Source organism: Salvelinus fontinalis, chromosome 39, assembly GCF_029448725.1.
Source record: "Salvelinus fontinalis isolate EN_2023a chromosome 39, ASM2944872v1, whole genome shotgun sequence".
Lineage (NCBI taxonomy): Eukaryota > Metazoa > Chordata > Actinopteri > Salmoniformes > Salmonidae > Salvelinus > Salvelinus fontinalis.
In genome coordinates this window covers 20,627,419-20,915,776 of record NC_074703.1, presented here as the reverse complement: position 1 = coordinate 20,915,776, position 288,358 = coordinate 20,627,419, and the positions used below count along the sequence as shown (strand labels likewise).

General features: G+C 43.0%; 1 protein-coding gene across 3 annotated transcripts; it reads right to left on the bottom strand.

Annotated features, from left to right (window-relative positions):
• Positions 1 to 81,635: 81,635 nt before the first annotated feature.
• Positions 81,636 to 260,559, bottom strand: tafa5a (TAFA chemokine like family member 5a). 3 transcript variants are annotated; one of them, XM_055905937.1, is made up of 5 exons: positions 259,570 to 260,559; positions 155,618 to 155,767; positions 99,369 to 99,496; positions 89,198 to 89,398; positions 81,636 to 83,456 (listed from the first exon to the last, which is right to left on the bottom strand). In XM_055905937.1, exons 1-4 carry the CDS (start codon positions 259,679 to 259,681, stop codon positions 89,390 to 89,392), a joined length of 399 nt encoding a protein of 132 aa, XP_055761912.1. In that variant the 5' UTR covers positions 259,682 to 260,559; the 3' UTR covers positions 81,636 to 83,456; positions 89,198 to 89,389. The 3 variants fall into 3 exon arrangements, with proteins under 3 accessions (XP_055761912.1, XP_055761915.1, XP_055761913.1); XM_055905940.1 differs by lacking the exon at positions 259,570 to 260,559 and adding an exon at positions 206,412 to 206,819; XM_055905938.1 differs by lacking the exon at positions 259,570 to 260,559 and adding an exon at positions 187,967 to 188,931.
• Between the last annotated feature and the right edge of the window lie 27,799 nt (positions 260,560 to 288,358).

Genomic DNA, 288,358 nt, shown 5'->3' with positions numbered 1-288,358 from the left:
GATTTTCCATTAGAAATCAACCGTTTCCAGCTACAATAGTAATTTACAACATTAACAATGTCTGCACTGTGTTTCCGATCAATTTTATGTTATTTTAATGGACATAAAATGTGCTTTTCTTTCAAAAACAAGGACATTTCTAAGTGACCCCAAACTTTTGAATGGTAGTGTGTAATTTGCAGCTAGCCTAAGGGTTGTAAGTGTGAATTTGGTGAATGTATGAAGAGGACGTAGGTACCTTTTAGGATATTAATAAAACCATGATTACTAACAGGTCCATGGGTCAGTATTGAAACCCTGCCACTGTCAGGCATCCAAGTGTGAGAGTGCACTTGAGGGACTCGCATGCTGATATCTGGCATGGATATGACCTCTGACACATTGACCAAGGTGTGAAGAAACAGCTGGTGGCCATCAGGAAGCCAGAGGTACTGATATATTTTAGTGTAAAATCAGAACTATGATTTGTGTAACGTATATCTGGCTCTAAGACCATCCCAGCGGACTCTCTTGAGTTCCCAAAGAGAGCGGTCACTTTGGGGGAGAGGGGTGGTGTTCCGAAAATGGAGAAGGAGTAAACCGTTCAACAGCGAATTCAATGATACACACATCCATAAAGGGAATCGAAGTGGAATTGTTTTTCCACAGATTTGTTTTACTTGTTTCAACTGGCGTGCTACCTTGTCCCTTGCCTGCTGTTTCGACTCCCTCTCCTCCCTCTCTCCCGGACCTGCTGTCTTGACGTATCAATGCTCAGTTATGAAAAGCCACCTGACATTTGCTCCTGAGGTGTTGAACTGTTTCACCCTCTATAACCACTGTGGTTATTATTTTGATAGAAAAAGGGCTTTGAAAAATACATTTGATTGATTGTTTGCTGTGCTGCATGCTGTGTATTCAATAACTGTCTGAGTGATGTGACATTTTTATAGTATCTGTAACATATTTTGGTGTGTATTTAACCTGCAACTTAACTTCTTAGAGTGACTATCAGCAGCAGAAACAATAACAGTGTCCTCCCTGCTCCTCTTTTGGTAAAAAGCTGAGGGATGGGGCTGGAGAAATGTAACCACTCTCAAATTCATAGAGCTACAGATGCAAGGATGGACAATCCGTGATATAAAAATTATTGTTTTGACCATGTTTTGATGCTCTATTGTGTTTGTTTACATTTTGTTTGTTTACAAACATTGGAGTAAAACAAGCTTATGTATAGGGTTCTGATAGGGTATGACAGTTGAACTAAGCTCATGAGGCATTTATGGGTTCGATTCTTCAAGAATCAATGGTTACATATCACAAATGTATAAGTGCAAAAATGGATGTAGCAATTGCTGATTGATTAAGGTATGCTACTGTTGTTTGTCTATGGATCTTGTGCATGAGGCAAAGACTTGCAATCACAAGCCTTTCATGTGACTCCTCTACTTGTTTCATTGGAACTTGTGAAAACACCTTAATAACCCTGTAATTGACTATGTATTTTGGTACTCCTGTTTCTATGATCTGCTTCCACTACCATGTAGCCAGGTCGCTCTGGATAAAGGTGTCTACTAAATGGCATACAGTACCAGTCAAAAGTTAGGAAACACCTACGCATTCCAGTTTTTTTTAAATAACAATTTTCTACATTGTAGAATAATAGTAACGACATCAAAACTATGAAATAGCACATATGGAATCACGTAGTAACCAAAAAAGTGTTTAAACAAATCAAAATATATGTTATGTTTGAGACTCTTCAAAGTAGCCACCCTTTGCCTTGATGACAGCTTTGCACACTCTTGGCATTCCCTCAGCTTTCCAGGTAGTCACCTGGAATGCATTTCAAATAACAGGCGTGCCTTGTTAAAAGTACATTTGGGGAATTTATTTCCTTCAAAATACTTTTTCAGCCAATCAGTTGTGTTGTGACAAGGTAGGGGTGGTATACAGAAGATAGCCCTATTCTGTAAAATACCAAGTCCATATTATGGCAAGAACAGCTCAAATAAGCAAAGAGAAACGACAGTCCATCATTACTTTAAGACATGAAAGTCAGTCAATGCGGAACACTTCAAGAACTTTGAACGTTTCTTCAAGTGCAGTCGCAAAGACCATCGAGCGCCATAATGAAACTGGCTCTAATGAGGACCGCCACAGGAACGGAAGACCCAGAAGATTTAATTGGTTGTGGAAGCAGCAGAGACGTTTTTGGGTATCAGAGATTTGAGTGCAGAAGTACTACAGGGGGTTTTGAGAGGGGCTTCCATTATCCTTGGTCTATGGCCTGGTGTATGATCTTTTGGGGCCAAAGTTGTGGGAAGGGGTGGTGGAGTGTGTTGAGGATGGTGGTCTACTATTGTATATACAGTATATCAGGTTAGATGGCAGTGCAATTTCCTTTTTTTTCCTTTTTTTTGTGAACAAATGTGCAATGTACTTTCCAAACTGGGAAAAGCAGCAATACTCAACAAAGTGTCTAGTCTGTCGGAAAGCCACACGAAGAAGAAGAAGAAGAAGAAGAAGAAGAAGAAGAAGAAGAAGAAGAAGAAGAAGAAGAAGAAGAAGAAGAAGAAGAAGAAGAAGAAGAAGAAGAAGAAGAAGAAGAAGAAGGCTATCGAGGTGGGTTGGACCCTTTTCCGTTTGCCTACTAACAAATTGACATCTCCTCGAACACTTGACCACTTATCGCTTTCTGGGTCACGGAGGAGAGAGAGTGGAGGATTGACTTTTACACAAATGAGAAAGGCCCTTGTGTTGTGTTATTCACAGAGCCACAAAAGAGGAGGGCTTTGTGATCAGGTCAGCTTTGTCTCAATAGAACTACCTACCTACTGTAATTATAATACCTGGATCTTCAAGGCCTAGACTTTATAAGAACTCACCGACTCACTCAGTTTATAGGAGAAAGATCTCTGAAATGTTTGTGACATGTTGTTATTTATGTAATTTTAAGCAACATGTGTTTCTAGAGTTTTACGGGCCTGTTTTAAAAAGGAACTGACAGAACTCTGGAAAACATTTTCACCCTGATTCTGTCTTAAAAAGCTAATTCTGTGTAACTATAGATGATAGCCAAAGAGGATTAGCTGTAATTTATGGAATATGCTGCATTTTATTTCAACTGCTGTCGCTCGGCGTAAACTTTTTCCAAAATAGTAACAGCTGTACCTTAAATGTATCCTCAATGTTTCCCAGCGTTTTTTTAAAGAAACTCTAAATCTGTTCAATTTTGCCAAAATGTACCTCCATCTGTACACAACTCTTTCATTCTAATACAACTCAAGAGAGAAACTTTGACTTCTGAAGCAGGTCAAATATCACTCATTTGCCAGCCAAGTTTTAATGTGTCCATCCTCCGTAATCCATCCTCCCTCCGGTCTTTTTCTCAGACCCTTTCTCCATCGCCTTCGCGATTTTATTAATTTAGACCATTTCCATACAATACACAACCATGAACATGACATCAGTTCATAATACCATATGGTCTGCTGAGAGAAACATATTCCTGCTTCTAATGCAACCTGGCACTGCTAGCTCGCTGTGGACACACACACGCCTGGATAGCAGAGGGTTGAGGAGGAGTCTGTATTTCACCAGGCCCTTTCAGAAGCCACTCTGTGAGCCAAGAGAAGATGATTGGCATGAACCGCCCATCATGAACCTTAGGTGGTGAGGGTTAGGAAGGCGCTTGAAAGGGTTCCACCTATATAATGAGCTCATTCTCGACAGTGGAGCTGACGTACTATAGGCTCTTCATGGATGGACAGGCAGCGATGCTGGGAGGGGATCAGTTTTCATTCTTGATATGATAGAAAATGGAATTGAGAATTGTACTGCTTGTAGCAATGTTCTAGAAGTCTCAAGTTGCGTTCACATTCCATAGTGTATAGCCTACAATAGGCCTATATATGCAAATCTTTTTGGGGGGAATTTTGCCTAGGCTGTGCATGACAAAACATTGAGCGGGGAAAACATTGGAAACCACAGACGTGGTCGGAAATATGTCTTCTTTAACATTTATATTTAGTGAACCTCCATATACTTTCAGCATGATCAAACCTAAAACATAATGTAGGCAATGGCCTCCATATGATAAAAACATCCTAAAACAACCCGTTATTGGTTTACCCTGTAATTCTGTTTTATGTAGCTAAAATAAATGAACATGTTGATGTGTTTCTGTATAGGTGCATATTTTCCATAGAGTGGTGATGTGCACAGTTTGTCAGTTCATTGTCTCTGTTGGAGTGTAATTTCTCCTGCTGCTGTGTGTCTGTATCTTCTTAATGACAGGGCACATTAGAAAAGGCCTGGGGCTGGAAGCATAGCAGCAGACAGTGGCACAACAATATCATCCTAGACTAAAATCCTCACCAGGAACTGATGACTGGGGGAGACAAACATAGATTTATTATTTGGGCTATTTCATTGTGATTTAAAATGGGATTGGAATATGTTTTATTCTTCAGTGTGTTCTATATTCAAGGATGACAATTTATTTTCACTCAGAGCTATTTCTCATTCTCGTGGCATTACATATTCATTTCACAGTTACAGCAAATTGCTCAGTGTTACCAGGTGTTAAAGAACCACCGTGTTGATGGTAATAACCAGAGTTGGACAAAAACCGTGCCCATCATTATCATATTTCCCAGAATGCTCTATTGCAGGTTGCGTTTTAAAATAGTTTGCTTCAATATCTATGTTTTTGCATGTACACTGATTGATTGATTTAAAAAAATGCAATACAAATATAAATAACCTGCATTTTTCTAAACTAAACCAATCTGTTAGTTGGAAATATTGCACCCGTTACTGAAATTGTTGTTCCAGTTTAGATGGTTTAGGAAGTGTCAGTTATCAGTTTAACTTACCATGATACTCATTCGAAATGCAGGTTACTGGTGAATAAAAATTCAAGTTGTTGCATATACTCTCCCTGGCTGGAATCCGATAGGAGTTACACATCTCTTTGCAAGCCAGCATAATGTGACTTTCAGGTCTGATATGGTCTGTTAACCCACAGCCACTGTGTAAGGGTAAACCTAGGCCCTCAAAATAAGGCCTTGTGTATTGAAATGAAATGTGTATTGTCTTAAAGAATTTATTTTAAGAATTCACATAGGATCTCCCTTGGTGAATGCAACAGGACCAAAAAATGTCTGATTGCAACAACCATGTCTCTCTCACTAACAAATACAGTCATGGAAGGTAACTGAACAATTCACTCTGAAGGCAAGGCATCACAAAGGAGTCATTTAACACTGAAAAATGTGTAATGTATAGACATTGGAACCATGTTAAATATAACACTCTGTGTTAATTTAAAAGCGGGGAATTTGCTCTGTATATTTTTCGTGATAACCTTTATTTTTTCTATCAAAGAGATCATAGTTATGTTATTATGTTTCTGGATATGATTCTTTTCCACCTCACTTACCCCGCTAGAGTATTGTACACTCAGAAAAGTGTTGACAATCATCTCCCTCAAATGTTGTTCACTGACTCTCTCTCTATCACTCTATCTTCTGTTCCTTCCTTCTAGCTCTCCCATTCCCTCTCTCTCTCTTTCACCCTCTCTTTACCGCCAGTCCTCAATTTGTTGGGGGAAATTGCTGTCGTTTCCCATTTGCACTTTGCTTGCAGTGGTTTGATGTTACTACCTGCAGAGCATGTCCGTCTTTTTGCACTGGTGCTGGCCTGTATACGGAACGGAGTGTAGAACTCGAATGAAATATTAAAGTCCACAAAATATCCTCATATGTAATAATGAAATACTGCAAATCTTTTTCCGTGAAAAATAGATAAATAAATTGTCACTCTCCATATTCGTCTCTGTTTCTGATGTCTGTCCTTGTCTGTCACACAATGATAGACAATTGTGTTTCTTTGTTTGCATCGTGTTCGGTTGTTTGCTGAACTCCTTTGTCGTTGGTGAATTTCATTTCATTCGTATGTCAGACCCATTATCCGACAAGCATCACTTCTCCTCAAAAATATGTTCCTCGGGGTCACTTCTGAACCCCATCATTTCTGTGCCTTTTCATCCTGTCAGCATCTACCAAGGAAGCCATGGAATTCCAGAATTTCTGTTTACTTCATGAATTTACTGAATAGAATTGCCAGTCTTCAGAAATGGACAGTGCCCTAGACAGGACACCTTCGGACGTTGTTCATACCCAGACCCCGTCTGGATGAGGCTGACAGAGAATTTAGTCCTTACAAGTGGGGTTGTGAGGTTAGCGTAGTATACCTAAAGTGTTTAGCAAAATATATTAATATCTCCATGCTGAGTAGAGAGAAAAATGCTGTGAGCAGTGATACACATCCCTGTCTCACTCCGCTGAACAGAGGAGACAAACCCACTGAGCTGTGAGGAGGGAGAAGAGAGGCAGTGGGGAGAAGAGAAAGAGAGAGAGAGGAACTCAGAAGGGGCTCCATTGTCTAGATCAATGAGTAACCCAGACAGTGACTGAGAAGCATAACTCAAAGTGAGGCCTCATAGTGGTACCTGAAAGCTCCCTACAGCACTATCACCTGTCAATTGCCACTAACCTGACACCGTACGGGTCTCCTGGGGATAAAAGCAAGCACCAACTCTACTCCTCCTCACCCCTAATCATCCTTTTTTGGGTTAACCACCCCAAATCATCAATGTCTCCGTCTAGTTTTGAATATCATGACTAAGAAAGGATAATATGCATTTTTTCACTACATATTGAAATCCAGTCAATAGTGTCTTTGATAGGCTGTTACATTACCTGATTCAGATATAACTCTGTTGCAGATTCTGAAGAAATGTTTCACATCCATTTGACTTTGAACAAAAATATAAACTCAACATGTAAAGTCAAATGAGCTGAAACAAACGTTCCATACGTACAACAAGCTGATTTCTTTCAAATGTTGTGCACACATTTGTTTACACCCCCATTAGTGAGAACATCTCCTTTGCCAAGATAATCCATCAACCTGAAAGGTGTGGCATATCAACAAGCGGATTAAACAGCCTGGTCATTACACAGGTGCACCTTGTGATGGGGACACTAAAAGGCCAATCTAAAATGTGCAGTTTTGTCACACAACACAATGCCACAGATGTCTCAAGTTTTGACGGAGTGCTCAATTGGCATGCTGACTGCAGGAATTTGCATCAGAACAGTTGCCAGATTATTGCATGTTATTTTCTCCACCATAAGCCACCTCCAACGTCATTTTAGAGAATTTGCTGGTGTGTTCCCACGCCAGCCCAGGACCTCCACGTTTGGCTTTTTCACATGCAGGATCGTCTGAGACCAGCTACCCGGACAGCTAATGAAACTGTGGGTTTGCACAACTGAAGAAATTCTGCACAAACTGTCAAAATCCATCTCAGGGAAGCTCATCTGCATGCCTGTCATGCTCACCAGGTTCTTGACCTGACGGCAGTTCGGTGTCGTAACCGACTTCAGTGGGAGAATATTCACCTTCGATGGCCACTGACACAATGGAAAAGTGTGGTCTTCACGGATGAATCCCAGTTTCAACTGTACCAGGCAGATGGCAGACAGCATGTATGGCTTTGTGTGGGCAAGCGGTTTGATGATGCCAACGTTTGAACGTTTAAGTGCCCCGTGGTGGCGGGGTTATGATATGAGCAGTAAAAAGTGCCACCATCATTTCATGTTTCAGCATGATAATGAACAGCCCCATGTTCGAAGGATCTGTACACGATTCCTGGAAGCTGAAAATGTCCCAGTTCTTCCATGGCCTTCATACTCACCAGACATGTCATCCGTTGAACATGCTTTGGGATGCTCTAGATCAGTGGTCACCAACCTTTTCTGAGTCAAGATCACTGAGTCAAAATGCATGCCGAGGAGTTTTTAATAACATGACTTAAAAAATGTAAGCCTAGGCAACATTAACCAATTAAAAACAGTACTGTAGCAATGAGGTTTGTGCAGTAAGCTATAGGCCCAATAAATGATCAACGCATACTGGCTTTGCTTGAATTTACCTGCCAATGCATTGTTGTTCGGGATATTTCTTTTCAAAATTTGAGGTAGGCTATATGATCACACCGGTAATACAGTGGCTTGTGAAAGTATTCACCCCACATGGAATTTTTCCTATCTTGTTGCCTTACAACCTGGAATTAAAATAGATTTTTGGGAGGTTTGTATCATTTTATTTACACAACATGCCTAGCACAACCACACAAGTTGCAAACATTTCTTGGGGATGAAACAAACAAGAAATAAGAGAAAAAAACAGAACTTGAACGTGCATAACTATTAACCCCCCCAAAATCAATACTTTGTAGAGCCTCCTTTTGCAGCAATTACAGCTGCAAGTCTCTTGGGGTATGTCTCTATAAGCTTGGCACATCTAGCCACTGGGATTTTTGCCCATTCTTTATTAAGGCAAAACTGCTCCAGCTCCTTCAAGTTGGATGGGTTTCGCTGGTGTACAACAATCTTAAGTCATACGACAGATTCTCAATTGGATTGAGGTCTGGGCTTTGACTAGGCCATTCCAATACATTAAAATGTTTCCCCTTAAACCACTCGAGTGTTGCTTTAGTAGTATGCTTTGGGTCATTGTCCTGCTGGAAGGTAAACCTCCGTCCCAGTCTCACATCTCTGGAAGACTGAAAAAGGTTTCCCTCAAGAAATTCGTTGTATTTAGCGCCATCCATCATTCCTTCACTTCTGACCATTCAATGCCGATGAAAAACATCCCCACAGCATGATGCTGCCACCACCATGCTTCACTGTGGGGATGAGGTTCTCGGGGTGACGAGAGGTATTAGTTTGCGCAGACATAGCGTTTTCCTTGATGGCCAAAAAGCTCAATTTTAGTGTCATATGACAAGAGAACCTTCTTCCATATTTGGAGAACATTAACCTGTCTAGGCTGAGGATGCCGCTAGCGGCACTCCCCCCCCACCCCCACTGAAAAGGCAGAGCCGCGAAATTCAAAAAATATATATTTTTTAAATATTTAACTTTCACACATTAAAGTCCAATACAGCTAATGAAAGACACAGATCTTGTGAATCCAGCCAACATGTCCGATTTTTAAAATGTTTTACAGGGAAGACACAATATGTAAAGATGTAAATCTATTACCTAAAAACACATTAGCATAATCCACCATCTTTTATTTGTCCACCAACACCAGTAGCTATCACCAATTCGGCTAAACTAAGATATTTATAGCCCCTAACCAAGAAAAAAACTCATCAGATGACAGTCTGATAACATATTTATGGTATGGGATAGGTTTTGTTAGAAAAAAGTGCATATTTCAGGTAGATGGCATAGGTTACAATTGCACCCACCGTCACAAATGGACTAGAATAACTACATAGAGCAACGTGTTTACCTACTTACTAATCATCAAACATTTCGTAAAAATACACAGCATACACTAATCGAAAGACACAGATCCTATGAATACAGACAATATTTCAGATTTTCTAAGTGTCTTACAGCGAAAACACAATAAATCGTTATACAGTGATCCCTCGCCACTTCGCGGTTCACTTATCGCGGATTCGCTATTTCGCGGATTTTCATAATGCATTTTTTTTTTTTTTTTTGGTGCATTGTGCTCTGCATTCTGATTCGCTAAAAACTCACTCCCGCTTCTTGTATCAAAACATGCTACGAATTGTGCTATCATTTTGTCGTCTCGTGCAGTTATGTGTACTTACATAAAACAGCTTGGCAAATTTACATTAAGTTGGCCAAATTATCTTGTAATTTCGAACATCTCCTAAACCCATAATGTCGACGAAACGGCCTGGACCGACAAAAGCACCTGCGGATGGGCCCAAACGGCGGAAGATGCTACCTATCTCAGATAAAGTTAAGTGCGAATGGCCACTGAACTTAAGCGAGTAGCTGAGGAATGGGACCCTTTGATGAGCCGTTCATTACAGTTCTCCAACGTAATCGATGGTGGCATGTCGGTGTACAAGGATCTTTTTGCAAAGAAGAAAAAAGAGCGACAACAGCTGCCTATCACTATGTTCTTCTCCCGAACAAACACACCTGCACCGCGGGCTTCAGAAGAAGAGAACACTGCAGAGCGCAGTCAGGATGCAGCGGCCCAGTCTGAAGAGCAGTGAAACGGCCTACACGTGAGTCACTGTATTTGTATACATGTAATAGTTGCTAATTGTAAAAAAAAAAAAAGTTTTCTATTTCGCGGATTTCACTTATCGCGGGTCATTTTCGGAACGTAACCCCCGCGATAAACGAGGGATTACTGTATTAGCATAGCACATAGCACATAGCAGCCCAGCATTGATTCTAGCCAAAGTGAGCGATAACGTCAACATCGCCAAAATATATTAATTTTTTCACTAACCTTCTCAGAATTCTTCAGATGACACTCCTGTAACATCATATTACACAATCCATATAGAGTTTGATCGAAAATGTGCATATTTAGCCACCAAAATCATGGTTAGACAATGTGAAATGTAGCCCAGCTGGTGAGAAAATGTCCGTGCGCCATATTAGACAGTGATCTACTCTTATACATAAATACTCATAAACGTGACTAAAAAATATAGGGTGGACAGGGATTGATAGACAATTTAATTCTTAATACAATCGCGGAATTACATTTTTTAAATTATCCTTACTTTTCAATACAGTTTGCGCCAAGCGAAGCTACGTCAAAAAACATGGCGTCCTAAGCCACTAACATTTTTCGACAGAAACACGATTTATCATAATAAATTGTTCCTACTTTGAGCTGTTCTTCCATCAGTATCTTGGGCAAAGGATCCTTTCTTGGGTCTAATCGTCTTTTGGTGGAAAGCTGTCCTCTTGCCATGTGGAAATGCCAACTGCGTTCGGGATGAACTGGAAGCGTGCCCAGCAATTCACAGCGTTTCAGAAATAAATGTCCCAAAATCGCACTAAACGGATATAAATTGCTATAAAACGCTTTAAATTAACTACCTTATGATGTTTTTAACTCCTATAACGAGTAGAAACATGACCAGAGTAATATTACTCCCTCCACTAATGCTTGGAACAAGTGCGGGTCGATGTCCTCCAGGCGCATTACGCAGCAAGAAAAGAGTTCCTAGCTACAGGGTTTTTTAATTTGTAGTGCCTGTGAACGCGCAATCGACCCCATTCAAATCTTCATCACGTAAAGGCATCCAGGGGAAGACGTAAGCAGTGTCCGTATACTCATAGCAATAACTGTGGCCTTTTAACTGACTCCAGATCAGGGGCCAACATTTCTGAAATCTGACTCCATGTCAGGGAAATTGCTGTAGAATGATTTCTGTTCCACTTAGAGACAAAATTTCAACTCCTATAGAAACTATAGTCTGTTTTCTATCCAATAATAATAATAATATGCATATTGTACGATCAAGAATTTTGTGGGAAGCCGTTTCAAAAATTACACGATTAGCATAAATAGTGACAACAGCGCCCCCAGCCTCAACAGGTTAAACGTGTTTGCTTATTTATTGCTTATTATTTTACTTAAAAAGCAATGGCTTTTATCTGGCCACTCTTCCGTAAAGCCCAGCTCTGTGGAGTGTACGGCTTAAAGTGGCCCTATGGACAGATACTCCAATCTCCGTTGTGGAGCTTTGCAGCTCCTTCAGGGTTATCTTTGGTCTCTTTGTTGCATCTCTAATTAATGCCCTCCTTGCCTGGTCTGTGAGTTTTGGTGGGTGGCCGTTTCTTGGCAGGTTTGTTGTGGTGCCATATTCTTTCAATTTTATATAATGGATTTAATGGTGATCCATGGGATGTTCAAAGTTCGCATATTTTTTTGTAACCCAACCCTGATCTGTACTTCTCCACAACTTTGTCCCTGACCTGTTTGGAGAGCTTCTTGGTCTTCATGGTGCCGCTTGCTTGGTGGTGCCACCTTTCATAACTGGTGTATATATACTAAGATCATGTAACAGATCATGTGACACTTAGATTGCATACAGGTGGACTTTATTTAACTAATAATGTGACTTCTGATAAATGGTTGGTAAATGGTTGCACCAGATCTTATTTAGGGACTTCATAGCAAAGGGTATGAATAAATATGCATGCACCACTTTTCCTTTTTTTTTTTTTTTTTGAGAATTGTTTTAATTTCATTTCACCGATATGGACTATTTTGTCCATTACATGAAATCCAAATAAATATATGTCCATTACATGAAATCCAAATAAAAATCCATTTAAATTACAGTTTGTAATGCAACAAAATAGGAAAAATGGCATTGGGGATGTCAAGCCCTGACCGTAGAGATCCTTTTTATGTCTCTATTTTGGTTGGTCAGGGCGTGAGTTGGGGTGGGCATTCTATGTTTTTGTTCTATGTTGTCATTTCTATGTGTTTGGCCAGGTGTGGTTCTCAATCAGAGGCAGCTGTCCATCATTGTCTCTGATTGAGAACCATACTTGGTAGCCTTTTCCCACCTGTGTTTTGTGGGTAGTTGTTTTCTGTTTTGTGTCTGCACCAGACAGGACTGTTTCGTTTGTTCCATTTTGTTATTTTTGTTCTAGTGTTCAGTGTTATTAAAAGTCATGAACACGTACCACGCTGCACCTTGGTCCTCTCCTTCTTCCTCAGATGAACGTCGTTACAGAACTACCCACCACCAAAGGACCAAGCAGCGTGGTGTAATGGACTCCTGGACATGGGAGGAAATCCTGGACGGCAAAAGAGGAGCTAGAGGCAGCTAAGGCGGATCGGTGACGCTACGAGGAGTTGGCTCGAGGAGGCGTGCACGAGAGGCAGCCCCAGAATTTGTTTTGGGGGGGCACACGGGGAGATTGGTGGAGTCAGGTCATAGACCTGAGCCAACTCCTCGTGTTTTCCGTGGGGAGAGAGTTACCGGGCAGGCACCGTGTTGTGCGGTGACGGGCAAGGTGTCCCCAGTGCGCACTCATAGCCCGGTGCGCTACATCGCAGCTCCTCGCATCGGCCGGGCTAGAGTGGGCATCGAGCCAGGAGGGATGTTGCCGGCTCAGCGCATCTGACCTCCAGTGCGTCTCCTCGGCCCGGGTTATCCTGCGCCAGCCCTACACACGGTGTCCCCGGTTCGCCAGCACAGCCCAGTGCGGCCTGTTCCAGCTCCCCGCACTTGCCGGGCTACAGGGGGTGTCCAGCCAGGACGAGTTGTGCTAGCTCTGCGCTCGAGACCGCCAGTGCGCCTCCATGGCCCAGTGTATCCGGTGCCTCGGCCAAGGAAGAGGCCTACTGCATGTCTCCCCAGGCTGGTGAGTCCTGTGCCTGTGCTAAGCCCTAACCCTCCTGCATGTCTCCCCAGCCTGGTGAGTTCTGTGGCTTCTCCCAGAGCCAGGCCTCCTGTGTGTCTCTCCAAAAAAAGCTGTAATTTCATATGTTTCACAGAGTCGTGTCTGAAAGACGACATGTATAACATACAACTGGCTGGGTTTTCCATGCATCGGCAAGATAGAAAAGCTGCCTCCGGTAAGACAAGGGGTGGCAGTCTGTGTCTATTTGTCAAGTACAGCTGGTGCACGAAATCTAATATTAAGGAAGTCTCTAGGTTTTGCTCCCCTGAGGTAGAGTATCATCTATATTTTTCATAGCTGTCTATTTACCACCACAAACTGATGCTGGCACTAAGACCGGACTCAACGAGCTGTATAATGCCATAAGCAAACAAGAAAAGGCTCATCCAGAGGCTGCGCTCCTAGTGGCCGGAGACTTTAATGCAGGGAAAATTAAATCTGTTTCACATAATTGACCTAATGTGCAACCAGTGGAAAAATAGCTCCTTTACTCCACACAAAGAAACACATACAAAGCTCTCCCTCGCCCTCCATTTGGCAAATCTGACCATAATTATTTTCTCCTGATTCCTGTTTACAATCAAAAACTAAAACAGGAAGCACCAGTGACTTGCTCAATACGGATGTGTTCAGATGACGCAGATGCCAAGCTACAAGACTGTTTTGCTAGCACAGACTGTAATATTTTCCGAGGTTCTTCCGACAGCATTGAGGAGTACACTATATCAGTCACTGGCATCATCAATAAGTGCATTGATGATGTCGCCCCACAGTGACCATACGTACACACCCCAACCAGAAGCCATGGGTTAGCGCCAACATCCACAATGAGCTAAAGGGTAGAGCGGCCGCTTATAAGAAATCTTGCTATGACCTCCGACGAACAATCAAACAGGCAAAGCAATAATACAGGACGAAGATTGAATCCCACTACACCGGTTCTGACATTCGTCGGATGTGGCAGGGCTCGCAAACTATTACGGACTAAAAAGGGAAACACAGCTGCGAGCTGCCCAGTGACACAAGCCTGTCTGATGAGCTCAATGCCTATCATGCTTGCTTCGAGGCAAGCAACACTGAAGCATGCATGAGAGCACCAGCTGTTCCGAACGACTGTGTGATCACGCTCTCTGTAGCTGATGTGAGTAAGACCTTTAACAAATCAACATTCACAAGACCACAGGGCCAGACGGATAACCAGGACGTGTACTCCGAGCATGCGCTGATCATCTGGCCAGTGTCTTCACAGACATTTTCAAACTCTCCCTGACCGTGTCTATAATACCAACGTTTCAAGCAGACCACCGTAGTCCATGTGCCCAAGAACACCAAGGTAACTTGATGACTACCAACCCGTAGCACTCACATCTGAAGCCATGAAGTGCTTTGAAAGGCTGGTCATGGCTCACATCAACACAGATGACACAATCTCCATTGCACTCCACCCTGCCCTTTTCCACCTGGACAAAAGGAACAATTAGGTGAGAATGCTATTTATTGACTACAGTTCAGCATTCCACACCGTAGTGCCCTAAAAGCTCATCACTAAGCTAAGAAACCTGAGACTGAACACCTCCCTCTGCAACTGGATCTTAGACTTCCTGACGGCCGGCCCCAGATGGTAAGGATGGGTAACAACACATCTGCCATGCTGATCCTCAACACGGAGGCCCCTCTGGTGTGAGTGCTCAGTCCCCTCCTGTACTCCCTGTTCACCTATGACTGCATGGCCAAGCACGACTCCAACACCAGCATTAAGTTTGCAGATGACACAACAGTGGTAGGCCTGATCACCGACAACGATGAGACAGCCTAAGACCTGGGAGTGTGGTGCCAGGAAAACAACGTCTCCCTCAACATAATCAAGACAAAGAAGATGATCATGCACTACAGGAAAAGGAGGGCCGAGCACTCCCCCCTTCTCATCGACGGGGCTGTAGTGGAGCAGGTTGAGAGCTTCAAGTTCCTTGGTGTCCACGTCACCAATGGACTATCATGGTCCAAACACATGAAGACAGTCGTGAAGAAGGCCTATGGATCCTCAAAAAGTTTTACAGCTGCACCATCGAGAGCATCCTGACTGGTTTCATCCCCACCTGGTATGGCAACTGCTCGGCCTCCAACCGCAAGGCTACAGAGGGTAGTGCGTATGGCCCAGAACATCACTGGGGCCAAGATTCCTGCCATCTAGGACCTCTATACCTTTCGGTGTCAGAGGAATGCCCTAAAAATTGCTAAAGACTCCAGCCACCCTAGTCATAGACTGTTCTCTCTACTACCGCATGGCAAGTGGTACCGGAGTGCCAAGTGTAGGTCCAAAAGGATTCTTAGCAGCTTCTACCTCCAAGTCATAAGACTCCTGAACAGCTAATCAAATGGCTACCCGAACTATTTGCGTTGACCTCCCCCCACCCCCATTTTTACACTGCTGCTACTCTCTGTTTATTATCGATGCATAGTCACTTTACCTCTGCCTACATGTACATATTACCTCAATTACCTCAACTTACCTGTGCCCCCGCACATTGACTCTGTACTGGTACCCCTTGTATATAGCCTCTTTACTGTTATTTCATTGTTGCTCTGTAATTATTTGTTATTTTTCTATTTTTTATTTTAGTAAATACTTTCTTACCACTTATTTTTCTTAAACTGCATTGTTGGTTAAGAGCTTGTAAGTAAGCATTTCACATTAAGGTGTTGTTTTCGGCACATGTGACAAATAACTCTGCTCAGTCTTCTGTTATTTCAGTTCCTTCTGCATCACCCACTTAGATTGACTTATACGCTGGAAAAGCACCCCTGGCTTTCACATCTTTCATTAGTTCATAAATTCACACACACAGACACACACAGAGACACACACACAGATACACACACTTCACACTACTTTATTAGTTCATAGACCCAGAGATTATGGCTCAATGCAGTACGATGCATTATGCATGGCTATGCATCACCATGGTAGCACCCTGTTGAACCCATTTTTCCCTGTTTATTCTAAAATGAGGAACACACACCAATAACATCACACATAGGAACACTATGTACACACGCAGGCACGCACACATACACACTGGACACATACACACTGAACACACACAGGTGGAAAGGTGTGTGTGTGTGTGTGTGTGCGCATTTATTAACTCGTGAAATATATGAAAGCCAGGGTGCTTTTTCCAGCGTATAAGCCAGCGTGCAGCTGTCTGTTGGCTGGGTAGGTGGTGTTCTGTTGGGGCCTGGCTTGAGAAGAGAGATCCTTGCTATCGTTTGTGTCGCTACTCACCTTTCACATCCCGGTGGGCTTAGAGAGAGAGAGAGAGAGAGAGAGAGAGGGGCGGAGGATAAAGAGAATGAGAGAGAGATTAAGAGAGAGAGATAGAGATCGAAGAGCTCCGGGAGGTTAGACACAAACAAGAAAGCAGCAAAGGTAAGTGTCAGAGATACACTGTGCCTGCTGCATTATACCTGCCTGCTCAATGGACAGGGACCACACATAGTTCAGTAGCATTCAATAGTCAAACTATGCATATTGTATGTGGGATGTACTGTCTGACACAGGTTGCTAACGGACTGTGAATGCCTTGCATTGTGACATGTTTGGAGACCAGTGGGGTGTGTGGAGCTGCTAACAGGTGGGCAGATGGTAATGAATCAGCCCATATGGGGAATGATGGGAAATGGCATAGAGCATGAGCTCCCCACTGAAGGCCCTCTGCATATCCAGGGAATATTTAGCCATCATCATCACAAACAATATGGCCAAATGAACCCCAAATGAATAGTACTGCACGTAAATGTAGATATTGCACTTCGGGGCTATTGGGAACATCTAACTGTAGCATGCCCTTTAATATACTACTGACTCTCAGCAATAGCATTTGATCAAATTCCAGAGGGATATACAGTATGTTTTATTTTGACCAATTAGCTGCCTAAACAACGTATCGGTCGTGAGCTTGTCTCTACAGGCACATTATCAGGGTTCGCTCCATTAAATCAGCTACTGGTCTGTTGCTGTAGGAAATCAACACTATCACAGTCCTCCCAGGGCAGTGCCTCACCCAGCTAAACGCCAAGAGCATAGAAAGTTATCATTCACATGTATTGTTGCTGTTGCTCTTCTTCATTCGGAGAGCATTGATGTGTTTGTTTACGTGTGATTTTCCTCATTCTCGTTGATCTGGAGTCGGTGGAGTGATCACCATTATGCTTGGGGGAAAGGTGGCTTAATCTTTTATATTTAACACTCCACTGGGCAAAAACTGGTTGAATCAACGTTGAAAACTGATTGAATTTGCAAAAAGTCATCAAAGTAAGGGAATTTTGTAATTTTTTTCACACAACTTTTAACCTAAATCCAATGACATTAATTGTTTTGTGGATTCATTGTGTTCACGCCATCGTAGCAATCAAAAGGGAACAGTTTGGACATTTTGGGCAAATCATTAGAGTAAAGGTGAGGCCAAAACAGTTAAACACAAGGCTGAATTACACTGTTGATTTTATGTGCATTTACATGCACTGTACTTATTGCCACATTTGTTGATAATAAAATCTGAATATACTTGGATATATTCAGTAACATGTTAAAAATACTTACAAAAGTTTGAGTGAGAGTTCTAACTGGTGTCTCCAAGTGGCCACACACCTCTCCTAAGTGTGCACAGTTCCTTCATAATTTCAATGCACATTTATGACTTAAAAAAGAGCTTTCAAATATAAGGTGGTATTTTGAGCTCTCCTAGCTGTGCCGTTAAGGAACTAGAGCAAGCAGAAAAAGCAGCCCATCAAATCGCAAGCTGGTCAGGGGAGCAAAATCTGAAAGCGTGTTCTGTTGCCGACTGTCACGGCCGTCAAAGAGAGGAGACCGAGGCGCAGCGTGGGATGAGTACATACTTCTTCATTTCAAAGAACGAACACTAAACAAACTAACAAACGAACCGTGACGCTATACAAAAAGGAGTGCTGACAGGCAACTACACATAGACAACCACCCACAAATACAGGTGGGAAAAGGCAACCTAAGTATGGTTCTCAATCAGAGACAACGCTAGACAGCTGCCTCTGATTGAGAACCACACCCGGCCAAACACACAGAAATACAAATCATAGAAAAAGGAACATAGAATGCCCACCCAAATCACACCCTGACCAAACCAAAATAGAGACATAAAAAGATTTCTACGGTCAGGGCGTGACACCGACATTGATAGTTAAAGGAAAAATGCACCCAAATCCAATCATTCCTTTAACTTACAGTGTAAAATAACACTCATGTAATAACATTTTTTGGGGTGAAAAAATGTTTTCTTTTGGAATTATAATAAGGTTGATAGCAACATGAAAATCCTTGTGGAAATCTGTTGGAGCTCAAGACAACTACAAAATCCACAATGCAATGCTGGCTGGCTAGCTGTTAGCTATCTAGCTAGCAAAATAACGTAGCTACAAACAATAATACCAAAAACAATATCAGTATGTAAAGTAGCCAGTTAGCTGTAAAACCGCCTAAACAAACTGCACTATCAATGTAGGAGTCTACAATCTCACCATGTTTAACCTGCAGATCGATGTGCCTCTGAGTTGAGTCTGACATTCGCAACGGCAGATATACTTGAGATGGGAATCGTTGGCCATGCTACGCAGTGCATTCTGGGCTATTCTAGGACAAGGAAGGCTCTTTGCCAATCACTCAGATACACATGAAACATGAAATGACACGCCCATGTATGACGCCTTGTCATCTTGTTACTGTACATCAAGCATAGTGAGCATAAACGTTGACACTGTATATTACATGAGTTTCATGATTATGTTAATGTGAAGTGCATATTTGAACTAACGGTTGTTTAGCTTGCTTGTATGACATCAAAGCAGCATTTATTAGAATCCTCATCTCATCTTTCAAAATACGTTGAGTCCTCTTTATTTACAGCATCTCCCTCACTTAGACAACAAAACATTTGCAAACGTTGCCCAATTAGCGGGAGGGATGGGGGCAACTTCTTGTCACGTGCGGTGTTCAAGTCCAGAACCGCTGTCAGTCAAAACTAATACTGCACAGTGAAGCGGAGATTTGAGCTCTGATGTCATGCATCGCACTTTACTTATCAGTGCCCAAATCTGCTATTTTTAACCCATATATGATGATAAATAGCTACGAGGAAACAAGAAAGTCAGTCAACAAAATAGAAAATCCCAAAATAATATGTCCCCAAATAAATGTGCCAGTCCTGAAGGTCATAGCTTTTCGGAAACCCATTTTAAATCGGTTGCTGTCTCCCCTTTTCCTCCATCTCTCTGTCTCATCTCTGCTCTCTACTCCTAATCTAAACCCAGACAATTCCATCTCAGTCAGGACAGTCAGTCACCCTTGATCCTTCAATAACAAACACACCAAGGGACTCATGGTGGACAGGCGAAAGCACTGACCTGGAAAGACATAGTGGGTTGGAAGTTCTAGGAAAAATGCAGTAATACCAACTACCAATCCTCATACCCAATATAGAAGGCTTGTCCCTGGCCTGCTTCCAATCATAATGCACAATACAGAATGCCCCTGTCTACTTTCTCATCCTCATTAGTTGATCAGTGATGGTGATGCCAGTGCAGCAGCCGTGTGCTAAGGTACTGCATGTGTGTGTGCGTGCGTCTGTGTGTGTGCGTGCGTTCCTATGTGTATGTCATTGTGTCTACCGCTATGTGCGTGTGTATCAGCATTGGGCAGCCACTCCAAACTGCTATCATCATTGTGCTTCAGGCAGGCTCTCCCTTTCTCTCCCTGATCCCCTGTGAGCGGATGATAAAATCTGTCACACTGCCGTGCGTCCGTCGAGGAGCCCATTGTTTTGGGGATTAGGGGGATTATGGGGCGGATGCAGCGCGGTGCCGGAGACAGAGGGGCTTGAGCCCTGTGACCCCTTCTACTAATCATTATGTGACGGATATGGAGCGTTCATCTTTTAAAGCCAAGATTTTATTGGATTATCAATTATTCATGGGCCAGGAGGGAGGGAGGGAGGGAGGGAGGGAGGAGACAGAGAGAGAGGATGAAATCTTGACTTTTCGAAAGAAGTCATTACAGATTACACAGATTTAGTTATATTATAACTGCTGCAGGCCCGAGGCCGGGGGTTAAGGGGTTTTAATGCTTCTTTCATATCTGACAGTGTCTCAATTAAGATTATACCACGGCCCTATATCTTAAGGTCCCATCCGTTACAAAACAATTACCCTAATCAGCCTATCCGATTGGCACAGTCATCCATCTACGATTACGTGAAAGCCATATATACACTGCTCAAATAAATAAAGGGAACACTTAAACAACACAATATAACTCCAAGTCAATCACACTTCTGTGAAATCAAACTGACCACTTAGGAAGCAACACTGATTGACAATAAATTTCACATGCTGTTGTGCAAATGGAATAGACAAAAGGTGGAAATTATAGGCAATTAGCAAGACACCCCAAAAAAGGAGTGATTCTGCAGGTGGTGACCACAGACCACTTCTCAGTTCCTATGCTTCCTGGCTGATGTTTTGGTCACTTTTGAATGCTGGCGGTGCTCTCACTCTAGTGGTAGCATGAGACGGAGTCTACAACCCACACAAGTGGCTCAGGTAGTGCAGTTCATCCAGGATGGCACATCAATGCGAGCTGTGGTAAAAAGGTTTGCTGTGTCTGTCAGCGTAGTGTCCAGAGCATGGAGGCGCTACCAGGAGACAGGCCAGTACATCAGGAGACGTGGAGGAGGCCGTAGGAGGGCAACAACCCAGCAGCAGGACCGCTACCTCCGCCTTTGTGCAAGGAGGTGCACTGCCAGCGCCCTGCAAAATGACCTCCAGCAGGCCACAAATGTGCATGTGTCTGCTCAAACGGTCAGAAACAGACTCCATGAGGGTGGTATGAGGGGCCGACGTCCACAGGTGGGGGTTGTGCTTACAGCCCAACACCGTGCAGGACGTTTGGCATTTGCCAGAGAACACCAAGATTGGCAAATTCGCCACTGGCGCCCTGTGCTCTTCACAGATGAAAGCAGGTTCACACTGAGCACATGAGCACATGTGACAGACGTGACAGAGTCTGGAGACGCCGTGGAGAACGTTCTGCTGCCTGCAACATCCTCCAGCATGACCGGTTTGGCGATGGGTCAGTCATGGTGTGGGGTGGCATTTCTTTGTGGGGCCGCACAGCCCTCCATGTGCTCGCCAGAGCTAGCCTGACTGCCAATAGGTACCGAGATGAGATCCTCAGACCCCTTGTGAGACCATATGCTGACACATGCACATTTGTGGCCTGCTGGAAGTCATTTTGCAGGGCTCTGGCAGTGCACCTCCTTGCACAAAGGTGGAGTTAGCGGTCCTGCTGCTGGGTTGTTGCCCTCCTATGGCCTCCTCCACGTCTCCTGATGTACTGGCCTGTCTCCTGGTAGCGCCTCCATGCTCTGGACACTACGCTGACAGACACAGCAAACCTTTTTACCACAGCTCGCATTGATGTGCCATCCTGGATGAACTGCACTACCTGAGCCACTTGTGTGGGTTGTAGACTCAGTCTCATGCTACCACTAGAGTGAGAGCACCGCCAGCATTCAAAAGTGACCAAAACATCAGCCAGGAAGCATAGGAACTGAGAAGTGGTCTGTGGTCACCACCTGCAGAATCACTCCTTTTTTGGGGGTGTCTTGCTAATTGCCTATAATTTCCACCTTTTGTCTATTCCATTTGCTTAACAGCATGTGAAATTTATTGTCAATCAGTGTTGCTTCCTAAGTGGTCAGTTTGATTTCACAAAAGTGTGATTGACTTGGAGTTACATTGTGTTGTTTAAGTGTTCCCTTTTTTTTTTGAGCAGTGTATATATGACATGTATAAACCATAACGATGACATACATGTGAACCCTTTATTGAACTTCAGAACATCACACCCCTTCCCTCTTAGTTCGAAGGAAACCCTTTGACTTTATGACTGCTTTGTCGTCTTTTGGCCTATGTGGCCATCACCATCTCCCTTGTCAATATCGCGTCAGCTCGTTCTAACAGAAAAGACTTGACTGCCTAGTTGGCGCTTTGACCCGGTGACTGTATGGGGGACCTCCATTAAGAGGTTAGGAGACTTAGAGAGCTCTAATTTTGCTGTGCTCAGCATGGTCCCCTGGGATGGAGGAACATGTTGGATCAAAGCTGCCACAACCAATTTGAATCAGACCGACTGGGATCTCTTCTCCATCACTACTGACACAGAGTCCAACTGCTGTTCCCTAGCTCTCGCTCTCTCTGCACTAAAACACAAACGTTTCACCAGAGTAATCAAATAAAATCCGACCCATGTATCCTGGAGCCCTGATGCACCGTGGCAAAAATGTTCGTGTGAAGCCCATGCTGCCTACAAAAAAAGATTTCAGCCTAGTATCCCAGAGTTTCCTCTCTCTATAGCAGCGCCACTCTGTGAGGGTGCCCTGCCCTTCAGGGGTGTTAGGCGGGGTGGCACTGCACGCGGCATAGCAGCAGTGTGAATTTTAATGGCTGGGCACTTCTCTCCCATCTCTTTCTTGGCAGCTTGGCCTCCTCTCTCCACCTTCCTCCTCTGAGAATTCCCCCTTTCCCTCCCTCCAAGTGAGAAGCTGTTAGCTTGTTAATTGCTTCAGCCTCCCTCCACAATCAAGGTGCTAGCAGCCAGGGGAGCCTGGGGAGCCCAGGGAGGCCAGGTGAGGTGAGATCCTTCACTCTGCTTTAAAGGGGCTTTAAATTAGCCAGAGAAGACACCCAGACAGGCCTTCTGTCCTGAAGAAGAGGGCTGGAGCCTGCAGCTTGTCACTTTGTGTCACCCCATAGTGCTGTGTCACCCATCTATTGAACCTTTTCTGGTGTTCATCTGTTAGTTACCTTTTGAGATGTCATTGGAGATAAAGATTTCCATTACCAGAACCAACCGATTGACATCTTTGTTGTTGTGTAGGAGACAAAAAATAATCCTGTCCTCTTTCCTCTCCTTAGATGAGTTGCTAAACTGTTGTGTAAGGTACATCTGTATCAGGTAGTTGGTATTTAAACGCACACATAAAAGGCCTTGCACTCTCTGTAACAGCCTGAGTGCTTGCCCCCCACTGCATGAAAAGCAGAGTTTCTGGATGAAATCAGATCTACTATATTCCCTGAAATTTGAGATTCATAGTCGTGGGTTGGAAGTTCCCAATGCGAGTGTGCAGACTGCTGTAGACTCCCAAACACCCCTGAACACTTGCTTCATAGAGGAATTTCTGGAAGGGTAAATTCCAAATTATGCATTGGTACATTTCTGGAAATGTCCTTTTGTAAATTCTCAACTACCACAGGCGTGTGCCTCTCTCTCATGTATTGGGAGAAAAGCTCAGTGAAAATAAGCCAACACTCTGTGTCTCCTTATTTTTCTTAGTTTGTAACATTTATTAACATGGTTCCTTTTTCAAAATCTAGAGATATCATGTTTATCTAAACTGTGATTAGTGTTCTGGTAATTTTGATGTATAATTGTAATGTTTTGACCGAGTGAAAAACAAGAAAGGATTTTGTCATTCATATGAGTGTCGCCAAGCTAAGCTAGCCTTTTTGGGAAAGGCGTGCCGCTAGCGGGACACCGACAAAATCCGGTGAAATTGCAGAGCGCCAAATTCAAATTATGTTATTATAAATATTTAACTTTCATAAAATCACAAGTGTAATACATCAAAATAAAGCTTAACTTCTTCTTAATCCAGTCAGATGTCAAAAAGGCTTTAGAGCGAAAGCAAACAATGCGATTATCTGAAGACAGCGCCCCACATACAAACACATGAAAAACATTTCAAACAGGCAGGCGCGACACGAAAGTCAGAAATAGCGATATAAAAAATGCCTTAGCTTTGATGATCTTCTTCTGTTGGCACTCCAAAAGGTCCCAGTTACATCCATAAAAACTCAGTTTAGCTGGCGCGCTTCAGTTAATAATCCACCCAGTTTCCCTCCATCAAAATGCATACAAAATTAATCCCAAATATTACTAATAAACTTTTCTAAACAAGTCAAACAACGTTTATAATCAAACCTTAGGTGCCCTAATACGCAAATAAATGATACAATTTAAGACGGAGAATCGTTATTGTCTTTACCGGAGAAAAATACCAAAGAACACGCTCTCTTCCACGCGGTTGGAAACACTACACCCAAAATGGGAGCCACCTAGAAAAACTACAATTTCTGGGTCATTCTTTCTAAAGACTGTTGACATCTAGTGGAAGCACAAGGAACTGCAATCTGGGAGGATTGTAATTATAATTAAAGTGCTAGCCATTGAAAATAGTGGTAAACTGAATTTCTTTTTTTGGGGGGGCCGGTTTGTCCTCGGGGTTTCGCCTGCCATATCAGTTCTGTTATACTCACAGACATTATTTTAACAGTTTTAGAAACGTTGGAGTGTTTTCCATCCAACCTACCAATTATATGCATATCCTAGCTTCTGGGCCTGAGTTACAAGCCAGTTACTTTTGGCATGCTTTTCATCCGGACGTCAAAATACTGCCCCGTATCCCAAAGAAGCCTAGCCAACTTTGTATGAAAGTTAATGAGAACAAGATGGCATCTCAGATTATTTTTTATTTCTGTTAGAATTTTTTTTATGACATTTGCATCTAATGATTGCATGTTAATTGCTAATTGACAATGTTAGCTAGCTCAGAGCTAGGTACTACCTAGCCCACCATTTCTCCCTACTAAGTAGCTACTTTTAGCTTTTGTTGTTGTTGGCTAGCTATTCATGCATTTCATACACAGGCCTCTTCTATAATGTGTTTGATTCAAACCCTAATGCGTCAAACATACACACCTAGTAAGCAGTGTTGGGGAAAGTTACTTTTAAAAGTAACTTGTTACTTTACAACGTTACAATGTTACTTACTATGGAAAGTAACTTGTTAGTTGTTACATTACTTTTGTGTTACCAAAAACAGAAATCACTCTGAAGAAGTGTTGGTCATTCTTATGCATGCTACCTTTGAATGGCTTATAGCCTACATCTGTGTCACTCTGGGCTAAACCAACTCATGTAAAAATGACAGACGCAATATCTCCAATATCTGCTATACAGTAATGTTCAATTATTTACACATAAGTGGTTACATACAGTATATAGAAGCAACTCGGCACAGCCAAATACTTTCCAAGAACAACTGGCTTCAGTTGTGTGTTTTACAGATACAAACTGGGCAGAGATATTCTATGTAAAACTAAGCCTAGATCACCACAAATTTAAATTCTTATCAACTGAGCTTAACTTGATCACCTACGTTGTTTGCTATGACCAGACAATAAACAGGGGCACTCGCATGAACCCGATGAGCCGTGTGAATCCTGCAAGAAGCATCAGTCAAGATTTGAAGGTTAACATCTGTCCTTTTCTTCTACTAATTCAAAATAGTTCCACAATGTATTCTGTGATCTCGCTAGCTCTGCCAGCTACCCACCACAATGTTTGTGCAGAAACAGAAAGGATTTTTATTTGTGACAACAAAGAAAAAGGAAAACACTGTAAAAGTAATGACTTTTTTATTTGAAAAAGTAACTTGGTAACGGACTACTTAAATTTAAAAACGAATGCGTTAAGTTACTCGTTACCACAAAAGAACTATGCGTTACCCCCAGCACTGCTAGTAAGACATACATTTTTGCAAAGGCAATTAGCCACTAGATTAGCTACTAGATTCTTCTAGAGAGTGTTGAATTGAGTTGTAGCATTACACAAATGTAAAATGTTTGCATTTTCTCCGACATTTACCTCCAAGCACAATGTGTCCGTGCGATGTCAAAGAACACAAACACGTCACTGGAGGTTAATGTTGCACTACATTTTCTCTGTTCATTCAAACACTGAAAAAGAGTGACAATCTCAAAAGGTACAGGATGCTTAATTTTTTACATACGATAGATATAGCAAGGCACTGTACCAGTGGCCTGGCCACCAAAACATCAAATTGACCTTTTGCTTATATCCATTGCAGGTTCTTGTGCCGCCTGCAATGGTGGCGGGCGTACCTCACCAGGTTTACCTGAAAACATAGGGGACACAATCTTGGAGAAGGCAAAGAAGTGTTGCCGGAGAAGAAAGCGGGTAAGCTTTTTTGTAAAAGTAGTTTCTGTGAAACACTAGGTTAATTACTCTTGTATTACTCCTGGTCCATGGCATACAAAGTGCATACAGGGTCCTATTACATGTTTCAAGTTATATTTTTGAGTCAAGAAGAGTAGAATGAAAACAGATGTTGAATTACATCCACCTGATCAACAGTGGCTGCTATAGCCCCAGTACTTACATTAATCACTGATCACAGAACTAATTGCCTCTGTATCAGAACTGCATTGACTGTTTTACTGAAAATAACAGTAATCTTGAGCTAGGTACACATTTCGGCAAAGATTTGATTCCTATTCTAGTCCACATGCCTGTAGCTCTGTGCACTGACAGTATCACATGCAAAACTTGTCGCATATCTTGTTTGAATATTATTATTTATTTATTTTATTTCACCTTTATTTAACCAGGTAAGCTAGTTGAGAACAACCTCTCATTTACAACTGCGACCTGGCCAAGATAGAGCAAAGCAGTTCGACACATACAACACAGAGTTAAACATGGAATAACGAAACAGACAGTCAATAATACAGATGGAAAAAGTCTGTATATATTGTGTGCAAATAAGGTAAGACAAGGGACGTAAAGGCAATAAATAGGCCATGGTGGCGAAGTAATTACAATATAGCAATTAAACACTGGAGTATTATAATGATCATTGGGTAGGTGTTTGAAGTTGGTACATCAAGGCGCATGTTGTCAAAGGCATGTGGAGCCCCTTTCAACCGGGTGAATGGAAATCAACTATTGTTTTCACAATAATCCAAAAATACCAATAATCTCAGTAATGTCAAAAACAGTTTGGGGAACCTACAATCAAGGTAAGTGATAAAGGTCAAAGGTTGGAATTCCCTTTTACTACCTCTCAATCTGGGGTTAGTGGTGTAAAGTTCAGACTTTATATGAGATACAGAGGCTTCAGAAAGTATTCACTCCCCTTGACTTTTTACACATTTTCTAGTGTTACAAAGTGGGATTCAAATGGATTTGTCATTTTTTTGTCAATGACTGAGACAAAATACTCTATAATATCAAAGTCAAAGAAAATGTATATCTTGATTAGATACGTATTCATCTCCCTGAGTCAATAATAAATCACCTTTAGCAGCGATTACAGCTGTGAGTCTAACGGTTGTCCTCGTCCTCTTCCGTAGAAGAGGAGGAGTAGGGATTGGACCAAAGCGCAGCGTGATGGTTTGACATAACAAAGTTTATTAAAGAAAAGACGAAAACCGAAAACACTTCAACAAACTACAAAATAACAAAAACAACGTAGACAGACCTGAACATGGAACTTACATAAATACACGAAGAACTCACGAACAGGAAGAGACTACATACACGAACGACAACGAAACAGTCCCGTATGGTGCAACATACACAGACACGGAAGACAATCACCCACAAACAAACAGTGTGAACAGCCAACCTTTATATGGTTCTCAATCAGAGGAAAAGTCAAACACCTGTCTCTGATTGAGAACCATATAAGGCTAATTACAAACCACCTAAACATAGAAACACAAAACATAGAATGCCCACCCCAACTCACGCCCTGACCAACTAAACACATACAAAAATAACAGAAAACAGGTCAGGAACGTGACAGAGTCTTTCTGGGTAAATCTCTTAAAAGCTTTGCACACCTGGATTGTAGAATATTTGTCCATTATTCCTTATAACGTTAGCTGCTATAAAACAATACGTAATACAACATGTTATTACACACTACTCCACCATAACATATCCACAATACAAAATCAATAATACAGCAAAATAACAATATTAAAATGGATGTGTGTCACGATCGTCTTGACGTGAATGAGAGGACCAAGGCGCAACATGACTTGAATACATCTACTTTTATTTACAACGACGAAGATGAACACGTAACACTTATACAAACTAACAAAAACAACAAACGATCGTGAAACTTAAAACGCAAGTGCACACACAAACTACTTACGTTCGACATATACAATGACCCACAAACAGCTAAAGCCTATGATCGGCTTAAATATGGTTCCCAATGAGACAACAGAAACCAGCTGTCTCTAATTGAGAACCCATTCAGGCAACCATAGACTTTCCTAGAAAACTCCACACAACCATAGACACAGCTAGATACATACACTCAACACAAACCCATACACTACCACCAACACCCCCTCTACCATATAATACCCCAAACACACACATACCCCATGTCACACCCTGACCTAACTAAAATAATAAAGAAAACAAATAATACTAAGGCCAGGGCGTGACAATGTGTGTGTAGAGTTTGTGTTAACATGTGTTTGCAAATGCTGTCTGTGTACCTGTGTGTGTGTTTGTGTCTCTTCACAGTCCGCACAGTCCGGTGTAGTTTTATCTGTTTTTTAAATCTGATTTTCCTGCTTGACTGAGAGTTACATGATACGGAATAGTGTTCTACGTAGTCATGGCTCTATATAGTACTTTGCGTTTCCTGTAGTTTGTTCTCGACTTTGGGACTGCAAAGAGCGTCTGGTGGCATGCCTTGTGGGGTATTTATGGGTGTCTGAGCTGTGTGCTAGTCACTTAGACAGCTCTGTGATTTCAACATGTCAATACCTCTCACAAAGACAAGCAGTGATGCAGTCAATCTCTCCTCCACCCTGAGCCAGGAGAGATTGACATGCACATTATCAATGCTGGCTCTCTGTGTACATCTAAGGGCCAGCCAGTGCTGCCATAGATTCCCAAGCCAATTTAAATCAACACTGTAACTAGACCACTTAGGAACATTCAATGTCATCTTGGTAATCAACTCCAGTGTATAGTTGGCCTTGTGTTATAGGTAGTTGTCCAGCTGAAAGGTGAATTTGTCTCCCAGTGTCTGTTGGAAAGCAGACTGAACCAGGTTTTCCAATGGACATTAAAAACTGTAACATCTTATCCTTCACGGAGTCGTGGCTGAATGACAACAATATCAACATACAGCAGGCTGGTTATGCGATGTACTGGGAGGATAGAACAGCGGCGTCTGGTAAGACAAGGGGCGGGGGCCTATGTATTTTGGTAAACAACAGCTGGTGCACGATATCTAAGGAAGTCTCAAGCCATTGCTCGCATGAAATAGAGTTTCTCACGATAAGCTGCAGACCACATTACCTACCGAGAGATTTCTCATCAATGTTCTTTGCAGCTGTTTTACATACCAGCACAGTCAGAGGATGTTGCCAAGATAGCATTGCATGAGCTGTAGTCCGCTATAAGCAAACAAGAAAACCCTTACCAAGAGGCAGCATATTATTAGTATTGGATAGGAAACACTCTGAAGTTTCTAAAACTGTTTGAATGATGTATGTGAGTATAACAGAACATATGGCAGGCAGAAACCTGAGAAAAAATCCAACCAGGAAGTGGGAAATCTGAGGTTTGTAGTTTTTCAACACAGCCCCAATTGAATATACAGTGGGATATGGGTCAACTTGCACTTAATAAGGTGTCCACTAGATGTCAACAGTCTTTAGAACCTTGTCTGATGCTTCTACTGTGAAGTGGGGCTAAATGAGAGGGGAATGAGTCAGAGGTCTGCCAGCAGCCACGAGCTGACCATGCGCGTTCACATGAGAGGTAGCTCCAGTTCAATTTGCTTTTCTGAAGACAAAGGAATTCTCCGGTTGGAACATTATTGTTAAAAACATCCTAAAGATTGATTCTATACTTATATTACAGGTCGTAGAAACATGTCAAACTAACTTTTTGGACTTTTCGTCCGTACTTTCCGCTGGACTTGCATGCTCGTCGTGAGTTTGGATTTGTTTACCAAACGCGCTAACAAAAGGAGGTATTTGGACATAAATGATGAACTTTATGGAACAAATCAAACATTTGTGGAACTGGGATTCCTGGAAGTGCATTCTGACGAAGATCATCAAAGGTAAGGGAATATTTATAATGCTATTTCTGACTAATGTTGACTCCAACATGGAGGATATCTTCTTGGGTTGTGTTGGTCTTTCTGAGCGCCGTACTCAGATTATTGCATGGTTTGCATTTTCCGTAAAGTTTTTGAAATCTGACACAGCGGTTGCATTAAGGAGAAGCATATCTTTAAATCTGTGAAAAACACTTGTAACTTTTATCAATGTTTATTTTGAGTATTTCTGTGATTTGATGTGGCTCTGTGCAAATTAATGGGATGTTTTGGAGGCAAAGCCAGATGTAAACTGAGGTTTTTGGATATCAATATGAACTTGATTGATCAAAACATACATAAATTGTGTAATATGTTGTCCCGGGAGTGTCATCTGATGAAGAATATCAAAGGTTAGTGATTCATTTTATCAACATTTCAGCTTTTTGTGACTCCTCTCTTTGGTTGGAAAATCGCTGTATGCTTTCCGTGACTAGTTGCTGATCTAACATATTGATATGTTCTGCTTTCCCCGAAAAGCCTTTTTGAAATCGGACATTGTGGTTGGATTAATGAGAATTTTATCGTTAAAATGGCGTCTAATACTTGTATGTTTGAGAAAATTGAATTATGAGATTTCTGTTGATTGAATTTGGCGCCCTGCATCTTCATTGGCTGTTGGCGAGGGGTTCCGCAAGCGGAACGGGGTTCAGTCCTGGACAGGTTAATGCAGTGAAACTAAAATCAGTTTTACCTATTTTCTATCAACATGTTAAATGTGCAACCAGAGGGAAAATAACACTGGACCACCTATACTCCACACACAGAGATGCATACAAAACTCTCCATTTGACAAATCTGACCATAATTCTCTCCTCCTGATTCCTGCTTACAAGCAAAAATTAAGCAGGAAGCACCAGTGACTAGATCAATAAAAAATGGACAGATGAAACGGATGCTAAGATAAAGGACTGTTTTGCTAGCACAGACTGGAATATGTTCTGGGATTCCTCCGATGGCATTGAGGAGTACACCACATCTGTCATTGGCCCTCAGCAATAAGTGCATCGATGATGTCATCTCAACAGTGACCGTACGTACATACCCCATCCAGAAGCCATGGATTGCAGGCAGCATCCGCACTGAGCTAATGGGTACAGCTGCCGCTTTCAAGGAGCGGGACTCTATCCCGGAAGCTTATTAGAAATCCCGGTATACCCTCCGACGAACCATCAAACAGGCAAAGCGTCAATACAGGACTAAGATCGAGTATTACTACACCGGCTCTGAAGCTCGTCAGATGTGGCAGGGCCTGCAAACCACTACAGACTACAATGGGAAGCATAGCCGAGAGCAGCCCAGTGACATGAGCCTTCTGGACGAGCTAAACTACTTCTGTGCTCGATTCGAGGAAAATAACACTGAAACATGCATGAGAGCACCAGCTGTTTTGGAAGACTGTGTGATCACGCTCTCCGCAGCCGATGTGAGCAAGACCTTTAGACAGGTCAACATTCACAAGGCCGCTGGGCCAGATGGATTACCAGGATGTGTACTCGTGCGCTGACCAACTAGCAATGTCTTCACTGACATTTTCATCCTCTCCCTGTCAGTCTGTAATACTACCATGTTTTAAGAAGACCACCATAGTGCCTGTGCCCAAAAACACTAAGGTAACCTTCCTAAATGACTAACGACACGTAGCAGTCATGTCTGTAGCCATAAAGTGCTTTGAAAGGCTGGTCATGGCTCACATCAACACCATCATCCCAGAAACCCTAGACCCACTCCAATTTGCATACCGCCCTAAAAGATCCACAGATGATGCAGTCTATTGCACTCCACACTGCCCTTTCCCACCTGGACAGAAGAAACACCTATGTGAGAATGCTATTCATTGACTACAGCTCAGCGTTCAACACCACTCTGTGCATGAAATTCACTGCTCGACTGAGGGACCTTACAGAAAATTGTGTGGAGTATAGAGATGGGATATGTGTTAAACACTGTTATTGCACACAGAGTCCATGCAACATTTTTACTCCGGATATGCAAGTTGTAGATGTTTTATACACGTTTTCATTGCCTCCTGGCTGCCAGCTCCTAGCCAAAGAATATGATAATGGTAATTCTATATTGAATTCCCCCAACCTGTTATTTCTGCAAATGAATACTTTGAACCTTCTGGGTTTCTTTATCGAATGGAGCAGAAAAACATATATCTCGTTCTGAGTGAGCAGTTAACCAAAACATTCCTAAGGGGAATGATTCCTTGCTCCTTGTCCTTGTCTTGCCTTGCTCCCTCGCTCACTGTGACTCCACAAACCTCTAAAAAAAAATAAAGGCGAGCCGCACACTCTAGGAGCTCAGATCCACAAACCTCACCATCACAATGGATGCGTCCCAAATGGCACTTTATTCACTATATAGTGCACTATTTTTGACCCGATCCCTATGGGCCCTGGTCAAAAGTGCTGCAATAAAAAAGGGTGCCATTTGGGATACAGCCAATGATAACTGACTGAATTTCAACTGATAGTGAAATGTAATAACGTGGCGCTGATGAGAGTGTTTTAGAATAGCAAAGATGTCTACTGAGGCGAGGAGAGAAGAGAATGATCCTGTCAATCAATTTGATGAGAAGACACAGTCGTTAGTACACAGGATGACGCCTATGGTATGTCACTGCCATTTAAGGGATAGTTTGAGATTTTGGCAGTGAAGCCCTTTTTCTACTTCCCTACAGTGAGATAAACTTTTTTTTGCGCCCAGTATGCAGGAAGTAAGATGTAATTTCACAAACCAACAAGCGTTACTGCAACGAAGTCTATGGGAACAGCTGGCACGCTAGTTGTTGCCATAGACTTACAGTGATTGCGCTAATGCTATTGAGGGTAATTGGTTGGACCATATCTTATTTAGGGGTTTCATAGCAAATGGGGTGAATAAATATGCACACACCACTTTTCCGTTTAAAAAAATAAAAAATAAAGTTTAGCGGTAGCTTTTTCAACTCCTTTGTCTGCATGTTGAACGAGTGGTTTACTGAAATCGATGGTGCCAACTAAACTGACTTTTTGGGATATAAAGAAGGATTTTAATCTAACAAAACGACCATTCATGTTGTAGCTGGGATCCTTGGGATTGCAAATGGAGGACGATCTTCAAAAGTAAGTGATTTATTTAATCGCTCTTTGTGATTTTATGAAGCCTGAACTGGTTGAAATATATGTTGATGTTGGCCCCCGTCCTCAGACAATCGCATGGTATGCTTTCGCCGTGAAGCCTATTTGAAATCGGACAATGCAGTTAGATTAACAATAACTTAAGCTTTTAAATGATATAAGATACTTGTACATTCATGAATGTTTAATATTACGATTATTTATTTGAATTGCGCGCCCTCCAATTTCACCGGATGTTGTCGGCTGGTGTCCCGCTAGCAGGAGGCCTATATTTAAATAGCAGCAGTGAAATAACAATAGCGAGAGTATATACAGGGGGGTACCGATACAGAGTCAATGTGCGGGGCCACTGGTTATTTGAGGTAGTATATACATGTAGGTAGAGTTATTAAAGTGACTAACAGAGTGGCAGTGATGTAAAGAGGGGTGAGAGAGGGGCACTGCAAATAGTCTGGGTAGCCATTTGACTAGATGTTCAGCAGTCTTATGGCTTGGGGGTAGAAGCTGTTTGGAAGCCTGTTGGACCTAGACTTGGAGCTCCGGTACCGCTTGCCGTGTGGTAGCAGAGAGAACAGTCTATGACATTTACATTACATTTAAGTCATTTAGCAGACACTCTTATCCAGAGCGACTTACAAATTGGAAAGTTCATACATATTCATCCTGGTCCCCCCGTGGGAATTGAACCCTGGTCCCCCCGTGGGAATTGAACCCACAACCCTGGCGTTGCAAGTGCCATGCTCTACCAACTGAGCCACACAAGGGTGGCTGGAGTCTTTGACAATTTTTAGGGCCTTCCTCTGACACCACCTGGTATAGAGGTCCTGAATGACAGGAAGTTTGGCCCCGGTGATGTACTGGACTGTTCGCACTACCCTCTGTCGTGCCTTGCGGTCGGAGGCCGAGCAGTTGCCATACCAGGCAGTGATGCAACCAGTCAGAATGCTCTCAATGGTGCAGCTGTAGAACCTTTTGAGGATCTGAGGACCCATGCCAAATGTTTTCATGTCTCCTGAGGGGGAATATGATTTGTCATGCCCTCTTCACGACTGTCTTGGTGTGCTTGAACCATGTTAGTTTGTTGGTGATGTGGACACCATGGGACTTGACGTTCTCAATGAGAATGGAGACGTGCTAGGTCCTCCTTTTCCTGTAGTCCACAACGATCTCCTTTGTCTTGATCACGTTGAGGGAGAAGTTGTTGTCCTGGAACCACACGGCCAGGTCTCTGACCTTTCATCGATTTCGGTGATCAGGCCCTCCACTGTTGTGTCATCAGCAAATTTAATGATGGTGTTGGAGTCGTCCAACGCCGTGCAGTCATTAGAAAACAGTACAGGATAGGAATGAGCACGCACCCCTGTCTTGAGGATCGGTGTGGCGGATGTGTTGTTACCTACCCTTACCACCTGGGGGCGGCCCGTCAGGAAGTCCAGGATTCAGTTGCAGATGGAGCTGTTTAGTCCCAGGGACCTTAGCTTATTGATGAGCTTTGAGGGCACTATGGTGTTGAACGCTGAGCTGTAGTCAATGAATAGCATTCTCACATAGGTGTTCCCTTTGTTCAGGTGGGAAAGGGCAGTGTGCAGTGAAATGGAGATTGCATCATCTGTGGATCTGTTAGAGCGGTATGCAAATTGGAGTGGGTTTAGGGTTTCTGGGATGATGAGGTTGATGTGAACCATGACCAGCCTTTCAAAGCACTTCATGGCTGCAGACGTGAGTGCTATGGGTCGGTAGTTGTTTAGGCGGGTTACCTTAGTGTTCTTTGGCATAGGGAATATGGTGGTCTGCTTGAAACATGCTGGTATTATAGACTGACAAGGAGAGGTTGAAAATGTCAGTGAAGACACTTGCTAGTTTGTCAGAGCATGCTTGCAGTACACGTCCGGGTAATCCGTCTTGCCCAGCGGCCTTGTGAATGTTGACCTGCTTAACTTCTTATGGCTGCATCCCGCTAACAGGATGATATGACAACAGCCAGTGAAAGTGCAGGGCGCCAAATTTAAAAAACAGAAATCTCATAATAAAAATCCCTCAGACATACATGTGTCTTATACCATTTTTGTCACGGCCGTTTAAAGGAGTGGACCAAGGTGCAGCGCAATTGGAATACATATTTTAATTCAACAAAGAACACTTAACAACCTAACAAACGAACGAACGAACGAACGAACGAACGAACGAACGAGCTGCCAACGTAGTGCTCACAGGCAACTAAACATGGACACCTACCCACCAAACCAACATGGAAAATGGCAACCTAAATAGGCTCCCCAATCAGAGACAACGATAAACAGCTGTCTCTGATTGGGAACACACTCAGGCCACCATAAACCTACAACCCCTAGACAATACAAAATCCCCATAGATAACAAAAAACCCTACACAAGACAAAAAACCCTAGACAATACAAAAACTAAACAAACCACCCCTTTTCACACCCTGACCTAGCCAAAAAATAAAGAAAGCAAATACAACTAAAGTCAGGGCGTGACAATTTTAAAGGTAATCTTGTTGTTAATCCCACCAAAGTGTCCGATTTCAAATATGCTTTTCAGCGAAAGCACTACAAACGATTATGTTAGGTCACACCAAACCACAATAAGCACAGCCATTTTTCCAGCGAAATATAGCAGTCACACAAAGCAGAAGTATAGCTAAAATGAATCACTAACCTTTGATGATCTTCATCAGATGACACTCATAGGACTTCATGTTACACAATACATGCATGTTTTGTTTGATAAAGTTTATATTTATATAAAAAATCGGAGTTTACATTGGCACGTTACATTCACTAGCTCCAAAAACATTCAGTGATAGTGCATAGCCACATCGTTTCAACAGAAATACTCATCATAAATGTAAATGATAATACAAGGTATACACATGGAATTATAGATATACCTCTCCTTAATGCAAACGCTGTGTCAGATTTCAAAAAAACTTTACGGAAAGAGCAAACCATGCAATAATCTGAGACGGAGCTCAGAACAATAGTCAAATTAGCCGCCATGTTGGAGTCAACCGAAACCAGAAAATACATGATAAATGTTTCCTAACCTTTGAACTTCATCAGAATGCAGTCCTAGGAATCCCAGGTCCACAATAAATGCTTGATTTGTTCGATAATGTCCGTTATTTATGTCCAATTAGCTACTTTGGTTAGCACGTTTGGTAAACAATTTCAAAGTCACAAAGCGCGTCCACTACAACGTGACGAAATTTCCAAAAGTTCCGTAACAGTCAGTAGAAACATGTCAAACGATGTATTGAATCAATCTTTAGAATGTTGTTGACATCATTTTGAATAACGTTCCAACCGGAGTATTACATTGACTTCAGTTGAGCGATGGAACGGAGCTGCCTCTCACGTGAAAATGCGTGTTCAATGCGTGGTCACCTCATGGCAGTGGTGACTCATTCCTGTCTCCTTCGGCCCCCCTTCACATTAGAGTCATCAGACACAATTCTATTGACATCTAGTGGAAGCTGTAGGAAGTGAAAACTCATCCATTTCTCGCTGTTATTTCAATGGGAGCTTGGATTTTCAATGGGAAAATCTTTTTGCCTGCCATATGAGCTGTGTTATACTCACAGACATAATTCAAACAGTTTTATAAACTCCAGAGTGTTTTCTATCCAATACTAATAATAATATGCATATATTAGTAACTCTGACTGAGGAGCAGGCCACTTACTCTGGGCACCTCTGTGCACCTTTCATCCAAGCTACTCAATACTGCCCCTGCAGCCATAAGAAGTTAAAGGTCTTATTCACATCGGCTGCAGAAAGTGTCTTCACACAGTCTTCCGGAACAGCTGGTGCTCGCATGCATGTTTCAGTGTTATTTGCCTCAAAGTGAGCATAGAAATAGTTTAGCTCGTCTGGTAGACTTGTGTCACTGGGCAGCTCTCGGCTCTGCTTCCCTTTGTAGTCTTTAGTGGTTTGCAAGCCCTGCCACATCTGACGAACCATCACATTTGATGGTTCGCCTGAGGGCATACCGGGATTTCTAATAAGCTTCCGGGTTAGAGTCCCGCTCCTTGAAAACGGAAGCTCTACCCATTAGCTCAGTGCGTATGCTGCCTGTAATCCATGGCTTCTGGTTGGGGTATGTACGTGTAGTCAATGTGTGGACGACGTCATCAATACACTTATTGATGAAGCCAATGACACCTGTGGTGTACTCTTCAATGCCATCGGAGGAATCCCGGAACATATTCCAGTCTGTGCTAGCAAAACAGCACTGTAGCTTAGAATCTGCTTCCTCTGACCACTTTTTTATTGATCTAGTCACTGGTGCTTCCTGCTTAAATTTTTGTTTGTAAATGGGAATGAGGAAGATAGAATTATGGTCAGATTTGCCAAATGGAGAGCTTGAGAATTTTGTAGGCGTCTCTGTGTGTGGAGTATTTGTGGTCCAGAGTTATTTTTCCTCTGGTCACACATTTAACATGCTGATAGAAATTTGGTGAAAAGGATTTAAGTTTTCCTGCATTAAAGTCCCGGCTACTAGGAGCGCCACCTCTGGGTGACTTTTCTTGTTTGATTATGGCAAAATGCAGCTCTTTAAGTGCTGTCTTAGTGGCAGCCTCTGACTGTGGTGGTATGTAAACAGCTACAAAGAATACAGATGAAAACTCTCGGTAGGTAGTGTGGTGTACAGTTTATTATGAGATACATTACCTCAGGCGAACAATAGCTCGAGACTTCCATAGATATGTATTCCGGAGTTCCAAATTAAGCAGCAGCAGCTGAAAAGATGAGCTCCTACAAATATTGAAATTTAATTGTTTTTTTAGAGTAAAGTACATCGAAAAAAATCAAAAGAAAACTGCAAACTGAATAGGCGCCCAAACAAGCAGCAAACAAAGAAGGCTTTTGAAAAAGTAACAATTTTTTCATAAAATGATATTGTTTTCTTAGCTAGCTAAGTTGTTTACCTGTTGCTAGGCAGTTGCTAGGGACATTCCTGGAAGAAGCTAGCTAGCTAACAAGGAGTGTCTAGTTGGCAGAAGAGAAGAAGGGACAAAGGGACAAAGTGGGACAAAATAAGGACAGAAGAAAAGGGAAAGGGGGGAAAAGGGACATTAAGGTGAAGCAGTCCTCTAAAGACACAAAAGACAATAATACAAGAAACAACACTTCTATTGCCTCTCCTTCTACGATACGCACTTCCGGGTTGGAGCGAGTAGTTGCATTCCGCTTTGCTCCACAGGTAGTATAACATTTCATTTCATTACAGTACAACAGTTTGATTTGTTTGATCTTAGCTGGCTACATAGCCGTCTTTGTATCCAAGATAATTGTGTAGTCTAGAGTAATTGTCGAGGTTACCTAGCCAGCTACACTTTCAAACAAAGTCAACAACGCAGCCACTGCTAGCTAGCCTATTTCACCAGCCAGCAGTACTATATCATTTTAGTCAATAAGATTTTTTGCAACGTAAGCTTAACTTTCTGAACATTCGAGACATGTAGTCCACTTGTCATTCCAATCTCCTTTGCATTAGCGTAGCCTCTTCTGTAGCCTGTCAACTATGTGTCTGTCTATCCCTGTTCTCTCCTCTCTGCACAGACCATACAAACGCGTCACACCGCGTGGCCGCTGCTACTCTAACCTGGTGGTCCCAGCGCGCACGACCCACGTGGAGTTCCAGGTCTCAGGCAGCCTCTGGAACTGCCGATCTGCGGCCAACAAGGCAGAGTTCATCTCAGCCTATGCTTCCCTCCAGTCCCTCGACTTCTTGGCACTGACGGAAACATGGATTACCACTGATAACACTGCTACTCCTACTGCTCTCTCCTCGTCTGCCCACGTGTTCTCGCACACCCCGAGAGCTTCTGGTCAGCGGGGTGGTGGCACTGGGATCCTCATCTCTCCCAAGTGGACATTCTTTCTTTCTCCCCTGACCCATCTGTCTATCGCCTCCTTTGAATTCCATGCTGTCACAGTTACCAGCCCTTTCAAGCTTAACATCCTTATCATTTATCGCCCTCCAGGTTCCCTTGGAGAGTTCATCAATGAGCTTGACGCCCTGATAAGTTCCTTTCCTGAGGATGGCTCACCTCTCACAGTTCTGGGTGACTTTAACCTCCCCACGTCTACCTTTGACTCATTCCTCTCTGCCTCCTTATTTCCACTCCTCTCCTCTTTTGACCTCACCCTCTCACCTTCCCCCCCTACTCACAAGGCAGGCAATACGCTTGACCTCATCTTTACGAGATGCTGTTCTTCCACTAATCTCATTGCAACTCCCCTCCAAGTCTCCGACCACTACCTTGTATCCTTTTCCCTCTCGCTCTCATCCAACACTTCCCACACTGCCCCTACTCGGATGGTATTGCGCCGTCCCAACCTTCGCTCTCTCTCCCCCGCTACTCTCTCCTCTTCCATCCTATCATCTCTTCCCTCTGCTCAAACCTTCTCCAACCTATCTCCTGATTCTGCCTCCTCAACCCTCCTCTCCTCCCTTTCTGCATCCTTTGACTCTCTATGTCCCCTATCCTCCAGGCCGGCTCGGTCCTCCCCTCCTGCTCCGTGGCTCGACTCATTGCGAGCTCACAGAACAGGGCTCCGGGCAGCCGAGCGGAAATGGAGGAAAACTCGCCTCCCTGCGGACCTGGCATCCTTTCACTCCCTCCTCTACATTCTCCTCTTCTGTCTCTGCTGCTAAAGCCAATTTCTACCACTCTAAATTCCAAGCATCTGCCTCTAACCCTAGGAAGCTCTTTGCCACCTTCTCCTCCCTCCTGAATCCTCCTCCCTCCTGAATCCTCCTCCCTCCTGAATCCTCCTCCCTCCTGAATCCTCCTCCCTCCTGAATCCTCCTCCCTCCTGAATCCTCCTCCCTCCTGAATCCTCCTCCCTCCTGAATCCTCCTCCCTCCTGAATCCTCCTCCCTCCTGAATCCTCCTCCCTCCTGAATCCTCCTCCCTCCTGAATCCTCCTCCCTCCTGAATCCTCCTCCCTCCTGAATCCTCCTCCCTCCTGAATCCTCCTCCCTCCTGAATCCTCCCCCCTCCTGAATCCTCCCCCCTCCTGAATCCTCCCCCCTCCTGAATCCTCCCCCCTCCTGAATCCTCCTCCCTCCTGAATCCTCCCCCCTCCTGAATCCTCCCCCCTCCTGAATCCTCCCCCCTCCTGAATCCTCCCCCCTCCTCCCTCTCTGCTGATGACTTCGTCAACCATTTTGAAAAGAAGGTCGACGACATCCGATCCTCGTTTGCTAAGTCAAACGACACCGCTGGTTCTGCTCACACTGCCCTACCCTGTGCTTTGACCTCTTTCTCCCCTCTCTCTCCAGATGAAATCTCGCGTCTTGTGACGGCCGGCCGCCCAACAACCTGCCCGCTTGACCCCATCCCCTCCTCTCTTCTCCAGACCATTTCCGGAGACCTTCTCCCTTACCTCATCTCGCTCATCAACTCATCCTTGACCGCTGGCTACGTCCCTTCCGTCTTCAAGAGAGCGAGAGTTGCACCCCTTCTGAAAAAACCTACACTCGATCCCTCCGATGTCAACAACTACAGACCAGTATCCCTTCTTTCTTTTCTCTCCAAAACTCTTGAACGTGCCGTCCTTGGCCAGCTCTCCTGCTATCTCTCTCAGAATGACCTTCTTGATCCAAATCAGTCAGGTTTCAAGACTAGTCATTCAACTGAGACTGCTCTTCTCTGTGTCACGGAGGCGCTCCGCACTGCTAAAGCTAACTCTCTCTCCTCTGCTCTCATCCTTCTAGACCTATCGGCTGCCTTTGATACTGTGAACCATCAGATCCTCCTCTCCACCCTCTCCGAGCTGGGCATCTCCGGCGCGGCCCACGCTTGGATTGCGTCCTACCTGACAGGTCGCTCCTACCAGGTGGCGTGGCGAGAATCTGTCTCCGCACCACATGCTCTCACCACTGGTGTCCCCCAGGGCTCTGTTCTAGGCCCTCTCCTATTCTCGCTATACACCAAGTCACTTGGCTCTGTCATATCCTCACATGGTCTCTCCTATCATTGCTATGCAGACGACACAATTAATCTTCTCCTTTCCCCCCTCTGATAACCAGGTGGTGAATCGCATCTCTGCATGTCTGGCAGACATATCAGTGTGGATGACGGATCACCACCTCAAGCTGAACCTCGGCAAGACGGAGCTGCTCTTCCTCCCGGGGAAGGACTGCCCGTTCCATGATCTCGCCATCACGGTTGACAACTCCATTGTGTCCTCCTCCCAGAGTGCTCCCAGAGTGCTAAGAACCTTGGTGTGATCCTGGACAACACCCTGTCGTTCTCAACTAACATCAAGGCGGTGACCCGTTCCTGTAGGTTCATGCTCTACAACATTCGCAGAGTACGACCCTGCCTCACGCAGGAAGCGGCGCAGGTCCTAATCCAGGCACTTGTCATCTCCCGTCTGGATTACTGCAACTCGCTGTTGGCTGGGCTCCCTGCCTGTGCCATTAAACCCCTACAACTCATCCAGAACGCCGCAGCCCGTCTGGTGTTCAACTTTCCCAAGTTCTCTCACGTCACCCCGCTCCTCCGCTCTCTCCACTGGCTTCCAGTTGAAGCTCGCATCCGCTACAAGACCATGGTGCTTGCCTACGGAGCTGTGAGGGGAACGGCACCTCCGTACCTTCAGGCTCTGATCAGGCCCTACACCCAAACAAGGGCACTGCGTTCATCCACCTCTGGCCTGCTCGCCTCCCTACCTCTGAGGAAGTACAGTTCCCGCTCAGCCCAGTCAAAACTGTTTGCTGCTCTGGCACCCCAATGGTGGAACAAACTCCCTCACGACGCCAGGTCAGCGGAGTCAATCACCACCTTCCGGAGACACCTGAAACCCCACCTCTTTAAGGAATACTTAGGATAGGATAAAGTAATCCTTCTAACCCCCCCCCCCTTAAAAGAGTTAGATGCACTATTGTAAAGTGGTTGTTCCACTGGATATCATAAGGTGAATGCACCAATTTGTAAGTCGCTCTGGATAAGAGCGTCTGCTAAATGACTTAAATATAAATGTAAATATCGTGCACCAGCTGTTGTTTACAAAAATACACAGACAGCTATCACTTGACTTACCAGACGCTGCTGTTCTAACCTGCCGGTACATCGTATAACCAGCCAGCTGTATGTTGATGTTGTCGTCGTTCAGCCACGACTCTGTGAGGCATAAGACGTTCCAGTTTTTAATGTCCCGTTGGTAGTTTAATCGTGAGCGTAACTTGTTAATTGTATTGTCCAAAGATTGTCCAAAGATTGCACGTTTGCTAGCAGAGAATGGAGGGAAGTGGGGGTTTATTAGCCTGTCTAGGATGAGGGTGCCGCTAGCGGCACACCCCCCCCCCCCCCCACCCCCACTGAAAAGGCTACAACAGTAGCTATCACTAATTCGGCTAAACTAAGATATTTATAGCCCCTAACCAAGAAAAAAACTCATCAGATGACAGTCTGATAACATATTTATGGTATGGGATAGGTTTTGTTAGAAAAATGTGCATATTTCAGGTAGATGGCATAGGTTACAATTGCACCCACCGTCACAAATGGACTAGAATAACTACATAGAGCAACGTGTTTACCTACTTACTATCAAACATTTCGTAAAAATACACAGCATACACTAATCGAAAGACACAGATCCTGTGAATACAGACAATATTTCAGATTTTCTAAGTGTCTTACAGCGAAAACACAATAAATCGTTATATTAGCATAGCACATGTGCAAACATTACCCCAGCATTAATTCTAGCCAAAGTGAGCGATAACGTAAACATCGCCCAAATATATTATTTTTTTCACTAACCTTCTCAGAATTCTTCAGATGACACCCCTGTAACATCACATTACAACATGCATATACAGTTTGTTCAAAAATGTGCATATTTAGCCACCAAAATCATGGTTAGACAATGGGGAAAGTAGCCCAGCTGGTGAGAAAATGTCCGTGCGCCATATTAGACAGTGATCTACTCGTATACATAAATACTCATAAACGTGACTAAAAAAATAGGGTGGACAGCGATTGATAGACAATTTAATTCTTAATACAATCGCGGAATTACATTTTTTAAATTATCCTTACTTTTCAATACAGTTTGCGCCAAGCGAAGCTACGTCAAAAAACATGGCGTCCTAAGCCACTAACATTTTTCGACAGAAAATCATAATAAAAATTTCCTACTTTGAGCTGTTCTTCCATCAGTATCTTGGGCAAAGGATCCTTTCTTGGGTCTAATCGTCTTTTGGTGGAAAGCTGTCCTCTTGCCATGTGGAAATGCCAACTGCGTTCAGCATGAACTGGAAGCGTGCCCAGCGATTCACAGCGTTTCAGAAATAAATGTCCCAAAATCGCACTAAACGGATATAAATCGCTTTAAATTAACTACCTTATGATGTTTTTAACTCCTATAACGAGTCTTAACATGACCGGAGAAAGATTACTCCCAACACTAATGCTTGGAACAGGTGCGGGTCGGTGTCCTCCACGCGCATGACGCAGCTGCAAAAGACTTACTAGCTACAGGGTTTTTTAATTTATAGTGCCTGTGAACGCGCAATCGACCCCATTCAAATCGTCATCACGTAAAGGCATCCAGGGGAAGACGTAAGCAGTGTCCGTATACTCATAGGAATAACATTGGCTTTAAAACTGACTCCAGAACAGTGGCCAAAATTTCTGAAATCTGACTCCATGTCAGGGAAATTGCTGTAGAATGGGTTCTGTTCCACTTAGAGACAAAATTTCAACTCCTATAGAAACTATAGACTGTTTTCTATCCAATAATAATAATAATATGCATATTGTACGATGTTATCGCTCACTTTGGCTAGAATTAATGCTGTACGATCAAGAATTTTGTAGGAAGCCGTTTCAAAAATTACACGATTACCATAAATAGTGACAACAGCGCCCCCAGCCTCAACAGGTTAGATCGCGGATGAATTCTCAGAAGGCAGCCCGAACTTTGCCACTTCTTTTGAAAATAAATAGGACGAACTGAAAGCTCATATATCCTTCCAACGGGACATTAAAAACTGTAATATATTATGTTTCACTGAGTCATGGCTGAACGACAACATTAAGAACATACAGCTGGCAGGTAATACACTATCGGCAAGACAAAACAGCAGCCTCTGGAAAGACATGGGGCGGGGGCCTATGCATGATATCTAAGAAAGTCTCAAAGTTTTGCTCGGCTGAGGTAGAGTATCTCATGATTAGCTGAAGACCACATTATCTACCTAGAAAGTTTCTGTATTTTTCAAAGCTGTCTACACACTACCACAGAGCGAAGTTGGCACAAAAACCGCACTCATTTAGCTGTATTCCGCCATTAGCAAACAGGAAAATGCTCGCCGCTCCTGGGGGCCGGTGACTTTAATGCAGGGAAACTTAAATTAGAATTAACAAATTTCTATCAGCATGTCAAATGTGCAACAGGAGGGAAAAAAATTCTAGAACACCTTTACTCCACACACAGAGACGCGTGCAAAGCTCTCCCTCACCCTCCATTTGGCAAATCTGACCATAACTCTATCCTCCTGATTCCTGCTTACAAGCAAAAATTAAAGCAGAAAGCGCCAGTGACTCGATCTATAAAAAAATTGTGAGATGAAGCAGATGCTAAACTACAGGACTGTTTTGCTAGCACAACATGGAATATGTTCTGGGATTCATCCATTGGCATTGAGGAGTACGCCACATCAGTCACTGGCTTTATCAATAAGTGCATCGCGGACATCGTCCCCACAGTGACTACGTACATACCCAAATCAGAAGCCATGGATAACAAGCAACATTTGCACCGAGCTAAAGGGTAGAGCTGGCGCTTTCAAGGAGTGGGACTCTAACCCGGAAACATTTTAAAAAATCCCGCTATACCCTGCAACGAATCATGAAACTGGCAAAGCATCAATACAGGACTAAGATCGAATATTACTACACCGGCTCCGAAGGTTGTCGGATGTGGCAGGGTCTGCAAACTATTACAGACTACAAAGGGAAGCACAAACGAGAGCTGCCCAGTGACACGAGCCTACCAGACGAGCTAAACTACTTCTATGCTTGCTTTGAGGCAAGTAACACTGAAACATGCATGAGAGCATCAGCTAGTCTGGATGATTGTGTGATCACGCTCTTTGCAGCCGATGTGAGTAAGACCTTTAAACAGGTCAACATTCACAACGCCCCTGGGCCAGACGGATTACCAGGACGTGTACTCCGAGCATGCGCTAACCAACTGGCAAGTGTCTTCACTGACATGTTCAACCTCTCCCTGTCTGAGTCTGTAATACCAACATGTTTCAAGCAGACCACCATAGTGTTCTTGAGCACAGGGACTAAGGTAACCTGCCTAAATGAGTACTTTGCATCATCTGTGGATCTGTTCGTACGGTATGCAATCTCTATTGCACTCCACACTGCCCTTTCCCACCATGACAGAAGGAACACCTACGTGAGAATGCTATTCATTGACTACAGCTCAGCGTTCAACACCATAGTGACCTCAAAGCTCTGCTAAGCTAAGGTCCCTGGGACTAAACACCTCCCTATGCAACTGGATCCTGAACATCCTGACGGGACGCCCCCAGGTGTTAACGGTAGGTAACAACACATCCGCAATGCTGATCCTCAACACGGGGGTCCCTCATGGTTGCGTGCTCAGTCCCCTTCTGTACTCCCTGTTCACTCAATGCTGCACGGTCAGGCACAACTCCAACACCATCATTAAATTTGCTGATGACACAACAGTTGTAGGCCTGATCACCACCAATGATGAGACAGCCTATAAGGAGGAGATCAGAGACCTGACCGTGTGGTCCAAGGACAATGACCTCTCCCTCAACGTGATCAAGACAAAGGAGATGATTGTGGACTACAGGAAAAGGAGGACTGAGCATGCCCCCATTCTCATCGATGGGGCTGTAGTGGAGCAGGTTGAGAGCTTCAAGTTCCTTGGCGTCCACGTCATCAACAAACTAACGTAGTCCAAAAACACCAAGACAGTCGTGAAGAGGGCATGACTAAACCTATTCCCACCTCAGGGTCCTGATCCTCAAAAGGTTTTACATCTTAACCATCGAGAGCATCCTGACCGGTTGCATCACTGCGTGGTATGGCAAGTGCTTGGCCTCCGACCACAAGGCACTATAGAGGGTAGTGCGTACGACCTAGTACATCACCGGGCCAAGCTTCCTGCCATCCAGGACCTCTGTACCAGGTGGTGTCAGAGGAAGGCCCTAAAAGTGCTCAAAGACTCCAGCCACCCCAGTCATAGACTATTTTCTCTGCTACAGTACAGCAAGCAGTAGGTCTAGGTCTAGGTCCAAAAGGCTTCTAAACAGCTTATACCCCCAAGCCATAAGACTCCTGAACAGCTAATCAAATGGCTACCCAGACTATTTGACCCCCCCACGCTGCTGCCACTCTGTTATTATCGACGCATAGCCACTTTAATAACCCTACCTGCATGTACATCATTACCTCGACACAAGTGCCCCCGCACATTGACTCTGAACCGGTACCTCCTGAATATAGCCCCGCAATTGTTATTTACTGCTGTTCATTAATTATTCATTTTTCTTATCTCTTACTTTTCCCCAAAATGTATTTAGGTATTTTCTTAAAACGACATTGTTGGTTACGGGCTTCTAAGTAAGCATTTCACTGTAAGGTCTACTACACCTGTTGTATTCGGTGCATGTGACAAATAAACGTTTCTTTGATTTGCATAGTATTTATATCAGCCCTCTGATTACAATGAAGAGCAAGACGTGCCACTGTTCTGGGCCAAACGGCAGCTTAACTAGGTATTTCCTTGCAGCACTCGACCACACGACTGGACAATAATTAAGGTAAGACAAAAGGTCTTTATTGCAAAAATCCCGAACTATCCCTTTAAGAATGCAAAGAGCAGAGAAACACACACATGCATGTACTCACACACACACACACACACACAGTAGCAGTGCATGGGTAAAATCACTGGGGAAGGCAAGCAAGGAAAAATACCACTTTTGGGTAAAACCACTTAGGAGCCAAGACAAGAAAAAAGTAATATTTGGGTAAAATCACTGGGGAAGCCAAGCCAGGAAAAAAGCCATATTACAACCAACTGTATGTGTTGTGATAGTTGTTTTCTCTATATCCCGTAAGTTCATATGCCACTGTGATATATAATAAGGCCGAAACAGTGGCGGAATGAATTCAAGAACACATTTGTTTCATCACAAAACTAGAAAGCACCATCTGTCTGGTAAAGTCCACATAGAAAGCAAATATTGCATGTAACAAACAGTTACAGCATGGTCAAGCTAGTTAATGTTTCCGACATTTTCGGACTACTGAACAACTATTGATTTAGAACCATGGAGAGTTATCTGCAAGTCGCAAAGAAAACAGGAGCTGCCTCCACTATTCCAGCACCATTTCAACTTCAACATTTGAACATCAAGTCAACTATAGACTATGCTTATTCTAATATAGTGAAAACTTAGAGACCAAAAACAATTCAGTCCAACCAAGCAAAATCTCATGGCTGTCCATAGTACTGATGTGTGTGTGTGCGCGTGCGTGCATGCGCGCGCAAGTAGAAAAAGCATGTGCCATCCACCTCTCTTTCATGTTGGAAAAACGGTTTGACTCTGTCATACAGTACACACTTTAAGTTTTTGTTGTCCTTGACTAGGCTACTTGTCTAAAATGCTTGCTAGCCTTACTTCACTATCCATATAGCCTACCCATATGTAAATACAGTGCCTACCTCAATTACCTCACACCCCTGCACATCACAGACCTTGCTGCAAAGCAATATCATTTCCCATTGGCCGTAGTGACCATCCTTGTTATTGTGGCAATAACAAGGAGAGCCAAAGTACCAAAGGCTGGGCCTAAAGTTATTTCTAAGAGATTTTACTAAATGTTCTCAGGACTCTTTTGTTGAAGATGTAAAACATGCATGTTGGTCTGATGTGTATAATACAGGAGGTTGGTGGCACCTTAATTGGGGAGGACAGGCTCATGGTAATGGCTGGAGTGGAATTAGTGTAATGGTATCAAATACTTCAAACACATGTGTTTGATGCCATTCCATTTGCTTCGTTCCAGCAATTATGAGCCGTCCTCCATTCAGCAGCCTCCACTGGTGTACAAGGAGGATAGTCGAGATACAGAACTTGGAGTATTTGTAAAGTTATTCTTGCCAATTGTTGACAAGCATGTACGTTAAGAAACTGTGAGAACTGTTTGACGATGAATTTAAAATGTTTATGCTTCAAAGATATGATGCAAAAAACGTGGAAAACAAGTCAGACTGCTCAGCTGATTGGTTGACATACTGTCTATTGAGAAATGTTGTGACTTAAACAATAAAAAAAAGAATACATCATATTACTAAAACAAGACAAATTACATTAAAAAAAACTATGTGAAAAGACTTGAGCACCTTAAATCATATTATGCACAAAAAAAAGCAGTTAATCTCCATCTTTTATTGAAGTTGATAGGTAATTTATAACAAAAGCTTTTGCCAATCATTTGAATTACTATTTCACCGGTAAAGTGATCTAAATGAGAAGTGAAATGACAACACTGAACAGTGAACGATGATATTTGTGTATTAAATATCGAATAATGAAAGAGATGTATTGCCGTTTCGAATTTGGTCAAGTTTGCATGGAAGAAGTGAAAAAAATGTTTGTCATCCATTAATATTGATAAGCCATCAGGTATAGACTGGCCATTTACTTGCTCAAATAGCCGACCAGTCAACCTGTTATCAACCCTTAGTAAACTTCTGGAAAAATTTGTGTTTGACCAGATACAATGCTATTTTACAGTAAACAAATTGACAACATAATTTCAGCATGCTGATAGGGAAGGACACTCAACAAGCACAATACTTACACACGACAGATGATTAGCTGAGAGAAATTGATGATACAATGATTGTGGGCGCTGTCTTGTTGAACTTCAGTTCAGCTTTTGACATTATTGATCATAGTCTGCTGCTGGAAAAACGTACGTGTTATGGCTTTACACCCTGCTATAATGTGGACAAAGAGTTACTCGTCTAACAGAACACAGAGGGGTTTCTTTAATTGAAGCCTATCAAATATAATCCAGTTAGAATCAGGAATTCCCCAGGGTAGCTGTTTAAGCCCCATGCTTTTTTAAATATTTACTAACGACATGCCACTGACTTTGAGTAAAGCCAGAGTGTCTATGTATGCGGATGACTCAACACGTCAGCTACTACAGCAACTGAAATGACATGACTGCAACACTCAACAAAGAGCTGCAGTTATTTTCAGAGTGGGTGGCAAGGAATAAGTTACCCCTAAATATTTCTAAAACTAAAAGCATTGTATTTGGAGCAAAACACTCACTAAACCCTAAACCTCAACTAAATATTGTAATAAATAATGTGGAAATTGAGCAAGTTGAGATGACTAAACTGCTTGGAGTAACACTAGATTGTAAACTGTCATGGCCAAAACATATTGATGCAGTAGTAGCTACGATGGAGAGAAGTCTGTCTATAATAAAGCAATGCTCTGCCTTAGCATCACTATCAACAAGGCAGGTCCTACAGGCCCTAGTTGTCGCACCTTGACTACTGTTCAGTCGTGTGGTCAGGTGCCACAAAAAAGGACTTAGGAAAATTACAATTGGCTCAGAACAGCCCTTGGATGTAAACAGAGAACTAATATTAGTTATATGCAGTCAAGCTCTCCTGGCTGAAAGTTTAGGAGCGATTGACTTCATTACTACTTTTATTTATGAGAGGTATTGACGTGTTGAATGCACCAAACTGTCTCTCTAAACTACTGGCACACAGCTCAGACACCCATTCATACCCAACAAGACATGCCGCCAGAGATCCCTTCACAGTACCCAAGTCCAGAACAGACTATGGGAGGCACACAGTACTACATAGAGCCATGACTACATGGAACTCTATTCCACATCAAGTAACTGACAAAAGCAGTAAAATTAGATTTAAAAAACAGATTAAAAAAACATATGGAACAGCGGGGACTGTGAAGCAACACAAACATTGGCACAGACACATGCATACACACACGATAACATGTGCACTATACATACACATGGATTTAGTACTGTAGATGGAAGTAGTGGTGGAGGGGGCCTGATGGCACACAGTGTGTTGTGAAATCTGTGAATGTAGTGTAATCTTAAAAAAATAAATAATAATACCTTCATTTTGCTGGACCCCAGGAAGAGTAGCTGCTTTGGCAGCAGCTAATGGGGTTCCATAATAAATACACAACCTAGATGAGGGAATATTGAGAATGGTAGCAGACTATTGCCACCTGTAACGGCAGTCTAAGTCGTCCTCCTCCGACGAGGAGAGGCGAGAAGGATCAGAGGACCAATACGCAGCGTGGTAATTTTCCATAATGAATTTAATCAACACAAAACAATACACTATACAAAATAACAAACGAACATACCGTCACAGTCCTAGCTGGTGCAGCCCACAAACACAGAGACAGGAAATAACCACCCACAATCCCCAACACAAAACAAGCCACCTATATATGATTCTCAATCAGGGACAACGATTGACAGCTGTCTCTGATTGAGAACCATATCAGGCTGAACATAGAAACAGACGAACTAGACACACAACATAGAATACCCACCCCAACTCACGCCCTGACCAACCAAACACACACAAAACAACAGAAAACAGGTCAGGAACGTGACACCACCCCTATTTTCCATGTCTTTAAGAAAAGCCTAAAGGAGTGTGTGTCCACAGGCATAGAAGGAAGCTGAAGTAATTCCACTACTTAAAAATAATAAAGCCCCGTTTGCTGGCTCTAATAGCCACCCAATCACTTTGCTGCCGGTTCTTAGTAAAGTAATGGAGAGAATTGTATTCAAACAAATACAATGCTATTTTCTAATGAACAAGTTAAATACTGACTATTAGTATGCATGTAGAGAAGGGCACTCAACTTATACTGCACTGACTCAGATGACTGATGATTGGCTCAAATAAATGTTTGAGCTGTATTGTTAGATTTCAGTGCAGCCTTTGATGTTATTGATCATACTTTGTTATTGAAAAACTCACTTTTTATGGCTTGATCACCTGCTATCACATGGTTGGAGAGTAACTCAGAGAGTATTCTTCAATAGAAGCTTCTCTAACATCAAATCAGATGTTATTTGTCACATGTGCCGAATACAACAGGTGTAGACCTTACAGTGAAATGCTTATTTAGAAGCCCTTAACCAACAATGCATTAAGACGTTTTAAGAAAAATAAGTGTTAAGTAAAAAACAGATAATAAAAGTAACAAATAATTAAATGGCAGCAGTTAAAATAACAATAGCGAGGCTATGTACAGGGGGTACCCATACAGAGTCAATGTAAGGGGGCACCGGTTAGTCAAGGTAATTGAGGTAATATGTACAGTCGTGGCCAAAAGTTATGAGAATGACACAAACATTAATTTTCACAAAGTCTGCTGCCTCAGATTGTATGATGGCAATTTGCATATACTCCAGAATGTTATGAAGAGTGATCAGATGAATTGCAATTAAATGCAAAGTCCCTCTTTGCCATGCAAATTAACCGAATCCCCCCGCAAAAATGTCCACTGCATTTCAGCCCTGCCACAAAAGGACCAGCTGACATCATGTCAGTGATTCTCTCGTTAACACAGGTGTGAGTGTTGACGAGGACAAGGCTGGAGATCACTCTGTCATTCTGTTTAGAGTTCGAATAACAGACTAGAAGCTTCAAAAGGAGGGTGGTGGTTGGAATCATTGTTCTTCCCCTGTAAACCATGGTTACCTGCAAGGAAACAGGTGCCATCATCATTGCTTTGCACAAAAAGGGCTTCACATGCAAGGATATTGCTGCAAGTAAGATTGCACCTAAATCAACCATTTATCAGATCATCAAGAACTTCAAGGAGAGCGGTTCAATTGTTGTGAAGAAGGCTTCAGGGCACCCAAGAAAGTCCAGCATGCGCCAGGACCGTCTCCTAAAGTTGATTCAGCTGCGGGATCGGGGCACCACCAGTACAGAGCTTGCTCAAGATTGGCAGCAGGCAGGTGTGAGTGCATCTGCACGCACGGTGAGGTGAAGACTTTTGGAGGATGGCCTGGTGTCAAGAAGGGCAGCAAAGAAGCCACTTCTCTCCAGGAAAAACATCAGGGACAGACTGATATTCTGCAAAAGGTACAGGGAATGCACTGCTGAGGACTGGGGTAAAGTCATTTTCTCTGATGAATCCCCTTTCCGATTGTTTGGGGCATCCGGAAAAAAGCTTGTCCAGAGAAGACAAGGTGAGCGCTACCATCAGTCTTGTGTCATGCCAACAGTAAAGCATCCTGAGACCATTCATGTGTGGGGTTGGTCTCAGCCAAGGGAGTGGGCTCACTCACAATTTTGCCTAAGAGCACAGCCATGAATAAAGAATGGTACCAACACATCCTCAGAGAGCAACTTCTCCCAACCATCCAGGAACAGTTTGGTGACGAACAATGTCTTTTCAGCATGATGGAGCACCTTGCCATAAACCAAAAGTGATAACTAAGTGGCTCGAGGAAAAAAACATCGATATTTTGGGTCCATGGCCAGGAAACTCCCTAGACCTTAATCCCATTGAGAACTTGTGGTCAATCCTCAAGAGACAGGTGGACAAACAAACACCCACAAATTCTGACAAACTCCAAGCATTGATTATGCAAGAATGGGCTGCCATCAGTCAGGATGTGCCCAGAAGATAATTGACAGCATTCCAGGGCGGATTGCAGAGGTCTTGAAAAAGAAGGGTCAACACTGCAAATATTGACTCTTTGCATCAACTTCATGTAATTGTCAATAAAAGCCTTTGACACTTAACATCTGACAAAAATATCTAAAGACACTGAAGCAGCAAACTTTGTGGAAATTAACATTTGTGTCATTCTCAAAACTTTTGGCCACGACTGTACATGTAGGTAGAGTTAATGTGACTATGCATAGATAATAAATAGAGAGTTTCAGCAGCGTAATAGAGGGGTCTGGGTAGCCCTTTGATTAGCTGTTCAGGCGTCTTATGGCATGGGGGTAGAAGCTGTTAAAACTTCTTCAGGATTGGTGGTTCCCCTGTGGGACGGTTGAGCTAACGTAGGCTAATGCGATTAGCATGAGGTTGTAAGTAACAAGAACATTTCCCAGGACATAGACATATCTGATATTGGACGAAAGCTTAAATTGTTGTTAATCTAACTGCACTGTCCAATTTACAGTAGCTATTACAGTGAAAGAATACCATGCTATTGTTTGAGAGGACAGTGCACAGTTTTGAAAATGAAAAGTTATTAATAAACAAATTAGGCACCTTTGGACAGTCTTGATACAACATTTTGAAAAGAAATGCAATGGTTCATTGAATCAGTCTAAAACTTTGCACATACACTGCTGTCATCTAGTGACCAAAATGTAAATTGCACCTGGGCTGGAATAATACATTATGGCCTTTCTCTTGCATTTCAAAGATGATAGTACCAAACAAATACAAAATAACGGTTGATTCTTTCTTTGTATTATCTTTTACCAGATCTATTGTGTTATATTCTCCTACATTCCTGCCACATTTCCACAAACTTCAATGTGTTTCCTTTCAAATGGTACCAAGAATATGCATATCCTTGCTTCAGGGCCTGAGCTACAGGCAGATAGATTTGGGTATGTCGTTTTAGGTGAATAATAAAAAAAGGGGCCAATCCTTAAGAGGTTTTAATTTTAAGAAGCCTTTTGGACGTAGACTTGGCGCTCCGGTACCGCTTGCCGTGGCTGGAGTCTTTGACAATTTTTAGGGCCTTCCTCTGACACCGCCTGGTATAGAGGTCCTGGATGGAAGGAAGCTTGGCCTCAGTGATGTACTGGGCCGTACACACTACCCTCTGTAGTGCCTTGCGGTCGGATGCTGAGTAGTTGCCATACCAGGCAGTGATGCAACCAAACCAGTCAGGATGCTCTCGATGGTACAGCTGTAGAACCTTCTGAGGATCTGAGGACCCATGCCAAATCGTTTCAGTCTGCTGAGGGGGAATAGGTGTTGTCGTTCCCTCTTCATGACTGTCTTGGTGTGCTTGGACCATGTTAGATTGTTAGTGATGTGGACACCAAGGAACTTGAAGCTCTCAACCTGTCCCACTACAGCCCCGTCGATAAGAATGGGGGCGTGCTCTGTCCTCCTTTTTTGTAGTCCACAATCATCTCCTTTGTCTTGATCACTTACAGTGCGGTGTTCCTCAGAGGCATTTTCCTTGGGCCATTACTCTTCCCTGTTTTTACAAATGATTTTCCACTTGTCTAAAATTAAGCTAAAATGACTGTGTATGCAGATTTATTTTACACTCTACACACCAGCACCTACAGCCAGTGAGCTCACTGACACTCTTAGCAAGAAGTTACAGTCAGTGTCATAATGGGTAATTAACAATAAACTGGTCTTAAATACATCTAAAACCAAAACCATTGTATTTGGTTAAAATCATTATCTTAGTCCTAAACCTCAACAGGAGTTGTGCATAAAGGGTGTGACCATTGAATCATTTGAAGAAGCTGAACTCTTAGGAGTAACATTGGATGGTCAGTTGTCATGGTCAAGTCATACTGACAAAGTTGTTGTGAAGATGGGGAGAGGTAGGTCTGTTTTAAAATGTTGTTCTGTGTTTTTGACACAAAGATCAACTGTGCAAGTTGCTCATGCTTTGATCTTGTCCCATCCTCTCAGTCCAGGGGCACAATGTACAGTGCCTTCAGAAAGTATTCACACCCCTTGACTTTTACCAAATGTTGTTGTATTAAAGCCTGAAAAATAATTTACAAAAATTATTTGATACAATTTTGAAGTTGGCCTTTACTACGATAGCCTGTAGAAACGCATTGTATAAAATAAAGTGAAAAAATAAAGCATAAGGAATACGATTTTGAAGTGTCTGTCCTACTGTATATCTAGGAGATATAAGAAGGCCCAGGAAAAATGTTAGTTTAAAGTTCATTTAAAATAAATACAAAAATAATAAAGAAGGAAGTACAGAAAAAAAATGATTCCAAAACAAGCATCCTGATGGAAACAAGCCACTAAAGTAATACTGCAAAACGTGTGGCAAAGCAATTCACTTTTTACCCTGAATACGAAGGGTAATGTTTGGGGCAAATCCAATAGAACACATTTCTGAGTTCCACTCTCCATATTTTCAAGCATAGTGGTGTTATGGGGATGCTTGTAATCATTAAGGACTGTGGAGTTTTTCAGGATAAAAAAAGAAACGGAATGGAGCTAAGCACAGGCAAAATCCTAGAGGACAACCTGGTTCAGTCTGCTTTCCACCAGACACTGGGAGATTAATTCACCTTTCAGCAGGACAATAACCTAAAACACAAGTCCAAAAATACACTGTAGTTGCTTACAAAGCAGACAGCGAATGTTCCTGAGTGGCCGAGTAACAGTTTTGACTTAAATATGCTTGAAACTCTATGGCAAGACCTTAAATTGGTTGTTTAGCAATGATCAACAACCAATTTGACAGAGGTTGAAGGATTATGAAAATAATAATGCGGAAATGTTTCACAATCTAGGTGTGGAAAGCACTTAGACTTCCCCAGAAAGACTCACAGATTGAATCGCTGCCAAAGGTGCTTCTACAAAGTATTGACTCAGGTGTGTGAATACATATAGTACCCGTCAAAGATTTGGACAAACTTACTCATTCATGGCATTTGGTTCTACTGTAGACCACCCCTACCTTGTCATAACACAACTGATGGAGTCAAACGCATTAAGAAGAAAAAAAAGGCACATCTGTTAATTGAAATGCATTCCAGGTGACTACCTCATGAAGCTGGTTGAAAGAATACCAAGTGTGTACAATGCTGTCATCAAGGCAAAGGGTGGCTACTTTGAAGAATCTCAAACATAACATATATTTTGATTTGTTTAACACTTTTTTCTGGTTAACTGCATGATTCCATATGTGAAATGTCATAGTTGTGATGTCTTCACTACTATTCAACAATGTAGAAAATAGTAAAAATAAAGAAAAACCATTGAATGAGTAGGTGTGTCCAAACTTTTGACCGGTACTGTTTGTAAATTAGATATTTTTGTATTTAATTTTCAATGCATTTGCAAAAATGTCCAAAACCTGTTTTCATTTTGTCATTATTGGGTATGGGTGAGAAATACAATCTATATTATCAATTTTGAATTCAGGCTGTAACACAACAAAATGGGGAATAAATCAAAGGGTATGAATACTTTCTGAAGCCACTGTATGAATTTACAGTGTTATTAGAATCAGCGTTATGATCATGTAAAACCTCAAGCCCAAATCCCCATCTGCATCCATGGCTAATTTAGGAAAAGGCCAATGAATTATACTCTTGAGCAAAGAGTTGGTGGCAGTATGCACATTTTCAGTTTGTTTGCCAACTCATAGAAGTAGTAGAAGAAAATGTACTTCTTTAAAATGGAGATTGCCTCACTGGCGCTGACAGTGCACTCGCAGACAAAATAATGGGACATATATTAAGATTATATCTCTGTCTATCTCTGTGGGTGAGATAGATTCAGCCAATTGAAGGAAAATTATGAAACACAGAGAAATTAAATATACATTATTTTGTATGTTTTTTTTATTTTTATATTTTTCATGGTCACATTTTTGAGGAAGCCTGCGTTCCTTTGGTAATCATGAATACACATACACACACCACAAATGATTCCCAATCTGTCGCTATGCTATCACACAAATGCCACAGCTTTTTAAGGAGATGTAAATATGATGTCTTTTGAAGTAATTATTGTTTTCTTGATGATGTTGGAATAGTGATGTCAGGCTCTGGCAATATGACTTGGAATGTGTCTCATCTACATATAGTCCTATACGCATACTGTAGGCGATATGAAATGTGATTTTCCTTTCCGGCCTTCGCACCATGCTTTTGTTGAGGCCTGAATGTACAGCATTCTGAATCTACTGCAACAGAGTAGGAACATGAAGATGCATGTCGTTTCCGCCATGGACTCCCCTTCTAGCTAATCGTTGGGGTCTAGTGTGCCACGCAGCTTCGGGTTTTTAAGTCTAATATATTCTCTGTCCACATTTTTTACAAAGCTCAGCTGACCCAGACACTTTATTTACTAGCGAGTCACAGGGACATTTGTGGTGAAAGGTATTTAAATGACACTTATAATTCATTCAAAAACCAGTGGCTGTTATTTTGATTTATGTTGAAGGATGACACGACTCAAAGGCCTACATCATTGCCCGGCCGGACAGGCCGGTGTCATCAATCTTTGGTTCAGAGTAAATTCTAGGCCAGCAGGTCTTTGTTTTTCTATTGGAGATTGGAATTGCATTTTGCTAGACAGATAGATATGAAGCTCTCAGTCATGAAAGCTTTAAAAAATAACCTTTGTCTTAATCCACTGATCAATACATTTGGACAGGTAGAAATAACACTTTAAAGTATATTTACAATCCTTAGGATGGGGCAATCTGCGAAAGGCTCAGAGAGGCAGGCAAGAATCTTCAGCTGAGAGAAGAAACAAAATGTTGTTTCTTGTTGAATGTCTTCATCTTTAGCAATGACTCACCTTCAATGTATTTGTACAGCATGTACATATATTTCCATAACTTAGCAGTTTGATTGTATAATAAAGTAATGAGGACATGGTACTTCTAAAACAATGTGTTTGTTTGTTTTGGTTCAGTTATTTTTCTCTGTCATGTTACCGACTTGAAGCCGTGAGGTGACATACAGCGTAGGCTTAAAACATGGCTGCCGTCTGCAGCCATATTCTAAGGCAGAGATGTGACACAAAATCACATAGATGATCTGAAGTATGTAGAAGTGACTCATTTCCGTGTTCATGGTCATGTCAATGCCACACATTTGGCACGTCAAGCCCCGTGACACATTACAACCATAGATAAACGCAAACGCCTTTCACAGCCTTTCATAGCCTTTCATCGACATGTCAGAATACGCAAACCAACACTGTTTGAAACCCCGCTCTGACTTACGACCTCTGCTATCAGTCCATTTAAATGTATAGAGCGCACCGCCCCCGTCACGTCTCCACATCTCTCCACATGAGGTTTTATAGCGTATTCATCAGAAGAGTTCCCTCGGGGGCCATCATCAGACTCCCGGGCCGACCGCTGAGAGCGGCGCTCCACGACTCCACATTGTTAGACTAATGAAGGGACGGGATTTGATTAAAACATTTCAAACATTTGGTCTCCGATGTGGCACAAAGAGGGTCTCCCACTGAGTGCACTTAACACCCGCCAGTCTCTAGGCCGAATGGATTGGACGCCCCAGTGCTATCCCCCGCTCACAAAGGTGAGCTGACAAATCACTCTCTGAGTCTCAAATGGCACCCTATTCCCTACATAGTGCACTGCTTTTGACCAGATCTAGTCAGCCCTGTTCAAAAGGAGTGTACTATATAGGGAATAGGGTGCCATTTGGGAAGAAAACCACAGTAATGCATTCACCAGAGCACCTCCTTTCCCTATTCCCTCGCTCCCCTCCTCTCTCCACGCTTGCAATGACACTAGTCATTAAAAATTCATTTGACAGTGTTTGTGTGTCAGCTCCTCGCAGATGTCACCCCTGATAGCTGGCTGTGTTGTGGGGGAACAGTTTTCCATAGCCTGGGGGGAATGTAGAGATCAGTGTGTGTAGTAGCCTAGTAGGGCGACTCTCTGTGGCATTGCTACAAAATGGGGTTAAGGAGATATAAAATGTAATAGAAAATGGCTAGTTCCAGTCCATTTTGCTCAAATACCCAAACAATATCAGACACCACCTTATGCTTAGCAGGAAGTGAATGTGAGCAAAAGAAGAAAGTTGTGTAAGGATGTATTGTTTTATTACAGTGAAACGTTTGATCAGTTTGATGAAGATTATAATGCGCTAAAGAGGTATACCATGAATATTGGCACATGTAAGGGATTTTAGCCGTGACATTGTTCACATACAGTACCGTGTATTCTGTGTGCATCATCACTTAAGTACTCTACAGTCAATCGGAGCTTCTAGGAAATAATCATTTGTAGAAGACACATTTGCGGCTGGCTCAAACAAACTGTAACATTTTATTTGGATAGTCCATCTCTAGATGCTCTACAGACTGTCAGTATGGGCTCCCGAGTGGTGCGGTGGTCTAAGGCACTGCATCTCAGTGCTAGAGGTGTCACTACAGACACCCTGGTTTGAAGCCAGGCTGTATCACAACCGGCTGTGATTGGGAGGACATAGGGCGGTGCACAATTGGCCCAGCGTCGTCCGGGTCTGGCCGGTGTAGGCCGTCATTGTAAATAAGAATTTGCCTAGTTAAATAAAAAAATGTAAGCATTTCAACTAGCTACCTACACTCTTAGAAAAAATCGTGTGGAATTGTTCCCCGGGGTATAAAAAGATCAAAATACACATAATGTACCTTCAGAGGTACACATATGATCTCACATGGTACTGTTTGGTACCTTTTAGGGTACATGTGTGAACTTATTTTGTGTACCCTCAACTCTTGATGGTAATGAGCTGTACCTTTGTATAGCAGCAAAGTAATGTATTGAAGAAAGCTACATATGTGTATTCATTTTTGCCACCTAAAACAAACTAACGGCTTTGTCACTACAGTGGTACCCTAAAAGGCACATTTGTACCAGCATGCTCTACTGCAGGTAGATTTTTATGAATTGTTTTTCATAAGTGTTTAATTATTAAAGTGACCAGTAAATCCATGTCTATGTTTCTAGGGCAGCAGCCTCTAAGTTGCAGGTTTCAGTAACCGGGTGGTAGCCGGGCTTGTGATGGCTATTGAACAGTCTGATGGCCTTAAGAAAGAAATTGTCTCTCAGTCCCAGCTTTGATGCACTTGTACTGACCTTGTCTTCTGGATGGTAGCGGGGAGAACAGGCCGTGGCTCGGGTGGTTGATGTCCTTGATGATCTTTTTGGCCTTCCTGTGACATCGGGGGCTGTAGTTGTCCTGGAGGGCAGGCAGTGTGCCCCCGGTGATGCGTTGGGCAGACCGCACCACCCTATGGAGAGCCCTGCGGTTGCGGGCAGTGCAGTTCCCATAGCAGGTGGTGATACAGCACAACAGGATGCTCTCAATTATCCCTGATTCAGACACAGGAAGTGTGTGCCTTTTCTACACACTACTCAGTAGTTGGTATCAGTGGAGGTCAGTGCCATTTAAGATGAGGGAGGACACATTTTCTTTCATGAGCATAGCGTTATTTCTATTACAGGGTATTTGATGACTCTCATTCATATTCCATTCACCCAGTTCAATGTAACAGTGATAGGTTTAGGCTACTACATGGTACTCAAATTGTATCCATCATGAGGTTGCTACAACCTAGCCTACGAAGGAAAGTTTGCAACGTAGGTGCACAGGTCGATGGACAAATTTGAGGTGACAGACTAACATTCAATACCGCCTTGAACACTCTTGCCTGCATCTAACTGATACAAGGTGTAATCATTAGCCTAACAGTTGCAAACAAGAGTTTCTATTGGAGAAATTCAGGTATGTTTATCCCCGTTTAGTTCCATTTGCTAAGTGTTTGTCAACAAAATCGGTGGAATGAATACACCCCTGATCACGCGTAAACAGAGTTCACTCTCATAACAGCCACATTGTATTCCTTCTCTTTCCTTCACTTGTGGACTTCAATACACAACCAATCAACTGTATGTGACCAGGAAAAAAAACCTTTCCAAGCCAAACCTCCACAAACAGCCTACGTTGTTGTCACCATATGAGCCAAAGTACGTCAAATTCAGCATAGCTAATAGAACTAACGCATTAGTAAACCTGCTACAATCATGCAGTAAACGTTAGTTTACAGTCAGTAAGCAGTTACACTGTCGGGCCCCGGTGGCAATAAATTAGTAATACCAAAAGCTTACCTTGACTTGGAAGAGTTCCAGTGTTGTGATGGAAAGTCATAGCCAGCTAGCTAACATAGCATCCCTCTGTTTGAGCAGGGTGTTTCAGTAGGCTAAACTAGCTAGCTGCACTTTCTAGCTAAGTAAGTGAAACTGAAAGTGAAAAAAAGATGATGAAATCGTTCTCTCAATTTCTCTCTTGCTTCTCCTTCATTTTGTAAGAAATTATTTGTTCAAAACTGTTCAGCTATTGTCTTTCTCTTTCTTTGAGTAAACTACTCACCACATTTTGTACACTGCAGTGCTAGGTAGCTGTAGCTTATGCTTTCAGTACTAGATTAATCCTTTGATTGGGTAGACAACATGTCAGTTCATAATGCAAGAGCTCTGATAGGCTGGAGGACGTCCTCCGGAAGTTGTCTGGATTACCTTGTAAATCTATGGAAGGGGGTGAGAAGCATGAGCCTCCTAGGATTTGTATTGAAGTCAATGTATCCAGAGGAGGACGGAAGCTAGTTGTCCTCTGGCTACACCATGGTACCTTTAATTAGAATTTTCTCGACACACTCAGTAAAATATAGTGTATGAAGAGAACGATTCTGAATATTAGAAATCGATGAATGAAAGTCATCTAAATACACGCATATGCCTATTCATCTCCTTTTAGCACTAATTGGTTGAAATGCTCTGATCTTGAATATTATTTGGGCTTTTTTTCAGTCGAGCAAGCAGGCAGGCGAGACAAGCAAGACCTAAAAGCCCCTGTGGGCTTTGTCCCAAGCAGAACATTAGGTTCATAGATAAACATTTAAAACTTGCCCATCAACGTACAGTTGCAATATGCAGAAATTGCTGCTTGTTAAAAATCGACATTTCAGTTTCTTTGACAAAACAAACAGTCATTGTGTAGAGAATCATTGTGCCTTCTAAACTGCTGTGAAATATTTTTTCCATAACCAAAAATATTGTGTTTTCAGCTTTTTGAAGCAAGTGTACAAAAACAAAAGTAAAAGACCCAAAAACAAAACTTAAGAACGGGAATTTATATTACCTTTATTTAAGTAGGCAAGTCCGTTAAGAACAAATTCTTATTTTCAATGAAGGCCTAGGAACAGTGGGTTAACTGCCTTGTTCATGGGCAGAACGATAGATTTTTACCTCCTCAGCTCGGGGATTCAATGGACTAGTAACCTTCCGGTCTATTTGAGCCGGTCAGTATGTGTAGAGTAATCCTGTCTAATGCAGCTTTTTGGTGGTGGTGGAGAGAGCTGTCGGCAAGAGAGAGTGAGCAATCGGCGGAGCGGTGTGGTAGAAATTCTAGAGGAAGAGAGGCCGCAGATTCTATCAAACAACAACTTTATTATAAGATTTGCAAAAATGAAGCAATCAACCATCATTAAGTATAGTTCAGAGTTGAAAGCGCTACAAACATAGCTGTCGCTCTCCTTTTATAGAAAGTAAATCTTTTTATCTTTGTGACACTTAGCAGATTCGCAGAAACATGCCCAGGGAACAGAGTTGTAAAAAGTAATTCACTTGTCTGTGTAGATCAAGATAGCTGATATCGCCACCATTCTCTGTTCCTCCCTGCACTTGCAACATAGCTAAATTCCTGACGATTGTTAACACAGGAGGTTACATACTGCGGTCGCACCCTAGCGGCTCATAAATCTGTAAACTCAGATTAATGACTAATTCACACAAGACAAGTTTGTATCAGAAAAAATACTAACACATAATAAAAAACAACATAGTATGACTACTTAAACAGTATAGTATGTAAACAATGTCTATTTCCTCCACATCTCTTCCCTTTTGAGACTAGTCGCAACCTATTAAGAAATTACTTAATTGCATTTTCATCAAACAAGCATCAACATGAGGAAAAAGAGGGAAAGGAAAAACTTTCTTACACTTAGTACATTACAATTTTAAATGACCTCCCTTGTCATTGAGTTTCAAACCTTCACATAGTGCAATTCATTCTCAGAATGGGAAAGGAAATTATTATTTTAAACATCAGTACATACTTTATCACTACACACACGATAAGTGCTTTGTCGAGAATGTTTATCTTGCCATTATTAACTCAATGTTTTTACCTTGGTCTTATCAGGTAAATGGGGTTCTGAGGCATCTCCTTCAGGGAGATGCTGCACAATTTCTTAACACAGGTTACAATAAGCATTATTGCAAAAAGGTAACTAAGTCATAAATCAACCAATGAAATGTGATCCATTTCAAGAAACTAAGCATATGTCACGGGTCACTACTTCACAGGAGTCTTTTGAACGTAAACATATTTTTTCATCAAAAGTTTTTTTTGTGAAGAAAATGCATTCTCGAACATGTGAACTTTCATGTGCCTTAGTAACAAACTTGTATTCCATCTGTATATACAAATACAATTGTTAAATTATGAGCCTAGTTGGTTAAGCCACGAAAAAAGAAGCAACCTTCCCGCTAGCTATGATTGGTTGAGATATTGAGTGGGCTTGACATGCCGAGAGATGAGTTAGGATTGGTCTGCCATATAGCAGGCTTCTGTCTATTTGAGCTGGTCAGAAAGACCAGAGTGAACACTTTGTCTGAGATTGCTGGTGTTGTGAAGGACAGCACTGTGACAGGGGTCAACATCCCACAGCTGGTTGGACTGGAGGATGGTACGGTGTTGGTGGAAAGCTATGACTGGCAACAACACCTGACTCCGTACTTCAGGCCGCTGTCACAGTTCAAACAGTACCAGCACTTCAGGTGAATATCATTATCATTGCATTGTATGAGGTTATTCTTCTTATTTAAACTTGGGAGGTGAATTGATGTAGTGCAGGGTCGTAATGTCTTAAGTGTTTTTTTTTTGTTATTTCCTGTTTTGCAGCTTTGATAATCTGGAGCCTGGTGTTGTTACCGCCAGGGAGCGTTCAGACTCATCGGGACCAGGTTTCAGCTGCTGCGCAACGTTGACAATCTTCCTCCCATAGATGGTCTGCCTGTACAAGCATCACCTGGATTGGACACAGCTAGACAAACGTATGTTTTTGAGAAGATCAGGGAGTTTTGCGACCAAGAGGCTATGGACATCACATGCCCTGCACCAAACTCAAGGGCAGGACAGAAACAAGCTCTCAGAATATAGATTCGGACATGCCGAGAGATGAGTTTGGATTGGTCTGCAGTGTTACATCTTGTGTCTATAGAATGAGCTGCTCGTAAGGCCTAGATAATCCTTCTTTTGCATTTTTTTTTTTAAATATATAACTTTAAAGTGCATTGAGAAAGTATTCAGACCCCTTCACTTTTTCTACATTTTGATACGTTACAGCCTTCTGATTAAATTGATTACATCTTTTTTTATTCTCATCAATCTGCACACAATACCCCATAACAACAAAGCAAAAACTGGTTTTTAGAAATGTTATTAAATGTATTCAAAATAAAAAACTGAAATAATACATTGACGTACGTATTCAGACCCTGTATTCAGTACTTTGTTGAAGAACAATTGGCAGCGATTACAGCCTCAAGTCTTCTTGGGTATTTGCACACCTGCATTTGGGGAGTTTCTCCCATTCTTCTCTGCATATCCTCCAAGGCTCTGTCAGGTTGGATGGGGAGCGTTGCTGCACAGCTATTTTCAGGTCTCTCCAGAGATGTTAAATTGGGTTCAATCCCGGGCTCTGGTCGGCCACTCAATGACATTCAGAGACTTGTCACGAAGCCATTCCTGTAGTTTCTTGGCCGTGTGCTTAGTGTCATTGTCCTGTTGGAAGGTGAACCTTCACCCCGGTCTGAAGTCCTGAGCACTCTGGAGCAGGTTTTCATGAAGGATCTCTCTGTACTTTTCTCGTTCATCTTTCTCTCGATCCAGAGAGAAATACTTATGTAAACAAGGTATTTCTGTTTATTATTTTTTATGAATTAGCAAACATTTCTAATAACTTGTTTTCGCTTTGTGGGGTATTGTTTGTATATTGATGGTACTTCAAAAAATACATTTTAGAAAAAGTCTGTAACGTAACAAAATGTGGAAAAAGGAAAGTGGTCTGAATACTTTTTGAATGCACCTTATGCAATAGGTAGAGTGTGAGAGACGGGCAGGCATGTAGAGGAAGAGATGAAAGGGTCAAAGTTCCACCTTCACCTAGTAACCCAGGCTGTGGAGTGTAGAGTAGGGAAAATCAATCAGGTTACCGATCTGGATCACCATGTGCCTGTGGTTTTTGGCAATGGGGCTATAGAGGTCTTAGTGGCCGTGAGAGGGGTGCTTAAGTGTGGGTGCCACGGTTCTGGAGATGGCTGAGCACCAGAAAGAGGGTTGTTTCCCGGGTAGGGAGAGCAGGTGTGGAGGCCCGAAGGTTCAGGGAGTAAGCTGGACTCTTAGGTCCAGGGAGAGGGCAGGCAGACAGGAAGGCAGGGAGTTAGTGTAGGCCTGGAGGTCTGGACTTATGCTGTGGAGCTCCAGTGTAAGGAGTGGCAGTAGTGAGGCCCAGACAGGGGGTTCCTCGAGTGGGGCAGAGGTCACCAGTTCTGGAACTCCAGAAAGGGAGGGTGAGGTAGGCATGAGGCCCAGACAGTGGGTGCATCGAGTGGGGCAGAGTTCAGCAGGTTAGTGGGGGCCTGTGTGGTGGTCAGGTACTCCCAGTCCCAGTGAGAGAGGGCATGGAGTGGGGAGAGGTCAGCCCACCCCTGAGGGCCCCTGCAGCTATTCCCCCTAGCTGCACATGGTAACCCTTTTGGTTATCAGGTGCACGTTTGGACTTCAACTTGGTGGTGCAGGGATTTGACCCCCGATGACTGGGCATTAGTAAAGTTTGTGGGGGACGGGACTTATGTTAACTTTACGGCCTCTCGAAGGAGTAGGCTGGGTCCGCCTGTTTCTTACCCAATTAAGACAGCCATCCCTTCGACGATCTCCAGGTCGGTCTTTTAACCACCCGGGGACCTTCTGGCTCTCGGGCTTTGGTGCAATAGTCGTCAATTTTCGGCTGAGCTGGGCTGGGCATCCGAGCTTGGGCCAAGGTGGCCATTTAGGACCTGGATTCTCAGGTCTGGGATCCAAATGCTGGGCCGGCCAGAGCAGGGCTCAATCTAGCCTTCGCCACCGACAAGGTGAGCACTCTACCTGTTGACCCAGCATATGGCTAGCAGAGGGTGCAGAGGGGTGCTATGATTCCCAGAATCCATTCATCATATGCATACCAATTGGTCCCAGCAGGGGGCCAATTAACGGACCGGCAGCTGGGGCTCATTAGCCCCTTCTTTACGTTTAGGGTTAGGTTTATAACAAGGGTTAGGGCTAGGGTTAAGGGTTAAGGCTAGGATAAGGGATACAGTTAGGGTTAGTAAACTCTTATACAAAAGTGTAGATTTGTTCCTAAAGGGGGACAAAGACTTTTCACTGGGGTTGTACCCTGATAGGTATGTCCTTTGCACTTACAGGTACATAGCTGTATACCAGTTCCTACCTCAGATAGTACCTTTCTTACATATACTCCACAGGCACAAAAGCATGGTCTTAGAAAAATTAAATGTTGTTTTAATAGGAAACCACCACAAGGACAATGCCATGTGTTCTTTTAAACATTTTCACTCACGGGTGGCCAAAAATAACGAACTGATAAACACACCCACACTAAGCCATGCGTCCAGTAAAATTTTCCAGTATGCCTTGCCTTTTCGAGTGACTTGCAGAGTTACCACCCATGACTCTATTTGATTGTGACAGAGACATGTTCTGAAATATATTACAAAACATATTTTAAATAAACAAATAAAAAGCAATTAAACTGTTTATGACAATACATTGCATATCTAATATTGCATTATGTTAGGCAGAAATGTTATGACATTGAGGAGTATATCACATCAGTCACCAGCTTAATCAATAAATGAATCGATGACATTGTCCCCACAGTACATACCCCAACCAGAAGCCATGGTAACATCTGCACAGAGCTAAAGGGTAGAGCTGCCGCTTTCAAGGAGTGGGACTATAACCCGGACACTTATAAGAAGTCCTGCTATGCCCTCAGACAAACCATCACACAGGTAAAGCGTAAATACACAACTAAGATTCAATCGTACTACACCGTCCCTGATGCTCGTCAGATGTGGCAGGGCTTGCAAACTATTATGGACTACAAAGGGAAGCCCAGCCGCGAGTTTCCCATTGACACAAACCTACCAGAAAATTTTAATTACTTACTGTATACCCACATACATTTATAACTGTCACTGATTTAAGTATTAGTTTCCTTACATGTTGCATCATTCCATGACATCGTTAGTTTGTCTTTCTTTCTTTAAATCAGAACAGGGGCAAGAGATACAGTACAGACTGATGGGGTGGGCTAAAGACATAGTCAGGATAGGGGTCCATGGAAACCCGCTCGTTAACATAACCAGAGACCCTGAAGCCATATACAATATCCTGAGGCAGCATATTGGAGAGGCAATCTCATCCACAATTCCATTAGCATACTTCTATGAAACCTTACCAAGACAGTCAGAGTGCTGCTTGGATTCTTGGGTCAAACTGAACAAAGCAATTGACCTTGCCAATGAGTGCTTGAAAAGACAAGGAAAAATAGTGGATGATCCAGGTCATGAGGTGACAATGATGTTTGTTAAGCACTGGCCTGAACCAGCAATATACGCCGCCCTTAGGTGCAGGCCTATTGAAAATTGGAAAGTTGGAGATGTACAGGCAATGATTGACAGTCATCACAGAGACAAACAGTCAGCCAGACGCAGGGCGCAGCAGTACTGCCAAGGAAGAAGACGCGATGACCCGCAAACGCTTGGTGTATAAATCAACAAGATGTCGGTCATGATAATTCAGCCACACCCACTACTAGTGATCAGGCTTCATTGAACAAAGTGATTTCTCCCACAGAATAGTTTCTCTCAACCCTGGAACAGAATCACAGGAGAACTTTGGCCAGAGCTCCACAAACCGATACATCCGCCCCTGTAGAATTCGTAAGGCCTCAGACCATTCAACTCAGTCACACTGCTTTAAGGAGGGCCTATACTTCAAGTGTCACATGACAGGCCACAGAGGCTTTGAATGTACAGCAAGAAAAGAAGTTGGGAGAGGCAACTGCCGAACCTCCCCCTGTGCCTGCTTTAAACTAACATGCTCACGCCAAGAGGGGGGCAGTGTGGGCGAACATGTTACACCCCCACAGAACACCATGGATACAAATTCTAAAAACACCATGAAAACTGAGACGATTTATCAGAAAATAGAGAGTAATGAAAGTCTTTTCTATGTTCCAGTGCAAGAAACTGTAGAATTTCAAGCTCTGATAGACAGTGGGTCTATCACCTGCACGTTTTTTGATATATTTTTTTAAGGGGTGAAGCAGCGGAAAGAATGTTGCTTCCATCAATGTAATTGTCTGCATCATTTCCAATCCCCCATATATTTTTTGGGTAAATATATATATATCCATACACGCATGCATACATACACACATATATACATACACATACCTATATAGATATACATACTTTTTTAAAGAATATACCTTTATTATTATTCCCCGCAAACCCTGACACCGATCCCCCAATTGGAGTAAACTTATAAACACTTCGGCTTTTACCTTCAATTTATACATCTTATACCCATTTACATTTAAGTCATTTAGCAGACGCTCTTATCCAGAGCGACTTACATACAGACACAGTCTACTTTACCATAGTTCTCTCTTGTGTGTTCTTAGTCCTTCCTCTATTTCTAATGTCCATCCAGTTTTATTTCTATTTGTAACTGTGCTATTTCACAAAAGTTCCGAACCTATATACATTTTACAGATCCCGTATGTTTTACATTGTTTATCTTGTTATTAGTCCCACCCTTCAGCTCCATTCAACATCTCCCATCTATCTCTCAACATCATCCATTTTGGATTTCTATTTGCCATATATTTTTCAACTGTGCTGTGATGCTTCACAAAATAATTGAACCTTTCTATTCTCATAGCTTCTAGAGATTGTAAATTAACTTTTAATGGCTGCAGGGCGGTGCCGGTACACTTATGACAACAGCCAGCTCAAAGTGCAGGGCGCGAAATTCTAACACCACTTTTTTTACTCCATCAGTTTTTTACTCCATCACTAGCTATCACAAATTCGACCAAATAAAGATATAAATAGCCACTAACCAAGAAACAACTTCATCAGATGACAGTCTGATAACATATTTATTGTATAGCATATGTTTTGTTAGAAAAATGTGCATATTTCAGGTATAAATCATAGTTTACATTGCAGCTACAGTCAGAAATTGCACCGAAAGCAGACAGAAAAATTACAGACACCAACGCCAAATAACTAAATACTCATCATAAAACATTTCTGAAAAATAAATAGTGTACAGCAATTGAAAGACAGGCATCTTGTGATTCCAGACAATATTTCCGATTTATCAAGTGTTTTACAGTGAAAACACAATATAGCGTTATATTAGCTTAGCACAATAGCAAACATAACAACAGCATTGATTCAAGGCAAAAATAGCGATAACGTATTAACCACCAAAATATATTAATTGTTTCACTAACCTTCTCAGAATTCTTCAGATGACAGTCCTGTAACATCATATTACACAATGCATATAGAGTTTGTTCGAAAATGTGCATATTTAGCGGCACAAATCGTGCTTATACAATGAGAATAGTGTCCATAACGTCAAGCAATCTGTCCGGCGCCATCTTGTAAAGGCACCTATTCTTATCGAAAACTATTCATAAACTTGACTAAAAAAATACAGGTTGGACAGCAATTGAAAGACAAATTAGTTCTTAATGCAATCGCTGAATTACATTTTTAAAATTAACTTTACTGCGCAATACAGGCTGCGATAAAGCAAGGCTACACTGCAAGTAATGGCGGCTTATGCATTTTACTTTTTCCAACAGAACAATGAATTATCAGCATAAATAGTTCTTACTTTTGGATGAACTCCCATCAGAATCTTGGGAAAGGTGTCCTTTGTCCAAAAGAATCGTTGCTAGGTTGGAGAACGTCGTCTTCAACGTTGCAATTAGTAGTAAACAATAGCCATGTGGGCCAGAGGTACCCAACTTCCTACAACGTCACGAAAATAAATACCCAAAAATAGCAATATACTGACATAAACTGATATAATTCGGTTTAAAATAACAACATTACGATGTCTTCAACACCTATATCGAATAAAAACAGAGACGGATATATCTAGGAGCTTAAACGGGAGCTTCTAAAATGACATGCCAAGACCCTCCCTGCGTCAGAGCGAAGAGTGGAAAGATGGGACACTTCGGTTCCAAGCAATTTATAACCTTTGGGAACTACGTAGAAACTCCATTTCAAGTCTCCCTATTCGCTGACACCCAGGGGAAGGCGTATGCAGTGCATCTCAACCAATAGAGGACAGGCAAATTAATACACAGGTCTCAGAACAGCCAGCAAAATTCTGCATTCTGACGTACACATAGGAAAATTGCTCTAAGTCCAGTTCTGTTTCACCCACAGATATAATTCAAACGGTTTTAGAAAACTAGAGAGTGTTTTCTATCCAATAGTAATAATAATATGCATATTGTACGAGCAAGAATTGAGTACGAGGCCGTTTTAAATGGGTACCTTTTATCTGGCTATTCAATACTGCCCCTTGCAGCCCAAACAGGTTAAAAATAAACATGTTTGCTAAAATAATTGTTATATTATTGATTGATTGACTATGGCTTTTCAAATCACCCAGTATTGCTATCTGTAGCGTTAGTTCTAGGCAAATGTTGCAATTCTTCAGCCATTCCTGGACCTGTGACCAAAAACGAGCTACATATGGACAATACCAAAATAAATTATCTAATGACTCTGCCTCCTCTAGCAACATCTGCAAAGCTGGGAAGATTGTATCCCCCATATATATATATAACATTTTATTAGTTGCAAGAATTTTGTATAGTAATTTAAATTGACATATTCAAAGTTTTGAATCCGGCGTTGTTTTGCGTATCAATTCATAAACCATGTGCCATGGAATGGGTACATCGAAAATCTCTTCCCAACTATTTTGCAATTTATATGGCACAGCTGTCAGTTTTTTGGTCCTTAAATGTAATTGGTATATGTTTTTATTTATCACACTTTTCTTTAACCATTTATGTTATTTAATACAGGGCCAACATACAAGTTCCTTACTTTTTTGCCCTTCTACTTGCCTCTTCCATTTTTGTGGTAATGCTGCAATTAATTGGTTGTAATTTTGGGTAGAGCATATATTTCCATATGTCTGTGTTAGCTGCATGTGTGACATAACTCCACCAGTCCTATTTGTGATATCATTCACTAAAATGACACCTTTTTAAACAGTTCTTCGAAAAATACATTTTTTTTAATCAATTAGTATACTTTAATTTAACCACAATATTTGTTGTATTATTTGTTTTGTCTTTTCAGGTGGATTAAACTGAAACTGCAACCAACTTTCTAAGGCTTGTTTAAAAAATATTGATATTTTGGAGATTATTTCCTTTTCAAACAACCGAAAGTGAGCAGGTGTAATCTGAATAAAGGGAAAAAGGCCCTTCTTGAACATAGGATGAGACGTTCGTACCAATTTACTAGAGAACCAGTTTGGATTTAGGTATAACTTTTGTATGACTGATGCCTTTATGACCTGCACGTTAACTGAGTCAGCTGAAGACACACTTCTGAGATGTAACGTGATAACACATTGGTCTAGAAAGCCAATTCAAGTCATTATTGTAGGCTGTGGGGGCAAACAGGAACAGCCTAAGTATGAACATGTCTTGAACGTTGATCTTTAAGATGGCAGTGTCTGTTTTAGCTGTACGCGGACAGACAGACGGTATGATAGTTGGATCGAACGCCATAAAACACAATGCAACAAGTTAAGAAAACGAAGCGGTATTGGGAAAGCCTCTCCAAACCTGCCAAAGGAGATTCACATGGACTTTTACTCAGCATGCTAGCCAATGTGAACCGCTGGCACGGTGACAATATACCAGACAAAGTGGGAACTGTAATGCTCAAGCAGTGGGACTCTCATGCCTCAGCATGAACATTTAGTCTGGGGAAAACTGAAAGAACAGGTGCCTCTATCAGTTGGTAGTACTGTAGCCGTAGAGGCCACTACAGCATGATCTACACCAAGAAATGTCCTAGTAGGACACACTGTATGTCCTTTGAGGGGTGACAAGTGGGTCCCCATGAAAGGGAACAACATGTTAGACTGCCCTATTGTTCTCCACCGTAAGACCAAGCTGGCTGACGTGCACCCATGCCCGATCCCAGCCCTAGAATACCTAGAGCTCTACGCCAACCATGTTCAAGGCTCCACCAAGGTCCAGTCTGCTGTTCAGAATATCTACCAAGTAAGGGAAGAATGTTCAGTGAGTGTGGAAACGGCAAAGAGGGATTATCTACAAAAGTTGAAAGAGCTATGCTCAACAGAAGTTGACATAAAGTCCTGTGAAGTGTCTGATACGTGGAAAGGAAATCTAGTGGACCTTATTGCTCAGTATGAAGGCATCTTCTCCAGGGCCCAACTTGACCGCGGTGAAGCGAAGAGCGTCATCCACCAGATACGAGTCAAAGATAAAAAAGCCTTTCAGGCTGCCGTACAGGGAGGTTCCACCATCTGACTACCAGAAACTGAGGCAGATGTTGGAGGAGATGGAGGAACGGGGCATCATCCATAAGTCCAGTAGTCATTTGCTTTGTGTGTGTGTGTAAATGGAGCTTCAATTGTTAGGATGGATAGGAGGAATATTGCCTCCAGTGCTTGACGACTGATGCTCCCTTTCCCTCTTATCCTGTTAACTTGTTTGGTGTGGGACTTGGCTAGTCCCAAAGGGGGGTTATGTGGGTGAACAATCCAGCTCTTTGGTAATTTTCCAGTACCCATGTTGGAGGGTCTCCCATCGCCTAGTAATTTTCCAATGCACATATTATTTCCTTTGGAAGTAGGAAGAAGAAGCAGTACAAGGTTAAACATTAGACATATGTAAACAGAATGAAGGTCAAAACTGTATGGATGTGCAGGAGTGGTCCAACATAGAGTTAAGCATTAGACATACAGAAACAGAACTAAGTGGTATCTATGTGTCAAGCCCTGACCTTAGAGAGCCTTTTTATGTATCTATTTGGTTTGGTCAGGGTGTGATTTGGGGTGGGCATTCTATGTTTTTGTTTTCTATGATTTTGTATTTCTATGTTTTGGCCGGGTATGGTTCTCAATCAGGGACAGCTGTCTATCGTTGTCTCTGATTGGGAACCATACTTAGGTAGCCCTTTTCCCTCCATTCAGTGTGGGAAGTTTTCTTTGTTTGTGGCACTATAGCCTTAAGCTTCACGGTTGTTTTGGTATTGTATATTGTTTTTGTCGGCATCACCTAATAAAAGGAATATGTACGCTCACCACGCTGCGCTTTGGTCTACTTCTTACGACGGCCGTGACCCTATGTGAATAAGCTGAACTTAGCCAACAAAGAACAGACTGTTTTGAGCCACATAGAATCTAGTCAAGGCAACCACGGGGTACATGGGTTAATCACTTCCAAGTGACACAGACATGACCTGGTGTGGGACAGTAACTATATATTTTTAGTAACCAATACAGAGGCCACACACTATGTATAAGTATTGGGAAGATATGGTTGTGTTCATTGAAATCTATTGAGAATGTACTTATAATGGGAACATATATATATATATGTAATAACTGTATTATTTGTTATAGTGGACCTGTGGTTGCGCCACCAATATAATCTAAACTGAGACAGATATGGGCGTACACAAACCAGAATTAAGTCATAAAGATAATGACAAGGGGAGATAATCATCTACATAGAAAGGAGGGAATATGTCTGGTGGAAATGTATAAATACTGATGTTTTGAACAAGAAGAGTCAGTCATTCCATGGAATTGCTCGGCTTCTGTAACTTTTGTAATAAAGTATTTTTGAATTTACAAGTTCCGGCAATCTAAGAAATATTTGATTCAATATTTCCACAACACCATCTAGACCTTGTAGCTGATGCCATCTAGACCTTGTAGCTGATGCCATCTAGACCTTGTAGCTGATGCCATCTAGACCTTGTAGCTGATGCCATCTAGACCTTGAGAGTCTTTCAGAAGACTTTTAGAGTCAATGACTCGAGTGATCGTTGAGTCTGAGAAAAGAGAGCATCTAGCTGCTCTGATTCAAGTCTTGCCAACTTTAGTTGAAGTGTCGGAATAAGTGACAGAACCCCCAGTGAAACACGGAGGTCCAGAGGATAGATCAATAGAGAAATACTGTAGATCTCAAGAAAGAAGTCACTCTTCATTTCTTGGTTCTTCTGTGGTACGTATAAAGACCGCTACAATAGTAAAGAAATTGAAGCCAGTTTAATTTGATATTTATTGGACATGAAAATATGGCCTATTAATTTCTAATGCATTTGAGAGTCGTATAATTAATTGGAGTCCATTTGAACTGCAGATCACCCCAAAGCCTTGTCAGAGGTCTGCTATGATGATAAACAATCATGTCACCTCCATAGAAATCATACACAGCAACCACTGTTTAATTAAATGTCTACTTTAACACTATTACCATAGCTATTACTGCACTGTGAGTATAAATGAAATTGGATTCCAATAAACAATGAATCAGATATTATTTATAAGGCATTGTTATTTAATACTATTCAAAAAGACATAAAAAAATACACATAATCACTCAGGCAGATAAAAAGAAAACATTTGCTGATTCATTGCTGCCTTTTAACATTATCTACTGTAACACCTCTCTCGCTCTCTCTTGGCTCTCCTTCTCTACTTTGTCTCTCTCTCTCGCTTTACCTCTCAGCTCACCCAGCTCTCTCTATGTACTCCTTACTCTCAACCCTCCCTCTCTCCCTCTCTCAGCTCTCTCTCCATCCCAGTCTTTTCTCCCGCTACCTCTCAACTATACCTCCCTCACTCATACCTCTGTCTCTCTCTCCCTACCTCTTTAGCTCTCTCCACCCCACTCTTTTCTCCCTCTACCTCTCAACTAGACCTCCCTCACTCATACCTCTGTCTCTCTCTCCTTACCTCTTTAGCTCTCTCCATCCCATGCCATCTTTCTCTCCTCTCGGTTATGCAAAAAACTCAGTGAATCATTTATTCAAGGCCCAGCATTTACAAGTCTTAATCCTGGGCTGATGCTCTTAGGGTGAGCCATAATTGTTTGAAACTGTAAAAGTGGAATTTCAGCCACTCAGATAATCACCCGCTGTTAGTTAATACCTGAGAAGAGAGGGATGGATGGATGGAGGCAGTACTGGAGGGATGGAGTGAGCAAAAAACATGCAAGATTCAGCTGTCAGCTCGCCTGGTCAGCCTGGGCAGAATTATCATCCTCGCTTGGCCGGTGCAGGGGGGTACGTCAACACTCACCGTTCATGCCCAATTCTGTCCTCCCTCCTTCCCACCTCACAAAATCGTCCACCCCGTCCGCCCCAGCAGTCCCGGCCTAATGGAAGCTGACAGGATGTAAATTAGTTTTTAAAAGAGTTGGCTGGCGGATGGTCATTTTTCTCATTTAGTGGTAAGATGAGCTGGCCATGCCCCCGGCTGTCTGTCTTCCTTCCTGTGGGTTAAGAGGACGAGAGGCTCAATTCAACACATCAGGCCTTGATTACCATCTTGACGAGGCTGCTCCTCTCTCCATTTTCTTCCCTCGCTGTATCTCTCTTTTTTCTCACTCTACCTTTCTCTCTTTCTCACCCTCCCTCTCTTTGTCTCTGCTTCCCTCCCCAACTGGGGAAGCAGAGGGCGAAGCAGAGAGAGAGAAGGAGAAAGTGAGAGCAAGTGAGCGAGAACAAGAAACCTATGGTTGTAAGATTTTGTCAAGGCTTAAAAGTATTGTGTTGCAGGTCTGTTCAGCACCAAATAAAAGCAGCAGCAGAGTGAGCTACCGCAGCGATGTGCTCTGCTTCCTCCAGGCTGTCTGTCTCTCCAGCCTGGCTCTCTCTCCCTCTCTTTTTCTCTCTCTCTCTCTCTCTCTCTTGCCTGTCTCTCTCCAGGCTCCAGCTCGGCTGGCTGTGTGTCAGAAGCTCTCTCCTTCCTCAAAACACAGAGCCTATAGGAACAGCCAAACCAGCCTTAATGGACCGGCCTTGTCCATAATGCATGTGTTTATACTAAATACCAGATTAAGGGCTTCATAAGGACACAGGGTTTTTAAGGATAAGGATAAAGCACAACAAAAGGATGTACAATGGGATTTGGGGTTGATAGTAATTCTACCAGGTGATACCAGGTGTTTTTGTGTGTTTCTTTATAATTGCTTTGGTAACTGTAGGCTTGTGATTTATTGTTGTACACTCTGTCCCTGTCTTTGCTGGGTTGCCTTAGTAATCCTGAACATGTGAAATGATTTCATACTGTCGATGGCTCCATATACTCCATTTGTCGTGGTTCACAACTACGCTTGACCTTCCAATAAAGTCTCCAAGCCAATGTTATTTACCTTCAAGCAAGATGACTTTGTCCTCCTTTGAGTAATGAGCATTTCTGAGAACACACACATGTACAAAACCGAAGTGCAGTAACTAACATTCAATGCCAGGCCCATGTTCACGTGCACCAGATGTTTTCCTGGGTTCCTGTGAGGTGCATGTATAATGAGAGAAAGAGAGAGATTAGTCATTCATGGAGTGGTGTAAAGTACTTAAGTAAAAATACTTGAAAGTACTACTTAAGTAGTTTTGTGGGGTATCTCTACTTTATTTGACTATTTATATTTTGGACTACTTTTAATTTTACTTCACCACATTCCTAAAGACAATTATGTACTTTTTACGCCATAAATTTCCCCTGGTACACAAAAGTACTTGCTGAATTTTAGCAGGACTGTAAAATTGCCTAATTCACAAATTTATCAAGAGAACATCCCTGGTCATCCCTACTGACTCTGATCTGGCAGACTCACTAAACACACACTTTGTTTGTAAATGATGTCTGAGTGTTGGAGCATGCCCCTGGAAATAAAAATAAAGAAATAAAAATAAAGAAAATAATAATAATAATTATGCTATCTGTTTTGCTTTATAAGTAATTTGAAATGATACGTTTAGCAATTACATTTAGTTTTTATACTTAGGTATATTTAGAACCAAAAACTATTAGACTTTTACTCAAGTAGTATTTTACTGGGTGACTAGAGACATTTTCTACTAAGGTATCTTTACTCGTACACAAGTATGACAATTGGATACTTTTTCCACCACTGGCTGTTAGTTAGTTAGTGGTGTTTAACGGAGACTGAAATCCCAGCTGACACCGGCATGTCTTCTTCTTCTTTGGGTTAGAGAGGAGAGCCAGAGAGCCTCGATCAACAGTCAAGAGGGTAGCACTGGCCTGGAACACCAAGCACAGACTGTACAAAACTGTACAAAACCAGGCAAAGGGTACGATGATAAGGAGAGGTGTTTGTTTAGACAGAGACTGGATTTTAATCCAAAATGAACAGTTTAGTTGAACAGCTGTTTAGATCTGTCACAAATTCCAATCTGGGTAAGGAAAACAACAGACATTCCAATTCACAGTCTGACTCTCAGCTATCTTTGTAAAGATCGAAATGTAAAGGTAGTCAATAGAATCACATCATACAACACAAAGGATGCCACAACTGTTTAGATCACCTCTGCTCCTACAATATGTCCCCGGTGCATTAGTCAGGAGCTGAGGTAATGTTTAGTCTCTCACTGTCCTAACCTTGACAGATCATTGGACCCAGTGCTCAGAAAACACCAAACAGTTTTATGGCTAGAAAATATTGGTGACGGGAAGACATCTTCAGAGGAAAGCATCTGCACGAGCCATATTGCTTATTGATCTCCGTTCGAAAAGCGCCGGTTGCACTTCTTTAGATTTATATTGTAAACAAAGACTTACAATATCAAATGTGAATTAGCACTTAAATGTTTTCCATCACAGCAGTTCATATTTTGTGCCATTGGTGCAGTATTGGTATTGCAGCAGACTTGCAGAGGTTTATGTGAATGTGAGAGATGGAGTCTTAGTGTTGAGTGTTGGTTATTAAAGCAGAGGCAGGCTGTCTGCTCTGTCTCTCTCCTCTGTAGATGCAGCTGACTGACAGAAGCACAGCACTGTGCCTTAGGACGGTAACTGGAAACAGTCGAAGGCATAACAGCAACTGCAACACGCACACACAGACACACGCAAGGAAACATCTAGACACATGTACAGGGCCTTCGGAAAGTATTCAGACCCCTTGGCTTTTCCCACATTTTGTTACGTTACAGCCTTATTCTAAAATGGATTCAAATGTTTTTTTCTCTCTCATCAATCTACACACAATACCCCATAATGACAAAGCAAAAACAGTTTTTTTGGAAAGGTTTGCTAAAAATCAAAAAAATCTAATTTACATAAGTATTCAGACCCTTTACTCAGTACTTTGTTGAAGCACCTTTGGCAGCGATTACTGCCTCGAGTCTTCTTGGGTATGACGCTACAAGCTTGGCACACCTGTATTTGGGGAGTTTCTCCCATTCTTCACTGCAGCTACTTTCAGGTCTCTCCAGAGTCGTTAGATTGGGTTCAAGTCCGGGCTTTGGCTGGGCCACTCAAGGACATTCAGAAACTTGTCCCAAAGTCACTCCTGCATTGTCTTGGCTGTGTGCTTAGGGTCGATGTCCTGTTGGAAGGTTAACCTTCGCCCCAGTCCAAGGCCCTGGTTTTCATCAAGGATCTCTCTCCACTTTCCTCCATTCATCTTTGCCTCGATCCTGACTAGTCTCCCAGTCCCTGCCGCTGAAAAACATCCCCACAGCATGATTCTGCCACCACCATGCTTCACCGTAGGGATGGTGACATGTTTCCTCCAGACGTGACGCTTGGCATTCAGGCCAAAGAGTTCAATCTTGGTTTCATCAGACCAGAGAATCTTGTTTTCATGGTCTGAGAGTCTTTAGGTGCCTTTTGCAAACTCCAAGTGGGCTGTCATGTGCCTATTACTGAGGAGTGGCTTCCATCTGGCCACTACCATAAAGGCCTGACTGGTGGAGTGCTGCAGAGATGGTTGTCCTTTTGGAAGGGTCTCCCATCTCCACAGAGGAACTCTGGAGCTCTGTCAGAGTGACCATCAGGTTCTTGGTCACCTCCCTGACCAATGCCCTTCTCCCCTGATTGCTTAATTTCGCCGGGCGGCCAGCTCTAGGAAGAGTCTTGGTGGTTCCAAACATCTTCCATGTAAGATTGATGGTGGCCACTGTGTTCTTGGGGACCTTCAATGCTGCAGACATTTTTTGGTACCCCTCCCCAGATCTGTGCCTCAACACAATCCTGTCTCTGAGCTCTATGGAGAATTCCCTCGACCACATAGCTTGGTTTTCCAAATCATTTCATAATCAATTGAATTTACCACAGCTGGACTCCAATCAAGTTGTAGAAACATGTCAAGGATGATCAATGGAAACAGGATACACTTGAGCTCAATTTCGAGTCTCATAGCAAAAGGGCTGAATATTTATGTAAATTAGGTATCTGTTTTTTATTTGTAATACATTTGCACACAAAAAATAAAACCGGTTTTCGCTTTGTCATTATGAGGTATGTAGATTGCTGAGGATTTCTTATTTATTTAATCCATTTTAGAATAAGGCTGCTGCATAAGAAAATGTGGAAAAAGTCAAGGGGTCTGAATTCTTTCAGAAGGCACTGTACAAATACGAACACATCAACAGAACAGGATTGGGAAATGCGGATATGATACACATATCACTATAGAGCTATAGGAAAGAGAGAAAGCATTTACACAGACAGATATACACACACAGTAATATTCTCCCAGTTGTATGTGACCCACTTTGCCTCTTTCTCTACGGCAAAGACATTATCGCAAGCTGTCTTTTGTACCTCTAGGAGAAACTCCTCATTGTACTTTGCTCTAATCAAATTAAAATGTGTATGAGACACGACTCCTCCGAACATCACACCGAACCTCCGGGATACGGGAGAGATTATTGAAATTCAATCAGATGTAATTAAATATTTACAACCGTCTTGACAATCGCAGGCTACACACGCACATCACACACGGACACAAACACACACACACACACACAAACACAAATGAAAAACCCACGGATCCTTTCAGGAAACTCACTTCTCATTTGCATCCTATGAAAACTCCTCTGTCAACAACAGCTGTATTAATCTCCAGCTGGTGTTGGTGGAACAGGCTGATCCAGTCAGTCAGGATTAGGAAGGAACGTCAGTCATCCAGCCAGCCAGCTAGTCAGACTGGTCCCAGTCAGTAAGTCAATGAAAGTCAGTCTGTCGGACTGAACAGCAGAGAGCCAAGTGTGGATAAGAGAAATTCAGCATCTGGATCTTAACAAGTTGGAGGTTCATCTGGAAGGTATAGGCCTTCACTCAGAGCCTAACACACGACCTTTGAAGCCTCTTTGAAGCCTCTGTGAAGCCCCTGGCTGAAAACCAGGACCTTGGACAGTACCACCTAATGTAGCAGGAGTCTGGTTATATGGTGCTGTCCAAGGGACTGGTATCATCTCTTTGTATGTGTTTTCACTTGCATTAGATCCGTAGCCCGTTGCAGGGTAACCCGTTACAGGATAACCCTTTGCAGGGTAGCCCTTTGCAGGGAAACCCTTTGCAAATTCTTTAGCATCATAATCTTGCAGTTCATTAAATATTGACCAGGTGTACTGCTCTGCATATATACAGTATATTGTTGTATAATTATGGAATCCCTTCCACCATAATACATACAGCCAGCAGCATACACATATGGAGTGAGTCAGACTATTATTTCTGTCCTAACTGTCTGAGCAAATGCCTTAATCAACTCTGCATCAATACATTCATATGCATATGTTATTATAATCAAATCCCATTGAGACTGTCTATAAATCATTTGATTTGGTTTACTTATGTATATCAGGTGTTTACCTATTAGATATGTATGAGGAACTTACATGTGGACAATTAGACACTTTAAAGTAGATGGTCTAGAAGAAAAGAAACAACTTTTGTCTGTCAGTTTTTGGCATATAGAATAGAATAATTAAATTAACGTAATACAAAATAAGGTATGATGAATCTTACTTCCTTGAATAAATTGGATGACTTTGAAAACCAAACCGTCTATATTAGCAAGTGATGGTTCTTTCATGTCTTTCATTTATTCTTCAAATATTTCATGATAAAAAGTATCTCATGTAAATGATTCGAAAACTTTTCCCACAATGCCTCCCTTCTTCGCGTGTCATCATCATCTTCGTCTCTCAGGACTGGAGGTCAGCATTGTGCGACAAACACAAGCACAAAAAATAAATGAGATATTATAGAGAAATGAGTAAGTATTCCACGCCTTTCACAATGCAATACTGCAGCAATCAGCAGGATCCAAAGGCTGCTCATTGACTAAAGTGACAAAATCTCTGTCTGTGATGAGCTCAATTTTTGATAGATAGTGACTCTCAGGCCGGAATTCAATCAGTTGCATTGAGGGTTCAGTCAGATTGTTTATGCTGTGTCAGAGTTGTTAACCACATTAAAACCGTACACTGCAAGACACTCTCACAGGCATCTGTAAAATATTACCATTAAATATTTAAACATAACTCAAGAGCATTTTTTCCTTTATCTGTGATTGATAGATTGGGAGATTAGAGGTATGAGAGGGGAGAAGCTACTTGTCATGAGAACAGAAAGAGAGCAGGACAAACCAGCGTTAGAGAGCTTGTTTTTCACGTTCTATGGCTGCCATTTTGTGACCACGTTATTCATGTCGAATAAGGTTCTCTACAAAGGTACAACATATAAAACTGTTAAATATATACGTTTTAGGCCTTTCAAAATACATTTAATGCAATTTGTCTTTTCACCACCCGCCCGCCTCAATCAGAAATGACAGTTTCAATATTCTCTTTTCGCCTCATTGATGATCAGTAGTTTTGCTCTTTTACCGTTTTTACCAACCATGCTTATTGCAATGTGTCCCAATTTGTAGCTTTTGAAAAATGCTAATCAGATTTTTTTTAATACATAGATATATGTTTACCTATATCTCCAGTTTCAAAATACAGTGGGTGGGTTTAGTCAGAGAACAAAATGCCAGCAAAGTGTTTAAAGGTAACTCCTTTGATTTGTATGCGTGTCCCACGAGACTCTATAGTCCATGTTCAGAATGACATAAAGCCCAACATCTACAGCTATGAGGGCCGTCATTGTTGTGGAGCGAGAAAAACAGGTATCCATTTCTCTTTCCTAATCTGGTCCATCTCGTCTCACAATAAACTGTAATTTTTTTCCCCCTCTTTGGTCTATAAAAATATGGAGAGTGCCAAAGGTGTACTCCTCCAGCAGAAGGCTATTCACAGCAGAGCACAGGGCGAGCAGTGAGCATGTCATCCGGTCCAGTCTGGTCCATAGTCTGGATAAATCCAGTCCAACGTTTGGTCCAGTCCATAGTCTGGCGCCTGGTCAGACACATCAGAAAGCCTCGGGCCAGGTTCACAATAATCCTCTTCTTTGGGATACATCTCTCTGTCCCATTGCAGTCTAACAGAAGCAGGTATGGTTGAAGTAAGTGGTAGTCCTCTGTCCATGAACATTAGCAGACAGGAGCTGAACAGTACAGTAGTCGATCTAAATGGCTCCATAGACACCACTCTCTCCCTCTCTGGACAAGGCGCTGATGGAAACCAGACCTCCACGGCACTAGAGGGTTCTGCTCATTTACAAAGCAGACGGACGCTAATAGAAGGGGGCAGACGGGACGTGTTGATCCAATGACAGACAGTGGGGTATCTACAGCAGATGGTCATTGGTTGGTTGGAGCCGAAGAGGGGTGGAGCCAGGAGTCAGGGCACAGGAAACATGAAATAGCTTCTCCAGAGTCAAAGATGAGACCTCGCTCTCGACTTCAAGTGCCCCCAAACCCTCCAGTGTTGGCTGTCGTTGACTGTGTTTAAGAGACCTGCAGATCAACGAGAACACAAGTTCTGTCAGAGTACAGGATAATCAATGCTAGCTAATCACAGACGATCCTTAAACAATGCTAAGTTGCTTCAAAACTTCAAAACATGCTAAATAAATCAATGCTTGTGGTAGAAGTTGCCCAGGCCATAACCACAGACAGATCTAGGATTAGATTACCAAATGCCAAATCTCAAATGTTGACATTGAAGGGGGTGAAGAATACCTTGGACGAGTTGTTAGGGTCCACATCTACCTACTCCGCAATGACTGTCCCTAAATGAACGTTGTATATTTCACTCCCATTATTCCCATAATAGATACTGTATGTGGAACGTATTCAAATGTCTACAGCTCTGAAAGGAAGTTATGAAGAAATTAGACAGTCCCATACTAATCATTGTCAACAACAGTATGTTCTGGCACTCAAATATTGTGAATTCTGCCGGGGCATTAAACCATAGTAACAAAAACAAGTCTTACAGTGCAGAACTGTAAAACAATTAATCAGCCTCACAGAAGAAATCTGGAGAGAGAAAGAAAAGTGTAGCTGGTCGGCACGCCATCTGGCCTATGTGTGGTCTCCAGCCAACGTGATATAGGCATTGATGCTTTCCAAGATTGCCGGGGCTGCTTCATTTCTAATAATGAACCCTTGACAATTACACAGAGTGCAAATTGCCATGAAAGGGGGCAGGTGTTAGATTAAAAATGGGGATATCTGGGGATAAAAACAACAGGAATGGAGCAATCAGCAACTAAATGAACCTGCGTCATTTAATAGGATAATGTCACAGTGTAGTGTACTCAGTGGCTGCAGAGGAGCAGGTATGGAGGGAATGACCCAAGAGTATCCGGGCTAAGAAGAGGGGCATGTCTCCCACTAATACACCCAGTGCAGCACCAGCCAACCTGGCAATTAGCGCCATTAGAGATGCTGTACTGTTGCCGCGTCATTATGCCAGTGACAGTCACGCTGCCCTCTAGTGGTAAAATAAGGTTTGCACTGAGACTGCATTACAGTAACACAGTGGACGGAATAGACAACGATGGGGTGGTGGTGGTATGACATGGAAATTAAGCATTAATTTGTTTGTTTGTTGGTTCATTCATTTGTTGATTTATTTGTTTGTTTGTTCGTTCTTTCGTTAATGAATGAATTAATCCATCCATCCATCCATTCATTCAACATAGGCTAATGGTGAAAACATGGTAGCCTAGTACAGTAGTGGCAGGGTGTCTCTGTGATATCTCAGGAGAATTTGAATGCAAATGATTTTAAATAGACCGCAGGCAGTGAGACTCTGTCTGTGTTGGCTTCCCTTTCTCTTCCACTACAATATCTCTCTCACACTGGCCGTGGTGAAATATAATATTGCAAATCTTGCACTCAAATCTGATCTCTATAAAAATGGAAACTGGCTATTAATGTATAACATGATTATTGAATAGGTTTACATAGAAAATATGTTATTTCTTAATCTTATACTGGGGAAAGGGGTGATACCTAGTCAGTTGGACAACTGAATGCCTTCAACTGAAATATGTCTTCCACATGTAACCCAACCCCTCTGAATCAGAGGACTGTATCTCCGGGAACAGATTTCTGATGCTTAGGAGAATACTAAAGGCAATCCTGCTGGCCAAAAATATATATTCTGCTTTAGGTGCCCAACGTTCAGGGTGACCCAAAACAAGAGCATCAATGACATGTTACTTTATTGACAATAGCACAAGGTGTAGCATTTTCACGGAACAAATGTTTTTAGGACGCGACAGACCTTCGGGGGAAATTCAAATGGCGTGAACTACTGTGCTGTTACAGGGAAATAGAACAAAACAATCAATAGCTATCAGTATTCTCTTGAATAAGAAAAACAACGTATGGAAATAAAATATGGCTTGAGGCCATATTTTGATGCCTCTCTCGCTCTCGCTCTCTCTAATAAAGGCTGATTTGTGCCCTAAAATAGTAATAAAGGGATAATATGATTTAGATTGATAAGTGGCAGAGCGTGTAACTAGGCCTATATTAAAGTGCCTGAGGAAGATGTGATCAAATGATTGAGGTGAGGTACTATAGGATAGACACGTTAGTATGATTTAGATTGATAACAGAGAACGTAGGACTAGTAGAATCAGTGCATGAGGAAGATGTGATCAAATGCTACCAGGGCTGATTGAGGATCTTTATGTTAGACGTGTGTGTTTGATGTTCCCCAGACACTCCCCGTGGTCTCGCAGGAGAAGAAAGTTCAAAGCTATCAGTGCTGTTATCTTAATCAGCGCTTTCATATTACATTTCCTCCACACATCAAATAAACTAACGCTGTTTAAAGCCCCGTGTAAATACACATCACACAGTGTACAGCACATTAGGTCTCCAGAGATCAAAGTTTGTGTTTGTGTACAGTATGTTCACTTTTATTCCACCGTGACTAACTTTGGGAAACCCTGTTTTAGGGTACAAATTGGAAATATAAAAAGGTACAATCATCACAGTTTCACTCTCAAAAAAGGGGTACAATGTAAAAGTACATTTCTGTTGCAAATGTGTACGATAATTATTACCATCATCATACTTTCCTGCATGCTCTACTGCCGGTGGATAAAAAAAAGTTTTTAATATCTGTGTTTTTGCATGTACATTCATTGATTGATTCGTTTTGCTACACAAAGATAAATAACATACATTTTTCTAAACTAAACCAATACGTTTGAACGATTTTTTGCATCCGTTACTGAAATGGTTGTTCAAGTTTAAAATGGCTTACAGTGCATTCAGAAAGTATTTATACCCCCTGACTTTTTCTGCATTTTGTTGTTTCACAACCTGAGTTTAAAATGGATTAAATTGTCACTGGCCTACACACAATACCCCATAATGTCAAAGTGGTATTACGTTTTTGGAAATTCTTACAAATGTATTAATGAAAATCTGAAATGTCTTGAGTCAATAAGTATTCAACCCCTTTGTTTCAGCACTCCAAAATATGTTCAGGAGTAAAAATGTGATTAACAAGTAATAATAATTTGCATGGATTCACTCTGTGTGCAATATTCGTGTTTAACATGATTTTTGAATGACTGCCTCATCTCTGTACCCCACACATACAATAATCTGTAAGGTCACTCAGTCAAGCAGTGAATGTAAAACACAGATTCAACCACAAAGACTAGGGAGGTTTTCCAATGCCTCGCAAACAAGGGCTCCTATCGGTAAATGGGTAAAAATGAAAAAAAGCAGACATTGAATATCTCTTTGAGAATGGTGATGTTATTAATTACACTTTGGATGGTGTATCAATACACCCAGTCACAACAAAGATACTGTACAGGCATCCATCTTAACTCAGTTGCCAGAGAGGAAGGAAACCGCTCAGGAATTTCAGCAAGGACAATGGTGACTTTAAAAAAGTGTGTGGTTGTGTTAGGAGAAAACTGAGGATGGATCAAGACTAATTACGTAACTGACAGAATGAAAAGATGAAAGCCTGTACAGAATAAAAATATTCCAAAACATGCATCCTGTTTGCAAAAAGGCACGAAGGTAATACTGCATAAAACATGGCAAAGCAATTAACACTTTGTATACAGAGCAAAAAGTTATGTTTGGAACAAATCCAATAGAACACATTACTAAGTACCACCTCCCAAATGTTCAAGCATAGTGGTGGCTGCATCATGTTATGGGAATGCTTGTAATCGTTAAGGACTGGGGAGTTTTCTGGAAAAATGTTTTACGTAATGGAGCTAAGCACATGCAAAATACTAGAAGAAAATCTGGTTCAGTCTGCTTTTTACCAGACACTGGGAGATGAATTCACCTTTCAGCAGGACAATAACCTAAAACACAAGGCCAAATCTATGCTGGAGTTGCTTACCAAGAAGACAGGGAATGTTCCTGAGTGACCAAGTTACAGTTTTGTGTTTTGTGCTACAGTGCTTTAAATTCTATGAAAAAACCTGCAAATGGTTGTCTAGTAATGATCAACAACCAATTCGACAGAGCTTGAAGAATTTTGAATAAGAACAATGGGAAAATGTTGCACAATCCAGGTGTGGAAAGCTCTTAGAGATTTACCCAGAAAGAGCTGTACAGCTCTAATCTCTGCCAAAGGTGCTTCTACAAAGTATTGACTCAGGGGTGTGAATACTTTTGTAAATTAGATATTTCTGTATTTCATTATCAATTCATTTGCAAAACAATCTAAAAACATATTTTTACTTTGTCATTATGGGGTATTGTGTGTAGATGGGTGAGTGAAAAAAAAAATCTATTTAATACATGTTGAATTCAGGCTGTAAAACAACAAAATGTGAAATAAGTCAAGGGGTATGAATACTTTCTGAAGGCACTGTAGGTAGTCTCCTCACACTGTTTCTAACCCTGACTGTCTTCATGAATGCAGGTTGCATATGAATACAAATTCTAATTGTTGGATATCCTAACGTTGGCTGGATTCCAATAGGAATTACAAATCACTTGGCAAGCCAGCATAATGTGACTTGAAGGTAGGATTGCAAAATTCTTGTACATTTCCTAAGCTTTACAGAAATCCTGGTTGGAAAAGGAAAGCCCTCAACTATGATTTTATGAACATCTCTTAATCTTGGAACTTCGCAAACGTACTTGCAAGGTCTGATGTGGACAGTAATATATGAGTTTCGGGCCACTGTGTTAGGGTAAAGGTAAGCCTCAGAATAAGGCCTTATGAGATATGTAATGTATTATCATAAAGACTTTCATTTTAATGATAATATACACCGAGGAACTCACTTGCTGAAAGCCACAGGACTGAAAACAAACTAATTCTACAACCATGCCACTAACAAATACAGTCATGGATGGTAACTCTACAATTAATCTAAAAGTACAAAGGAGGGTACCACTCCAATCACAAATGGTTGTTCAACTTTAGGAACAAATCTAATCCTTTTTTTCTGAGTGTAGGGAGCATTAGTAAGTTGGCTATTTTTGCTATTCTATTCAGTATCATCTCACTCACCACCTAATGTTTATGTCTTTAAGGGCTTTCAGCCCACGTAACTACAATTAGTCCGAACCTAGACATACCGTACTGTCTGAGATACATATAGGATGACTGAATCAACAGACAGTAAACATAAACAAAACATAAACCGAGACGGAGACTATCGACTGTACAGTTTGTTCTTTACAAATAATATTGTGAAAAAGCACTGTCTTGCTTTACAACTGGCTTCATTCATTTTCATGACAAGATAAGTCAAATTTACTCAGAGACTTTTCTGTTTCATCAAGACATACTGGCAGTATCTAGACCAGTCTATACGGTTCTGGTCGTATACTGTGTGCCTGTGTGTGTGTGGTGTCTCGTTCATTCCTCTGTGTGGATACAAGGCTCTGTAATGGGTGTAATAATTTAAAAACAACATACAGTATGAGACATGTCAATATAATGGGATAGAACTCAATGGCTCTTCCTAATGCTATACACATGGATTTTTTGTTGTTGCAAAACGGACTCTGGGGGCCTTTGAGCTCAAGGCGAGGAGTTTCTACACTTCAATAGAAATAGAATTGCAACACTAATATATTATATTATATTATTACCAGTGTATCTTAGTGCACACTTGTCAACATCATGCTGCTACACTATCACTCTGCCAGAATCATAAAAACAACATTGGTTAGGTTCGACGTTTGTTTCCCCGTTATGTTTTGATGCCAATTCCTGTGTTGATGGATTCATTCTGTACCTTGCTTCGTGGATAATGCCCACCATGGTTTAGAGTTGGTTGTGTAGGTTGCTCATGTCTGTAGTAATGGACCAGTGGTGGTGGTGGTGGTGGTTGGTGGTATGGGCTGAGGCTGTCTGTCATGGTCACCAATGCTCTCCTCCGCCATGGTACTGTCAGCGGAATGGAGGGCCCCCAGGGACTCCAGTCACGTCATAGAGCCTGGAGGGAAATCACAGAGAGGAGGAAGGGGAAGGAGTCATTTAGTCGCTTTCAAACCAGAGTGTGACCACAATTGACCAATAGATTTGGAGCAATATGCCCCACAGGTCAAAAGCCTACTGTGCAGCTACCGTAAAGAATAATACAATAACAAAAAAAGAAATCGATGTGAGATCTCTCTACAAGTTTTCCAAACCATGAAATACTTTTCCAAATGAAGGAGGTGACACGTGTGTGTGTGTGTGTGTGTGTGTGTGTGTGTGTGTGTGTGTGTGTGTGTGTGTGTGTGTGTGTGTGTGTGTGTGTGTGTGTGTGTGTGTGTGTGTGTGTGTGTGTGTGTGTGTGTGTGTGTGTGTGTGTGTGTGTGTGTGTGTGTGTGTGTGTGTGTGTGTGTGTGTGTGTGTGTGTGTGTGTGTGTGAGAGAGAGTAAGTGTGTGGGTGTGTGTGAGGGTATGTGCCTCTTTCTAGCTCATGGTTTGAATCATGCACGGCTCCTCCATGCAGTCTCAGGGAGGGAGGCTTGGCGGCGGCGGTGGCTAATGGTTTGCAGCGGCTGAGTCTGTTTGCATGGCAGTCGGAGCATCTGTCCTCTCTGCAGTGATTCTGTTCAAGCCTCAACTGGATGTGTCCTGCACGGCATGCCAGCCATGTGTGTGTGTGTTCTGTCGTACCAGCCGGGCCCAAAGGGATCAATTACACAGCAAGGCAAGGCAGGCCGTATCGTATCAAACCCTGCACTACCAGCACCACACCGCCGGGAATCATTCCAGTATACACAGCCTATAGTACTATACAGCCACTCTAATGAGTTAGCTAGGACTGGGACCATGGATGATCCAAATCCAAGGGATGCGTTACACACTCTGTTCAACACAGTCATACAGTATAAATACACTCTTAGAAAAAAGAGAACACGTTTTTTTTTCCCCTAAGAGGGTAGTGTGTGCGAATATAAACCAAAAAAATGTATTCCCATTCAAAATAATTTTTTCCCTAACCTCTAAACCTAATCATAACCCTTAACCTCAAAATGCTAACCCTAAAACTAAACCTAACTTCTAAATCTAACCCTTAACCCCGATTGTAACTCTAACCCTCATTGCAACCCTAACTCCTAAGCCTAAAAAATATTTTTTCCTTGTGAGGTCCGGCGAAGTGTCAGAAATGTTTTTCTTGTTTACTTTCCCTGTGTGGACCCCACCCACCCACCCACCCACCCACACCCACACCCACACCCACACACACACCAATTAGATATCACAAAATTGGGGTTAAAAAAAAACACTGTGGGATCATCCTTTCCTCACCATTTTCTCCTAACACACTGAGTCCTTCACTTCCTTGATTAGCAACCTCTCCACACCACGTCTGCTGCTGTGAAACAGCCCTGATTACAGTGTGGTGCATAATCACAGGCTTTCTCTCAGTGGATGCCACCGACACCACTCTCTATTATGTAGTTAAATACCCCAATCAGGAGCGAGCTAATGGATTCACTGATTAAATTCATCAACTGCCACTTAAGAGGCTACCCCTCTATGTATGGTATAATCAGTGTGTGTGTGTGTGTGTGTGTGTGTGTGTGTGTGTGTATTTTAGTTTATTAGGATCCGCATTAGCTAATGCACATGTAGCAGCTACTCTTCCTGGGGTCCACACACAACGCACTGTGACAGTTAAAGACATAGGTATAGTGCATTTGTGTGTATGTACGCGTGTACGCGTGGCTACCCCTCCATGTATGGTAGAATCAGTGTGTGAAGACGAGAAGTGGCAAGTGCCTTTTAGGCCGACAAAAGAAAGTGTGTGTGTGTGTGTGTGTGTGTGTGTGTGTGTGTGTGTGTGTGTGTGTGTGTGTGTGTGTGTGTGTGTGTGTGTGTGTGTGTGTGTGTGTGTGTGTGTGTGTGTGTGTGTGTGTGTGTGTGTGTGTGTGTGTGTGTGTGTGTGTGTGTGTGTGTGTGCGTGCGTGTGTGTGTGTGTTTGTGGTGCTAAAGAGTTTTCACTGAGTCAGAAGGTTCAATTGAGACGAGCCTCATTCTCCATTTTTTGGACTCAATGTTTGTTCTAAATGGAACTTAAAGTCTGAACAAATCTTTGAGAAATGAGTTGGATAACACGTGAATGTTTTGGTAAGGCTTTGAGGGATAGCGTTTAGCTGAGGAAGTGTTACATGAATGCGCATGGCTTGGATATGCTGTATACTGCGCTGCTGTATTCACCTCAGGAACCACTGCATGGTGTTCCCAAAGAAGTTTTCCGCCAGGAGAAAGCAAGTTCATGCATTTATCACTTCCTGCCAAGATGAAATGGTCTCTTGAAAACCGCAGCCTTCTCACAAAGGTAAAATGGTCCAGAACCATGAAAGACAATGGCCACAACCTGATGTGTTCCAATTTGAAAAAAATTGTATCTGTCAGACTGATGGGTTCAAGCTTTTTCTTCCCCCTTCTTGTCTCTCTCTCTCTCTCTTCCTTTGCCTTCTCCCAAACTCCTTTGAATTGCTTATCCTATTAAATTGTCAAGAAATATTGTCAGATATAACCTAAGGTGATTCTTCTCTTTAACTTATTTTTCCCAGCATGCATTTGTTCCCTGTGATGAGAAAGAGTGAAGGAGAGACAGTTCTCTGTTTTATCTGCCAGTACAATGGAGGAGACAATAATGTGAAGCATCCACAGAGAGAGAAAGAGAGAGAGAGAGAAAAAGAGAGAGAGAGAGCAATAAGCAATTTAGCTTAAAGAAATTTAGCTGAAAGAAGGTACCAAGGATGACTGCTGAAACTAATATTATATCACCATCAGAGAGATGTCTCTGAAATGCAGTTAACCATGTTAGACATTAGCGTGTGTGAGAAATACACATTTAAATCCTCTGTGGGGGTATTGGGGTAGGTACAGTACTTAGTGATTGCTAAATTGGACTTTCATTGCATCGTGTACGTTGAAAAGCAGGTGTCAATGTTAAACAGTTTTGTTATATTTCAGACTTCTGTGACTCTATATATGCCATGATACAGATGTCTTCTTTTTTAAAGCCCATAACCATGTGTGTGAGGTGTATACTTTTGTTTCAAAGTAGATTTGTTTAAGACTACCAAGAATCACTCTGTGTGACCCTGATTTAGCCCACTGAAGGACAAGTTACTTCACCCTAGATTTACATGAAGAGGGGCAGAGTCTGGGAGAGAGTGATTGGCATAGCCTTTTTTTTTCTATTTTTCTACGCTCTGCAGATGACAAACTGAACTGCCATTTCTGATTAACCATCAACATCCACACACACTGTGAACCACAAAAAGCCTCTAGGCCTCAGAACGGATCAGAATAGGCAACCAGTATCAAACCAAACAAAAATGATGCATCAATGAGATGGTTGGACTTGAAGAAAAGTTATAGTTTTTACCACATTATTTACATTTTTTAAAGCCTTAAATTGGCAGGCCTCAAAGGAATTGAGTCACTATATACTGTAAGCTTGGTCAAAAGCCCCAGTGCCTTGTCTGTCTATGTTCACAACCAGCACCTGGGAGATTGACTGTAAATGTCACAGAGGCAAGCAGACAGAGAGAGAGAGAGAGAGACAGGCAAGTAGGTAGGCACTAGAAAGGTGGATAGGCAGGCACGTAGTTAGGCAGGCAATCGCGAACCCACGCGCACACACTACACACACACCCAGCCAGTGCATCACTTCACAGAGACAGCTCGTCCCTAGCCAACTATGGCCTCTGACCGTCCATTTGACGTGCAATATGGAGCAGCCATGAATACCTGTCATCTCTCAGCCTCTCTGAGCCAACATCAACACAGAAACACAAAAACAGCCTTCTTTCTTGGTTCGAAATAGACCCTCCCAACCTTCTCTCTGTACCTCACATCTGTCATACACAACAGACGCATAGCTCGGGAATTCTCTGTGTGTTAACGTCTACAGTATGCAATGCTATAAGAGGTTTGTGGGGCTCAACTTGCGCTATAGGGTAAGAGAGAGACTCGATAGCGAGCTGCATCAATTGGATGTAACTCTTTGAAAATGCTACACGGATATGAGTCACGGCATTGGCGTGACTCGGCGCATCTCTTCAGGAGAAGGAGTAAACAAGTTAGACTCAGCTGATGACTTAAATATGACAGATTAATTAGTGATGGGGCCTACGCTGGTCAGAGTTCACGAAGGGCGGGTGGGGAGGCAAATTGGGGAGAGAGAGACAGCTGCGTAACAAATGTGCCCAAATGAACACTATTAAATTACTAATGAGTGGAGGCAGGATGGTGTTTGCGACACAGGGAGTGAGGGAAGCGACGGTGGGTGTGTGCACTGCAAAACTTTTCCCTGTAAATTTACAGCATTATACTGGTAGCAGACATGCCAGCTAAATGAATGAATACATTCATTGGATTCATTGAGGGGAGTCAGGGTTTGTATTTTACAGCATTTTACTGTAACTGCATGGGATTGGTGCAAGCAGGTTGGCTGCTAGGTAATGTTTTTTCATATCACAGCATATCAAATATATACAGTATATATACTGTTCAAAAGTTTCGGGTCACCTAGAAATGTCTTTCAAATTGATCAGAAATACAGTGTAGACATTGTTAATGTTGTAAATGACTATTGTAGCTGGAAACGGCAGATTTTTTAAATGTAATATCCACACACGTAGGCAAACAGAGGCCCATTATCAGCAACCATTACTCCTGTGTTCCAATGGAATGTTGTGTTAGCTAACCCAAGTTTATCATTTTAAAAGGCTAATTGATCATTAGAAAACCCTTTTGCAATGATGTTAGCACAGTTGAAAACTGTTGTGCTGATTTTAAGAAGCAATAAAACTGGCATTCTTCAGACTAGTTGAGTATCTGGAGCATCAGCATTTGTGGGTTTGATTACAGGCTCAAAATGGCGAGAAACAAAGACCTTTCCTCTGAAACTCAGTCTATTCTTTTTCTGAGAAATGAAGGCGATCTCATGCAAGAAATTGCCAAGTAACTGAAGATCTCGTACGCTATGTACTACTCTCTTCACAGAACAGCGCAAACTGGCTCTAACCAGAATAGAAAGAAGAGTGGGAGGCCCCAGTGCACAACTGAGCAAGAGGACAAGTACATTAGAGCGTGTAGTTTAAGAAACAGATGCCTCACAAGTCCTCAACTGGCAGCTTCATTAATTAGTACCCGCAAACCTCCAGTCTCAACGTCAACAGTGAAGAGGCAACTACAGAATACTTTTCTTTAAAAAACAAGGACATGTCTAAGTGGCCCCAAACTTTTGAACGGTAGTGTATATACACTGTACATCAAATATGTATGAATAACTTACACTTCTAGATGCCTTAAAGTAGGCTTCCAAATTTGCAGTGCCTACAGCGCAAAACATAGCAAATTTATTGACACTCGAATCTGTCACCTACACACATTTTGTTGTTTGAAAGCTACTAACACATATTAGTTAAATTGGTACAGCACTCTGACTCATGGGTGTAACAAAAGTAGCCTCTTAGAAGGCATGCCTCAAAATATGTTAATGACCCCAAAAAAACAATACCATGCAACCACTAGGGGTCAAACGTTTTTTTGTGATCCAGAAGTACGGTACACTGTAATCCCCAAGGCATTTTTAAATCAAATATGTATAGTAAGTTGCAATCAAAGTCAATGAAATTACTACTAAAAGGTTTTTGTGGTACTGACTCAAAACTAAATGAGAATTCACACCAACTACATTTTTTAAAGATATAATGAGAAATTAACTTGCTCTACTTCAGGTGGATTTTTGGGGAATTGTTTTTAATAAATGTGTTTTTGCATGTACAGTTGAAGTCAAAAGTTTACATACACCTTAGCCAAATACATTTAAACTCAGTTTTTCACAATTCCTGACCTTTAATCCTAGTAAAAATGCCCTGTCTTGTTAGGATCACCACTTTATTTAAAGAATATGAAATGTCAGGATAATAGTAGAGAGAATAATTTATTTCAGCTTTTACTTCTTTCATCAAATTCAAACACTCAATTAGTATTTGGTATCATTGCCTTTAAATTGTTTAACTTGGGTCAAATGTTTCGGGTAGCCTTCCACAAGCTTCACACAATAAGTTGGGTGAATTTTGGCCCATTCCTCCTGAAGGAGATGGTGTAACTGAGTCAGGGTTGTAGGCCTACTTGCTCGCACACGCTTTTTCAGTTCTGCTCACAAATCACACATTTTCGATAGGCTTGAGGTCAGGGCATTGTGATGGCCACTCCAGTACCTTGACTTTGTTGCCCTTAAGCCATTTTGCCACAACTTTGTAAGTATGCTTGGTGTCATTGTCCATTTAGAAGACCCATTTCCACCAAGCTTTAAACTTCCTGACTGATGTCTTGAGATGTTGCTTCAATATATCCACATAATTTTCCATCTTCATGATGCCATCTGTTTTGTGAAGTGCACCAGTCGCTCCTGCAGAAAAGCACCCCCACAACATGATGCTGCCACCCTCGCGCTTCACGTTTGGCATATTGTTCATCGGCTTACAAGCCTCCTCCTTTTTCCTCCAAACATAACGATGGTCATTATGGCCAAACAATTCTATTTTTGTTTCATCAGAGCTTTGTCCACATGTGCAGTTGCAAGCCGTAGTCTGGCTTTTTTATGGCGGTTTTAGAGCAGTGTCTTCTTCTTTGCTGAGCGGCCTTTCAGGTTATGTCGATATAGGACTTGTTTTACTGTGGATATAGATACTTTTGTACCTGTTTCCTCCAGAATCTTCATGAGGTCCTTTGCTATTGTTCTGGAATTTATTTGCACTTTTCGCACCAAAGTACGTTCATCTCTAGGAGCCAGAACGCGTCTCCTTCCTGAGCGGTATGATGGTTGCGTGGTCCCATGGTGTTTATTCTTGCGTATTATTGTTTGTATAGATGAACGTGGTACCTTCAGGTGTTTGGAAATTGCTCCCAAGGATGAACCAGACTTGTGGAGGTCTATAATTTTTTTTCTGAGTTCTTGTATTTCACCTTTATTTAACCAGGTAAGCTAGTTGAGAACAAGTTCTCATTTATAACTGCGACCTGGCCAAGATAAAGCAAGGCAGTGCGACACAAACAACAACACAGAGTTACACAACTAAACAAGCATACAGTCAATAACACAATAGGAAAAATAATCAAGTCTTTATACAGTGTGTGCAAATGGCGTGAGGAGGTAAGGAAATAAATAGGCCATAGTAGTGAAGTAATTACAATTTAGCAAATTAACACTGGAGTGATAGATGAGCAGATGGTGATGTGCAAGTAGAAATAATGGTGTGCAAAAGAGCATAAAAGTAAATAAAAACAATATGGGGATGAGGTAGGTAGATTGGGTGGGCTATTTACAGATGGCCTATGTACAGCTGCAGCGATTGGTTAGCTGCTCAGATAGCTGATGTTTAAAGTTAGTGAGGGAAATATAAGTCTCCAGCTTCAGCGATTTTTGCAATTCGTTCCAGTCATTGGCAGCAGAGAACTGAAAGGAAAGGCGGTCAAAGGGGGTGTTGGCTTTGGTGATGACCAGTGAGATATAACTGCAGGAGTGCGTGCTACGGGTGGGTGTTGTTATCGTGACCAGTGTGCTGAGATAAGGCGGAGCTTTACCTAGCATAGACTTATAGATGACCTAGAGCCAGTCAGTCTGGCGACAAATATGTAGCGAGGGCCAACCCACTAGAGCATACAGGTCGCAGTGGTGGGTGGTATAAGGGGCTTTGGTGACACACGGATGGCACTGTGATAGACTGCATCCAGTTTTCTGAGTAGAGTATTGGAAGCTATTTTGTAAATGACATCGCCGAAGTCGAGGATTGGTAGGATAGTCAGTTTTACGAGGTATCTTTGGTGGCATGAGTGAAGGAGGCTTTGTTGCGGAATAGGAAGCCGATTCTAGATTTAATTTTGGATTGGAGATGTTTAATATGAGTCTGGAAGGAGAGTTTACAGTCTAGCCAGACACCTAGGTATGTGTAGTTGTCCACATATTCTAAGTTAGAACCGTCCAGAGTAGTGATGCTAGTCGGGCGGGCGGGTGGGGGCAGCGAACGTTTGAAAAGCATGCATTTGGTTTTATTAGCATTTAAGAGCAGTTGGAGGCCACGGAAGGAGTGTTGTATGGCATTGAAGCTCATTTGGAGGTTAGTTAACACAGTGTCCAAAGAAGGGCCAGATGTATACAGAATGGTGTCGTCTGCGTAGAGGTGGATTAGGGAATCACCTGCAGCAAGGGCAACATTGTTGATATATACAGAGAAAAGTGTCGGCCCGGGAATTGAACCCTGTGGTACCCCCATAGAGACTGCCAGAGGTCCAGACAACAGGCCCTCCGATTTGACACACTGAACTCTGACTGAGAAGTAGTTGGTGAACCAGGCGAGGCAGTCATTTGAGAAACCATGGCTGCCGATAAGAATATAGTGATTGACAGAGTCGAAAGCCTTGGCCAGGTCAATGAAGACGGCTGCACTGTACTGTCTTTTATCGATGGATGTTATATCGTTTAGTATCTTGAGCGTGGCTGAGGGGCACCCGTGACCAGCTCGAAAACCGGATTGCACAGGGGAGAAGATGCGGTGGGATTCGAAATGGTCAGTGATCTGTTTATTAACTTGGCTTTTGAAGACTTTTGAAAGACAGGGCATGATGGATATAGGACTATAACAGTTTGGAACTAGAGTGTCTTGGCTGATTTCTTTAGATTTTCCCATGATATCAAGCAAAGAGGCACTGAGTTTGAAGGTAGGCCTTGAAATACATACACCCTTTACTGAAATGGTTGTTCCAATTTAAATGGCTTAGGTAGCTTCCTCTTAACCCTGGAAGTCATTATGAATAGAGGTTGCGGGTGAATACAAATTGTAGCTGTACGCCTTAACACTGGCTAGATTCCAATAGAAATTACACATCACTGCAAAGCCAACATAATGTGATTTACAGAAATCCTGGTTGGAAGGTTAATTTTACTATTTTCTTCTAGAAAAGAGTAAAAATAGAGAAAAACCTTTGAATGAGTAGGTGTGTCCAAACTTTTGACTGATACTGTATATATATTTTTTTAAACTAAAATTGCCTGATATTCATTCGTCACACCTGACAGCATGAGGTTGGTGCATGAAACTGAACATTTAAATCTACAGTAGGCAAAGCTATTACTGTAAAGACATACAGTATGTTAGAGTAATTTTTACAGGAGGCTTCCAGTTACAGTTAACAACCGTATTTTTCATCATTTTACACATAATGCATTACATTCTAGAGCATTAATTCTGTAAAACATATTTAAGGTATTGTATTGTGCATTCAACAGTGTTTTACTGTTGTCGTACAGTGTGTGCGTGAGTGAAGCAAGGGACAGAGGATGCTTTCTCTCCCCAAAATACCTGCCGTGAAGATTCCATCCGCTCCAGTCATTAGCTTTAAGAAGGAACCTTAATTCAAACTAATTACGAGCGATGAACAGGTGAACAAGCCACTGTGTTGTTGAGGAGAAGTAGGAGGGAGGGGAGAAGCATTTTAGGTACACTTGCTTAGGTGTACCTGGCTGGGGCTGGATTCATTAATATGAGCATTCTGCTGTCTGCTGCCAGCTAGTGTAGCTAACGCTGGGATGGAACTGTGGAACTGTCGGGAGCTAACCACAGCTTGTGGTGTAGTTAGTGAGTGAGTGAGTGAGTGAGTGAGTGAGTGAGTGAGTGAGTGAGTGAGTGAGTGAGTGAGTGAGTGAGTGAGTGAGTGAGTGAGTGAGTGAGTGAGTGAGTGAGTGAGTGAGTGAGTGAGTGAGTGAGTGAGTGAGTGAGAAAGGGTTCACACTGGGTTAAGGCTACACATTAGTGGTTGATGGAATTACAATTGACATTCCTACTCAAGTTAACATTCTAGTAATTCTAATTCCAAGGAGTTACCCCCATTATGTGCTTTCAAACATAGTGATAATGAATATACATTCTGTAAATAAAACTCACCGTAGTGGTTTTGACTCTGCCTCCTGGTTGTGTACAAGTCCATCCAGTTTCCTTGATTAAAAGGTCACAGCCCTCATCGTCCAGACATGGGACCATCTCACACCACTGTTTGGTCCGGACGATACTAGCTGTGGAGTGAGTGAGGGAGGGAGAAGAGAGATGGCGAGAGATAGGGAGAAATAGAGAGACATGGTTAACCTCATTTCGGAGGAGTCAAAACACACAACTCTCAGTGTTTAAAATAATAAGCAGGTATTTACATTATTTTCAGAATAATAGCATCTGAAAATAATGTAAATACCTGCTGATTGAGGCACTAAAAATAGTTGCCTTCTGGATATATTGCAAGAGTACATGATCTACCAAATAGTTAGCACACAGAGCCAGAGTACTATCAAATATTGTGGTTTTGTCACGCCCTGACTATTGAGAACCTTTTTATTCTCTATTTTGGTTAGGTCAGGGTGTGAGTAGGGGGGTGTTCCTATCTAGGTGTTTTATTTCTATGTTGGCCTGGTATGGTTCCCAATCAGAGGCAGTTGTTTATCGTTTTCTCTGATTGGGGATCATATTTAGGCAGCCATTTCCCCACTGTTTTTTGTGGGATCTTGTATTGAGTTAATGCATGTTGCACCGCTTATGTTACTGTTCGTTGTGTGTTTTGTTTTTGTAAGTTTCACAAAAATAAAGATGTGGAACTCAAAACACGCTGCGCCTTGGTCCGTCTCTCCACACTGCCGTGACAGGTTTACTGAAATCCGCTAGACCTACAGGTGTAAATCTTATTTTGATCACCATGTTGCAGGATAACTTTCCTGCAGTGTATTTGAGGTTAAAAAAGGCTTCTGAAGTTTGTCATTTCCACATTAAAATGTCAGACTTGAAAAATGTATCAACTCCTCAAAAAATCTCCAGAAATTAGAATCCACATAATAATTAACATTTCCTGTTGCTGCATGATTATTTTACTGCTTTAGCAAACTGGCTCAAATTAAGATCCTTCATCCAAAATATTATCATTGATTAGCCACAGAAATTGATGATTTTTCTACATCAGCCTTGTCTGGGGTTGTCTGAGTTTGTGGTGATGCACTTCTGAAACATGTACATGGGCAGAAAAGTGTACTTATCCTTATCCAGCTCGACTGTGGACAAATCAACAGATAGAGTACGGACTAATAATAAAACTTCTTCTGAAACCAACCAAACTGGCTGTTAAATCCCAGAGCTTTGTATTTGAGGTAGGCTCTTTGGCGTAGGGACTCATCATAAGCAAAAGTCTAATTTTAAAAAGTAGGACACAGTATTCCCACACCTGCACGCCTTCAGACAAATGGCACCCTCAACTAGCCTTCAGAGAGAGAGAGAGAGAGAGAGTTAGAGAGGGAAATAGAGAGATAGACATCTATAGAGAGAGAGATTTATTTCCCATCTGCAAATGAGATTGTGAAACAATGGGAGACGAACGAAACACAGAGGGTGAATTGTTGCAACAAAATACAGTGGGGAAAACAAGTATTTGACACACTGCCGATTTTGCAGGTTTTCCTACTTACAAAGCATGTAGAGGTCTGTAATTTTTATCATAGGTACACTTCAACTGTGAGAGACGGAATCTAAAACAAAAATCCAGAAAATCACATTGTATGATTTTGAAGTAATTAATTTGCATTTTATTTCATGACATAAGTATTTGATACATCAGAAAAGCGGAACTTAATATTTGGTACAGAAACCTTTGTTTGCAATTACTATATAACTACGATAAAGCTACGACAACATAAACGGGTCACAACTCCAGCAGCTCTGTCGCACACTGGGTATGTACATAGTCAATGGTAGGCTTCGAGGGGACTCCTATGGTAGGTACACATATAGCTCATCTCTTGTCAGTAGCACTGTTGACTACTTTATCACTGACCTCAACCCCGACTCTCTCAGAGCATTCACAGTCAGACCACTGACGCCCCCATCAGATCACAGCAAAATCACAGTCTACTTGAACAGAGCAATACTGAATCATGAGGCATCAAAGCCAAAGGAACTGAATAATTTTAAGAAATGCTATAGATGGAAGGAAACCTATCAAAAAACATTTAGGCAACAACAAATTCAATCCCTTTTAGACAACTTCCTGGACAAAACGTTTCACTGTATTAGTGAGGTGTACTGTAAACTTTGCAGTAAAAACCTAAACAGTATATTTGGCGCCTCAGCTTCCCAATCAAATCTAAAAAATTCTAACAGAAAACCAAAGAAAATGAACAAGAATGACAAATGGTTTGAGGAATAATGCAAAAATCTAAGAAAGATGTTGAGAAACCTATCTAACCAAAAACATAGAGACCCATAAAATCTAAGCCTACGCCTTCACTATGGTGAGTCACTAAAACAGTACAGAAATACACTATGGAAAAATAAAGAACAGCGCATCAGAAATCAGCTCAATGTAATTGAAGAATTCATAGACTAACCACTTGTGGGGAAATTGGAGAACACTAAACAAACAACACAAAGAGTTATCTATCCAAAACGGAGATGTATGGGGAAACCACTTCTCCATCTTTATGGACCTAAAACAAAGAACAAACAGCAAAAATGTATACAAGATCAAATATAAATCTTAGAATCAACTATTAAAGACTACCAGAACCCACTGGATTCTCCAATTACATTGAATGAACTACAGGACAAAATACAAACCCTCCAACCCAAAAAGGCCTGTGGTGTTGATGGTATCCTCAATGATGGTATTCTCAAAATCCTCTACCACAAATTCCAATTGGCTATACTTAAACTCTTTAACATCATCCTTAGTTCTAGCATCTTCCCCAATATTTGGAACCAAGGACTGATCACCCTAATCCACAAAAGTGGAGACAAGTTTGACCCCAATAACTACCGTGGGATATGCGTTAACAGCAACCTTGGGAAAATCCTCTGCATTATCATTAACAGCAGACTCGTACATTTCCTCAGTGAAAACAATGTACTGAGCAAATGGCAAGGTGGCTTTTTACCAAATTATCGTATGACAGACCACGTATTCCCCCTGCACAACCTAATTGATGATTGTGGACTTCAGGAAAGAGCAGAGGGAGCACCCCCCTATCCACATCGACAGGACAGTAGTGGAGAAGGTGGAAAGTTTTAAGTTCCTCAGCATACACATCATGGAAAACTGAAAATGGTCCACCCACACAGATAGCGTGTTGAAGAAGGAGCAACAGCACCTTTTCAATCTCAGGAGGCTGAAGAAACTTGGCTTGTCACCTAAAACCCTCACAAACATTTACAGATGCACAATCGAGAGCATCCTGTCGGGCTGTATCACCGCCTGGTAAGGCAACTGCTCCGTCCTCAAACGCAAGGCTCTTCAGAGGGTAGTGCGGTCTGCACAACGCATCACTGGGGGAAAACTACCTGCCCTCCAGGACTCCTACAGCACCCGATGTCACAGGAAGGCCACTGCCTGTTCACCCCACTATCATCCAGTAGGCGAGGTCAGTACAGGTGCATCAAAGCTGGGACCGAGAGACTGAAGAACAGCTTCTATCTCAAGGCCATCAGACTATTAAACAGCCATCACTATCACCGAGAGGCTGCTGCCTACATACAGACTTAAATCACTGGCCATTTAATAAATGGATTTAATAAAGGTATCACTAGTCACTTTAAATAATTCCACTTTAATAATGTTTACATACTCTACATTACACATCTAATATGTATATACTGTATTTTATGCCATCTATTGCATATTGCCTATGCACGGCCATCGCGCATCCATATACATATTCCATCCCCTTACATTGTGTGTATAAGGTAGTCGTTGCGAATTTGTTCGATTACTTGTTAGATATTACTGCGGAACTAGAAGCACAAGCATTTCACTACACTCGCATTAACATCTGCTAACCATGTGTATGTGACCAATAACATTTAATTTAATTTATTTTGGCAAACAAACAAACCAAAACAAAGGCTAAGTCTTCTCATGCTTTGATTTCAAAAAAGCTTTTGACTCATATTGGCATGAGGATCTGCTATACAAATTGATGGAAAGTGGTGTTTGGGGAAAAACATACGACATTATGAAATCCATGTACACAAACAACAAGTTATTGGTTAAAATTGGCAAAAAAACATACACATTTCTTTGGGGTGAGACAGGGAGGCAGCTTAAGCCCCACCCTCTTCAACATATATATATCAACGAATTGGCAAGGGCACTAGAACAGTCTGCAGCACCGGGCCTCACCCTAGTAGAATCTGAAGTCAAATGTCTACTGTTTGCGGATTATCTGGTGCTTCTGTCCACAACCAAGGAGGGCCTACAGAAGCACCTAGATCTTTTGAACAGATTCTGTCAGACCTTTGCCCTGACAAAAATAATGGTGTTCTAAAAAAGGTCAAGTTGCCAGGACCATATATACAAATTCCATCTGGACACCGTTTTGCCCTAGACTACACAAAACAACTATACATACCTCGGCCTAAACATCAGCGCCACAGATAAATTCCACAAAGCTGTGAACGAGCTGAAAGACAAGAAAATAAGGGCCTTCTAACATAAAATTTGACATACCAATTAGGATCTGGCAAAAAATACTTGAATCAGTTATGGAACCCATTGCCCTTTATGGTTGTTAGGTTTGGGGTCTGCTCACAAACCAAGACTTCACAAAATGGGTCAAACACCAAATTGAGACTCTGCATGCAGAATTCTGCAAAAATATCCTCCGTATACAATGTAAAACACCAAATAATGCATGCAGAGCAGAATTAGGCCAATACCAAAATCCAGAAAAGAGCCGTTAAAATCTACAACCTAAAAGGAAGCTATTTTCAAACCTTCCATAACTAAGCCATCACCTACAGAGAGATGAGCCTGGAGAAGAGTCCCCTAAGCAAGCTGGTCCTGGAGCTCTGTTCACAAACAGACTCCGCAGAGCCCCAGAACAGCACCACAATTAGACCCAACCAAATCATGAGAAAACAAAAAGAGAATAACTTGACAAATTGGAAAGAATTAACAAAACAACAGAGCAAACTAGAATGCTATTTGGCCATAAACAGAGAGTACACAGTGGCAGACCCAAACTGACCCACATTTCAGGAAAACTTTGACTATGTACAGACTCAGTGAGCATAGCCTTGCTATTGAGAAAGACTGCATTAGGCACACCTTGCTCTCAAGAGAAGACAGGCTATGTGCACACTGCCCACAAAATTAGGTGGAAAGTGAGCTGCACTTCCTAAACTCCTGCCAAGTGTATGACCATATTAGAGACACATATTTCCTTCAGAGTACACAGATCCACAAAGAATTTGAAAACAAATACAATTTTGAAATACCACAGTCTGTCATCACGGCAGCAATATTTGTAACCTGTATGCCACAAGAAAAGGGCAACCAGTGAAGAACAAACACCATTGTAAATGTATTTTCCCTTTTGTACATGAACTATTTGCACATAATATGACATTTGAAATGTATTTATTCTGTGTAATGTTTACTGTCATTTTTTGGGGGGTTTATTTCACTTTTGTTTATTATCCTCTTCACTTGCTTTGGCAATGTTAACATATGTTTCCCATGCCAATACAGCCCTTACATTGAAATGTAATAGAAATTGAGAGAGAGAGAGAGAATTGATGCAATTGCAATGTTATTTTGTGTATCACCAAATTAGCTTGAGATGATTTTACTGCAACACTGCTCACTGCATCCAAAGTGCTTGATGCAGGCGTTTCAAAAAGCTGTCTGTCAAATATAAGCTCCCTGCCCGCTCAGTCTGTAATTTCAAACATCCTGGTAGTTAGCCATGAGAGAAAAAGTTATTTTTAGGACCTTTAACACTGTCAGTGTTGCTTTAAACACTGGAGAATTTGCTGTGTGACTGTAACTTCCAAAGGTCAGCTTGAATTTCTATTAGAATCCAGCATAGATCATAGAAGCAGTTCCCTCTTATTCATGAGACTAGATATCACAAATGTACTCTAAAAAACATGTTCTGTGAAGCTTTACAATGATGAATGTCATTCTAAGATTAAACAACATTGCAAAACACTCGTGATTCTCATTGCCACATTCTGCAATCAATTTAATGAATGTTTTACTTCTGAATTGTTCCATTGCAATGAGAACCACACTGTAGCTATTTGTATCAACACAAAAAACACTTGAACCCAACTCAGCAACCAAATCAGGAGTGTCGTAACATAACACGCCTTCAGACAAAAGGCCTAATCAGTCCTAATTGTGGATCTAATAGAGAAATGTCGAGCACGAGTAATCAATGCTCAATGGGATCCGCTTCAGGCCTGTATTCAAACGAGCATCTCTTTCAGGCCTGTATATTGCGTCGCGTCTCTTTCTCTCCCTGTGCTGTGGTTGTTCACACAATGACCACACAAGAGCACTCAATTATGCCCCTTGACAGGCTTCTCTTGCTTTACATTCACATTCATGCACGCTCGCTCACACATTCTCACTCAAACTCTACATTAAAAAAAATATGTACCTATATTTAAATAGACATGGTAGTTAAGTACACATTTCTATTTACAATGACGGCCAAAACCGGCCAAACCCGAACGACGCTGGGCCAATTGTGTGCCGCCCAATCACGGCCTGTTGTGATACAGCCTGGATTCGAACCAGAGTGTCTGTAGTGACGCCTCCAGCACTGAGTTGCAGTGCCTTAGACCGCTGCGCAACTCAGGAGCACAACATTTTGGGCCCCCGTCAGCCGCTAGCAGTCATAGACAGATAAATCAATCCCACGCAAAACGCGGAGGCGCTGTTCATGATGGACACGTTTCAGGAGAAAAAGTCATCGAGCTCAGCCCTCGGAGGAAAGAAAAAAAAAGAGAAAGAGAGAAAAATTGAAAAATGTCCATTCACTGTGAAATGGGAAACCTGTTGGGAGTTTTTCTCAAGGACTCGCCAAGACAGACGACCCTCAATTGATAAAGACATGGTGTGTCTGGTGCGTGTCCTAAATGGCAACCTATTCCCTACACATTGCACTACTTTTGATCAGAGCCCTACGGAAAAGGGTTCCATTTGTGACACCGCCATTGGTACTGTTGACTAACCCCATTCCGTACAAATTTGCGCAACCGTGGCATTCAAACGAGGCTGTACGTTCAATTGTGACGTGTCATGACGTAACGTGCAGCACGCACAATGCAACTCATTCTGTGTCGTGCAGCCTCTCTTCTCTGGCAGACTAAAACAAGAAAGGGATGTGGTAAGGGGGATACCTAGTCAATTGTACGACTGAATGCATACATTTTTTTGCGTCATCATTGCAAGCCATCATGACTCTCAAAAGCCGTGACAGCCGCTGTTTACTTCTGCAGAAAACTTTAGCGCCGCCCTAAACACCTGATTCAAATTCGACACAAACCTTCAAATAGGTATGTAATGACACATTATATAAACTCTTTATAGTGTTTTATTTCAATTTTACAGGTGATAAGTTGGACAGATCGGGTGGAAAAAGACTTTTCCCACCCAACATATCTCCTCTTTTCACTATCATGCAGTAGGTTTCGCTTCCCCACCCACCATTTCCCCACCCACACGCACCCACGAACACAGGCACAACACATCTGACAACATTTGAATCAGATTCAGCCTGCATCTGTAACACCCTCCACATGTCATGATGCCATTCATTCTACTGGCATTCCTGTGTGTTACGGTTTTCCTCCTCCTCTTCATCCGAAGAGGAGGAACAGGCATTGAACCAAAATGCAGCGGAGTTTGAAGACATGATTTATTAAAGAAAAAACACGAAAACACAAACTTGACTAAACTAACAAAACAACAAACGGTGTAGACAGACCTGGACGACGAACTCACATAAACACGAAGAACGCACAAACAGGGGAAATAGCCTACACATAAAAATGACGATGAACAAACAAACCGAACAGTCCCGTATGGTGCGACAAACACTGACACAGGAGACAACCACCCACAACGAACACTGTGAAACAACCTACCTAAATATGACTCTTAATTAGAGGAACGCCAAACACCTGCCTCTAATTAAGAGCCATACCAGGCAACCCATAAACCAACATAGAAACAGAAAACATAGAATGCCCACCCAAACTCACGTCCTGACCAACTAACACATACAACAAACTAACAGAAATAGGTCAGGAACGTGACACTGTGTCGTGTCTTTGGCTATGGCCGGATTAAGTGATATGACATGCTATTCTATAAAATAATTTCTCTGTAATTAATATTATCTGATTAAGCTAATCATGTAAATGTAATTAACTAGAAAGTCGGGGCACCACGAAAGAATGTTTATAGAGCTGTTATCTTCCGAATAAACTCTTAAAGACCTGGTAGTCTTTTACATCAGTAGCATTCAATTATTAATCGTCACCTTATTCAGTCTATTCTGAAAGTTGTAAATTCTTGGTTAACAAGTTGAATCAGCAATACAAAATTTGGTTTAATTATTTATTTACTAAATACCTAAACAATCACACGGAATTACACACACCCAGGATGGGTCATACAAGAAACACGTCCCTGGTGGACGGAACCGTTATGACGGCTGGTTACACAAAGAGAGGGGGTTGGGCTTGAATGAAATAGCGGGAAGACTGAGGAACAAAAAGGCTTTCATTCAAGCCCAACCCCTTTACAAAATAAATGGTCTATTGATTCTGTATCCTCACAACAAAATCTGCAGAGCTTCGATGATTTTATGCCCCAAATATGGTGACAAGAATTCTATATCATAATTTTAGCTGAAAAGCACGAAGTCTTGAATCTTGCGTTGTTTTATATATCAACTCATATACCCTGTACCATGGAATCGGTACATCAAAAATCTCTTCCCAACTATTTTGCAATCTGTATGGCACAGTCAAGGGCAAGCGGTGTTATGAAATAAAAAACACTCCCCCAACACTCCCCTCTTCCCAGCCCAGTCCAGTAGATGTCATTTGGTTGAGGGAACGTACCTGTGGATGAGTTCATGTGGCGGTAATAAAAAGTGGAATAACATCATTACACCCACGGTGGGACACTGTGAAATGGTATATCACACTTATGTCAACCAGCCTGAGAGAGGGCTGAGATGATAAATCCTGGCTAACATAGAGAGAAGACGTGATGAGAGAGGGAGGGCCTGGAAATGCTGATCTACCAAAGCCTGCGATAGGATGGGGACGGACACAGCAGGAGTCTCTGTACTGATGCTAGATCTGCTCACATAAATATAGCTAGGAACCATCTATTATAGCTGATAGGGCCAGCATCAGCGGTTAAAGCCTACATCTGGACTGTTGCTGATGGTGTACTACCAAAAAGAATGTTTCAAGATGTCATGGCTCTCTCCGTCTTTCTGTTATCTGTGTCTTTCTACATCACACACACACTGACTTAAATACACACAAACATCTCTAAGTTGTCCTTTTTTCTGAATCCATGCCCACGCCTTCAACCACTCCTCACCATCAATAGGGACAAACCCAGTATCTGGGACAAACCCAGTATCTCACTCATTTTCTACCACGCTCCTATGCTATGAGCATGACACACTCATCCAATATGTGTACGTGTATTCCATTTGTATGTGTGTGTGTGTATGCCTACAGTATGTGTGTGTTATGTGCATGCATGTGTGTGCGTACATCTTCGCGCGCGCGTGTTCAATGGTCTGCGGGCTTTCTTTCGTCTGTGTGCTCAGACTGACTGTGCATCAGGAATAAACAAATCCTAGCTTTGAAATTAGCCACAAGCGTCTCTCTCTCTCTCTCTCTCTCTCTCTCTCTCTCTCTCTCTCTCTCTCTCTCTCTCTCTCTCTCTCTCTCTCTCTCTCTCTCTCTCTCTCTCTCTCTCTCTCTCTCTCTCTCTCTCTCTCTCTCTCTCTCTCTCTCTCTCTCTCTCTCTCTCCTCTCTCTCTCTCTCTCTCTCTCTCTCTCTCTCTCTCTCTCTCTCTCTCTCTCTCTCTCTCTCTCTCTCTCTCTCTCTCTCTCTCTCTCTCTCTCTCTCTCTCTCTCTCTCTCTCTCTCTCTCTCTCTCTCTCTCTCTCTCTCTCTCTGATTTGCATATGATTATTCCACCCATTTGCTGGCTTAATGAATGTCTTGTGTTAAAACCTTTTAAAGCCTGAGGTTGTACGGCATTGAATTTGTGTCCTAAATAGCTCCGTCACTCACGAAGCTTCGAGAGGCTGTGATAACGAGATAGCATGCCGACACACAATCGTAATAATCCTTGTTTTCCTATGCGTTTAGTGGTGGCCCACGCGTCCCTGGAGAGGTTTTTGTGACAACTTATGATCTTAATAAATATGTTATTATCAATGATATCAAGGATATGAAATACTGTATGGCGATATTGTGTGTGCAATAAAGGAAGACTGAGAAATGCAGGCTATATTATAAGATTGTTACTGGTCATATTTTTACTAGGCATTTAGTATTGACCTTGAGTTGTGACATACTGTATGTATAGGTTGGTTATTGGATACAGTATGATGTAAATGTACTGTAGATGTTAGTGGTTCAATATCCAAAGGTTTCGTTTCAAGCCTTTGGAACATTTCTACAATGTAGCATAGCACAGAGTTTTTGTAGGTGCCATTTTGGTCCATAATTGGCAGTTCTTTGACATGCCAGAGCTCATGGTGTCTGCCAGTGCCCACGGCGTGTGTGTGTGTGTGTGTGTGCGGTCGTGCGTGCATGTGTGCGTGTGCGTGTGTGTGTGTGTGTGTGTGGTGTCTGTGAGCAGGGATGTGAGGTCTTCAGTGATATCGTACACTTGCAGATGTGCTCTGACATCCCCCCCCTCCAAACACACACGCACACACATAGCCTGAAGATGCAGTAAGCCAGAGGAGGGAATGTCAACCTGAACAGGAGTCTTCGCCGATAGAGATCATTTAATAATAACTCCGGTCTGCTGGGATCTCCGTCACTACATATGCACCTGACAGACAGCAAGCCCCGTCGGCTGCTCCTTCGCAAACATTGAAAGATTTTGCCATTCAGTTTTTTTCATTTTATATATCAAGCCATTATGTGTAATGTGTTATACATACTTTTATGCTCAGAAAGAAATATAATAATATATACAGTACCGGTCAAATGTTTTAGAACACCTACTCATTCAAGGGTTTTTCTTTATTTTACTATTTTCTACATTGTAGAATAATAGTGAAGAAGACATCAAAACTATGAAATAACGCATATTGAATCATGTAGTAACCAAAAAAAGTGTTAAACAAATCAAAATATATTGTACAGTATATTTGAGATTCCTCAAAGTATCCACCCTTTGCCTTGATGACAACTTTGCAAACTCTTGGCATTCTCTCAACTAGCTTCACCTAGAATTATTTTTTAACAGTCTTGAAAGATTTCCCACATATGCTGAGTATTTGTTGGCTGCTTTTCCTTCACTCTGCAACCAGCATTTTGTGTCTCAGCTCCTGCTTTGTCCAGTTTCTCTTTTTCTCTGTATTTTTTTACCCTTGCCTGTCTTGACCCTGTACCCACCCGCCTGACCCCTCTGCCTGACCCTGAGCCTGCCTGCCGTACTGTACCTTTGCACCACCTCTGGATTATCAACCCCTGCTTGCCTTGACCTGTCGTTTGCCTGCCCCTGTTGTTACAATAAACATTGTTACTTCACACAGTCTGCACTTGGGTCTAACCTTGGTACCTGATACCTAACACAGCCTGGAGATGTGTCCTGGGTCATTGTCCTGTTGAAAAACAAATTATAGTCACACTAAGCGCAAACAAATGGGCATATTGCTGTAGAATGCTGCGGAAGCCATGCTGGTTAAGTGCTCCTTGAATTCTAAATAAATCACTGACAGTGTCACCAGCAAAGTACCATCACACCTCCTCCTCCATGCTTCACGGTGGGAACAACACATGCGGAGATCATTCGTTCACCTACTCTGCTTCTCACAAAGACAGGGCGGTTGCAACCAAAAATCTCCAATTTGGACTCATCAGACCAAATGACAGATTTCCATCGGTCTGATGTCCATTGCTCGTGTTTCTTGGTCCAAGCAAGTCAGTTCTTCTTATTGGTGTCCTTTGGTAGTGGTTTCTTTGCAGCAATTCAACCATTAAGGCCTGATTCACAGTCTCCTCTGAACAGTTGATGTCGAGATGTCTGTTACTTGAACTCTGTGAAACATTTATTTGGACTGTAATCTGAGGTGCAGTTAATTGCCCATTTCTGAGGCTGGTATCTCTAATGAACTCATCCTCTGCAGCAGAGGTAACTCTGGGTCTTCCATTCCTGTGGCGGTCCTCTCGAGAGCCAGTTTCATCATTGACAGTTGACAGTTTTTGCGACTGCACTTGAAGAAACTTTCAAAGTTCTTGAAATGTTCCGGATTGACTGACCATTATGTTCTAAAGTAATGATGGACTGTCGTTTCTTTTTGCCTATTTGAGCTGTTCTTGCCTTAATATGGGCTTGGTCTTTTCCCAAATAGGTGTCATGCCCTGACCATAGAGAGCTGTTTAATTCTCTATGTTGGGTGGGTCAGGGTGTGATTTAGGGTAGGTTATCTAGGGGAATTGCATATCTATGTTGGACTGATATGGTTCCCAATCAGAGGCAGCTGTTTATCGTTGTCTCTGATTGGGGATCATATTTAGGTAGCCATTTCCCCATTGTATTTGTGGGATCTTGACTTTGTTTGTGTGTAGTTGCTTTCTGCACTGCATGTAGCTTCACGTTTCGTTTATTCGCTTTATTTTTTTTGTGCTTTAAGTTTTCTCTTCCAAATAAAAGGATGGAAACATACCACGCTGCATCTTGGTCTACTCCTTATAACAATTGTGACAATAGGGCTATCATCTGTATACCAACCCTACCGTGTCACAACACAACTGATTGGCTCAAACGTATTAAGAAGGAAAGAAATTCCACAAATACACTTTTAACAAGGCACACCTGTTAATTGAAATGCATTTCAATCCACCTCATGAAGCTGGTTGAGAGAATGCCAAGCGTGTGTAAAGCTGTCATCAAGGCACAGGGTGGCTACTTTGAAGCATCTCAAATATAATATATATACACTGCTCAAAAAAATAAAGGGAACACTAAAATACCACATCCTAGATCTGAATGAATGAAATATTCTTATTAAATAGATTTTTTTTACATAGTTGAATGTGCTGACAACAAAATCACACAAAAATGATCAATGGAAATCAAATTTATCAACCCATGGAGGTCTGGATTTGGAGTCACACTCAAAATTAAAGTGGAAAACCACACTACAGGCTGATCCAACTTTGATGTAATGTCCTTAAAACAAGTCAAAATGAGGCTCAGTAGTGTGTGTGGCCTCCACGTGCCTATATGACCTCCCTACAACGCCTGGGCATGCTCCTGATGATGTGGCGGATGGTCTCCTGAGGGATCTCCTCCCAGACCTGGACTAAAGCATCCGCCAACTCCCGGACAGTCTGTGCTGCAACGTGGCGTTGGTGGATGGAGCGAGACATGATGTCCCAGATGTGCTCAATTGGATTCAGGTCTGGGGAACGGGCGGGCCAGTCCATAGCATCAATACTGCTGACACACTCCAGCCACATGAGGTCTAGCATTGTCTTGCATTAGGAGGAACCCTGGGCCAACCGCACCAGCATATGGTCTCACAAGGGGTCTGAGGATCTCATCTCGGTACCTAATGGCAGTCAGGCTACCTCTGGCGAGCACATGGAGGGGGGGACTGACCCAAAGACTGACCCATCGCCAAACCGGTCATGCTGGAGGATGTTGCAGGCAGCAGAACGTTCTCCACGGCGTCTCCAGACTCTGTCACGTCTGTCACATGTGCTCATGTGCTCAGTGTGAACCTGCTTTCATCTGTGAAGAGCACAGGGCGCCAGTGGCTAATTTGCCAATCTTGGTGTTCTCTGGCAAATGCCAAACGTCCTGCACGGTGTTGGGCTGAAAGCACAACCCCCACCTGTGGACGTCGGGCCCTCATACCACCCTCATGGAGTCTGTTTCTGACCGTTTGAGCAGACACATTCACATTTGTGGCCTGCTGGAGGTCATTTTGCAGGGCTCTGGTACTGCTCCTCCTTGCACAAAGGTGGAGGAAGCGGTCCTGCTGCTGGGTTGTTGCCCTCCTACGGCCTCCTCCACCTCTCCTGATGTACTGGCCTGTCTCCTGGTAGCGCCTTCATGCTCTGGACACTACGCTGACAGACACAGCAAACCTTCTTGCCACAGCTCGCATTGATGTGCCATCCTGGATGAGCTGCACTACCTGAGCCACTTGTGTGGGTTGTAGACTCCGTCTCATGCTACCACTAGAGTGAAAGCACCACCAGCATTCAAAAGTGACCAAAACATCAGCCAGGAAGCATAGGAACTGAGAAGTGGTCTGTGGTCACCACCTGCAGAACCACTCCTTTATTGGGGGTGTCTTGCTAATTGCCTATAATGTCCATCTTTTGTCTATTCCATTTGCACAACAGCATGTGAAATTTATTGTCAATCAGTGTTGCTTCCTAAGTGGACAGTTTGATTTCACAGAAGTGTGATTGACTTGGAGTTACATTGTGTTGTTTAAGTGTTCCCTTTATTTTTTTGAGCAGTGTATATAGAAAGTAAGTTGTTGGTAGTCCCCTGAGTTTCTCCTGGTCAGGTTCAAATGTAGCCATGTACTGTTAAGAGATTGCTGTATAATATGGCCTTGTTTAGGTCACAAGGTACGGAAAAACAATTGAACCTTGTCGTTAGCCATCCTAGAATTATAATTCCTATGGAGGACACACAGGCAGAAACAACAAGACAGCATACCAGTACACGTAGCAATGTACTGGTGTTCCTGTTCACACTCAGGCTCCCAGATGTGTCAGCTCGATGGTTAACTTGTTAATGAAGAACCTATACAGCTGGGCTAAACCAATGCCCCCTCAGGACCCAACACATTACACTCAACCCCCATCTCTCTCTCTCTTGCTCGCTCTCTCTCTCTTCTCTTTCTCTGTGTGTCTCTCTGTCTTTCTATCTCTCTCTGTCGCTCCCTCATTCCTTCCCTTTTTACCCCCTCTCCCTCCCTCCTCCCTCTCTCTGTTCTTTCGCAGTCTCGCTCTCCTCTCTCTTGTGTGAATCAGGCAATTTAGCCTCTATTGACCTCTCCGTACCAACCAAATCCACTATAAAGGATGCATAACCTTTTGCTTGGCAGATTTCCCACATAACCAGTGTTTATTCCCTATTCTCACCACATAATACACAAAGACTGCTGAACACTAAACAGCATTCAATTATGAAACAAGTAGCTCTGAAACTGAACGGCAACAACTATTTCTACTAGACTATGGACAAAAAGCTAGAAGGAATCACAGATCTTCTCAAAAACGTTTGGGGAAGAGCATTTAATTTAAAGTTTTCTAACCTTCACATCCTCTCTTTCAATATTCAACTGTGTACCATGAAAGGGACAGTGATGTTTGATTTATACTGTATGACATGATATACAGAAGTGATGGGGGGAGAAAAAAATCACTACAGCTTCATATTGCAATATTATTTTTGTAAGATATTATATAGAGTAATTATACACACTGAACAAAAATATAAATGCAACATGCAACAATTTCATCGATTTTACTGAGTTACCGTTCATATAAGGAAATCAGTCAATTGAAATAAATTCATTAATATAAATTGCCTAATCTATGGATTTCACATGACTGGGAATACAGATATGCATCTGTTGGTCACAGAAAACGAGTCTGTATCTGGTGTGACAACCATTTGCCTCGTGCAGCGCGACACATCTCCTTCTCATAGAGTTGATCAGGCTGTTGATTGTGGCCTGTGGAATGTTGTCCCACTCCTCTTCAATAGCTGTGCGATGTTGCTGGATATTTGCGGGAACTGGAACACGCTGTCGTATGCGTAGATCCATAGCATCCCGAACATGCTCAATGGGTGACTTGTCTGGTGAGAATGCAGGCCATAGAAGAACTGGGACATTTTCAGCTTCCAGGAATTGTGTACAGATTCTTGCGATATGGGGCCGTGCATTATCATGCTGAAACATGAGGTGATGGCGGCAGATTAATGGCACGACAATGGGCCTCAGGATGTCGTCACGGTATCTCTGTGCATTCAAATTGTCATTGATAAAATGAAATTGTGTTCATTGTCAGTAGCTTATGCCTGTCCATACCATGGGGCAAACCACTGGCCCACACAACGCCACACACGCTGTTTGCCATCTGTCCGGTACAGTTGAAACCGGAATTAATCCGTGAAGAGCATACTTCTCCAGTGTCCTGACTGGTTGCATCACTGCCTGGTATGGCAACCGCTCGGCCTCCAACCGCAAGGCACTACAGAGGGTAGTGCGAACGGCCCAGTACATCACTGGGGCCAAGCTTCCTGATCCAGGACCTCTACACCAGGCGGTGTCAGAGGAAGGCCCTAAAAATTGTCAAAGACTCCAGCCACCCTAGTCATTGACTGTTCTCTCTGCTACCACACAGCAAGCGATACCAGAGTTCCAAGTCTAGGTCCAAGAGGCTCCTAAATAGCTTCCACCCCCAAGCCATAAGACTCCTGAACAGCTAGTCAAATGGCTACCCAGACTATTTACATCCACCCCTCCGGAACGCTGCTGCTACTCTCTGTTATTATGTATGCATAGTCACTTCACCGTTTTCCACAATTGTTTACACACGTTTGCTGAATATTTGTCCCATTTTCCCTAAACACAAAACCACAAACACAAAATTCAAAACTCTACAAATCTCTAGCAAAGCAAACACTGCATTCAAAACTGTTTTATCTCTTCCCAAAATGATTTTTCACATCAAAATGACACACACACGCGCCATATGAATAGATCTGTCTACCAACCAACAACACACTGATGTGCTCAACAGAAAACACTACTATGAATATCCCATCAGTAGGTTTATGCCTTTTGCATTTTCAGTGTTATACTGTAGCCGATTGTAAAAGTCTGTTACAGTAATGTAGACCTACTCAAATATACATAAATAAACACACACAAATGCAATACAGTAACAAAAACATTGTCATTTATTTCCAACAGGAGAAAAACAGGAAAAAACAGGGTAAGATAAAGTGTTTTCTGTACAAAATGTTAAAAAATTAAAGTGGCAAATTTTTTCTAACAAAGAAAGACAAAAACACATGCAAAATATAAGAAAAAAGACATGAGGCTGCATCCCGCCTCCTATTTAGGTCTGGCCACAGCACCTCATCTACATCACAAGCGATGTTCTCCCTGGCTTAACAGCGGGGAAAGAATCTTCTGGAGTGACGGATCCAGCCACCGAAAACACCCACATCAACTTCACCACATGCATCCTCCATTGCCTGGAGAAGAGGCCTGCGTGCGAGGGGATGGCGGTCATACACCTTCCATCGCCATACCGACAAAAAACCTCTTCAATTGGGTTTAGGAATGGGAATATGGTGGGAGGTATAGAACAATACATTGTAGGTGGTCGATGAACCAGTTGTGGACCAGAGCAGCTCGGTGGAAACTCACGTTGTCCCAGATGACAACATACCTGGACTGCTCTGGTCCACCCCTCTGCTCGGCTGGAATGAGGATGCCATGTAGTGTGTCCAGGAATGTGATGAGAAGGGCGGTGTTGTAGGGACCATGGTTGGCATGGTGATGGAGGACTCCTTGCTGGCTAACGGCTGCACACATGGGGATATTCCCTCCACGCTGTCCAGGGACATTCACAATGGCACCGTGGCCAATAATGTTCCGTCCCTGTCCCCTTCTTTTGTCTAGGCTGAAGCCAGCCTCATCAATGTAAATGTAAACGTGCTGAATTGCAGCGGCATCCAGCTCCAAGACTCTCTGAAACAGACAAGACAATATGTGACATAGACCTAGAGCAGTCAATATGGTGAGACACAATACACTGGATTACAGTACTGTAATGTGTCTACATAGTGCTGATATGATAGTAAATTCACAGTATAGTACTTACTTGCACATATTCATAGCGCCGTTCTTCAACTCTCTCTCTGAGTTTCGCTCAAATGGCACCTTGTAGACCTGCTTCATCCGGATTCGGTTGCGCTGTAATACACGGTCCAATGTAGACAAGCCCACCGGGTGAATGTTATTGAATATTGTGTTGTCTGCAGTTATGTGGTTCTGGATTTCTCGTAGTCTAATGGTATTGTTTGCCACCACCATGTTCACAATAGCGGTCTCCTGTTCTGGTGTGAACAGCCGGTGTCTTCCACCATGGCCTGGCCGTCTCTCAGGTCTGCAGATGATCCACAAATATGACATGATTGATTACAGTAAGCAAAAATAATCCTTTTTCTTTCAATATGAAATGACATTACTGTAACATTGGCTAACAATCACTGAGTAACATAGGCCTACTAGTAGGCCTATGTTACTTACCGGTTGTCATTTGTCATTTTCATTTCTGAATGTACGGATGATAGACGCAACCGTGTAGTGGCTCAGGTTGGGTTGTACTCTCTGCCCAGCCTCCCTCATACTCAATCCATGGTTGAGCACATGGTCAACCAATGTGGCCCTGATCTCATCTGAGACAACTGTGCTTCTTCGTCCTCTTCCTCCTCTTCCTCTCACTCCTTCACCTCTAGCTCTTGCTTCACCATTAACTTCCATTTTCCTCCAGAACAGGAGAGCTCATCTGTGGCCTTTTATAGTGCTAAAGCTCTGATTTCTAAGTTAACAATTCAGCAACTAGTGTTTACACCTGTGAGGAGTGGGTGTTGCCAATTGGTGTACAGAGCTTGGCATTGTGATTGGCGTTGCTTTCCAAAGGGACTGAAGATATTTTACTTTTTAATGTTGTGCCTAATGTAGAGAACTGTGTGTAGTGTTTTGCAAAAAGTGTGATTTAGAATTGAACACTGAGTGTAAAGCAGGAATTGTGCTTTCAAATTTGCAGACTTGGTTTAGGTATTTGGTACTTGAGTTTCAGGTTTCGGTAATAGCGTTTCAAGTTCCAATTGTAATGTGTAAACAATTGGGTAAAACGGTAAATATTCTGCTGAGATTTTCTATATTTTTCAATCTGGTTAGTGCAGAAATGCACAACATTTCTATCATTCTGTTTTGAATATGTTTTTAACAGTTTTGGAAACAGTGTGTTAGCATTTGAATACATGTGCTGCAAATATATAGTTTTGCAGGTGGTGGAGTATGAATGACAAAAGAGTTCATGGATTTCAGAGAATGTGGTCATTGAATGCATTTTGTGTGAAAGCAATAATTCCCAGTTTGATCCACATACACTTCTGTTTCGCTGACTGTGTGAAGAGTTGTGACAATGTGACTTCAGTTTTGACCAATGCATGCTAACAATTGAAAAAAACTGTAAAGCCTCCTTTTGTTAAAAACGGATATAAAAATGATTCCAAGATCTCCATAACGATACAGAGCAGTAATAAACAGAATGATTGACTGTGGCAATAGCTCCTGTACAAACTGTAAATCCAGGCCGCACTGCGTATTTCAAAAGTAACAACGGTTAAACTGTTAAATGTTCCATGTTCCTCCTCTGCTCTGAATTCCTAGGGTCTCTATTAAGAGTGAGTGATGCCCCGGCTCCAGCTGTATCCCAGAGCCGCTGACAGTCCGGTGAGAGTCAGAGAGGATGAGAGAAACGAAGAGGAGGTACAGGTTTCCTGGGCCCCCAGCGGTCTTGACCCAGTTAAGACGGGTTCTGTGACTGATGAACGACGCAGAAACCAGCAAAGCCTCTATTGAGACAATGAATGAGGAGGGAGCAGTGTGTGTGTGTGTGTGTGTGTGTGTGTGTGTGTGTGTGTGTGTGTGTGTGTGTGTGTGTGTGTGTGTGTGTGTGTGTGTGTGTGTGTGTGTGTGTGTGTGTGTGTGTGTGTGTGTGTGTGTGTGTGTGTGTGTGTGTGTGTGTGTGTGTGTGTGTGTGTGTGTTAGGTGTGCAGCACAACAGGGAGGGAGAGCATTAGGGTCTGTATGTCACATGATTGGGTAAGCTGTTGTGTTGTGCATCCCCAGCCAGCACTGATGTCGATGTCGATTTCTGATCTTTTAACTTTGCCCTAACACTTTTGGTGGGTAAGTAAGAATGGACCAGAATGCATCATTCCCCCTTGCTTGGAAAGTTTTCAGTTAAAGATATAAATCTGATCTGATTCGTGGACACACACAAACACATATAAACACACACACACACACACACACACACACACACACACACACACACACACACACACACACACACACACACACACACACACAGCCGTAGTGCGTCACAAAGCACAAAAGAATAGCTTTAACATGCTTCCTTATTATCCTATTTTTATCTTGACTGTTAAAGTTCAAGAAACATCTCAAAACTTTCCACTCAAGTCCAACTACTTCAATACTCCTTACCTCTGAAGCCCTCTGTCAATGTCTCTGTCTGAAAGGCCCATTGAGGTTAATGAACAGAAGCAGTAGATGGACGCAGAAAAACAAGGACAGACTGATTAAAACGTGGCTAACGTGGCAGAGACCCACAGACACACCATCAACGGCTAATTAGGATAATTGGATATGCCCACCACACAAAGATGACATCTCGTAATTATCCCAAAAGGACGCCTAGAAGCACTGAGAGGGAATGTGTGTAAGTGTGTGTGTCTGCGTACATGCCCGTGTGTTTCTGCTTGCAATGCATGCATGCATGAGTGTGCTTGCGTGTGTGTGCGTGTGTGTGTGTGTGTGCGCGTGCGCATGCGCGTATGTGTGTGTGTAACAGACCAGATAATGCCTGTAGCCCTGAGTAAGCCAACCGGAGAGTTTAACTTGACATTTAGAAGGATCAGTCTGGATCAATAGGAAAGGTTAGGGAGACAACGGCCCACAGGTGTTTTGATGGTAAAAAAAAAAGAGGAGGGGAAACAGTCTGAATATGACTTTCTCGATCTGCGATCTCTGACCGATTTCTATCCACATAGATTGAAAACAACACCGAGCAAGTCAGAAGGGATTAAGGGGGTTTCGATGGTAATGGTGATTGTGATGCAGGAGATGAGCCCAGGCTTACAATGTCCAGAGGAATAATAAATCGGGTGCAACCACATTCTTGTGTTTCTAGTGCCAACAGTGCAGTGATACCGAACAATAGAAAACAATACGCACAGATCCCAAAAATATAAACGAAGAACGAGATATCCGAATGAGCATATGTATAGCACGGTGTGTATATTCCGTATGGACAGTATATGAATAGAAAAGGTGCGTACAGCAGTATTTATATAGGATGAGCCTTGACTAGAATACAGTATATGCAGTGGTAAGAAAAAGTATGTGAACCCTTTGGAATTACCTGGATTTCTGCATAAATTGGTCATAAAAATGTGATCTTATCTTCATTTAAGTCACAACAATAGACAAACACGGTCTGCTTAATCTAATAACACACAAACAATTATGCGTTTTCATGTCTTTATTGAACACACCGTGTAAACATTCAAGGTGCAGGGTGGGAAAAGTATGTGAACGCATGGATTTAATAACTGGTTGACTGTCCTTTGTCAGCAATAATCTCAACCAAACGTTTTCTGTGGTTGTGGATCAGACTTGCACAACGGTCATGAGGAATTTTGGACCATTCCGCTTTACAAAACGGTTTCACTTCAGCAATATTCTTGGGATGTCTGGTGTGAACCGATCTCTTGAGGTCATGCCACAGCATCTCATCGGGTTGAGGTCAGGACTCTGACTGGGCCACTCCAGAAGACGTATTTTCTTCTGTTAAAGCCATTTTTTTGTTGATTTACTTCCGTGTTTTGGGTTGTCCTGTTGCATCACCCAACTGTTGAGCCTCAATTCGCGGACAGATAGCCTTACATTCTCCTGCAAAATGTCTTGATAAACTTGGGAATTCATATTTCCGTCGATGATAGCAAGCTGTCCAGGCCTTGAGACAGCAAAGCAGTCCCCAACCATGATGATGATCCTGACTCCAATTAGCTTTTGGAGAAGTCATTAGCCTAGCGATTCACATACTTTTTCCAACTTACACTGTGAATGTTTAAATGATGTATTCAATATATAAAATAAAAATACAATAATGTGTGCGTTATTAGTTTAAGCACACTGTGTTTGTCTGTTGTTGTGACTTAGATGAAGTTCAGATCTAATTTTAGAACCAATTTATGCAGAACTCCAGGTAATTCCAAAAGGTTCTCATACTTTTTCTTGCCACTGTACATATGAAGTGGGTTCAACAGTATGTCAGGTGCTGGGTAGTGTACCGGGTGGTAGCCGGTTAGTAACAGTGAATAAGTTCATAGCAGGGTACTGGGCAGAGGCCTGGCTAGTGGTGACTATTTAACTAGTTTCTGCCATCTATGGGTCGCAGGTAGCACAGTGGTTAGAGATTTTGGCCAGTAACCGGGAGGTTGCTGGATCGAATCCCTGAGCTGACAAGGTAAAAATCTGTTGTTCTGTCTCTGTGCAAGGCAGTTAACCCACTGTTCCCGGGTGCTTAAGACATGGATATCAATTAAGGCACCTCTCTGATTCAGAAGGGTTGGGTTAAATGTGGGGAACTACTGACTAGGTATCCCTGTTTCTTAGATGGTAGTGGGGTGAACAGCATGTGGTTTGGTTGGCTGAGGTCCTTGATGAGCTTCTTGGGCTTTCTACATGTCTTAGAGGGCAGGCAGTATGCCCCCGGTGATGCTTTGGGCTGACTGCAAAATCCTCTGGAGAGCCCTGCGGTTGTGGATGGTGCAATTACAGCCAAACAGGATGCTCTCAATGGTACAATGGTACATCTGTAGAAGTTTGTGAGGGTCTTAGGGGCCAAGCCAAATTTCTTCAGCAACCTGAGGTTAAAGAGAAGCGCTGTTGCGCCTTCTTCACCAAACTGTCTGTATGGATGGCCCATTTCAGGATGTCAGTGATGTGCACGTTGAGGAACTTGAAGCTTTTCACCCTCTCCAATGCAGGCCCGGTCAATGTGGATGGGGGGGTGCTCTCTCTGCTGTCTCCTGAAGTCCACAATCAGCTCCATCGTTTAGTAGACATTCAGGGAAAGGTTATTTTCCTAGCACCACTGGCACCACTCCACCAGGGACTTCACCTCCTCCCTGTAGGCTGTCTCATCATTGCTGGTAATCAGGCCTACCATTGTTGTTTCATCAGCAAACGTAATGATTGAGTTCGATATGTGCGTGGTCTCGCTGTCATGGGTGAACAGGGAGTACAGGAAGGGGCTGAGCACGTACCCTTGTGGGGCCTCCGTGTTTTGGATCAGCATGGTGGAGGTGTTGTTGCCTACCTTCACTATCTGGGTTTGGCTCGTCAGGAAGTGCAGGACTTAGTTGCACAGGGTGGGGTTCAGATCAGGGCCCCAAGCTTAGTGATGAGCTTGGAGGGCATTATGGTGTGGAAGGCTGAGCTGTAGTCGGTTAGCAGCATTCTTACAAAGGTATTCCTCTTGGCCAGATGGAATAGGGCAGTGTGCAGTGCGATGGTGATTGCGTAGTCTGTGGATCTGTTGGGGCAGTATAATTGTAGTGGGTCTAGGGTGTCGTTAAGGTGATATAATCCTTAACTAGCCTCTCAAAGCATTTCATGAGTACAGGAGTGAATGCTACAAGGCGATAGTCATTTAGTTCAGTTACCTTCACTTTCTTGGGCACAGGAACAATGGACATCTTGAAGCAAGTGGGGACAACAGACTAGGATAGGCAGATAGTGAATATGTCAGTAAACACTCCTGCCAGCTGGTCTGCACATGCTCTGAGGACATGGATTGGGATGCCATCCGGGCCACCAGCCTTGAGAGTGTTAACCCCCTTAAATGTCTTACTCACATCGGAAAACGGAGAGAGCTCACAGTCCCCGTGAGTGGAGGTGGCCCGTGGAGGTGGCCCACGTTGGTGGCACTGTGTTTTCCTTTAAGCAGGGAGAGCAAGGCTTCGGTGTCCGCGACATGGCTGGCTTTGCCTTTATAATCTGCGATTGTCTGTCACATACACTGAGTGTAAAAACATTAGGAACACCTTCCTAATATTGAATTGCACCCCCTTCGCCCTCAGAACAGCTTTAATTCATCGAGGCATGAACTCTACAAGGTGTTGAAAGCATTCCACAGGGATGCTGGCCATGTTGACTCCTATGCTTCCCACAGTTGGCTGGATGTCCTTGGGTGGGGGACCATTCTTGATACACATGGGAAACTGTGGAGCGTGAAAAACCCAGCAGCGTTGCTGTTCTTGACACACTCATATCGGTGCGCCTGGCTCCTACTACTATGTTCCGTTCAAAGGCACTTAAATATTTTCACCTTCTGAATGGCACACATACTGCACACAATACATGTCTCCATTGTCTCAAGGCCTAAAAATCCTTATTTAACCTTTAACCTCCCCTTCATCTACACTGATTGAAGAGGAATTAACATATTATGTCAATAAGGGATCATAGCTTTCACCTGGATTCACCTGGTCAGTCTACAGTATGTCACGGAAAGAGCAGGTGTTCCTAACGTTTTGTACACTCAGTGTACAGTGCCTTCAGAATGTATTCACACCCCATGACTTATTACACATTTTGTTGTTACAGCCTGAATTCAAAATTGATTTAAATATTACTTTAGAGCCTTGCCGTGGTTAAATCAAATCAAATGTTATTGGTCACATGCACCGAATGCAACAGGTGTTGACCTTACAGTGAAATGCTTACGTATGAGCCCCTAACAAAAAATGCAGTTTAAAAAAATATGGATAAGAATAAGAGATAAAAGTAACAAGTAATTAAAGAGCAGCAGTAAAATAACAATAGCGAAACTATACACAGGGGGGTACTGATACAGAGTCAATGTGCAGGGGCACCGGTTAGTTGAGGTGGTATGGACATGTAGGTAGAGTAATTAAAGTGACTATGCATTGATGATAACAGAGAGGAGTGGGTAGCAATTTGACTAGATGTGCAGGAGTCTTATGGCTTGGGGGTAGAAGCTGTTTAGAAGCCTCTTGGAACTAGACTTGGTGCTCCGATACCGCTTGCCATGAGGTAGCAGAGAGAACAGTCTATGACTAGGGTGGTTGGAGTCTTTGACAATTTTTAGGGCCTTCCTCTGACACACCGCCTGGTATAGAGGTCCTGGATGACAGGAAGCTTGGCCCCGGTGATGTACTGGGCCGTTCGCACTACCCTCTGTAGTGCCTTGCGGTCGGAGACCAAGCAGTTGCCATACCAGGCAGTGACACAACCAGTCAGGATGCTCTCGGTGGTGCAGCTGTAGAAACTTTTGAGGATCTGAGGACCCATGCCAAATCTTTTCAGTCTCCCGAGGGGGAATAGGTTTTGTCGTAACTCTTCACGACTGTCTTTGTGTGCTTGGACCATGTTAGTTTGTTGGTGATGTGGACACCAAGGAACTTGAAGCTCTCAACCTGCTCCACTGCTGCCCCGTTGATGAGAATGGTGGCGTGCTCGGTCCTCTTTTTCCTGTAGTCCACAATCATCTCCTTTATCTTGATCACGTTGAAAGAGAGGTTGTTGTCCTGGCACCACACGGCCAGGTCTCTTACCTCCCCCCTACAGGATTTCTCGACGTTGTTGGTGATCAGGCACTGTTGTGTCATCGGAAAATATAATGATGGTGTTGGAGTCATGCCTGGCCGTGCAGTCATGAGTTAAAAGGGAGTACAGGAGAGAACCAAGCACACACCCCGGAGGGGCCCCTGTGTTGAGGATCAGCTTGGCGGATGTGTTGTTACCTACCCATACCACCTGGGGGCGGCCCGTCAGGAAGTCCAGGATCCAGCTGCAGAGGGAGGTGTTTAGTCCCAGGGTCCTTAGCTTATTGATGAGCTTTGAGGGCACTATGGTGTTGAACACTGAGCTGTAGTAAATTAATAGCATTCTCACAGAGGTGTTCATTTTGTTCAGGTGTGAAAGGGCAGTGTGGAGTGCAATAGAGATTGCATCATCTGTGGATCTGTTGGGGCGGTATGCAAATTGGAGTGAGTCTAGGGTTTCTGGGATGATGGTGTTGATGTGAGTCATGACCAGCCTTTCAAAGCACTTCATGGCTACAGACGCCAGTGCTACAGATCGGTAGTCATTTAGGAAGGTTACCTTAGTGTTCTTGGAAACAGGGACTATGGTGGTCTTCTTAAAACATGTTGGTATTACAGACTCGGACAGGGAGAGGTTGAAATGTAATGGTTTGCGCTTTCAGTTAAGCAAGAATGCTGCCATCAATCCACAGTTTTCGATTTGGATAGGTTGTAATCGCCACAGTGTGAACAACGTCCTCTATTCACTTCCTGATGGACTCTGTCACCGAGTCAGTGCGTTCGACAATAAACATATCCCAGTCTGCGTGATCAAAACAATCTTGAAGCATAGATTCCAATTGGTCAGACCAGTGTTGAACAGTCCTTACCGGGGGTACTTCTGGTTCAAGTTTCTGTCTATAGGAGGGGAGGACAAAATGGAGTTGTGATCTGATTTGTCAAAGGGAGAGTGGGGAGGGTCTTATAGCCATCCCGGAAGAGGGAGTAGCAATGGTCAAGTAGCACAGGAGATGTGTTGATACAACTTTGGTAGCGCTTTCCTCAGATTTCCTCGATTATAGTCCATTTGTCTGGTTCCTACTGCGTGAACCCAAACAGCCACACCATATGGCTTCCTTCCCTCCTTCTACAGCTATTTCTGGACCCCTATGGAGCCTCTGAGTAGTTGACACATAACAGCCAATAACAGCCGTCTCACAGCAGGTGTTTAGGCTTTGAGAGGAGCCTGTTATCTGGCCACGACGCAGTGGAGAACCTCAGAGACCACCATGATGAGGTCCATCATGCACTGCGAGAGGTATTGTTCCGACCAGATTGTAAATAACCTAATCGATATATCATTTGGCTTTTGGCTTCTATGGGAAACTCTCCTTCGGGAATCCACTTTTCCAAACCAAAATGAACCCAATCAATCATGACTCCATTGAGACCTCCTCAGAGAGAACTACGGAGAGTGGAAGTGATTCTCGATGGCTCCCTCTTGTTTCTCTTTTCCTTTTTCTCTCGTTCAGGTCTCACTCTCCATCGCTCCTTCTCTTTCTTCCTCTATCTCTCTCACGCTTTCCCTCCATTCCCCTCTCTCCTTCTCTATGTGTCAAAGTTAACTTTACTTCTCTCTTTTTTCCCTCCTCTCATTCCCCTCTATCCTTTCCCCATCTTTGTGGTTTTGAACCCGACAGAGTATGTAGAGGTAGAGAAAGTAGGGAGCATAGCCACATAGCCAGGCAGTGTTCTGCTCTGATGGCACTTTGTGTTTAAGTGGAGGGCAGAATGTTCCTGTCAGGGCCCTGAGGCTGACCGGGACTGGCAGGTGTATTATTCTCCCTCGCTCCCTTGTCCCTGGACAAATTCAAAGGCAATGTTACCCAACCACTCGGCAGGAGCCACTCTCTACTCCCTCCCTGCTACTCCCAGACCGAGCCAACTACCTGTCTCAGCAGTGCCTCTGTGTTTGTGTTTCTCTGTCTCTCATAAAACACAAGCAAATACCGCTTCTCCGGGATATATAACAGCATTGTAGTCATCTGCTCGGAACCGGAGAGTTTTGGGGATGTGAATTGTGAAGATGTACTCCCATGACAGTGCTTTTAATACTACGGGAACAAGCAAAAATAACCCAGAGTACGCGGTATTTGGTACTGGTCAATAAAGTCCAACTCAACCATAAGTGCCCCTGCATCGTGAGTAATCCTGCATCCAGCGCCGATGTTAAGTGAGTGAAGTTGCTGCTATTTGCTTGTTTAGTCAATACAGGCGTATCAAGGCTTGCACCCTTTCGTGGTAAGCAAGTTCACGTGGCGTTCAGTGTCAAATTACCTATACGTCATCAAGGACTGATAGTAGCTGAAATGCTTGGTAAACAAACACACACACACACACTTGGTGCGGCTCACCAGACCCCAAGGCGTTCATGGTAAATCAACCAACACCAACATAACAGACTTCAGATCCAGTCTAAAATGCTAATTCCGGAGATTCTCGTTTCCCTTCCCGGTTGCCCCGGTAACACATCCACAATCGTCTATGTTCGCCACTGACAGAAACTCAGCTCTCGCTGAGAAAAGGGAACTTCAGCCACATTAAGGCAAATATGCCGAAACCTGTTGGTTTTTATAATAAATGCCATTTAGCAGACACTTTAATCCAGAGCAAGTTACAGTAAAGCACGCATACATTTTCACATCTAGGTGGCCCCAGCAGGAATCAAACACACGACTGTTGGTGATGCAAGCGCTATGCTCTACCAACAGAGCCACACAGGACCATATTCCCTGTCCTCCAAGACTCGCCAAATGCCTCCTGCACAACCAGATTGTTCTTTAATTCTAGCAGCTTGATTAGACTGCAGGGTTCTCCTGTTAACAGGAATTTCAACACAGCACCATCATTTCAGCCACTTCATTCATTGTGACAGATTACAGAAAGAACTAGATTTGTGTAAAAGACAGACACTACGTAGTGTACAGTAGATGTAGGTCTCTGGTGGATGGCTGGCTCCCTGAGGCGCCATGTTCATGTTCATGTTCAGTTTGCTCTGTCTCACAACGACATAACAGGCTCATACAGGTACTGTAGTATTCTCCTGCTGAAACAGTCTCTCTGCTCTGTTCTCCTCAGAACTAACACAGTCTCAGGCTGTGTCCCAAACGGCACCGTATTCCCTACAATAGTACCCTACCTTTGACCAGAACCCTATGAGCCCTGGTCAAAAGTAGTGCACTATATTTCTTTAAACCAACATCATCCCTGTGTTGTATACAGTGAATCTGATTTCCACCCTAGTCATCCGAGGCTTTGATTTAAGATCAGACCCCTTTTCATATGCTATGATATTCTTCCATCTATTATATGCTTGGTGGGATGAGTGTTTCACTATAAAGGAAATCAATTATGGATTCTAAGAGTGAGACTTTGTCCCAAGCGGCACCGTATTCCCTACAATGGTGCCCTACCTTTGACCAGAGGCCTATGAGCCCTGGTCAAAGTAGTGCACTACATAGGGGAAAAGGTATAATTTGAGATGAAGTCTCACTCTTAGAATCCATAATTGATTTCCTTTATAGTGACACACTCATCCCACCAAGCATATACTAGATGGAAGAATATCATAGCATATGAGAAGGGGTCTGATCTTAAATCAAAGCCTCGGATGACTAGGGTGGAAATCAGATTCACTGTATACAACACAGGGATGATGTTGGTTAAAAGAAAATGGTTTGAAGAAAATTATTCACTTGTATAATTTTGGCATTGCAAATGTATTCATTACACATATCTTTCCAATATACTCTATGTATAATATACTGTATGTGATAGTGCCATGGAGTATTGAATAGTCACAATCTGTGTGTTTGTGTGTGTGCCCACATACATGTGTGTGTGTGTAGGATAACCTTCCTCTGTCATTATCTCTGTAATGGGGCTACGTATGGCGGAGAACATGTTGCTCATCAATAGTATTCAAGTCATCATGCAAATGAGATCATTAATATTAATGATGGGTGTAATTCCTTCATGACTGCCTCACAGCTGGGCTCCGCACACACACATACTCACACACACACACACACACACACACAAATGCACACACACACACACACACACACACACACGGAAACAAAGACACACTCATGCATGAAAGTACACAAGCATGCGCACACACACTCACTCACAACACACACACACACACACACGAACAATGACAATGTTTGACTGTGTGTGTATTCCCTGTGTTGATGTCGGCCCAGTCCGGTGCTGCGGTATTTTTGGATAAGCTAGCAGTTCTTTTTAGGCGGGAGACATTTCGGGGATGAGAGGAGATGATAAAGTAATTGAACCGGTGCTAATTGTAGCAATGATGTTGGTGTTCAGTGAATATGTGATGTGTGGTGTGATCGAATGTGTCATTGCTGTAGCTACAGCGCTAAAGCATCATGAGTCACAATACCCACTGACAGTGGTATCAGTTTGACGGCAGAGTGAGACACTTTCTGTTCTGAGAGAACATTAGGTCCGCTGTTCTCTGAAGAGGGGAAAGTAGAGAATGGGGAGAGGGAGAGAGAAGGCCTCTTCTCCATCATTATTGCGTGACTATTTGTCGAACACACACGGCTGTAGCTGTATCTAGGGTGACTAACAACGATGTAGGCGGCTCCAATTTGGGTTTGTGACCCATTTTCACAGCTGGGTTTTAAGTGGGCTATATCCAGGATATATCCAGGTTAAGTGCCCTATACAGGGAGTAAGTCTCTGAGTGTTAAACCTATGGCCTCAGCTTCAGACAGCTGCAGAACCCTGAGTTCATTGCCCCAGGCTTATAGTAATTTACCACTAATGGGGATCCTAATAAATACCAAATCCCTGTCAACCTAAACCTATATCTAACACCCTATAACTCTTGCATCCATCTCTCACTCTGTATGAGGAATCAATGGTACAGTGTGGTTCTTGTGCCTACACTTTCCAGAAGGCACTGACCTGATCTGAGATCAGCTTTCCCTCCACCCAAATGCTAACCTAAACCACTAAGGGACTCAACACAACCCTGACCACAGATAAGCATGACCAAGCAACTTCATGCTATTCCAGATGGCAAGGGAACTCACACTCCGTGCTGTGAAGTAACCTAAATAAAGAAATACCATAAGAAGCAACTTCCTCTACACACCCCATGCTGTGAAGTCACTTCCTGTGACAGCTACAGGTCTGGCATCTTAAATTGATCGCCGTTCTGTTGCAGAAAGTTAGCCTTCTTCAATGGAAAACAGAAATGGACACAAAAAGGCTTTATGATTTACATAAATGCCGCGGAAACCCTTTCTCTTCATGCAGGGGCAGTCGAGTGCATTCAGTCATATTCAAGTGAAAGAATTTGCTTTCAAATGGAGGCAATTTGTTTCCTGCAGGAACGTGATGGCCGATTCAGATCCTGGTGCTACAGAAATATTTTCCTCCTGTAACAATAAGGGTCACATTAAGATGCCACATATGTAAATGAACACACTGCCACCTCGGCCTAGTCCTGCTGTGCACTGAGTCAGTTAGTTATTAAAATAGGCCCGTGCTCAGTACTCGGCACACTCGCTGTAATTCAATGAGCGAGAAGGGGCCCTTGTCTCAGAACTATATTAAGCCTTAGTGATTTATCCTCCGCTCTTGGTGAAGGATACATTGTTTGTATTCATTTGCGTCATTTTTATCTATTTTTCTACACGCGGCTTGTCACTCCTGTGCTAATATAAATATATATACATTTTTCCTTCTCCATGCAATGCCCTGTAACAAGGTCCTACAAAAAAAAAATTAAGGGTGAAAAGGGTACCAAGTACCTGGGGCTCTGGTCAAAAGAAGTGGACTGCATAGGAAACAGGGTGCCACTTGTGATACCGAGAAGATGTGTGAAGGGACGGATAATGATGAATGCCATCCGGGTGCACTGAGGGACTGAAAAGGGTTCAGCGAGCGTTTGTATTTCTGATGGAGCTAGCAGCTAGCTGCACCATCCCAAGGACATCACTTCCAATTCTCTGCAGGGCTTCACAGAACAATTAGATGAGAAGAGAATACAACAGTGGGTCGGGTTGTTCCTCCGCATACTGCATGACTCGCACTCGCACCCTGGTACAGGCACAAGCACGTACACACACACACACACATACACACACACACACACACACTGGCACCGACACAGATGTGCACACACACACACAAACGCATCAGAGGCCCTCTTCAGATCCACCCAACATATCCTTTCCGATGTGTTTCATTGGGGAGACAGGGAAACAAACTTTGCCTTCCTCCCCTCCCAGCTCCCTCCTTCAAACGCACACACACACACACACACACTTTTCTATCTCTCTCCCTCACCTAGCTCATTTCACTGGTATATCCAGCCCACTGAACACAGCTGCACTCAAACATCTCCTGCAATTACAGGTGGCGGGGAAATAATAGCCCAATGCTACACACCACATTCATTATTAAACAAGACATGTTCATGAAATTGCTAACAGAGCCAATAAAGGTATATTACACAATACAAAAAAACACATTGACAGAAAGAAAAGATGACTGCATAGCATTAATAGAGGATTATTTCCCTAACACACCACGTATAAAAAAGAGAAATAACACCACATTGACTGCCTAATTATGTGTTTTATCATCTCAGTCACAAGAGAGTGCCTCAGCTCACTGCTATCCTTGCCTCCTGTAAATGCAGTAGTTTCTTTTACCGCTTTAATGAACGGAGATAACAACGAATCACATTGGTCTCATTTTTAGATCCACACAGCCAACATTACAATTCCAGGCATAACACAAGAACTACCTTCACATTAGCTGGAGGTTGGAATTTAAATATCATAGACGCTTGCCAAATGCACACACCACACACACACACACACACTCACTCACTCAACTCACTCACTCACTCACTGCATACACACGCACACACTTCTTTACCACATCTGATCACTACAACTGCAGAGACAGAACTCTTATGCATGAAGAACATAAATACCTGCCCATTTCTGCTCATCACATTGAAGCACACATCCCAGGCTCCCTAGAACACACACACACACACACACTCACTCACTCACTGCACACACACGCACACACTTCTTTACCACATCTGATCACTACAACTGCAGAGACAGAACTCTTATGCATGAAGAACATAAATACCTGCCCATTTCTGCTCATCACATTGAAGCACACATCCCAGGCTCCCTAGAACACACACACACACACACACACACACACACACACACACACACACACACACACACACACACACACACACACACACACACACACACACACACACACACACACACACACACACAGCACTATTCACTATCTCTGCATGTCCTCCGCAGTCAAACCTCAGCAGCAGACATCCCTGACACTCAGCTGTGCTTAATGCCATTGCCAGTCCATCACGGCTGACTAGCCCTGCTGTAGAAACACAACTAGAATCCCACTGCTTTTTGCTTCCAATTTCCTGTTATCAACCACATGTTCCAGGAAACAGGACCTGCAATCACACTGCAATAGAAAATGACCAAGAAACGAATGAGTTAAGCTGTACATACAGAAGATAGAGGAGAGGGAGAGAAAGGAAGAGAGTGAAAGAATCCCAGAAAAAAATATTGGTCTGTAAAATGTCAAATGGAGCTGAAGCTTTTAGGTGTAAAAGAAAGAAGAGCCATAGGGAGTAATTATTAATTGTTCATGCCACGTGGCCTTCAAAACAGACACATGGAGGAGCAGCGGGCCTGGCGTTTAGGCGCACTGCAGCACGCCACAGAGAGAGGGAAGGAGAGAGAGAGAGAGACACACAGTGGAGGATGTGGAGGAAAGAAGCCCCACTCTGGGGGTTCATTACCAGCAGAAGAAGTGTCAGAGAGGGAGAGAGAGGGAGGGAGGGAGAGAGATGCAAGGAGGGAGAAGATGAGAGAGTGAGAGAGGGCAGAGAGAGAGAGAGAAAGCAGTAGACAGAGAGAAAGGGAGTGGGAAAGGAGAGAGCTGGGAGGGAAGGGCACAGCCACAGCCGGGTCTGTTAATATTCCCTCCAGAGAGAGAGAGAGAAATGGAGAGAGAGGGAAAGAATCTCTGGAGCATATGTGCTGAGAATGATGCTCAGAAATGGTTAACACTTAAAGAGGGATAACGGCTAGGTGTTTACACATGGTGATAAAGTGTGGGCCGCATGGCTACATGGAGGTGGGAAAGAGGGAGATACACTCTTTGAAAAAAGGTGCTAAGTAGAACCATACAGGGTTCTTCGGTTTGTCCCTATAGGGGAACCCTTTTTGATGCTGGGTAGAACCCTTTGCAGAGAGTTCTGTCTCGAACTCTCAGTGTAGGGATCTTCAAAGAATCCCCTGTATATGGTTCTACCTAATACCCTCTATGAAGGGTTCTATAGAGAACACTTATCTTTGGAGGGTTCTTATTAGAACGCTCTAACCCGTCAGCCTAATTAGCCTTTAAAATGTAATTATTTATGACAATACATTACAAAAACTGACTGCACAAAACATTAGGAACACCTGCTCTTTCGATGACATAGACTGACCAGGTGAATTCAGGTGGAAGCTATAATCCCTTATTGATGTCACCTGTTAAATCCACTTCAATCCGTGTAGATGAAGGGGAGGTGACAGGTTAAATAATGATTTTTAAGCCTTGAGACAATTGAGACATGGATAGTGCATGTGTGCCATTCAGAGGGTGAGTGGACAAGACAAAATATTTAAGTGCCTTTGAACAGGGTATGTTAGTAGCTGCCAGGCGCACCGGTTTGAGTGTGTCAAGAACTGCAACGCTGCTGTGTTTTTCACACTTAACAGTTTCCCGTGTCTATCAAGAATGGTCCACCACCCAAAGACATCCAGCCAACTTGACACAACTGTGAGAAGCATTGGAGTCAACTTGGGCCAGCATCTCTGTGGAACGCTTTCGACTTCTTGTAGTCCATGCCCAAATGAATTGAGGCTGTTCTGAGGGCAAAAGGGGGTAGAACCCAATATTAGGAAGGCGTTTCTAATGTGCTGTACACTCAGTGTATATCACAAGGCCTTTCTTTGAGGGCCTAGGTATACCCTAACACAGTGGTGTTAGGAATCTCCTGGTTTACAGGCCACATCAGGCCTGCAAGTCACATTATACTGGCTTGGAAAGGGATGTGTAATTCCTATTGGAATATCCAACAAATGGAATTGTTAATCACCCGCAGCCTGCATTCAGAATAACTGCCAGGTTAGGGAAGATTAACTACTGAGACTACCTCAATCATCTAAACTGGGACAACCATCTCAGTAACGGGTGCAATAAATCCAATTACTAACAGATTGGATTCGTTAAGAAAACTGTATGTTATTTATCTTTCTGTAGCATAAATTGAATCAACCAAACAACGTACATGCAAAAACACAAACATAATATCTTTTTTAACCTTTATTTAACTAGGCAAGTCAGTTAAGAACAAATTCTATTTACAATGACGGCCTACCCTGGCCAAACCCAGACGACGCTGGGCCAATTGCGCGCCGCCCTATGGGACGGCCGGATGTGATACAGCCTGAATTCGAACCAGGACCTGTAGTGATACCTCTTGCACTGAGATGCAGTGCCTTAGACCACTGTGTCAATTTGCAAGCCAGAGGTAGCTACAGTAACTAGCTTAACGGAGAGTTACCACTGGGAAGGATATGTGTCTTAGGTGGTGAAATCTGAACTAGAGGGATTGAAGGAGTGTCAATTTGGCAAGTGAATATGCAGCTAGCTTGATGGAGAGTTACTTAAGCAATGATGATCATTAAGAGGATGACTTGTCAAACTATACATCAGGGGAGAATAACTATTCATACAAGCTTTCATTGTGAGAGGTGCACAACAGACAGCATTCTCTAATCACAGGAATATTTATAGGATGGGATCCATTTAGATTTCCCTAAATGGCAGGTGACTTACACAGTGCTTTGATACAGCCAACATTGAGTAATTATTACAGTGAAAGGAATAAAAGACATTAACTTAGAGGCACAGAGGCACTGCATACACAATATGCAGGTAACTACCAAAATAAAGGAAACCCCAACATAAAGTGTCTTAATAGGATGTTGGGCCACCACGAGCCAGAACAGCTTCAATGCGCCTTGGCATAGATTCTACAAGTGTTTGGAACTCTTTTGGAGGGATGCGACACCACTCTACCCCAATAAATTCAATTTTTGTGTGTTTTGTTCATGGTGGTAGAAAACGCTGTCTCAGGCATCTCTCCAGAACCTCCCATAAGTGTTCAATTGGGTTATGAGACGGCCATGGCCTATGGTTTACAACATTTTCATGCTCATCAAAAAATTCTGTCACCACTCGTGCCCTGTGGATGGGGGCATTGTCATCCATGCCCATCAGGATAGAAATGATTCACCATAGGTTGAAGGTGATCACGCGGAATAGCTGTGCATTTACTAGCCTCTGCCGAGTTTCCAACAACCGGATGGTCCGGTTTTCAGGGGAAATGGAAAGAGAGCCTGTGATGGGATGAGGTAGGTAAATTGGGTGGGCTGTTTACAGATGGACTATGTACAGCTGCAGCGATCGGTTAGCTGCTCAGATAGCAGATGTTTAAAGTTGGTGAGGGAAATAAAAGTCTCCAACTTCAGCTTTTTTTGCAATTCGTTCCAGTCACAGGCAGCAGAGAACTGGAAGGAAAGGCGACCAAATGAGGTGTTGGCTTTTGAGATGATCAGTGAGATATACCTGCTGGAGCGCGTGCTACGGGTGGGTGTTGATATCGTGACCAGTGAACTGAGATAAGGCGGAGCTTTACCTAGCATGGACTTATAGATGACCTGGAGCCAGTAGGTCTGGCGACGAATATGTAGCGAGGGCCAACCCACTAGAGCATACAGGTCGCAGTGGTGGATGGTATAAGGTGTTTTAGTAACAAAACGGACGGCACTATGATAAACTGCATCTAGTTTGCTGAGTAGAGTATTGGAAGCTATTTTGTAGATGACATCGCCGAAGTCGATGATCGGGTGGATGGTCAGTTTTACTAGTCTGGCGGCGTGAGTGAAGGAGGCTTTGTTGCGAAATAGGAAGCCGATTCTTGACTTGATTTTGGATTGGAGATGTTTAATATGAGTCTGGAAGGAGAGTTTACAGTCTAGCCAGACACCTAGGTATTTATAGATGTCCACATATTCTAGGTCGGAACCGTCCAGGGTGGGGATGCTAGTCGGGCGGACGGGTGCAGGCAGCGAACGGTTGAAAAGCATGCATTTGGTTTTACTAGTGTTTAAGAGCAGTTGGAGGCCACGGAAGGACTGTTGCATGGCATTGAAGCTCGTTTGGAGGTTAGATAGCACAGTGTCCAAGGAAGGGCCAGAAGTATACAGAATGGTGTCGTCTGCGTAGAGGTGGATTAGAGAATCGCCCGCAGCAAGAGCAACATCATTGATATATACAGAGAAAAGAGTCAGCCCGAGAATTGAACCCTGTGGTACCCCCATAGAGACTGCCAGAGGACCGGACAACATGCCCTCCGATTTGACACACTGAACTCTGTCTGCAAAGTAGTTGGTGAACCAGGCAAGGCAGTCATCAGAAAAACCGAGGCTACTGAGTCTGCCGATAAGAATATGGTGATTGTTAGAGTCGAAAGCCTTGGCCAGGTCGATGAAGACGGCTGCACAGTACTGTCTTTTATCAATGGCGGTTATGATATCGTTTAGTACCTTGAGCGTTGCTGAGGTGCACCCGTGACCGGCTCGGAAACCGGATTGCACAGCGGAGAAGGTACGATGGGATTCGAGATGGTCAGTGATTAACTTGGTTTTCGAAGACCTTAGATAGGCAGGGCAGGATGGATATAGGTCTGTAACAGTTTGGATTCAGGGTGTCTCCCCCTTTGAAGAGGGGGATGACCGCGGCAGTTTTCCAATCCATGGGGATCTCAGACGATATAAAAGACAGGTTGAACAGGCTGGTAATAGGGGTTGCGACAATGGCGGCAGGTAGTTTTAGAAATAGAGGGTCTAGATTGTCAAGTCCAGCTGATTTGTATGGGTCCAGGTTTTGCAGCTCTTTCAGGACATCTGCTATCTGGATTTGGGTAAAGGAGAAGCTGGGGACGCTTGGGTGAGTAGCTGCGGGGAGGGGGGGGGGGGGGGGGGTGTTGGCCGAGGTTGGAGTAGCCAGGTGAAAGGCATGGCCAGCCGTTGAGAAATGCTTGTTGAAGTTTTCGATTATCATGGATTTATCGGTGGTGACCGTGTTACCTAGCCTCAGTGCAGTGGGCAGCTGGGAGGAGGTGCTCTTGTTCTCCATGGACTTTACAGTGTCCCAGAACTTTTTGGAGTTAGAGCTACAGGAAGCAATTTCTGCTTGAAAAAGCTAGCCTTTGCTTTCCGGACTGACTGCGTGTATTGGTTCCTGACTTCCCTGAACAGTTACATATCGTGGGGACTATTCGATGCTATTGCAGTCCGCCACAGGATGTTTTTGTTCTGGTCGAGGGCAGTCAGGTCTGGAGTGAACCAAGGGCTATATCTGTTCTTAGTTCTGCGTTTTTTGAACGGGAAATGCTTATCTAAGATGGTGAGGAAGTTACTTTTAAAGAATAACCAGGCATCCTCAACTGACGGGATGAGGTCAATATCCTTCCAGGATACACGGACCAGGTCAATTAGAAAGGCCTGCTCGCAAAAGTGTTTTAGGGAGCGTTTGACAGTGATGAGGGGTGGTCGTTTGACCGCGGACCCGTAGCGGATACAGGCAATGAGGCAGTGATCGCTGAGATCTTGATAGAAAAAAGCAGAGGTGTATTGGAGGGCAAGTTGGTCAAGATAATGTCTATGAGGGTGCCCATGTTTACGGATTTAGAGTTGTACCTGGTGGGTTCCTTGATGATTTGTGTGAGATTGAGGGCATCTAGCTTAGATTGTAGGACTGCCGAGGTATTGAGCATATCCCAGTTTAGGTCACCTAGCAGAACAAACTCTGAAGCTAAATGTGGGGCGATCAATTCACAAATGGTGTCCAGGGCACAGCTGGGAGCTGAGGGGGGTCGGTAGCAGGTGGCAACAGTGAGAGACTTATTTCTGGAGAGGTTAATTTTTTTAATTATAAGTTCGAACTGTTTGGGAATGGACCTAGAAAGTATGACATTACTTTGCAGGCTATCTCTGCAGTAGATTGCATCTCCTCCCCCTTTGGCAATTCTATCTTGACGGAAAATGTTATAGTTGCTTCTAGACCTGCATTCTAGCTGTTTGGGGTTTTAGGCTGGGTTTCTGTACAGCACTTCGAGATATTATCTGATGTACGAAGGGCTATATAAAAATAAAATAAAATTGATAGTTGGGTATGGAAATCTCAGAATTTTTGGTGGCCTTCCTAAGCCAGGTTTCAGACACGGCAAGGACGTCAGGGTTGGCAGAGTGTGCTAAAGCAGTGAGTAAAACAAACTTAGGGAGGAGGCTTCTAGATGTTGACATGCATGAAACCAAGGCTTTTTCGATCACAGAAGTCAACAAATGAGGGTGCCTGGGGACATGCAGGGCCTGGGTTTACCTCCACATCCCCCGAGGAACAGAGGAGGAGTAGGATGAGGGTACGGCTAAAGGCTATTAAAACTGGTCGCCTAGAGCGTTGGGGACAAAGAATAAAAGGAGCAGATTTCTGGGCGTGGTAGAATAGATTCAGAGCATAATGTGCAGACAGGGGTATGGTGGGGCACGGGTACAGCGGAGGTAAGCCCAGGCACCGGGTGATGATAAGAGAGATTGTATCTCTGGACATGCTGGTTGTAATGGGTGAGGTCACCGCATGTGTGGGTGGTGGGACAAAGGAGGTGTCAGAGGTATGAAGAGTGGAACTAGGGGCTCCATTGTAAACTAAAACAATGATAACTAACCTGAACAACAGTATACAAGGCATATTGACATTCGAGAGAGACATACAGCGAGGCATAAAGTAATAGGAGGTATTGTTTGGTTAGAGCTAGCTAAGACAACAGCAGCTAATCAGCTAACAGCAGGTAAAATGGCGATGACTACGCAGAGAGGTGTCGGATTAACTATACCCAGAGCCTGAGTTCGCGGCTGGGGCCGACAGATAAAAAATAAACAGAATGGAGTACCGTGATTAATGGACAGTCCAGCAGGCATCAGCTATGTAGCCAAGTGATCATAGTGTCCAGGGGGCAGCAGTAGATGGAACAGGGAAGCCGCGGAGTAGTCGCCACACAGCGTTTAAAGTTAGTAGCCCGGGGCTAGTGGGAGCGTCTGCTCCGACGGAGGCCGGTTGAAGGCACAGCGGATGGAGTATTCGTCGGCAGACCAGCCGTGGTGGTGCGGCGGGGCGCCGTGTCGACAGAGGATCCAAGCCAGAAGGCGAAAGAGGTATTGTAGAATTTAGTTTGCTAGCCGGGAGATGCGCCTGGCTCACGGCTAACTGGTGCTAGCTTCGTGGCAGGGGCGTTAGCCACTAGCTAGCTGTGAAGATCAGAAGTAGTGGTCCAGGGATTACGGCAGGAAACAGGAAACCGGCGTTGTAGTGGAGAGACAGTCCAATAGTGGTAGATTGGCGAATATTATCTAGACTAAAAACAGGTTATTATCCAGGCTAAAAACAGGGCTGGTATCTGTGCAGAAGGTAAAAGCCGCTAGCATTGGCTAACAATGCCTAAATAGCTTGTAGCTAACTAGCTTGTTAGCATCTGGTGGTTCTAGAATGTGTTCTAAAATTAAAAATAATAGCGATTCCGTCACATTGGGTGAGGCAGGTTGAAAGTGAAAATAAAATTGAAATATATACAAAAAGAAGAAAAATACAAAGTACATGAGAGGACGAACAAAAACACGTCTTTACTGCTACGCCATCTTGTGCGGGGGTACGAGGTAAATGAGGTAGACTAGGCAACAGGGTAGACAATAAACAGTAGCAGCAGTGTATGTGATGAGTCAAACGAGTTAGTGCAAAAAGGGTCAATTGTAGATTGTTAAATAGTTAACCAATAGCTTCCCGGACTGACTATTTAACAGTCTTATGGCTTGGGGGTAGAAGGTTAGTATTTACTGGAGTTTACCGTGCACTCTAAGGGGTTGAGTGGACCAGGAAAATGCACCCCACAATATAATAGAGCTGCCAGAACTCTGATTTACTCAAGGGGTTTCTACTATTTTGGCAGTTACCTGTATCAGTAATACGGAAAATAGCTAAGTGGCGGAGGGCCCAAAAAAGTATGTTGGAGCATGGTGGAACTACTCCTAAACTACTTGTAGCATTCAGGATCTGCATCCCAAATGGTACCCTATTCCCTATATAGTGCATTACCTTTGAGCAGTGCCTATAGTGCACTTTATAGGGAATAGTAGGTGGGACACTATTAACCCTTATAGATTTGAAGCACACAGTATATAACCTTGTTATTGTTATTTTATTGTGTTACTTAAAAAAAATGTATTTAGTAAATATTTTCTTAACCTCTTCACGCTAATAAAGTTCCCAAGGTAAACTGACTATTTCTCAGGTCCAGATCGTAGAATATGCATATAATTTACAGATCAGGATATAAAAAACTCCAAAGTTTCCAAAACTGTCAAAATATTGTCTGTGAGTATAACAAAACTGATTCTGCAGGCGAAAACCTGAGAAAATCTAATCCGGAAGTGATTTTTTATTTTGTTATCTGTGTTTCCTGGCCTGTCTTTCTTACATTTAAAGGGGTATCAACCAGACTCCTTTTCCAATGGCTTTGGTTTTCTGAACATAACGCGCAACCCAAATGGCGTTTTTTTGTTATAAAAGTAATATTTATCGAACAAAAATAACATTTGTGTAACTGGGAGTCTCGTGAGTGCAAACATCCGAAGATTATCAAAGGTAAGCGATTCATTTTATTGCTTTTCTGACTTTCGTGACCATGCTAATTTGGGGCTAGCTGTTGTAGCATTGATTGATACACTCACAAAAGCTTGGATTGCTTTCGCTGCAAAGCATATTTTCAAAATCAGACACAATAGGTGGATTAACAACAAGCTAAGCTTTGGTATATTTCACTTGTGATTGCATGATTATAAATAGTTTTAGTAATATTTTGCGCCCTACAATTCAGCGGTTGTTTAGGAAAATGATCCCGTAAAAGGAATCCGTGCACAGAGAAGTTAAAGTCCGCATCGCATCTCTGCTCAGGCCGTAGCATGCAGCCAGCCAGACAGCCATCTAATGTTCTCTGATCTCCCCATAATGTATTTCTTCTTCTTTGGTATTATGGCGGTCCGCAAACAAATAAACTCAGCAAAAAAAGAAACGTTTCAGGATCATGTCTTTCAAAGTCATTTGAAAAAAATCGAAATAACTTCACAGATCTTCATTGTAAAGGGTTTAAACACTGTTTCCCATGCTTGTTCAATGAACCATAAACAATTAATGAACATGCACCTGTGGAACAGTCGTTGAGACACAACAGCTTACAGACAGTAGGCAAGTACAGACAGGACTGGCAAAAAGTGCTCTTCACTGACGAGTCACGGATTTGTCTCACCAGGGGTGATGGTTGGATTTGCGTTTATCGTCGAAGGAATGAGCGTAACACCGAGGACTGTACTCTGGAGCTGAATCGAATTGGAGGTGGAGGGTCCGTCATGGTCTGGGGCGGTGTGTCACAGCATCATCGGACTGAGCTTGTTGTCATTGCAGGTAATCTCAACGCTGTGCGTTACAGGGAAGACATCGTCCTCCCTCATGTGGTAGCCTTCCTGCAGGCTCATCCTGACATGACCCTCCAGCATGACAATGCCACCAGCCATACTGTTCGTTCTGTGCGTAATTTCCTGCAAGACAGGAATGTCTGTGTTCTGCCATGGCCATCGAAGAGCCCGGATCTCAATCCCATTGAGCACGTCTGGGACCTGTTGAATCGGAGGGTGAGGGCTAGGAACTTGCAGGTGCCTTGGTGGAAGAGTGAGGTAACATCTCACACCAAGAACTGGCAAATCTGGTGCAGTCCATGAGGAGGAGATGCACTGCAGTACTAAATGCAGCTGGTGGCCACAACAGATACTGACTGTTACTTTTGATTTTAACCCCCCTTTGTTCAGGGACACATTTTTCATTTTCTGTTAGTCACATGTCTGTGGAACTTGTTCAGTTTATGTCTCAGTTGTTGAATCTTATTATGTTCATACAAATATTTACACATGTTACGTTTGATGAAAATAAACGCAGTTGACAGTGAGAGGACGGTTCTTTTTTTGCTGAGTTTATAATAGGTGCATACCACCACCTACTGTATTGGCTGTGTACCTGTAGTATGAATTCATTACACTTTGTGAAAAAATTGCCCTACCCACTAACCCTGCACCCATTAAAACCTCACCGCTATTCCACTAATTTGGCCCTATCTGACTCTAGGCCAGCAGCCTGGGAGGACAGGACACTACCGTTCAAAACATCTTCTAACTCTTCTGCAATGAAATCTCGTACACCCAAGTACTTCTCTGCAGCTGCCACCACAATATCTATCCTCTGTGACATAGGTTCCATTCCAACGGTACAACCATGGCCATGAATGCCGAAAAACCAAACTTACTGAAGCACATGTTATTCCTATCACTCTCTGTTGGCCTCGGCCTACTCACAGGGATCCTCTTAGCATCTCTCACCCTGGACCCATCTTCCTCTACTACTCTTCACTGCCTCAGCATACAACACCTTCTGCACTACTCTGATCCTGGCAACCTCAACCTCGCTATCTTTCACTGAACACAACTGATCTCCTGCAACATGGGTACCCCTACAGTTTGCACACACACACACACAACTTTTTCCACCATTACTACACAAATGCTTTGTCTCATGTCCTCTTACAAACTTCTCACATCTAGGACTCTCCCTCCTACACACTGCTGCCACATGACCATAAACTTGACAAAAGCTCTCACGGGATAACTGACACATCTTGACTTCATCTGGTAAAGACTGCATCAAAACTCAGTAGTACAGATAGTGACTTCTCTGTTTCACCACGCTCTCCACCAGGTCTGCGTCGCACCAAATGGCGGGCGTCACAGACACCGGAAAGCTTCAACTTCAGTTGATTGTCCTCAACACTTATCACTACTTAAAACACCCTGCTCCGGATAGGAAAGCAAGTCACAGTTGTTGTCCCCAGCCGTGTGGTCTGGAGCGCACACTCCCTCTGGATGGCAGAAACGATAAAAAATCAACACGATTCCACGTCGAGTCACTTTCACCGACCCAACATTCCCCAAACTCTTCTCCACCCAATCTGACACCACAAATGGATATGCCAGAAGGCAAAGATCCATTCTCTCAAAAAATGTCACCCCCACTGGGCCAGAATCATTTTTGACATTATCAGGTTCAAACTCAGCGTTCTTCACCCCACCTGCCACTACAGTTCATCCTCACTCTCGACAAGTTCAATTTCCTTCTATAGGTCTTCCAAAAGTTCTGTGTGAACTCAAAACATGTTTCACTTTTCTCCTTTTGTTCCTGTCCGCCATGTTCTCCTTCATCAGATCTTCCAGAAGGCTTGTGCATTCCACCACTCCATATATTATTATGATATGTTCCACTTTTCTCCTTTTCTTCCTGTCCGACATTTTACCCCCACCTCATAGAAACCTCCATACTGTACAGTCTTTAGTCATCCTATTTGCCTGCGTATATTTTCACAAACAGTCTCTTTCGTCTTTGTGTTGTGTACATTCCTCTCTCATGTGGAGGCAAATGTGGCCTGTGTGTCATCTAACCTAACGTAGCAGGCGTGAAAGTGTATCCATCTCGGTCCAATCCAGAAAAGGGGTTATGGGTAGAAACAGGACGTGCGGTTAATGCTGTTTGCTAAAGAGGAGGATAAGGAGGAAGCTATTTTGTCTGGTGTATTCAAACTGCATCAGTGCTGTATCACCTGACGCATAGGGAGTTCTCGAATCTGGAGGATATCGCTAACTCTCGTGGAATTTCATGTTAACTCCCCCTGATATGAGGGGGATTTGATGATGTATCAGGTTCATGTTCTGAATGTATAGCTAGTTCCACTAGGAAGACTTTATTTTTAACTTCATGAATCTGAGTGATTTAGCATAAGCAAATGAAAAGAAAGAGGGGTGTAATGTTAACAGATGGGATGAGAAGTGAGTGGGAATGAGCGGTATGACATACCACACTTTGTATTTCTATGCTTATATCTGTGTCACATGTCAGTAGACATCTCTGAAGGGAAAAGCGTGCAGGTTTCTTTGTGTATTATATGTCTGCCTGTCATACAGAAAACAACCTACACAATATATTTTATTGTAAACTCACCAAAAAACGACATTGATATAACTACCCTAGAGAAATAACATTGCATTAGGTTCAGGAAACAAATTCGGAGAGAGTCGAAGAGTACTCCTTGGAGTTGTATTTTTCCTCTTCTGTCTTTTGTAGGAGAAAAAGCAGTGACGGCTCGACACTCGACAGTTCTCCAGTATTTTCACTGACAACGTTCCGGGGAGTAGAAGTGTTGATAGAGCTAGTGGAAGTGTTGAGAATATCAATGGAGAATAGGAGAATTGCTGGTGCGTAGTTTCTGTTCTTCGAGGAGTCCCTCTCGAGATCATTTTGTGTTCAAAATGGATTTTGCCAAATGCTGTTAATAAGGAACTATAGGTTTTTAAGGAAAATGCTCATATTGTTGTTTTGTAACACTTGTTACCTAAAATAAACCTTGATGTGCTCTCAAGCTGCCAAAATAATCGCATTTTCAACCATTTAACTGACAATCAAATTCCTCCTTTCCCTACATCATGTAAACTCCGTGGGCATTTATACATCATACATAGCCTCACCTGATCTCTCCTACTCAAACTCCAACACAACATTCTATGCAGTGTTCATACAGAGGTGGCAAATACTCCACCTCCAAATTCCCCTCTCGGCCCAGAGGCCAGAAGGCCGGTTGAACATGCCCAGAAAGACTGCCAGCCTCCCACCCTCCATCTGGATGTCTACTACAGGGACCCATTGTCGTGACGTGACTATCATTAAGGTGATGACTGTTATTCATCAAATCAATTAACTATGTTTATTTGTTACTCAATTAAACTAATCATGTAACTAACTAACTCATTGGGAATTTGGGGCACCAAGTGAAAATTAACCACGAGTTACCATCTCCCGAATTAAACTCTTGAAAGATATATAGATATATCTTGTTAACAGTTACTTATTAATTATTATTACCTCATATCAGTCTCATTCTGAACCAGGCATATTCCTTGATATCTGCAAGAACCGTAACCTTATTGATAAATCAGCAATACACAAATTGGCTTCATGATTTATTTAGTAAATAACTAAATGAGACAGAATACAAAAACACACACACACACACACACACACACACACACAGAATAGATAATTGATTAGAAAAGTAATACAATGAAACAGGTCCCTAGTGGACTAACAATAGCATGACTGCTTGGTTGTGAAAAAAGGGAGGGGTCAGGAAGAGAGAGGGACACAAAGAGAGTCAAACTTATCGTACCTTTGGAACCTACTCTCAAAGGAATTGCACAAGAACCACCGCTCATTTCGGATAAGAAATGCAATATAGAGTTGAAGTCGGAAGTTTACATACACTTTAGCCAAATACATATAAACTCAGTTTTTCACAATTCCTGACATTTAATCCTAATAAATATTCCCTGTCTTAGGTCAGTTAGGATCACCTCTTTATTTTAAGAATGTGAAATGTCAGAATAGCAGAGAGAATAATTTATTTCAGCATTTATTTATTTCATCACATTCCCAGTGGGTCAGAAGTTTACATACACTTAATTAGTATTTGGTAGCATTGACTTTAAATTGTTAAACTTGGGTCAAACGTTTTGGGTAGCCTTCTACAAGCTTCCCACAATACGTTGGGTGAATTTCGGCCCTTTCCTCCTGACAGAGCTGGTGTAACTGAGTCAGGTTTGTAGGCCTCCTTGCACGCACACACTTTTTCAGTTCTGCTCACAAATGTTCTATAAGATTGCGGTCAGGGCTTTGTGATGACCACTCTAATACCTTGACTTTGTTGTCCTTAAGCCATTTTGCCCCAACTTTGGAAGTATGCTTGGGGTCATTGTCCATTTGGAAGACCCTTTTGCGACTAAGCTTTAACTTACTGACTGATGTCTTGAGATGTTGCTTCAATATATCCACATAATATTTCATCCTCATGAAGCCATCTATTTTGTGAAGTGCACCAGTCCTACTTTTCACACTAAAGTGTGTTCATCACTATGAGACAGAACACGTCTCCTTCCTGAGCGTTATGACGGCTGCATGATCCCATGGTGTTTATACTATTGTTTGTACAGATGAACGTGATACCTTCAGGCATTTGGAAATTGCTTCCAAGGATGAACTAGACTTGAAGAGGTCTACAATTTTCTTTCTGAGGTCTTGGCTGATTTCTTTTGATTTTCCAATGATGTCAAGCAAAGAGGCACTGAGTTTGAAGGTAGGCCTTGAAATACATCCAGAAGCTTCTAAAGCCATGACTTAATTTCTGTGATTTTTCCAAGCTGTTTAAAGGCACAGTCAACTTAGTGTATGTAAACTTCTACCCCACTGGAATTGTGATACAGTGACTTATAAGTGAAATAATCTGCCTGTAAACAATTGTTGGAAAAATGACTTGTGTCTTCTAACAAAGTAGATGTCCTAACCGATTTGCCAAAACTATAGTTTGTTAACAAGACATTTGTGGGGTGGTTGAAAAATGAGTGTTTGTTAGAAAATATACTTCAGATGTTGGAAGTATATTTTGGTTGTCTGAGATGGGATTATTCCTACCCACCTTGGGTCTTTAGTCAAAGTTCTAGGACCACTTACATGCACAGCTGCAGACTGTGAATGTTTCTGGTCTCTTAGGTGAGGTTATCTTCTCTTGTAGTGTTGAGGTTGGGAGCTTCAGAGTTTCAGAGTTTCTAACCATTTTAACATCTTTTGGTCTCGTAGTGGTTGATTATTCAGGTTCAGGCTCCCGGCCACTCAGCAGCAACCAGGCATGTTTTGGTCTAATGTAAATTTTGTTACCAAGGCTTTAAATAGGGGGCATTCCATCACGCCGACACAATGTCTGTGCTCACTTGGGCGTGGTTACTGACTGGGTACAACTTTATATGAAAAACAATTCTGGAAGGCTAAAATCACATTGCCATCATCACAAAACTATTCTCCTATTTATTCATTTATTTTATACATCATTTAGATGTAAAGTTGATAAGTAGAATGCGTACACTTTTCGAGTTACAGTTACTTTGTTATACCATCCTTAATGACATCACAAAATAATAAACAATGTGACATGATTATTCTTTAGATCCCCACAAACCATTCTTAACATTTGAATGTCAGGAATAATGTCCAATGTTTTCCTTTTATTGACATAAAAGTTTTGGCAGCAAAGAGCCTCTGGAACAAAAAGGTTTCAATCTTCCCATATTAGAGAGCCAGAAGCAAACTATTTTTAACTGGCTGTTAAGTCACAAAACAGCCCCAACTCCCCCCTCTCCGTTCCTGTGGGAGAGAGGGGTCATCTGGCTATCTGTCAACCATTGCAAAGCTGATATGGCACCTTTGATCCACACCAAGGAGAGAGAGTCATGAACATTATGATTCACTAGATCACTAAACTTCATTTCCCAACACACACCAACACCCTTTCCTCCTTGTTACAGCTACTGCAGTTCATACTAAATGGAATGTACTGAGCTGACGTATGTTTTCTCAATTGAATTCACCACTTACAGTGTATGTTGCACTGTACATACTGTACATTTTGGGGAATTCCATAGTAACAATGATTTTTCACTTTAACGTATACCAAACGAAAACCATTGATTACGAAGTTAAACAAACTATACAACTCGAAGAACAAGGACTACTTTTATCAATTTCCACTGAGAATTTTACAAAAACTCATTTACTCAAAGAACAGTGCAGATGTAAAGTTTAGTAACAGAATGACAGTAAAATCTCCCTCAGTTTATGTGACCAAAACTCTTAAAGGTGTACTCCGAATTAAGATTCAAAGATGTCTTCGGAAATAATGGGGTGTCAGCTATGATATGACACCTTGAGTTTGAAAAATCTATTTTGGTTATTGAAAAGTGAGTGAAGTGGATTAACACCAGCTGACATAATGATTGTAACAGAAAGACATATTTCCCTAATCTGTGCTATACAGAAATGCATGATAATGAATGTCATTCTCTTCGTGGTGATGTACCTGAATAGTTACACAAAGGTACAAACATGTAATATCCTCCTTTGCGTGTTTGGATATTATTCTACACACTGGCTATTATTCTAATGATCTCCACCCACAAGCAAGGCCAAATTTGGTTAGTACAGACCGGACTAAATCTGTACCAATCATAGACTTCTATTTTTCACAAGTTAGGGCATCATAGTACAGCACAGTACAGTACAGCACAGCACAGCACAGCAGAGTATAGTACAGTAAAGTACAGTAGAGTAGAGTTCAGTACAGTAGAGCACAGCACAGTAGAGGATAGTTCAGTACAGTAAAGTACACTACAGTAAATTATACTGTACTTTACTTGAGTGTGCTCTACTGTACTGTACTCTACTGTATTAAACACTACTGTACAGTACAGTACTGTATTATACTGACCTATTCTCTACTCTACTTTACTGTACTGTACTGTGCTGTCCAAACTTGTGAAAGTAACAGGAACTGTTCATTCTTATGTGGATTATAATTAATGGACATTTTGTTGTAGGGATTAATGCATTTTTTGTTAGGGCAAATCAAATCTGACACTCTAAAGTGAAACTTACAAACTTTAGAAGCCTTTTTAAATCTTGAATTCACTACACGTTTGCATTTTCCTGCAGTGCAGGAAAATTCTCAGGAACCAAAGAGTGATGAGACTAATATCCTACATCTGTATATATTTCTCTCTTCCAGTCTCTTCCTGTCTCATGGAATAATAGTGCTGTGCAAAACAAAGGGTATACAATACAGAGAGCCAGTGTATACAAATGTACAGTATATCTAACCTGTGACTTAACCCTTATGGGTCGTTCCACCTCAAAAAGCACAAGAAAGAGAATTCCAAAGCCACTATTTCAGGGCATGCTGAAATTGTTACTGTAGTTAGAAAGAGATAAGATTAGCATTCCTGAAACATCATTTTGTTGAAAGATAATTTGATCTCAGGGAAATTAAGCTACAGTAATTGATTGCACCAAAATTGGCCATTTTAATTTCTTGGTTTCATAGAATTGTCAATAAATATAGTACCTAACATCCGATTTGGACCATACTTCTTACTAACAATGAGTAAGACACGATCAAAAGCCACCCACGGCCACCCCACACACAACGCCAAGCCCATCTCAACAACCAGTATACAGTATCACCAATATACAGTATCAGTTCTTTATGTCTGACAAGTAGTATGCTGTGGCTTGGAGTATTGCTTTTTCCCTCCCCTATTTTCAATCTTGTCTCATTACTGCAACTCCCCACTGGGCTCGGGATGCGAAGATCGAGTCATGCATCCTCCAAAACATGACCTGCCAAACAGAGTTCCTTAACACATGCCCGCTTAATGGGCAACACCAACGTGCCAACGTGTCGGAGGAAACACCATTCACCTGATGACCGGGGTCAACCTACAGGCCCCCGGCCCACCACAAGGAGTCGATAGAGCACGATGAGCCAAATAAAGCACTCCCGGCAAAAACCCTCCACTAACCCCGACGACGCTGGGCCAATTTTGATACAGCCCGGGATTGAACCCGGGTCTGTAGTGACGCCTCTAGCACTGCGAAGCAGGGATATTGCTTTTTTTTATCTTATGTAATGTATTCCCTTTGAACCTGGAATCAGTTTTTTTCCCTTGTTCAGAGAAATTAGCCATCGAAGTCACTTGCATTATTACCATAAATGAGTGTGAAAATAACAGGTTTTTCCCACTAGATGCTGCTGTTCCCACCACTGTACCACTGCCACGTCCTTTTATCCATTTTGCTGCTCTCCTGTGTTGATTAAATGGATTCCAACATTTTCTTTGCAACTTTGGGTAGAAAACCAATAACTTTTGCTAATTATGAAAATAAATGATGTGGTCATCCTCACAATTCAAGACAGTCCTCCATGAAAGCAATTCAGTTTGTCCTTCTCTTTGGCCTAATCTGTGTCCAGGAAACGGCCCCTCTGTGTGTGTTTATTCGCTTCAAAAAAGGTGTGGATTAGTTAGACCATTCCTGGTAAACAAGCACATTATTAGGCTACAGAAGTTATAATGGCTTCATTGGTATGGTCTCTAATGGTCTTCAATGGTAAAAGTAAAAAACACACATTGTATATTCTTTTGAAATGATACTGGATAGGGTTGGGCTTAATGGTAAATGTCACTAATCACACTACATTTAGAAATGTTTCTAATACTTGTATTGAAATAAATACGACTGCTGTGCAAAGGTTTATAACTTTATTAAGGTTGTCTTGTGCTGAACAATTCGTAATTAGTGCTTTTTGAGGTCGGTTCAGGTTCGGATGTATTATTAAAAAAAAAATGTTTTTTGATTTTGGTTTCGATGATTTATTTTTCACATTAAATGCACTTTGTGGGTTGAATGCTGTAACACAGAATAAAACCATTAATAAAAGTCCCATGATAGTAGTGACTGCCAATTTCTGCTCATCCCTTATCAACCATCATTTATTCACGTTGCTTTACTTTAATAAAATTTTAATTTAAATTTAAAATTTATTTGACGACTTTATTATTTCATTCCAAGTCATCGTCTCACCTCTATAGAGCTGCTGTCTATGCTGTCTGACAAAAACACTATTTTAGTAGTTCTTCAAAGTAAATAAGGCATACTTTTAAGACTGCTGAATATCAATCACTTATTTCATGTATTTACAGGTAGAGATACCCCACAAAGCAACTGCTCTCTATGCCTCTGTCAGGACTTCCACCGAAGGTAGCTCCTCTCCCTGTTCGGGTGGCGCTCGGCGGTCTGCGTGGCCGGCCTACTAGCCATCACCGATCCATTTTTCCTTTTCTGTTTGTTTTGTCTTTGTTTCTTTCACACCTGGTTTCATTTGCCTTGATTTCTGAGTGTATAATCACCCCTGTTGCCTGCCTAGGTTTGTGCTGGATTATTCGTGTGATGTTGCGCCTATTTTGTTTTCACGTATTTATACTGAGTGTGTATACATTTAGGAGCGTTTTTCCCCCCCTCCTTTCATGAGTAACGGGTTTCTCTGTTGTCGAGGGCGTTTATTTTTTGGTATTGTACCTTAACTGTATGTTTGTGGACTTGCCCATTAAATTACGCATCTGGGACATCTCTGCTCTCCTGCGCCTCACTCCTTCACCTACCTCTAAACGCAATCTTGTCACAGCCTCTCAATCGCAACACCCTACTACATCGCATAGTTTGGACTTGATCTGACTTACAGTATCTCTACAGAAACTGAGAAATGTGTGCAGTGAGCTCACAATTTTTTTTAAATTCTAATAATTGAACCGATATTGCTCAATTAGTTAAAACATTTTCTCAGCACTAGGGTTGTCATAACATTTTAGTCACTAACCCATTTATTAATCAATGTTTTGGGCTTGTAAGAAAAGTCTTTGTATGAGAATTGCACCATAGGGATGGCCCTCTCAGAAAGCTGCCATTTGTTAACTATTCAAGGAGAGTTGGGATGAAGCAGTAGGTTGTTAAGAGGAGGACTGGCTTGACATAAAATGTATTTTCATCATGAACAAAATCTATTGGTTTTATACCCAAAGTTGCAAAGAAAATGTTGTGCTCCATTTAATAAACACAAGAGACCAGCCAATTTGGCAAAACCTGGTACTTTAACACTTCAATGGGTATAGTTCCCAGAGGCCAATTGAAGACCGTCTCCAACTCAGTTTGTCATGTTGAGTGTGTTAGTGTCAACAGCCAACATACACATGTTGCAACCAGATATTTAGCTGTGCACCCTCACGTTTTAATTTGGGAGCACCAGTGCGACCCAAAGAAACTACAACATTTTTTAAATAATTGTAGTAATGATAAGGCTCACAATGTTGTTTCCTCGAGCGCAGATTCGTTAGTGTCTATAACGAGTTCGCTGAGAGTCTTAATAAATAAAAGAACAATTAACACGAACCACAAATGCACCGACATGAAAACAGAGTCAATTACACCTGAGGAAAGAACCAAGGGGAGGGACAGATACACGGAAGATAATCAAGGAGGTGATGGAGTCCAGGTGAGTGTCATGAGGCGCAGGTGCGCGAGACGATGGTGACAGGTGTGCGGGATAATCAGAAGCCTGATGACCTAGTGGGAGTATACCTGACAGTACCCCCTCCGACGCGTGGCTCCAGCCGCAGGACGAACCCGGGGATCAGGAGTAGACGTGTGAGAACCTGACAGAACCGCCAGCTGGGGTGTGCGAACCTGACAGATCGGTTGAGGCAGGGGACACCGGCGATCTGGTGGAGGCACGAATGCCCGGCGATCCGGCGGCGGCATAAAAGTCGGCGATCCGGCGGAGGCACGAAAGCCCAATGAGCCGGCTGAGGCATGGGAGCCAGGTGACCAGGCTGAGGCAGGGAAGCCTGGCAATCTGGTTGAGGCATGAGAGCCTGTAGCACTTCCCGGGCCCGACGTCAATAATCAGACACAAAATATGAAATAAAAAGCACTCCCTGATGCTTCCATTAGGTGAGGTGTTATTCTGTAACGAGTGTGTTGAGAATCGGGAAGCAGGTTCCGGGAGTGAGTGTTTTAATAAATAAAAGAACAATGAACACGAAACATAAGCAACGCACCGACATGAAAACAGAGTCAATAACACCTGAGGAAAGGACCAAGGTGTCACGCCGTGACCTTAGTGCTCCTTATTATTATTTTCTATGTTTGGTTAGGTCAGGGTGTGACTCGGATGGGAAAGTCTATGTTTTCTATGTCTTTGTTTTTGGCCGTGTGTGTTTCCCAATCAGAGGCAGCTGTCTATCGTTGTCTCTGATTGGGGATCATACATAAGTTGTCATTTTCCTTTTGGGTTTTGTGGGATCTTGCTTTCTGTTTAGTGTTTCTGCCTGACAGAACTGTGCGCGTTCGTTTTCACGTTTGTTATTTTGTTTGAGTGTTTTTATTTTTTGTTTTAATAAAACTATCATGAACACTTTCCACGCTGCGCTTTGGTCCACTCTTCCTACCACCAACGAGAGCCGTAACACAAGGGGAGTGACAGATATAGGGAAGATGATCAAGGAGGTGATGGAGTTCAGGTGAGGCGCAGGTGCGCGAGACGATGGTGACAGGTGTGCGGGATAATCAACAGCCTGATGACCTAGAGGCCAGAGAGGGAGTATACGTGAGAGCGTCATGCGTGCACCATTAGTTCAACGAAGACCGCTTGTTTCTATCACAAACACTTCAAAAGATCTGACCCATATTACCAGAGCAATGTTATTTTTTTCCTGTCACAGATTGGGAGACTGCATTTTACATTCATAAACCATGTCGCAGGTCGTTCTAAAACTACTCGTGGGCCTCACTGGTTTTAAACCTTGTTCAGTCATGTTTGTTAACTCATTAGCTAGCAAGCTAACAGCCTGTTAACTTTACCAGTACATCCAAACATTTGGATGCACAGAAAGGACAAGGGATAGCTTCTTCAGGAGATCAATGATCATAGCAATGAACCATCATCACAAACTCACTCTTAACGAGCCCGTGTACAATTGTCAATATAATGCATCTCAATTGGAAAATACTGTTTTTACATCATGTTAAAAACCTCAGTCTACAAATGACTTTTTAATTTCAGTGACAGTTAATTGTAACAACATTTTAGGTTTTTATAATCAACAAATGTATTTACAAGGCTCCATATTTGTTTCTAGGGTACAACATACAGGCTATATCTCAATAGATTTTTTTGTAAATCTTATTTTCTGGTGCTTCTAAATTTTGTGTTGTGCTTCTAACTTTTTACAGTTTGGAGCACCAGTGCTACCAATGATTACACACATGCAAACACCCTCCTTGTCCTCTCCTCTCTCAGAACACCTGAGGAGAAGGTACAATTTCTCTCTCTTCAGCCCCTCAACTAGCCCTCCTCTTAATCAGTGTAGTGGCCCCTCCACTCCAAAACCACACTGCTCGGCAAAAGCGGCCTTGCTCTCTATTTCACCTGCATTGATGGGAATCAATAGATAGACTCTGACATTATTACAAGAATATATAGGGATCAGGAGAGTGAAATGGCAAACAAGAGGAGTCTGTATTTATGCAACACAAGAAAAACATCACATCCGCCCGCAGTGGAACGGGATCAATTGGGCTGAGAGGAATATTTTGGCATGGAATTTAGATTTTGTCAGAAGAGGATTTTATTGTCGGTGTTTGTTGTCTCCTTGCGGACCGGGTGGAATGATATGACTTATAAAATGGGGCAGTTGGGAAGATTAAATGTATCCTGTCCTCCACTTGAACAAACTGCTTCCAAGATATGTGTAGCACTCAACAGGCAGAATAACTATTTTGTAATGGCAATACAGAGAGTAAATATATTATATTTTGTTCTCAGGACTCCGTATGTTGCAGATGACTCATTGGATAGATCATCTTGCAGAATTTCTATCAGGATTCAATTCCAGAATTTGGATTTTCTTGGTTGTGATGGGTCTCATTTGGATTATCCTTCTCGAGAGGTGACCATCAGGAGTAGAGATTGAGGATTGACGAATAAGGACAGCGATTGTGTTGGTCGGAAAGACTCAGATTGTATCAATTTAAATGTAGGATTTCAATACTGGCCCAGACCTTGAGAACTGAAATGACTGAAATCGAGTTTGTTTATTTTTCTTTTATTCTCGGTCTTATTCTCTCCCAGTGTACTGGCTACTCCTTGTGTGTGATCCAGGAAGAAATAGAACAACTAACACTGACTTTAGGGAACAGAGGGGAACCAGACACACAAGCCAAGACACACATATCAAACCCCTGAGTCGACGAAGGAGCTCGGTGAGAGGTGTATGTGGTGGGGGATTACATGTCATGATGTCAGGTCCTTCTGCTCATTATTAGACACACATACACACGCACACACATGCACACGTCAAGGGGATCAGAGAAACAGCGATAGAATTGGCTTGGGGGGAATAGGAAAAATGTGTTACATTCACGGCATACTGTCACTGCTGACAAAAGGAACGTCAAAGGTAACTTGGAATCCACAAGAACATAAGAGAGATTTCCCTGACGTATCCATGCCAAAGCATTAGATACTGTGAAGCATAAGGTATAAGAAATGATTCACTGACATGACATCACTGAGCTCTTCCAGCAATCTCTCTGATAAAAACAACGCAATCACAACCCTTACTATATGCTTGGAAAATGTACTGGTTAGTTTGAATGTTTCAATCTGCAATGTATCTTCAGTATCGGTGATAGTATAGGCCTATTTCAGTGGCTAATATGTCCAACTCTGGTCTACACACCATCTGTTTCCCCACATACATGACCACACACTGTAAAAGATCAATCCAGACTAGTTCTCAACTATGTAAAAAGTTCTTACCGTCCACACAGGCTGGCATGGCTCTTGTCGTCCCAGCGATCTGTCCCTTCTTACAGGCGCACCGTGCAGTCTGTCTGGCGATGGTCCGTCTGGGCTGACTGCTGTCCCTGTCCAGCATCACAATCTCACATGTCCCCGCCGCCAGTTGACCTGGAAGTGACATCACATAGACAGGACATTATGTCAAAGTGGCAGAACATACTCTATTAGGGAAAAAGTAGAACCATACAGGGTTCTTCAATTTGTCCCCATAGGGGAACCCTTTTTTGTGCTAAGTAGAAACCTTTGCAGAGAGGGTTCTTCATAGAACCCCCTGTAAATGGTTCTATCAAGAAACTTCTATGAAGTGTTCTGCCTAGAAGCATCTATAAAGGGTTCTGCCAAGAACACTTTTATCCTCTAAAGGTTCTTCCTAGAAACCTCTATGAATAGTTCCAACATTATTAACAAAATCTAACTCTTTATGACAATACATTATATTACATACATTACATACAGTAAGGACTTTCTTTGAGGGCCAAGTTATACCCTAAAGGCGCCCGCAGAATTCGGCTATGCGAAGTAAATGTCTGTGCCTCTTAAAAGACCCTTGCTTGAAACACGAGACAAAAGCAGCGATATTACTGTCCGTCCCTCTTGAGTTGCCGTGGCAACAACCTAGCCAGTATACACTTCCTCAAAATAGTCTGTATTAATCTAAGCTAAATCATGAAATCTGTCATTCATTTAGATGTTTTTGCCAAGGAGGTCTTAGCCGTGCAATTTTACATCTAACTAAGATGTTTGGTGCAGTATTTCTCAAGTGAAAAAAGGAACTTGTCATCTCTTGTTGAATGAAAACAAACCCTTCATTGAAGAATCCCATCCAAAGTTCCCACTCCTACTAAGAGTAGTACTGTTGACCAATCAACGACGAAGGGGCTACCAAACCTCGACTTGCCTCAAGAACAAAATGTACAGTATCAGTCAAAAGTTGGGACACACCTACCTATTTTTACTATTTTCTACATTGTAGAATAGTGAAGACATCAACACTATGAAATAACACATATGGAATCATATAGTAACCAAAAAATATTTATTTTGTATTATTCATATAATATTATTATTTATTAGCCACCCTTCGACTTGATCAGCTCTCCTCTGTCCTCTCTCGCCTCCTTTGGAAAAAGTTCAAAGGTAATCGAGGAGAGTCAGTGGGGAGAACGTGGATGAAAATTTGCTTATTGGAAATGAAACTCTCTTTCTCCACTCGTACGTCAACAGGCAGACTATGCTTACAGGGGTGGATCCCAAAAGAAATGTGTAAAGTGATAAAAAAAAAAAATTTAGTTCGATTTGAAGACATTTTATAGATAAAAACAACATGCTACATATCGTCTTAAACGCGTGCATGATTTTCTCCTCTGTGAAAAAACAAAAGCTGATTCAAAGTAGTGATGTTACGTTTGATACCGGAGATCCGAGACGTGTCGAAATCGCTAAGCAGTTTACTTCAAAGCGGTGTGCCGATGCCTGTATCACTTTATCAGAAACACGTGAACAATGACGTCCGAAGCTTCGTTTCATCGAACAACCACCTGATTGGTTTGGTAGAAGACAAAAAGGCTACGCTATGCATGCTTTCCGGCGTGTGGGACGTCATCTATAATAATTTGGCAGCTCTCAACCACTTATCGGTTTCCGGGTCACGGAGGAGAGAGGGTGGAGGACAGACTTTTCCCCAAATGAGAAAAGGCCCTGGTTTACAGGCAACATCAGGGGCATATTCATTATGGAAACCATTTAAAAAGTAATTAAAGCTTCCTCGCTGTTTCATTCCATTTGATTCCGTTTAATAAACATTTTGCAACAGAATTGGCCAAATGAATACACCCCAGCAACCCCAGTCCTGCAAACAACATTATGCTAGCCTGCAAAGTGTGGTATACCTGCAGAGAGAGATTATTCAACAACTGCAACCTTTAATCACTCACAATCTGCGTTCAGGAGTACTGTCAGGGTTAGAGACTAACTGTTTTCGAGACTACCTAAATCATCTAAACTGGAACAACCATCTCAGTAACGGGTGCAATAAATCCAATTACTAACAGATTGGATTAGTTTAGAAAAATGTATGTTATTTATCATTGTATAGAATACGATTAATCAACCAATATATGTACATACAAAACATATTTTGAAAGAAACAATTCTGAAAATCAACATGCAATCGAACATGCTGGGAAAAATTATAAAGATGGGAGTGGTTTTCAGAGTTTTACGCTACACCGAGTAGAAATTGCACAATCACACTCAACTCTGGTTATTAAAACCAACAGTGGGGTTATTTTACACCACTGAGTGTTGTTCATTTAACTCAACACTAAAAAGATTTCACAGAAAAATCGACACAACGTAAAACTGGCCAATTTGCTGTGTACCATAAAATACACTGCTGGTTCACTCATACTCCCTTCGATTTTCCTACTCTCTGCTCCATGAAATTACAGAAAATACTAATTTGAAAGACAGAAATCATGGCAAGATATCCACTACATCAGTACTGTATACGTAAAATGATTAAGGGAATAGCAGATACATGCACAAATATTCCCATATAAACTCAAAAAAAAAGAAAAAAAAAGAAAAAAAAGAAACGTCCTCTCACTGTCAACTGCGTTTATTTTCAGCAAACTTAACGTGCAAATATTTGTATAAACATAACAAGAATCAACAACTGAGACACAAACTGAACAAGTTCAATAGACATGTGACTAACAAATGGAATAATGTGTCCCTGAACAAAGGTATTTGGGGTGACAACCAGCTGCATTAAGTACTGCAGTGCATGTCCTCCTCATGGACTGCACCAGATTTGCCAGTTCTTTCTGTGAGATGTTACCTCACTCTTCCACCAAGGCACCTGCAAGTTCCTGGACATTTCTGGGGGGAATGGCCCTAGCCCTCACCCTCCGATCCAACAGGTCCTAGACGTGCTCAATGGGATTAAGACCCGGGCTCTTCGCTGGCCAGAGTCAGTAGAAAGGCATCTTTAGTGTCCTAAGTTTTCATAACTGTGACCTTAATTGCCTACCGTCTGTAAGCTGTTAGTGTCTTAACAACCGTTCTAAAGGTGCATGTTCATTACTTGTTTATGGTTCATTGAACACGCATGGGAAACAGTGTTTAAACCCTTTACAATGAAGATCTGTGAAGGTATTTGCATTTTTACGAATTATCTTTGAAAGACATGGTCCTGAAAAAGCGACATTTCTTTTTTTGCTGAGTTTAGGTACAGTTTAAAATACTCACACCTTCCAATACTCACACACAACTTTTTTTAACTTATCAGATTACTCAAACTCCTGATGTTAAAGTTTAAAACTGAGGTAAACTCTAATGCTCATACACCATTTAAAAGCGTATCCAAATTCAGAAGGGTTCTATATAGAACTCGTCTTGCCTTCCAAAGAATCCTTCTTGCCTTCCAAATAATCATCAAAGACCCTTTTCTTCCTAAAACAGTTCTTAGGATGTTTAAGGTTCTAGAACCCTTTGCCTTACAAAGAAACTCCCAACTAACATCACCACATTGGCCCCATGTAGGTATTTGGTGGGCAAGGTGTTTGGGGGCTAAACCCCACAAATATTTGGGTGCGTGATAGTAACAACTGTGTTGTCTATCTGATACAATGTAAGGGGCAGCCGATCCAAAAGAGTTGGCTTACTTCAGGCGAAGTGAGGGCTGCCCTTGGGGCCAATGTTGGGCCGATGAGCAAAGGCATATTGGCCCAATGTTGGCAACCTACATGGGTCCAATGTTTTAACCCGCATTGGGACCACATAGTGCCAATGTGGGTATGTTTGCTGGGAAAATATGGGTTTATTTGGGCTTATTTAGGCAAAATGACCAGATATGGGATGCCAACACTGGGCCCACACTGAGCCAATGTGGAGCCGATAAGAAAAGGCACATCTGCCAACATCTGCCAATATTTTAACCTGCATTGTGCCCACGGCATACCAATGTAGACATGTTTGCTGTGCCTCGTTCCCCAAAAAATAATTCTTCAGATGAAAAGGATTCTTGGTAGAACCCTTTCCCTCCGCAAATAATCATTTTGGAAGCGTGTAAGCACATAAACATCGCATAAGTGTGTGTAGTATTGTTCTATGAGGAAAAGCATGGTCTTGGTCGCAAATGGGTCCTTCCAAACGGACAATCACCCCAAGCATACTTCCAAAGTTGGGGCAAAATGGTTTAAGGACAACAAAGTCAAGGTATTGGAGTGGCCATCACAAAGTCCTGACCTCAATCCTATGGAAAGTTTTGTGGTCAGAACTGAAAAAGTGTGTGCGAGCAAGGAGGCCTAACAAACCTGATTCGGTTACATGAGCTCTGTCAGGAGGAATGGGCCAAAATTCTCCCAATTTATTGTGGGAAGCTTGTGGAAGGCTACCCGAAACCTTTGACCCAAGTTAAACCATTTAAAGGCAATGCTACCAAATACTAATTGAGTTTATGTAAACTTCTGACCCACTGGGAATGTGATGAAAAAAATTAAAGATGAAATATATCATTCTCTACTATTATTCTGACATTTCACATTCTTAAAATAAAGTGCTGATCCTAACTGACCTAAGACAGGGAATTTTTACTGGGATTAAATGTCAGTAATTGTGGAAAAACTGAGTTTAAATGTATTTGGCTAAGGTATATGTAAACTTCTGACTTACACTGTATATATTTTTATATATATATATATATATATATATATATATATATATATATATATATATATATATATATATATATATATATATATATATATATATATACACAATCCTGTGTGACTCCCTCCCCTTGCTGCTCACACCCATTAACCCCGGACTATGTTGGGAGCCCCAGGTCTCATCCGGCGAGGGTTATCAGGGCCAGGAATTGGTAATTGTGATTGGCAACAGGGTCAGAGGTGTGATTTAATCTGGCCCTTAGTCACCACAGAAACATAATTAACTACCGGGTCACTCTCAGGGTAATAGTGATCCATCAAGAACGCGGTGCTATAATGCTGTTGAGACGAATTTGCAGTGGAATGGTGTGCCGATAGGGGTTGCCTATTACTTTAAATGCAGAACGTGTGTGTGTGTGTGTGTGCGTGCGTGCGTGCGTACACTACTTTAGCACACACTAGGATGTACAGTGTATGTGTCTTTTCACTTCCAAATGTAACTTCCAAATCTTTCAGGATGAATGAGAAAAAATTGAGAAAAAAAGATATATATATATATATATAACAGCATGAACACTTTGTACATGTGGCTCACTTGTGTATGCTTTAGCCTGTGCATCTGTCAAGGTAGAGAGGTAAACAAACCCATACTGTGTTACAGCATGTTACAAAGAGGACACTAGGTAGTTTACTTAACCCCCATATCAAAATAAACTACAAAAGAATTATATTTTGAAATGTATTTCAGTAAAATACATAAAATCTTGTATTTTTATATGATGAAATACATTTCCAAATAGCCGCCCCGAACAGCGACAACATTCTTAGTAACGGTTACAGAAGCGTTTAACTTTTTATGACTGTGATATGTTGTTGTTTATCTATCTTAGTTTAATACAAGATAGACTGCTCAATGACCAAAATGTATATGTGAAAATGAACATGCCAAAATGAACTGCAAAGCACACTGGTTATTATTATTGGCCTTGTTTGTAGGGTGGAGCTCATTGGACTAATACTTGTTCATATTTACATATGCATTTATATTTAGTTCATTTAGCAGACACTTTTATCACGCGATAGTGCCATCAGACTCCTGATACCAATGCGTGTGAAAGTGGGCCAGAAAATTGTGAACGGTTGAAAAAAATGGTACAGAAAAGTATTTTGTATATTTATAAATACAAATTTACAACTCAAAAGTACCTTCCTACAAAATACACTATTTAAACAAAAGTATGTGGACGACGCTTCAAATTACTGGATTCGGCTGTTTCAGCCACACCCGTTTCTGACAGGTGACAAACATTGGCAGGAGAATGGCCTTACTGAAGACCTCATTGACACCGTCACAGGATGCCACTTTTGCAACAAGTCAGTTCGTCAAATTTCTGCCCTGCTAGAGCTGTTATTGCGAAGTGGAAACATCAAGAAACAACAACGGCTGAGCTGCGAAGTGGTAGGTCACACAAGCTCACAGAACGGGACAGCCGAGTGCTGTAGTTCGTAAAAATCAACTGTCCTCGGTTGTAACACTCACTACTGAGATCCAAACTGCCTCTGGAAGCATCGTCAGCACAAAAACTGTTAATCGGGAGCTTCATGAAATGGGTTTCCATGGCCGAGCGGCCGGACACAAGCCTAAGATTACCATGCGCAAAGCAAAGCATTGGCCTAAAGCTCGCTTGCCATTGGACTCTGGAGCAGTGGAAACGTGGTCTCTGGAGTGATGAATTACGCTTCACCATCTGGCAGTCCGACGGACGAACCTGGGTTTGGCGGATGCCAGGAGAACGCTACCTGCCCAAATGCATAGTGCCAACTGTAAAGTTTGGTGGAGGAGGAATAATGGTCTGGGACTGTTTTTCATGGTTTGGACTAGGCCCCTAAATATCAGTTTAAGTTAACACTACAGCATTCTAGACAATTCCGCGCTTCCAACTTTGTGGCAACAGTTTAGAGAAAGCCCTTTCCTGTTTCAGCATGACAATTCCCCTGTGCACAAAGCGAAGTCCATACAGAAATGGTTTGTCGAGATCGGTGTCATAGAACTTGACAGGCCTGCACAGCACCCTGACCTCAACCCCATCAAATACCGCTGGGATGAATTGGAACTTTGACTGCAAGCCAGGCCTAATCGCCCAACATCTAGCAGTAAGCCTTCGCAAAAGAGCGGAGACTGTTATTGCAACAAAATGGAGAACAAAGCCACATTAATGCCTGTGGTTTTGGAATGAGATGCTCAACAAGCAAACGTCCACATACTTCTTGCCATGTAGTGTATCACATGGTACAGGACTCTCACTAACAGGTGCAACAAGTATAGCACTTACAAGGCACGCCTTAAAATATGTTAATGAGACAGCGATTCTTTCCCCTCCCACAATATTTCTCCACGATGCGCCATAATTTACAGTCTGCTGCAGTAAATATATTGCTGCAGTAAATATATAACAGAACAGCAATATAGTACTTCATTGTTGAATGGTATTGAAAATCAGCAATTACTAAGAGTGAATATTTCATTGGGCCTATATATTACAGCATACAAACTGATATTTGACGTTTATACAACTTGCACTTCAGGCATTACAGGCTTCTAAACTGACAGCGACAATAGGGCAAAACATGCCACAGATCTGCTCCCTATATGCATGTGATTGCTGGAGCACTGCAACCACATGTCATTTAAATTGGTACAGCACTTTCACTAACGGGTGGGACAAAAAGAGCCTCTTACAAGACATGTCTCGAAATGTGTTAATGAGTGAGAAACAACAACACCCTATACTTGCTAGCGATCAAAAGGTTTTTGGGCGCTCCAAAAATGCAGTATGGTACTGTGTTTTGCAATTAGCCATTCGGGTACAGTAGTGACTCGGGACAAGGATTGTAGAATTCCTAAAATACATTCTCACTCACGGGTGCAAACAATACAGCCAATTACAAGGCATGCCTTAAATTATGTTAATGAGCCAGTGACTGTCCCGCCCACAACATATACCCACAATGCACCGTAATTCATACTGTAAAACACATTTATGGTATTTTACTGTGCATTCAACAGTGTTTTACTGTAAAACTTACATGAACGGTCTTAGTGTGCTGTAAAACAAATGTACGTTATTTTACTGTGCATTCTACAGTAATCTACTGTATTCAGTTTATACAGTATCATACTGTTGAAAATTACAAATACATCTAACAGTTCCCACCTTATAAGAGCCAAAAGCTACAAATGTAGTTCTCTCTCTTTGTAAAGACAGGAGGAAAAGATCCCACCAGCACATACCTGTATCTTTAATGATAAATTGATGTAGATCTGCAGAGACAGAACACAGGGCTGTGATGTCTTGTGTTACGTTGTGATGGTTTTTGATGGTGTTGTGACTTCCGCTGTCTTTGCACCACGTCATAATGTATGATGAGGGGTTTTTAATCTCTGACTGTGTCATTCCCAGCAGGAGCCTATGACTAAAGAACAACGTGAGAGCTCAAGATTTCAATTAATCCTCCCCCTTCTCCTCCTCTTCTTTCTTCTGCCTCTCTCACTTGTCTACCTCTGCTCTTAATCACGTTTCACTTAGCTTCCTCTTCATCCCTGTCTCTTTATTCTCCCTCTCTCATTTGTCTTCCTCTGTTCTTCATCAGACGTTTCACTTAACTTCCTCCTCTTTCTTCTCCCCCTTCCTCTTCTTTTCCTCTGCTCTACTCTTCATCCCAGGTTTCTCTTAACTCTCTTCTCCTATTTCACCTCCCTCTCTCCCTTGTCTTCCTCTGCTCTTCATCACACGTTTCACTTCAGTCCCTCACCTCCTCCCCATCTCAGACTTTCCATGTATTAATCTCCTTTCCTCTCTCCCCCTTCTCTTCATCACATGTTACACTTAACACCCTTCCTCCCCCTCCTACCCCTCCTCCCCATCCTTTTCCTCCTCCCTGCCTCTGCAGATGATGCAGGATAATGACTTGTCATGTGTGTGTTGCATCAGGCACAGCGGCAGAGTTAGTTTTATTTTTACACTCTTGTACAAAGGAGCCACTCACTGCCTCTCCCTCTGTCAGAGCCCCCTGTGAAATAATAATGTATTTCTTCACTGAAGCTGAGAACATTTCCGTGCCCACCATTGTCTCATTATATATAATATGTGGATCACTTTGGAGCTGGAGCACATTGTGTCATAGAGGCAAAAAGAGCAAGAGTGACTTTTTTATGAATGTCTACAGCTGCTTTTAGCTAGACAAAGTACCTCTCCAGTCTTACTCCACTGTCGTACTGTTAATGATTGGTAATCTACAGTCCAAATGGATTCCTTTGTATACCGGTGATGGGTGTGAAGAATATATCTTGTGTTGCATCCATCTCAGGGATTTGTATTAATAGAATGGTGTGCATTCCACAAACATCTCTAACATCTCTCAAGAACGGATGTCACATACAGTCACATATACTGAGACACATTGTTAAAATGGTTGAACAAAACGAACATGTTAGCCTGATTGATGCATGATTTTTCTGTCCTGTTGTCATCTGGGCAGGCGAGACGGCTGATTTTAAAATGTATGTGTCCGGCCCTTCAGCGAAATGAAACCTCCATCAACAACATAGAAGATGGATTATCTTGGCCAGGCATACAACTTAATACACAGCGAGATTATTGACATGCTCCTTTCCGCTATTATTTCTTTGTGCGGTCCCAGAAACACATTAGGATTGCCCTTTTGTACCAGGTCGTTTGACAAACGTCCATTGCAGCAGTGAGTATACAAGGCCAGAATGCGTGATTGATTTTACGTTCATGTCAACGCCTTTGGGCCTCTTTTATATATATATATATATATATATATATATTTTTTTTTTAAATGTAACCTTTATATAACTAGGCAAGTCAGTTAAGAACAAATTCTTATTTACAATGACGGCCTACCAGAGAACAATAGGTTAACTGCTTTATTCAGTGGCAGAACGGCAGATTTTTACATTCACTGTGTGCGTCTTTAAGTGAGAATCTGATTAATCAAATAGTTGCTATTTATAAGTCGAGTGGTTCGTGTTTTTATTTTTCTGCCAGGAAAATGTAAAAAAAAAGGTCATAAAAAAACAGAAAATTACATGGTTTCAAAGTTATTTATAGTACTCAGTCAGTATGTATTCCGTCGTTTTACATTCCCGTTACAGTATATTTCCAGTTTCCATTCCATTCAACTCAAATGTAAATTACGATTCCATTCAGATGCGACTTAGGAAAAAAATAGAAGCAAAGAAACATTATTTTGCTAATTACCACTTCCAGTCTTGGCATCTCGTGCTGCATGTAGCCCTCGTGGCGGTATTTTAGTAGAGTTCAAACTAGATAACGATCCACTGGAGTACAGCATCACCCCCCCCCAACATTACAATGCCTAAAAAAAAGAACTACTCTGAGCCACTCAGCAACAAAATAACAATGTGTTCCAGTGCAGATAAGGCAACTCCAGTGACTTTCAATCTTTACTGTATGGGAAGAGCTCTCAGTATCTGCAAGTACAGGCACTATATAGCCAGAGAGGAGAGATCACAGAGGGCTAGTAGCACTACTCTGCATCATCCTCACCCTGACCCAGTCAACGGCCAACCAGACAGGGCAGAACAGAACACATTCATGCAGTACAGCCCAAGATAAGTCATTTCTACAACGTCTTGGCAATACTTGTGATGAGCAATCCATCACCCACGCACTCAACTACATTATGCCAAAATACATAATGTCCTTCAGGGAACTGTGGCAAGAACTGTAATTAAAGTTAAAGTGTATCACCATCTAGTCTTAGCCTTGCTAGGTAGACAGTATGCACTGTAAGTCAGATTCCTGTGTAGGTTTCATTCTAACCATGGAGTTAGTTGTTATTCTTACCACTGTTGCCTTGGACACGACTTTAATTATTTTGGGAGTTTAGGCACACTTTGTGGTAAATGCAGGCAATAAATATAATTTGATTGATGTATCTTCAAACATAAGAATGGTGATGGTGTGAATGCAGTACACTCTTAGCAAAAAAAGGTACAGTGGTCCCTCAATTAAAGGGTTTGAGCTTATGCCGTGAACATTTGCGGTAGATGATGGCAGATTGTGGTGAATTGCGTCATTCTGTCGTTGCGCCACATTATCACAAGGGGGGCGATAGAACGCCGATCTATCGGTAGTCTAAACTGTGGCACAAATTGACTATCTTTTTCGTGAATTAATGGAGGTGTGAATGTTTCAGTCCGAGAGTCTCTCTTCTCTGTCACTGCATCAGGCAAAACAAAACAAAATTGCTGGAGGGTGGACCTGGAGTTGAGCGAGAACTTGGGTAAATGCAATGGCACAATTACACTTGACATGTGGACTGACGATTATCGAAAAATAGGCAAGTGGACTTTTGGTTTCTCTCCCTCTAAAAACAGAAATAAATCATTCTAAATAACAAACTATATGAAGTGAGTCTCTGAAACACAGTCCTTCTTTGCTGATGTGAAGAAGGAACTGAAAGTCCAGTTTATTTATTTATTTATTTTACCAGGTAAGTTGACTGAGAACACGTTCTCATTTGCAGCAACGACCTGGGGAATAGTTACAGGGGAGAGGAGGGGGATGAATGAGCCAATTGTAAACTGGGGATTATTAGGTGACCGTGATGGTTTGAGGGCCAGATTGGGAATTTAGCCAGGACACCGGGGTTAACACCCCTACTCTTACGATAAGTGCCATGGGATCTTTAATGACCTCAGAGAGTCAGGACACCCGTTTAACGTCCCATCCGAAAGACGGCACCCTACACAGGGCAGTGTCCCCAATCACTGCCCTGGGGCATTGGGATATTTTTTAGACCAGAGGAAAGAGTGCCTCCTACTGGCCCTCCAACACCACTTCCAGCAGCATCTGGTCTCCCATCCAGGGCCTGACCAGGACCAACCCTGCTTAGCTTCAGAAGCAAGCCAGTAGTGGTATGCAGGGTGGTATGCTGCTGGCAAGTGAGGATAGGGAGGGGAAAAAGTTGCCAATATTTTCAAGACCTGAGATACTTCGTTTATTTAGGCGATTTAATATATCACTTTAGGCTTGGCCTATTTAGTAGGCTATTTCGCAGCATAAAGCTATATTTGTCAGCATAAAGCTGAGTGACTCACTTGTTGCTTTGGATCAAAAATAAATAAGTACCAACATTCTTTCTGATAGTCTAATAAAGAAATGTTTTGACCAAGTTAATTTGCTCATGTTGTTCGTGTTCAATTATTTGTGACATTGTGGTTAATAAAATGAAGTAAAACGAAATAAATCAAGTCAATCATATTCATAATAATGAAATGTGTTTTGAAAACTTGTCACTGTTCCTTATTAAATTTTTTTAAAATATTTTATTTGATCTTTCTGAATAATACAAAACAAACAATAACTACATCACACCTGCCCAGACCCTCCTGCTCACACCCCCATCTCCAGCGCCCGCATCACTCTCCGCCACATGGCCTCAAACTGATCCATTTTGTTTCTCTCCGTCGCCCACACGAACCTTCAACATTTGGATAATAAACCATTTAATGGCTGACATTGGTTGATTTTAATACTTCTGACAGCCAAATTTCTAACTCCACCTGTAACATTTGGATGTTATAACATTCCCAGAAGGCATGGATTATTATAACCTAATGAAAAATGAACCTGGTAATCTCATTTAATTTACTACAGGCCTAAGACCTATGGGTTTAACCTTCTGAATGAATGATTATATTGAAGATAGAAGCTGCCTCTTAATGAGTTCCAAGAGCCGATTCATTACCCAACAAAATAATAATATTCATCTTTTCCTCCCTGCATTAATTAATTTGTCTGCATGTCTATTCAACATTTGGTTAAAAATATTTCTTCAAATTGCTGTGCAGGAAAAGGATGTTATCCACCGTGCCTGGTCGCAGGTTCACAGCTGGCTTCTCTCTGGAACCACACATCCATCTGAAGGTGACTCTTTATCCACCGTGCCTGGTCCCAGGCTCGCAGCTGGCTTCTCTCTAGAACCACACATCCATCTGAAGGTGACTCTTTATCCCTTGGAACCACACAAACACCAGGTGGAAAATAGGCCTCTTGAAGCAATAAAGGAAATGAACAAGTAGAACCATACATAGCTATTCAGTTTGTCCCCATAGGGGAACCATTTTTGTTTCTAGGTATAACCCTTTGAACCCTCTGTGTCGGGTACTCCATAGAACACCCCTGTAAATGGTTCTACCTAAAAGTCTCTATGAAGGGTTTTAGGCAGAAGTTTAAACTTTTGACGTCACATGCACAAGTACAAGTAAATGGCTTTCTTGCAAGCGCTAAACCCAACAATGCAGTAGTCAATAACCATGCACAAATAAAAATAACATAAGGTAGAGAACCTATGTAAGCATACTACATATATAGTCAGTCAGTTCTAGTACCATCTTTACAATGTGCAGGGATACTGGAGTGATAGAGGTAGATACAGTATGTACATGGTAAGGTGACTAGGCATCAGGATATATCCTAAAGAGTAGCAGCAGTGTCTGTGGTGATTGTATGTGAGTGGGTGTGCGTGTGTGTTTGGATTAGTTTAGAAAATGGTATGCTTTTGATTAATCAATCAATGTGCACCATTGTACATGGAAAATACATATTGAAACAAACAATTGTGAAAATCTACATGCAATAGAGCATGCTGGGAAATATGACTGTTGATTGTGATTGCCTGCGTTGTTGGGAAAGGGCTCATTAGTAAACATTTCACGGTAAAGTCTACACCTGTTGTATTCGCATGTGACAAATCAAATTTGATGCGCGCTGTTTTGACTCTGTGTAGATAGAAACAATCACACACAACTCTTTTACACCACTGAGTGTTAAGTTAATCTAACTCCTGAATCAACACTAACAATATTACACTGAAAAATCAACACAACGTAAAACTGGCCAATTTGCTGTGTCCCATACAACACACAGCTGGTTCACTCATACTCCCTTCTATTCTCCTACTCTCTGCTCAATAAAATCACAGACAATACTCATTTGGAAGACAGAAATCATGGCAAAGATATCAACGACATCAGTACTGTATACGTAAAATGATTAAGGGAATAGCAGACACATGCACAAATATTTCCCTGTACTGTAGGTACAGTTTAAAACATTCTCACACCTATTCTAAAAAGAAATAATGTATCAGATTACTCAAACTCCTGATGTTAAAATGTAAACACTGAGGTAAACTCTAATGCTCAGGCACTATTTGAAAGAATAAAAATAAAATAAATAAGCTTATTCAGATTTCAAAGAGTTCTATGTAGAACCGTTCTTGCCTTCCAAAGAATCATCTTCCAAAAAACGGTTCTTAGGATTTTAAAGGTTCTAGGTAAAACCCGTTGTCTTGCAAAGAACTCTCCCGTGTGGCTCAGTTGGTAGAGCATGGCGCTTGCAACGCCAGGGTTGTGGGTTCAATTCCCACGGGGGGACCAGGGTTCAATTCCCACGGGGGGACCATGATGAATATGTATGAACTTTCCAATTTGTAAGTCGCTCTGGATAAGAGCGTCTGCTAAATGACTTAAATGTAAATGTAAACTCTCGTTATCTAAAAACGTTTTTTTTTTTTTTTTTGAAAACGGTTCTTGGTAAAAACCTTATCAAGCCGCAAGGAACCCTTTTTTTTTAAGAGTGTATGATGAGATCAGTGAGCCTGAGCCCCTTATAATGTTCGACTCCATCACCTCACCATCACACTCTGCCAGAGAGAGCGGAGGGAGGGAAATATCTATGCTCACACACATTCCTGCCAAAATCCCTCTGGAAAACACAGTGGGCAGAGTCCATTCTATCTCTGCCCACCAGTCCCAAAGTAACACAAGGGGACATGCAGCCATGTCCAGCTCTCTCTCTCACTCACACACACACACACACACACACACACACACACACACACACACACACACACACACACACACACACACACACACACACACACACACACACACACACACACACACACACACGTGATTTTACAGAGGACTGTATTAATAAACTACAGTAGCGTACAGCTGTTCACAGAGAGACAGAGATGCAGAGCCAACAACAAGCTGAGTTGTCTGAAATCTAATTTGGAGACAAACTGTAAATGAGTGGAACCTTGATGATGCTCCCTGGCCTCGGGCCTGGCGTGGCGGATTTAAATGAAGCCTTTTAACAAGCTTAATAAAGGGCTGTAAGAGCCAGCACACAGTCAGCACAGCTTCCCTACACAGCAAACCTCTAGGTGGGTGAGCGGTACACCGCCCACGGGTCTCATCCTGACACACACAAATGGGAATGTTATGTTTACACACAGATACATTTACACGTGCATGAACGCATGCGCAAACGCAGGCGGGCACACAAACTCACACACACAATACTCTTACTGCCCACCCAGCATGAAACAGTACATCAGCTTCATACAGTATGTGGCTGACAAAATACAGCCATAGACTCTGCATGCTGTTGGAAAACAGCGATCAGAAAGGGGCAGCCTGGGCCGCTAAAGCGCTGGGCAAAGAGGAGAAATATTAGCTCTCGGTCCAGAAATCACAATCAGCAAAGTTCTCGAGACAACTCTCGTTAAAAGCAAAAAGGGAAAGTGCTGCCTGTCCAATCTATTTTTGGGAAGTGTGTTTGTTTGGAGGGGGAAGCGGCGGAGCATTTCGCTTGCTATTGGCGTGTCTCTAGCCAGGTGATTTTATTTTCTCTCTCCCGAAAATACTGGAATGTGTGCGCACACAAACACAATATATAATATATGCCATTTAGCTGACACTTTCATGCGACTTACAGTCATGCGTACATACATTTTCCATATAGGTGGCCCCAGGGGACATCAAACCCATGCATTGCAAGCACCATGCTCAACCAACTGAGCCACAGAGGGCCACACACACACAGAAGCACTGGTAAACCTGCAGTCTAAGTAACATTGGCTACATTTACACTGGCGGCCCAATTCTTGTTTTGTTTTTTTACTAATTGGTGTTTTGACTAATCAGATCAGCTCTAAAAAAGATTCTGATGTGAAAAGATCTGATGTAATTGATCAAAAGACCAATAAGTATCAGAATTGGGCTGCCTGTCTAAATGCAGCCATCTAGAGGTATTGAGTCAGACAACCTTCGCAGTATAAGCTATGTGCTTCAAGGGATAGTTCAGGCACATGAAAACCCATTGCTGTTCATCACAATGCAAATCTCTGCTCCTATTATACACTACATACACAGGGTGTGTACACATCATTTAATATATCAGCCCTGTATGAAAAGACATCTAAATGAATTAGTACCTACCAGGCAAGTATCTTTTCATAAGGATGGTAACCTATGGAGTATGCTTGTTTCTCATGAGGGGCAACCTTTTCCTCCATGTTAAGTCTTTAAGAATAATGAATTCTTGTAATAGCATGATTCTGGCTTGGAACATTTAAATGAATGTTGATCAATTAAAACGGTGGATGACGGGAAAACAAATGACCCTGATCACCCTAACGCTACGACCCCCCCCCCCCCCCCCCCACACACACACACACGCACACACGCACACTTATACACATAAAGCACCACTGCAATAAAGTTCATTTTCCAATCCCTGAGGATCCACAAATGGGGCCAGGCATGCAAGTCCCTTAAGCACCACTGTGATTTCACAGGTTAAACCTCCATCTGAAACTAGACACCATGTCTCATCCCTCGGGGTCAGGGGGAAGGATAGAGAGGCCACCCTTACGCAATATATCTGTGGCAGCAAAAGCCTATAATCAGGCCTAGTTGGGATGTGTTTGTAGTTGGAGTGTGTGTGTGTGTGTGTATGTGTGTGTTTGTATCCGAGTGCGCCTGATCGTGCACGTGTGTGTGGCTGTCTGTGAGTATGTGTGAGTCCATGACTTCTTTCATGGAGGGTTGATCAGCATTCATCAGGAGGACTCAGGGACTCCAAACCAGCCTTCCTTTAATCTCACTCTCTCATTCAGCTGGCCCCTACACTGTGGCTCAGCTGTGTGATAAAGAATGCTCGCATTCTCCCTCCATCTCTATCCCTTTCCCATTTCTCTTATTCCATTTCTCTCATTTTCTCTCCTCGGTCAGACAGTTGGTTGGTAGGTGTCTCTCTCCCTTTCTCCGTTGGCCTCTCTCTTTTTCTCCCACTCACAAAAACCGTTACGTATCAGGGGAAATATTAGATATCTTTTCAAACAAGTACACAAACACAAACCCTCGTAAAATCTAAGCCCAATTATCGACTTGCATCAACGCCAATAAAACCGTCGCGTCCCATGCCTATAATACTTCAAAGTTGGGGAGAATATAAGTGTGTCATGGTGCTGTGGGTTACCCCAGTCAACGACAGCTCTATTCTAACCTCCAGGCAGTCAGTTCACCACTCAGCCAGCTAATCCTCCCACTCCCTGCCAGCCGTTCTCTTCTCCCAGAATAACGACGAGCTTTCACTCCACAAAGCCTTTCTCCTAATCACCCCAGTGACGGGTCTGACAACTGACTGTATGACAATGAGAAACACACACTGAGAGCATGGAACGCAGCTCACGTCGACGTCTCAGAGGATTGTTTCGATGACTTCAAATTCAACAGCACCGAACTCCCTCTGTGTGTCACCAAATGAGACTTGTCTCTGCACTGTCTGCAAAATATCTTATCTAGGCTCGGCAAACGGAACCATTTAAAATACAAGAAGAGAGGAAGGAGTATTTTTTTTTTTTCTATTGACAGGGCTTTTATAGATGAGTAGTAATTATTCGGAGGCATTTGTGGCTAGCTGGGGGAATGTGAGGTGAGGTAACATAGAAACAGTCATGTTATTCAGACACAGAAATAAGGACAGATGTTGTGTTGTCACCAGGTGACAAGTACGTACAGTCATTGAAGGAAATAATGAAACAGTGTGAGAGAACCTCTGTTGAAACCCAATGACAACACACATACACCTGATTCAATTAACAATGGTCTAAACTGAAGACCATGAACTATACCGACCATGACCGTTCGAATACACGATTAGTGTATTGATGGAATCATTTGTATTACATAAAGCTGAGCTGGAACAAGCACCTGCACATAGTACAGTCCTTTACTACAGATGTAGTAATTTGAGACAGTTTGTTACACCAGGAAAAACGTCCTGCAGCAACAGGAAATGTTAATGATTATGTCGATTAGAATTAATTGACATTTTTGTAGGGGTTGATACATTTTTTGTTAGGCCAAATCAAGTATGACATTTTAAAGTGGAATTTACTTTAGAAGCCTTTTTAAACCTAAAATAGACTAGAGGTATGCATTTCCTGCTGTGCAGGAAAATTCTCAGCAACAAAAGAGTGATCAAATTAAGATCCTACATCTGTAACCCAGCTAGGCTACTGTTTCTATGGGACAGAAATGGGGTATGTTTCTTGGTTGAGCCTGAACAGCCTCAAGTAATTAGGGATGCCCCCATCTGGTTCGCCCCTGGAGACGGTGTGTGTGTGAGATGGTGGTGGTGGTTTGCCACTAGGGGCTGTCAGTCACTCAGTCACCCAACTGACATGTCACCCTGATGGGCATCTGACTAGCAGCCCCACCCCACTATCCCAGAGAGACCCACAAGGTGGGCTGAATCTACACATCTTTTCCTGGGCCTTTGATATTCTATTCTATTTTATTCTACCCTCAAAAAACATCCCTATGTTTGACATGCAGAACCAGACACCACACTGTAAAAGCATCCAACTGCAAAAGCACCATCATCAACAAACACAACAACATAAAAATCCAACCACCTCTTATATTTCAATGTTATGGCTGAAAAGTAGTTTGGCCAGACATTTGCTCATGAATATTTAGATCTACATATGCATTAGCTCGGTTTAGTAGCAGTACCAGCTATACGATTTATGAGTATGGGAGATGATTATAGAGCAGGAGCAGGTCTGTGTCCCAAATGGCACCATATTCCCTATACAGTGCACTACTTTTGAACTGATCCCTTAGGGACCTGTTCAAAAGTAGTGCACTACATGGGGAATACGATGCCATTTTGGACGCACCCTGGAGGGATATCACCCGCCCACAGGCATAAAGAACAGACTTTACAAAAAAAATGAAAACCAGGTGGTAGATTTAGGGCCTTATTAACCATTCGGTCTATCCAAGCAACTTCTCTCCATGTACCTTAGTTGGATTGTGTGTGTCTTTTATTATAGGTCTACTTTTCACTGATTATGCACTTGCATCGCATTGACTCAAATGGAAAGGCGGGGTTTGTAGATAAAATAACTTGAAATCATAGATGCCATGGCGTTAAATGTAAACACGAGTCTCACATAGGCCTACTTAGCTGTGCAATACATTATAAAGTCCTCCAATATCCCATTGACTTCTAAAGTGGTTTTGGAGGGAAGAAGAAGCAGAGCACAGAAATAGCATCAAATGACTGTGCAATAACCTTGTTGTAATTTCAGGGCCCCTGTGTGTGTGAGGTGAATTCCCCGGGAGCTAAAGTATGCCCATCTCGCCATCTCACCTCTGGTGTGTGTGTTAGTGTACCGTGATAACAAACCTCTATCGCCTGGCCGTTCACACAGAGATAGGGCCACCACACGCGTCAGCTGCAACCAAGGTGCAGGGAAATATTCACCTCTGGGAGCAAGGAAAGAGCTGACAGATATGGAAAGGCACTACTGTCTTCTCAGTACTAGAAGCTGTTATTTGCAGAAAACAATTGATAAATCAATTTATTAATTTTAGACACGTCTCACCACTGTTGCTCTCTCCAAACTCCTGCCATTTCATTGTGCTTCGTTTCCCAATAAGAAATGTTTGTTAATATTTACCCACGACTTTAAACGTAATTTCTGTTCAATCATTATTGCATATAATCTTACAATAATCTTGAGCGTTTCACCATTTCATTTTATTACCGTTTATTGTTTCATTGAATTGACCAATTCCTATCCTGAATGGCGATGTTCAAAGTGCACATGATCATTCCTTAAACTCACGTGGTAGACGTTCATTTTATTTCCATCAATTGTGTTAGTCCTTGGAGCTCCTTGTTTCTGTCAAATGTTCTGTACCTGTGAAAATTGTGCATGAGCGAGCTGCTGAGTTCGAATACTGCATGGCCTCCCCATTAGGACACCAACGGGAGAGATCAATTAGACTGAACCAGGGTGCACCGGATTATGGCCCACCTCACAAGCGGTCCAACCAGAGAGGGTGAGGAAGTTTTCCCCAAATGTTTTTCAGACCAGTTACTGTACATAAATCCTTGTAGCCTACTGATGTCTACTAATTATTTTATTAGTAGTCTATATTATTGGTAATAGTTTTTAAAGCAGTTTCTGAAATAAAGGAAAGGAACAATGCATTAACAAGCACAATGTAGACAATATTACACACAATATACAGAAGAGTAGATGGTTGTAAGACGGGTGCTTTTCAAAGACAATCCAGAGCATCACCAGGCTTTGAGCCAATCACAAAGGTTGGCTCTTGACAGTCGACTCCTGAAATAAACACATTTCTGTCTCTCTGATGAGCAAGGCTTCGGGAAAAAAATGAAAGGGGAGAGAGTAATGGAAATGAATTGAAGGAAAAAACGAATCTACTGTGGCTGTCAGTGGTGAAGGTGACACATGGTAGAGCGTAAGATTTCAATGCGGCTCGCATCCTCATTTCTCTCCCTATTGTGACTCAAGGCCCTGTCATTCATCTGGTGAAAATGGACCGTTTGAGTGTTATTATCAAGCTGACACAATGCACGGCTTGACTCCTCTCTCCGTTTCCATCACTGTGGTGTGTGTGTGTATTATGCCCATTGCTTTGTAATGTAGACATTCCATACAGTGCAGTACTTAAATGGGAGAAATATTTCACTGTTAAGGTAATGTACCGTGTCTACATTAGTGTGTGTGTGTGTGTTTGTGTGTGTGTGCATTCCTGTGTGCCTGTCTGTGTATGTATGACTATAGCAATAAAGCTAGTAGCTGCCATTAGGCCCAGACAGACAATACAGTCTAATAGGGAGGATGTTCTCTACTGTGGCCCAGCATTATACATTATACATTATTAATTCCCCTCAACACCCGACTATTATCGGGCACCACACTTTTGACACTAGGGAATAGAGTGCCATTTGGGACTTAGCCACAATAGCTATTACTGAATGATGGTCACCCACCATTCTATCTGGGCAAAGCAAAGGTCCAATGTACTGTGAAGTTCAATCTTCATATTAAATGCCTGCTGACGCTGTTATAGGGGATTTTGTTATTTGTACTGTACTGTGGGGCTAGGGCTGTGTCCCTGATGGCACCCTATTCCTTATAAATGTCACTGCTTTTGACCAGGGCCCATTATGGGCTTTAGGGTGCCATATGGGACTTAACCTAGCTCTCTGGTCATGTTTGGTAAATGGTATTAGGAAATGATCAAGGAAGTCATGAATATATTTTAAACAGACGGGGTTGAGGCTGTAGAAAGAGTTGAAATTATAGAGTCGATTCTTTCTCTCTCTTTCCTTCTCTTCGCTCCGGCTCGGAGCAGAGCGGAGGTTGCTTGCCAGCAGTGAGGTATTGGTTCAGAGTAATTGGTATTCTCCGCACATCAGACCCAATGCAGAGCTTCTTGTGAGAATAAGAGAGGAAACACGCTTATCTGTATTTCCACAGTAACCAGGGGGGGGGGATCTCTGCTCTCGCTCTGCAACGCTAGTCTAGCTAGCTGCTCTTATTTTCGTCCCTGTGCAGTTCTCTACTGTCAGAGCTCGTTATCAAGTGTTGCTTTGCTTTGCTCGGTGCCGCTGTCCACACTGTTAGCCTTTCAGCATTCACAACCCCCCAGCTCTCTCACACCACCATCCCATCCTCCCTCCTCTTCATCTGCCCCCACCACCCACACACACGTACAGTGCATTCAGAAATGATTCAGACCCCTTGACTTTTTTCACATTTTGTTACATTACAGTCTTATTCTAAAATGGATTAAATTGCTTTTTCCCCCCTCATCAATCTACACACAATACCCCATAATGACAAAGCAAAAAAAAAAGTTACACATTTTTTGCAAATAAAAAAATGGAAATATCACATTTACGTAAGTATTCAGACCCTTATTCAGTACTATGTTGCAGCACCTTTGGCAGCGATTGCTCGGGTCTTCTTGGGTATGATGCTACAAGCTTGGCACATCTATATTTGGGGAGTTTCTCCCATTCTTCTCTGCAGATCCTCTCAAGCTCGGTCAGGTTGGATGGGGAGCTTCGCTGCACAGCTATTTTCAGGTTTCTCCAGAGATGTTCGATCAGGTTCAAGTCCGGGCTCTGGCTGGGCCACTCGAGGACATTCAGAGACTTGTCCCTGAAGCCACTCCTGCATTGTCTTGGCTGTGTGCTTAGGGTCATTGTCCTGTTGGAAGGTGAACCTTCGCCCCCAGTCTGCGATTCTGAGCACTCTGGAGCACGTTTTCATCAAGGACCTCTCTGTACTTTGCACCGTTCATCTGTGCCTTGATCCTGACTAGTCTCCCAGTCCCTGCCGCTGAAATCCACCCCCACAGCATGATGCTGCCACCACCATGCTTCACTGTAGGGATGATGTCAGGTTTCCTCCAGAAGTGATGCCTGGCATACAGGCCAAATACATTCAGGTCTGAGAATCCTTTAGGTGCCGTTTGGCAAACTCCAAACGGGTCGTTATGTGCTTTTTACTGAGGAGTGGCTTCCGCCTGGCCACTCTACCATAAAGAGTCCTGATTGGTGGAGTGCGCCAGAGATGGATGTCCTTCTGGAAGGTTCTCCCATCTCCACAGAGGAACTCTGGAGCTCTGTCAGAGTGACCATCGGGTTGTTGGTCAGCTCTCTGACCAATGCCCTTCTCCCCCGATTGCTCAGTTTTTCCGTGCGGCCAGTTCCAGGTAGAGTCCAGGTGGTTCCAAACTTCTTCAATTTAAGATGATGAAGGCCATTGTGTTCTTGGGGACGTTCAATGCTGCAGAAATGTGTTGGTACCCTTCTCCAGATCTGTACCTCGACACAATCCTGTCTCTGAGCTATACGGACAATTCCCTCGACCTCATGGCTTGGTTTTTGCTCTGACATGCACTGTCAACTGTGGGACCTTATATAGACAGGTCTGTGCCTTAAGAAATCATGTCCAATCAATTGAATTTACCACAGAAACATCTCAAGAATGATCCATGGAAAATGATGCACCTGAGCTCAATTTCGAGTCTCATAGCAAAGGGTCTGAAAACTTTTATAAGGTGTTTCTGTTTTTATTTTTAATAAAATTGCAATAAAAAAAGTTATCGTTGTCATTATGGGGTATTGTGTACTTTCTGAATGCGCTATATACACACATACAGATAAACAGAGAGAAACGTGCTTACTACACGCACATGCACACACAAATACACTATCGTCATCTCTCAAATGCTTTATGGTATTGAATAGTGGTGAGGCTATGGTCTGTGAGTAGACGTCAAACAATGTCTCTCACCTTGCTCGTACACATGGCTTGGCCATAGCCAGTCACTTCCTACCAGTACCTTTTTTAAGGACGAGTCACCATAGCAACACCCCAAAAATTATGCAAAGTAGCAAACCAGCTACAACCTGTGGCACTCTCTTTCTGTCTCCCTCTCTCTTCCTCTCGCTCTCAATATCTCTGTCTCTTCCCCCCTCTCTCTCTCTCTCTCTCTCTTGACAGAACTCTGTCTGTCCCTTTCCTATCTACCTCATTAACTGTCACAGTGCTACTCGTCAGTTTGTGGTCAGTCAGTCCAGTCATAAGCTACTACTGCTCCTCCGCTCATCCTTCCATTTGCTTTTACAAGCAGTGGCTTGGTCCATCAGGCATCTCCAGTTGAGCGGTTATCTGCACTGATGGGAGAAAGGGCCTGACAAAGCAGTGAGCCCATGTGTAACCATTTGTGCCAATTATTTCATTAGAGTCTGACAGACTCCCTTCCCTCCACTGGCAGCATGCAGGTCGGCAGGCTGGACTCTCTCCACTCTGCTCTCCTCTCGCCTCCCTGCTCTGCACGCTGGAGAGCACCGCAATGGGTTCAAGTCCATCAATTAATGAGGCAATTTGCTCAAGTGGTTACACCTGGGCTGAACACTTTGTGTAGCTCTGCTTGCTGATCACAAGCTATTAGGGTGAGGTAGGATGAGGGTGGGTTCTGCTAGTTTTGCTGCTTCACTAGGCTTCGCTGGTTATGTCAGTGTGTGTGGGATGATGGTGAGTGTGTGGGGGATTGGGGTTTGTGTGCATGTGTGAGTGTTTGTCATGTCTGCCTGCATGTTTTGTCTGTCAGTCAGTCTGTCAGTTTGTGGGTCATGCCTTCTCTCCGTCAGACTGCCGCTGAGCGTCAGTGTGTTTGTGTGTGCATGTGTCAAGTGTGTGTGTGCGTGCGTACGTTAGGGATGTACCGATTCACCGATACGCATCGGACTTCGGTTCAAATGTTTAAGATATGACTGCGTCAACTGATTCAAATGTAGCATGCATCTGTCAGACAATCAATTCAAATGTCATGAATTGGCGGTTCAAATTTTTTTTGGGGGGGGGGGGGTCAAATCCTTCAGTGTCGAACTAAGCATATAATTGTGTTGACAGTAACTGATCTACATGTAATTTTGCATACCGAACAACACCAGGCAACATCAGTAGCCTAGTCAAACTGCGCTGTGCGCAGCTTCGCAAGCTGACCAACGAGAGTTAGGCCGATTCCTTATCTGGCAGATCTGCGCATCCCCTTCAGCATTAAAACGCTTGTAAAATGGCTTGTGCAGTACTACGCTTTATTAGTTTAGTTATTTTTTATAAAATGTTCTATTGAAAACTGTGTTCTACAAAAGTAACCTAAGCTATCGCCGGAGACACAACTCTCAACTGGCTATAAGCTTACATGCTGACCGGGGTTTAAATTCGATTTTAGTTATGGCTCAGGACAGGTGCCTAAATACACCATACCCATATACATAATTTACACACGCACAAGTCAGCTCATGAGCTCCATTAGCAGCAGATTTTAATTTAGAATGGAAAATGAATGTGTTTATGTGACAGACGTTAGTGCATCAAATCGTATTGCATCGGACAGAATCTCTTCGAATTCGTTCCTCTAATCAAACGGAATCGCACCAAATCGTTTCAAACTAAAACGTATCATTCCTGTATCGTATCGGAGCCCATGTATCTAGATACGTATCGAACCGTCTAGAAAGGGAAAGATGCACATCCCTAGTGTGTGTGTGTGTGTGTGTGTGTGTGTGTGTGTGTGTGTGTGTCCTGCTGACAAGCAGAACTAGAAGCAGATGTTGGTTGTCCCATCCACATTTTCAGGCTTCCTGAATCTTTGATCACACTGCTTCAGAAATGTCGGTCTCTACCAGTCAGAGTCACATGGGATAACCAGGCGCCATGTGGTTTGCATTGCTTCACGAATCGACAGTGGATACAGAATAATAAAATCGATAAAAATCCGTGGCGACAGATTCTTCTGTACTGTATCTACAGCGTTTTGTATGTTGAGCTTGAGTGCTAGAGGAAATATGAGCTGGTATATTCAGTGTGTGTGTGGTCTGAGTAAAGATTCCTCTGTGCTGCAGAGACAAACACGGACACACCGGCTAGGTAAAGTTGTATGTTTACAGACTGACCCCATTGCAGCGAGCTGTGCGGAGCTGTAGCTATAATGTATGCTTGAGGTAAACCACTATGACAGGACCTACATGTTTCCCTTTTGTCCGTTTGATTTAAGCAAGAGCATTCTCGCTCCTGCATCCACGCGGACCTATTTAATTCATCTCATTGGGTGTGCTATTATCCTTGGGCTTCTGTAGCAACACAAGGTATCATTTATTGTTTTGTTAAGCAAGGCAAATGTGCAAGCCACGGCATATTTCGTTTGCTGTGTAAATATCATTATTCAAATATTATGTTTTTGTGTGTTCTCTGTGGCACAGATACCTCCTTGTCTGAGTCCTATCCTCTCCGGGATTGTATAATTTCCCCCCCCCCCACTATGATTATTCCTGCAATATGAAATGTCATGGGATATATACGCGTGTGGACTCGAGGTGCAAAGGGAGTTTTAAGTCAATGTTATATCAAAGTGAAGAAAAAGAGATTGGTGGAGCAGTGTCCACCAGCCTGCCAATATGCACACCAATGCATACCAAATGCATGTTACATTAACACTCGGGATGAAATATTGAGATGGTAGAAAGCTTTGACCCGAATGGCCAGCCCAGCCCAGACATTAGGTGTGTGTGTGTGTATTTTATGTTTGTGTCTGTATGCTGTGATAGAAAAATTACATATTTACCTGATTTCTTTAATATTAATACTTAACAAATAGGACATTTCTGTTCTGTTTAATTCTGTGTTTCTATAAAGAGACGGTTTCCACTCTAGCTTCCTGCAGTTAGTCTGTGCGTAGGGTTAATGAAATGGGTTTTACTAGATAGCTTGGGCTAACAATGACTTGGTAATAATTACCTAAAGCTGGCATTCTATAGACAAGATGTTGTGTGTGTGACCCCATAGAGTTGCCTGGAAGACTTTAGAACAATGCCTCACTGTCTCGTCTTCCTGGCATCTGGGAAACTAAGCCAGGTTGGGGGTAAAACACCATCCTGTGTAGATAACCAAGGTGGCTTATGGGAGTTGGAACCAGTCTGACTTAGCATTTTTAAGTCCTAACTAAGGTCTCTGTTTTATCATTATCAGTTAGGCTCTCAGACTGACAGTCAAGACTGTTGGGTCGATGATCTCATTATTGCAATAATTATTCAATATTAAATAAAGATTATTGTTTGAAGAAATGACCAAGTCTCTCTCAGTAGAGAAATGACCAAGTCTCTTTCCACCACATTTTTGGCGACGAGGAGGTAATCTGCAACTTCCCCTGCTGACCGCTCCTGAAGATCTGGGTAAACTGTGGACAGGGGATCAGAAATTGGGATCTCAGGTTATTATTGACCACGCTTATTATTGAGCAGCTGGACCCGCCTATGATCTGAGAGGTAGCGGGCATGGGTGGATACCGGATCTCGGACAGAGTACTGAGAGAGGTAGGCTTGGACAATCTATCAATAAGTATACGAAATGATAAAGAAAAAATAAAATCCCTGGGTATGCTCAGATCGAGGACTTCCTTAAGAGGGTGGTGACTAGCAAGCAGGACTGAGTTTATCACAGTAGGACTGGTGAGGTGAATGTATTGAATGAGGGACTATAGTGCATGTGACGCCCTGCGAGGGCATCTGATTTGGTGAAGTTCAAATTATAAAGTGTTATGTTTTGATAAAAATGTTTGATGAATGAGGTAACAGGTATGCCCTGGGTTACTAATGTTAGGTGTTATTGTAAGTGTTTTGTTATTCCTGATACATAGAAAATATGAGATAAGGTTGGATTTTTTTGGGACCGTGTTACATAATTAGATAGCAGACATGGGTATTCTAGATGGTTTGGCACATTTGGATATACATAATAAAATCTATACCATAGTATTCGCAGGAGGCGATTTCCCAGTGTGGATACAATACCCCATTGTGGGACCACTAATTAGGCAATATTTTAATAAGGGTATGGGTTTCCCTGTTTATATAGACAGGGTTTTGACATCTAAAAACAGTGCTAACCGGTTATCCTCGTCTGTCTCATTCCCCTCTGTGTTTTCTGTGAATGTGATGCGAGAGTGTGTGAGGGAAGTATGTTTTGGGAACAGTACTGTGTGAACGTGAATGAGAGTGTGTGAGGGTAGAAATAAGTGTTCATCTTAAATTTGGATAATAAGATATGTAGCGCTATCTTGGGGTCCGTTTAACACTACCCACGGGGTGGTATTATTAAGTGTGAGATGTTATTCTATAATTTCCGGAAGACTAGAGAACCGTTGAGCATTATTCCCTTTTGGCAGCGTCCGGGAAACTAATGTTGTTGAGTTGGATGAATGTATGGATGAAGAATCGTGTGAAACGGAGTGATTATTTAATGTGAGTACATAAGATTTCCTAGGTTATATATTGGTTCTGTGAAGACATGAAAAAACAATTAGGACAAATTGTATGTGTGTATAATGATTACTAGAGATTTGATAAAGCAATACTGGGAAAATAATGAAATGCATCTTAAACAACCCATACGTAGACATACGTAGGTTCAGAGTGGCCTCTTTATGGATTATTTGTTAGAGATAATGTTAATTAAAGCATTATAAACCCAGCAAAAAAAGAAACGTCTCTTTTTCAGGACCCTGTCATTCAAAGATAATTCGTAAAAATCCAAATAACTTCACAGATCTTCATTGTAAAGGGTTTAAACACGGTTTCCCATGCTTGTTCAATTAATCAAACAATTAATGAACATGCACCTGTGGAACGGTCGTTAAGACACTAACACCTTACAGATGTTAGGCAATTAAGGTCACAGTTATGAAAAATAAGGACACTAAAGAGGCCTTTCTACTGACTCTGAAAAACACCAAAATAAAGATGCCCAGGGTCCCTGCTCGTCTGCGTGAACGTGCCTTATGCACGCTGCAAGGAGACATGAGGACTGCAGATGTGGCCGGGGAAATAAATTGCAATGTCCGTAATGCGAGACGCTAAGACAGAGCTACAGCGAGGCAGGACAGACAGCTGACTGTCCTCGCAGTGGCAGACCATGTGTAACAACACCTACACAGGATCGGTACATCCAAACATCACACCTGCGGGACAGGTACAGGATGGCAACAACAACTGCTTGAGTTACACCAGGAACGCACAATCCCTCCATCAGTGCTCAGACTGTCCACAGAGAGGCTGGACTGAGGGCTTGTAGGCCTGTTGTAAGGCAGGTCCTCACCAGACATCACCGGCAACAACGTCGCCTATGGGCACAAACCCACCGTCGCTGGACCAGACAGGACTGGCAAAAAGTGCTCTTCACTGACGAGTCGCGGTTTTGCCTCACTAGGGGTGATGATCGGATTTGCGTTTATCGTTGAAGGAATGAGCGTTATACCGAGGCCTGTACTCTGGAGCGGGATCGATTTGGAGGTGGAGGGTCCGTCATGGTCTGGGGCGTTGTGTCACAGCGTCATCGGACTGAGCTTGCTGTCATTGCCTGCGTTGAGATTGCCTGCAATCTCAACGCTGTGCGTTACATCCTCTTCCCTGAACACATCCTCTTCCCTCATGTGGTACCCTTCCTGCAGGCTCATCCTGATATGACCCTCCAGCATGACAATGCCACCAGCCATACTGCTTGTTCTGTGCGTGATTTCCTGCAAGACAGGAATGTCAGTGTTCTGCCATGGCCAGCAAAGAGGCCGGATCTCAATCCCATTGAGCATGTCTGGGATCTGTTGGATCGGAGGGTGAGGGCTAGGGCCATTCCCCCCAGAAATATCCAGGAACTTGCAGGTGCCTTGGTGGAAGGGTAACATCTCACAGCAAGAACTGGCAAATCTGGTGCAGTCCACGAGGAGGAGATGCACTGCAGTACTTAATGCAGCTGGTGGCCACACCAGATACTGACTGTTACTTTTGATTTTGACCTCCCCCTTTGTTAAGGGACACATTATTCCATTTCTGTTAGTCACATGTCTGTGGAACTTGTTCAGTTTATGTCTCAGTTGTTGAATCTTGTTATGTTCATACAAATATTTACACATGTTAAGTTTGCTGAAAATAAACGTAGTTGACAGTGAGAGGACGTTTCTTTTTTTGCTGAGTTTATGACTGTCTACATAATCTCTCAGAAAAACATTGGCATTTAAAAATTTGCGAGGAGAGAGGAGCGTAAATAAATTCATAAAAGAGTTCAACTATATCAAATCCATAAAGACACTAATAGAAGCGCACAAGAATTCTACCAACTTGGCTCGAATTTGGGGGGAAAAATCTCTTTATGGATCAAATTAGGCAGTGTTTCCCTGCTGACAGGAATATTCCAATCTAATAGGGAATTCAGGAACACAATTGTGACCAGCGTAGTGATGTTAGCGTTCTATCAGTGTAATCTCACCATTTGTGAAGTCATTTGAGTATGGACATTGTTAAATGGGGTCGGTGTCTAGACATCAGGGAAATAACGGAATTTAAAGTATTGCCAGCCGCACAGTTTGTCACCAATGCTTTGAATAAACACGTAAAAAGCCTAACCAGCTCTGCTAGGTGAGTAGAATGGAGAGTGTCTGGAAGTAAGGTTAGCTAGCAAGCTAGCCAACTTTAACCGGTTCGTTTGGGTCTTGACTGACTTTGTGATGCGAGAAAAGTATTATGCATCGGAGAGCTTGGATCAACCCTGCTCCTGAGCAGATTTTGGGGTTGAATAATCCTTGTGAGAATCTAGGACAGTGGATATTAGGTAACATATTAAAATTGGCAGTATATATGGGCGCGAGCACGAATTATGTTATGAATAGTCAAACTTTGTTTCACGCTGCATTTAAACAAATCGCTAAAGGGTGTAGATTTGAGGGATCTGTGTCGATACAATATGCAATGAATTTGTGAAAAGACAGAGAAACTCATACACCCCGAACATCGCCACATTACTAAACTGTGGTTGAGCAGGGTCACAAGATATTATATGGTAAAGCACAAGCAGCGGAAAGAAAATAACATATTTGTGGGTTTCGAGAACAGTGCGACTCAGTAAAACCATAAGGGGTTTTAATCTTGTGACAAACATTTTTCATTTTATTCTAAAATAGATGTATTGAATCGACGAAAGGGAGGAAGAGATAACAGTGTAATTAAAGTGTCCTCCCTGAGAACCGAAGTTATACTTGTTTTGAGTATGATGGGAAAAAAAGCTATTTCTCCTGTGTACCGAGTGTGCTGAGAGTTGAGAAGCAAGTACAGGGAGTGTTTTAATAAACAAACAAACACACACACACACACACACACACACACACACACACACACACACACACACACACACACACACACACACACACACACACACACACACACACACACACACACACACACACACACACACACACACACACACACACACACACACACACACACACACACACACACACACACACACACACACACACACACACACACACACACACACCGACATGAAACAGAGTCAATAACACCTGAGGAAAGAACCAAGGGGAGTGACAGATATAGGGAAGATAATCAAGGAGGTGATGGAGTCCAGGTGAGTGTCATGAGGCGCAGGTGCGCTTGACGATGGTGACAGGTGTGTGGGATAATCAACAGCCTGATGACCTAGAGGCCGGAGAGGGAGTATACGTGACAACCTGGTAACATAACGTCTGACGGAAAGACAGAGGGAAAGTACAGTAGAGATTGTAGAGAGCTTTCGGAGTTTTAGGGAAGAGATGTAGACTAGAGAAGGTAACAAAGGAAAGTAAGAATTTTGAATTTTAATCCTTTGGATTGAATAAGAATTGGCTGACATATTTCCTACATTTGGCGCATTACAAGTTAATCTTCAAATAATATACGTTTAATGAGTGTGAAGCAGAGGTTGGTATAAAAATATAGAGAAATATTGTTAGGGTAGACTACTTTTTTTTTCTAGGAAAGATGGAATTATCATGGTTTGGTTTCTTTTATTTTCTAAACCTTACGATGGGTGACAGTATGTGAATGGTAACATGTAATTAGTGGGGGTTTTAGCACTCTAATGATAGGATATTTTAGAAATATGAAAAGCTGAGGTTTCAATACAAGGTTAAATGATGAGTAGAGGGATTGAGCCTTGAGATTGTAAAAAAGATTAGCTGCGGTTGAAAGCAAGCAGGCAGTGGGACATTTGAAGTAGAGGTATGAGAAGCGGTCTTTGATCATTATTGTTGCTGGGTTTTATAGTTTAGGCAACACCATTGAAATTGAGCAAGAAGTTAAGGTATTCTCAAACGATAATCTATTTCCATTGCGGGTAACAATGTTTAAAATTAAAGTAGATCTAAGAAAATGTTTTCTTTTTGAGTATTAGGCTGATAAGACAGCACAAACTTTTTGAAGGTTCTAGATTTGTTAAACCGGTTTATATTTTTACTAAATCAATGCAACAGGTTAAAATGATAACATTACCGGAAAGGGTCACAATCAAAGGTGATACAGCTATTACCAATGTCATTGGACATTGATTCAGTAACGACACCAGGATCATTTGACATGGGAGGAAATGGAGCCGATTTTTGCGGTTGGACAATCCTATTTAATTAAAGACAATGGAGTCTAAAGGGTAAAAAATACTCCTTGCAACCTCAGAGAACCTTGGGTGTTATAAGGCAACACCATTGATGTGGTGGTGTTTATGTGGTCTTATTCAGAAATAGATTTATAAAGAGAACTGGCCTTGCTATTTGTGGTTGTTTTTTCCATATGGGTTGCAAATACCCACTCACAACATATTTGTTATGAATATTTGTTAGTGGTGTTAATACTGTGTTTGACTTATTGTGTGGACTATTTCCTTTGGTCTAGTGGGTTTTCACGGGTTAGTGTCGAGGTATCTTAAAGGGGCACACACTGTTTTTATTTTAAAAGTTTTAATTGAACACATGTACATTATTTTGAAGGTGGTAAATTACCTTTTAATGGCGTCAGACCGAGGCTCTGCATCTGTCCTGGTGCTCCTAGACCTTAGTGCTGCTTTTGATACCATCGATCACCACATTCTTTTGGAGAGATTGGAAACCCAAATTGGTCTACACGGACAAGTTCTGGCCTGGTTTAGATCTTATCTGTCGGAAAGATATCAGTTTGTCTCTGTGAATGGTTTGTCCTCTGACAAATCAACTGTACATTTCAGTGTTCCTCAAGGTTCCATTTTAGGACCACTATTGTTTTCACTATATAGTTTACCTCTTGGGGATGTCATTCGAAAACATAATGTTAACTTTCACTGCTATGCGGATGGCACACAGCTGTACATTTCAAAGAAACATGGTGAAGCCCCAAAATTGCCCTCGCTAGAAGCCTGTGTTACAGACATAAGGAAGTGGATGGCTGCAAACGTTCTACTTTTAAACTCGGACAAAACGGAGATGCTTGTTCTAGGTCCCAAGAAACAAAGAGATCTTCTGTTGAATCTGACAATTAATCTTGGTGGTTGTACAAGTCGTCTCATATAAAACTGTGAAGGACCTCGGCGTTACTCTGGACCCTCTCTTTTGACGAACATATCAAGACTGTTTCAAGGACAGCTTTTTTCCATCTACGTAACATTGCAAAAGTCTGAAACTTTCTGTCTAAAAATGATGCAGAAAATTTCATCCATGCTTTTGTTCGGTGTTCGGTGCAATGCTCTACTTTCCGGCTACCCGGATAATGCACTAAATAAACTTCAGTTAGTGCTAAATACGGCTGCTAGAATCCTGACTAGAACCAACAAATTTGATCATATTACTCCAGTGCTAGCCTCCCTACACTGGCTTCCTGTTAAGGCAAGGGCTGATTTCAAGCTTTTACTGCTAACCTACAAAGCATTACATGGGCTTGCTCCTACTTATCTTTCCGATTTGGTCCTGCCGTACATACCTACACGTACGCTACGGTCACAAGACGCAGGCTTCCTAATTGTCCCTAGAATTTCTAAGCAAACAGCTGAAGGCAGGGCTTTCTCCTATAGAGCTCCATTTTTATGGAATGGTCTGCCTACCCATGTGAGAGACGCAGACTCGGTCTCAACCTTTAAGTCTTTACTGAAGACTCATCTCTTCAGTGGGTCATATGATTGAGTGTTGTCTGGCCCAGGAGTGTGAAGGTGAACGGAAAGGCACTGGAGTGATGAACCACCCTTGTTGTCTCTGCCTGGCCGGTTCCCCTCTCTCCACTGGGATTCTCTGCCTCTAACCCTATTACAGGGGCTGAGTCACTGGCTTACTGGTGCTCTTCCATGCCGTCCCTAGGAGGGGTGCGTCACTTGAGTGGGTTGAGTCACTGACATGGTCTTCCTGTCTGGGTTGGCGCCCCCCCTTGGGTTGTGCCGTGGCGGAGATCTTTGTGGGCTATACTCAGCCTTGTCTCAGGATGTTAAGTTGGTGGTTGAAGATATCCCTCTAGTGGTGTGGGGGCTGTGCTTTGGCAAAGTGGGTGGGGTTATATCCTGCCTGTTTGGCCCTGTCCGGGGGTATCATCGGATGGGGCCACAGTGTCCCCTGACCCCTCCTGTCTCAGCCTCCAGTATTTATGCTGCAGTAGTTTATGTGTTGGGGGGCTAGGGTCAGTCTGTTATATTTGAAGTACTTCTCCTGTCTTATCCGGTGTCCTGTGTGAATTTAAGTATGCTCTCTCTAATGCTCTCTTTCTCTCGTTCTTTCTTTCTCTCTCGGAGGAGGACCTGAGCCCTAGGACCATGCCTTAGGACTACCTGGCATGATGACTCCTTGCTGCTGCTCCAGTTTCAACTGTTCTGCCTGCGGCTATGGAACCCTGACCTGTTCACCGGATGTGCTACCTGTCCCAGACCTGCTTTTTTCAACTCTCTAGAGACAGCAGGAGCGGTAGAGATACTCTCAATGATCGACTATGAAAAGCCAACTGACATTTACTCCTGAGGTTCTGACTTGTTGCACCCTCGACAATTACTGTGATTATTATTATTTGACTATGCTGGTCATTTATGAACATTTGAACATCTTGGCCATGTTCTGTTATAATCTCCACCCGGCACAGCCAGAAAAGGACTGGCCACCCCTCATAGCCTGGTTCCTCTCTAGGTTTCTTCCTAGGTTTTGGCCTTTCTAGGGAGTTTTTCCTAGCCACCGTGCTTCTACACCTGCATTGCTTGCTGTTTGGGGTTTTAGGTTGGGTTTTTGTACAGCACTTTGAGATATCAGCTGATGTAAGAAGGGCTACATAAATACATTTGATTTGATTTTAAATGTACTGGAAACTTACTGTGAACCTGGGATACGAAATGTATGAAATGTTGGACTGTTTTTTATTATTATTTTGTAGTCTCATATAGTAAGAAACACTTATTTGAAGGGTTTGAATGACCTCTGACCTCTGTCTTGACTTTCCTTTGTGGTTTGACCACCCTCACTGGAAAGCCATTTCGATGAGGAATTTACGTTCATTTGATAATTATGATTGTTTATAGTTCATAGCCCTATTTGTGATTCGGACCAACGGGAAGAAGGAGAGGGTGTTGCCTTTGAATAAGAGTAGGCTGTCTCTAGTCTATTTTTACTATGAAGTTATGGGTAAATTTGTGTTTTTTTGTTATTAACCTGTTGGGGATGGGGGCGCTGTTTAGACTATTTATGCTAATTTGGCTAATTTTTTAAACGGCTTCCCACAAAATCCTTGATCGTACAATATGCATATTATTATTATTATTGGATAGAAAACAGTCTATAGTTTCTATAGGAGTTGAAATTTTGTCTCTAAGTGGAACAGAGCCCATTCTACAGCAATTTCCCTGACATGGAGTCAGATTTGAGAAATGTTGGCCACTCTTCTGAAGTCAGTTATAAGGGCACTGTCGTTGCTATGACTATACGGACACTTCTTACGTCTTCCCCTGGATGCCTTTACGTGATGACGATTCCAACGGGGTCGATTGCGCGTTCACAGGCCCTACAAATGAAAAAACCCTGAAGCTAGTCATTCTTTGGGAGCTGCGTCATGAGCCTAGAGGACACCGGCGCGCACCTGTTCCAAGCGTTAGTTTAGCCTGTTATATTTCTCCGGTCATCTTTTCACTCGTTATAGGAGTTAAAAACATCATAAGGTAGTTAATTTAAAGCGTTTTATAGCAATTTATATCCGTTTAGTGCGATTTTGGGACATTTATTTTTGCAACGATGTGAAAAGTTGGGCACGCTTTTCAGTTCATCCCGAACGCAGTTGACATTTCCACATGGCAAGAGGACAGCTTTCCACCAAAAGACGATTTCTCCCAAGAAAGGATCCTTTGCCCAAGATACTGATGGAAGAACAGCTCAAGGTAGGACATTTTTATTATGATAAATCGTGTTTCTGTCGAAACATTTTAGTGGCTTAGGACGCCATGTTTTTTGACGTAGCTTCGCTTGGCGCAAACTGTATTGAAAAGTAAGGATAAATAAAAAAATGTAATAACGCAATTGTATTAAGAATTAAATTGTCTATCAATCCCTGTCCACCCTATATTTTTTAGTCACGTTTATGAGTATTTATGTATAAGAGTAGATCACTGTCTAAGTGGCGCAAGGACTTTTTCTTTACCAGCTTGTCTACATTTCACATTGTCTAACCATGATTTTGGTGGCTAAATATAAACATTTTCGATCAAACTGTATATGCATGTTGTAATGTGATGTTACAGGAGTGTCATCGGAAGAATTCTGAGAAGGTTAGTGAAAAAATTAATATCTTTTGGCGATGTTGACTTTTATCGCTCACTTTGGCTAGAATCAATGCTGGGCTGCTAATTGCTATGTGCTAAGCTAATATAACGATTTATTGTGTTTTCGCTGTAAGACACTTAGAAAATCTGAAATATTGTCTGTATTCACAGGATCTGTGTCTTTCGATTCGTGTATGCTGTGTATTTTTACGAAATGTTTGATGATTAGTAGTTAGGTAAACACGTTGCTCATTGTAATTATTCTAGTCCATTTGTGATGGTGGGTGCAATTGTAAACTATGCCATCTACCTGAAATATGCACTTTTTTCTAACAAAACCTATCCCATACCATAAATATGTTATCAGACTGTCATCTAATGAGTTTTTTTGTTGGTTAGGGGCTATAAATATCTTAGTTTAGCCGAATTGGTGATGGCTACTGGTGTTGGTGGACAAATAAAAGATGGTGGATTATGCTAATGTGTTTTTAGGTAATAGATGTACATCTTTACATATTGTGTCTTCCCTGTAAAACATTTTAAAAATCGGAAATGTTGACTGGATTCACAAGATCTGTGTCTTTCATTAGCTGTATTGGACTTTAATGTGTGAAAGTTAAATATTTAAAAAAAATATTTTTTTTGAATTTCGCGGCACTGGTTTTTCAGTGGGGGGGGGGGGGGGGGGGGGGGGGGTGTGCCGCTAGCGCCACGCTGATCCTAGACAGGTTAAGGGTTGTAATCGAATTTGATTGGCAATGTTGTTGTTTTTACACATCAGTCACTACGGTGAGTCATGTGTCAAAATGGGGGAATGACCAGTCGTTTGAGGCTTTTGGATTGAAGTTAACACACCTTGAGCGATATGTAGGGATGTATCGAGTGATATACGAAGAAGTGTTTTGTTGTGTTTGTTTGTTTTGATAAATCTCACCAGATTGGGTCTGCTGGATGATCAGGATCATTTCCTGATCATAGGACTCTGCGATGAGGTTGACAGTATGATAAGCTCATTTGAAAAATAGTTTCAACAGAATGTGATGTTATTTTTTTTCCTTTGACATGTGTTTTAAAGATTTGCATATATTGGTTGTAGTAAAAATGGTTGTGATCTGTCCTTTCTCGAGGTTATGGTGGAGATGGTATCTAGATGCATGAAAGGGATCATTTGACCAAATGGTGTGGCCCTCAAAAAAACCCACTCTAACCGGCTGAAGAAATGACGTTCAATACAGCGCTGTCCTGCACCACTTCCATCGGGAAACCTGAATCCGAATCAGCAACCGGTGTACAGCATCTAGTTGAAGTTATCGACTGCCTTTTCTCTCATGCCTTTTGTCTCAGGAGGGCCACAGAAGTCCACGTGAAGTGAGCATGGAGAGAGGTCCGTTCCAAAAACGTTTCTTATGTTGCTGGTATACTGGTTGGCAAATGGACAAGACATAGTAGGAGTTGTGGTGGGGTTCAGGTGAGACGTTGAAATTGGGACATTATCATGGGCCATCCACTTTGAACTGTGAAGCTATCTCAAGAAGAAAATGAAGAAATGCCAGAAGATTGAGTGCCTGAGAAGAGAGGGGGTTGGTCCACTGTGACCGTAATTGATTTAGACGTGTCTGAAATTGTTATTTGGGGTATCAGGTTGACGGGGGAGGTCTACAATGCAAAATGTATAGCAATTTAGGCTAAGCACGCATTGAGATCTGTAATTATAACACATTTGAGAGAGTTACTTGAGTTAATTTGAAGGTGAATATATTGTATGTTAATGTAAATGTACATTCTTCCCGTGTTGATGTTGATTGGGTTTTTAATTAGGATTTGGAAACTGAATGATGTCCCTGACCTATTCCCTATTCCTGACTACATCTCTGATGAAGAGGACTCCAATACTGAGCATAAGGACCCAGATGTGGAGCCCATTTTCCACACTGTGTACAAAGTGCCCAGAGAGGGATCTCTGTCACTTGTGTAGGAAGGGTTCAAAACGGGGTGAACATTGTCATCATGCTAACCCCTATCTTTGTGCACAGTGTCAACGTGATGATTGTCCTATTTTCTCTAATGAAGCTTGTGTGTGATTTTATTTTTGTGTGTTTTATTTTCTGTTCCAGAATGACTGTGTTTGGATAAGACAGGTCTAGAACTCAGCAACCCAAAGGAAGGTTGTTTACTATGGATTAAATGTCAGGCACCAGGAAATTGAACTTTGTTCGTTTAAATGTACTTTTACCAATAATCCTGTAATACTTGTACCCTTACATTTTTCTAGAAGAAACTTAGATTCTTGAGAGGGGAATGGGATAGAGAAATGACATATTTACCTGATTTGTTTAATATCAATAGTTAGCAATTAATAATTAACAAATAGGACATTTCTGTTCTGTTTAATTATGTGTTTCTGTAAAGGGATGGTTTCCACTCTAGCTTCCTGCAGTTAGTGCGTAGGGTTAATGAAATGGGTTTTACTAGATAGCTTGGGCTGACAATGACTTGGTAATAATTACCTAAAGCTGGCATTCTATAGACAAGATGTTGTGTGTGTGACCCCATAGAGATAGCCTGGAAGACTTTAGAACAAAAGGGAGTGTGGCGAAGTCAGGTAGGAGACCTGCGCCAACTCACCGTGCTTACCGTGGAGAGCGAGAGTACGGGCAGACTCTGTGTTATGCGGAAGAGCGCACGGTGTCTCCTGTACGTGTGCTTAGCCCAGTGCGGTACATTCCAGCTCCACGTATCGGCCGGGCTAGAGTGGGCATCGAGCCAGGTGCCATGAAGCCGGCTCAACGTATCTGGCCTCCAGTACGTCTCCTCGGGCCGGTGTACATGGCACCAGCCTTACGCATGGTGTCCCCGGTTCGCCAGCACAGCCGCATTGGCCTGGCTACGGGGAGCATTAAACCAGGTACGCCTTCACGGTCCGGTATATCCGGCGCCACCTCCTCGCCCCAGCCCAGTACCACCAGTGCCTACACCACGCACCAGGCTTCCAGTGCGTCTCCAGAGCCCTGTTCCTCCTCCACGCACTCACCCTGTGGTGCTTGTCTCCAGCCCGGTACCACCAGTTCCGGCACCACGCACCAAGCCTCCTGTGCATCTCCAGAGCCCTGTGCACCCTGTTGCTGCTCCCCGCACTAGCCTTGAGGTCCGTGTCCTTAGCCCGGTACCACCAGTTCCGGCACCACGCACCAGGCCTACTGTGCGCCTCAGCCGGCCAGAGTCTGCCGTCTGCCCAGCGCCGTCTGCGCTGTCCGTCTGCCCAGCGCCGTTTGAGCTGCCTGCCTGCCCAGCGCCATCTGAGCTGCCTGCCTGCCCAGCGCCATCTGAGCTGCCTGCCTGCCCAGCGCCATCTGAGCTGCCTGCCTGCCCAGCGCCATCTGAGCTGCCTGCCTGCCCAGCGCCATCTGAGCTGCCTGCCTGCCCAGCGCCATCTGAGCTGCCTGCCTGCCCAGCGCCATCTGAGCTGCCTGCCTACCCAGCGCCATCTGAGCCGTCTGCCTGCCCAGCGCCATCTGAGCCGCCTGCCTGCCCAGCGCTATCTGAGCCGCCCGTCTGTCCCGAGCCATTAGAGCCGCCCGTCTGTCCCGAGCCATTAGAGCCGCCCGTCAGTCAGGAGCCGCCAGAGCCGCCCGCCAGACAGGAGCCACCAGAGCCGCCCGCCAGACAGGAGCCACCAGTCAGGAGCCGCCAGAGCCGCCCGCCAGTCAGGAGCCGCCAGAGCCGCCCGCCAGTCAGGAGCCGCCAGAGCCGCCCGCCAGTCAGGAGCCGCCAGAGTCGCCCGCCAGTCAGGAGCCGCCAGAGTCGCCCGCCAGTCAGGAGCCGCCAGAGTCGCCCGCCAGTCAGGAGCCGCCAGAGTCGCCCGCCAGTCAGGAGCCGCCAGAGCCGCCCGCCAGTCAGGAGCCGCCAGAGCCGCCCGCCAGTCAGGAGCCGCCAGAGCCGCCCGCCAGTCAGGAGCCGCCAGAGCCGCCCGCCAGTCAGGAGCCGCCAGAGCCGCCCGCCAGTCAGGAGCCGCCAGAGCCGCCCGCCAGTCAGGAGCCGCCAGAGCCGCCCGCCAGTCAGGAGCCGCCAGAGCCGCCCGCCAGTCAGGAGCCGCCAGAGCCGCCCGCCAGTCAGGAGCCGCCAGAGCCGCCCGCCAGTCATGAGCCGCCAGAGCCGCCCTCCAGTCATGAGCTGCCCTCCAGTCATGAGCTGCCCTCCAGTCATGAGCTGCCCTCCAGTCATGAGCTGCCCTCCAGTCATGAGCTGCCCTCCAGTCATGAGCTGCCCTCCAGTCATGAGCTGCCCTCCAGTCCGGAGCTGCCCTCCAGTCCGGAGCTGCCCCTCAGTCCGGAGCTGCCCCTCAGTCCGGAGCTGCCCCTCCGTCCAGTGGCGCCCTCTAAGATGGTCTTCAGTCCGGGACTCGCTGCAAGGGTCCTCGTTCCTGGAAGGCCACCTAAGCGGGTATTGACTATGGTGGAGTGGGGTCCACGCACCCGAGCCACCGCCGTAGGAAGGCCCACCCGGACCCTCCCCTTCTGTGTCAGGTTTTGCGTCCAGAGTCTGCACCTTTGGAGGGGGGGGGGGGGGGTACTGTCACGCCCTGGCCTTTGTTATCTTTGTTTTCTTTATTATTTTAGTTAGGTCAGGGTGTGACATGGGGGATGTTTGTGTGTTTTTGTCTCGTCTAGGGTGTTTGTATTGTCTGGGGGGTGTTTGTAGAGTTCATGTAGAGTTGCCTAGATTGGTTCTCAATTAGAGACAGCTGTCTATCGTTGTCTCTGATTGGGAGCTATATTTAGGCAGCCATAGTCATTAGGTAGGTTGTGGGTGATTGTCTATGTGTAAGTTGCCAGTGTCTGCACTTATTGTTTGTATAGCTTCACGCTTGTTGTTTTGTTAGTTTGTAAAAGTGTTTGTTTCATCTTCATTAAAAAATAAGATGTTTTGTTATCACGCTGCGCCTTGGTCCTCCTCTCTTTCACGTAACGACGATCGTGACACTCTGTTTTATCATTATCAGTTAGGCTCTCAGACTGACAGTCAAGACTGGGTTGACGATCTCATTATTGCAATAATTAATCAATATTAAATAAAGATTATTGCTTGAAGAAATGACCAAGTTACTATACAGAAATTAGGTGTGTGTGTTTTATGTTTGTGTCTGTATGCCTACGTGTTTTTGTGTGCAATGCATGCGTGTGTGTGCGTGTGTCACATGCATACATGTAGCCTAATCAATAGCCAGAAATCAACTCCTGCAGGTGCTAGCAGTAGCAGTTGTTTGCCTTCGACCCAGAAGCTAAGAAAAGCGTTCTGTATTTATGAGTCTGTTTTAACAAGCCCAGTCTGTCTAATAATTAAGTTATTCCATCCATTTGGAATTAACTGCGATGATTATGATTAAGCTAAAGCAGTCTTGTTTTTTTCCTGTGGATATTGACAGGGTTGTAAAGACTAGCGTAAAACTATACGTAGCCATGCCTGTTAACCATAAAGGTAGCTGTAAACTGACATCCAACAAATGAGAGAGTGAGAGGGAGAAAAAGAGAGAGAGAGTTGGGTGAGAGGGTATAGTGTCAGCCTTACACCTCCGGAGTACATTGCACTCACACAGCCATACACTTCCACGTCTATGTACAGTACGCCGGCACTGAATGTCCATTCCTATTGATTAACTCCAAACCATTTGCATGGTGTAGCCTAACCCTGGATACAAGCAATCAGCTTGTGCCACTACAAACCAAAAATGAGTTTCGACTGAACAAATGACATAGGACATTACTATTATCCCAGTGACACTGTAGCCAAGATAGCGGTTGAATATCCTGTCAGTTGAAACACATCTCATTCTAATAGCGGAGGACAGGGTCAATCGAGTTGCTCGCTGTGTTATGATTTTGGCGGTTTAGTTGCATGACTCACATCTATATCACCCCACCTGACCATCATCCAGACACACATAATACAATTACCAGGTAGATGAGTATGTACTTCAAGTAGAGAGTCATGATTACTTTCCCCATACGCCTTTACGAAGAAAAAAAAAACGATTTCCCTCCATTGTCTTTGGGTCTGGATGAAATTGTTCTCAGCATTCAATCTATTCAAGTTGTGCCAAGCTAAGGGAATGTGGCGTCCAATGTTTTAGGATATTCACTGTGTCGTTTCTTTTAATTCGTTTTTTTTCTTCAATTGAAAATAAAGAGCCGGCGATCATTGACGGAAGCGGGAGGAGGAGGAGAGACATGAAGGAGAAGGAGCCTGTTTGGCTTCAAGTCAGCCACAGAAAATAAGGATCTTAATCAAATTGCTTTAGACACAATCTGACAGGCAAGACAAAGACTGTGGCTGGCCTTGTTAAAATCGATGTCTCCATTATTCCCGACGAAAAGAAGCATGCAATTCATTCCAGTGAAGCGTGGATTATGTTTTTACCCTGTTAGACAGAAGGTAATGTTCCACAAACAAACTAATCCCATATAAACTAACATGTCCATTATAGTGCAATCAACAGTGGTACTTTGACTAGCCTTCGATATACGTAATCTATACTGTATAATACAATGCAACCGAAGAGAAGGAGCACCCCCTCCTCCCACTCCCTGGCAGTCGATTAGACAAACGACCCTCCAAGTCTCTAACGTCTGGGCGGCTCCCTCCGTCTTTACCACTGTGCGCGTGTGTGTGTGTGTGTGTGTGTGTGTGTGTGTGTGTGTGTGTGTGTGTGTGTGTGTGTGTGTGTGTGTGTGTGTGTGTGTGTGTGTGTGTGTGTGTGTGTGTGTGTGGATGCATGTCTCTCTGTCTCTCTCTCCATTGTTGTGGGCTTTACTGAGACCCTAGTTGCCACTAAACACTGATCTATGGTCTAGGTGTTCAGGTGCGTTTTACCCCTATTGGTTCAGGTTAAGGTGAAGATTTGCTGAACGATATGCTGCCACTACAGTAGATCTGTACCTAAAGGCTACTTGTAATTGAAGCAGATAGACAGACATAACACTGGTGGAGAGAGTGGTCACTTAGGCCTGGAGCCTTTAAAATCAGATGAATGCTATTCACTGGGGACCAACTAGGGAAAGAGTGCGACACCAAAAACACATTTCTGATAAGACCCTAACCCTATGCCTAACCCTATAACTCCACAGGGAGCTTTCATTAGGTATTTTCTAACACTGGAAATGTACTGTCCTTAGGGCACCGACAAACTACAATCAACAAAACCCAAAGTAAATATGGTGCAATAGATGGGCAGGTTCCAAATACCGTATCCCCGTATACCGGTGTATACCGGTGTATCGGATCAGTTTTGCAGTACCGTCAATACAGTAAAAACTATTTATTTAAAGTTTTTAAATAAATTGGATTATTTGTAGCTACTTTTTAAGTTAAATATCTGCAATCAACTTGTGCAATATGTTAGGAGATAAAGCAGACTGCGTTCTTCATTTCACCTGTCACATTAGATTATGAAGTTAACTGCAGTTCCCCAGAACAGTTGAGCCAGTCAGGTGTTTGTTTGTAAATTGCACAGCTAGTCAGCCAAGTACTGTAAGTGGCTGAATAAATATGAAGACGTGGCTTCTTTAAGTGTTAGCTTTCTGCCATGTTTGAGAAGTCCAGGTGCTTTGGATGAGTTATTTGTACAGCTGCCACTGCTATCTTGATGTCCTTGTGTTTTTTTCTCTCCTTTCTGTCCTCGGACACTCAGTCTGCTCCTCCCCCATCTTCTCCGAGCAGATCAGGCAGGCATGTTGCCCTAGAGACTCCAGACTCCACACAGACACAGCGTGTACACACGCTGCTCCAGAGCCAGTGCTGTTCTTCATTCAGACAAGCATGCTTCAAAACTTTGTTTGTTTGCACAATGTCTCTCGTTCACATTAGCTTGTAACTGTCATAGCTCACCAAAAATGACATTCGGTAGCTACTACCTATACTTGTATAACCTTAGGAGCAGGATTGCCTGCCTTGGCAATTAGGTTATTTTTTATTTACCTTTATTTAACTAGGCAAGTCAGTTAAGAACTAATTCTTACTAGTCCAATGCTCAAACCACTAGGCTACGCTGCCGCTGTGGTCTTTAGGATATTTAGTTAGCAACCTCTATGACAATTCACTAGTACTTGTGGTAATTTTGTTAGCATTCTGCTTATAGACGCTCATTGGGCTTTTCTTGCGATTTTAGCACCCCCTTGTGTAGTAAGACGGTTATGCTGTATCCCATGAGAGAAGGAAGGTATGACGATATAAACCTCTGTATTTCGTCCAACACGTGCCCTAACCAGGGCTGTTTAATCGGAATTGTGAGTAAAATACCACAACAAATCTGTATTTTCAATTATCTTTGATTCATACGACCTGATTTTTCACGTATTCAATCGGTTATTGTTGTATTCCTAACTTTGTGAATTACAGTATATTCTGACCCCTTTCAGATAATTCTATTCAACTGCTAATCCTTGATGTAAGGAACGCCTCACCAATACAGCATAGTTGGTGAGGTAACAAAAAGAGTTGGGGAGGTGACAAAAGAGGGATTTCCGCATACAGTACAATAACCTTGAGCCCTTATTTGCATCTGTGTAGCGTATGTGTGTCTGCCTGTGTGTGTGCTGTATGGGAGTATTTCTGGCACGCTAAACAAATGTACAGTGCCATGCAAAAGTATTCATCCCCCTTGGAGTTTTTCCTATTTTGTTGCATTACAACCTGTAATTTAAATTGATTTTCATTTGGATTTCATGTCATGGACATTCCACAAAATAGTCCAAATTGGTGAAGTTAAATTAAAATAATGTATTTTTGTTTAAAAAAATTCTAAAAAATAAAAACCTGAAAAGTGGTACGTGCATACTGTATGTATTAACCCCCTTTGCTATGAAGCCCCTAAATAGGATCTGGTGCAACCAATTACCTTCAGAAGTCACATTTAGTTAAATAAAGTCCACCTGTGTGCAATCTAAGTGTCACATGATCTGTCATATGATCTCAGTTTATATACACCCGTTCTGAAAGGCCCCAGACTCTGAAACACCACCAAGCAAGGGGCCCCCCGACGCAAGCGGCACCATGAAGACCAAGGAGCTCTCCAAACACGTCAGCGACAAAGTTGTGGAGAAGTACAGATCAAGGTTGGTTTATAAAAACAATATCCGAAACGTTGAACATCCCACGGAGCACCACTAAATCCATTAATGGTGCACCAAAACTCACGGACCAGGCAAGGAGGGCATTAATCAGAGAGGCAACAAAGAGACCAAAGATAACCCTGAAGGAGCTGCAAAGCTCCACAGCGGAGATTGGAGTATCTGTCCATAGGACCACTTTAAGACATACAATCCACAGAGCTGGGCTTTACGGAAGAGTGGCTAGAAAAAAAGCCATTGCTTACAGAAAAAAATAAGCAAACACGTTTGGTGTTTGCCAAAAGGCATTTGGGAGACTCCCCAAACATATGGAAGAAGGTACTCTGGTAAGATTGAGCTTTTTGGCCATCAAGGAAAACGCTATGTCTGGCGCAAACCCGGCATCTCTCATCACCCCAAGAACACCATCCCCACAGTGAAGCATGGTGGTGGCAGCATCATGCTGTGGGGATGTTTTTCATTGTCAGGGACTGGGAAACTGGTCAGAATTGAAGGAATGATGGATGGTGCTAAATACAGGGAAATTCTTGAGGGAAACCTGTTTCAGTCTTCCAGAGATTTGAGACTGGGACGAAGGTTCAACTTCCAGCAGGGCAATGACCCTAAGCATACTGCTAAAGCAACACTCAAGTGGTTTAAGAGGAAATGTTTAAATATCTGGAATGAGCTAGTCAAAGCCCAGACCTCAATCTAATTGAGAATCTGTGGTACTACTTAAAGATTGCTGTACACCAGCGGAACCCATCCAACTTGAAGGAGCTGGAGCAGTTTTGCCTTGAAGAATGGGCAAAAATCCCAGTGGCTAGATGTGCCAAGCTTATAGAGACATACCCCAAGAGACTTGCAGCTGTAATTGCTGCAAAAGGTATATCTACAAAGTATTGACTTTGCGGGGGTGAATAATTATGCACGTTCAAGTTCCGTTTTTTTTGTCTTATTTCTTGTTTGTTTCACAATAAAAAATATTTTGAAACTTCAAAGTGGTAGGCATGTTGTGTAAATCAAATGATACAAACCCCATAAAATCTATTTTAATTGCAGCTTGTAAGTAAAAAAAAAAAAAGGTGAATACTTTCGCAGCCCTGTCACTTCAGCCTGAAGCGATGCAGTGCTCAAGGGAAAAACAACCAAATCCATCCTTTTCTTTCCGCAGGTTTAAGCATCTTTGTGAGGAAGAGCAACATTGATGAATGCGCTTGTCATCTGTACATGCAAGTCACACAACTATGCCACGGTAATGACACTATAATGTTCACCAGCACTTATGCAATCTGGGTATCACAAAGACAAACGAACACACTTCTTTCACATAGACACTATAATGGTACATAGAGGAAGGGGGGCACACTGTTGCCCCCCTTCCCACCTCATCCCTATCCCCACAGTCTCTATCCTGACAATCCCTATGTCATTGTTCTCTCTGACACCATTCCATACCACCACATGTCAAACTGTGAGAGATCAATTACATCAACTGGTCTGGCACAGAGAGATGTGACAGTTGGGAGGAAGGCAATATAAGGGAGGGTAAGGTGTCTTATTATTGAACTCCCAATGGAGAGGTTCCCCTTTCCACTGTCACTCTAGGCTTCCTCTTCATTTCTGAGTCGTATTGGTGGTCTGTAACAAATGTCTTGGTGAAATGTATTTATTGATTTACTAGCTGTTAGCTGAAGCTACCTTGTCAGTCAAATGAGCTAAATGACAGACATGTAAAATCAGACCATAATGCTCCATATAAACAGTGTACAGAGTCAGAGACTTTATGGGTTAAATGAAGGATTATCTAGTCATTGTCATAGGTGAGCCACTGCATAGGATTATAATAATGTGGCATTCTATATTCTCCATTTCCATCTCCACAACCTCATCCCTCAACTCATCCCTCAACTCATGGGCCCAGCAGCATACCACCCTGCACCCCACTACCAGCTTGCCTCTGAAGCTAAGTAGGGTTGGTCCTGGTCAGTCCCTGGGTGGTGGAAGTTCTGATAGGACCAGATGCTGCTGGAAGTGGTGTTGGAGGGCCAGTAGGAGGCACTCTTTCCTCTGGTCTAAAAGAATATCCCAATGCCCCAGGGCGGTGATTGGGGACATTGCCCTGTGTAGGGTGCTGTCTTTCAGATGGGACGTTAAACGGGTGTTCTGACTCTCTGTGGTCACTAACGATCCCATGTCACTTATCGTAAGAGCAGGGGTGTTAACCCTGGTGTCCTGGCTAAATTCCCAATCTGTCCCTCATACCATCATATCTACCTAATCATCTCCAGCTTCCAACTGGCTCTCAATCATCCCCCCTCCTCTCCCCTCTAACTATTCCCCTGGTTGTTGCTGTAAATGAAAATGTGTTCTCAGTCAATTTACCTGGTAAAATAAAGGGTAAATAAAAAAGTAGATGTTGTGTCATATTATGCAAGGTGCAACCTCTCTCCTGCCTGTTCAAAATTTCAGCAACGCAATGATGCATGCCTACCTAAGATACCCTTTCCTGACACCCTGCTGCTATCTGAAAACTTGCAGAAGGGGTGACATTTGTTTCCTTGTATTTACATTGAAATGTCAGGATACTGCCAATATACTGTATATAATGAGATATATGATTCCTCATGTCCTCTGACTACAGTGAATTCGTGAAGTATTCAGACACCTTTACTTTTTCCACATTTTGTTAAATTACAGCCATATTATAAAATTGATTTAATCGTTTTTCCCCTCAGAAATCTACACAAAATACCCCATAATGACAAAGTATGGGGAGCGTCGCTGCACAGCTATTTTCAGGTCTCTCCAGAGATGTTTGATCGGGTTCAAATCTGGTTCAAGTCAGGGCCCTGGCTGGGCCACTCAAGGACATTCAGAGACTTGTCCTTAAGCCACTCCTGCGTTGTCTTGGCTGTGTGCTTAGGGCCATTGTCCTGTTGGAAGGTGAACCTTCGCCACAGTCTGAGGTCCTGAACACTCTGGAGCAGGTTTTCATCAAGGATATCTCTGTACTTTTCTCCATTCATCTTTCCCTTGATCCTGACTAGTCTCCCAGTCCCTACCACTGAAAACCATCCCAGCAGCATGATGCGGTAACCACCATGCTTAACCTTCGGGATGGTGTCAGGTTTCTTACAGATGTGACGTTTGGCATTCAGGACAAAGAGTTCAATCTTGGTTTCATCAGACCAGAGAATCTTGTTTCTTGTGATCTGAGAGTCCTTTAGGTGCCTTTTGGCAAACTCCAAGCGGGCTGTCATGTGCATTTTACTGAGGAGTGGCTTCCGTCTGGCCACTCTGGCGTAAAGGCCTGATTGGTGGAGTGCTGCAGAGATGGTAAATCAATTTTAGAATAAGGCTGTAATGTAACAAAATGGGGAAAATGGGAAGGGGTCTGAATACTTTCCAAATGCAGTGTATATAGAGTCCTGTCTGTCTGTATATGTTAGGTATCTATCATGCTGGGGAAGCTAAAAAAAAATAGCACCTATTTATTTAATTTGCAAGAAAATTACATTTGGGGGTTGGGTAACATTCAATGCAAACAGATGTGGAAATATTTCATTTAGACAGACAACATTCCAAAGGATTGTGCTACTAGCAACTGTATGGACAAAATCATATTGCACTACTCACTATAGGTTCCTTTTTATTATTCTGGCCCCAATAGACTGTCATTAATGCGGTTCTTATGAATTCATTATATCAGCAGCGTGTATTTTATTCTGTAGCCTACCGTGTGCAATTTGACCTTGGCTATTCTAACAGCACAAAGTGAACATGGTCCCAGCTTCCTTTGTATGCCTCTTCTTGCTTCCTTGCATAGATTTCAATCAAATAAATACCTCCCACAATAGACTTCCAATTCCAAACCTCTGATTTTAATAAAGCAAACAACATGATCAAAATAACCAAAGACTACAAGACATAAAATACATGTTTGCTAACCAATTTCTTATTTTTGTGCTGTGGAAAGGAATACAATGATATCCACAAAATGCTATTGAACGTGGACAAATATAGCCTTGGTCACGATGACAAACTCATTCACCAGGAAGGATAAGATCTTTTGCTATTCATTGCCATTCCGGAAGAATACCACAGCCTATGATAGGCTGCCTATTACATTGACATTCCGGAAGAATACCATGGCCCTGGCCTATCAGATGCCACATGAGGTTCAGTTGGGTGGATGTGGATTATTTGTGCTGTAGTCAGATCTCAGAGCCCTGACAGCCCCTTTAGCTCTGTAGGCACAAGACTAACAGGAAAGGTCTTTCGTACTTGGCACGCATGAATTTCTCTTTCCACCATGCGGCACAGATATGCCATGGAGAGAGAGACCATTTGCCACCAGTTGACCTGCCTTTCTACTGACAGTGAGGAGAGGAGCCTGGCCGAGTCGTAACCTAATGACCCTGCTGCCTGCCACACACCCACACACAAACAGTGCCCCTAGCCTCACGCCAGACATGAGCGAAAAGGCACGGCAGTTTGTGCATAGGATGTCTATTCAAAGCTTTACCAATGTGAAATCCAGTGGTATTTGAGGTTAAACCACATTGCCAGAGGGCCTTTTACACCACCTTATGCATGTCTGAATACACTGCAATCACATCGGTTTCCTACGTTGAGGAGGCATTTAATGAGTTACGACAAAATACAATCATATAGGCCGTCTACATTATTTCAAGCTGCAACAAATTGTGACAGCTTGAAATGGCGGTGGCTGTAAAAAAGAAAATATATATAGATATCTGCCAGAGGTCATTAAAAATGAAATCAATAAAATAAGTGGAAAATGTGTCCAAATGAAAACCAATTAATTGTCTTAAAAGCAGTGAAAAAAAAGGCTTCGTTTACATTTATAAATGACATTAACGCAGGCCAAAATAAAAACCAAATAGCAATATAGGTTTGTAGCTAGAGCTTCACCATAAGGTGAATGAATGTATAGCAAGGTTGGATTGTATACAGTGGCCATGGCACGAGGCATGACAACAAGAATAACAGCGGCTAATACGAGGACACAATAAGGGTTTGTCCTCAGCCTTACCTTAAAGCTAGACTGTAGTGCCATCTATTGAAGAACTCAACTACATATCACACTATCGATTGAAACGGGATAGCACCACCCATATATTAACGTTACATACAGTATCAATGTATTTATCTTCTGTTCTTTTTTTGCGGGTAAATTACAGCAACAAAAAATATCTAATAAATATAATTGGATCAATTGGATAGGTCTATAACTTGTTGACATTAACCAATAGGAAAGCATTGCTGGTGACAATCAGACCATTGAATTGTTCACGTTCATCAAATAGATAGGATATTCATATTATCGAATCAATTGTATTTTTTGGCTTGGGGGTCAAATCCAGCAGGTTTACGCCATGGCAAAGTTGATTAAGCATGAAAGCCAAAGACGCCTTCTGCACGAAGCTCTTTTGTAGGGCTATGAGACTTGATATAATATATCATGAAAGACAGTGAGTGGGCTACAGTACAGACAGGCGACATGAATACAGAGCTATGCAATATGACAACACGATTATATAATGCTCTGAAATCAGTTACATAAACAATTACCTTCTTTGAGCAAGCGTGAGTGGATGAGAAGAATAACAAAACAACAGATTGCCGCTCCCGCTAAAGCCCAGGCAACTCTGAGAAGCTGCATCCTGGCTGGTGAGTGGCGACGACTTAATTCGAACACCCGAGGAGATAAGTCAGAAGTCTTCAGAGACACACACAGCCTTCTATTCTGCTCCCATCCAGCGCAATGCTTCTCACCCCACCCAACCCCCCCCCCCCCCCCCCAAAAAAATAAGAGAAAATAGGCTGTTTTGTGGAAAACACAAAATAAATCCCCCTTTAGTTCGCTTCGGAAATAGCTGGGACGAATACAGATACTAGTCAATCCGTCAGGTGAAGGGGAAACATAGATGATCCCGCCCGTGGAAAAGGACTCGGTGCTAGGGTCAAAATTGAAGTGTGGGGTGCCTCAGTATGAAGCGGGGCTGTTAAACCCCCATCGTTTGAAGTGCTGACATTCCCACTGCCACTTCACCCCCTCGTCCGTGACTCGGCCACCGCAGGCTCACCGGCAGCTTTCTCTTCGCTCCCTCTCTCTGACTGCTGCGCGCGGATACGGTAATTCGGTGCGCTGATCACCACTCTCCTCCAGTAAATGTTCCACACAACTCCCGCGCAGGAATAGACTCGGAAGCTGGCAGCACCACCATGTCGCTATGCAGTAGGGCTATATTTCCGTTTAGTTTCAGCCAGATAGCACGCTTCCCATTTTACGCACAGGGATAGCTCACAATCTGTGGATACCTCTCGTCTTAGTTGATCTACATGTAGATCATGAAAGATGCTCGCATCTCTTTAGATTTGGAGGCGATACCTCCCGAGCTTTATCAGATATAAAATACAAAAAACAAACGCGCAATTGACCGTTTCCCGTTAAGTTTCTTGATCTACTTCCGGATTTCGATACGTTTGTCAGTTAGTGATGACGATGACAAAGTATATTTCGGCCTCACCGTCCCTGATCTCAGTACCAGTTCTTCGGGCTTTCCGGATCTCCTCGTCAGGCAACCGCATATAAAGTCTACAGACGCGACTTTCTCTCTCGCTGCTCTGTGCTCTCCCGGTGAGTGACGTCACAACAACTCCCCCCACAATATGTTTCCTCGGGCGAATTCACAGAGCCAGTGTGAGGAGAGGCGGAGAGGCGTGGAGGGGATGGAGGAGGAACGGGGCTGGTTGGCAGATGAAAAACTGCATTGCTCGTTAACTACCTAATTACAGTGTCCCTATTCTGCATTTGGAGAACTTTAGTTGTATTACCTTAGGGCATATCCAATTGAATTTCAATGCATTTTTTTCCCTATGTTTTTCTATTTCAAATGTAGCCTACAGGCAAGGTGCCTAGCACCCAGCTTGTGCCTTTAGTAGACTATAGACATATTTCAAAGACAGATTTGCACAAATTCTTTCAAAGCAAAGTATTTTAAAATAGAAGAATATGGGCATATAGGCCAATCACATGCAATATCTCCTGCGAAACAGTGTCCATCCCATTTCCAAAGCCCTTTACGGGTCTGTGCCAACTCACATATTCTATTTTTATTTAGCTAGGCAAGTCAGTTAAGAACAAATTCATATTTACAATGACGGCCTACTGGGGAACAGTGGGTTAACTGCCTTGTTCAGGTGCAGAGCGACAGATTTTGATCTTGTCAGCTCGGGATTTCATCCAGCATACTGGCCCAACGCTCTAACCACTAGGCTACTTGCCGCCCCAAAATCTATAGACAGTATAAACAAGTGAATCCACTGATTGGTTGAACTTCATCCAAACAAACTTAAGTTGCAGTGTCACTAACTTGGCTCCTGCAGCTATTTCACTGCTAATTAATGGTGTGGGTGGGGGGTAAAGGAGGTATTAACAACAAGGGCATCCATGTTTGATGCTGCCTATGTAAAGAGAAAGAGAGAGAGAGGAGAGAGAGGGGAGAGAGCGGGGGAGAGAGAGCTCCCTCCTCCCAGCCTCTTCCATTCTCAGGCTGTACTCTATCAATCAGTGGGACAGCAATTAACGGAGACCTGTCCACAACTTGTCTGCCAAGGGGGTGGGGTGTGTGTGTGGAGGGCTGGGGGCAACATGGCTTACATTAAATATGGTGAACCCTGTCATTACCGGTCACTAAAACGCTTCAGCTTTGTTATTTATGGGACAAGGGTAGAAATGGCAACAAGCTTGCACAGTCTCACAGCAGAATTTGATGTTCGTCCACTTTCTCCAAACGTCAAATTTCGAAGTTGCTCCAAAGGTCAAATTTCGAAGTGTTTTTGTTGCTACTGCTGCTGTGTATCATTCCATTTCTCCAAACGTCAAACGTCAAACTTCGAAGTTAAGGGTTAAGCTTAGGCACACATTCCAAATGGTTAAGGTAAGGGTTAAGGTTTGGGATAGGGTTAAAACCAGAAATAAAAAAAACATTTCTGATCCAGAGTCATGGGTTTACACCCATCCACAACGCCATAGCAAAACCCAAGCCTACTTGATGGCAATAGCGCTCACGGTTACGCCTAGTGGCCGGTTTTGAAGGCATTTTCTGACGTCCTCAGGACATGGATAGACGTCCAATTTTGACATCAATCATAAATGACCTGGCTGAGAAATAGCCCATAACCACAGACTATAGGTTCAGATTACCCTATAACCCCCAAGCCTAATCCTATTAAGGGAATGTTAATTAAATGACCCTGCATAAGTGCTTGGGGCCAACAAGTCAAACAGCCATGAGCTGAACAGTAGCCTCAAGCACACATAATATAGGCCTTCTCCTTTGAAGTATAGTATTTCTTAATCGCAAGTCCAGAGAGTCTTATTATACTAGTTCTAGAATACTTCTAAGATAAAAGTCCAGGTTTCTCAAGCAAAGGCATGAGTAGAAGTACAGCTACAAAGACGTGTTAGGTTGTCCAGTTTTGTGCAGAAACAGGAGTTAGTCCTACAGAAAGAGCCTTCTTTCAGTGTCATACTGTCTGTAGCCTGCCTCCTTGTTCAATTTGCCTACCCTCCTTTCTTTCCTCTGTGTCTCCCTGCCCGGAGCTAAGGAAAGTATTACTTGCTTTGTCCTCTGTTCTGTTCACATCGTCGGTTCGGTGCCATACCATGGCCCATGCCAATAAAAGCCATATGTTCACTGTATTCCCCATTATCTTCTATGTGGACAATATGCTTGAAAGATGATATGATCAGAAGTTAATTAGGCCATATTGTCCAATTCTGCTTTTGTCCTCAATGCTTGTTAGAAGTCTACTGCAAGAGAATCGCTCTACAGAATTCAGAGAAGCAGTTTGATTAATTGATACAGAAATAAGAGTTGAACCATTATTTTCTAGTGAACAATTTTGAAAAATGTTTTACTTAACAACTGAAAATCGTATTATCCTCCATCGTTAGGACAGTGGATGAATCAAATGCATTATTATTGCCCGAGCCTGTATTATTTAAAAAAAATAATAATAATTAAATATGGCCTACAGAAGCCATATGGCATGAAGTAATTTGAAGCCCTCACAAGCCTTAGAAATATCCAAAGGATGAAACATTTAAAAAAAGGTTGGGAACATGTGGGAACATGTAGATTTGAGCATGGATGATGTCATTAATGTTTGTTGAAATCTACAATATGTATGTATATCTGAGTTGGTGTTTTTTTGTATTTTTTCGTCTTTTTACTTTCTGTTGAAGGTCGGGCATTAAGTCTCAGCCAATGTCATGTCTCATTTAGTGGGTCCATGTCTGTGAAATGTTAAGTTGTCTGTTGTGTTTTGTCTATGTCTATTGTCTAAAAACCAACATAAAATCGTCCACATTCTTTGGGGACGGAATTTGTGTTGCCCAAAATGATTGACAGTGAAAAGCAGTCTACTGCTTGACATGTTGAGGTTTCTTTGAACAATTCCAGTGAAACACTAACACTTGTCTAATAAACCATTTCAAAGGACTCTTCAATAGCTCCTCTGAAATCAATATATTGTTATAATATATGCAGTACTTCAAGGCTCTCGAAGGATTTTCCTTTTGCCAGAAGAAATTAATATTTTCAAACACACAACATAAAAATATATTTTAATCCAAGATGGGAACCCAACTAACAGGAGCAAAATGTTTATCTTCATTGTATTCCCCATTATCTTCTACGTTTGAAAGATGGCTTGATCAGAAGTGAATGAGAGCATATTGCCCAATTCTGCTTTTGTCTCAATGCTTGTTAGAAGTTCCACTGCAGGAAAATCGCTCTTCTGAATTCAGAGGAGCAGTTTCATTAATTAATACAAAAATAAGAGTTGAACCATTTTGAAAAAACTTTTACTTCAAAAATGGAAATCAAATGATCCTCCAAATCAAATCAATTGTCTTGATCGCATACACATATGTTATTGCAGGTGTATTCATCTTTGAAACAGTGGATGAATCAAATGCATTATTATTTAAATATTGGAAGAATATGGGCTACAGATAGAAATAAAATACTATAAAACAATTTGAAGCCATATGGCATAAAAAATTACAAACCCTAGAAATATCCAGATGATTAAGAATGAGATTGTTTTATTATGAGAACAAACAAGATGGGTATGGATACTGTGAGAACATGTACAGTTGAATTTGGAAGTTTACATACACCTTAGCCAAATACATTTAAACTCAGTTTTTCACAAATCCTGACATTTAATCCTAGTTAAAATGCCCTGTCTTGGGTCAGTTAGGATCACCACATTTTTTTAAGAATGTGAAATGTCAGACTAATAGTGGAGATAAATATTTACTTCAGCTTTTATTTATTTCATCACATTTCCAGTGGGTCAGAAGTTTACATACACTCAATTAGTATTTGGTAGCATTGCCTTTAAATGGTTTAACTCGGGTCAAACGTTTTGGGTAGCCTTCCACAAGTTTCCCACAAGTTGGGTGAATTTTGTCCCATTCCTCCTGACAGAGCTGGTGTAACTGAGTCAGGTTTGTAGGCTTCCTTCATCGCAAATGCTTTTTCAGTTCTGCCCACAATTTGTCTATAGGATTGAGGTCAGGGCTTTGTGATGGCCACTCCAATACCTTGACTTTGTTGTCCATAAGCCATTTTGCCACAACTTTGCTTGGGGTCATTGTCTGTTTGGAAGACCCATTTGCGACCAAGCTTTAACTTCCTGACTGATGTCTTGAGATGTTGCTTCAATATAGTGTGCACCAGTCCCTCCTGCAGCAAAGCAGGCCCACAACATGATGCTGCCACCCAGTGCTTCACTGTTGGGATGGTGTTCTCGGCGTTTCATCAGACCAGAGGACATTTCTCCAAAAAGTACGATATTTGTCCACATGTGCAGTTTCAAACTGTAGTCTGGCTTTTTTATGTCGGTTTTGGAGCAGTTGCTTCTTCCTTGCTGAGCTGCCTTTCAGGTTATGTCGATATAGGACTCGTTTTACTGTGGATATAGATGCTTTTGTACCTGTTTCCTCCAGAATCTTCACAAGATCCTTTGCTGTTGTTTTGGGATTGATTGCACTTTTTGCACCAAAGTCCGTTCATCTCTAGGAGACAGAACACGTCTTCTTCCTGAGTGGTATGATGGCTGCGTAGTCCCATGGTGTTTATACTTGCGTACTATTGTTTGTACAGATGAATTTGGTACCTTCAGTCGTTTGGAGATTGCTCCCAAGGATGAACCAGACTTGTGGAGGTCTACAATTTATTTTATGAGGTCTTGGCTGATTTCTTTTGAGTTTCCCATGAAGTCAAGCAAAGAGGCACTGAGTTTGAAGGTAGGCCTTGAAATACATCCACAGGTACACCTCTGATTGACTCAAATTATGTCAATTAGCCTATCAGAAGCTTCTAAATCCATGACACAATTTTCTGGAATTTTCCAAGCTGTTTAAAGGCACAGTCAACTTAGTGAATGTAAACTTCTGACCCACTGGAATTGTGATACAGTGAATTATAAGTGAAATAATCTGTTTGTGAACTATTTTGGGAAAAATTACTTGTGTCATGTACAAAGTAGATGCCCTAACCAACTTGCCCAAACTATAGTTATTTAACAATACATTTTTGGAGTGTTTGAAAAGTTTGGAGTTTTAATGACTCTAACCTAAGTGTATGTAAACTTCCGACTTCAACTGTATATATATATATACATATATATATATATTTTATAGAACTAAAAGGGTCCTACATTTCAAAATAAAATAGCAAATTATCCATAGTATGACCGTCTTAAAACAATTCCATATGTGTCAGCTTCGAGTTCTACGGGTTGGTAGTCATTAAGGCAGGTTACCTTAGTGTTCTTGGGCACAGGGATTATGGTGGTCTGCTTGAAACATGTTGGTATTACAGACTCAATCAGGGACATGTTGAAAATGTCAGTAAAGACATCTGCCAGTTGGTCAGCACATGCCCGGAGCACCCGTCCTGGTAATCTGTCTGTCCCAGCGGCCTTGTGAATGTTGACCTGTTTAAAGGTCTTACTCACGTCGGCTACGGAGAGCGTGATCACACAGTCACCCAGAACAGCTGATGCTCTCATGCGTGCCTCAGTTTTGCTTGCCTCGAAGCGAGCATGGAAGTAATTTAGCTCGTCTGGTAGGCTCGTGTCACTTGTTAGCTCGCGGCTGTGCTTCCCTTCGTAGTCTATATTAGTTTGCAAGCCCTGCCACATCCGACGAGCATCGCAGCCGATGTAGTACGATTCAATCTTAGTCCTGTATGGACGCTTTGCCTCTTTGATGGTTCGTCTGAGGGCGTAGCAGGATTTCTTATAAGCGTCTGGTTTAGAGTCCCACTCCTTGAAGGCAGCAGCTCTACCCTTTAGCTCAGTGTGAATGTTACCTGTGATCCGTGACTTCTGGTTGGGGTATGTATGTACAGTCATTGTGGGGACGACGTCATCGATGCACTTATTGATGAAGCCAGTGACTGATGTGGTGTACTCCTCAATGTCATCGGAGGAATCCAGGAACATATTTCAGTCTCTGCTAGCAAAACAGTCCAGTAGCTTAGCATCTGCATCATCTGACCACCTTTTTATTGACCGAGTCACTGGTGCTTCCTGCTTTAGTTTTTGCTTGTAAGCAGGAATCAGGAGGATTGCCCGGGTGGCTGTTCTCAGACGAACCCGCAGGTGAAGAGGCAAGATGTGGAGGTCCTGGGCTGGCATGGTTACACCTGGTCTGTGGTTTTGAGGCCTGTTGGACGTACTGCCAAATTCTCTAAAACAACGTCAGAGGTGGCTTATGGTAGAAAAATGAGCAGGCAAATCTCAGCATCCCAATTGCATGCTCCCTTAAAACGTGAGACATCTGTGGCATTGTGTTGTGTGACAAAACTGCACATTTTAGAGTATTGTTCCTAGCCCAAGGTGCACCTGTGTAACGATTACGCTGTTTAATAATTTTCTTGATATGCCACACCTGTCAGGTGGCTGGATTATTTTAGCAAAGGAGAAATGCTTACTAACAGGGATGTAAATGTGTGGAAAATTTCTGGGATCTTTTATCTCAGCTCATGAAACATGGGACCAACACTTTACATGTGTTTATACGTTGGTTCAGTGAGTCTATGTTTGCTCACGTGTTTGTTCCTAAACTTACATGCTCTTTACAATTTACATCACAGCGTTGCAAATTTCTGTAAATAATCTATGGTGTTTATACATACATACATATACATATACATACATACATATGAGCTGCGTATAAACCAGTTTTACGCCCATTATTTTTTTCATCAATAAAAGTTAATAAACCTGAACCCTACAGCACAGGCTATTTATAATGTAGATACGTCAGCCAATGAAAGATCAAAGTTTAGTTTGGTCACACCCTTCTTTGACCTGAAAATAAATGAATGTTATAATTCCAAAATGTGTTGGTTTTTAACTCCTCAGTTTTTTGTTCTCCAAGAGTATCTGAATAACTATGGCACGTCCACAAAGCTAAAGTCTAACCTTGGACAGGTATGGATCCTGGCCCCCAATACTGGGACCAGGAATGGTTAGTAGAATATAGACTATTCATTTCAAAACCACTGAAGCATAGGATGAGAAAATAGGGAAAATCTATACAATCCCCTGGGACGAACAAACCCTCTTGTCTCTGTTCTCAGAAAGCAGGTTGCAGGACATCTGAGGGGACGAGAGGAGGAGAGAACGGGTTGAGAGGAAACGGGTGAGCACAGCGGAGGAGGAGTGGAGAGAGGCGGAGAGGAGGAGTGGAGAGAGGAGGAGAGGAGGAGTGGAGAGAGAGAATATCAGTATGCAAGTCAGAGAACGTCGAGGGAAGAACGAGAGAAGGAGTGAGTGGAGGTAACTGATGCCGGTGATGACGCCGCTCCTCGTCTACCCGCAGTCCTTCCCCTGACACAGATGTATGAGCACTGCGTGCGTTCAGATGGAGCGCCTTGGGAAAGACTAGCGTAAAGACGAGTGTATGCCCGGCAACAGTGTAAAACGCAGTGTAAAGATACCTCATAATAAAGCAGTCTTTGAGAACTCCAAAAAATCCCTTGTTTATATACAGTACCAACACATAATGCATGGACAACGTTGAATTATGCGAGCGTGTGCTTGTGTGTCACTCTCTGTAGAAATGGATGTAGAGGAGAAGAGGAGATGCTGTGGATGAGACAATCCAGTTAAACACTCGCAGACTGAATGTGTGGCCTCCACTATCAACAGAGCGACACATCATAAAAAGAGAAGAGATCAGCAGGCTAACAAGCTCAATGAAACGACACCAGCCATCCTAAGATTGCTGTAACCTTGACTTCACCTTTAGATGCCTCGGGGTGGTGGGGGGAAATACAATTGTGAAAGAAAGAAAAATGTGATTATCAGACGGAGAGAGTGAAAGGACAGTGGTAAATAGTTTCACTTTGAGAGAGAGCGAGAGGTTGGAATGTGGGCTCTTTATGTATTTGCTAGTTGTACGTGTGTGTGTGTGTGTGTGTGTGTGTGTGTGTGTGTGTGTGTGTGTGTGTGTGTGTGTGTGTGTGTGTGTGTGTGTGTGTGTGTGTGTGTGTGTGTGTGTGTGTGTGTGTGTGTGTGTGTGTGTGTGTGTGTGTGTGTGTGTGCGCGTCTGCATACAAGCTGAGGGAAAAAGGCCAAGCTGGTTGTATAGTTTGAATAACATGCTGTTGATTTGTAATTTCACAGTGATGTGGCATTGGAGGGGCAGGCAATGTTGCTGTCAGTTACTATCACCACAGTGACTGCCTCTTGATTGACAGCTGCTATTGGATTCATATCCACTCTTGCTCACTTTCAATTACTCTCTAAAGACATGGCCTTCAGATCGAGTTGTCATCGTGTGTGTGTGTGTGTGTGTGTGTGTGTGTGTGTGTGTGTGTGTGTGTGTGTGTGTGTGTGTGTGTGTGTGTGTGTGTGTGTGTGTGTGTGTGTGTTGTCAACAAGATTGTGCCTTGCCTTATTGGGAGCACACGCTCACGCATACAGCCACTGACAGCAGAGTTAAAGAAGGGGCGCATCCTGATTCAACCATGGCTTTAGACTCCTCACACCGTGAACATGTGAGCTCCGGAATTCCGTTGTCCCTGGATGGAGATCTAGAGACTGCAAGTGATTCAATTGTGTGTTGATAAGGATGCCCTATATCTGAATCTAAAGGGCATTTCCATCAAAAAAAGGACCCACGAGCACCATCATGTGAAGTTCATAGGAGCTAATCAAATTGGGTGTCAAATGAAAGCAAAGAGTCTATATTTGTGGGAAATGAAGGAACAGATACATTTTTTTCAACCATTTTCCATCTAAAAAACGAGGTGTAAGTAAAGGCTTTGATTTGTGGATGAACAGATGAAACACATAGTGTTGACGTGAAGACCCCAACCAACTAATATCAACACTTATTATTTCATTTTGCAGACATGGCTTGCCTTCTGTAAATTTAAAATACAGGCCGTGTGCCTTGTAATTCTGTTACCAAAAACCCACATATTTTCTGACATTTTCTCATTTCTCTCCCTCACGAGGGAGGATAATAAAAGGTCACAGCAGTAACAATGGTTGACCTACCAATAAGTTACAGTGATTTTACTCATACTCAATTCCCAATCTGGCCCTCAAACCATCATGGTCACCTAATAATCCCCAGTTTACAATTGGCTCATTCATCCCCCTCCTCTCCCCTGTAACTATTCCCCAGGTCGTTGCTGCAAATGAGAACGTGTTCTCAGTCAACTTACCTGGTAAAATAACGGTAAAATAAAAAATAAAAAAATAAAAATATACATTTTGTTTATGAATTACTAAGTGATTAAAAGTTGTAATTATGCCAAAAATGCAGTAACATAATTAATGCAACTGAATTAGCTACAATGGGAATCATAGAAGTCATAAACCACAGTTGGGTCTCCTACTACTGTCCTCTCTTCCACTGACTGTTATGTTCAGCTCATAGTGTCTCCTGTTACTGTCCTCTCTTCCACTGACTGTTATGTTCAGCTCATAGTGTCTCCTGTTACTGTCCTCTCTTCTACTGACTGTTATGTTCAGCTCATAGTGACTCCTGTTACTGTCCTCCCTTCCACTGACTGTTATGTTCAGCTCATAGTGTCTCCTGTTACTGTCCTCTCTTCCACTGGCATACTGTTATGTTCAGCTCATAGTGTCTCCTGTTACTGTCCTCTCTTCCACTGGCATACTGTTATGTTCAGCTCATAGTGTCTCCTGTTACTGTCCTCTCTTCCACTGACATACTGTTATGTTCAGCTCATAGTGTCTCCTGTTACTGTCCTCTCTTCCACTGACTGTTATGTTCAGCTCATAGTGTCTCCTGTTACTGTCCTCTAATCCACTGACTGTTATGTTCAGCTCATAGTGTCTCCTGTTACTGTCCTCTCTTCCACTGACTGTTATGTTCAGCTCATAGTGTCTCCTACTACTGTCCTCTCTTCCACTGACTGTTATGTTCAGCTCATAGTGTCTCCTGTTACTGTCCTCTCTTCCACTGACTGTTATGTTCAGCTCATAGTGTCTCCTGCTACTGTCCTCTCTTCCACTGACTGTTATGTTCAGCTCATAGTGTCTCCTGTTACTGTCCTCTCTTCCACTGACATACTGTTATGTTCAGCTCATAGTGTCTCCTGTTACTGTCCTCTCTTCCACTGACTGTAATGTTCAGCTCATAGTGTCTCCTGTTACTGTCCTCTCTTCCACTGACTGTTATGTTCAGCTCATAGTGTCTCCTGTTACTGTCCTCTCTTCCACTGACTGTTATGTTCAGCTCATAGTGTCTCCTGTTACTGTCCTCTCTTCCACTGACTGTTATGTTCAGCTCATAGTGTCTCCTGTTACTGTCCTCTCTTCCACTGACTGTTATGTTGAGCTCATAGTGTCTCCTGTTACTGTCCTCTCTTCCACTGACATACTGTTATGTTCAGCTCATAGTGTCTCCTGTTACTGTCCTCTCTTCCACTGACTGTTATGTTGAGCTCATAGTGTCTCCTGTTACTGTCCTCTCTTCCACTGACATACTGTTATGTTCAGCTCATAGTGTCTCCTGTTACTGTCCTCTCTTCCACTGACTGTAATGTTCAGCTCATAGTGTCTCCTGTTACTGTCCTCTCTTCCACTGACATACTGTTATGTTCAGCTCATAGTGTCTCCTACTACTGTCCTCTCTTCCACTGACTGTTATGTTCAGCTCATAGTGTCTCCTGTTACTGTCCTCTCTTCTACTGACTGTTATGTTCAGCTCATAGTGACTCCTGTTACTGTCCTCCCTTCCACTGACTGTTATGTTCAGCTCATAGTGTCTCCTGTTACTGTCCTCTCTTCCACTGACTGTTATGTTCAGCTCATAGTGTCTCCTGTTACTGTCCTCTCTTCCACTGGCATACTGTTATGTTCAGCTCATAGTGTCTCCTGTTACTGTCCTCTCTTCCACTGACATGCTGTTATGTTCAGCTCATAGTGTCTCCTGTTACTGTCCTCTCTTCCACTGGCATACTGTTATGTTCAGCTCATAGTGTCTCCTGCTACTGTCCTCTCTTCCACTGACTGTTATGTTCAGCTCATAGTGTCTCCTGTTACTGTCCTCTCTTCCACTGACTGTTATGTTCAGCTCATAGTGTCTCCTGTTACTGTCCTCTCATCCACTGACTGTAATGTTCAGCTCATAGTGTCTCCTGTTACTGTCCTCTCTTCCACTGACTGTTATGTTCAGCTCATAGTGTCTCCTACTACTGTCCTCTCTTCCACTGACTGTTATGTTCAGCTCATAGTGTCTCCTGTTACTGTCCTCTCTTCCACTGACTGTTATGTTCAGCTCATAGTGTCTCCTGCTACTGTCCTCTCTTCCACTGACTGTTATGTTCAGCTCATAGTGTCTCCCGTTACTGTCCTCTCTTCCACTGACTGTTATGTTCAGCTCATAGTGTCTCCTGTTACTGTCCTCTCTTCAACTGACTGTTATATTCAGCTCATAGTGTCTCCTGTTACTGTCCTCTCTTCCACTGACATAGTGTTATGTTCAGCTCATAGTGTCTCCTGTTACTGTCCTCTCTTCCACTGACTGTTATGTTCAGCTCATAGTGTCTCCTGTTACTGTCCTCCCTTCCACTGACTGTTATGTTCAGCTCATAGTGTCTCCTGTTACTGTCCTCTCTTCCACTGACATACTGTTATGTTCAGCTCATAGTGTCTCCTGTTACTGTCCTCTCTTCCACTGACTGTTATGTTCAGCTCATAGTGTCTCCTGTTACTGTCCTCTCTTCCACTGACATACTGTTATGTTCAGCTCATAGTGTCTCCTGTTACTGTCCTCTCTTCCACTGACTGTTATGTTCAGCTCATAGTGTCTCCTGTTACTGTCCTCTCTTCCACTGACTGTTATGTTGAGCTCATAGAGTCTCCTGTTACTGTCCTCTCTTCCACTGACATACTGTTATGTTCAGCTCATAGTGTCTCCTGTTACTGTCCTCTCTTCCACTGACTGTTATGTTCAGCTCATAGTGTCTCCTGTTACTGTCCTCTCTTCTACTGACTGTTATGTTCAGCTCATAGTGACTCCTGTTACTGTCCTCCCTTCCACTGACTGTTATGTTCAGCTCATAGTGTCTCCTGTTACTGTCCTCTCTTCCACTGACTGTTATGTTCAGCTCATAGTGTCTCCTGTTACTGTCCTCTCTTCCACTGGCATACTGTTATGTTCAGCTCATAGTGTCTCCTGTTACTGTCCTCTCTTCCACTGACATACTGTTATGTTCAGCTCATAGTGTCTCCTGTTACTGTCCTCTCTTCCACTGACTGTTATGTTCAGCTCATAGTGTCTCCTGTTACTGTCCTCTCATCCACTGACTGTAATGTTCAGCTCATAGTGTCTCCTGTTACTGTCCTCTCTTCCACTGACTGTTATGTTCAGCTCATAGTGTCTCCTACTACTGTCCTCTCTTCCACTGACTGTTATGTTCAGCTCATAGTGTCTCCTGTTACTGTCCTCTCTTCCACTGACTGTTATGTTCAGCTCATAGTGTCTCCTGCAACTGTCCTCTCTTCCACTGACTGTTATGTTCAGCTCACAGTGTCTCCCGTTACTGTCCTCTCTTCCACTGACTGTTATGTTCAGCTCATAGTGTCTCCTGCTACTGTCCTCTCTTCCACTGACTGTTATATTCAGCTCATAGTGTCTCCTGTTACTGTCCTCTCTTCCACTGACTGTTATGTTCAGCTCATAGTGTCTCCTGTTACTGCCCTCCCTTCCACTGACTGTTATGTTCAGCTCATAGTGTCTCCTGTTACTGTCCTCTCTTCCACTGACTGTTATGTTCAGCTCATAGTGTCTCCTGTTACTGTCCTCTCTTCCACTGACATACTGTTATGTTCAGCTCATAGTGTCTCCTGTTACTGTCCTCTCTTCCACTGGCATACTGTTATGTTCAGCTCATAGTGTCTCCTGTTACTGTCCTCTCTTCCACTGACTGTTATGTTCAGCTCATAGTGTCTCCTACTACTGTCCTCTCTTCCACTGACTGTTATGTTCAGCTCATAGTGTCTCCTGTTACTGTCCTCTCTTCCACTGACTGTTATGTTCAGCTCATAGTGTCTCCTGCTACTGTCCTCTCTTCCACTGACTGTTATGTTCAGCTCATAGTGTCTCCCGTTACTGTCCTCTCTTCCACTGACTGTTATGTTCAGTTCATAGTGTCTCCTGTTACTGTCCTCTCTTCCACTGATATAGTGTTATGTTCAGCTCATAGTGTCTCCTGTTACTGTCCTCTCTTCCACTGACTGTTATGTTCAGCTCATAGTGTCTCCTGTTACTGTCCTCCCTTCCACTGACTGTTATGTTCAGCTCATAGTGTCTCCTGTTACTGTCCTCTCTTCCACTGACTGTTATGTTCAGCTCATAGTGTCTCCTGTTACTGTCCTCTCTTCCACTGACTGTTATATTCAGCTCATAGTGTCTCCTGTTACTGTCCTCTCTTCCACTGACTGTTATGTTCAGCTCATAGTGTCTCCTGTTACTGTCCTCTCTTCCACTGACATACTGTTATGTTCAGCTCATAGTGTCTCCTGTTACTGTCCTCTCTTCCACTGACTGTTATATTCAGCTCATAGTGTCTCCTGTTACTGTCCTCTCTTCCACTGACTGTTATATTCAGCTCATAGTGTCTCCTGTTACTGTCCTCTCTTCCACTGACTGTTATGTTCAGCTCATAGTGTCTCCTGTTACTGTCCTCTCTTCCACTGACATACTGTTATGTTCAGCTCATAGTGTCTCCTGTTACTGTCCTCTCTTCCACTGACTGTTATGTTCAGCTCATAGTGTCTCCTACTACTGTCCTCTCTTCCACTGACTGTTATGTTCAGCTCATAGTGTCTCCTGTTACTGTCCTCTCTTCCACTGACTGTTATGTTCAGCTCATAGTGACTCCTGTTACTGTCCTCTCTTCCACTGACTGTTATGTTCAGCTCATAGTGTCTCCTGTTACTGTCCTCTATTCCACTGAAATACTGTTATGTTCAGCTCATAGTGTCTCCTGTTACTGTCCTCTCTTCCACTGACTGTTATGTTCAGCTCATAGTGTCTCCTGTTACTGTCCTCTATTCCACTGAAATTCTGTTATGTTCAGCTCATAGTGTCTCCTGTTACTGTCCTCTCTTCTACTGACTGTTATGTTCAGCTCATAGTGTCTCCTGTTACTGTCCTCTCTTCCACTGACTGTTATGTTCAGCTCATAGTGTCTCCTGTTACTGTCCTCTATTCCACTGACATACTGTTATGTTCAGCTCATAGTGTCTCCTGTTACTGTCCTCTCTTCCACTGACTGTTATGTTCAGCTCATAGTGTCTCCTGTTACTGTCCTCTCTTCCACTGACTGTTATGTTCAGCTCATAGTGTCTCCTGTTACTGTCCTCTCTTCAACTGACATACTGTTATGTTCAGCTCATAGTGTCTCCTGTTACTGTCCTCTCTTCCACTGACTGTTATGTTCAGCTCATAGTGTCTCCTGTTACTGTCCTCTCTTCCACTGACATAGTGTTATGTTCATCTCATAGTGTCTCCTGTTACTGTCCTCTCTTCCACTGACTGTTATGTTCAGCTCATAGTGTCTCCTGTTACTGTCCTCTCTTCCACTGACATACTGTTATGTTGAGCTCATAGTGTCTCCTGTTACTGTCCTCTCTTCCACTGACTGTTATGTTCAGCTCATAGTGTCTCCTGTTACTGTCCTCTCTTCCACTGACTGTTATGTTCAGCTCATAGTGTCTCCTGTTACTGTCCTCTCTTCAACTGACTGTTATGTTCAGCTCATAGTGTCTCCTGTTACTGTCCTCTCTTCCACTGACTTTTATGTTCAGCTCATAGTGTCTCCTGTTACTGTCCTCTCTTCCACTGACTGTTATGTTCAGCTCATAGTGTCTCCTGCTATTGTCCTCTTTTCCACTGACTGTTATGTTCAGCTCATAGTGTCTCCTGTTACTGTCCTCTCTTCCACTGACTTTTATGTTCAGCTCATAGTGTCTCCTGTTACTGTCCTCTCTTCCACTGACATACTGTTATGTTCAGCTCATAGTGTCTCCTGTTACTGTCCTCTCTTCCACTGACTTTTATGTTCAGCTCATAGTGTCTTCTGTTACTGTCCTCTCTTCCACTGACTGTTATGTTCAGCTCATAGTGTCTCCTGTTACTGTCCTCCCTTCCACTGACTGTTATGTTCAGCTCATAGTGTCTCCTGTTACTGTCCTCTCTTCCACTGGTATAACTGTTATGTTCAGCTCATAGTGTCTCCTGCTACTGTCCTCTCTTCCACTGACATACTGTTATGTTCAGCTCATAGTGTCTCCTGTTACTGTCCTCTCTTCCACTGACATACTGTTATGTTCAGCTCATAGTGTCTCCTGTTACTGCCCTCCCTTCCGCTGACTGTTATGTTCAGCTCATAGTGTCTCTTATGAGCAAGAGTGTTAACACAGTCTGGACAACCCCTCCCTCACCTCTCTCTCTCCCTCTCTCTGCCTTTGTCTCTCACTCTCCAGTTAATGTCACCTCTCCTAGTTCTTACTGACACCTCTCCACGAGACCCTTAAAACCAGCATCCTAACCCACTGATCACCGACTGACACGGGATGTCCACGGAAGTTGAAAAGTAGTTGAAATTAGGTCAGTCCACCCTGGCTTCGATGTTAGCGTCCACAGATCGACTGGACTGGACCAAATCTGGACCTATCAGAGACTTTGTTTCACATGTTTGGACAGCACAGTACAGTACAGTGAGTAGAGCACAGTAGAGTAGAGTACAATACAGTACAATGCAGTGCATTACAGCCCAGTGCAGTTCAGTGAGGTAGAGCACGGTAGAGCACAGCCCAATACAATACAGTTCAGTATTGTACAGCACAGTACAGTGAATAGAGCACAGTGGACTGCAGTCCAGTAACAGTAGTAAACAGTAGTTTAGTAAAGTACAGTACAGCACAGTACTGTACAGTGAGTAGAGCACAGCAGAGTACAGTACAATATTGTATAATACAGTACAGTACAATGAGTAGGGCACAGTAGAATACAGTACTATACTCTATTGCACTGAACTGAACTCTAGCCTGCTCTACTTTACTCTGGTCTGCTGGGTTGTATTGCACTGTGCTCTACTGTGCTTTGCTGTGCTGTGCTGTGATGTCCAAACTTGTGCAACATCAGGAGAAGGACATTCACATCCCTAATTATGCATTTCTGTGTAGTACAGATCAGGGACCCATGATGTGATTCCGTTACTGTAATTCCGTTAACGGGTGTAAATCCACTTCACTTACTGTAGTTCAATAAACAAAATGGATTATTTTCTAACTCAATGTGGCATGTGATAGCTGACACCCCGTTCTCTTTTCAGAAATCTTTGAATCTTAATTCAGAGCAGATCGTTTTAACAGTGTTAGGAAAACGTGGTCACATAAAAAAACGATTTTTCCGTGACCAACGTTTGCATCTGCACAGTTCTTCAACGAAATTATTTTTTGTACATTTTTCTGTGGAAATTGTTAAAAGTAGTCGTTGTGCATATTGTTGTATCGTTTTTTCGTTTAGTTATTCGTATAGTTGTATCGTTTTCAAATGTATGGGTTTTGTTTGGCGTACTTTTGAAATGAAAAAAAAAACCCAGAGTAAAGCGTAATCCCATTACCATGGGACCAATGGTCAAAGAAGTTGTTCTGATGTTGTGAGGGCAAAGTCGGCAACACGTGGTGAGGGCGTAGTCGGCAGCACATGGTGAGGGCGTAGTCGGCAGCACATGGTGAGGGCGTAGTCGGCAGCACATGGTGAGGGCGTAGTCGGCAGCACATGGTGAGGGCGTAGTCGGCAGCACATGGTGAGGGCGTAGTCGGAAGCACATGGTGAGGGCGTAGTCGGACGCACATGGTGAGGGCGTAGTCGGCAGCACATGGTGAGGGCGCAGTCGGCAGCACATGGTGAGAGCGTAGTCGGAAGCACATGGGGAGGGCGTAGGCGGCAGCACATGGTGAGGGCGTAGTCGGAAGCACATGGTGAGGGCGTAGTCGGCAGCACATGGTGAGAGCGTAGTCGGAAGCACATGGTGAGAGCGTAGTCGGCAGCACATAGTGAGGGCGTAGTCGGCAGCACATGGCATAAAAGCAATAGGGATGTCTCGCTGGATCTTCAAACTGTAAACCATCAAACTGAACTCCGTTACTGGCTGTCGTTTGTCTGGGGGGCAATACTCTTTTTTCAATACGCTTTTTGTTTGCGCGTTTTGTCCAGTAATCCAGTAATAAAAGACCCGTGCACTAATTCCAGACAAAGTTTTTGAAAAGTACAATAAAAGTTAGTAGAAACATGCCAAACAATGTTTAAAATCAATCCTCCGGTTGTTTTTGTCATAAATAATAAATATTTTTTCAACCGGACAAAAGCTTTGTCAATAGGAAAGGAGAAACAAGAAAGGCGCGTTCCCGATCAGGGCGCATGGCTGATGAATGGAAATTTCCACTGGCCACTGATTGAAAGTGCTGTATCGCCCTCATTTTTCAGAGTAAAAGCCTGAAACAATGCCTAAAGACTGGCCACATGTAGAGGAAGACACGGAGCTCGTGAACTGGATCCTAAGTTTTTGTATGGTGGATAGGCTTACAATGGAAAAACAGCCTTTCAAAATAATAGTACTTCCTGGTTGGATTTTCCTCAGGTTTTCGCCTCTGTTATACTCACAGACATTATTTTAACAGTTTTGGAATCTTTAGAGTGTTATATATCCAAATCTACTAATTATATGGATATCCTATCTTCTGGGCCTGAGTAGCAGGCAGTTTAATTTGTTCACGCTTTTCATCCAATATTCCGAATGCTGCCCCCCACCCTAGTGAAGTTAATGTCATTTTTTAACCCACTCTGCTTAACGCTGTGATGTGGTTCGGAACCAGGCCAATGGAGAAAGCGAGAAAGAGAGACGGAGAATGAGAGAGCGAGAAGGAAAGAGAGAGAGAGAGCCTGGATTACATGCAACAAATAACAACAAAGCCTTGGGGTGCTGCCATCATGAAACAACCATCAGTTCTCTATGATCAGTCATGTGTTTGCATCTAAAGCAGGACCCCGAAATGGTTGCAGGGTAATGCTTATGTTTTACAGAGGCACAATCCACCATCTTATTTGCATATTCAGCTCAGCCGGTTTTCTGCCCACCAATGCACAATCTACCATCTATTCAAGTCTGCTGTATGTATATTTATTGTTTTATTTTATTTATGTGCTATAACCGTTAAAAAGAAAGGCATAAAGTAAGACATGCTGATGGGGAATTTCCTTTTTGAAAAGGGACATTTGTATGCAGGTTTGTGCCCCTGTTATAAACATACATACTTGCAAGAGTCGTGCATACACACACACACACACACACACACACACACAGAGAACACACACACACAGAACACACACACACATACAGAACACATCTCCTCTTGGGTCGATGGGTTCCTTGGCTGGCAGAGCTCTCTGCAGTGAGGGGAGGCAAGTGGGAGGGGAGGCGGACGCCGCTCCATCTGTGCAGGGAACAGGGGGGCCTGGCAGGCTCCCTCTGCAGAGAAGATCAGCCACCCCCCTCTCTCAGCTCAGCCATCATTTCCCCCTCTGCTTTCATGTGACTGGAGGAGCAGAAGGGGAGTGTGACCAGACAGCCAGTCCAGTCTCCCCTCTCTCCCTGTTTGGCTGTTTGGTATAATGGCTAGACGACGCACAACCCCCCATAGAGATGACATATATTCAGTTCTATGGCACCAGACCATGTTGATGGAACAACCCCCATGGTGAACACATATTTCTTTCTATGGCACCACCGCCCATGTAAATATTCCATATTATTTTCATTTCTCGATGGCAGAGGCACCACGAGGGATGTAGTGGAGGATAAACGGTGTTTACACACCTATCACGCTAAATTAGCGTTGTTAGCATTAGTGCTTATGTAACTGGCCAACGCTTGGGTTGAAATAGAATGGAAGTGTTCTATTCTTTGGAGTCGTTGAAAATTGACCATATCCTCCAGCCACCAGAAGGCAGGGAGAGAGATAGTAGAGGGTCTACTATCTCTGTATGCAGTCCTCAAGGACCCCCAGGTGATGCCAACACACATATAATCACGGCGTTTAAATGAGCTGACAGACACTTCACAAATAAACCTCTGAGCAAGTCGTTCGAGACAGAGGGGTGGAGGAAAGATGACTGACCCTTCAACCCCCCCCCCCATGAGGCCACAGACACATACACAGAGACGGACACAGAGACGGAGACGGACACAGGCACGACACGGACACACACAGCGGTCTTTGCAGCAATCGGTGACCAGATCTGGGTTCACACCAGTCAGGCTCTATCAAAAGCTCAACATATTTCAAACAAAACAAATACTTGAACCCAGGTCTGTCTGTCGACAGTGGGTGAGGCAAGGAAGAGACAGGCAGCCTGTGGTCCTGGGGGAAGGTAATCGATGATAGTGCACCGCTGCAATATCAGTCCTGCTGCGGCTGCCGTGCCCAGAGAATTGATGAGACAGATCACAATCAAGGGGCAGGGGAGTGACTTTGATGAAGTTCCCATGACAGCTGTGGACAGAGAAGGGAGAAGATACTTGATAGGCGCTCCTCATCTGTCTGGTAGTTATATGGCCCTTTGGTCTGTCTGCCTCTTTGTGTCTGTGCATCTCTCTCTCTCTCTCTCTCTCTCTCTCTCTCTCTCTCTCTCTCTCTCTCTCTCTCTCTCTCTCTCTCTCTCTCTCTCTCTCTCTCTCTCTCTCTCTCTCTCTCTCTCTCTCTCTCTCTCTCTCTCTCTCTCTCTCTCTCTCTCTCTCTCTCTCTCTCTCTCTCTCTCTCTCTCTCTCTCCTCACTGGAGTCATCAATCACAGTGAACAAATGTTTTCCTTGTTTATGTGTGTGTAACATAGGTATCACTGAGCCCACCCTCGCAGTTGCTATGTAACTGCGGCGGAGGTCGTATACCAGCACGTCGATGCAACACCACACGATATGGCCAATGTATATGGCCAGTGTAGTGTCTCTGAGTCACTCTGCCCCTCATCCTCTCTCCTCTCTGGCCCTCATCCCATGGCCTGCTGGGATGGGATCTGGCCTGCTTTTTTATCAACACACAGCCAGGTGCGTGGTGGGTTGGTTCCTGTCTGGCCTTTATCAACGTCCTGGTTGTGTAGATCAGAGGTGTCGGAGCGGAGGGAATGGAGGTGGAGGAGGGGCCTGCCGCAGGGGACCGACGGGCCTGCCACATCAAAAAGCCCGCGGGGCCACACCACCATCCACATACACACGTGAGCACGCTCACATACACATGCGCTCACGCGCGCGTTCTCACTCACACAGACGCTCACACACACGTGCTCACACACACATAGGAAGTCGTGTCACTGTGAGGAAAGCTAATGACTAGGGTGTTAAGGTCTTTCCGTGGGATTTCAGAGGGCCGCTGGGCTGTCTCCTCCTCAAAGCCTTCCCACGGTTTGCCCCTAAGACAGAGATGCTTTGGAGAACGCTGTGAAAGGATAGTGGGGGATTTAGCTGCACAGCAAGCATTGTGTTGGAGTCGAGCAGCCAAAGAGTTTGAGAGGGAAGAGGTGCATCTCTGTTGAAATGGGATGATTGTAGCCTGTGATGCTTGACTTATCCAACATCATTGATCTGTGTTTGAGTAGTGCTAATCTTGGCTCTTTGAATTTTTTGGTTGCTTTTTGTCAGAAGTCTAAGTTTGACAAGGACTTGTAGAGATAAAGCTGTCTACGGCTGTCTTACTTCACAATGCAACAGACGTTTTGTCAAATTTCTGATCTATTTAAATTGACGTGCAGGCAGTTTGACATTTGTGACATGTTGGTAAAACTTAGTTGAGTGTTTGTCCTTGATAATCAAAATGCATTGTGATTTGTTGACTTTCGTAGTCACGTTTCTCAAACAACATTGTTCTTCAAGTTTGTAACATTCAGCAAATTATTTCAGATCAATGTGCATGGGTGATAGAGTAAAAAAAAAATATATATATAGATTCAAACATTCAAAATGAGAGCACTATACGAGTGATATTATAACGTATAAGTGAAATGAATTTAATACCAATAAGAGATTTTTAATGACAAAGTTAACAACATACTAGATGTTCTACTGTATTCTGATTGTCGTCATGACACCCTAATGGAATAGAGTTAATTGAACACTCGGTGATACGTAACATCGATTTTACAAAGTACTAAGATCTGATATCAAACTAATATAAGTCAATGATATACTCTGAAATAGAATATTTCTAAAGTGGTCATAAAATTGTCCCACAGACAGAGCAAGAATTATTTTCTAAAATCCGTTCTCCACTCTCTGAAGAAAATTTTGAGAATAGAGAGTGAAAGAGAAAGAGAAAGAGAAAACAAAAATAAAGATAATATCCCTTTTGGAAGATGGTGCTTAAAACTATTTTTCTTTACTAAATCCAGCCCTGAATTCATACCTGTCTCTTATCATTGATATGCAAAGCACACAAGGATGTCCTCTCCAGACAATACCATAAAAATCCTGAGAGAGAGAGAGAGAGAGAGAGAGAGAGAGAGAGAGAGAGAGAGAGAGAGAGAGAGAGAGAGAGAGAGAGAGAGAGAGAGAGAGAGAGAGAGAGAGAGAGAGAGAGAGAGAGAGAGAGAGAGAGAGAGAGAGAGAGAGAGAGAGAGAGAGAGAGAGAGAGAGAGAGAGAACCCTGTGACAGAGACAGAGACAGAGACAGAGACAGAGACAGAGACAGAGAGAGAGAGAGAGAGAGAGAGACAGAGAGAACCCTGTGGCTGAGACACCAGACTGATGATCTCACAGACAGTATTTGGGAGGAGAGGGGGGAGGTGAGCGCATTATTAATGAAAAGGAAGATAATAATTGGAGTCATACATATATTTTGTATCTATTCAAATCACATCCAGAATCGGTCTTTTGACAGCAGGTGATTTCTGTGACAGCAATTAAAGCCGTGGGTATCTAAATTGTATGACTAGACACATTAGTATTGGAATTCTTTGGTGCCAGAAGTCTCAGAATATACTGCTTTTAAATATCTGTGGTTTGTATGGTGCCATTAACGCATTAAGAAAGAGAGAGAAGGGAGGGGGGTTATAGGATTACAAGATGGCATGCACCGCCAAAACAAAGGAAACTTCCTGCTACTTCCCAGTGGTCATAACAGCTTTACTAATGGAATCCTGTACACTGGGCATAATACCTTGGACTGGGTCTGTGTCTCTCAAGCTGGCCCTTGTCCAATGCAACAAACTGTTCTTTAACATCCTTCTTTCACTGTTCACTCTCCGTGAGACTTATTGGCTTTGTAAACACAGGAATTTCTATTACAAAAACATTCTCCGAATGTACATATGAATGGGCTGAACTGCCTTCAGGGCTTCAAATTCTCCTCCACATCTACTGTAGGCTACCAGAAGCCACTTGTGTATTTATTGCTACTGTAGAGTAACGTGAAAAGCATATAGTTGTGGGATCTGTGTTACTTCACCTTCTCCAGTGCGGGTACACTCTTAGAAAAAGGGTTTCAAAGAGGGTTATTTGGCTGCCCCCATCGGAGAACCCTTTTTGGTTCCAGGCAGAACCATTTCCGGTTCCATGTAGAATCCTCTTTGGAAAGGGTTCCTCATGGAACCCAAAATAGTTCTAACTGGAACCAAAAGGGTTTTTACCTGGAAGCAGAAGGGGCTCTTCAAAGGGCTCTATGGGGACAGCTGAAGAACTCTTTTCGGTTCCAGATAGAACCTTTCTTTCATAGAGCGTAGGGTCTGCTAGGCTACTGTAAAGTACAGTAGTGGGAGTATGAACAAGCTACGTTTCTGGGGATATTTGATGTATTCTTGCCTCCTGAGGAACAGAACAGTCAGAATGGATGCAAAGAAAGCTTAAACACACACATCCACCCACCAACGCCCACACTGTCACGCTGGTATAAATTATTCGGGAGATAGGCGCAGGAATGTTTTTTTATTAAGCCCAAACACAAGACCAAACACACACTATACAAAACACAGGGTTGAAACCCAAACAAAAGAGCGAGGAGTACCTCGAATAAATTACACAAGCGCACACGGATTAACACACGGGACGAGACCCGTAATCATCTGCGCAATCAAAAATGGCACGAAAGCCAAGAGACACAGCACAGGTACTCACGCGCACCAACAGACATAGTAACAATAATCGACAGGACAATGGTAAACCAAGGACAAGTACTATTTACTGGGAATAGGGGCCAGGTGTGCGTAATGAATGTTCCGGAGGGATCCGTGACACATAACACAACAATCAACCTAGAAGTTCAACAATCAACCTAGAAGTTAAGTTAAAGGATAGTTAAAGAAATGTGCTGCATATTTATATTATAAACTTATCGTTCTATTTACCGCATCAATTCAGACAATATATCGCAATATGTATTTTTTTTACCATAAGTGCTACTCAGTCGGTGGCCATCTTGATTATGCAACAGTTTAGAAAGCATTCTGTGAATTAGTTCACCCCACTATTCACGGATACAAGACCCCTGCTTGGCAGTTGGCACGCCACTCTAAGTTTATGCTGCTTCAAATTGATTATAGCATGTTGCACTAGGATGAGAGAGCTTGGAGGATGGCACATTACAATACAACGTAATACAATACAACTCAATAGGAATGTACACAGCAGCCACAAGGCTGCAACAATATTTCTACAGGGAGAAATAGAATCAGTAGCTAACACACACACACCACCAACAACAACAACAAATCCCTAACAGATTGGAAACCAAATAGCACTTTACGCAATCCTCTATAGCTATGTTTACTGCCATCTTGCACCACAGAAGGCTTGCTGTATTTATTTATTACAGAAAAAAATAGGCAACTTTAACTGGTTTTGTCTTGCTTGAGTCGGTGTTATTTTTAGTTACAGCAGCAGCAGAAGCAGACATCAACAGTTGAACTTGCCCCTAGTTCCCATTTTATGAGAAACAAGGCTGTTCCATGAAAAGCTAGGGAGGGAGGCCCACAGGAGCGGAATGGTAAAAAGAGTGTGAGCATTTGATGCCGGCTGAATTATCCTGGGGTGAGTTGCTTACTGTGGAAAATGTACGGGTTATTTAAACGCCGAAATGCTCAAAAGCTGCTTCTCACAAACGAGAGCTAAATGTTGCATGATTCTAGAGGGATTGATGTAGCTTTTAAAAATCAAATCAAATCAAATTTGATTGGTCACATACACGTGTTTAGCAGATGTTATTGCGAGTGTAGCGAAATGCTTATGCTTCTACTTCCGACAGTGCAGCAATTTCTAACAAGTAATATCCAACAATTTCACAACATATACCCAATACACACAAATCTAAGTAAGGAATGGAATTAAAAATATATAAATATATGGACGAGCAATGTCAGAGCGGCATAGACTAATGTCAGAGCGGCATCACCCCTTGGGAATGCGTTGTACGGATCGCACCACCCTCTGGAGAGCCCTGCAGTTGTGGGCGGTGCAGTTGCCGTACCAGGCGGTGATACTGTCTGACAGGATGCTCTCAATTGTGCATCTGTAAAAGTTTGTGAGGGTTTTAGGTGTTGCACCTTCATCACAACACTATCTGTGTGGGTGGACCATTTCAGTCTGTCAGTGATGTGTATGCCGAGGAACCTTCTCCACTGCTGTCCCGTCAATGTGGATAGGGGGGTGCTGTTTCCTGAAGTCCACGATCATCTCCTTTGTTTTGTTGACATTGAGTGAGAGGTTATTTTACTGGCATCACACTCCCAGAACCCTTACCTCCTCCCTGTAGGTTGTCTTGTCGTTGTTGATAATCAGACTATTGTTGTGTCGTCTGCAAACTTGATGATTGAGTTGGAGGTGTGCTTGGCCATGCAGTCATGGCTGAACAGGGAGCACAGGAAGGGGCTGAGTATGCACCCTTGTGGGGCTCCGGTGTTGAGTATCAGAGAAGTAGAGGTGTTGTTTCCTACCTTCACCACCTGGGGGCGATCCGTCCGGAAGTCCAGGACCCAATTGCACAGGGCAGGGTTCAGACCCAGGGCCTCGAGCTTAATGATGAGTTTGGATGGTACTTTGGTGTCGAATGCTGAGCTATAGTCAATGAACAGCATTCTTACATAGGTATTCCTCTTGTCCAGATGGGATAGGGCAGTGTGCAGTGTGATGGCGATTGCATCGTCTGTGGACCTATTGGGACGGTAAACAAATTGAAGTGGGTCTAGGGTGACACAGTGGTGGAAAAAGTACCCAATTGTCATACTTGAGTAAAAGTAAAGATACCTTAACAGAAAATGACTCAAGTAAAAGTGAAAGTCACCCAATAAAATACTACTTGAGTAAAAGCATTTGATTTTAAATATACTTAAAATCAAAAGTAAAAGGTAAAGTATAAATTATTTCAAATTCCTTACGTAAAGTAAACTAGACAGCATCATTTTCTTGTTTGTTTTTTTGCCAGGGGTACACTCCAACACAGAGACGCAATTTACACAGTGCCAGGGGCACAGTCCAACACTCAGACATCATTTCCAGATAGCCAGGGGTACAGTCCAACACTCAGACATCATTTCCAGATAGCCAGGGGTACACTCCAACACTCAGACATCATTTCCAGATAGCCAGGGGTACACTCCAACACTCAGACATCATTTACAGATAGCCAGGGGTACACTCCAACACTCAGACATCATTTCCAGATAGCCAGGGGTACACTCCAACACTCAGACATCATTTACAGATAGCCAGGGGTACACTCCACCACTCAGACATAATTTACAGATAGCCAGGGGCACAGTCCAACACTCAGATATCATTTACAGATAGCCAGGGGTACACTCCAACACTCAGACAGCCAGGGGTACACTCCAACACTCAGACATCATTTCCAGATAGCCAGGGGTACACTCCAACAATCAGACATAATTTACAGATAGCCAGGGGTACACTCCAACACTGCGACATCATTTCGAGATAGCCAGGGGTACACTCCAACACTCAGACATCATTTACAGATAGCCAGGGGTACACTCTAACACTCAGACATAATTTACAGATAGCCAGGGGCACAGTCCAACACTCAGACATCATTTACAGATAGCCAGGGGTACACTCCAACACTCAGACATCATTTACAGATAGCCAGGGGTACACTCTAACACTCAGACATAATTTACAGATAGCCAGGGGCACAGTCCAACACTCAGACATCATTTACAGATAGCCAGGGGTACACTCCAACACTCAGACAGCCAGGGGTACACTCCAACACTCAGACATCATTTCCAGATAGCCAGGGGTACACTCCAACAATCAGACATAATTTACAGATAGCCAGGGGTACACTCCAACACTCAGACATCATTTCCAGATAGCCAGGGGTACACTCCAACACTCAGACATCATTTACAGATAGCCAGGGGTACACTCTAACACTCAGACATAATTTACAGATAGCCAGGGGCACAGTCCAACACTCAGACATCATTTACAGATAGCCAGGGGTACACTCCAACACTCAGACAGCCAGGGGTACACTCCAACACTCAGACATCATTTCCAGATAGCCAGGGGTTCACTCCAACAATCAGACATAATTTATAGATAGCCAGGGGTACACTCCAACACTCAGACAGCCAGGGGTACACTCCAACACTCAGACATCATTTCCAGATAGCCAGGGGTACACTCCAACAATCAGACATAATTTACAGATAGCCAGGGGTACACTCCAACACTCAGACATCATTTCGAGATAGCCAGGGGTACACTCCAACACTCAGACATCATTTACAGATAGCCAGGGGTACACTCTAACACTCAGACATAATTTACAGATAGCCAGGGGCACAGTCCAACACTCAGACATCATTTACAGATAGCCAGGGGTACACTCCAACACTCAGACAGCCAGGGGTACACTCCAACACTCAGACATCATTTCCAGATAGCCAGGGGTACACTCCAACAATCAGACATAATTTACAGATAGCCAGGGGTACACTCCAACACTCAGACATCATTTACAGATAGCCAGGGGTACACTCTAACACTCAGACATAATTTACAGATAGCCAGGGGCACAGTCCAACACTCAGACATCATTTACAGATAGCCAGGGGTACACTCCAACACTCAGACAGCCAGGGGTACACTCCAACACTCAGACATCATTTCCAGATAGCCAGGGGTACACTCCAACAATCAGACATAATTTACAGATAGCCAGGGGTACACTCCAACACTCAGACATCATTTCGAGATAGCCAGGGGTACACTCCAACACTCAGACATCATTTCCAGATAGCCAGGGGTACACTCCAACACTCAGACATCATTTACAGATAGCCAGGGGTACACTCCAACACTCAGACAGCCAGGGGTACACTCCAACACTCAGACATCATTTCCAGATAGCCAGGGGTACACTCCAACAATCAGACATAATTTACAGATAGCCAGGGGTACACTCCAACACTCAGACATCATTTCCAGATAGCCAGGGGTACACTCCAACACTCAGACATCATTTACAGATAGCCAGGGGTACACTCCAACACTCAGACATCATTTACAGATAGCCAGGGGTACACTCCAACACTCAGACAGCCAGGGGTACACTCCAACACTCAGACATCATTTCCAGATAGCCAGGGGTACACTCCAACACTCAGACATCATTTACAGATAGCCAGGGGTACACTCCAACACTCAGACATCATTTACAGATAGCCAGGGGTACACTCCAACACTCAGACAGCCAGGGGTACACTCCAACACTCAGACATCATTTCCAGATAGCCAGGGGTACACTCCAACAATCAGACATAATTTACAGATAGCCAGGGGTACACTCCAACACTCAGACATCATTTCCAGATAGCCAGGGGTACACTCCAACACTCAGACATCATTTACAGATAGCCAGGGGTACACTCTAACACTCAGACATAATTTACAGATAGCCAGGGGCACAGTCCAACACTCAGACATCATTTACAGATAGCCAGGGGTACACTCCAACACTCAGACAGCCAGGGGTACACTCCAACACTCAGACATCATTTCCAGATAGCCAGGGGTACACTCCAACAATCAGACATAATTTACAGATAGCCAGGGGTACACTCCAACACTCAGACATCATTTCGAGATAGCCAGGGATACACTCCAACACTCAGACATCATTTCCAGATAGCCAGGGGTACACTCCAACACTCAGACATCATTTACAGATAGCCAGGGGTACACTCTAACACTCAGACATAATTTACAGATAGCCAGGGGCACAGTCCAACACTCAGACATCATTTACAGATAGCCAGGGGTACACTCCAACACTCAGACAGCCAGGGGTACACTCCAACACTCAGACATCATTTCCAGATAGCCAGGGGTACACTCCAACAATCAGACATAATTTACAGATAGCCAGGGGTACACTCCAACACTCAGACATCATTTCGAGATAGCCAGGGGTACACTCCAACACTCAGACATCATTTACAGATAGCCAGAGGCAAATTCCAACACTCAGACATAATTTACAAACAAAGCATGTGTTATTTAGTGAGTACTCTCTTGATAAGTGTGTAAATTGGATAATTTTCCTGTCCAGCTAAGCATTCAAAATGTAACAAGTACTTTTGGTTGTCAGGTAAAACATTTTTTTTTTTTACCTTTATTTAACTTGGCAAGTCAGTTAAGAACAAAATCTTATTTTCAATGGTGGCCTAGGAACAGTGTGGTAACTGCCTTGTTCATGGGCAGAGCGACAGATTTTTTACCTTGTCAGCTCAGGGATTCAATCTTCCAACCTTTCGGTTACTAGTCCAACACTCTAACCATTAGGCTACCTGCCGTATGGAGTAAAAATAACATGTAGTGAAGTAAAAGTAAAAGTTGTCAAAAATAGAAATAGTAAAGTAAAGTCCAGATACCCCTAAAACTAATTAAGTAGTACTTTAAAGTATTTTTTACTTAAGTACTTTACACCACAGCTCTCAAAGCACTTCAAGATGACAGTTACCTTTGGATTCTTGGGTACGGGAACAATGGTGGACATCTTGAAGCATGTAGGGACAGCAGACTGGGATAGGGAGAGATTGAATATGTCAGTAAACACATCAGCCAGCTGGTCTGTGCATGCTCTGAGGATGTGGCTAGGGATTCCGTAAGGGACGGCGGGATTGCGAGGGTTAACATGTTTAAATGTTTTTACTCACGTCGGCCACGGAGAAGGAGAGCCCACAGTCCTTGGTAGCGGGCCACGTCGGTAGAACTGGGTTATCCTCAAAGCGGGTGAAGAACGTGCTTGTCCGGAAGCAAGACGTTAAGCTTGTCCGGAAGCAAGACGTTGGTGTCTGCGACGTGACTGGTTTATCTTTTGTAGTCAATGATTGTCTGTAGAATTGCGACTCCACTTTGTCTCTATGCTGACGTTTTGCCTGTTTCATTGCCTTGCGGAGGGGAATTACTATTCTGTTGATATTCTGCCATATACCCAGTCACCTTGCCATGTTTAAATGTGGTGTTGCGCGCTTTCAGTTTTGCGTGAATGCTGACATCTATCCACGGTTTCTGGTTAGGGTAGGTTTTAATATAGTCACAGTAGGTACAACATCTCCTATACACTTCCTGATAAACTCAGTGACTCAGTTTCAGTGAATTCGTCAATATTATTCTCGGAAGCTACCCGGAACATATCCCAGTCCGCGTGATCAAAACAATGTTGAAGCGTGGATTCCGATTGGTCAGACCAGCGTTGAATAGTACTTAGCGCGGGTACTTCCTGTTTGAGTTTCTGCGTATAGGAAGGGAGGAGCAAAATGTAGTCATGGTCAGATTTGCTGAAAAGGAAGCCGGGGAGGGCCTTGTATGCATCCAGGAAGTTGGAGTAACAGTGGTCTAGTGTTTTAGCAGCACGAGTACTACAACCGATATGCTGATAGAATTTAGGCAGCATTTTCCTCAAATTTGCTTTGTTAAAATCCCCAGCTACAGTAAACGCAGCCTCAGTATATATGGTTTCCAGTTTGCATAAAGTCCAGTGAAGTTTCTTGAGGGTCGTCGTGGTATCGGATTGAGGGGGGGGATGTACATGGCCGTGATGTACATGGTCGTAATCAAAGTAAATTAACTTGGGAGATAATACGGTCGGCATTTGATTATGAGGTATTCTAGGTCAGGTGAACAAAATTCCACCATGAGTCGTTAATCATGAAACATACACCTCCCCCCTCTTCTTCCAGGAGGGATGTTTATTCTTGTCGGCGCGATGAACTGAGAATCCAGATGGCTGGACAGACTCTGACAGTATATCCCGAGAGAGCCATGTTTCCGTGAAACAGAGTATGTTACAATCCCTGATGTCTCGCTGGAAAGAAACCCTTGCCCTGATCTCGTCAACTTTGTAATCTAGGGACTGAACATTAGCGAGTAATATACTCGGAAGCGGTGGGTGGTGTGCGCGCCTCCTAAGTCGGACTAGAAGACCGCTCCGAGTACCCCTTTTCCATCGGCGTTGTTTTGGGTCGGCCTCTGGAATCAGTTCAAATGCCTTGGGTGGTGCGAACAAAGTATCCGCTTCGGGATAGTCGTATTCCTGGTCGTAATGCTGGTAGTGCTGGTGAGTTACCGCCGCTCTGATATCCAATAGTTCTTCCCGGCTATATGTAATAAGACATACAATTTTCTGTACTAACAATGTAAGAAATAATACATAAAAAACGAAGCACTGCAAGATTTCCTAAGAACTAGAAGCGAGGCAGCCCTCTCTGTCGACGCCATCTTGAAGAGAGGTGGGGAGAGGTGGATTGTTGAGCATGTGTGTGCTGTGTTGTCGGTTTGAAGGGACCCCAAGGCATGTGTTCAGTAGTAGAAACAGTCAAACAGTAGAAAGGGTTGGCACTAGCATGGCCATGTTGTTGGAGTGTCCTTACAAACTGTGGTCATAGCCTTTCTCTCTTTCTATAGTCACTCCCTCCTTTTGACTCCCCATTTAGCCGGTAAACTCTGCAGTTTTACTCTGCAATAACATGCCTCAAGCACCTAGATGTACAGTATTGGAGAATGTCCTTACAAACAGGGCTCACAGCCTTGTTACATCTCCCTATAAAGTCTTTATGACTCTCCAGTTAGCCAGAAAACACTACAATTGTACTCTGAAATAAGTGTCCAGGGCTAGGTTTAGCCATTTGGGTGAGCGATTAGCGAAGTAACGAGCGTCAGTACTCTTTGTCATTCAGCCATTCTGTAGCACAGTCTGCTAAACGAGAAGATTAGTCAACCAATCCGAGTAAAATGAAGTGTGCTGTCCCTTGGCAGTACGGCGCATGGCGCACGGTCCCAAAATGAGCCACTTAGGTCTGAAATAGGACCCTTTGAAAACCCAGCATAAAGCACAAATATTTGTACGACAAATACTCATGAAGAGGAAATTCAAAAACCTTGCAGCTCAGCGTTTTATCCCTTTGAAAAAAAAAAAAATCCCCGGTTTGGTTAAGTGGCCTGTGTGTGTGTCTGTGTGCGTCCGTTTGTGTGCGTGTGTGTGTGCGCGTGCATGCACATGTGTGCATGAGTCTTTGTATTCTAGCCAGGACCTTGCATTTAATTCATCCGGCCTCCTCCACTTTCTGCAAGCGTGCATAATCATTCCATCCACTGTGATATCATCTGCTTAATGTGCCATTTTACCATACAGTTAAACCTGGCCAATAAATCTAACAGAGATCTCCTTTAAATAGTTGCTGGTTGGCTGAGTAATGTGTGCATTAGATTAGTAGTGGCTGGACCCACCGAACCTCCAAGCTGAGAAAATAGGGATGGGGACTCCCTCCCTTAGGATCACATCTTAACACCTTAGTGCCCCAGATAGCTATGATGATGATGATGATGACAGTGTACGTGCATGCGTGTGCGTGTTTCTGTCCGTCCGTCTGCGAACGCGTGTGTGCATCTATGAGTCTCTCCTCTCTGCCTGGTGACTCACTCTATCCATAGTGTTCATCTATGTGTACATCCCAACCGAAATAAAACCATATCCCATTCATTCTTTCTAGCCATAACATCCCACACTTCACTATTGGCTTCACCATGTGTGGCCCTGTCTATTTTCTCTCCCTAAGCCCCATATCAGAGGTCAAGGTGTGGCTTTTGAAATGGAGACAATATCCAATATCAGAGTGTCAGGGTTGCAATGCAACGTCAAACCTTTTTCATTTGTGACATTTGCAGCGGACTCAATTATTTCCGTCTCTTCCGTGGGGCACGGTGGAGAGATCCTATGTGACCTCATTATGGAAATGACAAAGACGGTGTCCCAAATGGTGCCGTCTACCCTGTATAGTACACTACTTTTGAATCACAGGGCTCGGGTCAAAAATAGTGCACTATATGGTATACACTGAGATGGGTCCCATTTGGAACGCATAGAAAGCAACCAGAAACATGATACAGTGAGATATGAACCACCCTGCATATCACTGCTGGCTTGCTTCTGAAGCTAAGCAGGGTTGGTCCTGGTCAGTCCCTGGATGGGAGACCAGATGCTGCTGGAAGTGGTGTTGGAGGGCCAGTAGGAGGTACTCTTTCCTCTGGTCTAAAAAAATATATCAAAATGCCCCATGGCAGTGATTGGGGACCCTGTCCTGTGTAGGGTGCCGTCTTTCTGATGGGACGTTAAACGGGTGTCCTGACTCTCTGAGGTCATTAAAGATCTCATGGCACTTATCGTAAGAGTAGGGGTGTTAACCCCGGTGTCCTGGCTAAATTCCCAATCTGGCCCTCAACCATCACGGTCACCTAATAATCCCCAGTTTACAATTGGCTCATTCATCCCCCTCCTCTCCCCTGTAACTATTCCCCAGGTCGTTGCTGCAAATGAGAATGTGTTCTCAGTCAATTTACCTGGTAAAATAACAGATAAATAAATAAATAAATAAATAAATAAATAAATAAAAGTGAAATCCAGAGATTATATACAGTACCAGTCAAAAGTTAGGAAACACCTACTCATTCAAGGGTTTTTCTTTATTTTTACTATTTTCTACATTGTAGAATAATAGTGAAGACATCACAACTATGAAATTACACATATGGAATAATGTAGTAACCCATTTATTTTTAAACAAATCAAAATATATGTTATTGTCACGACTTCTGCCGAAGTCGTTGCCTCTCCTTGTTCGGGCGGTGTTCGGCGGTCGACGTCACCGGTCTTCTAGCCATCATCGATCCATTTTTCATTTTCCATTGGTTTTGTCTTGTCTTCCCACACACCTGTTTTCAATCCCATCCATTGCCTCTTGTGTATTTAACCCTCTGTTTCCCCTCATGTCTTTGTCAGAGATTGTTTTATGTCAAGTGTTGTTTCTTGGTGTATAGGTGCGCGACGGGTCCTCGTACCCATGTTTATTTTATGTATGAACATTTTCGTGTTTGGAGCATGTTAAGTGGACATTTATTAATAAAAGTCTCCATTTACACTCCGTTTAACTCTCCTGCGCCTGACTTCCCTGCCACCTATACACACGACTCTGACAGTTATATTTGAGATTCTTCAAAGTAGCCACCCTTTGCCTTGATGACAGCTTTGCACACTCTTGGCGTTCTCTCAACCAGCTTCATGAGGCAGTCACCTGGAGTGCATTTAAATTAACAGGTGTGCCTTGTTAAAAGTTAATTTGTGGAATTTCTTTCCTTCTTAATGCGCTTGAGCCAATCAGTTGTGTTGTGACAAGGTAGAGGTGGTATACAGACCATAGCCCTATTGTTAAAACACCAAGCCCATATTATGGCAAGAACAGCTCAAATAAGGAAAGAGAAACGACAGTCCATCATTACTTTAAGACATGAAGGTCAGTCAAGCCAGAAAATGTCAAGAACTTTGAAAGTTTCTTCAAGTGCAGTTGCAAAAACCATCAAGCGCTATTATGAAACTGGCTCTCATGAGGACTGCCACAGGAAATGAGGACTCAGAGTGCAGAGGATACGTTCATTAGAGTTACCAGCCTCAGAAATTGCAGCCCAAATATATTCTTCACAGAGTTCAAGTAACAGACACATCTCAACAACTGTTCAGAGGAGACTGTGATTCAGGCCTTCATGGTCGACTTCCTTGGGCCAAGAAACACGAGCAATGAACATTAGACCGGTGGAAATCTGTCATTTGGTCTGATGAGTCAAAATTTGAGATTTTTGGTTCTTTTTGGTCCTTTGCTGGTGACACCGTCAGTGATTTATTTATATATCAAGGCACACTTCACCACCATGGCTACCACAGGATTCTGCAGCGATACGCCATCCGATCTGGTTTGCGCTTAGTGGGACTGACATTTGTTTTTCAAGAGGACAATGACCCAACACACCTCCAGGCTGTGTAAGGGCTAATTGACCAAGAAGGAGAGTGATGGAGTGCTGCATCAGATGACCTGGCCTCCACAATCACCCGACCTCAACCCAATTGAGATGGTTTGGGATGAGTTGGACCGCAGAGTGAAGGAAAAGCAGGCAACAAGTGCTAAGCATATGTGGGAACTCCTTCAAGACTGTTGTAAAATAATTCCAGGTGAAGCTGGGAGAATGTCAAGAGTGTGCAAAGCTGTCATCAAGTCAAAGGGTGGCTACTTTGAAGAATCTAAAATATTAAATATATTTTCATATATATAACACTTTTTTGGTCACTACTTGATTCCATATGTGTTATTTCATAGTGTTTATGTCTTCACTATTATTCTACAATGTAGAACATTTTAAAATAAAAGAAAAACCCTTGAATTAGTTGGTGTGTCCAAACTTTTCACTGGTACTGTATATTTTCCTGTGTTCTTTATCTCTCCAATACAGTACAGGGAGCAGCTAGGACTCATTCTCTCTCTCTCTCTCTCTCTCTCTCTCTCTCCTCTCTCTCTCTCTCTCTCGCTCTCTCTCTCTCTCTCTCTCTCTCTCTCATCTCTCTCTCCTCATCTCTCCACTCTCTCTCTCTCTCTCTCTCTCTCTCCTCTCTCTCATCTCTCTCTCTCTCCTCTCTCTCTCTCTCTCTCTCTCTCTCTCTCTCTCTCTCTCCCTCTCTCTCTCTCTCTCTCTCTCATCTCCTCCTCTCCATCTCTCTCTCTCTCTCTCATCTCCTCTCTCTCTCTCTCTCTCTCCTCTCTCCTCTCTCTCCTCTCTCTCTCTCTCCTCTCTCTCTCTCTCTCTCTCTCTCCTCTCTCTCTCTCTCTCTCTCTCTCATATTACCCCCTGACCCCATTTCGCTGGTATGGCTCTTAATTAGAGGCAGGTGTTTGGCGTTCCTCTAATTGAGAGTCATATTTAGGTAGGTTGTTTCACAGTGTTCGTTGTGGGTGGTTGTCTCCTGTGTCAGTGTTTGTCGCACCATACGGGACTGTTCGGTTTGTTTTTGTACATCGTCATTTTGTTTAGTCTATTTTCCCTGTTCGTGCGTTCTTCGTGTTCAATGTAAGTTCGTCGTCCAGGTCTGTCTACTCCGTTTGTTGTTTTGTTAGCTGTAGTGAAGTTCGTGTTTTTTCGTCTTCTCTTGGAATAAATTATGTGTTCACAACCCGCTGCGCCTTGGTTCCATCACTACTCCTCCTTTTCGGTTGAAGAGGAGGAGGACCACCATTACACTCTCGTTCTCACATACACATTCTTAAGATATTCCGTAACAGTGCAGAAGGACTTGTTAACTACCATGCCGACATTTGTCCTGTGTGTTAGGGAGGGTTAGCAGGGAATAACAGGCGAATTGTGATCTCTTATCGAAACAACACGACAGACCACAACAGATGTCACAACCGTCAGCATTAATATGAATGATCACAAGGTCACAAATGCTTGGTCCCAAAAGGCACACTATTCCCTACATAGTGCACTACCTTTGACCTGTGGACCGTAGGGCTGTGGTCAAAAGTAGTGCAATTCTTAGGGAATAGTGCGCCATTTGGGAATCACTCAAAATGAATTGTTTTCATGTCATGCTTTTAAATGATGTCATTCGTATGAAGAATACACATGTTTCTTAGGGAGTTGTAGAAACTGGGGTTGTTCTGTTGTCTTTGATCTAGATGCAGTGACGTCCCTCGGAATGTCCTCCACGGGCTAAAAGGGAAAAAAAATGAAATGATGAAAGAATGTTATGGAATGATTATGCGTGTGATTAAATAATATTGGAGTCCCAGAGGGCTAAGAAAGTAATTGTGAAATAAAGAGTTTCTCCACACTGGAAGATCTGTGCAAGGACCAATTGCTGTCTGTCTCTAGTTGCTGTCTGTCTCTAGACGTTGACAAATGAAGTAATTACATTTGTGTGAATCTGTGGGATTGGTTGTCACTGGATAGTGGAATGGTGTTAGCTAACACTCATTACTGAGATTCACTTGAGGGGCTGATAAATCTGTCAGACTATCATATTAATGAATTTCACCATAATACCTCACAACCCTATTTTGGTTGATTAAAGGGATTACCTGTTTCTCTATGCTAAATATGATCAATATTATGTCATTTTCTGTATGGTAGGAGTAACTGCTTTTCCAACGAAACACTATCCTCTACAGCACACACACACACATACAGAAACACACACACACACAGACACACAGACACAGACACAGACACACACACACACACACACACACACACACACACACACACACACACACACACACACACACACACACACACACACACACACAGAGGCAACGCTAGCACTCTATAGCATAGGCTTCTCATTAACATCAAGGAAATGGCACCCTATTTCATATTTACTTCTGACCAGGGCCCATAATGCTCTGGTCAAAAGCAGTGTGCTGTATAGAGAAGAGGGTTCCATTTGGGACACAGCCATGATTACAGGATCTCTGTTGTTCCACTGTAAAGGGTATTCCATATTCTAACCCCCGAGGTGCCCCACTTAATGTAGATAACTCACATGCCATGCCAGTGTCACTGTTACAATTAAACACTTTATCACATGCTTAAGGGTTAGGGACAGGGTTAGAGGGAGAGAGAGGGAGGACAGAGGGAAAGAGTTATGAGAGAGAGGGGAGAGAGAGAGAGAGAGAGAGGGAGTGAGAAAGAGAGGCAGAGAAAGCGAGAGAGAGAGAGAGAGAGAGAGATTCCCCCATCCAGAAGCTGCCAGGCTTAACCAAGACATGTTTCACATGTAGAAAAGTATCAGCTGGAATTACACTGCTACAGCTGAATGGATACCTTCAGGCTTCACTTCCTGGTTCTCTCTTACAGAAAATGTCTTGTAGGGGTGTCTTATCCCTTCTCTCTCTGTTTCTCTATCTGTTTTTCCCTCTCCTCTATCACTTCTCTTCTCTCTCTCTTCTCTCTCTCCCTTTCTGCCTCGCTCTGTCTTCCTTTTTCTTTTCCTTTCCATTATCCCTCGCGATAATATCACATAACACGACATAACGTTATCCAGAATGTGTGTGGAATGCCATTTCTTACAATACTCGACTCTGCATTCCGAAATGACATTGTCAGAGCAAACAGTAAGACCTACCGCAAATGAGAGCATGCTGAGATGTGCACATCGATCACATGAATTGCTAAATATAAAAGAAATACCATTTAGTCCAGTGATTCCAGTCCAGAAATGGCCTATGATTGATGCAAGCCTAAAAAAACACCTGCGGGTCCATCAGTAATCGCTGCTGTAACACAATCCGTTGAGACAAGTGTCCAGGTAATGCAATGTATGGCATACTGCCAAGAAAAGACAGACTGTCCCATTTTACACAGACCGGAGAACGAGCCATACATTTCAACACGTGCTCATATCTGACTGTGGGTGAAGGGCTGCTGTCCGTCTGCCATATAGATAGATGTAGATGGAAGATAGAAGATGGTATGTAGATGGCATTTACCATACAGTGCACTGGATTTATAGCTCCTGTGTTTCAACTACTAAAACATGTCGCAGGGACACAACCTGTTATAATATCTTCAGCTCAACGATCCTAACATTAGCCCTGACAGTCATAACGATAATGCACATATTAAAACTTCATAGTATAGGTCTGTTATCGTGTTACGCGTGTGTGGGGCTCCGTGGCAGGACAGCAACAATTGATTGACTAGAGTTGACGTCAACACCATTAGGTGCCCCAGCAACATGTATCAACCAGGCACGGTTCCTTTTTCTGCAGATGAACTACCTCTCAGGCACAGAGATGAATGGTCCTGTCTCGTCTAATGTAATGTTTGTCTCTCCTTCTTGAAGTCTCCACTCCGCTAGTGTCCGTCTCCATCTGACTTCTTCATTGTATTACCTCACACTTTATTCCCGAGACAGACTGTGGATCTGTGGGTCGGCGGACCTAACGTTTTTATTCATCTGCTTTTGTCTCATTTTTCTAATGTGTTTTTTTTTCTTTGCTGTAAACTCTCTATCTCTCTCTCTCTCTCTCTCTCCACCCCTCTCTCCCTCTCTCTCTATCCACTTTGCTGGAGTCTCCTCTCTGCTCCAGACGTTTGCTGTCGTGGGCCTGTGAGCTGTCTGTCTGTGATGGGGCTAGGGCCCTCCAGGAATTCAAAACGCCACTGTGGCATTTTTTTTTCTTCAAAGCGATTGCTTTTTTTCAATAATAAAGAGAAGTAAGCTCTAACCGTCCTCTGTGAATGGATTTACTCTCCCTCAGCGAATCAAGCGTACTTTCTCTTGCTCTCTCTCCAAGTGTCCAGACAGGACCCCAGGTGTATTTGATCCTGTGTGTTTCTGTTGTTATAAGTCATGGTGTAACTAAACGATCACTCTATATGCCTATCAATGATCAAACTTGTAAGTTACAGTGAAGGCACTAAACTCATCAGGGTGTAATGTCAATACCCATGCATTATGCATGCTGTTTTAATGCCTATCAAAAATATATTACACTCACATCAACTCATGATGCGAGTGACATGCAGCATTTAACCAGGAATCATCTCTATAATTGATGACAGACTCACTGATGCCAGCGCTAAACACAAACACATGTAGGCTAGTTTGTTCACTCATATCATGCTTCATGAACAACATGTGTAGACCGACAGTGAAACGGTTACTTACGAAGCACGTGGGTGAAACGGTTACTTACGGCGCACGCGACTAATAAAATGTGCTTTGATTCATTATCAGTTACGTCTCTGAGAAGGTAAACATACAAGCGTACGTGTATGTTTGATATTACATTCTGTTTTTCTATACAGGTGTCAGTTACATCAGCTTTCACATTGAGAGACGGAGGCTTTCGAGAGACAACATGGTCTCAATTGAATACGTCGAAAATAGTGACGTTGAACCATTGTAGTCATTCATAACCCAAGCTGATATGTTAGTTTGGTGAGAACACAGCACAAGATACCAGCACTCTACCCTGTGAAAGCAACTTAATGTGAACTGCTTTCACAACTATCACCCCTTTATAGGCCCTTTATAGGCCCCAAGGATCTGTTAACATGTCATCTAGTCAACAAACCTCTCTTGTGGTGACCCTACGCAGGCAGTAGGGGATGTGCAGTTTTCAGAAGCTGCAGTTTCGCTGCTGATCGAGTTGTGAAAACAGAGCTACGAACGTCAACAATATCCATCTCTTTATCTCATTCAACAGACAAGCTGGTAGTTTATAGTGTAACAGATTTGATTTTCTCAAAAAACACAATGTAATCGTCTGCATAATTTCCAATCCCCCATATATATATATATATATATATATTTCTTAAATATCTTTTCATTCTTTATTATTTTCCCCTAACCCTACCACCCTCTCCTAATTAGAGTAAACTAATGGGCAACAACACGTAGACTTCTACTTCCAGCTTATAAACACTATATACATTTTACAGACATGGTACATTTTACACAAGTTATCTTTTTCATTTATTTTTATCCTTCAGCTACCCTCAACCCCTCCCATTTGTTATGTTTGTTTGTGTTTGTGTGTTGTGGTCATCTGTAAACATAAACAACCGTGGTGACAGAGATGGATTGTCATGCTGGTTTATTTCATTAGGCTATTCTCCTGTGTGTTTCCAAAATGAATTGCTGGAACAGATGGAGCCAATAAATACGATGGTGATATGTAGAAGATGGACAATGGGCTTGTAATTGAATAGCGTGTCTTTATTTGTCCTAGGTGGTACCAGGTATGAGGTATTGGAATAGCAGATTGAAAAGGCAATAGTCATTGATTTTCCCATTACACAGAGAACAACATAGAATGTTGTGGTGTCTCTCTGAATTCATTTTGTTTGTACTTTTATCCTGGACCAAAGAAACAGGATCATTACTTCTCTAGAAGACTGGATTTATAAGCAATTAGAAACAATCAATATTCCGATATATTTGAGCTGCATCCAGCAATGTCAAAGACATATCTGATCACGCGCATGGACTTATTTTAGGATCGTCAAAGGGATAGTTTGTTAAAGATAATCGTTAAGGGATTCGATCAGACTTGGATTCCATCGGTGGTACTCTGGTAATACAGGCAATGGAAAAAAGATACAGTATTTGAGCCACATCCACCAATATCACCAGGCTAATAAATATCAAAGACAAATCATAAAAGGGATCATCAGTTATTAATGGACGTGAACAGTATCAGCAGTAGATTACTATGTCATCAGTGAGAAGCATTACTCTGTTACCACACTGCTGTGATGGATGCTCACGCATTATATACCAACTAGGATTTCATCACTTAACAATATTTTATGAGTCACAAAATACTCATCTTCTGCCAACATTTCTCTGGCCCATCTGTGAAACATACATGAACACCACAGAGCTGAGGAACTTCCTCCACATCCTATATGTGTCACGCCCTGGCCTTATTATTCTTTGTTTTCTTTATTATTTTAGTTAGGTCAGGGTGTGACATGGGGAATGTTGATGTTTTGTTGGTTTTGGGTGTTTATTTGGTAAAGGGGTTATGGGGTGAAGTATATGGTTTTGTGTTGAGTGTAGATGTCTAGCGTTGTCTATGTTGGTTAGTCATCTAGGAGAGTCTATGGTTACCTGAATGAGTTCCCAATTAGAGACAGCTGATTTCGGTTGTCTCTGATTGGGAGCCTTATTTAGGGTAGCCATAGGCTCTCATTGGTTGTGGGTAATTGTCTATGTCAAAACGTTTGTAGCCTGTATGTATGTGCACAACGTTTGTAGCTTCACGGTCGTTTTGTTGTTTTGTTAGTTTGTAAAGTGTTTTGTGTCGTGTTCATCTTCGTGTTGTTTAATAAAGAAGATGGCTTATTTTCCAACTGCTGCTTTTTGGTCCGTCAATCCGCCACACGATCGTGACAGAATTACCCACCATAGGACCAAGCGGCATGGAAGGCGGCAACAGGACCTACCCACAAAGGATTTCTGGACATGGGAGGAGATACTGGATGGTAAGGGGCCGTGGGATCAACCTGGAGAATATCGCCTCCCTCGTGAAGAGCTGGAGGCAGCGAAAGCCGAGAGGAGGCGATATGAGGAGGCAGCACGGAGACAAGGCTGGAAGCCCGTGAGTACAACCCAAAAATTTCTTGGGGGGGGCCTTAAAGGGAGTGTGGCGAAGTCAGGTAGGAAACCTGCGCCTACTCCCTGTACTTACCGTGGAGAGCGAGAGTACGGGCAGACACCGTGTTACGCAGTAGAGCGCACGGTGTCTCCTGTACGCGTGCATAGCCCGGTTCGGTACATTGCAGCTCCACGTATCGGCCGGGCTAGACTGAGCGTTGAGCCATATGTCATGAAGCCGGCCCAACGCATATGGTCACCAGTGCGTCTCCTCGGGCCGGCGTACATGGCACCAGCCTTACGCATGGTGTCCCCGGTTCGCCTACATAGGCCGGTGCGGGTTATTCTACCTCCCCGCACTGGTCAGGCGACGGGGAGCATAGAACCAGGTAAGGTTGGGCAGGCTCGGCGTTCAAGGGAGCCAGTACGCCTGCACGGTCCGGTATTACCGGCGCCACCTCCCCGCCCCAACCCAGTACCACCAGTGCCTCCTCCACGCACTAGCTATATGGTGCGTGTCTCCAGCCCTTTACCACCAGTGTCTAAACCACGCACCAAGCCTCCTGTGTGTCCCCAGAGTCCTGTGCGTCCTGTTGCTGCTCCCCGCACTAGCCCTGAGATGCGTGTCCCCAGCCCGGTGCCACCAGTCCCGGCACCACGCACCAGGCCTACAGTGCGCCTCAGCCGGCAGGAGTCTGCCGTCTGCACAGCATTGACTGAACTGCTCGTCTCCCCAGCGCCATCTGAGCCATCCGTCTCCCCAGCGCCATCTGAGCCATCCGTCTCCCCAGCGCCATCTGAGCCATCCGTCTGCAATGAGCCTGCAAAGCCGCCCGTCTGCCATGAGCCCACTGAGCCGCCCGTCTGCCATGAGCCCACTGAGCCGCCAGCCAGACAGGAGCCGCTAGAGCCGCCAGCCAGACAGGAGCCGCTAGAGCCGCCAGCCAGACAGGAGCCGCTAGAGCCGTCCGTCAGACAGGATCTGCCAGAGCCGCCAACCAGACAGGATCTGCCAGAGCCGCCAACCAGACAGGATCTGCCAGATCCGTCAGCCAGCCATGAGCAGCCAGATCCGTCAGCCAGCCATGAGCAGCCAGATCCGTCAGCCAGCCATGAGCAGCCAGATCCGTCAGCCAGCCATGAGCAGCCAGATCCGTCAGCCAGCCATGAGCAGCCAGATCCGTCAGCTAGCCATGAGCAGCCAGATCCGTCAGCTAGCCATGAGCAGCCAGATCCGTCAGCTAGCCATGAGCAGCCAGATCCGTCAGCTAGCCATGAGCAGCCAGATCCGTCAGCTAGCCATGAGCAGCCAGATCCGTCAGCTAGCCATGAGCAGCCAGATCCGTCAGCTAGCCATGAGCAGCCAGATCCGTCAGCTAGCCATGAGCAGCCAGATCCGTCAGCTAGCCATGAGCAGCCAGATCCGTCAGCTAGCCATGAGCAGCCAGATCCGTCAGCTAGCCATGAGCAGCCAGATCCGTCAGCTAGCCATGAGCAGCCAGATCCGTCAGCTAGCCATGAGCAGCCAGATCCGTCAGCTAGCCATGAGCAGCCAGATCCGTCAGCCAGCCATGAGCAGCCAGATCCGTCAGCCAGCCATGAGCAGCCAGATCCGTCAGCCAGCCATGAGCAGCCAGATCCGTCAGCCAGCCATGAGCAGCCAGATCTGTCAGCCAGCCATGGGCCGTCCCTCAGTCCGGAGCTGCAGTCCCTCAGTCCGGAGCTGCAGTCCCTCAGTCCGGAGCTGCCATTCCTCAGTCCGGAGCTGCCCCTTACCCTGGAGCTGCCCCTTACCCTGGAGCTGCCCCTTACCCTGGAGCTGCCCCTTACCCTGGAGCTGCCCCTTACCCTGGAGCTGCCCCTTCCCCTGGGGCTGCCCCTTACCCTGGTGCTGCCCCTTATCCTGGTACTGCCCCTGACCCTGGTACTGCCCCTGACCCTGGTACTGCCCCTTACCCTGGTACTGGTCCTTAGTCCGGAGCTGTCCCTTAGTCCGGAACTCCCCCTTAATGCAATGGGGTTAATGTGGAGGGGGGTCGTTTGGAGGAAGCCTAGGAGGTGGTTAGGTACTGTGGTGACGTGGAGACGACGACCAGAGCCGGAGCCGCCACCGTGGAGGGGAGCCCACCCAGACCCTCCCCTAGACTGTGTATGGTGCGCCCGGAGTTCGCGCCTCAAGGGGGGGGTTATGTCACGCCCTGGCCTTATTATTCTTTGTTTTCTTTATTATTTTAGTTAGGTCAGGGTGTGACATGGGGAATGTTGATGTTTTGTTGGTTTTGGGTGTTTATTTGGTAAAGGGGTTATGGGGTGAAGTATATGGTTTTGTGTTGAGTGTAGATGTCTAGCGTTGTCTATGTTGGTTAGTCATCTAGGAGAGTCTATGGTTACCTGAATGAGTTCCCAATTAGAGACAGCTGATTTCGGTTGTCTCTGATTGGGAGCCTTATTTAGGGTAGCCATAGGCTCTCATTGGTTGTGGGTAATTGTCTATGTCAAAACGTTTGTAGCCTGTATGTATGTGCACAACGTTTGTAGCTTCACGGTCGTTTTGTTGTTTTGTTAGTTTGTAAAGTGTTTTGTGTCGTGTTCATCTTCGTGTTGTTTAATAAAGAAGATGGCTTATTTTCCAACTGCTGCTTTTTGGTCCGTCAATCCGCCACACGATCGTGACAATATGACACCCATGGTCACACCATTCGGTAAAGTAGCTCCATTTTCCACACAGAGATGCATTATGTTCTTTCTATCTCATTTCTCTTGGTGAAAACCTCAACAAGTTTGATAGTAATAGATGTACATGTGGACAGTGGCTCAATTTTTATACGCAGAAAAATGCCCTTCGTGCAATGTCAGAAATAGAATGCGATGTTCAAATGCAGGCTTGTTTACCTACTGGTGCTGCTTGGATTTTGAGGGCAGTTCCTTGTCATCTTGCTGCAGAGATTCCAAACACATTGACGTCTCAGGCAAGTTTCTCAGGCTAGGTATCAGGGGCTTGGGTTATCAGATGATATCATATTGGGTTTTCCCCATGAACGCCCTGAAGGCTGAGTCTACAGTGCTGAGTCTACAGTGCTGAGTCTACAGTGCTGAGTCTACAGTGCTGAGTCTACAGTGCTGAGTCTACAGTGCTGAGTCTACAGTGCTGAGGCTACAGTGCTGAGGCTACAGTGCTGAGGCTACAGTGCTGAGGCTACAGTGCTGAGGCTACAGTGCTGAGGCTACAGCAGGATACAGAAGGCTGTGTTCCCCATGCAGCGTTCGAAGGCCAGTACAATATTATTGATTCAGGTAGAGCAAGCAGACTGAGACATGTAGATAAACAAACAGAACAGAGAGAATTAGAAGACGCTCCATCTAAGACAGTGGGATATCTGTGGGTGTGTGTGCTGGTGTTCGGAGTGAGCCGGGTATGCGGTGTGCTGAGTGACGTGCATGCTGAGAATGTGGGTGTGAGTCAGTGGGTGTCTAAAGTGAACGGGGATGTGTGGTGGGCTGTAATGACTACTGAAGATGTGTGGGGCGGTAGTGACTCACAGTGGTGTGTTATAGGGGCTGATGGTGCTGTCGGCCTATCTCTGACAGCAGGTGTTACATCAGGACCAGGCATGATTCATCTGCTACTGCTGGATTTGACCCTGGGGGTGGGAGGTGCAGAAGGGGAGAAGGGACAAACTGTACAGGCTTCCCTTCACCCACCTTCTCCGTCTCTGATCTCTCTCACGGTCAGCATAAGCACCCTGAGAAACAATATGCTCCTGAGATCTTACTTATAGACTGACTCCCACACAACACACTGAAACAACACACACACACACACACACACTTTTCCCATTCAGATACATGCAGTGATAATGATCCAGCAGCATCAACATCCCGACCTAACCTCCCAGTACATCTTGTTAATAGTTCTACTTTGTTCTACTTTGCACGTTCACAACCATCTGACTGATATTCACGTAGTAACCCCACAGAGGACCCCAGTCACACACGTTCCGATGGTTCTAACTAGCGCCGGGCTAACGTTATTGGCATTTAGACTTTTATCTCTCTGGCCTCATCGTTAGCAATTCAACGCCAACAAGCAGAGCCAATGAATGAGTAAAAATGAATATCACTGGAACAAACCAACAAACGCATCTCGAGTCACATCCAGAGGGAGCTACAGTGCACTGAAAAAAAAACTGTCTCTAACTAAATATATGTGTGTGTAGTTCACTTAAAAACAATAAATATTATCAGTGACTAAGGACATATTTTAAACGTAATCAGGACATCCATGGGAATAAACTAACCCCAGTCTTTGACATGCTGTTGGTGAATTAAGCTGAAGTGTGCAGCAACTCTAGTGTGCAGCCTTGTGTGTGTCTCTCTCTCACACACACACACACACACACAGACACAAGCACAAACACTCCCTCACGCTCTCCTCCCTCTCTAACGTTCTCTCTCTTTCTCGCTCTCTCCTGCTCTCTCTCTCTCCTGCTCTCTCTCTCTCCTGCTCTCTCTCTCTCCTGCTCTCTCTCTCTCCTGCTCTCTCTCTCTCCTGCTCTCTCTTTCCTGCTCTCTCTCTCTCTCTCTCTCTCAGCTGTGTTTGTGCAGATCTCACAGTGAGATGTTAATTTTGAGAGACATTTACCATATGAGTCACAGTCATAATCACAGACCTTCCATTTATTTCCTCTCAGCCGCTTACGGTCACACTCGTGAGAAAATAGGTGTCACGCGGAGCATGCACTGGTGTGCGTGTGTGTTTATGGTCAATAAAGTCAGATGACATTGCTCTGTAATATATGCTTATCACAACATAGACTAGATTCTCTTTAGCCCTATATACTGTTGGATACCTCTCATGGATGTCCTAGATGGCTACAATGATGCCAAGCAGCGTGAAAAGGAGGAGCAGCGTTTAATGGGGAAATGGACCTGGGAGGAGATACTGGATGGAGCAGGACCCTGGACACACGCACCAGTCGTCCAGTGCGCCTCCAGAGTCCGGTACGTCCTGTTCCTCCTCCCCGCACTCGCCCTGAGGTGCATGTCCTCAGCCCGGTACCAGCAGTTCCAGCACCACGCATCAGGCTTCCAGTGCGCTTCCATAGTCCAGAGCTTCCGGCGACAGTACCCAGTCCAGAGCTTCCGGCGACAGTACCCAGTCCAGAGCTTCTGGCGACAGTACCCAGTCCAGAGCTTCTGGCGACAGTACCCAGTTCAGAGCTTCCGGCGACAGTACCCAGTCCAGAGCTTCCGGCGACAGTACCCAGTCCAGAGCTTCCGGCGACGTTTCACAGTCCGGAACCTCCAACTACGGGCCATAGTCCGGAACCTCCAACGACGGGCCACAGTCCGGAACCTCCAGCGACGATCCCCAGGCCGGAGCCTCGAACGACGATCCCCAGTCCGGAGCTTCCAACGACGATCCCCAGTCCGGAGCTTCCAACGACGATCCCCAGTCCGGGGCCTCCAGCGACGATCCCCAGTCCGGGGCCTCCAGCGACGATCCCCAGTCCGGGGCCTCCAGCGACGATCCCCAGTCCGGGTCTCCAGCGATGGTCCCCAGCCCGGGGTCTCCAGCAACAGTTCCCAGTCCGGGGTCTCCAGCGACGGTCCCCAGGCCGGGGTCTCGAGCGACGGTCCCCAGCCCGGGGTCTCCAGCGACGGTCGATGATCCGCAGTCCAGAGCCTCCGGCGATGATCCACGGTCCAGATTTACAAAGGCGGAGGGATCAGTGTAAAGAGGGGGGGCGGTGTCCAGAACCAGAGCCACCACCGAGGGTACATGCCCACCCGGACCCTCCCCTATAAGTCCAGGTTTGCGGTCGGGAGTCTGCACTTTTCGTGGGGGGGGGGGGGGGGGGGGGGGGGGGGGGGGTACTGTCATGCCCTTACCTTAGTTATCTATGTTTCTTTATTATTTTGGTTAGGTCAGGGTGTGACGAGGGTGGGTATGCTTGTTTTGTATTGTCTAGGGTTTTTTGTATGTCTAGGGTGTTTGTAAGTCTAGGCATATGTATGTCTATGGTGAACTGAATTGGTTCCCAATCAGAGGCAGCTGTTTATCGTTGTCTCTGATTGGGGATCATATTTAGGTTGCCATTTTCCCTTTTGGTTTTGTGGGTTCTTATTCTATGTTTAGTTGCCTGTCTGCACTTGCTGTGTTATAGGTCCCAGTTTGGATTTTTTGGGGGGGCTCAGATTGTTTCTATACAGATAGCCACACATTATACAATCGGGATTGTACAATAGGGATTATACAAGGATTATACAAGGAGTTACGGATTATAGATATGCCTTCATTAACAGGATTTTTAGAAACATTAAAACATTAAAACGCCTTAAAACATTTTGCCAGTTATTTTCCAAGCTATATATGGCTAGATTGTCCTTATTTTAATGCTGGCATTTCCTGACAAACATTATATGAAGTCTTATAATGCCTGGGGACTGGGCGATATGGCCTAAATATCATATCATTATATATATATATGTAACATTCTTTACAGTGTGACGGTATTTGATGGTATTTTATGTTTTTGAATAGTAAAAGTTCTAAATATGCTTCATGAGTAGTTGTCACGCCCTGACCATAGAGAGCTTTTTATTCTCTATGTTGGTTAGGTTGGGTTGTGACTAGGGTGGGTCATCTAGGTGATTATGTTTCTATTTTGGCCTGGTATGGTTCCCGAATCTGAGGCAGCGGTTTGTCGTTGTCTCTGATTGGGGATCAAATTTAGGCAGCCATTTCCCCTTTGTGCTTTGTGGGATCTTGACTATGTACTGTATAGTTGCCTGTGAGCACTGTAGTAGCTTCATATTTCGTTTTGCTATTTATTGTTTTGTTTCGCTGTGAGTTTCACCTGGTAATAAAAAGATGTGGAACCCAGGTCACGCTGCGCTTTGGTCCAGTCATTATGACGAGCGTGACTGTAGTTCATGACCCTAGGGTGGCCACACAAATTAAAAGTGATTTCAATGGGTCTTTCTCCATTCTGATGGTTTTATTCTGTTCAATCCAACTCCAACAACAACAATTTCACGAATTCTGTCATTTCCTGCACTCATTTGTTAGCATTTCCACACTGTGCCACTGTGCATGATATGGGCAAAATATCTAGGCCTAATTAAATGGTGAACTGTTGGAATCATGGAAATAGAAGGCTTATTCTAACTCTATAGCTGGAAAATACACTAAATGTCCCAACAATTTGGACACCTTCCTAATATTGAGTTGCACCGCCTTTTGCACTCAGAACAGCCTCAATTCGCCAGGGAATGGACTCTACAAGGTGTCAAAAGCATTCCGCAGAGATGTTGGCACTCCAATGCTTCCCACAGTTGTGTCAAGCTGACTATATGTCCTTTGGGTGGTGCACCATTCTTGATACACACAGGAAACTGTTGAGCGTGAAAAACCCAGTAGCATTGCAGTTCTTGACAAACTCAAGCCGGTGCGCCTGGCACCTACTACCATACCCCGTTCAAACGCACATACATATTTTGTCTTGCCCATTCACCCTCTGAATGGCACACATTCACAATCCATGTCTCAATTGTCTCCAGGCTTAAAAGTCCTTATTTAACCTGTCCCCTCACCTTCATCTACACTGATTGAAGTAGATTTAACAAGTGACATCAATAAGGGATCATAGCTTTCACCTGGATTCACCTAGTCAGTATATGCCATGGAAATAGCAGGTGTCCCTAATGGTTTTTATACTCAGTGGAGTGGGCAGCACTTTGAATATATTGTTATTTGACATGACAATGAATGAAAAAGCCAGGGAGGAACTATTGTGAAAGAGTAGGAACCAAAGTGTTGGTCAGTGTTTCCCAGAAGACCCTAATTAGATGTTAGATTACATGTTTTCTCTTATTTCATGTAGCTAGCACAAGCTAACATATTTATGCTTTGCCTATTCCTCTCTGATTTAGAAGATACCATTGCACAAACAACATGGTGATCCCATTGCACAAACAACATGGTGATCTTTGCCTACACCAGAACTGGTATCAGGCTGTATGAGCTAGCTACGTTTGCTTTGACTATTTGTACATTTAGCAAGCTAGCTAGCCAGCTTACTTACATTAGCGGCTAACACAATTTATTTTACTCACGACTTGCTAAGAAAAGAAAAAATAGCTGTTTGCAGACAGTAAGATACACAAACTAATTGTGTAAATATAGACCGCTTGTGGATTTATATTAAGAACCAAAGTGGAAATCAACTTTGTTGTTAACATCTTGTTGCATCTGACCATGCATACAGTGTGACGGCATGGCAAGTGCTCGTGACTCCGAGGTTGTTTGGTTGAGCAACAACTTGAGTGACGGGGCAGGGCTTGTTGTGGGAAGCGCATGGGGAAGCGTCATGCAGGAGGAAAGAGAGAGAGAGACGCCTCGAGTAGCAAACGGAGTCAACTAAAATAACGGACATGACACGTGCCAGTGTGGCGTATCACATTTAACAAACCAAACACTGAAATATCGTTATAGAAGGTAACGTAAAAACCCATACCGGTCCGTGCATCACTACCGGTAAAATACAGTACACCGCCCAGCCCTAGTCCAAACCCTCTCATCCAGCTGATGTAATCACACACAGGCTGTACTTTCATCTCATATCCAGCATAACAATTATGGATCAGCTCTGGCTATGTTTCTGTTCTGTGACTCACAGAAGAGAAGCATGGCATCTGTTGGTAAGCCAGTCCAGTCAGGTTCTGAGATTCATGTCAGAGACCACAAGTAGGTCAGGGCACTGCTTCAGAAGCCATTTTGGATAGGGGGAAGAGTGCAGGAGAGACAGGCGAGGGTAGACAGGAGAGTACAGTAGAGGCAGCCTAGGACGAGAGGGACAGGACTGGACAGGAAACGGGTAAGGACAGACAAGAGGGACAAGCCAGGACAAGGAAAGGGACAGCGGAAGGAGTCAAACCATGGTCGAAAAGACACGCCAGGAGGGAAGAAATGTACAAAAACAGGTAGGTCAGGACAAAAGGGAAGAGACAGAGAGGAGAAAGTGAGGCAAAGAAGAAATCATCAAGGAAAGGGACACAGGAAACAGGTGTAAAATCAAGTTAGAGACAAACAGCTGTTTAACAGTAGGGAGGATCAGTATGGCTCTGTAGACTGCTGACCAGAGCAAACAGCCAACATTGCAAAAGAGAACCACCCTCTACATTTTTTTTCCCGTCTCGTCAATACCAGAATATGTGGGGAAACTAGTTTCAGGCTTGTCTTTTACACCTGCTACGTTGGGTTTCCACCGAGGAAGAGTTTCTACACACACACACACTTACACACACAGACACACATTGATCTGAGACATCCAGAGAAACACTGGCCAATGATTAAACAGCCACAGTCTCTGTGTGATCGAAACACACAGGCCGTTCATTCTCAAGGCAAAAGAGAAGAAAATGAAAAAAGCGGATTCAATTCCCTCCTCGACTTTTGCTGCAGCCTATAATGAACCTAAGACCCCGGAAGAGGAGAGGAAATGAGTCCCATGTAGCTCAGTTGGTAGAGCAGGGCTCTCGCAATGCCAGGGTTGTTGGTCATTTCCCATCGGGTCCCAGGAGGAAAATGTATGCACTCACTACTGTACCTCGCTCTGGATAAGAAGCTCTGCTAAATTACACGTATGTTCAATGAAATTCTAGCGAAAAGGAGGGATCTGTTTGTGTGGTAAATGTGCCCCTAGTCATTAGCTTAAGTGCTAATAAAATGGCTTAGCTTGTAATACGCTTATCGTGGTTAATGCACAACGAATGCTTCGTTTCCCATACGCTTTCACACATAACCCATAGTGCCAGCTGGAGATCACTCTCAAGTGAATAATACTGGCATGGCATGCTATCCTTTCATGGTCAAAATACACAGATGAGTTAGGGCCGGCCAAGAATGTCTCTCTTAGATGACATTTTATCTCAATGAGACTAACCTGGGTGGGCTAAATAAAGACGAGATGAAATGAATAAGAAATGTAGATTTTTCATTCATGGTATTTTCTTCATTTAAATGTGATGATGATGATGAAGCTTCCACCTAGTGAGTGTATCACAGTCCAGTGCAATCCAGCTGCAACCAGGTGAAATACGGCAATGATCTAATAGCACAAACAGTGTCTGATGCATGATTGCCCTTTCCACAGGATGATGGTAATGAAGTAAGCAGCCAACTTGACAATTCCACACATCCAACAGAGTGAGTGTGCTACTCTTATTATAGACTGTGTCCTTATAAGGAAATTATTAGTTGCCTGTGTGTGTGTGTGTGTGTGTGTGTGTGTGTGTGTGTGTGTGTGTGTGTGTGTGTGTGTGTGTGTGTGTGTGTGTGTGTGTGTGTGTGTGTGTGTGTGTGTGTGTGTGTGTGTGTGTGTAATTGTGCATACGTGCGTGGGCGCGTTCTTGCATGAGATCGGGAACTGTTATCCAATAGCCTACTTTTTGAAACGATATTAGTTCGACTGCAATGGCAAAACCAATAACCCTTGAAGTGATTTCCGATATTGCTGTCGCATAATTTTCATGCCAAAGCAGTAGACAGTGACACCACCGTAACCCTATAGTCTACCGCAGCAGCGCTCTCTCAATATGAACCAATATGACCAGGGAAAACGAGCCGAAGCTAGAGGACTTACCGCAGTAGATGATTAAGAGACTGGTCAACAGTATCACAGCCCAGAAAGTTGAAGACATCCTTGGCCAGGGGCTGGCATCCTTACGTTTAGTCAACCTTAAAGCCGGAGCCATTGAACAAAGCGACAAAAATCACAAAAATCAAAAGTAATTTCACCAGCCAGGTCTTCCTCTTACGACGCGCCTCTCTCCACGTGTAATCCTTGGAAAAAACATGTTGAGAACTAACCGCTCATTGCAAAAGCTCTCATATGGCTATGCAGCCGGTGCGTAAAAAAGGTAGCATCTTCTTGGGGTTCACAGCTGACGAAAAAAAGGTGTCTTGGAACGCTTGGGAACTCACATGCGACGCAATTAAATGTTTCGTATTCCAAAGAGAACCCACTTCTTAGTGATATTTGTAGAAGTAACAGGCTAGTTCAGGAGAATCAGGAGGATAGGTTTGGCATGCAGAAATCGCAGTATGATCTCCATTATGATTGCTATAAAGGATTGAAAGATGCAATCACGTGTACCGCAACGTCGTAAAGCTCCTCTAATTCAACTGTGGTAGAGGATGTGTGAATCGTTTAGGCTCCCAGGTAAAGAAAAACACTGGACATATGTAGTTCGTCAACAATGTCCTTTTAAAACTGATAAAGAATAGCATATGGGATCTACCCTAGAAAGAAAGTCCTTAGAGATCACACGTCACTATCGACTGTCCTCAAACCCAAACTTGTAGATGATCACCATCATGCGCGCCGTTATTCTATACTGGTAGAATAAAACGGAGGATGGAGAGAGAAATAACGAGAGAGAGTGTGAGAGAAGTAGAGAGTGAGCGCAGGATGCGTCGTCAATTCCCTCCAAATGATTTTGAGACTAGAATGTGCGTTATATCGCCGGAATGAAATAATGTTCGGAAAAATAAAACTACATCAAAAATCTATCACCAATAAACATCTAATAACGTGGTTCTTGCTGTATGTACAGGACATACAGCAAGCAGCCCTCCCTAAACTCACATACTGGGATGCTCACAGGTGGCGCGTGTGTTGATTTTTAGGCTAGAGTACAGGCTGTATCTGTTAATGCATTTCCTGGAAATAATCAAAATCACACACATACATATCAAACACAACATTGTTTCATCTCTACTCAACATAGTTTATGTCCTATAGTGTAGAAACATATCAAGAATGTCAGAGGCCGTTACTTGATTGATAGTGCCTAAACATATCATTTAACTCGAAGTTCAGCCCCACTTCTACTGGACAGCGCCCCGACTGCATATCAGCACCATGCGTCCACTGGACAGCGCCAGCGATGGTCGAATAGCAGAAGAGAAGTGCTGTACATTTTTGTTTTTAGGGTATGAGCCACTATGCATTAATTACCATGAAATTACGACCTGATTCATTATATCTAATTAATTAATGCCCTATATTCGAAATATTATATATTTTTTTATAGTAGGGATTGTATTTCTACTATAAGGCAGTGTGTTGGCCATAGCATCTTTGAGTGGTTTATAGGCCTATCTCTTGGTTAGCATTGGCCTACAAACCATTCAAAGACGCTATGAACTGGGCCCACATACTGCCTTACCATAAATATAGAATCCCTATTAGAAAAAGTATTATATTTCTATGGGCCTTACTCTCTTACATACTTCAGTGATCTGAAAGACCCAGAACTCAGAGTTATGCTTAGTTATTCTAACAGACAAGCACTGAGTCTGAATACTATTTTCCACTACATCAATTCCACCCTCCCCCTCTCTCTTCCCACATCAGGACTTAAGCATTTAAAATTCTAAGCCTGTTTTAAATGGAAAGCAGTGCATGAATAGATAGTTGGAATGAGAGCCAGAGAGAGGGAGAGAGAGGGGAAGGGAGAGAGAGCGGTTGGCACGGTGCCCGCACTATGCTGGCAGTGGATCAGGTACAGCGGGCCTGGCCGCGCCTTGGCACGAGGCACACTCACCCAGCGCTCGCTGCATTAATTCCAGCCAGGAGACAGGGCAGGAGGTGTGGCCTACATATGTTTTTAACTCCCTCACTTTTTTCTGATTGGTTTTTCCAAGCGCCAAATGTACAGTCTGTTGATAAGGGTAGAGATGACTAGGGATGAATAAACAGGGGTATGGTAGAAAAGATAAACCCTGTTGTGAATGAGTAGCTTAAGCTGCAACCCATGACTGATGGCATTCCCCTGTAATAGCATGATCACAGCACATTTATTCTGAGTATTGACGGGAAGAAGCTTGATCACATAAGCATCGTCCATACATAAATAGGCCTATATAGTTCATTCAAAAATCAGGTATTAGTCATTCAATTAGCATTTCGTTATTCTGAAAGTGTGACCAAAGCTCTTCTTGTATTCTCTTCCTAAAAGTTTGTGTTAGAGTTTGAAAACTCTATGTCTCCCTATTCCAGTACATTAACTCTGCTCTCAAACATTCTCAGGTCACAATCTTCCGATTTTACAGACTCCTTCCTGAAGTTTTGTTATTAGTTTTCGGGTTGTGTCCTTTGGTGCAAAGACAGGGTTCTGTCCTGGGCTTATCTGTTCTGTATGAAACCCAGACCCAGGCTGTGTCCCAAATGGATGGCTATTCCCAATACAGTGCACTCCTTTGACCAGGGCTCATATTAGATGCACTATGAAGGCAATAGGTTGTCATTTGGGATGCAATTCTCACCCTCCCTGTGGTGCTTCTGTTCTGGTAATACACCACTTAGTAGGGAGCCTCTCCTGATGCTACCTCGCGCATCCGTCTGTGACAGGCTCCGTCCCAAATGGCACCCTATTTCCTACAGAGTGCACTACTTTTGATCAGAGCCTGGTCAAAAGTAGTGCACCATATAGGCAAAAGGGTGCCATTGGCGACGCAGGCTCAGACCAACCTGACCTTCTCTCTCTGCTACTCTCTGCTATCCCTTTGATCTGCCTAGACGTGATGACTTCCTCTTTATTGGGTCTGGCTGGATGGCGAAGTGCCTCTGAACTCAGCGTGTCGCCCGCTAAGCTACGCCGGCCCACTGAGGACACTTCCTGGTGGGTGAGATTTACTATGCAAACCTACTAAACAGCAGGTGATGAGCCATGGTTAAAACAGAGCCAGGCCATTAGAGAGGAATAGTATTACAGCTACAGTAATATTGGTGTTTTGGTGAAGTTGTCCCTAGTCACTGACCTTGGGTCTGTTTATGTATTTTCACCACTAATGGTTAAGGCTAGGACGGGGGTGGAGAAGATAATACTAGCTCTGCATCTAAACTTCCCCCTGGAGCACACTATAATGTTCAAATAAGACCTCACTAATTCACTTTGATTCTAAATGATCCTGAGGTCCATGAGAAATGCAATCCATCCATGCATATCAGCTTAGTCAGGTAGAATTTGTTCTCTGCTGCACTTGGAGACTTCAGAAGAAATACTTTTGTATGGTGTTGCATCCAGCAGGATAGACCCGCTTGTCACCGGTGCTGTAGTTACAGTCTGCTACAGAGGACCTCCCAAATGAAGCCTCCAAACACATTCATTATCATGTTTGAGAAAGTCAAGTGGGTTGTTTCTAGCTGAATGTGCTAGTTCAAATCACGGTAATTATATATGGGTAGACTAGAATGTCTTTAGTTTTTTTATTGAATTCATCACTTTGTTAATAATCAGGATAACATAGGCCTACTCTGCATCCCAAATTGCACTGTATACCCTATAGTGCACTACTTTTGACCAAAGCCCTACATAGGGAATAGGGTGCCATTTGAGACGCAAACATAAACATCCTGTACATTGTACAATACTAGCAGCCGGAACATACTGTAACAACATAATTAGACCGTGTCATTATACAGTACATGTTCCAATGCTGGAATTTTCTATGAATACCTGAGTGTCAGCCGGGGTGACCGGGGTACTGGGCTGTGATGTGTGTGCGTTTTACTGTGTGTGTATTTGTGTGTGTGTGTGTGTGGCCCCTGATGTCTCTCTGCTCATAATGTGGGTGCTCTCTGATATTTTACATTGGCGAGAGAGAGAGCGAGAGAGCGAGAGAGCGAGAGAGCGAGAGAGAGAGAGAGAGAGATGACTAAAAAGCCTGGTTCATCTTTGAAAACATGTCATGCTAAGGTGAAAATGCAGTCCTTATGGCATTGCACAGTCCACATAACAATTGCCTGATAATCTAGACCAGTGGTTCCCAATCTTTTATAGTCCCATACCCTTCAAACATTCAACCTCCAGCTGCGCACCCCCCTATAGCACCAGGGTCAGCGCACTCTCAAATGTTGTTTTTACCATCATTGCGAGCCCATAACACACTCTATACAATACATTTATTAAACATAAGAATGAGTGTGAGACTTCCGGGCACGCAACTTAGGAAATGGCTGTCTAGTTTTTTGTACAGCACATCGGTTTGGTATTTCCCCCCTAAATTCAAGTATTTACTCTGAGCCTTATACTAATTTACACAAAATGGAAAAGGGGAAAACAGGAAAAGGTTGTGGAGCTGCAACAGTAGCCCGTAACAAGACAGCGGAAGATACAGTGGCAAGAAAAAGTATGTGAACCCTTTGGAATTACCTGGACTTTTGCATAAATTGGTCATTACATTTCTATCTGATCTTCATCTAAGTCACCACAATAGACAAACATAGTCAGCTTAAACTAATAGCACACAAATAATTATACGTTTTCATATCTTTATTGAACACATTGTGTAAACATTCACATGGAACGGTGGGAAAAGTATGGGAACCCTTGGATTTAATAACTGGTTGACCCTCTTTTGGAAGCAATAACCTCAACCAAACATTTTCTGTAGTTGCGGATCAGAACTGCACAACGGTCAGGAGAAATTTTGGACCATTCCTTTTTACAAAACTGTTTCAGTTCAGCAATATTCTTGGGCTGTCTGGTGAGGACCGCTTTCTTGAGGTCATGCCACAGCTTCTCATTCGGGTTGAGGTCAGGACTCTGACTGGGTCACTCCAGAAGGCATATTTCATTCTGTTGAAGCCATTCTGTTGTTGATTTACTTCTGGCTTTTGGGTTGTTGTCCTGTTGCATCACCCAACATCTGAAGAACTTCAATTGTCAGATAGCCTAACATTCTCCTGCAAAATGTCTTGATAAACTTGGGAATTTATTTTTATGTCAATGACAGCAAGCTGTCCAGGCCCTGAGGCAGTAAAGCAGCCCCAAACCATGATGCTCCCTCCACCAGACTTTACAGTTGGGATGAGGTTTTGATGTTGGTGTACTGTGCCTGATTTCTCCACACACAGTGTTTTGTGTTCCTTCCAAACAACTCAACTTTAGTTTCATCTGTGTGTCATCTGTCTACAGAATATTTTGCCAGCATCGCTGTGGAACATCCAGATGCTCTTTTGACAGCAGTGGCTTCTTCCGTTGTGTCCTCCAATGAATACCACTCTTGTTGAGTGTTTTACGTACCGTAGACTCGTAAACAGAGATGTTAGCATGTTCCATAGATTTCTGTGAGTCTTTAGCTGACACTCTAGGATTCTTCTTAACCTCATTGAGCATTCTGCGCTGTGCTCTTGCAGTCATCTTTGCAGGATGGCCACTCCAAGGGAGAGTAGCAACAGTGTTGAACTTTCTCTATTTATAGACAATTTGTTTTACCATGGACTGATGAACATCAAGGCTTTTAAAGATACTTTTGCAACCCTTTCCAACTTTATGCACGTCAACAATTCTTCATCTTAATCTTCTGAGATCTCTTTTGATCGAGGCATGGTTCACATCAGGCAATGCTTATTGTGAATAGCAAACTTAAATTTGTGAGTGTTTTCTATAGGGCAGGGCAGCTCTAACCAACATCTCCAATCTCGTCTCAATGATTGTACTCCAGGTTAGCTGACCCCTGACTCCAATTAGCTTTTGGAGAAATAATTAGCCTAGGGGTTCACAACTTTTTCCAACCTACACTGTGAATGTTTAAATGATGCATTCAATATATAAAATAAAAATACAATAATGTGTGTGTTATTAGTTTAAGCACACTGTGTTTGTCTGTTGTTGTGATTTATATGAAGATCAGATCTAATTTTATGACCAATTTATGCAGAACTCCAGATTATTCCAAAGGGTTCACATACTTTTTCTTGCCACTGTATAATCATCGACAAAACAGAGATGGCTAATGCTAGCGCAAATAAGCTAGCAGCTGCAAAAGAACCCTCATTTCGTGAGGTGATATAGGAGGAATTGAGCGAGGCGCTCACAGGCTTACGAAAGGAACTTCGAGAAGATGTTAGAAAATAACTAAATGAGTTCAAGAAGGACATTAACCAGAAACTCGAATAAAACAAATAAGAACTGCACAGTATATCTACAAGAAAGGGGGATGCATAACAGCGCATTGCTGAAACGAACACATGGAACACTGCAGTCAAGGAAATAAAGCCATCACGCACTACAGGCAAAAGTGACAGAACTCTAAGGTTTTTCACGTCGAAACACCATTAGACTTTATTCCGTGGCAGAGGGCGCAGAAAAAGACTCTATGCCCAAATTCCTGGAGGGTCTATTCAAAGACATACTTGAAGACGACACTGACCTGGGAATCGAGAGAGCACACTGAGCTCTGGCCTCAAAACTGCCCAGCGGCGCCCCACCAAGATCCATAGGAGTACGGTTCCTAAAATTCTCAGTCAAAGAGAAGGTCTTACATGCAGCCTGGGAACAGCCTGTTAACTTCCAGGCCAACGAGTGTTCTTTGATCAGGACTACGCGGGAGATACACTGAAAAGAAGGAAGGAATACAGCCCCCATTAAGAAAGCACTTAAAGAGAAAGATATTCTCTTCCGAACGCCATTCCCGGCAAAAATGTGGGTATTTCTGGATAATGGCCCGGTTACATACGAGCATGCAGACGAGGCGGCTGAGGACCTGAAGTCGAGGGGCATCCCAGTGGAGTACACCGCCAGGAGAAAGGCGTCTTCACCGGTGGAAAGACTTGAGCAGGCCCTCCCATGGATCGTTGTCGGCGAGCAGAGTCATGGAAAAAGGGGGAAATCACCTCGGCGAGAGGACATTCACATGCGAGAGAGACTCAGGCATTTCCACCAAGAAGATAGAAGACACTGATTCGGATTTAACAGACTTAAGAGTTACCGCGAGCTGGTAAGACATATTGGGTTGTTACGGTTGACATTGCAATAGGTAAAATGTCTCCCCTATTTTCCCCCAATGCTGAGCAAGGGTGATGAGCCAAAGGTATGTGTTCTTTATGGACACATTATGTATGGTCACGTTAATAACATATCTATTAGCTAATGATTAATGACACTGACAACAGGGTGACAGAAGGGCATATCAAGGAGAGGATGCAGGATATTTACACATGACCTACTGTATATAGTTTTCACTTGTAATTAACCGATGTGTAAAAGCGATGAAATAGGTAGCTTTTACATTTTCGGGTTCCAACAGGTCTTGTTTGCGACTGCGTTACGCATTTTCATATCTGAACGAGGGGCCCCTCCAGCGGACAGGCTCATCCCCTCAAACCCTCAAACTCCAGAGGCAAGAGACAGTCCTCTGACATGGGAGTTCAAATAGCAAAGTATTTTCCCACTTTGGTTCACTTTTTAGGCTCGAGTTAAGCAGGCAGTTATGGTGCACAGGTTTTTCTATTTACATCGATGCATCATCGGGAATTTAAGGTCATAAGTCTCAATGTAAACGGACTGAGGAGTGCCATCAAGAGAAGCAGGGTAATAACAAAGATGAAACAGGAGAGAGTTGGCATACTATTCTGGCAGGAAACTCACTTCTCCACTCCTGAACACGAGAAACTAGTAATACCCCTTTCTTCTTCTTACAAAATGGGTCGAAGTGGCGTTGCAATCTTGATCCCAAATTCAGTTAATTTTGAGTTTATGTCAGAAATAAAAGACAAGGAGGGTAGATTTATACTTTGGTAAATGTAAACTGGATAACAAGGAAGTTACATTATTTAATGTATACGCACCCCCGGGGGAACGACATGGTCTTCTACAGGAAGGTGTTTGATTTAATTGCCACAGAAACCTCTGGCACTCTTATCTGTGGAGGGGATTTTAACACGTTTTTAAACTCAAAATTGGACAGCACAAATCAAAATAGGAAAATTAGCCTCGTTTCTAAAAACGATCAATAGGATATTGCAGGATTTAGGACTGCTTGATGTATGGCGTGACATTCACATGACAGCCCGCCACACCGAATACTCCAGGTTAGACTACTTTTTCATGGACAATGCAGATAGACACAGGCTTAAGGATTGTATGATCAGGCAGCACGACTTATCAGATCATAATAGAGTTTACCTTACTCTACACCTTGATAGCAAACCAATAAATACTCCATGGAGGCTTAATACAAGCATGCTGAATGATCCAGCATTCAAGGAATCAATAAAGACATAATTGAATGTCTATCTGGAGAATAATGATAACGGGGAAGTATCTCCTGCTACATTGTGGGTTATTAGAGGAAAGATCATAGCCACATCATCTCTCTGGAAAAAGATTGAAGCACAAAAACTGCTGAAATTACAGGAAACTTTAAGAAACTTAGAATGATCTCGTAGTCATTACAAAGACCCTCTTATATTACGGGAGATTCAAAAGGTAAAACAGGAAATTGACCAGATCTATAGTGAAGAAGTAGAGAAAAAGCTCATGTTCCTGGAACAACAATATTATGAATCAGGCTCAAAGGCAACCAAATTACTAGCATGGAGACTCAGGAAACAAGAAGCATAGAATACAATTCTCAAAATAAAATACCGCAAAACAAGAAGATTGCATGCAAATTGGATTAAATATAGAATGCATTTATATCATATTGCACAAATCTGTACAAGCAACCAGAGAAGGCAGATGCACAGACAATAGAGCATTTTTTGAACTCACTTGATCTCCCCTCAATTGGGACAGAGCAAAATGATAGACTTACTTCAGAAATAACTACTGAAGAAATGAACAATGCAATATTTCATCTAAAAGTCAACAAGTCTCCAAGCACTGAGGGCTTCCCATCAGAATGGTTCAAAGTCTTCAGAGAACAACTAACACCTCTACTTCAGGCCGGTATTAACTGGACTCTGCGAGAGGGGGGTCTACCACCATCGTGGAGAGAAGCCATCATATCTGTAATCCCAAAAGAGGGATAAGATAAGAAGGAATGCAGTTCATATAGACCTATTACAATTCTTAATACAGATGATAAACTATATGCATCAATAATAGCCAAAAGAATGGAAGAAAGATTGACGGGGATCAAACTGCTTTCATACGAAATAGGCAGACACAGGACAACATAAGGAGAACACTACATGTCATGGACCACATTACTCAGAATAAGGCAAGTGCAATATTCATCAGTCTAGATGCTGAAAAAGCATTTGATTCAGTGGGATGGGATTATCTATTCCAAATTATGGAAAGATTTGGTTTCCACAAAGAAGTGATACAGTGCATCAAAACACTGTATTCGTGTCCGACCGCTAGAATAAAGATAAAAGGACATTTGACACCAACGATAAAATTAGAGTGAGGGGCAAGACAAGGCTGTAATATTTCACCCACGCTCTTTTCCTTGTACCTCGAACCATTAGCACAGGCAATAAGACAGGACCCAACCTTAGAAGGAATACTAATAAGAGGCAGTGAACATAAGATATGCATGTGTGCTGATGATGATGTTCTCTTATTCCTTAAAGACCCAGGCTCAAGTGTACCAAGATTGATGGATGTTTTACAAACATTTGGAACATATTCAGCGTATGTGCTTTAACGTACACAAGACCCAAGCCCTAGTATATAATTATACCCCACAGGAAGGGCTGAAGAGTAATTATAACTTCCAGTGGACCTCTTCATCCAATTTACCAAAATATACACCCACACTTTATGACATGAATTACGATCACATCAACAAGAAAATATATGATGATCTGGACAGGTGGAATTCACTTCCCTTGGATCTTAGTAGTAGAATTGAAACAATCAAAATGAACATCCTGCCGAGATTACTGTATTTGTTCCAATCACTGCCCGTAGAAATCCCACCTAAACAGTTTAGGGAATGGGATGAACGGATACCAAGGTTTATCTGGAACAGTAAGAGACCAAGAATTATGTGTACAACATTACAATTACCAAACAATAGTGGTGGTATGGCCTTACCAAACGTAAAGTATTATTTTGTGTCAGCCCAATTGAGACCTCTGGTGTGTTGCTGATGCAATTCAGAATTCAAATCCAAATGGAAAGACATGGCGACTACTTTGACAGAGATACACACACAGTCAGTTTTGGGAAATAAGGACATGGTAATAGAAATATACAATAGACAAAATCAGTTGATTGATTTCTCTCTTAAGACATGGTTTAGGGTAGTTAACCTGTTGGGGATGGGGGCGCTGTTTAGACTATTTATGCTAATGTGGCTAATTTTTTAAACGGCTTCCCACAAAATCCTTGATCGTACAATATGCATATTATTATTATTATTGGATAGAAAACAGTCTATAGTTTCTATAGGAGTTGAAATTTTGTCTCTAAGTGGAACAGAGCCCATTCTACAGCAATTTCCCTGACATGGAGTCAGATTTGAGAAACGTTGGCCACTTTTCTGAAGTCATTTAAAAGGGCTCTGTCGTTGCTATGACTATACGGACACTTCTTACGTCTTCCCCTGGATGCCTTTACGTGATGACGATTCCAACGGGCTCGATTGCTCGTTCACAGGCCCTACAAATGAAAAAAACCTTTAGCTAGCAAGTCTTTTCTTGCTGCGTAACGCGCGTGGAAGACACCGACCCTCTCCTGTTCCAAGCGTTAGTTTAGCCTGTTATATTTCTCCGGTCATCTTTTCACTCGTTATAGGAGTTAAAAACATCATAAAGTAGTTAATTTAAAGCGTTTTATAGCAATTTATATCCGCTTAGTGCGATTTTGGGACATTTATTTTTGCAACGATGTGAAAAGTTGGGCACGCTTTTCAGTTCATCCCGAACGCAGTTGACATTTCCACATGGCAAGAGGACAGCTTTCCACCAAAAGACGATTTCTCCCAAGAAAGGATCCTTTGCCCAAGATACTGATGGAAGAACAGCTCAAGGTAGGACATTTTTATTATGATAAATCGTGTTTCTGTCGAAACATTTTAGTGGCTTAGGACGCCATGTTTTTTGACGTAGCTTCGCTTGGCGCAAACTGTATTGAAAAGTAAGGATAAATTAAAAAATGTAATAACGCAATTGTATTAAGAATTAAATTGTCTATCAATCCCTGTCCACCCTATATTTTTTAGTCACGTTTATGAGTATTTATGTATAAGAGTAGATCACTGTCTAAGTGGCGCAAGGACGTTTTCTTTACCAGCTTGTCTACATTTCACATTGTCTAACCATGATTTTGGTGGCTAAATATAAACATTTTCGATCAAACTGTATATGCATGTTGTAATGTGATGTTACAGGAGTGTCATCGGAAGAATTCTGAGAAGGTTAGTGAAAAAATTAATATCTTTTGGCGATGTTGACTTTTATCGCTCACTTTGGCTAGAATCAATGCTGGGCTGCTAATTGCTATGTGCTAAGCTAATATAACGATTTATTGTGTTTTCGCTGTAAGACACTTAGAAAATCTGAAATATTGTCTGTATTCACAGGATCTGTGTCTTTCGATTCGTGTATGCTGTGTATTTTTACGAAATGTTTGATGATTAGTAGTTAGGTAAACACGTTGCTCATTGTAATTATTCTAGTCCATTTGTGATGGTGGGTGCAATTGTAAACTATGCCATATACCTGAAATATGCACTTTTTTCTAACAAAACCTATCCCATACCATAAATATGTTATCAGACTGTCATCTAATGAGTTTTTTTGTTGGTTAGGGGCTATAAATATCTTAGTTTAGCCGAATTGGTGATGGCTACTGGTGTTGGTGGACAAATAAAAGATGGTGGATTATGCTAATGTGTTTTTAGGTAATAGATGTACATCTTTACATATTGTGTCTTCCCTGTAAAACATTTTAAAAATCGGAAATGTTGACTGGATTCATAAGATCTGTGTCTTTCATTAGCTGTATTGGACTTTAATGTGTGAAAGTTAAATATTTAAAAAAAATATTTTTTTTGAATTTCGCGGCACTGGTTTTTCAGTGGGGGGGGGGGGGGGGGGTGCCGCTAGCGCCACGCTGATCCTAGACAGGTTAAGCAAAATCATTTAGACAGAGAGGTCAAACTGCTGAGTTGGCCCAAATACTTCATTGGCCCAGCTTCATCCTGCAATTCAGGACAGCAGATTTGAAAAGTGGACGCAGAAGAGCATCGCATTATTCAGTACAATTATACAGAATGGGGACCTAGAGAACTTCCAGGACCTTCGTATAAAACATGGCTTGGATAAACCTACAAGTTCGACACTGTTTTTTATTTATTTATTTATTTTACCGTTATTTTACCAGGTAAGTTGACTGAGAACACGTTCTCATTTGCAGCAACGACCTGGGGAATAGTTACAGGGGAGAGGAGGGGGATGAATGAGCCAATTGTAAACTGGGGATTATTAGGTGACCGTGATGGTTTGAGGGTCAGATTGGGAATTTAGCCAGGACACCGGGGTTAACACCCCTACTCTTACGATAAGTGCCATGGGATCTTTAATGACCTCAGAGAGTCAGGACACCCGTTTAACGTCCCATCCGAAAGACGGCACCCTACACACAGGGCAGTGTCCCCAATCACTGCCCTGGGGCATTGGGATATTTGATTAGACCAGAGGAAAGAGTGCCTCCTACTGGCCCTCCAATACCACTTCCAGCAGCATCTGGTCTCCCATCCAGGGACTGACCAGGACCAACCCTGCTTAGCTTCAGAAGCAAGCCACAGTGGTATGCAGGGTGGTTTCTTAAGGGAGATAAAATCGATTGACACTCGCTCACCTCAAAAATGTATCCAAGTATTCACTAACGCATACAACTTGGGGAGTATCAAAAAAACTATTTCCAATCTCTTCTTGGGTATTCAAGCCTCAAAGAAACAATCTACAAACTATATGAAATGGAAATGGAAAGAGGAACTTAATAACATAGAAATAACTGATGAAACATGGTTGAACATATTAGAGACTCAACAAAGCTCCGTCAACTCAAGGTCATGGAGAGAATTCTGTTGGAAGAATGTTATACGTTTCTTCATAACACCTAAACTGAAATCAAAACAGACTGGCTCCCTACACCCTTGTTGGAGAGAATGCGGGCTATCAAGGGTGGATCACTCTCATATATTTTGGTCCTGCACCGCAATTGAAACTTACTGGGGAGAAATAACATTGGGAAAAATAATGTGATTTGACATAGAACAAACATGAATGTATTTGTACTTGGGTGAAATACCTGATACACACTAGATACAAGTACCTGTTGAAGGTCCTACTATCATCCAGTAAAAAGTCTATCACTAGGAAATGGCTACAAAAGACCCTCCCACCGTGACACAGTGGATAGATATTATTCAAGAAATACACCATATGGAGCATATGACCTTTGCTTTAAGAACACAAAGAGCAGAGACGTCAGGAAAAATGGGAAAAATGGGTTTCATACTTGAAAATTGTCTAATTCAAAGATGATGTCAATGTAACTACCAGATCTTCTTTGTTGTTCTTTTACTTTATTTGTATTTTCTTTGTGTTCCTCAATAAAAACAAAGTAAAAAAAAAAAAAAAAAGAAATCCCCAAAATAATGAATGTGAGTTTTTGTCACAACCCGGCGTGTAGGAAGTGACAAAGAGCTAATATAGGACCAGGGCACAAATTATAATACAATAACAATCAATATTGTTGCTCTTTATTTAACCATATTACATATAAAACCTTATTTGTTCATCAAAACTTGTGAATAACTCACCACAGGTTAATGAGAAGGGTGTGCTTTAAAGGATGCACATAACTCTGGAATGTATTGGAGAGAGTCTCAGTCTTAAATCATTTCCCACACAGTCTGTGTCAAGTCGGCATAAACGATTCGGGAGACAGGCGCCGGGATGTGAAATAGGGTATTTAATTAAGCCCAAATTACGGCGTGTAAAGCAACGGGACGAAGACCAAACAAACAAGAAACAAAACACAGGGTAGAAACCCAAAACAAAAAGAGCGAGGAGTAGCTCGAATAAATAACATGAGCGCACAATGATTAACACACGGGACGAGACCCGTAACCATCTGCGCAATCCACAAAGGCACGAAAGCCAAAACACACAGCACAGGTACACACACACACCAACGGACATTGTAACAATAATCGACCACCCATTGGAAACCAAAGGGCACATACAGTTGAAGTCGGAAGTTTACATACACCTTAGCCAAATACATTTAAACTCAGTTTTTCACAATTCCTGACATTTAATCCTAGTTACAATTCCCTGTCTTAGGTCAGTTAGGATCACCACTTTATTTTAAGATGAAATGTCAGAATATTGATAGAGAGAATAATTTATTTCAGCTTTTATTTCTTGCATCACATTCCCAGTGGGTCAGAAGTTTACATACACTTAATTAGTATTTGATAGCATTGCCTTTAAATTGTTTAACTTGGGTCAAACATTTTGGCTAGCCTTCCACAAGCTTCCCACAATAAGTTGGGTGAATTCTGTCCCATTCCTCCTGACAGAGCTGGTGTAACTGAGTCAGGTTTGTAGGCCTCCTTGCTCACACACGCTCAATTCTGCCCACAAACTTTCCAAAGGATTGACGTCAGGGCTTTGTGACGTCCAGTCCAATACCTTGACTTTGTTGTCCTTAAGCCATTTTGCCACAACTTTGGAAGTATGCTAAGTATGCTTGCATTGTCCGTTTGGAAGACCCATTTGCGACCAAGCTTTAACTTCCTGACTGATGTATTGAGATGTTGCTTCAATATATCCTCACAATTATCCTACCTCATGATGCCATCTATTTTGTGAAGTGCACCAATCCCTCCTGCATCAAAGCACCCCCTCAACATGATGCTGCCACCCCCGTGCTTCACGGTTAGGATGGTGTTCTTCAGCTTGCAAGCGTCCACCATTTTCCTCCAAACATAATGATGGTCATTATGGCCAAACAGTTCTATTTTTGTTTCATCAGACCAGAGGACGTTTCTCCAAAAAGTATGATCATTGTCCCCATGTGCAGTTGCAAACCGTAGTCTGGCTTTTTTATGGCGGTTTTGGAGCAGTGGCTTCTTCCTTGCTGAGCGGCCTTTCAGGTTATGTCGATATAGCACTTGTTTTACTGTGGATATAGATGCTTTTGTACCTGTTTCCTCCAGCATCTTCACAAGGTCCTTTCTGTTGTTCTGGGATTGATTTGCACTTTTCGCACCAAATTACGTTCATCTCTAGGAGACAGAACACATCTCCTTCCTGATGGCTACGTGGTCCCATGGTGTTTATACTTGTGTACTATTGTTTGTACAGATGAATGTGGTACCTTCAGGCATTTGGAAATTGCTCCTGAGGATGATCCAGACTCAAATGATGTCAATTAGCCAAACAGAAGCTGTTTAAAGGCTGTTGAAAGGCACAGTCAACTTAGTGTATGTAAACTTCTGACCCACTTGAATTGTGATACAGTGAATTATAAGTGAAACAATCTGTAAACAATAGTTGGAAAAATTACTTGAGTCATGCACAAAGTCCAAACCGACTTGTCAAAACTACAGCTTGTTTAACAAGAAATTTGTGGAGAGGTTGAAAAACGAGTTTCAATGACTCCAATCTAAGTGTATGTAAACTTCCAACTTCAACTGTATATACAAATACAATCGGTGGGAATAGGTGCCAGGTGTGCGTAATGAAAGTTACGGAGGGATCCGTGACAGTCTGTGCCTGTATTTGGTTTTCATGATTGTGAGGGCCGAGAATCCGCTCTCACATAGGTTCATGGTTTCAAAGGGCATCAGTGTCTTAACAGCATGCTTTTCCAAGACAGGTTACTCAGAGGGCAGCCCAATCCAGAAATCTGGCAGTGTCTTCTGATTAAATTCAATTTTCACAGAACCGCTTGTTCTGATATCGGTACGTGGACTGGAAGCAGGGCATGAAAGGGATAACGTATCCAGTTGTTTGTGTCATACATTTTGGAAAAGTACCTGCGTAATTGCGCACCCAACTCACTCAGGTGCTTCGTCATATCACATTTTACATTCTCCGTAAGCTTGAGTTCATTTGCACACGAAAAAATCATACAATGATGGAAAGACCTGTGTGCTGTCCTTGTTTTAATGCAGGCAGAGAAGAGCTCCAACTTCTTAACTTCTTATGGCTGCAGGGGCAGTATTGAGTAGCTTGGATGAAAGGTGCACAGAGGTGCCCAGAGTAAACGGCCTGCTTCTCAGTCATAGTTGCTCAAATGTGCATATTATTATTAGTATTGGATAGAACACACTCCGAAGTTTCTAAAACGTTTTGAATTATGTCTGTGAGTATAACAGAACTCATATGGCAGGCAAAAACCTGAGAAGTTCCACTTCCTGTTTGGATTTTTTCTGAGGTGGCAGATTTTCAACCAAGCTCTCATTGAAATTACAGCGAGATATTTATGAGTTTTCACTTCCTACGGCTTCCACTAGATGTCAACAGTCAATAGAACTTTGTCTGATGACTCTAATGTGAAGGGAGGCCGAAGGAGACAGGAATTAGTCACCACTGCCACAAGCTGACCATGCTTTGACCACGCGCCTTCACGTGATAGGCAGCTCCGTTCCATCGCTCAACTGAAGTCAATCTAATTCTCCGGTTGGAACGTTATTCAAGATGTATGTTAACAACATTCTAAAGATTGATTCAGTACATCGTTTGACATGTTTCTACTGACTGTTATGGAACTTTTGGACATTTCGTCACGTTATAGTGGACGCGCTTTGTGACTTTGGATTTGTTTACCAAACACGCTCACCAAAGTAGCTAATTGAACATAAATAACGGACATTATCGAAAAAATCTGGCATTTATTGTGGACCTGCGATTCCTAGGACTGCATTCTGATGAAGTTCATCAAAGGTAAGGAAACATTTATCATGTACACTGCTCAAAAAAATAAAGGGAACACTTAAACTACACAATGTAACTCCAAGTCAATCACACTTCTGTGAAATCAAACTGTCCACTTAGGAAGCAACACTGATTGACAATAAATTTAACATGCTGTTGTGCAAATGGAATAGACAAAAGGTGCAAATTATAGGCAATTAGTAAGACACCCCCAAAAAAGGAATGGTTCTGCAGGTGGTGACCACAGACCACTTCTCAGTTCCTATGCTTCCTGTCTGATGTTTTGGTCACTTTTGAATGCTGGCGGTGCTTTCACTCTAGTGGTAGCATGAGACGGAGTCTACAACCCACACAAGTGGCTCAGGTAGTGCAGTTCATCCAGGATGGCACATCAATGCGAGTTGTGGCAAAAAGGTTTGCTGTGTCTGTCAGCGTAGTGTCCAGAGCATGGAGGCGCTACCAGGAGACAGGCCAGTACATCAGGAGACTTGGAGGAGGCCGTAGGAGGGCAACAACCCAGCAGCAGGACCGCTACCTCCGCCTTTGTGCAAGGAGGTGCACTGCCAGAGCCCTGCAAAATGACCTCCAGCAGGCCACAAATGTGCATGTGTCTGCTCAAACGGTCAGAAACAGACTCCATGAGGGTGGTATGAGGGCCCGACGTCCACAGGTGGGGGTTGTGCTTACAGCCCAACACCGTGCAGGACGTTTGGCATTTGCCAGAGAACACCAAGATTGTCCTACGGCCTCCTCCACGTCTCCTGATGTACTGGCCTGTCTCCTGGTAGCGCCTCCATGCTCTGGACACTACGCTGACAGACACAGCAAACCTTCTTGCCACAGCTCGCATTGATGTGCCATCCTGGATGAACTGCACTACCTGAGCCACTTGTGTGGGTGGTAGACTCCGTCTCATGCTACCACTAGAGTGAAAGCACCGCCAGCATTCAAAAGTGACCAGAACATCAGCCAGGAAGCATAGGAACTGAGAAGTGGTCTGTGGTCACCACCTGCAGAACTATTCCTTTTTTGGTTGTGTCTTACTAATTGCCTATAATTTCCACCTTTTGTCTATTCCATTTTCACAACAGCATGTTAAATGTATTGTCAATCAGTGTTGCTTCCTAAGTGGACAGTTTGATTTCACAGAAGTGTGATTGACTTGGAGTTACATTGTGTTGTTTAAGTGTTCCCTTTATTTTTTTGAGCAGTGTATTTTCTGATTTCTGTTGACTCCAACATGGCGGCTAATTTGGCTATTGTTCTGAGCTCCGTCTCAGATTATTGCATGATTTGCTTTTTCCGTAAAGTTTTTTTGAAATTTGACACAGCGGTTGCATTAAGGAGAGGTATATCTATAATTCCATGTGTATAACTTGTATTATCATCTACATTTATGATGAGTATTTCTGTTGAAACGATGTGGCTATGCAAAATCACTTGATGTTTTTGGAACTAGTGAATGTAACGCGCCAATGTAAACTCAGATTCTTTTATATAAATACGAACTTTATCAAACAAAACATGCATGTATTGTGTAACATGAAGTCCTATGACTGTCATCTGATGAAGATAATTAGGTTAGTGATTAATTTTATCTCTATTTCTGCTTTTTCTGACTGCTATATTTCGCTGGAAAATGGATGTGCAAATTGTGGTTTGGTGGTGACTTAACATAATCGTTTGTAGTGCTTTCGCTGAAAAGCATATTTGAAATCGGACACTTTGGTGGGATTAACAACAAGATTACCTTTTAAAATGATATAAGACACATATATGTTTGAGGAATTTTAATTATGAGATTTCTGTTGTTTGAATTTGGCGCCCTGCACTTTCACTGGTAGTTTTCATATCGATCCCGTTATTTTGTCCCGCACATTGAATATAGTTGCGGAGAGTCCCTGTAATCCTTGATTCAGATCATTCAGGTGAGAAAAAACATCACCCAGACAGGCCAGTCGTGTGAGAAACTCGACATCGTGCAAGCTGTCATACAAGTGAAAATTATGGTCAGTAAAGAAAACAAATGTGTCAATACTTTGTCCCTTGATAACCAGCGCACTTCTGGATGTTGTAAAAGCTTTAAACTCTATATATCTTTTTAAAATGTGAATCACATTTTTCTTTGGCGTACCCCTGACGGCATTGTGCGTACCACTGGGGTCAGTTTGGGAATACCTGGCCTAGACAGATGGGCTATGTATCCTGCTGATGACCAAAGTACTTCCGCAAATCCTGATCCTCTTCAAGAGGGATGATGATGAACAGAAATAGAGCAGCAAATCTATCTATACATGCAATGGATCCTCGAGGGAATGTAATAACAGTGATTATAAATCATAATGGCATTCGAGACATTTTGATGGTGCGATTTTGCGCCTGGTGATAATTTGCACCCGTAGAGCGAAATTAGGGACATGAAATATCCATATTAAAGAGGTCAATACAGTTACTGTGTCCTTACAGAGTTCAAATGGAAAGAAAGTGACACAAATTATCCAGTGTTAAATCAATTGCGAGAGTGTGAATTTAATAGTGTTCCAGTGTCTATACGGGTCCACACTTGTCAGTTTTAAATGAACACAGTGCTCCTTATTTCCATATTTCCCAGGTTGCCTTGCCTTTAGAGTGAATTGTAGAGTTATCATCTATCACTGTATTTGTTAGTGACAGAGACATGGTTGTTGCATTAATTCATTTTCAGTCCTGGGGCCTTCACCAAGTGAGATCCTAACGTAATATATTATCAACTCATGGTTTACAGGCCACATCAGGCTGGCTCGCAAAGGGATGTGTAATTCCTATTGGAATCTAGCCAGTGGGGATATCCAACTATTTTTTTTAAATCACCTGCAACTATCACATTTCAGGTAAGACCCAAATGCAGTCTGTGTTGAAGTAACAATGTTTATTACAGCAACAGGGGCAGGTAAACGACAGGTCAAGGCAGGCAGGTGTCAATAATCCAGAGTAGTGGCAAAGGCACAGGACGGCAGGCAGACTCAGGGTCAGGGGCAGGCAGAGTGGTCAGGCAGGCGGGCTCAGGGTCAGGGTAGGTAGAGGTCAAAACCAGGAGAGTGAGAAAAAGGGAAACTGGGGAAAAGCAGGAGCTGAGACAAAACGCTGGTTGACTTGACAAACAAGACGAACTGGCAACAGTCAACCAGAGAACACAGGTATAAATACCCAGGAGATAATGGAGAAGATGGGCAACACCTGGAGGAGGGTGGAGACAAGCACAAGGACAGGTGAAACAGATCAGGGCGTGACAGCTCCCCCCAGGGGGTCAGATCAGAGCGTCCATTCATGGGAATGGAGAGGGGTTGAGTAGGGATGCCCAGCTCGCACGCCAGAGTAACGTCCATAAGACTCATTTCAGCCCCAGATTCGATGAGTATCTGAAGAGACTTGGACTTGTCGCCCCACCGCAGGGTGGCATGCAGAAGGGGGCGAGTAGGGGGAGAAGCAAAAGTATCCTTAAGACCCACCAGAGTACTCATTCCTACCAATGAGCTAGGTCTCTTGAAGGGACAGGTGGACACATAATGACCGGCACTACCACAATACAGACAACTCTGGGTGTTAAGTCTGCGTACACGTTCGGCTGGAGACAGCCTAGCCCTGCCGAGTTGCATCGGCTCGGGAAGTGGCAAATCGTCAGTCTTCGGAGGCTCATGGAGGAACTCGGGTAAGCTCGGATCCTTTTGGGGAGTTCATCAGATGCAAGGTGGGATCCTTGAGTGAGCGATTGGGACTGCAATCAGACCTCTTCTCCGTCATACGTTCCCGTAGCCGACCATCGATCCGGATATTTAACCTGTCTAGGATCAGCGTGGCGCTAGCGGCACACCCCCCCCCCCCCCCACTGAAAAACCAGTGCCGCGAAATTCAAAAAAAATATTTTTTTTAAATATTTAACTTTCACACATTAAAGTCCAATACAGCTAATGAAAGACACAGATCTTGTGAATCCAGTCAACATTTCCGATTTTTAAAATGTTTTACAGGGAAGACACAATATGTAAAGATGTACATCTATTACCTAAAAACACATTAGCATAATCCACCATCTTTTATTTGTCCACCAACACCAGTAGCCATCACCAATTCGACTAAACTAAGATATTTATAGCCCCTAACCAACAAAAAAACTCATCAGATGACAGTCTGATAACATATTTATGGTATGGGATAGGTTTTGTTAGAAAAAAGTGCATATTTCAGGTATATGGCATAGTTTACAATTGCACCCACCATCACAAATGGACTAGAATAATTACAATGAGCAACGTGTTTACCTAACTACTAATCATCAAACATTTCGTAAAAATACACAGCATACACGAATCGAAAGACACAGATCCTGTGAATACAGACAATATTTCAGATTTTCTAAGTGTCTTACAGCGAAAACACAATAAATCGTTATATTAGCTTAGCACATAGCAATTAGCAGCCCAGCATTGATTCTAGCCAAAGTGAGCGATAAAAGTCAACATCGCCAAAAGATATTAATTTTTTCACTAACCTTCTCAGAATTCTTCAGATGACACTCCTGTAACATCATATTACACAATCCATATAGAGTTTGATCGAAAATGTTTATATTTAGCCACCAAAATCATGGTTAGACAATGTGAAATGTAGCTCAGCTGGTCAGAAAATGTCCTTGCGCCACTTAGACAGTGATCTACTCTTATACATAAATACTCATAAACGTGACTAAAAAATATAGGGTGGACAGGGATTGATAGACAATTTAATTCTTAATACAATTGCGTTATTACATTTTTTAATTTATCCTTACTTTTCAATACAGTTTGCGCCAAGCGAAGCTACGTCAAAAAACATGGCGTCCTAAGCCACTAAAATGTTTCGACAGAAACACGATTTATCATAATAAAAATGTCCTACCTTGAGCTGTTCTTCCATCAGTATCTTGGGCAAAGGATCCTTTCTTGGGAGAAATCGTCTTTTGGTGGAAAGCTGTCCTCTTGCCATGTGGAAATGTCAACTGCGTTCGGGATGAACTGAAAAGCGTGCCCAACTTTTCACATCGTTGCAAAAATAAATGTCCCAAAATCGCACTAAGCGGATATAAATTGCTATAAAACGCTTTAAATTAACTACTTTATGATGTTTTTAACTCCTATAACGAGTGAAAAGATGACCGGAGAAATATAACAGGCTAAACTAACGCTTGGAACAGGTGCGCGCCGGTGTCCTCTAGGCTCATGACGCAGCTCCCAAAGAATGACTAGCTTCAGGGTTTTTTCATTTGTAGGGCCTGTGAACGCGCAATCGACCCCGTTGGAATCGTCATCACGTAAAGGCATCCAGGGGAAGACGTAAGAAGTGTCCGTATAGTCATAGCAACGACAGTGCCCTTTTAACTGACTTCAGAAAAGTGGCCAACATTTCTCAAATCTGACTCCATGTCAGGGAAATTGCTGTAGAATGGGCTCTGTTCCACTTAGAGACAAAATTTCAACTCCTATAGAAACTATAGACTGTTTTATATCCAATAATAATAATAATATGCATATTGTACGATCAAGGATTTTGTGGGAAGCCGTTTAAAAAATTAGCCAAATTAGCATAAATAGTCTAAACAGCGCCCCCATCCCCAACAGGTTAAAGCGATGAGTGAGTCAAGATCCGTCGGTAGTTCCCAGGCTGCCAGCTCGTCCTTTACTTCCTCTGATAATCTGTGCGGGAACGTGTCAAACAGCGCTTCCAGGTTCCAGGCACCCTCCGCTGCTAGCGTGTGGAAATCCACCCCATAGTCTGCCACACTGAGGGAATCCTGCCCGAAACTGGAGTAACTTCTGGGCAGCCTCTCTCCAGGAAACTGTAGCCTCAAACTTTTCTCACCTTCTCCACAAATACCTACAGACTGAGGCAGACGGTCGGATTGTTGCTCCCACACCGCCGTGGCCCAGGCGAATGCCCTCCCTGACATCAGCGTAATGATGTACGCTATCCTCGAGCGGTCCGAGGGGAACGAAGAAGGCTGCAGTTCGAAAACGAGGGAGCACTGGGAGAGAAAGGCCTGGCAGGTTCTGGAATCTCCATCGTAGCGCTCCGGAGGAGGTAAGTGGGGTTCCCAGTGGACTGGGGTGGCGGCGCTGCTACCAGCCGGGTTACTGAGGGGCTGGGAGGTTACCGTCGTGGTAGGCTGCCTAGTAGGAAACCCACGGAATAGCTCCCGCAATGCGTCCAATGCTAGGTCATGACTTTCGGCGACATCCTGGAACCCTTCCATCAGACTGCGAAGCAACTCCTCGTGTCTACTAATGATTTCTCCTTGGGAGGAGATGGGGTTGCGGAGCTGGGTCAGTCATGGCCAGTTCGTACTATCACGTTTCAGGTAAGACCCAAATGCAGACTACGTTGAAGTAACAATGTTTATGACAGCAACAGGGGCAGGCAAACGACAGGTCAAGGCAGGCAGGGGTCGATAATCAAGAGTAGTGGCAAAGGCACAGGAGGGCAGGCAGGGTAGGAACACAGGTAGGAACACAGAGTAGGAACACAGGGGATAATGGGGAAGATGAGTGACACCTGGAGGAGGGTGAGGACAAGCACAAGGACAGGTGAAACAGATCAGGGCGTGACAGCAGCCTGCATTCAGAATGACTTCCAAGGCTGGGAAGACTAAAATATGAGACTAAACTGGAACAACTATTTCAGTAACGGGTGCAATAATTCCAAATCATATTTTGGATTGGTTTAGAAAAATGTATGTTATTTATATTTGAGTAGCAAAAGATTAATTTATCAGAACTTGCTGTAAAATATTTTTATAAAAAATGTTTTACCTTTATTTAACTAATTCTTATTTACAATGACAGCCTACCGGGGAACAGTGGGTTAACTGCCTTGTTCAGGGGCAGAACAACAGATTTTTTAATCTTGTCAGCTCGGGGATTCAATCCAGCAATCTTTCAGTTACTGGCACAACACTCTAACCACTAGGCCACCTACTAATGATGGCCTATTAAGAGGCAAAAGGTCTCCTGTGGGGATGGGGGCTGGGATAAATACATATAAATGTAGGACAAAACAAACATCACGACAAGAGAGACACCACAACACTACACAAAGAGAGAACTAAGACAACAACACAAGATGGCAGCAACACGTGACAACAGAGGATGGTAGCAACACATGACAACAACATGGTAGTAACAACATGGCAGCAGCATAAACATCGTACAAACATGTTAGGCACAGACAACAACACGAAGGGCAAAGAGGTAGAGACAACAATACATCACAAGAAACAGCCACAAGTGTCAGTAAGAGTGTCCACGAGGGAGTCTTTGAGTGTAGAGATGGAGATAAAACTGTCCAGTTTGAGTTTTTTGCAGCTCGTTCCAGTCGCTAGATGCAGCGAACTGAAAAGAGGAGCGACCCAGGGATGTGTGTGCTTTGGAGACCTTTAACAGAATGTGACTGGCACAACGTGTATTGTATGTGGAGGATGAGGGCTGCAGTAGGTATCTCAGATAGGGGGCAGTGAGGCCTAAGAGGGTTTTATAAATAAGCATCAACCAGTGGGTTTTGCGACGGGTATACAGAGATGACCAGTTTACAGAGGAGTATAGAGTGCAGTGATGTGTCCTATAAGGAGCATTGGTGGCAAATCTGATGGCCGAATGTAAAGAACATCTAGCCGCTCGAGAGCACCCTTACCTGCCGATCGATAATAATTATGTCTCTGTAATCAATCATAGGTAGGAAGATCATCTGAGTCAGGGTTAGTTTGGGAGCTGGGGTGAAAGAGGAGTGATTACGATAGAGGAAACTGAGCCTACATTTAACCTGAGCCTGCAGCTTGGATATGTGCTGAGAGAAGGACAGTGTATCGTCTAGCCGTACTCCGATGTGCTTGTATTAGGTGACTTCCTCAAGCACTAAACCCTCAGAGGTAGTAATTACACCGGTGGTTGGACACTAAGAAAGCCTTGTTGTAGAGCATTTTACACAAAATCCGGGGAGAGGCCAGCTGAGTATAACACTGTATCATCTGCATTAAAAATGGATGAGAGTGCTTCCTACTGCCTGAGCTGTGTTGTTGATGTAAATTGAGAAGAGTGCGGGGCCTAGGGTCGAGCCTTGGGGTACTTCCTTGGTGACAAGCAATGTCTGAGACAGCAGATGTTTTGACTTTACTCATTGCACTCTGAGAGAGGTAATTAGCAATCCAGGCCAAAGACTCCTCAGAGACACCAATACTCCTTAGCTGACCCACAAGAATGGAATTGTCTATCTATCAATAACAACAGCATAACATTCCTTGGACTCAAAGGCAGTGGTGATATCATGTAGGACCTTAAAAGGTTGAAGTGACAGGTCAATAACCTGAGCGGAAACCAGATTGCATAGCAGAGAGAATACTATAGATATCAAGAAAGCCAGTCAGTTTGGGCAAGATTTTGGTTCAACACTGGTTATTTACATCAACACTGCGGTTATTTTACACAACTGAGTGTTCATTTAACCCTTACAGAGTTAATGTAACTCCTAAATCAACATTAGAAATGTTACATTGAAAAATCAACACTAGCTAACACAGGCCAATATCTTGTTTAATTACCTTGTTCCTGATCCACAATCCTCTCCTCTGTCATGTGAGAATAGAATGCACAGCTGGCTCAAAGATGAAATATTCTCTGAGGGATTGGCTTGATGTACACCATCAGGCAATGTTCATTTTAACTGCGTTTGAGGGAGTTGTATTGAGACATCTACACAGCCACTAAGGGTGAGTCACACAATGTAGGTGAATGAACACAACATCTAACTGGTGTCTTTGAATTGACACAAACAGTACTCTTCATTTCAGACAATGCGAGTGCCAGCCATGACAATGTTTCAAATAAATGATGTTGTTTTATTCATTTGATCATAACAAAATATTCGCTCTGCTACAAAAGAGGAATAGACCTAACTTGGAGAAAATAATGAGGAAGAGAAGCGCTGCTAAGGTACACAATAGTAGATTTTGGTAGATAGAAGGTGCTCTTTGGTAAAAGGGGTCAATTGGCCATCAAAAAGAAAAGAGGACCAAGTCACTCTTCATATAACTAATTAAAATGCCTTTTTTTGTTATGGCATGTTCAGTGGAAACAATGTTTAAATATTGCGGGGACTCGCTGCCCTGGCCCTCCTTTCTTTTGAGGAATAGGCCTAGTTGACTACAGTAGCTACATACACCTTCACTGGCTGACATTGTGTAGGCTACGTATCTCATTGCTCCAACGTACTTCTGGAGTCGTCAAACGGCCTATTGAATACGCCTCCGTGACGGTGAAGATAACCTGCTCATGACCCCGTGGAGTGTCGGAGTTGGCTGACTTTGCTTAAATAACCCAGGATGACAGTCCCCTTTATCACCATAGCAATGCTTTCCCTGACATTTTACTTTGAGAGAGAGAGAGAGAGAGCCTCGTGCCTCTTGTTATTCCCGAGCACTTGCAACGGCGTAATTCACAGTGCCCAATTTGGACTCTGCTTATTTGAAAACAATAGGCGCCCCTTGCATCGCTCCAAAACTTGTGTCTCGGTATTTGTTTGTTAACGGGGCTCGGCTGAGTTTCAAGAGTCCTTTAGTTGCCAATTTCTCTTTCTCACTCTCTCTTTCTCCTCTACTTGGTTCTCTCCCAAAGTCCTTTAGTTGTTCATTTATTTCTGTCCCTCTCTCTCACTCCCTACCTCCCCATCCCTCCCTCTCTCTCTTTACCCCCTTCATTATTTTCCACAACGTATCCCTGCTAAGTAGGATCTTAAGCGGAGGTAGTGGTTGTCATCAGCGGCAGGCTACGCTGCGTTTCAGGTATTTGCACAGATTGTTCTCGGGTATGGTAATTAAACGTGGGGACTCTCAGAAATAATGGGGAAAACTTTTCTGGGCGTTTTGTTGTGAGTCTCGCTCTATTCACAGCGGAAGAAATAACTTTTATTATCCGATTATGAGGCCCGTGTCAAGGAAACATGAGGGAAAGGCTTCCCTAAGAATCGCTGAGCACTGCCACTGCCGCTTGATCGGGAGGGGGAACTTTTTTAATGGGATGGCGACAATGTCGATTATCTGGCGGCGAATTCCGCTTTCCTGTGAATGAGGTCCCATTAATTGCATTTACAGACTTTGAAATTAAGTATGGCGAATGGTTTTAGTCAACGATTCCCAAACCAATTTGCATGGTAATGAATATATTTCTCTGGGATCTTGAAACGATTCCCATATGGGTTTTTAGCACCGGTTGGAAGGGAAGTATGAATGTGAAAGCTAGTGGGGGTGGTGGAATGGGAGGTAGTGTTTTAAATCAAAGTTTAACACTTAAACTGCCCTCCCCGCACCCCAATGAGCAGGCACCTTGACTGCAACATTCTTACAGTCTAATAAATACATGTAATGTATCCTAATTTGGTTGTGTTTACGACGGTCTTTGGTAACATTAGAATATGAAAACAAATGTATTTCAAAGAATACAATAGCATTTTCTTTAGTTTATGTTACTGTAGGCGATCTGCTGCACTGTGTTCGCATGTGAAGCGCAAACGAACAGCGGTAATTCTTGATTTTTTTTAATCTTGAAATAGAGCTCATTGTCTTCAATTTTGCGACCTTGGGATTGATCTTTAGATGGTTCTTATAATTGATATTTAGATGGTTATTATGTCTGTGAAGTTTGAAAAAGCAAACTTTAAGTGAAAACAAATGAAAAACTACAGTAAATCCATTTCAACTTGGCGCTATAAGGTTCTGTCTGCAATCCGATCACAAGCCTGAACAAATACAAAACGGTCCAATCAGAGCAAGTCTTTGCCATCTCCCTCTTAGTATGGTCTAGGCTAGTCTAGCCAGAAATATTGGCACACAAGCAAAAAATCAACACAGTCAGAAATCTCAGAGGAAATGATGATGTCACGTCGTTGTTTAGTGAGTGATGAAAGTCATTTCTCTGACGATCATAATACATTTGTCAACGTATTTGAGGATGTGTTGGTGAAATAGTGTGATTTTATCATTTATGTCTAATTCAGAAGTGTCAGATAGAACTGTATGGATCAACCCAGATTAACATGTCAGAACCATAAGGCTATATCTGTGAATGCACCCCCCTAAAAAAAACGTATTGACAGATAGATGGATATCTAAAAGGACAGAACCTTACTAGGTTATGAAATAAGAAGTCACTATGAAACAGATTTGGGATGTACAAACGTAGCTGCTCAATATCTCAAAGCTATGCTTAGCGCAGATAGAACCTAAGAGTTACAAGATAACGATTTGCCAAAGGTACATTTTTTTTTAGAAACGTTCAGATACTATATAGAAATCAAAACGTTTTTTCCTGCATGTGAATGATGTCCTTTTAAAGATTATGTTTGTGATATCGAAATTCTAACAGCATCTGTGTGTTAAATAGACTCACTTAGGAAATGTCAAGGACTTCATCGGTGCTTCGTGTTAATCACAGTGATTGTTTGTGGGCCAACATTAGCTAGTTAGTGTTCTGCTCTTTTAACTGCAAAACCCTGAAAGTGGAGCTCAATTGGGATCAGATGTTTCACAATGCCAGTGTAGCAGCTCATCTAAGAAGGTAGGACGTCAGTGTAGCACATCAGTGAAGCTACCACGTCGTTGACCCTGAGAACCTGAAGTAGGGTGCCACTGGGGTTAAAAGAACTACCAACAACAATCGGGATGGAAACTACTTTG

What these genes read in the sequence shown, in the direction of transcription:
- tafa5a (XM_055905937.1), bottom strand. Translation starts at nt 259,681, where the DNA reads ATGGCTCCGGCTTTAAGGTTGACTAAACGTAAGGATGCCAGCCCCTGG. An exon ending in TCTCTTAATCATCTACTGCG is followed by an intron (nt 155,768 to 259,569) that starts GTAAGTCCTCTA and finishes TGTCACTTCCAG; the next exon opens with GTCAACTGGCGGCGGGGACA. An exon ending in CATGCCAGCCTGTGTGGACG is followed by an intron (nt 99,497 to 155,617) that starts GTAAGAACTTTT and finishes CTCACTCCACAG; the next exon opens with CTAGTATCGTCCGGACCAAA.